At 40.9% G+C, this 288358-nt stretch overlaps 13 protein-coding genes across 16 annotated transcripts; 4 read left to right on the top strand and 9 right to left on the bottom strand.

Moving 5' to 3' along the window:
* Window positions 1-5230: 5230 nt before the first annotated feature.
* LOC115369016 (growth arrest and DNA damage-inducible protein GADD45 gamma-like) lies at window positions 5231-6220 on the bottom strand. The gene is made up of 4 exons (XM_030065509.1): window positions 6203-6220; window positions 5782-5882; window positions 5464-5671; window positions 5231-5344 (listed from the first exon to the last, which is right to left on the bottom strand). Exons 2-4 carry the CDS (start codon window positions 5880-5882, stop codon window positions 5231-5233), a joined length of 423 nt encoding a protein of 140 aa, XP_029921369.1. The 5' UTR covers window positions 6203-6220.
* A 2798-nt stretch (window positions 6221-9018) lies between these two features.
* Window positions 9019-10138, top strand: LOC115369003 (growth arrest and DNA damage-inducible protein GADD45 gamma-like). The gene is made up of 3 exons (XM_030065496.1): window positions 9019-9164; window positions 9280-9487; window positions 9607-10138. The coding sequence occupies exons 1-3, from the start codon at window positions 9022-9024 to the stop codon at window positions 9718-9720; spliced, it is 465 nt and encodes a 154-aa protein (XP_029921356.1). The 5' UTR covers window positions 9019-9021; the 3' UTR covers window positions 9721-10138.
* Window positions 10139-11835: 1697 nt separating this feature from the next.
* On the bottom strand, window positions 11836-16866 carry nim1kb (NIM1 serine/threonine protein kinase). Its single transcript, XM_030065530.1, has 4 exons — window positions 16622-16866; window positions 15241-15542; window positions 14858-15126; window positions 11836-12631 (listed from the first exon to the last, which is right to left on the bottom strand). Exons 2-4 carry the CDS (start codon window positions 15512-15514, stop codon window positions 11876-11878), a joined length of 1299 nt encoding a protein of 432 aa, XP_029921390.1. The 5' UTR covers window positions 15515-15542; window positions 16622-16866; the 3' UTR covers window positions 11836-11875.
* A 1374-nt stretch (window positions 16867-18240) lies between these two features.
* Window positions 18241-26434, bottom strand: ccdc152 (coiled-coil domain containing 152). The gene is made up of 8 exons (XM_030065723.1): window positions 26309-26434; window positions 26042-26147; window positions 24171-24239; window positions 23540-23604; window positions 22267-22402; window positions 19447-19574; window positions 19097-19189; window positions 18241-18856 (listed from the first exon to the last, which is right to left on the bottom strand). The coding sequence occupies exons 1-8, from the start codon at window positions 26369-26371 to the stop codon at window positions 18728-18730; spliced, it is 789 nt and encodes a 262-aa protein (XP_029921583.1). The 5' UTR covers window positions 26372-26434; the 3' UTR covers window positions 18241-18727.
* A 596-nt stretch (window positions 26435-27030) lies between these two features.
* Window positions 27031-40662, bottom strand: LOC115368680 (growth hormone receptor-like). Of its 2 annotated transcripts, XM_030064930.1 has the most exons (9): window positions 40521-40662; window positions 36318-36404; window positions 32472-32607; window positions 31435-31613; window positions 31050-31228; window positions 30392-30536; window positions 29997-30087; window positions 29439-29508; window positions 27031-28949 (listed from the first exon to the last, which is right to left on the bottom strand). In XM_030064930.1, exons 2-9 carry the CDS (start codon window positions 36391-36393, stop codon window positions 28053-28055), a joined length of 1773 nt encoding a protein of 590 aa, XP_029920790.1. In that variant the 5' UTR covers window positions 36394-36404; window positions 40521-40662; the 3' UTR covers window positions 27031-28052. The 2 variants fall into 2 exon arrangements, with proteins under 2 accessions (XP_029920790.1, XP_029920789.1); XM_030064929.1 differs by lacking the exon at window positions 40521-40662 and having other exon boundaries at window positions 36318-36417.
* Window positions 40663-42964: 2302 nt separating this feature from the next.
* c7b (complement component 7b) lies at window positions 42965-54662 on the top strand. The gene is made up of 18 exons (XM_030064928.1): window positions 42965-43163; window positions 43530-43579; window positions 43856-43931; window positions 45021-45162; window positions 45544-45688; window positions 46297-46435; window positions 46863-46991; window positions 48270-48513; window positions 49225-49338; window positions 49503-49669; window positions 49837-50065; window positions 50695-50866; window positions 51183-51270; window positions 51750-51882; window positions 52010-52201; window positions 53458-53554; window positions 53678-53859; window positions 53960-54662. Exons 1-18 carry the CDS (start codon window positions 43098-43100, stop codon window positions 54136-54138), a joined length of 2544 nt encoding a protein of 847 aa, XP_029920788.1. The 5' UTR covers window positions 42965-43097; the 3' UTR covers window positions 54139-54662.
* A 4700-nt stretch (window positions 54663-59362) lies between these two features.
* c6.2 (complement component 6, duplicate 2) lies at window positions 59363-81652 on the bottom strand. The gene is made up of 23 exons (XM_030065790.1): window positions 81537-81652; window positions 80919-81091; window positions 79967-80097; window positions 78757-78901; window positions 78498-78568; window positions 77671-77757; window positions 73655-73838; window positions 72840-72996; window positions 71192-71336; window positions 70241-70382; window positions 69296-69434; window positions 68328-68540; window positions 67835-68078; window positions 66834-66956; window positions 66291-66457; window positions 65510-65735; window positions 64466-64634; window positions 63856-63967; window positions 63614-63746; window positions 62784-62978; window positions 61695-61782; window positions 61207-61451; window positions 59363-60034 (listed from the first exon to the last, which is right to left on the bottom strand). Exons 1-23 carry the CDS (start codon window positions 81537-81539, stop codon window positions 59853-59855), a joined length of 3474 nt encoding a protein of 1157 aa, XP_029921650.1. The 5' UTR covers window positions 81540-81652; the 3' UTR covers window positions 59363-59852.
* A 2447-nt stretch (window positions 81653-84099) lies between these two features.
* Window positions 84100-96265, bottom strand: rnf180b (ring finger protein 180b). 2 transcript variants are annotated; one of them, XM_030065708.1, is made up of 8 exons: window positions 96154-96265; window positions 92908-93009; window positions 92487-92585; window positions 91228-92004; window positions 90458-90586; window positions 88964-89183; window positions 88633-88758; window positions 84100-87199 (listed from the first exon to the last, which is right to left on the bottom strand). In XM_030065708.1, the coding sequence occupies exons 1-8, from the start codon at window positions 96235-96237 to the stop codon at window positions 87006-87008; spliced, it is 1731 nt and encodes a 576-aa protein (XP_029921568.1). In that variant the 5' UTR covers window positions 96238-96265; the 3' UTR covers window positions 84100-87005. The 2 variants fall into 2 exon arrangements, with proteins under 2 accessions (XP_029921568.1, XP_029921569.1); XM_030065709.1 differs by having other exon boundaries at window positions 92487-92582.
* A 1323-nt stretch (window positions 96266-97588) lies between these two features.
* htr1ab (5-hydroxytryptamine (serotonin) receptor 1A b) lies at window positions 97589-99225 on the top strand. The gene has a single exon (XM_030065516.1). The coding sequence runs from the start codon at window positions 97652-97654 to the stop codon at window positions 98900-98902; it is 1251 nt and encodes a 416-aa protein (XP_029921376.1). The 5' UTR covers window positions 97589-97651; the 3' UTR covers window positions 98903-99225.
* A 15174-nt stretch (window positions 99226-114399) lies between these two features.
* On the bottom strand, window positions 114400-117202 carry LOC115369122 (extensin-like). Its single transcript, XM_030065681.1, has 3 exons — window positions 117127-117202; window positions 116369-116825; window positions 114400-115143 (listed from the first exon to the last, which is right to left on the bottom strand). The coding sequence occupies exons 2-3, from the start codon at window positions 116680-116682 to the stop codon at window positions 114660-114662; spliced, it is 798 nt and encodes a 265-aa protein (XP_029921541.1). The 5' UTR covers window positions 116683-116825; window positions 117127-117202; the 3' UTR covers window positions 114400-114659.
* Window positions 117203-156496: 39294 nt separating this feature from the next.
* On the top strand, window positions 156497-158592 carry ndr1 (nodal-related 1). Its single transcript, XM_030065789.1, has 3 exons — window positions 156497-156746; window positions 157469-158247; window positions 158440-158592. The coding sequence occupies exons 1-3, from the start codon at window positions 156497-156499 to the stop codon at window positions 158590-158592; spliced, it is 1182 nt and encodes a 393-aa protein (XP_029921649.1).
* Window positions 158593-160457: 1865 nt separating this feature from the next.
* On the bottom strand, window positions 160458-163665 carry LOC115369546 (eukaryotic translation initiation factor 4E-binding protein 1-like). Of its 2 annotated transcripts, none has more exons than XM_030066178.1 (3): window positions 163456-163665; window positions 160884-161084; window positions 160458-160716 (listed from the first exon to the last, which is right to left on the bottom strand). In XM_030066178.1, the coding sequence occupies exons 1-3, from the start codon at window positions 163589-163591 to the stop codon at window positions 160685-160687; spliced, it is 369 nt and encodes a 122-aa protein (XP_029922038.1). In that variant the 5' UTR covers window positions 163592-163665; the 3' UTR covers window positions 160458-160684. The 2 variants fall into 2 exon arrangements, with proteins under 2 accessions (XP_029922038.1, XP_029922039.1); XM_030066179.1 differs by lacking the exon at window positions 163456-163665 and adding an exon at window positions 163222-163369.
* Window positions 163666-169624: 5959 nt separating this feature from the next.
* ank1b (ankyrin 1, erythrocytic b) lies at window positions 169625-278932 on the bottom strand. The gene is made up of 45 exons (XM_030065578.1): window positions 278807-278932; window positions 234710-234781; window positions 227877-227978; window positions 222128-222226; window positions 221335-221433; window positions 220961-221059; window positions 219627-219812; window positions 219135-219233; window positions 218180-218278; window positions 217815-217913; window positions 216713-216910; window positions 215689-215787; window positions 214801-214899; window positions 214035-214133; window positions 212807-213004; window positions 212139-212246; window positions 211814-211912; window positions 211227-211424; window positions 210061-210159; window positions 208587-208685; window positions 207533-207631; window positions 205366-205458; window positions 205068-205140; window positions 204854-204874; window positions 203152-203275; window positions 202944-203007; window positions 202305-202417; window positions 200603-200827; window positions 199705-199859; window positions 198758-198969; window positions 196278-196482; window positions 195478-195574; window positions 195061-195289; window positions 193527-193655; window positions 190624-190743; window positions 188384-188468; window positions 187072-187146; window positions 186856-186987; window positions 185642-185800; window positions 184048-184119; window positions 173373-174027; window positions 172007-172151; window positions 171431-171499; window positions 170674-170768; window positions 169625-169835 (listed from the first exon to the last, which is right to left on the bottom strand). Exons 1-44 carry the CDS (start codon window positions 278930-278932, stop codon window positions 170700-170702), a joined length of 5796 nt encoding a protein of 1931 aa, XP_029921438.1. The 3' UTR covers window positions 169625-169835; window positions 170674-170699.
* Window positions 278933-288358: the final 9426 nt, after the last annotated feature.

The raw sequence follows: 288358 nt of genomic DNA, 5'->3' as shown, positions 1-288358 counted from the left end.
ACACAGAGGTGCATAGCTGAGCCTCAGCAGGAACTCATAAATTATTTCGGTCCCTTGAAAACTTGTTTTGAAAAAAATTGACATCACATTTGGGTTTGGATGCAGCATTAGATAAGCAAATGTGCGTTATAAGCTGCTAATAATTACATAATTGCCTTTACAAAAGTGGAATTTCTCTCTTTTACTTGCAGTTATGGTCACCACAGTGCTAGACTGCAATCAGTCTTGATTTTTTTTTTAATAACTTTTCTACTCTCTAATATATATACATCAACTTCAGGGAAAAAAATTCTCAGACAGGTCATTTTGGTACCCAATGCAGAAAGGCCATAATAACCCAGACTTTTTTATGGTCATAATGGGCACAAAGGGGATGCAACAAAGCATCACTTTCATATCAGGAAAAAGCTGGGTATTATTACCACACTGAAGCCCAGCTCAGTGTTGCAGATTAGCAGCGAGGAAATATATATATAGAATAAACGTAAGTTGTAAAATTTTTTGTCAAGGATGCATTTTGATCACCAGGCATTAAAAAAGGAACAAACTATGTTGCATATCACTTTGAAAAATCCAGTCATGTGACTTTGGGCGTCACTAAAAATAGAAACACAACAGACTCTGCAAGACCTGCTCCAGAGGGGAGGGGATTCCGATGCCCATATCCAAGGCAACGTGGTCCAACAAAGCACCAATCGTACAGATCCGCCTCCCTCACGGGCAGATGCGTGCACGCACACACACACACACACACACACACACACACGCACACACACACATAATACACACACATCATCCAACCCATCAGTACCATCTGCTGTAGCTCTAGGGGCAGCCTCAGCTCACCAATAAGGAGAATAGAGTGGAGAGAGAGAGAAAGAGAGAGAGTGGTGGGGTGGGGTGGGGTGGGGGGGTGGCTATTGAAAGGACACTTGAGAAGGGCCATGTGGCTGGAACAGAGCTCTTGTAAAATGGGTTGAGGCAGGGGGCAGCCGGGGTTGGCTGGGGTGAGGGGTTGCAGGGTTCAGATGATGGCATATTATGACACAGAGCAATTAAACACCCACCCGCTGCTAATGTCCATTAAGCACGGACATGCACAAACACACACACATCCAGCGTGCTGTTACATGCGTGGACAATTAGTATGGGTGAAAACATGCATTTACCAACAAGCGTGTATATGAATGTGCATATGGACACACACAAACATACACACTCACATGCAAGCACACTGATACATTTAAAGACCCTAGACTGAGTGTGTGAATCACAGAGATTCAAATCACTAACAAAGTCTCACAATTCACAAGTTGGTGAGTCATATTTAGAGCATTTCTTTCTTACTTTGGGATGATTCAGTTTTCTTCGAATTTAAGCCACAATTTTACACAGTGATTTGATTCAGTGCTGTAAGGGACATTGGATAAAAGTGCATAAGCAATAATATGACACCAGTGATGTAAAAGGTGAAATCAGACAACAGAAGTGCTTCAACATTTCTTTTGGTCTAAAAGAACGAACATTGATAAAATAAAGTTTCAGTGCCTTCCAGAGCATTTCATAGTAATTCAGGCAAAAGTCAGAGCAATTAATTCTCTTAAATCTTTTAGCCTATCAATGCAGTTGAATCATCAGGGTCTATAATCGATGCATCAGTGTAATGAATGAACTGTTACACCCCTGGGGCAAACATGCAAGCATCAAGCATTGGATATCAGAGGAGCTTTTATTAAGAGCAAAGACAGGGAGAAACCGCATTACTGTGCCCCTCCTGAGCAGTGCATGTACATCCTTATCCATGCATCAGACTCAAGGCTTTTGCTATTGTACATGGCTTCAGCCTCAGATAAGTGACTCCAACAACATGTGTGCAGATTAAATGCAAGTATACATCCTTGTAGTGCCTTCTGAAGTGAAGACAAAAGCTTCTCAGAGCTCTCATCTTTAAAATGTCCAACCTGAGGAGCTACAACCGGTAAAATTACAGTCATCTTCTTAAAGCACATCTTTACAGAGAAGATGTTTTATTTGACATTTTAATCATTTAGCTTGATAGCTTTTATTTCTGTTTGTTTCATCTCCTGTAACACAGTAGGGTACTGATGGAAAGTGTGCTGTAGAAATAAGTTTATTACTGCAAAATTAGAAGTGAATGGTGCTGAATGCTGCAGAGTCTCACTGTGTTGTGGCTTCAGTGGAGAGCTGGTGGTGACTGTGGTGGGCTGGCCAGTTGATGGGTGGAGGAGGGTGTTTTTAGTCAGGATTTGGTTCTGAAAGGATGAATAATAGCTGGCTTGTGCCAGGCACATGGCTTTCCTCCTCCTCCTCTCTTCACCTACTCCTCCCTCTCTCCCTCTGTCCTCTTGTCCATGTCATTATATGGGACAGCAGATGGAGTGAGTCTTGAGTTGGTTGCCAGGGAGATTTTTAAGGGCTGATTGCCTGTTTCAAATGCAGGTCTGTGGTTTGCATTTGATATAGACAGTGTATGGGTGTATGTTTGTGTGTGTTCATGATTGTGAAAGAGCAATATGTGTGTGCAAGTGAGTGTTCATGTGTGTATGGCATGGTAAATAGTAAAGCTGGTTCATGCTCACACACGATGCAATGATTGAAACGTACTGTTCTTGGAGAAAAGCTTAGTCATATGACAGGATCATATGGATTAAGGACTTGAGTTGAGCAGTGTGTGTGTGTGTGTGCATGTGGCAGGCATGTGTCTGAATGCGGGGGTCAGAGTTGGGGCATGGGGGCTGGAGCAGCTGTTGACTGCTGCTCCACAATGGTTAGCAGTGACAGGCAACATGCTGGGTCAGAGCGACTTTGGAGTTTGATTCCAAGGACACAAAGGCCCCTTAAAACTTCTGAATCGCAAATGAGAAATTGTTATTCACAAACAACGTGTGCCAGGAGCAAAAGAGCACTCTCATTTAGCTGGAACTCCATTTTGTTGATTTGCTTTGCTTTTGAATAAGGACAGGATATAGAGTAATGCCACTGATGCCACTTCCACAACTTAAAGTCAGCGTGCTGTTTTTGTCATTGCACACTGGGTCACCATCAACCACTAACACTATCCCTTCCACAATACACACAACATAATGCATCTGAAGCACTCTTATTCAGGACTTTTCCCCCTGTATTACACGGGGGAACCGCTTGGAGGTAGTTTCACCAGTGGTTGATGGGGATGTTTTTTGTTGAGTTGACCCTTTATGGTCTCTTAAACTGCCAGTGCATCCCTCCTCCCCGCTCCGTCGACTGGAATATGAACCTGCCCACAAGCAACAAACCACATTCAGTGTTTATTTAACCTTAAATTGTCAGGATATGGTTTTCTTGAGCCCGCAAGTGCATTTTAATCACTGTCCTACTTCACATTTATGTGGCTAACCATATTTGCACATCTGAGTTGCCCATTACAACCAGTCCTCTATTACTGATCACTGAGCAGCGCCACTGGAGAAGTTCAGGGATTAAATCTCTGATGTATTCTCATCTGTTCTCCTCATTCAGAATTTTCTACTGGCTCCAAATGTTCAATAAAGGACCTGTTGGTTCAGCAAAGGCAATTAAAGTTCTCCATTATTTGCTGCAGGGTAAATTTCATACAGGCTGTATATAACTGCTTGCCCTATTCAGATGACTGGTGTGTCTGTTACCTTGGATCACTCCCTCAAACCTAAACTGCATTTTTTTTTCTCACTTGAATAAATCTCAGCTTTCTGATATTGCTATGTTTAATTATTATTAACTTTGGTCAACTCTAAACCTAAGTAAGGAACAATCAGCTTGACATGTGCATAATAACCCAGTCGACATCAATTTTATTGTCAAAGCGCCTCTTTGGACATAAAATCTTGGTGAGTTTTGCCATCTTACAAATTTAGACTAAAGACTTCCCTTGGCTTTCCACAAGAAAATGGCAATAACTGTGAGAGTTTTTATTTTAGCGGAAATGTTGTAACGCTTAACTGCAGCTTTTGCCTTCAGGTAAGAGAACATTCATGTTTAAATGTTCTGAGATACACACAAAACTCATTACTTGTCATATCTTTCCAGGTAATTCTCACCATGGGAGGCAACAATTTTACCTCACTGTTCCAGGAATATGCTATTGTGTGTCTCAAGTCAAAAGACTGCACACAGAGTTAACAGCTAAAGTCTGCATGGATAGTAAATACAGGACTGACGAACCATGGTGTATTTCAATTTATCTGAGTGGCAGAGTGACTTCAAGTGGATGTAGACTCACATTTGTGACATAACATTCAGAGGCAGTGTCTTACTTTAAAATACCACTGAGAGTGTAAAGTCACAGGACTTGACTTGATTTGTGCTGCAGACACAATTCAACTGTGGAATAACCTCAGATGTAGATTTAAAAGAAAATTCAGATAGTCATACTGAATTCCATTTTTTTTTTTTTTTTATTTGTTGGCTTTCATCATACAAAATATTAGATATGCAGTAATTCAAACATTTCTACATGAAACCTGGTACAATTGTTTTTCCTGTTTTTCTTTCCACATATACTCAGTATTTCAAATAACTAATGTGGCAACAAATTCACACCATTCTTTTTTCTTTTCTTTAAGGTCTAAAGTGAAACCTTTAGTGTTTTTTTAAGTACTTTTTTCTCATTGTTAAATTTCTGAAGTGAAACCTTTAGAGAATAAACTTTTTGTCAATACATATGTTTTTTTTTTCTTTTTTTGTCATTGTTAAATTTCTAAAGTGAAACCTTTAGAGAATTAAGACAATTCTGGAAAGTGGGAAACATTTGCGCTGACTGCAACTGGTGTCATGTTGCTCAGCAAGAGGACATTTTAAAAAAGTCTCTTTTTAAGAATGCCTCTTTCTCAGCACCGCTTCTTCTCCTGCTGCGCGTGCTTCAACGTGCGACATTTTGCTCTGTGGACCACAGGACGCAGAACTCGCTTCTCCTTTCTCTCCAAACCTCATCCGCACAAAGAATGAGGGTCGATTTGTCGCTCTTGTGGCATACCCGACCTCATTCACATAAAGAATGAGAGTCATCTTGGCATGGACGGGACAAGAGGCGACGCTCACGGGGGCCCCGCGGGCCGGCGCCGTGCTGCCTGGACGGAATCCTCCTCAGGAGTATCCAGGGATGAGTAGAAACAGTGTCATCCTCTTCACAAGGATGAGTATTTCCATGTAAGAAGGTTTGCAGAATCTCAGACGAGAGGAGCAAAGTCCCAGATCAGCGCTCAGGGAGGGTGATCTCAGGAACCCAGTCGCTCAGACTGCGGCTCTCCTCACAGAACAGGTGCAGCTTCTCCAGAGCAGGGTCCTCCCATGAACCATCAGCTGGGTTCTGTTCAAACACAAGTAGGAAGCAACTTTTAGTCACAAGCACATCACAGCCACTTCACTTTCACATGAATCAAACACACTCATTTGGAAGCTGCTCAAGCAGGATGGAGGTGCATGTACCGTGATGAGGACGCAGTGAGCATCTTCAAGCTGCTCAGCCTTGTCACCAACAATCTCAGCCAGGCGCTGCATGTCGCTCACTCGGACGATGCTGATGTCGTTGTCGAAGCAGAAGGACTGGATGAGGGTGAAGTGGATCTGCAGAGCGATGTCACACTCAAACTCCTCATCCATGGCCAGGACACAGAAAGACACGCTGTCTGGGTCTCTGTGAGCAAATAAGAGTGATGTTTATTAGCTGCCGCACTCATATGGTCATCAAATAGACAATTCAGAGACAATGTCACAAGTCATTTTTCAGCATGATTGGTTACTTACTCAGTCATTATTTTGGCACTCTCATAGACTCCAACAGTGAGGCGATCCTCACTCTGAGCAGAGAACAGAGCTTCTCTCAGGGATTTGCCAGGAGACTGCATCTTGAAATTAATTCAAAGTCTGATGTATGAGCTTCAGCAGATGTGGGTAGAAATTCAAGAAATGAGTGTTTGTGCTGGTTCTACAATCTTGCCCGTATTTATAGCGGAAACCCGGCACACGCGCGCTCTGTGATTGGCTGTCTGGTGACAATGCCTGGGAGACCTCCCCCGCCACACACACACATACACGGGCGCGTGCCTATAGAGAAAAGTTGGAAAGGTGGGGCAGCTGTGACTGAATACATCAAATGCAAAACTCTGTGACCTTTATCTGATGCCCCCAGTTTACAGGAATAATTAAGCGCAGATAAATCCTAGACACGTGTCCCCGAGGTTGAGGTAGATTTGGAATGAAATCACTTTCCAATCATTTCTTTAGAAAGTGTTCAAGCTTAGACCTTGTAGAAAATTGCATGACATTTGCAGAGCTGTCACTTGAGAAATTGTGCCCCGATACAAGAGAGTCTCCAGTATCATGAAAAAAGTTGAAAATTGGCCCATATAGCCTACTATAAAATCTCGAAAAAATCAGAACCTAAATAGATGAGGCATTGTTATTATGATGGATGGCATTATGCATTACTATTATTTTTTTTTTCATTGTATATCGGACTGACTTCCGACTTGCGACCAATTTCACTGTATATGCTGATTTTGGAGATCAGAGTAGACATGGCACGCGCCGCTGCTTTGCATGCGTAAAGCAAGGCCTCGGCTGAGGCGCGTGGCATCTGGAGATGCTTGCATGCTTTATCTCTATGTCTGCACCACTCTCCATAGCAACCAAAAGATGCCATCTGTCCGTGGGGGAAGGTGAAGGGTCGACAAGAGAAACTGCTGCACAATAAGTCAGCACCTGCTCTGCGTAATGGCCGCAGGCGATGCAGCTATTCATTCCACTGCAAATATGATTTGAGCCTCTCAGTTTAACAGAATCCCGACGCAGACCTTTACTAAATTTATGCTCGAGTTCGGCTATATTTATCCCTGATGTATTGTTCAGAAAGGTTGTTATGGTCCATGAAGCAGACGGCGCGATAGATTTCTAGGTGCCAAATCAGTTAACCCACGTCAGACAGTGTTATTTTGAAACACGGCAAGCCATAAGCCTAAGAAACTCAGAGTTACTGCGCTGCCTTAGATAAATTTGCATCCGCACAAAGAGACTTGCTCAATTGCCGTAGGTCACCAGAGAGGAGCCTCGGCCACCAACACCTGTCGCGCACTTTTGGGGAGGGGCCTCGTCCGGCAGATGTGCCTCAGCAACAATAGGTCGGTATCGATTTGCACGCGCCTGCCCTGTTGCCATGCAAGTCGATCCTTCCTAAAATAGCCCTGCGTTTGGGCCCCTATCAGCTGGATCAAACCTTAGTCCGAAGCTTTTTGTCCAGCTGGTCCAATATCGCCCGAGGAGCGATCGAGTAAAAACAAATGCCATCTACTGCGCTTGTCTGCTGTACTTCTGCGGTGCGTCCCAGATAAGACAGCCGTGTTGTATAACAAAACACAATTTCAGCATTCTTACAAGTGTTGACAACTCAAACTGAAATGTGATTTTATCTGTCCTTCCTAGTCTGTGTACGCTTGAGTGTGGCATCTTTTTTGGAGATAACGTTTGCTGTGACACTTTGTCGTGAGTTTAGACCATAAGATCTTTCCTTTCGCATTCAAATTGAATCAAAACTCAGACAACAGACCGGCGAATGTAGAGACTTGCGGACAAAGGAACGGCGCGCCCTAGGGTTGCGGTTGACCTGGGTTAGGGGAGGGGGTCCTCATAGCCACAGTCCTCCATCTGCCGTTCTGCCATCCACAGAACAATGGTGCTGAATCAATCACCGCCAACCTGTGTCGCCCACACAACCTCCCCACTCCAGCCCCTTTATTTACGCAGCAGTCGCAGCACGCCTGACCCGATGCAAGATCTGTCCCTAGCTTTTATGCAACCAAAAAAAAATAAACAAATGGGAATCAGCTGTAGACAGAAGCTGCCTGAACAGTCGAAATTAGTGTGAAATCGAGCCGTGCGTAAAAGTTGTTGATCACAGGCACGAAAATCAACAGAAAGCAAACAATCACTTTATGCTAAAATACTCTTAAAACAAGTCATGAAATTAGAATTATCTAAACCTAAGTGTAGATGGTGGATCTTACACACTTAATGCTAAAAAGCAACCAAATCCAAACTGTAAGTAACTTATTTTAAACTTTAGATTTCTGCCCATAAAAAAACAAGTGGCCTAGTCCCTATACTCCCTCGAGTAAATAAATAAAAACCATGCAAGGGCTTTGGACAGCTGATAGCCACGTGGTCCAGCAGTGCAGATTGTGCAGCACGCACAGCGCTCTGGCACGCGCTGGTCATTTGCATTTGTATGGGCTTCTTGATAATAGAGGCTTCTGCGCGCACAATGAGGCCGTTTTAGCCAGTCTGTAGTCCTACAGATGGCATCATCCACCTGCCCTTTCTCCAGCTCGCTTAGGGGATGGGGGTGCAGGGCTGGGACGCCTTCTGCACACTTTCTCCATGCTACTGCTTATACACTCACTTTCCCCAAATATTAATATATAGGATTGTACATAGGCCTGTTTTTGTAGAGTTTGGGTCACGTAGCGTAATTATTTTTAAGATGATCAACTTTTAAAGCTCATCCTGAGACAAAACATTATCCAAATGCCAGTTGTGTCTAAGGCGAAATTTGTGTTTGCTTTTGCACCAATAAGATGTATTGTGAGAGTTTGCAAAACTTCATGTCTGAATTTATTTTTCACTACAAATCTGTGCTATAGGAAAAGTGTGTTTTTACCAATTTGGATAGCCTAAAAATAGCTTACAACTATGAAGTCAAACTCTTACAATAAAATTATTTTTTTACAGGGCTGCCTAAGCCCTGCTCCGAGGCAGAACGTGGCTCGATGACCCCTATCAATCTGCCACGAGCCGGAGTGTGACAATAGCATTATCATACCAATACACCATTCAGGTCAGCCAATCAGAGCGCAGCGCATTCACTCGCCCGCACGAGCTGCAGGGTATAAAACAGGGACACTCAGCATCTGAGGACACTGCGTCTCGGATTTGCCTTCCGACAACACAAACTCTCTAAAGCTCCCTTGCGGAATATCTTAACTCGACAACATGACTCTTGAGGAGGTTCTGATCCAGAAACCCGCCGAGCGGCTCCAGTGCACCGGCAAAGCCCTGGAAGAAGTCCTGCTCTCCGCTAAAGACAACGACAACCTCACCGTCGGTGTCTACGAGTCTGCTAAAATTATGAATCTGTAAGTATGAGCTGCTGCTGTGTCATCATATCTTTTGCATTTCCATCTGTCATACAGTTTAATTTGGATCGTTACTGAATATGTGCTCACTATTTTTTTTATTGTGTTTCCACAGTGACCCAGACAGCGTGTCTTTCTGTGTCCTGGCCATGGATGAGGAGTTTGAGTGTGACATCGCTCTGCAGATCCACTTCACCCTCATCCAGTCCTTCTGCTTCGACAACGACATCAGCATCGTCCGAGTGAGCGACATGCAGCGCCTGGCTGAGATTGTTGGTGACAAGGCTGAGCAGCTTGAAGATGCTCACTGCGTCCTCATCACGGTACGTGCACCTCCATCCTGCTTGAGCAGCTTCCAAATGAGTGTGTTTGATTCATGTGAACGTGAAGTGGTTGTGATGTGCTTGTGACTAAAAGTTGCTTCCTGCTTGTGTTTGAACAGAACCCGGCTGATGGTTCATGGGAGGACCCTGCTCTGGAGAAGCTGCACCTGTTCTGTGAGGAGAGCCGCAGTCTGAACGACTGGGTTCCTGAGATCACCCTCCCTGAGCGCTGATCTGGGACTTTGCTCCTCTCGTCTGAGATGCTGCAAACCTTCTTAAATGGAAATACTCATCCTTGTGAAGAGGATGACACTGTTTCTACTCATCCCTGGATACTCCTGAGGAGGATTCCGTCCAGGCAGCACGGCGCCGGCCCGCGGGGCCCCCGTGAGCGTCGCCTCTTGTCCCGTCCATGCCAAGATGACTCTCATTCTTTATGTGAATGAGGTCGGGTATGCCACAAGAGCGACAAATCGACCCTCATTCTTTGTGCGGATGAGGTTTGGAGAGAAAGGAGAAGCGAGTTCTGCGTCCTGTGGTCCACAGAGCAAAATGTCGCACGTTGAAGCACGCGCAGCAGGAGAAGAAGCGGTGCTGAGAAAGAGGCATTCTTAAAAAGAGACTTTTTTAAAATGTCCTCTTGCTGAGCAACATGACACCAGTTGCAGTCAGCGCAAATGTTTCCCACTTTCCAGAATTGTCTTAATTCTCTAAAGGTTTCACTTTAGAAATTTAACAATGACAACAAAAGAAAAAAAAAGTAAAAAAGAAAAAAAAAGTTTATTCTCTAAAGGTTTCACTTTAGAACTTGAATAATGACTAAATTAAGACTAAATTTATATTGAACAACGTTGTAATGCTCTAAAGGTTTAACTTTAGAATGTCTCACAATGTGCTTAAGAAAAAAAGCTAACAATAATGTAGACAGTATATAGCCTTCATTTAAAGATGTGACTTTAATAGAAAATTTGATTAAGTTGGAACTGTGTTGGAAAGATTATAATATTCTAAATGTTCCACCTCAGAATTGTTGGGAAATGTCATGATTAATACTTCAATAAAACAAAAAAATATCTATACATTTTTGGTGTTTTGTGTTTTCACTTGCAGTGTTTTCGACACGGCTGGCTTGGCATGAAAAATAAGTTTCCAACAGCATCTGTCAGGTTATGTGCGAGTGGGCCATAATGCAGTTTGTGTTTGTGTGTGTGTGTGTGTGTGTGTGTGTGTGCTTTGTGAGGAAAGAGTGCTGAGCTGGGCTAGGGGAGATATGAAACTAACAAAAGTTTTACAACTCCGCAAATTTGCATAGGAGGCGCTAAGGTCTGTCATCTGGTCGCTGTTGTCCCTGCAGTAAAACTCCGTGGTCCCTCCTTCCTCCAGGCGCTCATCTGCATGTGTATGGGGAGCGCACAATAGCGGAGCACTCGGCTGTCAAATCCAGCGGTCCGCACAGAGCGCCTATTGTCTGGCCTGCAGATGTCTCCGCAGCCACGCCGCGCCATCTGCCGCTTTCTGCAGGTGGGGGTCGGGCAAGGGAGGAGCTGGGGTGCTGGGTCTTCAGTGCCAGAGGGGCAGGGTTTGGCTGGTTTGGGCCGGTTGTAGAGGGGTCCTGCATATCATCTGGTGTTCTGCCAGCTGCTGTTGGGCTATTGTTTACTCGCAGTCTCGCAGGCACTAGTGAAACTTTAGTAAACACTCGACAAAGGCGGCTGAAGTGAGATCAGCTCTGTTTGGGTGCAGCAGCCACCACCTGCTTTAATTAACAAAGAGATCTGCGTGAGTCATCAGTTTTCTTACACTTTATTCAGTACATTATATGCAGCATTTAAACAGACAGAATGGGTATAAGGATGACTTTCATTTAAATAAATACATATTTATATATTAAAAAAAATAATACTAGGGTGTAGTTTACACCTCAAAGCCTGCAGACAGTTGCAGAGAAACAGGCTGCTGTATAATGATTCACTAAGGCTTAGTTTTGCATTATCAGTGCATGACTACCATACAAGAGGCAAACAATTTATACATCAGCTTTCAAAATAAAGCTACTTTTACATTTGTTTACACTCCCTAAAAATGTAATCTCATCAGGCACTTTCACACAAATACCTCGGGCTATTTTTGAAAACACAAAAAAACATCCCTTCATAGGAGTATTGAGTGACTTATCAAATCTATCAAAAGTTATATTGTGAAAAAGTTCTTCAGTATTCATCAGTAAACACTATGTTTTGTTGTTTTCCAAAACCACAGTAAAAAAAAAAAAAGAAAAAAGAAAAAAGAAAAAAGAAGATAAAATAACACTAGTACTACAAACAGTAATACAATAATGGCATAAAATAGGTCTGTAAGAAAAACTGTGATGTTGTATGTCTTTGTTTATTATGAAAGCACACAGAACTTGGAGGTGTGCCTGAGGCCCCTGTAGGCTCGGAGGCCCTCCCTCTTGGGGTCCCGCACCATGCCCCTCACCACAGGCACAGTGTCACAGCCCCGCCTCTTCTGGGCACTGTGTAGGAGGATACGGTACACCCCGGTGACAGGGCTCCGGCTGTTGTTGGGCTGATTGTTCCGTATGTGCTCCACGGTAAATCCCAGCTCATCCAAAGAGGCCCTGACCTCCTCCTCTTCGTCCTCTAGTTCCCCGGGGTCCGAGTCGAGCAGGCGGAAGGGGCTCGGTGGATCGGGAGGCACCAGTGACCATGGAAACTCCACAGGCAAGAGCCAGTCACAGCCCAACATCTGATCCACCGCGTAACGATCTGTGGGTACGGGCTTCAAGATCCCCTTGATCAGCCTCTGGCAGGGGCCCGGCACCCAGGGAGGGATAGTGTAGGTGCCGTCCAAAATGCAGCGGCGCAGCTTGCCCATGGTTTCAGCGCGGAACGGCATGGTGCCAGTCACCATGAAGAAAAGTAGGACCCCCATGGCCCACACGTCCACAGGGGGCCCCACGTAGCACTCGTCCCTGAAGAGCTCCGGGGCGGCATAGGGGGGAGAGCCGCAGAAGGTGTCCAGGGCATTGTTGCGGTTTGAGACATGGGTGCTAAATCCAAAGTCAGCCACCTTCACACAGGCACTGCTGGTGAACAGGACGTTCTCGGCCTTCAGGTCCCGGTGGATGATGTTGTTGTTGTGCTGCACACAACAAAACATGAGTTGGTTTGGTATTTCTACACAGCTAACAAATCTGAGGTCATGGTTTCTGCAAATATGGCAAGTAAGTAGACTAGCAATACCAAATCCACAGACAATGCATACTTGTAAACCACTCATACTCAACAGAATGCAGTTTAATGTTTTGAATTTCACAACTAAATGATAATAAGCCCAGATCTGAATTGCAGTTTGGCGCTCGTGGTGCCACATTATCCAAAGATAGGGTGAAACAGACTATGAAATTTGAGCACCCGGACAGCTATATGTTTTAAAAGCTTTTCTCCACAGGACTGCATTGATCCATTAAGGCATGATTAGTTCAGCAGCTCCTCTCTAAGAGCAGTCACGCTGCCTAAGCCTTGAAAAGACTCACAGCCTACCAGCCCACACATTTTTTCCACCCGTCTGCACCGGCCAATAACACTTCCTGTAAACACTGATATGCAGTATACTCTCTAACACTCAAAATTTATCTCATGCACCTCATCCTGTTCAATATGATTTTCTTATAGTGCCTTTTATCCACTGGTCCTATTGGCCACTCATTTTTCTCGACAGCTCTAACAATAATGTATGACATACTGCTTGAACGGATACAGACATATAACGTTGTGGAGTCAAATGCATTGTCCTGTCCAGTATATGTTTTACAATGCCCCTTTGAACTGTGTCTGAAATCTTCTTCTTATGCCTCAGCATCAGCATGAAGCCCTGTATGCTGCCAGTAAGTCTGCTCTATGTCACCAGTATCATCAAGACAAATTCATGTACAGCTTAGTGCACCTGGCAAATATAACGGCCGTATTACAAAATGTTTTCTAATACGACACGTTCTAAAAGTGACTGACCTCTAGAGACAAGGACTGAGAAATAAATGATACTATATGACAGAAAATGGACAAAAAGAGACTAGTTTGCCTTTGAGTAACATGGTGTGGTCTCTCTAGGGGGTCCAAAGCACATTTATGTATAAGGGACAAGTAAGGAGGAAAGGAAAGAAAGAAAGAACAATCTCACAACATGACCGATGACAAGCCCCATCTCATCTTGTGAGCATGCCAGAAAGCAGCAACACAAGACAGAGCTGACAACACTAATCACTTTTTCACCACCATATGCAGCACCCAGGCCCCTCGCATTAAACAAATCATCAGATCAAACTGGAACCTAATCACTTGTGATTCCCCTCACAGAGAACTTTCCCAGAATCCTCCCATTTTCTCTTACAGAGAAACACCTTCCATAAGAGACAAACTCCTGGCTGAGAAGACCTTTGGGCACCGACAGAGGTGGCAAAGTGCAATCACTGTGAAAACACTCGACACACCCAAACATTGGCAGACCTCAAAAGCAATTACATCCACCAGCACAAAGATCTCATCGACTGCAACACCAGCGAACGTTGTGTGCCGCCTCACTTGCCCCTGTGGATGTTTTTTTTTTTTTTTTTTTTTTATGTGGGTCGCACAAAATGCAGACTCAGACACACAAACATGCCATTAAAGCGAACAATAGAGACGAGACCACATGGCTAGACGCTGGAGTGAATCTCATTCCAGCAATGAGACACTCCTACAAGCAGAGGGAATATCAAACGAGCCACAAGGCGGGGTGACTGTCCGAACAGACATTTTGGATTTTTCATTTAAATGCAATGTTTTCTTTTGGTTTGTTTGTTTGTTTTGGTTTTTTCCCAGGTCTAAACAAAAAGATTTATTTTAAGCCATGTTTGAAACGATTTTCTGCACGACTGCATTTTTCAACTACTAACAAGAAATCTTTTTTTTTTTTTTTTTTTTTTTTTTTTTTTTAACTGGAAGCGCCTACTCCCATTTCCTTACAACACACCTGTGCAAACTCATTAAGGCCACTGGGCTGAAGTGTGTCAGCATCTTTCTCTCTATCTTTTCCTCCTTTTTTTTCTCCCCCTCCACAAAAGTGTGCCTTAGACTCATTACCAAGACCCCACCATGATACCTTCATTTAAGCTGGTCTTTTTCGGTTAATTTTGAACTCATCAAGGGCACCTTATATAGAAATGTTACATTCAACGTTATATCTTTAAAATGCTGCTGCTTTCTTAGGCAGGTCTCCCTTTGAAATCCTTGATTTTAGCATGACTAAGCATAAATAAATGAACAAAATTTCATGATGAAAATTACCAATAAAATGATAGTTAAGAGAACATATTTATATCAAACTAACCAAATATTTGATGGCAGATAAGATCTGGGCGAAGGTGATCTTGCTGTTCTTATCAGACAGTTTGCCCTCATCGCAGATCCTGGTGTGGAGGTCGCCGCCTCCTGCGTACTCCAGCACCAGGTAGACACGGCTGGGCGTCTCCACCACCTCGTACAGACGGACCACGTTGGTGTGATGCAGGACCTCCATGTTGGAGATCTCCCTGGATAGCAGACGGTGGGCCTCCACATCCAGCCTGGTCTTATCCAGCACCTTCAGGGCCACCTTGTCTAGGATGGAGACAGAGGAGGACGTCACACATCAGCGCTGGAGAGACTTGAGGGCATGTTTACCTTTTTTCAGTGAGAATCAGTGACTTAAGTCTGTCACAGTTTACAGCTTACCTTTGGTTAAGGCGTGGAAGGCCAGTTTGACCCTGGAGAAAGTTCCATAGCCAATCTCACCGCGGACTTTGTAAAAGCCCACCCTGCGGCCTATGATCAGCTCCTTGATGATCTTCTCATCTTTGCACATGTCTGCAGTGAGTTTCTGCAAAGGAGTGGGGCGCAGTGTGACCTCGGCCTCGTCATCCTCCGTGCCGGCCTCTGAGCTGTCCGTCAGGCTGTACTGGCTGTGGTGGAGCTTGTGGCTCGCTACCTGGTACTGGTTTCCTGGCATCTCTACAGCAGCCTGGGGCGAAGGTCATCTGCAAAAATAATTTGTCAAATCATGGTCGGGGGACACACTGCCACAAATAAATCTCCATCATAGCAAGTCATCTGATCTCACGTTCAGCCTTAAGATCTTGTTTTTCTCAAAACAAGTGAAAACAATCTGCCCACAGGATGAGATAATCCCATTTGTTTCCAATGCAGTTTCACTTGTTTAAGGAATTTTCCCAGGAAAGAGTATAAATATACTGAAACATGCAGAATATCAGCCCTGTCGTATCAAGAAAATGATTAAAAAAAAAAAAAAAAAAAATGTGGAATCACGTTGATTAGCCATAAAATCAAGGATTACTGGATTATCAGATTACCAGTAGCAGATTTTTGTCATTTGTTTTCATGAGGGTGTTCAAATTGGGATTTTTTTTTTTTTTTTTTTTTTTGCAGTGTGAAGTTTCCACTTCAAGTAACCAAAGCTACACAACCACTTATGATGTGTGATCCTTAATGACTGCTTTGCTGCAAAGGTCACATGACAGAATAAGGCCAGGAATAAAGTTGACATTACTCACTAGAGGGGCCATATCAAATAATTACAAACAATTTGAGGACAAAAAGGGGCCTTTAATTATTGAGCACTTTTGACCTGAAGTGGCCATTATTGTGCTCAAAATATATCCGGTGTCATGGTTCATGCATGTTTTCACTCATACATGCACATCACTGACACACTGATGTGCATGTATGAGTGATTTGGTCAAAATATGTCAAGATGATGATGCATAAAGAATTTCTTTGCATTACAGCCAATTCAGCATTTGAAATATGTGGTACTTGCTAATAATTGTGAGTTGTTGGCTTTCATGAACAGTCTATTTAAAAATCAAACACTAAACTCAACACCTGCAACCAGCATCAGATACATTACTCTCGTTACTCTCTGCTCATATTCATTTTTCATTACTCTCAGCACTGCAACATAGATACTGCATATCAAAAACTGGAAACAACACTGTCTGCACTCATACCACAACATGGCAAGGCAGGATACATTTTGCAAAAACAGGTCCAGTAATTTCATTCACTTTCAATTTAAGTATCATCTGAGTTTTCTTACCAAGTTCGCAAACTCCAGATACAGCCGTAGAGTCCATGGCAAGGCAAAAATACTAGAAAACTCTATTTCCAACAGCCCAGTGGGATACAGAAAAAGAAATCTTCTCAAGTGTTATGCTGAAATCCGACACCATCTGTGTCAATATGCTGAAATTATTTGAGAATGTCACCATGGTGTGTCTATGCCTTCAGCTCAGTCTGTGTTTGTTAACAGACTGAGCTGCTGGCCAGGAAGCTGCGGGGTGTCTGTCCGCGCCACCAGAAAACTGGACAGACAGTCAGGGCTTCTCTGTCTGGCTTCACCCGCCTCTCACTGATTGGGGATGAAGGTGGTGTCATGAACTCTAATCCTGGCTTTATTTAGGACTGTCCCAATCCCGTCAAACAGCTAACATCAATGGAGTGTGTAGAATGTGAGGCCAAAACATGCACCATGCAACACGTATACTTTCAACTTGTTGGTTAGGATGCTTTGATTTATTGTGCTTCCAGGCAGGTTAGCAGACTGTTTATGTGCACCTCCAGGTTGTTGTGCTTGTTGTGCAGTGACCTTTGGTAAAAATGAGATGTTATGTAATGGTATTATCGAATGTTCCCCTAGAGCTTAACACTCTCTGCCCCTCTTAGACAGTGGAAGAGCAGCACAGATAAAGAGATTACAAGGCATCAGGTCAACAATCCCAGAAAGTGTGCCATTTCCATTCAGGTGTGCCGGCCCTGTGAGGCAGAGGCAGCAGGGGACACTTGCTGCAGTAGCTGCAATGTGCAGCAGCATGACATCTGCACAACAGCCACATTATATACATGTGTAATGGTGGTGCGTTAAGTGATGCAGCATCAGTTCTGAAAATTAGGATGGATCCCATCCTTAATGAATTCTTTACTGTAAAAATATAAACTATTTGTAATCTATCTGTAAAGGAATACATGTTTATATATTACTCAGGTATAAATAAAAAAAATGATAAAATTCTTAGTTAAAATAGCTGCAACTTGCAATTTTCAAACTTTGCTTTCCTAAGAAGTATAGGCAGGAATACACTACAGTTCAGCTGATCCACTTTTGCAAATTCCCAGGCTAGTAAAATAGCTGTTTGAAATTCATGGGTTATAAAAATAGACCAATTGATAGGCATTTTCCTTTGAATGCAAAGAGACAGCTGATAGAAACAGACTAAACAAGCTGATCAGGAAAGCAGGGAACATCATTGGCATCACTCTAGAAGGGGTTGAGCAGGTTGCTGGAGTGAGGATGCTCAGAAAGATACAGTCTATAATGAGCAACAATAGTCACCCACTCCATGCACTTGAGGTTTTTAGGAAAAGCACGCACAGTGACAGGCTGATCCCGCCAAGATGCAAGACAGAGAGGTATAGAAAGTCTTTTCTGCCCGCGGCCATAAGGCTTTTTTAATGATCAATAAGTTGTTATTTTAATGGTTGTTTATTTAATTGTATATTTTATGGGTTGCTGTCTTGTTTTGTGTTTGTGTGAACACTGCTGCTGTGACACATCAATTTCCTTTATGGATTAATAAAGTATCTTGATCTTGATCTTGATCTTGAGACAAACAGGTTTAATTCCTTGAATGAACTGGCTTTCCAACTATCCGACACGTTAAGCATGAAACTTCTTCTAGCTCAGAGGCTCCGCCCACCACGCTGGTGCCTGATTGGATTAAGGCCTTAGACAGGAATACCTCCTGTGGTTGCATGTGTGGGGACCTGTGCTAGTGTCCTGTCATCTGAACACTGGTCACCTGTAACAATCCTCTGACTGCCCTTCTGCAGACCAAGAAACTGCAAATCTAGTGCAGGATGACAATATGAGTGCTGTAACTGAATAAATGCTCTGTAATAGGAAAGAGCGTTTCCAAGAGTGTGAAAATCAAAAATTTTGCTTGAACACAGCAATGTATTGAAAACAAACAAACAAACAAATAAATCAACGCAAAAAACTGACTAGAAAATTCAAAAGTCTTAGATAACTTTTGCCTTTGGAAGGACCAGGCAGAAGATGCTGTGTAAGCCCACGGTGCCGTGAACATGCTGGCTTAAAACTGGCAAAGACATTGGCTTGTGAGGATTGTTAGCTTGCAATTAACAGCTACATCTTTTTCCTCTTGGGACGATTTTCAATGAGGCCACCGGCACGCTGGTGCTCCTCCAGCTCTTTGATTCTATGACGCAGGGCCGCAATCTCCTTGTTCTTCTCCTCCTGGAAAACCTGCAACTTCTGAGGACACACATGCACAGTTAATCCAGACACGCACAGTTGGACACACAATTGCACAAACAGACAAGCAAGACATGTGACCCAATTCTCACAACACAGCATGCAACAGTTTTAGACATGCAACACCCTATTATAAACTATGAGACTATAAGACTATAAACTAAATTCATTCATTCAGTCTTCATTGAGCAGAGCAGAGCAGACAGAAACCAGAGAGAGAGAGACTGTGGGGTTGCTCACCTTTCTGAAGACGCTCTGGGGAAGGAAGCTGGAGCTCTGCTGCAGCTGAGACGACTGTGCTGCACTTTGAACCTTCGCTAGCTTAGCGCCAAACTGTCAACACAGTAACAAACGTTGTCTTTAACACATGGGACAAAACACCTGTAACAAAACTCAATAAGTCTCATGATGTATTTATTTTGGCTATAGAAGCCAGAACAAAAACTCACAGGCTAGCACATAAAAGTGAATTATTCTTTCAATTTATTTCTGTAAATTCGCATTTTAGAAGGGACAGACCGATCAGGCTTTTTGAACTCATGGATTTGGTTGCTCAGAGTACCACAAAGCACACAGTAATTAGTGTATACCTCCATTTGTAATTTTAGGAGTTCACTCTGCCTCTCCTTCTCCTGGTCCCTAAGCTTCTTTTTCATCTCCTCGAGCTCGAGATCCTTCCTCGCAAGCAGCTTCTGCACTTCAGCGTCTTTAGCTTCCACTATAGAAAAAAAAAGAAAAAAAAAAAAAAAATCAAGTGCAAGACAAATGCTGAGTCATTTTTGCTTTTGGGGGCTATTTTGTCTCTCTAAATGTCTACAGCACTTAACACAGCACCATCGCTATGTATAGCAACTGAATGTAAAAAAATGGAGTTCCCTGTCCTGCCAATGAACCAGACATCATGCAGCAACCTCTCAGAAAATTGTGTTTTTTTTAAGCCAGAATAAATATCTCCAAAACAGAAAAGAAAGAATAAACATTTCACTGGAACAATGTCGACACGTCATCGTGTGAGGTGCGAAGGAAGTTATTCATTAACGTCTAGCTCGGAAAAGGGCTTTTAATCTCAGGGGACGCCCTGGTTAAATAAACGTAAATAAATATGCAGTGGATGCTGTGCAGCCAGTTCATCTGAAACTAAACAAGATGGAGTACCAGCATTATCCCTGGCCAAATCATCTTTTTCATATTCAAATAAACATTGCAGGTAAGTATAAAGGTAAGCACTATAAATTTGGTCCAGGTCAGATGTAAGTTTTACATAAGATTATCGTAGGGAACTAAATGATTGTATTATTTGATATTATATCAGTTTCCTTTGAGTTAGATAACAAGCTGCCACTGTGATAAATCCAGCCCGACTTTTACCCACAGCACTCAGGATTTCTCTGTGCAGGTCAGTACGACTGGAAAGAATAAAGTGAGGAATTATATGACAAATGCATTATATTATAAAGGTAGACCTAGGGTCACTGGAAGACTTAGTGAGTTATATGTAAATTGTGATGCACAAGATGGCTAAATGGGACCAGATAAAATGTTTATGTTGAAATAAAGACCTCAAACATTAAAATTCAAGATTTAATAACTTTAAAACCTCATATTCATCAAATTGAATTAAGACATTTTAAGAGTTCTTAGGGACCTGCAGACACCTTGTAGATAAACTACGCCAGGTGTAGCAGTATTCCTGTAACAAATGAGTATTAGCTGTCGTCCCTTATGAGTTTCTACTGATATTTTCAATACAGAATGAGCTGAAGATGTTAGATATATTTAATTGTGTGAAATCAAAGGTTGGTTTTGATTAAAAGACTGTCAAATCACAGGACCCTCCGTCCACCATTGATTTTAACAGATGTCGTAAGGCGGTGTAGGATTTCCCACACTGCCTGAGGAACCGCTGGAGAAGTACTACAATTTGTAAATTTCAATTTCCTGCTTTGAAATGCTACCTAAACATGAGGTCAGGAAGCTTCCCTGGGTTTGAGAAAGGGTTAATATGCCATCAAGATACACTATATTACCAAAAGTATTCGCTCACCCATTCAAATGATCAGAATCAGGTGTCCTAATCACTTGGCCTGGCCACAGGTGTATAAAATCAAGCACTCAGGCATGCAGACTGTGAAACAAGACATTTGTGAAAGAATGGGCCGCTCTCAGGAGCTCAGTGAATTCCAGCGTGGAACTGTCATAGGATGCTACCTGTGCAACAAATCCAGTCGTGAAATTTCCTCGCTCCTAAATATTCCAGTCAACTGTCAGCTCTATTATAACAAAATGGAAGCGTTTGGGAACAACAGCAACTCAGCCACGAAGTGGTAGGCCACGTAAAGTGACGGAGAGGGGTCAGCGGATGCTGAAGCGCATAGTGCAAAGAGGTCGCCGACTTTCTGCACAGTCAATTGCTACAGAGCTACAAACTTCATGTGACCTTCAGATTAGCCCAAGTACAGTACGCAGAGAGCTTCATGGAATGGGTTTCCATGGCCGAGCAGCTGCAGCCAAGCCACACATCACCAAGTGCAATGCAAAGCGTCGGATGCAATGGTGTAAAGCACGCCGCCACTGGCCTCTAGAGCAGTGGAGACGCGTTCTCTGGAGTGATGAATCACGCTTTTCCATCTGGCAATCTGATGGACGAGTCTGGGTTTGGAGGTTGCCAGGAGAACGGTACATTTCAGACTGCATTGTGCCGACTGTGAAATTTGGTGGAGGAGGAATTATGGTGTGGGGTTGTTTTTCAGGTGCTGGGCTTGGCCCCTTAGTTCCAGTGAAAGGAACTTTGAATGCTTCAGGATACCAAAACATTTTGGACAATTCCATGCTCCCAACCTTGTGGGAACAGTTTGGAGCGGGCCCCTTCCTCTTCCAACATGACTGTGCACCAGTGCACAAAGCAAGGTCCATAAAGACATGGATGACAGAGTCTGGTGTGCATGAACTTGACTGGCCTGCACAGAGTCCTGACCTCAACCCGATAGAACACCTTTGGGATGAATTAGAGCGGAGACTGAGAGCCAGGCCTTCTCGACCAACATCAGTGTGTGACCTCACCAATGCGCTTTTGGAAGAATGGTCAAAAATTCCTGTAAACACTCTCCTCAACCTTGTGGACAGTCTTCCCAGAAGAGTTGAAGCTGTAATAGCTGCAAAAGGTGGACCGACATCATATTGAACTCTATGGGTTAGGAATGGGATGGCACTTCAGTTCATAGTATGAGTAAAGGCAGGTGAGCGAATACTTTTGGTAATATAGTGTAAGTTTCTGTAGCCTGTATCAGAGTGAAAAGATTCCCTCTAACACCCAGTAATATTACACACTACACCTTATTTATCTTTTTGTACAGAGTCAGTAGAACAGCTTTAGTCTAAGATTTTTTTTCTTCCTGGGACGGAGGGCTTACACTGATTGAGGGCTTCCTTGTGGGCCTCGTCCAGCTCAGTGCTGCACTGCTGCCTCACAGTCTCTAGCTCCCTCTGGTGTCTCTCCTCCTCTGCTTTCATGTCTGTGAGCAGCCGCTGCACCTCGGCCCCTCGCTCCTGACAACGCAGAGCAACATCACTTCAGACTGTGACTGGGCGGAGAAAAATTATTCCTATTACTACTGTGACGATTTTTGGAATCAGTACCAACTTTAAGGTTTCGAGAGGCACTGTAAAGCTTTCAGAGGTTTGGATTCTAACAGTAGAAATGCAATGTTTATTCTACTTTCTGAGTATTTTTATGAGGAAAATCAACCAAGCATGCTGATTGTGAAATACAGATGAAATGTACCAATGTCGATGAACGAAATAGTTTTTGTGTGCATACTAAAATGTGCTTTTTTTTTTTTTAAGTATTAAATGGAATTTTTTTTTTTTTTTTTTTTTTTTAAATCAGTATTGATTTTGAAGGGCTGAAGTTACGTTTTCTAAAAATACCCAAGGACACCCAGCCTTGACAGAGAGGCAAGAAGGAGGAGAAAATTCTTTTTCTATACAACATCATCATTATTATATACAACAACAGATTTTTCAAACTGATACACTTACATTAACAACAATGTATTTGCTGTGGTTCTCACACTACACAGATGTTTCATTCTCCTGATTTCCACAGGTGTGTGAGATGTACGTTTCAGTACGACTGATAAGAATTACCACTCAAACACAAAGTCATGGATATTCCTCTTTATTAATACACAAACAAATCTCACTGACACACATCATATGTGTTGGCTGCATGCCCTCTTCAGACACACTACTGAACAAGACATGCACCTGAAATATATGGTGCCGTTTCATAAAAAGAAGAAAATTAATTTGATTTTTGAGCACTGGCCATTTTCACTTTGGATCTTCTTTCATCTTGGTTGAGATTGGAGTTCAGCGTGTCCTTTTTCTACATGTACTTTTTATTACGTGAGCTGGCCGCCACCACAAGTAACCTAGTTTCCTGTGGTAAACACTTCAATATATAAAGTCTCTAATCAACACTAGTTTACAGGATATATAACACACATAAATTAATCTTCCTGCATGTTTTACTTTGAGGTTGCTATATTGGACAGCTGTATTAGTTTTTTAGAAACCTCTCCATGTGGTGTTTCTACTGCATTTATTCACTGCCAGAAAAATAATCTCTAATTCAACTACTGTATACACAGGAAAGACATCTAAAACAAGATCTAACCTTACCTCTGCTGTTTTCTCATTCTGTCGTTTCAGGTCCTCCATGCTGCCCTTCAATTTCTCATTCTCCACTGCAAGATAAACAATTTTGAAGTAGTATCAAGATGACAAAAACAAGGCAAACATAAATCTTAAAGCAGAAATTCCCCCGTATTTTTTCATTTGGGTTCATTTTCAGTTTTTGCCCCAATTGTGATTCTACCACCCCAAAAATGTTCACTTCATACATTTTCTTTCGATAGGGTTATTAAAAGTCTGACTTAACAATTTGCAACTAGGGCTGGGTGATATGGATAAAATCATATATCACAACATTTTTGGCTGGATGCCCCGAATTAAATATTGAAGGGATTTCAAAATTTACACAATGAGATTTTTGATTACTAATGACTAGTAATGTGGATATGGTGACCAAATAGGTAGAGACAAAAAACATAAAATCTAAAAACAGATTACCAAGTTCGGAAAATTGCATTCATTTACTGGAATTCAGCCTTTAAAACCAGGAAAAGATGCCATTTATGTCATATCACAATATTACAATATCTAAAATCCCAGACGATATTTAGTCATATATCACAATTTTGGTATACTATCAATATATTGCCTAGCCCTGATTGCAACAGAGGCACCTTACCTCTGAGGTTACTCTGCTCTTGAAGAGTCAGCTGGAGTTTGTTCACTGTGTCCAGCATGTTGTCTCTCTCTGCAACACAGCCTTGGTCAAATAGTGCTGTTTTTGCCACATAAAAGAATATTGTGAGTGTGTGAAGGTTCACAAACACACCAGAAAGTATTCGAAAGTGTACAGCATACCAACTTTTATGTGGTTGACAACTTACCTAACATTATCTGAACATGGTAACGCTTATTGGAGCACATTTCCTGTCATTAATGGTCCTATAAATTCCATCTGACTTATATTTGACCAAGTAACCATCAATTTGAGGTGACAGGAAAATAAAAAGCATTAAAAAATATATATAATCTGCTGAGCGAGTGTTATTTCTTCATTCAACAGCAGTGAGGCAAATGAATGGTCAGCAGCAAAAAAAAAAAAGTCTGTTCACAAAACCCTAGTAATGGCTAAATCCCCACAATTAATATCTAATATTTGGCACCTAACTTCCAAATCCTATTTGTATCACCTAACATAGAACAATTACTGATAACTGGAAAAATATTATTTAGCCAGTGTGATATATATTGAATACAGCTCAACAAACTGTCAGTTTAGAGGGACACATTGGACATTAAAGGCCCTGATGTGATCCCTTTGACTTCCAGATACTCTTCTGGGTATTTTGTTTGATATTTGTTTATCCTTTTGAATGATTAACGACAGACTACACAGTTTCAAAGGTCTTGCATGTGATAAAGAATGAAATGAGTGTCACTCAATTCTCCAAAAAAAAAAAAAACTCAAAACATCATAACCCAAAATATAAGAACATTTCACTCTAATGTTTATGTTTTTTCTGTACATTTGACATCAAAACATCAGATTCAAGACAAACAATTCAGCCTTGGCATTAACCTGGGGGGTTTTGGCCTTCCTCAGCTTCAACCTTTACATTAATAAACAAAGTGCAATATCAAATATGGACTTATTCAGGCTATGGTAAATGCCATACAACGTGCCATACCTACCTAGTAATATTTTGCTTTAGCCTACCTGGCAAGACTGCCTGCCAGGGTTGCCAAGTTCGCGTTTTTTCCGCCAAATTGGGCTATTTTTTAAGTGTTGCCGCGGGTAACAAATTTTGTCCGTGGGTTGGGCTTGGGCAGACCTGTGGCATACAGATGATGAATAATGCCTATGAATTAAGATTTATATTTTGAATGACTAATCTGCTGCCACGAGTTTGAGCCCGCCAGAGAGATGCTGGCCTTGTTCAGTACAGTTCTGTATGACAGGGACCAGGGTGAGGGATCTCAACATGTCTAAAAAGAAACTGGACAGCGCTGTAAATAGTTCAAGTTCATGGAGTTTTTACCCGTTCTTTTTTATGTTGGAGACAACCAGCAGTTTAACTGGTGAGCTGAAATGATTTTCAACTGCCTTTGCCTGGGAAATTGCCTTTAATGTTTATGATGTTATTTTATAGATATTATAGTGCATTTTGCATTTCTAGCAATGCTGTTGGACTTTAAAAGCAACATATATGGATTTTTATGGGCATGTTTTGAGTTCTGGTATTGGGCTGATTTTTGGGCCCTTTTTATACCAGGTTGGGCGGGTTTTGGGCTGGTTTTGAGTTGCTGTTTGGCTGCTTTTGTCTCACAAATCTGGCAACCCTGCTGCCTGCTCTACAGCTTCATTTAAACTATACTTGTCGTTTGGCAACATCACCAGCAGAGGGAGACAAATACACATCAACTGGTTCAGTTTAATTAGGACGGTCAAATCCAGCAATAAAACTTGTATAAAATATGTTCCTTACTAACTTTCTTTCTTTTTTTCATTGTGTATCTGTGGACACGTTTTGTTAAGAGGAGGAAACTCACCCTCGGTTAAACTCTTCACTTTGTTTATGTTGAAATTCAAGAGCCTGGTGGCTTCCTCCAGCTTGATCTCCAGACTGTTGTTCTTACCGTGAAGATCTGTGACTTTCTGCTCGGCAACAGCGAAGAAAAGCAAAAACAAAAACAAAAACTGAGTGCTAAAACTCAGTGACAGGAAGGTTAAAGGTAACCAGCAAAACACTGCAGACAGAGGTTACACATCGTGACGAGCCCCTAGCCGTTAGCTAACGTTAGCTCGCTTTAAATCACCTGTTCCAGTCGAGCGAAGTTTTCCATTAAGATGTCAAGTTTAACACAGGCTAACCTCTGCATTTCTGGTCCCCCGTGGTCTGTAAAATATCCAAAAAGCACCTACTGTACTATAGGCTACTATAGAAACAAATACTGTTTCAATATAATTAAAGCCTTACTAGCTAGCACACGATTAAAACAGTCCAAGAGGCGCTAGTTTTCACTTATCTCCTCGCTTAACTGGAAAAAAAAACAACCTCTTCCGTGTGTTATTGTGTATTATTGCTACGTGCAGTGCTATGGAAAAAAGGTTAAGTAGGTGATAATAATAATAGTAATAACAATAATAATAATGATAATAATAATAGTGAAATTTTATTTGTAGGGCAGTTTTCAAGCAATAAACACAGCATGCTTAAGGCGAGAACAAAATAACAGAACAAAAGGAGCATTAAAGAACAGTTGCAAGAGCTAAACTTATGCATATACACACAAGTTAAAACTATAAGCAACTATAAGCAGTTAGAGAAAATTGCAAGAGGTTTAATTTAAAAAAAAAAAAAAAAAAAAGGACAAGGAAAAGGAAAAAGGAAGCAATTACTACCAGTTGTTAGGAAAAAACATCAAGATGAGATTTAAAAGCTGCAACAGGGTGTGCTGACCTTGTTTTTAACCCGGACTCTGAAATAGATCAAAGAGGCAGACTGGGACAAAAGACAAATAGCAAGAATACAATGGGACAAAATATGAAAGTTGTTTATTTGTCACTTGCAGTTTTGAACCGATACACAATGACTGTACAAATTCAACACGTAGCTCATCTTTTATGTACATTTCACGCACTTGTTGGCCTGAGGCCTAATAAATGCTGCAAGCTTGAACAGCACGCGCACACACCCTCCAAACATTAACAGAGCACACATACACCAATTCCCCTGAACACTGCAAATTACAAAATATACTTGCTGTCAGCACTGGAAACATTTCACAGTAGAGAACATGAATCTAAAGACAGAGTATGAAATGGCACCAAGTAGGACAAGCCTCTTATGCACCAGTTGATCCTCTTACATGCCACCCGTGCTTTGTTTTACCTTGCAGAAAGACCCAGGCATCGGCAATCACAGTAAAATGTAAAAATACCCACAACAGGGCTAAGAAAAAAGCAATACCTATTGGTAAAGTAACTGTTTTCTTGCATCAGTATGGATTTTTTAAAGTATCAGAGGGAATAGAAAGATGATGAAAAGCCTCACTGTGCTGTTGACAAGGAGGACCTGTGTTTCATCTTTAATTATAGGCATTTTTGGAGAGGATTGTAATGACTTAACCTGTTTTAAAAGAGACATATCTGACATGTACAAATGTTTGACAAAGTAATTTGACAGATATATATCTAAAAAGTAGTGTTTCATAGAGCTTTTCAGTTTGAAATATGTATATACTCAACATCCAATAACAGAGGCAATCTCTGGCCCTGCTTGGCATTATTTCCCTTTGGCACACCCTCAGTAAAACACCCTCATACGCTCTCTTTTTTTCACTTGTAATGACCTCTGTAGACTTAAGAGTCCCATTAAGTGGAAGTTACAGGAGGTAGAGAGGTGATGGCACGACAGGCACAGATAGTCTCCTGATATTTCAGCAGTGCCGACGCTCAGCACTGACGTCAGGAAACTCGGGAGTTCCTTTCAAAGAGAGTTCCCGAGCCTATCTGTGCCTTTCACTGAATAATCCCAACTATCCATAGTTCCCCAGTGATCTACGGTGTGATGTCTCCCAAAAGGTCCGGGGTCAGATAACCCCCTGGTGTAGGCAAGGCCTTCTGTATTATCGTCTGGGGGGCAGGTGTTGGGTTTGGTGTCAGCAGGAGGCTGTTCTGCCTGTCCACACCTTCTACCATGGTGTAGACAGGAGCAGGGGGAAGTGGGGAAACGGGGGTCATATCTGATTCAAGATACGGCCTCTGGTAGTCCACAAAAGCTTGGGATGGCACAGAACTCGAGTCTTCTCTCTGGCAGGATTCACTCATTTCTGCAGCGGACATTCTTGGGGTCAGCTTCCCTGCGTCCAGCTCCGAGGTGTAACCTCCGTGATCTGCGTTCACTACCAGTAGCTGAATCTCTTTCTTTGCGTTTTCTTTCTCCTTTTCCACTCCAGTTTCTTTCTCTGTGTCTTTACTCGTGGTCTTCTCCACATCAGTCTGTTCCTCAGGTGCCAGCAGCACTTCTCCAGATGGCCTCACCTCGCTCACCTGGGTGTACAGGTCCTCTCTGCCAGGGACAGCGAAGGGCGGTTCCCCAGTGGTGGGGCTGTGTACCGGGGAGCTGGGATCTGAGGCGACCGGGTCCGAGGGATCCGGACTGGAGCTGCTGCGGTTCGGGAGAAGCGGGTGGAGGGGCGATGCCTCAGGGTCACTGGGGAGATCTGGGTCACAGCAGCTGGCGCGACCTGAATCGTCGTCTCTGAAGCCGATGGAGACGGGAGAGCAGTTGGAGGACAGGGAGCGGTCCACGAGGCAGTCGGTGTCCAGGTCTGTCAAGGTCTGCTCCTCGATGTCTAAATCGATGAACTCCACCCAGGGGTCGCTGTTGTATAGCTCTGGTCTCAGTTCGGGATAGCCACCCAGAATAGAGGTCAGCTCCCCCAACTTGCCTTTCTGTAAAACCAAGAAAACAGACTTGACACTCAAAAATGAGTAGAAAATGATTTGCTTGAAAGTCATTGAACAAAAAAAATTCAGGTTCAAACTATTGAAACAAATGCTATAATAAAGGGTAAGTTTAAAATGCTTCAACTAAACCCTTTTTTCTGCCCAGAACCTACGGTAAGTTGTTGAATGTCAATGATCTGACATCTTTCTGACACTGATTGATGTTGGAAAATAGGTGAATATCTATTTATTGAACTGCTATACATTATACCAGTACACAGGATCTGATTTTTGTGCCTCCAGTGTCATTAAACTAGGTTTTGCTTAAAAGGAGGCAGGCGAGTTAGTGACAAAACTATGTGGCCATTGAAAACCACTGATGTTGAGCTGAATTATGTTGGTCCACAACATCTCTAGATGGCCCAGCTGTACATTTCTGGTGTCCAAGAGGCACACCTTCTACACTGTGGCTCAGGGTCATTTGTTGAGGTTTACCTTGAGGAGTTCAGGATCAATTCCTCTTATTTTAGGCCCAGGGACAGGAGGCAAAAGAATAACCATCAACCTTAGGAAAGGATGGAGAGAACATGATTAGTCTGACATTACACAATCATACAAATTCAGAAAACATTAATTGAACAACTATAAACTGAATGTTAGTTTGATAATTTAGATATTGGACAAGGTCAAAGTTTTGATTGAAATACTCTTACTAACATTATTCGCCTCCATACTTATTCAGACCTCTGTACAAAAACACTTTACAACTTAACAACATTTCTGAATAACATCGTTAATAACAGAGGCACACTGGCATCTTCTCAAGGACAAGTAATCCACAATGTCTTGGTGAATGGGTGCATGATTTTCTGTAGTGCTTTCATTTATCATCCCTGAGGGGCAATTTGTTTTGCATGTAGCAGCCAATAATAGTCAATCAGCAAAAAAAAAAAAAAAAAAAAAGCAAAAACTTGGGATGGACTAAATCATTTTCCACACTTTCAAAACATTTCAGACCCACACAAAAAAAACCCACAAGTGTAAAATACTTACTTTTGTTGCTGGGAGACAATAACCAACATCAGGATGCCCACTAAACACAAAGCAGCAAAGATGAGCAAAACTGCAACAGGGAATCTCGACACTGAGGATAAAGAAGCACACAAACACGCAAAATGAATGTTGTGCATCATAAAAACATACTGAAAAAATACAGATATGAAATGGCAGTGATGTGTTATTTGTAGTATGTTTACAAGACTTGTTCTCATATGAAACTAATTACTGGGCCATGTAAATACTCCGCTCACCTTTGGTTTCCTTTTCACTCTAATCAGAGTCAGATTTACACTTAGATGTCGGCAGAAATTACCAAAGGTTTGTGTAAACACCTTAATCTGAGCAAGCTTGTCCAGACATGCATGTAAACTTAGGAATTCCATGTTTACCTTTAGAGGGGATGTGGATGAAAACGGAGTTGCTGAACTCTCCAAAGTGTTTCAGGCCGTGCATTCTGCACCGCACCCGAACCTCGTGGTTGACGTTAGTTTGAAGCCCATAAAGTGAACGCTGTGTACTTTTCTGAAGGTCGACCTGCGGTGTGGAAAACAGATTTTTTTTCTATCAGTCTGTGAAATCCTTGGGCTGAGAAGCCGAGTCTTTCAAACAATAGAACAGTCACCAACACGTGCAGGTGTCTAAGTCAGTGAGTAAACATGCAAACAACAGGCAGCCATGTCTCAAATAAGCTTGACAGTTTTTTGAAGACAGTAACATGTTATCTTTATGTTCAAAATTACATTTTTTTCTATAAACAAAAGCAATCAAAGCTGTATTAGAGTCTTGGTATGTGCTAGAGTCTTTAAATGAACCTCATAATCAAATAAATGTTTGATGTGATATATAAACGAACACTAAAACTCAGTATACGTCCATGATATAAGAAAAAGTATTCTGCAGAAATACAGTATATGATGAAGTGTCATTTAACGATCATTCATCGGTCATTTAATGATATCAGATCTTAAAACACGATCTTAAACTTGATTGTTTCCTTGTGAGTCATGGGAATAAGAATTTGAGCAAAACATCCAAAGAAACACCCACCACTTTCCACAGGGCTGAGCTGGCCTCCCGGTACTGAACCTCGTACTGCAGCGTCATCCACCCCGTCTCCACGTCTGCAGACTGCGGTGGCACCCAGCTCACCATGATGTCAAAGTGAGTCCCAGTCAGACTCACATTCAGCAGCGTCCAGTTGAGCCCGACTGGGGGGTCAGGTCGCACTGAGGAAGGTGGCATCAATCAGTGTCGGCATATTTTTATCATTCACAATCCGTAAGAACTCAAACTTTAAATGATAAAACTTAGCAAGTCAGAGTTGGGACTTTGCAAAGTATTCTGTTTTTCAAGATGAACTAGTTTGGTAAAATATTGAACTTGTTCTAAGAAATGCAGGATTCACGACCGCTGTGCAACTTGCTCTGCTTACCGATCTCTTCAACATGGAAGAAGTCCTCATCATAGAGGACGGACTGGTCCCGGGAGCGGAGCTGGACGCTATAGTACGTCCAGATGGATGTGTAGTTCTCGTTGAAGAAGCACTCGTCCGCCCTGTCAGTGCTGTAGTGAGGACACTCGCTCCACTCCTTGGGGGAGACGTGGGTGGGCCTGCAAGGGTGGACAGACAACATGGGGTCAAGAAGACTGCATGCAGGAAAAGAAGCAGGAAACAGCACTTCACTGCATATGTATTATACCAAATGACTAAAACCAATTATGTTGAATCTTCCATTCGTTCATCCATTGATCTTGAATGTTTTGTATTAGAAATAATTCTCTAAGCTAAGTATATGTAGAGATACTGATCATGAAAATTCACAAGCTGTTTTGAGCCAGCAATTCAAATCTTGTGGCATTTGTTGAGGTGAATATCTTACAGCAGAGTTTTACCACTGGATTGGATCTCTAAGGTTTGTTAACACAGAAAGGGTGCAGATGTGCTACAAGCCTGAGAACAAACATGTCGATACTCAAATTTGTTCATGCTAAGGATGTGCAAGGATATCCAGTTCGCCGGAAAACCAGTTATTTTACAGTATTTTCATTTTATACAATGTGTAAATGTGTAAATGTTAAAGGAAGTGAACAGATGAGATTTAAATGAATGACATCTAATGACGTGTTAGTTAATGATGTGTTATGCAAATCTCTAGTTCACGCTGCAAAAGCACTGCACCTGTTTAACCTGGAGCAGCAGAGGTTGAGTAATAAAGAAAACTGAAACACAGTGTGGTTTACGAGGGGATTTTACCTTGGTTTTTGAAAACATAAACGTTAATGACAAACTGCTTTTTATCTCAAATGAAACCTTTAAAGAACCAAACATTCAACGGCTGCTAAAGGAAGGCAGGATTGCCAGCTGTGGCTATAGATTTTTTTTTTTTTTTTAAATACAGGAAATGTAGGTAAGCATCAAGACTTGACAAACAGCCCATTTCTGCCTTCTGATGAGTTTGTGTCTCTCACTTTTTATTGATGTAGAATAATCGGAGATCGCCCGGCTCAGAGAGGTTCAGGAATGTTCCAGCATTCCATCTGCAGCGGAAAGTCTCCATGTTGGCGGAGACACAGCCTGTGAGGTGGGGGCGTTTCTGAGGGAGGACTGGAGAGAGACAGGGGGAGACAGAATGAGATTAAAGAAAAAAAAACTTTTATTGTGATATCCTAAATCCTAAATGTCTGCCGTGCTTTATGTGTTGCAGCTTCCATCAATCAAAAAGCTTTCAAGGTTGGATAAGCTGCACTTCAGAGAGAGAACGAGGAGTAACCCAACTCCTGCGAGCAGCCTAGCTGCAGGGCAGCCAGCTGCATTTTCCTGGAAGTCTGTTCACTCTTCCTCACATGTACGCTGCTGCAGCCACAGGGTTTACTGCCATGGCTTTCGTGGAAACCATTTGCTGCCTCTCTCCTCAGAAACACTCAAACAGAAAATGCCATGTGGCTGCATAAACTCAAACCATGTGTGCCCAGCATGTATAGAACTGTCTTGCACCGACAAAAATCACTGGTTAAAGCAATGCAACTGAGACGGCTTTCTCTTGTGTCCATTGCCAAGATAGACTCTGTAATGCATCTCAGTTTAATGCTCCTGCAGGCAAAGAGGGAAGCTGAACAAACTATACATTTTCATTTCTCTCTTGTGGTGTCAGCACATTGTGTTCATTTATGAGCTTATTAGCGCTGTGCTCGCGCTTACATTGCAGCACGCCATCGTGCCACCCGAAGCAGAGAGACCCCAGGGAGCCTTTTTTTTTTTTTTTACATCCTATTCCATAAACAATAAGTGATTGTTCACAGTTGGCAGGGAGGTTGTTCATCAGTCATCCAGCAGCTCTCTGGCTACCTCAGTACTCCACAGGGGAACAACAACATAACCTAAGGCTGGCTGAGTACCAAGAAGTGTGAGGAGGACATGATGGCTTCTTCACAGCTGCAAGGCTTTCCTTAGAGGAGGTGATGAATACCTCTGGCCTGCTTAGCAGCTCTTCAAGGGAGGGAGGGCAAAAGGTTAAAAATAACCTGTTTACCGGATCCCTGTATCCCCCTGGAATTGTGCTGAACTCAGGATTAAAAGAAAAATCAATCTGACACTCAGTTATGCTGTGAGGTTGCGTGGCCCAATTTGGCATGACGAATGAGAGGTCAGCACACGTATGATGTCGTGTATGTGTGTGGGTGTGTGTGTGTGAGAGAGAGAGAGAGAGGGCCCACCGCTTCCTGTCACCTCATTGGCAAAGATTAAATGCTGACATATGAATTGCAAAGTTGTTTTTTTAAGTGGTTGTGGTGTTAGATGCATCATCATTTCCTATGCAGAAACCGAGCAAGCCCGTCGAATATTTGCAAACTGAAAGTGTGTCGATGCAATAATAACTGCCGCTGTGTTTGCCAAGCTCTGTTCACCTCTAGAGTGAGTAAATATGAGCGCAGCACGTATCAGGCAATTTGTGAACACAGCCACCAGGGCCACAAAAAAAAAAAAAAAAAAAAAAATCATTTTTAAAATCAATTTGAAATGCGTATGTGCTCTCACTACAAGAGCCACCATATTTAACAAACAGAAAAAGCATTCTTTTAAGTAACGGTCGCTTGAATTTTGAATTTACTTGGCAGAAGTATCAAACTGTGAAAGCGAAATATTGGCTGAGAGCATGATCAACTTTTTCGTTTTATTTATTTATTTATTAATCATGGTTTCGGGATAAACTGATGAAGCTGAACTAACAGAGGAAGAGGAAAAAAGGTGCTGATGAAAACTCGAATGCGGTGTAGTGTAGATGGAGGGTCAAAAGGGTGTTTTCAGATTTACCCAGCTTAGTGTGGACATGGCCAGAAACTGACAGAATCCCATGAAGTAAACATGTTGACAGCATGTTTTTTTTTTTTTTTTTTTTTTTCTCTGTGCACTGCCAACACAGTCTATTTCAGGATGAAACAAAAACATCCACCTTCAATCTGTTTTGATTAGCCCAGATGCATTTCCTTTTAGCTGTAATTTCCGAGAGAGCAGGAAATGGCAGCTATTTTGCTTTAAAGGACTAATTCAACCCTTTATATTGTGCCGAGATGAGAATGGCTTGTTGCTTTTTTTTTTTTTTCCATTTCATTATTTATTTTTTGTTCAAGCAGGGTCTTGGTGTAAATTAGTGTACAGTTTGTATGTGTTTGCACTATGTGTGGGTGAAGAGCTTTCATTAAAATCTACCCTATGACCACCGAGACAAACAATTACTTAGTTGAGTCATGTTGCAGCACTCCATCAAATCAGTCCTCTCTCAGGGGAAAAGCCTCATCCTCTATACTTAGGAAAAGCCATTTCCTTCCATAGTCGAGGGCCAGGCCTCACACATCTGTGATTTCAGTTCTAAACCCTTCCTGCTAAAACAGTGAATTGCCTTACATGCAAAATTAGGCTGTAAAAATAAATAGTATGCATATCTCAAAGCAAAGGAGAACAGGCAGGGGGACTCAGCACTTGCTGTGTGGGTAGGGAAATTGTATTAAGATGTGTCTGCGGTTGCTCTCAAAGTATTTAGATTTACTGAAGGGAGTGTTAAGTGCCTACACCACACTATGAAGTATTCACAATGTTTGCTGGTAAGATGTCTTTCTGGGTGTGGAAGCTGACAAACAAGTTGACAAGTTGTCCCTGTTGGACAATTCTGTACGTCAATAAACTGCAGTTGGCGGCGGGAGCATCAGTTCTCCGCAAACCACTTCTGTGAACATTTGGCACAGACGTGTCGGCTCTTGTTCCCAGAGTTACAGACCTACAGGGTGAAGAAATTGTTTTGTTCTCAGAACAGAGCGGCAAAACGTGAGACAAAAACAGGATGATTCAAGTAGCTGTGGAACAAAGGTAGAGGGGGTCCCACCCACGGTCCACACTATTGTGATGTTATGTAACAAAACACAGTGCAGGATGCATTGTTAGTATGTGACTTCATGGCTACTGCGTGGACGTGCTATACGCCTGTGAATAAATCACAGTTCATGTATGCAAATATAGGGCTTGCAATGCCACTGAGAGGCTGCTTGGTGAAAAGGGGCCTCAAAACGACTACACAACCTGCCATTGTTCGGCGGGACTCCTCTGGTCGAGTGCTCTCATGCTCCCCAGAATTCCTGGGAAGCCCCTTCATGGAAATCTATTGGCTGTTCTCTGAAGCTCTCTGTATAGCGCTTTGCTGTTGTGCAAGAGTTTGTTTTAAAGACCTTGGCAGCAGCAGTGACAAAAAAAGTGACGAATGTGACCAAAAAAAAAAAAAAAAAAAAAAAAGATATTGCAGATTTCAATTTTCTTGAGGCTCATAAAAAGAAGCAATCTCCCAACAATCAACACCATCTGGTGTTGTGTAAGCTTTTTGTCTTTTTTTTTTTTTCTTTTCATACTTAAACCAAATGGTGCAACTTGGATTGAAGATCTACAATTCAAGCGACAAACATAAAAGCTGCCAAAAATATACCACATTTTGTGAATATGCAAGTTATGTAATCACAGAGCTATTACACTGTATAGCCAAATCTGTGCAAAATCCTCAAATCTTGCAGCTGTTCATAGTCACTGTTTTAACTTCTTCATTGTTCTTTAACTATTTCTGTTCTTTTATTCCCATGCATATATTTGTATTTTTGTGCATATGCATCAGTGAACAAGTGTAAGGATAAAGCTGAACTGAAAAAAGCACTTGACCCCTGCCTACAGATCCCTCTGTAGCAAGAAAGAGTCTTTCATATAAACTCCAAGTAAACTCACTAGAATTCCTAGTCACTAAATAACCATTCAATATAATAAGTAGCCTGGCAACTTACCTTGGTCAGAGGGCGATTCCTGTGCTGAAACAGTCATAATATGGAGGAAGAGGAGCACGGACAGGGCAGTAGCCATGACGTCCAATTCTGCAGGGAACATGTGTCGAATGTTACTTACTCAATGCAGTCAACCCAAATTAACCACACAAGCCACGGCCCAGCCCACTACCACCATCAAACAGGGAAGCTTTGGCCACTCCTTAACTTCACTGCAGAAGAAGAAGAAGAAGAAAAAAAAAGCCACCTCTCCCGACTTGGCACTGGAGCATGTTTTCATCCTATACTGCTCACGGTGTTCAAAGGGCATGGAATCAGAAACGCCAGGGGGGGAAAAGTTGGATCCTCATGGGGAACTGGAGGATAAAACTGCATATGCTCACGGTATATTAAGGTTTGCTTTGACTGCAAGCAAAATAGCAGAGAGCATGCCATGTAAACTCTTACCTACAAGTCCACAGTACATTCAAAGTAGCTTATCTGTTAGGTTACTCGCCATCAAGCCACTTGGCTGGGTGCAGCTGTGTGTACACTTTGTAAATATTTTGCTGAATTCCAGAAATTTTGCCTCTCTGGGACAGGAACCCGAAACCTACCAAGTAGCCTACTTTTTTTTTCTACTTCTAGAAGCCTTTACATTTCACTTTCATTACCTTTTCTTAAATTAGACTCACACGGATTGAGCGTGTAAAAACAAATGAGGGCTAAGTTGAAAAATAATGTTGATAATATCTACAGTAGTACTGTTGACAGTTCAGGCGGTAATTAAATTCTTCAAGGTCTTATATTTCATCACTTGTTTAATGGCTTTTATAGCTAAGTGAGCCTGGCGTTTGACTGCCTCGGGGGATATTATTACATATTTCCATGGATGTCAAGTGGAAACGAAACAAAACAAAACGCAGTGTGTCACATTTTAAAGACAGCGACGGGGGTAAGAGGTCCTAAAGCAGAGGCACCACGGGGGCTGAGTGCTGTTCCCGTTGTTCATTATTCTCCGAGTGATACTTGGGCTATTTAGTCTGCCTGTGCAGCTGTGTTTCGAAACCTTACAGAGTAAACAGTCCTCCGCTGAACATGACATCCATTCCCAGCCAAGAGCACTGGGTTCTTGCCAGCACTTGTGAAATCTATCTCTCCTTCATGCAGGCCCTTGTGCATTTCTGATCCTTGTATGGAAAATATACTCAAACAAATGGGTTATAACCTAATTTTCCTTCTTTCGCTGCATGCCGGTTGTAACACAATATATTTGCAGACTGTGTTTACAATATTTGGATTGATGTGGTGTCATCACTAATACATGTGGAGAAAATAGAAGGGAAAAAAAAAAAAGTCCGTAACGCAGTGGGGTGGGAGAGATGATATGCGAAGCCAGAGGAATGATGAGGGAAACAGATCAATTACTCCTGAGGCATCAAACGTTGGTGACAATACGTTGTAAACAACCTGCTGGGGTCTGACACAAGGAACGCAATAGTAGATACACCTCACTTGATCCTCTTACTGTGAAAATTGTGTGCACCATTGGAAACATATTGACTCCAGCACTTTTCTATCATATCCTAATTTATCATATTTTCTTTAGCATGACATACAAGATGTCCCATGGCCTGTTTGACAGTCTGACAGTCCTAAATCTGGAGACCATATAGATTATTTAAGCTAAATAGTATTTATAATTATTTCGCATGCAAGTCCAAGCACTGGAGAAGGGGAGATATGCAGGCAGTGGCTTCATATTTTCCCTTCTTCTGGCTGGTGGAAAAAAGGGTTTAGTTGTGTATATATTTTGTGTATTGTGTAATATCTTTTGTGCACCGTTATGACTGTGCACACTGTGATCAAGGCCCTCTCATGGTTGTGGTTATTCAAAACCTCTGAAAAACCTGTTATATACCACAACTGATTGCTAACTCTTCAGCTGTTTTTTATCACCGGAGATAGGGAGATACGCAGGTAGTGCCTTCATATTTTCCTTTTTCCTATTAGATGGGAAAAAGAGGGTTTAGGAATTGGGTTCTGGAAAATGCTCCTGTCCCGATTGGCACACCAAGAAAAGACAACACGCCTGGTGGGGATCTGCACCCCTCTAGTTTGTCCATGCGTCTTAACTACTGCATGCTTCCAGCTAAACGACCTGCTTAGGGTGAAGTCAGTTTGCCTTGATGAGTCCTTTTACAGTGAGACAGCTCAACATGCCATTACCATATTTTGACTATAATATTACTGTTACATAATCTTGGAATACTTTAGCTGTGCTGACAAGACCGAAATAGCCTATAGCTACCGGTGCAAATGTTCCTGTTGCTATAGCTTACTGCTCATAGGATTCATTTGTTCGTAGGACTTTTAAGCTTTGTAAATACTGATGTTATGACTGCAGCTTAGTCTTTTTTTTTTGCCATTAACAATCAAACTTCGCAATCTGAGGAAGAGGAGGAGGAGGAAGGGAGGGAGTGAGAGTGTTTTGGCTTCTCACACTCTGTTTAGCTGGTGGTTGAAGCCTCTCATTTAACATAAGCAGAGCCCTTTTCTGTGGCTTCAGCACTGTTTCGTTTTTATCTCTGTCTGCCACTGTGGGTCTACACACTGGTTAAAGCTTAATGCCTGTTTTCACAGATTCTGCTCCAAAAGAACAAACATGTTCCTGATGTTCTAGGGTGTCTCACACTGATAACAGAAAAAAAAATATTGAGTGACTGATGCAGCACAGACACTTTCAATGTGAAATAAAAATATGCATAGAATACAGTGTTTTTCAGCTGCAGCAGCCCTCATCAGGCTTCGTGTCTCACGCTGATAACAGGAGAGGTGGCTGCTGCAGACACAACCAGCCACACAGCTGCAGATGGCACAAGTTTCTGTTTACATGAAAGGGAGTGGATCATGGAAAATTTAGGGTCAGGGTTTTTATGTGCATGGAAATTTGTGAATTTCATCTAGTAACAGCTTACTTGTTGTTTTCGTTCTTGTTTTATGACTTCATATGTAACACTACATTTACACACTTTTAGATCAAGTAGACTATCGTGATAATATAAGAGCTCCCTGCAGTATATGGTGGTCTGGGAGAAGGAACGTAAAATGAGAACAAGCTAAAAGTGTGATGTTTCTGTTCAAAGTGACAGCGGTCAAGTGGTGATAAAACCTGTGCAAGAAATCCCACCCTAACTTAGAACGGCATGTCTAACAAACAGGAAACCAGATAATATCGTCCAGAACACAAAGGGAGACATGAGGCCTAAAACAGGGATTGTGTCCTACATATAATTTTACTTTTTGGGGGGTCCTGCTCTGCACAACTCTGCAGACAAGACCCAAGCAAAGAGACTAGCACCTAGGTTAATGTCATGCTTGAGAATCAGTTCTTCTGTGGGTTACTCACTGCAAAAAAGAAAAAAAAAAGCATGCAAAAAGATTTCAATTTCAAAATACTGAATCTCATATCGAGCAAAATGATTTGGACTGAGATATCCATCAAAAAACTATTTTGTTTTGCAATCATTTTTGTGATTAGGCCTATTCAGTGGTTGCAAGTGTGAATCTGAGAAAGGATAACAGCCTGTGGATATGAGAAACATAGGGTAAGTTAATTATTTTTAGATATGGGTAGGCATAAAAGGGTTTAGTGACACAAGCAGAGTGGTGTGGTTTGAGCTCCACTGGGGTGAAATCAGTACTAAAACACTGTTGAAAAGGGAGACCACTCCAAAAATAAGATTCTCAGTGGAGTGCTAAAACCCCAAACCCCCAAAAAAAGAACCACATCCCAAATTTCCAAGTCAAAGAGGACAAAATACTCACATTTCACCTGTTTATGTATCTGACGACTAGTTTGCCAGAACACACTGTCCACTAAATGCACTTTATTTGCAGAGCTCCTATACAGAAGAGTGACACAAAGTGCTTAAAAAAAAAAAACAAAAAAACAGTGTGATTACTGATACAGTTACATTATGAGGAATTAATGAAGGACCTGTCACTTGCAGACTTGTCAGACTGTCATATGTAAACCCCTTATTTTTGTTTATATGTTATTTGTACAAGATCACGTGGGGTGGAGCCTGTTTATTGTCCACACACAGGGCAACAAACTCTTCAGTATGTTACCATAATGTGTTTACAAGGGTCACCATGCAGGAGCAGCGGTGTGAGGTTGTGTAATCGCACATAACATGCAGCTAAAAAAGCGTGGAAACTCACCTCGCCTGCTCTCCGTCCCGCACAGATTAGGTTTCCTTGACAGAAATGCGGCAGCGACGGCAAACACGGAGCGACAAATCCGCCAAACCGGACCTCTGTCACCAAATAGGAAGCGAGGCTCGTCCCAAATCCATACCAGCTGCTGACGCTGTCGAAGAAAATCTGCCTCCAGTCAGGATACCGCACTACACCCCTGCTTTCCCTATGCTGGGCAGCCTGATGTAGAGCAGGGCGCCATCTGTTGGTGGTAGTCAGGTAGTGTAGTTGGGTATTTCACCATGTAATTTTAAGGACACCAAATCTGAGAAAAAAAAATGAAGGTGAAAAATGCAGCTCTGCTCTCTTTCACAAACAGAAATAGCTGGTAGCGGCTCAAAATAACAGCTAAACTAAAATTAAAGCTTAACTACTACCAAAAACTCCTTCAAAAATGTAAGTACAGTACTAAAAGTGCCTTTTTAAATAGCTCTAGAGTATTTGGAGTCATATTTCATTACATATAGCCTTTTACCAGTGTGTGTGTGTGTGTGTGTGTGTCCACTGTCATGTCAACAGCAACAACTTTGTTCATACCACCCACACTCTGTCCACATGCTCCACATAACTTCTCTCAAACACTCACACCCACACACACCCACCCACCCACCCACCCACCCACACACACACACACTATAAGCCTCCCTATTTACTCTATTTACTCATGCAGGAGTGACAAGTGGACAAACATGACTCAACACTTAAGAGAAGGACATCCTGCTCATTTGTTGTGCGACATACAGAGTGAAAAAAACAGTGTGTTTCATTGGAACTCCATAGGCTGATTTACCATTGAGTCTATGGGGCTGGTGTAGGACAGTTTGTTTTCTTAATGCAAACACACTCAGGACAGTAACTTTTACATCAAAATTATTCATGAAATCAAGGCAAAGGCCCATGACATTATTATCGATAGATAGATCGATAGATGGATAGAACATCATGTTTGTTCATCATTGCGACATGCCTGAAAACAACAAAGACACAAGCATGCTGGGTGACTGCACTGCTTTTTTTGTAAAGTGCACCACCACGGAACATCCAGCAGGTGGCACTAATACCTCCCATAACATCTGCCAAACTAAACAGAACTCCTCTTTTAATAACAAATTGAGCACTTCACCAAACACATGGTTATATAAACCAGAGTAAGCACGACAATGTAAGCAGCCTGTCCTCTCCTCCCCCATCTTATTTTTACTTATTTATTTGATTAACAACTCCCAACAGTCCAAACACAGAACGTTAGAAATAGAGTCCTCTTTACAGCCCTATCTCTCTCTTTTCTCTCTCTTTTTTTAAACACAGGCTGCAGCTAACAGTCCATGTGAACTCACAGATTTATTTTTTCTGGGAGGCCATATCTGGTGACCATATCGAGAGAGAGAGGGAGAGAGAGAGAGAGAGAGAGAGAGAGAGAGAGAGAGAGAGAGAGAGAGAGAGGAAATAGGGTGAAGATGGGACGGCAGATGTGACTTTACATGGTGGGACACAAGTCAGGCAACTAATGGTGATCTCATGTGAAGTAATGACTAAATAAATAATGAGAAACATTTCATGTGTCTTTTACACTCAGTTGACAGTGCATCTATAGCACTTCAGTTGAGCTTAAACATGCCTGATCATTCTCTAAATTGTAAATTGGTACATGTTTTCGGTTGTGGTGCATCTTTCTTTATCCTCTACACTGCACTACCTCCTACAACAAGACAAATACAACAAAAAAAAACAAAAAAAAAAATTATTTTCCACCCACTATGTTGAAAAAGTGTCAAAAATGCCACTGGGTATATTCTCAAAGAGGCTAAGCAAATGCACAGTCCTAAAATAAACTTTTATGTAAGCTGAATCCAGCTGTTTTAGTTGCATATCAATTAATGCATGAAGTAACCGTGAATTAATCTTCTTTAACTTATGATCTATTGAGTGTGGACCAAATTACATAAAGTTATAGTGACTTGGTCTTTTGTTAATGGTGAGCAACAGAAATTCATGATACACTTTGCATTAAGCCGTTCATTAAAACATCATGAGTCATGCATGTTATGTCTGGCCTTATTTTAAAATGTTACTGGCATTGTAAAGTGGGCCAAATGAGGATTCAGTGCCCTTTGCACAAATAATGCAGACTCAGCTACCGATCAAAAGACTGACTTATTCGGGAAAAACTACAGTTACACAATCATTCCCATCGTTTTCACATGCCCCAAGGCTGTCGTGACAAAAAGCAGCAGGATTTCATCATGACTCACAGGCCTGCATGACGCAGTGAAAACAGGGGTATCAAGGTTTTAGTGGTAAATAAGCTCACACTATTGTTGGACATAAACTGGCACAGACTATTAAAAGCCACACAAAGTCACTGGGTTTGGATTGAAGCTGAGCAAGAGTGTGTAAGATCTCTGTTCGTGACTTGTCATGCAGAGGAAGGCAGTACACTGGCCTTTGTTTTCAGGCTCGGAGGGATGGAACAGAGAGTTTCTTTGGTTGGGAAATTCCTAACCTTGGGGTGCAGTTGAGCAACGTCCCCCTGCTGGTTAAATGTCCCTGAGTTTTGCAGCGTTTCACCAGAGGAGAGGGCCCAACACTGAGGTGCACATAATGAAGGTAAATCACTCTAAATACTCTGATTCTGTAAGGGCCATCGGCATTAATCACACTTGCAGTTTAGAATTGGTTAAAACGTGTTAAAATTTCGACTAGTTGTTTTCTGTTTTGGTGCCGTCTGTGTTGTTTCTCAGAGAAACAAAGCTGTCTCAGTCATAAAAGATTTCCATATGCAAATTTCATGCTCATACAGACAAATTCATGTTAGAAAAATAACTGGGTTAAGTTGATCTCCAGTAAATTACCTAAGTCTGTTATCATTTCCAACATTATCCAAGGACCAAACAATAGTTATAATATCCTGTTCTTTTACATGGTTGTATGTTTGAATTTAGGTTAAATTATAAAATTGATGTCTTGCCACAGGTGGATTTGTCATCTTTGGCTCTGCTGCTCCTTTTCCTCCCTGCAATTTGGTAGGAACACTTTATATATGTTTTGTGGTATAATCTATATTTATCCCGTGTATACAGAATCTATTAAGTCTGTTTCTGTCTTATTCTTGGGATATAACAACATTTTTTTGAGTCTATGTCCAGAGACTTTGGCTTTGATCCTTACAGCCCTTAATATTGGCTGCTTGCACTCACTGTATGTTCTGGAAAGTGAGTGTCAGTAAATGCTCAATGTGGCAATGCAATGCTTTTTTTTATGTATTGATTTATTTGAATCTCTGTGTCTATCCTGGGCAGTTGTCAACAGCCTGTGAACTGCAGATGGGGGCCGTATGGAGAGTGGTCCGAGTGTGACGGCTGCCTCAAAGCAAAGGTAGGAGGATCATCATTCTATTCAGTTTTGTTAAATATTGTGTTTATTTTTCTATAGATATACATTTCTCTCTTCTAGTGTTGGCACAGTACTTTTATTGCTTGTTGTGCAATGCCTGGAAAATGTGCTGCTGTAAAACCAGAATTTCCCAATTTGTCATCAATAAAGAATGTCTATCTATCTATCTATCTATCTATCTATCTGATTATCTATCTACGTAACTGCATGGTGCATATAATGCATTTCAGTTATATGTATAGCCTAATATCTACTGTATCTCTTGCATTTCCCTTTGAGATTTGACATGCAGCGTAATTCTGTGTGTGTGTGTATGTGTGTGTGTGTGTGTGTGTGTGTGTGTTGGGCGGGTCTGGCTGTAAAGCATATCAGTATATCAGTAGCAGTAGGAAGACCTTTTAAACCGCCTGACAAAGCAGAGTGTGTGTGTGTGTGTGTGTGTGTGAGAGAGAGAGATGCCTGGAGTGCCAGCTATCAGCTGACACCGTGCAACATGACTTAAAGAGTGTTATGCTACCTAGAGTAGGCTAACCCATGCCTGTTTGTTGTGCTTGGTGAAGAGAATATGATTTAACATGGGTGATTATGATCATATTGATATTTAACAATATTGATGAATATGATTTGAATTGATTACTTTGACTTTGACTTGTTTTGTGAGTCCTCTTGTTGCGTCATGTCTCCTTTGATTCAGTCAGTTTTATGAACTTTGTCCCTCTGCAGCTTTTATATGCAGTTTTATGTATTTAGCTTTTCTATTGTTTATTTTTGACGTTCTAACGCCACCAGCAGGCCCAGCAGGGCACCTGCAGCCAAAATAATGATGCATCATTGTCTGTAAGGTGACCTTGAGTGTTTAGAAAGGCGCCGATAAATAAAATCTATTAATTGTTTCATTGCGCACAAGCTGTGAATGAGTTCATTGTGCATTATACACGAGTACAAATAAAGTTTCAAATTAAGTTGTTTTTTTTATTATTATTATTATTATTATTATAAGGACACTCAGATCACACTTGTCATCTTATTTTGTTCACTTTCTTTCAATCACATCATATTTTTTCTGTTCAGGTCCGCACGCGCCATGTGGAGGTTTATGCTCAATACAGGGGTGCGCCCTGCTCAGGAGAAGCTGCTCAGACGCAGACGTGTGTCCCACAGAAAAGTTGTCCTCTGGAAACCGAGTGTGGAGAAAGGTTCCGCTGCACCTCCGGTAGGCGACACTGAAACATCTCACACCTGTTTGAGTTCTGTCATGGCCTGGGAAAATATTTGATCCTCAATAGCTGTAGGTTTATTAAAAAAAGGACACTGACTGATGTCAAAATAAAATATTAAAATACTGAATAACATTATAAATAAGAGTATTAAATGGAAATCAGTGGACTGCATTATAAAAAAAAAACACAGCAACTTCATGGAGCAATCATATGTTCTTCACAAACTAGTAATGGGAAAGTTCATTAAAACAATATATCTCCTATAAATTGTAAATACAGAGGGTCCAGTCATTTCTCTTTGTGAAGAAATGACTTGACTCGTCCTCAGTCCTTTAAAGCACAACATTTTTTTTTTCAACCTCAAACTGCTGCAGGCCAGTGCATCAGCCGGTCCCTGGTGTGTAACGGAGACCAGGACTGCGAGGACGGCCTCGACGAGAGAGGCTGTGACTTGGACAGCAGCCACTACTCATGTGACATGGACAAAACGCCCCCCAACTCCGACTTCACAGGCCGGGGGTAAGTCTCAGATCCCCCACTGGGCTCCAGCTGCTGGGTTTAAAACCAGTGAACAATCCCATTAGTCTATTGCTTTTGAGACTGATAATCAGCTTTGGTGCACATTAGGCGTCAGGCTTGGCTACGTGTGAGCCTAAACACTGGTGCAGTACACATGTGTGGTGTTTTGAATAGATTTACTTCATCAAATATACAAACCAGTACATTTGTCACATATGCTGTCTGTGAATTGCTCTGAAATCACTATTGGCTTATTTTTTTGTAAATCAGAATCAGAGGATGATGCTGTCATGTTTTTTTTTGTTTTGTTTTGTTTTTTTGGTTTTTTTTTTCTTATCAATGATAGTTATTCTTGGTAGTTCAGTGGATAAAACATAACCCTTAACACACTGTTAAGGGCTATGCTATGATTTTGCCCATACAGCTCTGAAAGCGTGCGAGTGCAAACCAGCTTCTTTTAATTGGATTAAACTGGATTACTTGTTTCCTGACTAAATGAATTATCCAGTGTCTGATGTTAACGAGGAGCCCACAAGAACAATAATTCAGTAGAGAAGAAACTATAAAGTAAAGTTACTGATTGTACTCAAATATGCTGTTTTTTACAGGTACGACGTGCTGACAGGAAAACTGAGAGGTGGTGTCATTAACACCGTGAGCTTTGGAGGCCAGTGCAGGAAGGTGTTCAGTGGAGACCATAAGGTTTATTACAGGCTGCCCCAGAGCATCCTCAGGTACAACTTTGAGGTGAGAAAGACCTGAAATCTCTGTAGGAAAAAAAAAAAAAAAAAAAAAACATTACTGCACCACCATTTCCATCTTGAAGCAATCCATTTTCCTTTTGTACTGTACTATCTTGTCCATGCCAAATGCAAAATCAGCATTGCTTTCTTTCTAACTTTACTATAGATCATGACCTTATCTATTTAAAAAGTGACTTAAACACGGTAAATTATCTGCAGTTAATTATTCATATTTTCGTAGTCATCAATTATAAAATGAATGGTGATTTTCTGGTAAATGAATTGAACCTGCAGGGCGAACAGTCACTTTTCATAGAAACTTTTTTCCTCTCAAATAACAAACAAAGGCGAAATAACACATGAGACTGACTCAGATATTCCAACTGATCTGAGTGAACTTTATTGTTTACAGTCTTCATTTTGTGCCGCAGGTGACAGTCAACAACGAGGAGGCGGACGAGTCCTACGAGAGCTCCTGGTCGTACATGCAGCACATCACCTCCAACGCCTTGTTCGGACACGACCGCCGCACCTTTCACAAAGAGCTCACTGACAATAAGGTAACCCAGCAGCTCTGCAACATGATTTCCTCTCCTTTTAACTTTTACCAGTTCAGGGAAAATTTTTAGTCTTTAAAGCACAATTTGATACCCAAATCAATCAGATTGTGGAACCAGTAAAACCCTTGTGTTCAAATGTTAACACCTGATAAATTTTCACATTTTTCATTAGATTTGCTATGTACTGCAATTTTAAAGTATTGTGATTCTACAAGTATTGCAACTGGATATTGTGATTTATTGTGGTTTTTATGTTAAAGGTCACAATAGGTAATTTTATACAGTGATGTCAAGTTTTAAAGAATGCTCTGACTCCAGTGAAATGGCTGCTATGGGGGCGAACATCATCATACATGAATCAAATGTGGCTCATTGAATCCACAAGAGTCTCAGCTTGCCAGTCAAAGCCAACTGATGCAGCTCCAAGACTGTTTAGGCCCCAGTCTGCACAAACACACCATTTTACAACAGGCCACAAGAACACATGTAGACTGCAGGGTTTGTGGCCCAAACTGCATGGGATTAGCAGAAGGTGGGCGTGTCTGCAAAGGGGAGAACCGTGGCTGCCCAGAGAACCCATTTTCATTCAGAGATCTGGAGGTCAGAGGTCAAGGGATCACGATGAAAATGGCCATGCCAGATTTTCCCTCACCACAATTTAGCCTAACTATGGAGTGATATTTTTGCCTCCTTGATGACAATTTAGCCAGGTCATCAAGGTCATGTAGTACAAAACTGTAAACTAAATAAATAGAATTGCATTAGGTGATTATTTTTTATTTTCCCATTCCTACTTTACATGCCTTGTCAACTAGTTTGGGGAATCTAACCAGCATCCTCTCACTCAGTAAACTCAGTAAACTCCCCTCCTGTAATCTCTAAAATATTTCCCCCTGTTACACAACCTGTGTGTGTTTATATGTTCATGCATGTGTGGCCCACTGGCACATTCACAGTGTACATATGCAGTGGTGAGATCTGCACCAGATTTTTATGATGAGCTCAATTATGAATTATTGTTGTTTTGAATGTGTTCATTGCTGGTGTCATTACACTTTAAATTCATTCTAAAACAATGCCTTTGTAGACTTTTTGTAGTAAAGCTCACCCTGTTTTCAATTCCACCAAAGAAAATCCATTTCCTGAATAAAATTACATCTGCTTAACTGAATCTCTCCCTGGCCTGGATGAACAGGACCCTAAACCAAAAAAAAAAAAAAAAAATACTCACCATCTTACAGGAAATCTCCTCCTAATCTGCTCCCATCCGTGCTCCAGGCTCACAGACTCCTGATCCTGAAGGATCATGTGGAGCTGGCCCAGTTCCAAAACTCGGCTCCCCAGTATGTGACTCTGGCTGAGGGCTTCTGGAGGGCCTTGGCCTCCCTGCCGCTCACCTACGACTACTCAGCCTATCGCCAGGTGCTGCAGATGTACGGGACGCACTACATGTCAGAGGGCTCCCTCGGGGGCCAGTACCAAGCCCTGCTGGAGTTTGACCGGCAGGCGCTCGAATCAACCAGTAAGTACTTTTAGAGGAACGTACAGTAGTCATGTTTCACATTAGTCTCCTTATATACCCCAAAATGTTGCTGTAAAATCAGTGTAGTATTGTGAAATCTGTGTTATACAAGGATAACTAAGGTACTGATATATTTAAACAATTTTATGAATTTGTGATATGAGTTGGTTAGAACGACATGGCTGGGTGATATGGATTAAATCAAATACTGAAAAGAAGGCCTATCACAATGTCTCTCACTGAATACCTCTGTTAATATTGTGATGACAGGGATGACTGCTTTCACAAGATAGCTATCTTATGCTGCGATTTCTTTTGAATTCATTTTAGGTGAAAGAGATTGTTAAATATTTGTGAACTGAAAACCAAACTGCTTGCCATTTGTGCTTGCCAAAGCTCAACAGATATTAGTTATAAACTATATTTTGCATATGGGTTTCAATATGTTTCATGAATAGAAGGTGAACATATTATGATGGAGACTTTTATACGAGTACAACCTGTAAAGTATCTCATGTTTCTTGTCTTATTCTCAATGTGCCAGTCACAACAACAGAATTTTAATAGGAGGACATACCTGAGCTGTTATCGATCTATGTGACAAATATGAAATTTATACATCGGGGGCAAAATTTACCCAAGTTTGGTGGCTGTCAGTTGTTGAGTTTGAGCTGTGCGGCTTCAAATCATGTCTGTCTCGTCTGTGTGAAGGTACAACAGACAGAGAATATCAAAGGTGCTGGAGGAAAGTGAAACGCCGCTGGTTCAGGAAGAAAGTCACAACCACGTGCGAAAAACTGACTCAGGCTTTGAAATCCAGTTATGGTGGGTGAATATATATATTTTTTTGAATGGTTAGTGGTAAAACACATATACTGTAATGGCTCAATGATGACAAAAAGTATTATCAATTGTGCAAAATAGAGTTTTGTCAAATAATCACTGACGGGGTCTGAACTAAAACAGTTGCTGCTCTCATGCGTCTGCAGGACACACCACAAACAAGATGCCCTTCAAGACCAGCGTCCTCGGCGGCGATCCAGCCTTTATAGCTGCCCTGAGTGTGATGGATGTGGAAAACCCAGAGGCTAACGGAGAGATCTATGACCGCTGGGCCTCGTCTGTCAAAGACTTCCCCGAAGTCATCAACCAGAAGGCAGGTCACACACCACAGAGGGTCCCCTCTACTTATCATCATGCATTTACATTGCTTTGGATTTGCTTTCTATCATACCATTTGGGATCCAGACAGGATGCTTTTTGTTTTCCTTCTTTTTTCTATATTTTATCATGTTATAAAATCAACTCTTATCTCGGTCACAGCTCCGTCCTCTGCATGAGTTGGTGAAGGAGGTTCAGTGTGCTGGCTTGAAGAAGCTCCATCTGAAAAGAGCCACAGAGGAGTACCTGGCAGAGGAGCACCCCTGTCACTGTCGCCCCTGCCAAAACAACGGCCAGCCGCTGCTGACGGGCACCGAGTGTCGATGTGTCTGCAAGCCCGGCACCTCAGGACAGGCGTGTGAGAAAGGTGCTGTCATTGGAGAGCAAGCAGGTGAGCAACTAGCAGAGCATGATGCTTGGGACTCTCTTGCTCTTCCATTGCTTCCATTTTAGGGGAAAAAAAGTGAAACAAAAACCAAAAAATAGTTGAAGTTCATTATTCACTGTCTGAAATCTCTATACTCTGTAATCAATAATGTTTGTAAATTGTCTACATATTATAATTTGGTTGGTTTCCTGGTGTCCTTTGCAAGATGTCAATATGTGTTTTGTAAAGTGTAGAGAAAAAGTGAGTGGTCGTGCTGATAGAGACTCTAAAATAACAAGAAAATTGTTTTTAAAACTAACAAGAAAGTACAGATACATGAAACCCCTCAGTGATGACAGTCCGTATCCTGGCTGGTTAAATCAACAACTTGTAATGTTAATATTACAGATTTTTGGCACATTGTACTTTCATAGCTGGCCTATTTAACTGTTTATGAATTCCAAGCTCCCCCAATTTACTGTATTATTTTTTTATTATTATTATTATTATTACGTCTCTTTGAGGCTTATTTTTAATATTGTCGTATTTGTACTCCATGTTGATTGTGCTGAAGCCAAAGACAATTTTCCACATCATGTACAATAAAGTTGTAACCTAGCCTGTCTCTCTCTCTCTTTTTTTTTTTCTTACAGGGGTGATTCATGGCAGTTGGAGCTGCTGGTCATCTTGGGGCTCTTGCTCTGGAGGTCAAAGGTCAAGGACCCGCAGCTGTAATAACCCTGCCCCCAGCAGAGGAGGCCGCCACTGTATCGGGCTGGGAGCGGAGCAGAAGCCATGCGAGGAGCCAGATATCCAGTACTTAAAGTATGCAAAAACCTAATTATACACACACACCGCTTCCTCCATGTGATGTAATTCTTAATACTGAATGTCACTGTATTTTAATTGTACTGAATTTGGCCTAACCTGTCTTATCTTCCTCACATCCTGAACACCTGACTTTACTGTGGCATCATTTTTCCATTGTATTTATATGTATTTGATTGTAGTGACATGTTTCACAAACTGTTAATCCAACACAGAAGTTTCCACCCAAACACAACATAATTTCAAGATGTTTGATAAGTATCAGTTCATATTTCATCCCTGTAAACTGACTGCAGGCTGTGTTTGTGTCCAGGACGATGGAGCCTCAGTGCTTCGGTCTCTCCGTCAGCCCACCCAAGACATGCGGCGCCCCTCCAAACCTCAGGAATGGATTCATTCTGGTGAGGATCGGTTTCATTAAGATAGACTGCTATTAATGGCAAAAGAGCAGGAGCAACAGTTTACAAAGTTCAAAGCAAACTTTCTCTTACACAATGTCAAAATGAATTTTTAAATGATTAGTGATACTTTATACAATACGTTGTTCCAGCCAACAATCTCAACAATCAGTCAAGTAGGCCTTTTAACCATACTTTGTCAACTGTTTTATTAAACTAACTACCATTACAGCAACATTTCTCGACTTGACTCCTGTATTTACTGTGATGTATGAGCATGAGCAATTTTTTAAAAGGTTAATACACTTTTATGTAGTCCTCTGGAGAATATTTTCTGTCATTATTGAAACTGAACTGTTGCTGAAGTTGTTCACTGTGTCATTGCTCCCTCTAAAGCCCAACATGTAGGGTGTTTTTATCATTTGTCAACTGTGATCAATAATGCCCGAGGAGTAATTAAGGGATTAATTTATCTGTTTCAGAATCCCAAAGATATTTACCTCGTAGGAAATACAATACAGTACTCCTGCATAGAGGGTCATTATCTCAGTGGAGGGGCCGTGGCTGAATGTACTGAAAGTCAGCAGTGGAAAACAGGACCAATGGACTGCAAAAGTAAGTCTTTCCTCAGTCCAGAAATAAAGTATCTGCTGTTAATGCTGTTTTGCTTTTGTGGACGTGTGTGTGTGTATACTCTTGTACTCAATCCAACTTGTTCCAAAACCCTCTTTTGATATTGCAGGCGCCACATGTTGGTATCCTTCACTCCACAGTGAGGTCACAGTCACCCCAACCAAAGACGCCTATGGGATTGGAGACAGCGTGTCCCTGTCCTGCCCCGAGGGGACGACGCTGGAGGGCGAGGTGACAGAGACCATGTGCAGTCCCAGCCTCCAGTGGTCTCCTTCTCCAGAGGGTGTGCGGTGTGTACAAGGTACGTTTAGGAATCAAACCTCACGGCTGAAACTTTTTTTTTTTTTTCATGACATCAGTGACACGCTGCTTTTAAGCATAGTGCATTTGTAGTAGTGCATCCACAGCTGTGTCTGATTTGCAATCTTCTTTTTTTATCTTGGTATCGAGTTAGGAATGATCCTTGCTGGGAGCTCATTTGGTCCAGATGGCTACATGAATATATTAAAACCAACAAGAAAGCATCACATGACACATTACTCTTGTCCTGGTTGAATTACACAGGCTCTCTATTTGTTATAGAATTCAATTTAAGATCCTTTTGAGCTCATAACGCCTTATTCTGCATCTAGAAACCCTTCAGATCAGAGAGTCAAATGGTGTTTAAAGGTCCACGGTTCAGAATTAAAACAAAAGAGGACGATTTTAGCTCCAATGTTTGCCTCGGTCTAAAAAGCTCTTAAAAACCCACCTGCACAGACTGGCAATTGAATAATAATATTTTATAGTGTACACCCAAATGATTTAATGCTGATCTTTTATCGATTTTATTTTTAATTATTTTATATTTTTGTATTTTTTTTTATTTTTTTAATCTATGTTTGACCGCTCATTGAAATATCTGTTTTTATTGCATGCTACAGGAAGGACCTTGTAACTCTCGATTTGAAAGGTGCTATGGAAAGGTCATCATAATCAAACCTCACATCATGTCACATTAGCCACCTTACAGCCAGCAAAGTGCGAAAGTAGTGAATGTAGTGCTAGTATCTGTCCAATCGGTAAAAGTAATTGCAGCATTTTTCCAGACAAAAATGAATTTAAACTTATGTTGGAGGAATTTTATTCTTCTGCTTCTTGGATTTTTTTTTTTTTTTTTTTTTTTTTTTTTTTATGTGATGAACCACTGTATGCTTCCTTCAAAACTGGCCAAAATACAGAAAGGGAAAAAGAGGTTGAAGGAAAGAAAGAAGAAAAAAAGAAGTTTTGTATGTGTCCAACCTGAATGAAACAAACCTACAACTTAAAAATACTTCTACATGATACCTCGAGATGCTACCTTAATGAAGACTTCGTTTGTGTTTTAGGCCAAGGCGACATGTTTACTCTTGATTATTGACTTTTCGATGTATAAACTGAATACAGTGAATATAAAATGACACTCCACTGCTCTCTGTTATCGGAGGGAGCGTTTCTCTTCGAATCTGTGTCCAACCCAAATGTAGCTTGTGTCGCTCTGGAGTAACACACCGACCCTGCTTTCTGTCTCTGTGACAGTGCCAACAGCTCCCTCCCCTCCATCTGGCCTGAAGTGTAAACCATGGGAGACTCCAGGAAAGACCCAGTGTGTGTGCAGGATGCCACACCAGTGCCAGTGAGTGTGATTTTCACCAGCAGCAACATCTATAGCGCACTAAAATGTTTTTTTTTTCTTTTTTTCTGCATGATAATCTGCAAAAAAATAATCATACATGTTCTATATGTGACTTTCCCAAAGGCCTTCATTACAGTTGTGTGCCAGACTTGGCTCAGGACAACCTCGCTTACTGGGCATGTGCCAGCTGGGGGCGCTGCAGTGCCTGGGGCGGAACTTCACTTTGGCCAGCGACGGGGACTGTGATTGGCCGGATGACACGTTCACTTCCTGTCAAAAGTGCAAACCAGGAGAAGTCTGTAATGGTTAGTCTGTTGTACATGTGTGTGTGTGTATGTGTGTGTGTGTGCGTGTGTGTGAGAGTCTCTCCATGCACACTCTGTAATCATCCATGTTTCATTTCAGAATCAGCTGCAAAATGTGAATGCCAAAACCCCACGGACTGTCCCAAAGACTCCGCCCACCTGTGCGTTACCGTGGGAGACGACAGCGCCGCCACGACGATGACAGAGTGTGAGGTTGGGGCCAGAAGGTGTGCAGGCGAGCAGGTCAAGGTGGTCGCTATCGAGGCGTGCTCCGAGTAGAGACGGCTGTTTTGTTTCACTAACCCATCTCACATCGCACATAAAATAGGATTTTTCTTTTTTAAATCTTTTATCTTTTAGTTTTATATCGTTGCTTGAAATGTATATAGAAAGAAATAATATTGTTTTCTAACAATTAAATGTTGTAAATATATTTCTGTGCTTCTTTTTAGTATTTCTAATGAAAAATGTGAAGACAGTAGCATCTTTAATATGGATTAAGTTTCTCTAGTCGTTTAGCTGATCTGCTACTGATGGCAAAATCAGTTCCTTTGATGAATATTGTTGTGTTTTTGTATGTTGATAACACAAATGTTAATAAAAGCAAACTTTTCAAAATGTTTCATAGGTGTACACATACTAAAATGAAACCAAATAACCTGCAAAATATCAAATATTTAAAAACAGATATCATAAACTAGGGACTCAAACGTTATTTTCAGTTTCTGTTTTAGTTGCAGACCAAACACATTTCATGCCAAACATTCACAATGTATGTCAACTTATACTGTGTACACATGATTAATTTTTATCCAACCTGATCTCACAGAAATCCGTGAAATGAGCACGACCTCTTAACAACGCATTGCGTGCTCCTGGCACATAACCTGTTATAATTACGTCTGGCCACCACAGAAACAGCGTCCACTGAAAGTCAATTAGGATCCGTGTCGTATGGCCACCACGCAAACGCTGTCCACTGAAAGTCAATTTCACGTGGGTGGTAGTTCATAGATCCCGGAAGTGCAAATTTAATCAAAATAAAATAATAAAATAAAAAATAAAAAATCGCCAGTTTTCTAGACTAGGCCTACCATATTGACCCGCATAAAAGACGACCCTGATTTTAAGATGACCCCTCTTTTTCAAGACCATTTTTTGGAAAATAGGCTACTTTTTATATGGACAAAATCTTGTTTGAATAAAAAAGCCACCGGCCTGCATCAGGCGGGTCTGTCGCGGCACCGGCTGGTACCGCGCCCACCCGGTCAGGTCTGCGGGATCTGACAGGTGAGCGGTCAGTGCCGCGGTCGGCCCGCCTGGTGCTATGGCCGGTAGGAGTAGTATCTAACATGGAAGGGCGCAAGCCAGTAATTTCGCCTAGGGCGGCACATAGGCAGAACCGCCACTGTATAGTTTATAATGTCATCATTTTCATATTTTTCTAGTCCACAAAAATCACATTTTAAGCCATTTTGAAATCAATGAACGAAATTTTATTTTAATCTGAAAAACACCGGCGTTACCAAGGCAACGCGCTTCATGCTACCTGGTGACTCCCGGTTTCTCGGCTTCAAAGACGTCACGCCGTGGGTGGTGGTTCATAGATCCCGGAAGTGCAAATTTAATCGGTATTCTGAAAAAAAGGTCTGATTATTAGCCATAACGTTGTAACCACCCAAGGCAGACTTACCACGAGCTATGAGGATGTGTAACGATGGCATGTGTCCACAAGTCCCGTATAATATCAACTTTATTTTAAGAAAACACGTTTTATTTGCGATATCATATCACGGAGAAGCACTACATTACCCATAATCCTAGTGTTTATCAGCGACGTGTCTGAATCGACAGCTTTCATCAATAAAGTCAATAAAATCTAATAAAGTGCATGAAAGTTGATAATGTGCTGATATGTTACGCCATTGAACACAACCCTTTCAGTCAGCGAAACAGAGCGGGTGGACAAACCGTCGGAACACGTCAAAAATAGCACTAAAGATTTATATAGCCTAGTCTATATATATATTTTTTTTTTCATAACACATCTTTACTCGTGGTATAAACATAGGCTACATGTTAAGGTTATGCTTTTGCTGTTGAAAAACTACCGTATGTATGGTTTTTAAACCTAAATTCACAATGTTTATCCTAACCCGGAAGAGGGGTACCAGAACTACAATTCGTGCAGAGTTGCAACACACAGAGCTGTCCTGCGCCATAGCTTTTGTAGTTCTAACATGTTATGTCTATTATATGAAGTGGTGATCACTAATTTTGCAATCTTAATCAAAGTTTTTGGGTGTGGGAAGAACGCCTGAATGGTCAGATTTTAATTTTTTTTTTCTTAAGATAGTGAAATCATGTTTTTTCCATGTTTTGACACTAGTCGGTGGCGCCCCCTATTGGTTTGCCATCGGACATGATAGTAGAGGTCAAGAGCTTTCCAAAAATGTTGACCCCATGTCTGTGCCATTTTTTGTTGCTGCACTGTAAGCCTTTAAAAGTGTCTCAGGTGGCCATATTAAGTTAATGGGAAAATCTGAAATATGAAACATTGAGTATTTTATGGGGAAAAAAAGCTTTGAAATGGTCCAAATTGAAAAGTATGACTGTGTATATGACTAACATCAATATTCTAAATAAATTTGGCCATTACATACCCCCTTAAAGAAGTTTGACTGATTTTATCAAGCTTGGCCCTAAAAGAGGTCTGCAGATGTACACCTGAGACAGCCTTGACTTGGAGCATGATGAAAATCAAACTTTGTCACAGAACAACAATGAAGACATCGTTTGAAAGGTCTTGACCTATGGAGTAACATATCTCAGTGTGAGACCAGTGGGCAGTTCCTGCTCCCCACAAGTGCCCTTAGAACCTTGCACCTGAGACACTTTTAAAGGCTTACAGTGCAGCAACAAAAAATGGCACAGACATGGGGTCAACATTTTTGGAAAGCTCTTGACCTCTACTATCATGTCCGATGGCAAACCAATAGGGGGCGCCACCGACTAGTGTCAAAACATGGAAAAAACATGATTTCACTATCTTAAGAAAAAAAAAATTAAAATCTGACCATTCAGGCGTTCTTCCCACACCCAAAAACTTTGATTAAGATTGCAAAATTAGTGATCACCACTTCATATAATAGACATAACATGTTAGAACTACAAAAGCTATGGCGCAGGACAGCTCTGTGTGTTGCAACTCTGCACGAATTGTAGTTCTGGTACCCCTCTTCCGGGTTAGGATAAACATTGTGAATTTAGGTTTAAAAACCATACATACGGTAGTTTTTCAACAGCAAAAGCATAACCTTAACATGTAGCCTATGTTTATACCACGAGTAAAGATGTGTTATGAAAAAAAAAATATATATATAGACTAGGCTATATAAATCTTTAGTGCTATTTTTGACGTGTTTCCACGGTTTGTCCACCCGCTCTGTTTCGCTGACTGAAAGGGTTGTGTTCAATGGCGTAACATATCAGCACATTATCAACTTTCATGCACTTTATTAGATTTTATTGACTTTATTGATGAAAGCTGTCGATTCAGACACGTCGCTGATAAACACTAGGATTATGGGTAATGTAGTGCTTCTCCGTGATATGATATCGCAAATAAAACGTGTTTTCTTAAAATAAAGTTGATATTATACGGGACTTGTGGACACATGCCATCGTTACACATCCTCATAGCTCGTGGTAAGTCTGCCTTGGGTGGTTACAACGTTATGGCTAATAATCAGACCTTTTTTTCAGAATACCGATTAAATTTGCACTTCCGGGATCTATGAACCACCACCCACGGCGTGACGTCTTTGAAGCCGAGAAACCGGGAGTCACCAGGTAGCATGAAGCGCGTTGCCTTGGTAACGCCGGTGTTTTTCAGATTAAAATAAAATTTCGTTCATTGATTTCAAAATGGCTTAAAATGTGATTTTTGTGGACTAGAAAAATATGAAAATGATGACATTATAAACTATACAGTGGCGGTTCTGCCTATGTGCCGCCCTAGGCGAAATTACTGGCTTGCGCCCTTCCATGTTAGATACTACTCCTACCGGCCATAGCACCAGGCGGGCCGACCGCGGCACTGACCGCTCACCTGTCAGATCCCGCAGACCTGACCGGGTGGGCGCGGTACCAGCCGGTGCCGCGACAGACCCGCCTGATGCAGGCCGGTGGCTTTTTTATTCAAACAAGATTTTGTCCATATAAAAAGTAGCCTATTTTCCAAAAAATGGTCTTGAAAAAGAGGGGTCATCTTAATATCAGGGTCGTCTTTTATGCGGGTCAATATGGTAGGTCTAGTCTAGAAAACTGGCGATTTTTTATTTTTTATTTTATTATTTTATTTTGATTAAATTTGCACTTCCGGGATCTATGAACTACCACCCACGTGAAATTGACTTTCAGTGGACAGCGTTTGCGTGGTGGCCATACGACACGGATCCTAATTGACTTTCAGTGGACGCTGTTTCTGTGGTGGCCAGACGTAATTATAACAGGTTATGTGCCAGGAGCACGCAATGCGTTGTTAAGAGGTCGTGCTCATTTCACGGATTTCTGTGAGATCAGGTTGTTTTTATCAGTTGTGCTCTGAATGTGCCATGATCCTAATTATCCTGATTTTTTTTTTTTTTTTTTTGTACAAATAGAACCGCACATTATTGACAACAATGTCATGTTTTTTGTCTTTGTCTTCTGAAATTTGTGAATAAACTGCTTTTTGTATTGACACCATTAAAGGTCACGGTTTCAAAATGTGTTTTAAAAAAATCTGGGTGTGATTGTAATGAGCACTGTAAACTCTAGGCCAATGACTATACACAGCAGAGGAATAATTTAGGAAATCACAACAACCATAAGAAACAGGCAACATCTCCAGTGTTATAATATTCTGTCATTTATTTATTGTGAAGCCTATTTGGCAAGTATATACATAGTCTGGATTAATGCTGATATTAATACTGACTATTCTCATCCACTCATAGTAGGAAAAAGGTTGCAAAAAGTACAATAAATGTCATGTAAAAGTCAGCCAGTTGTGGTCAAAAACATCTATCAGGTAAATTTTTGTCTGGAAAAGACGACATCACGTCCTGGTGGGAACGGGACTGAGAGGGCGCAAATAATAAGAAAGTTCTCCAACCAAATATTGCTCATTTTAACACACATGGTACCTAATATCCTTTTTTTAACAGTTAAACATTGTCTGATTTCTATTGATTTCACAATTTTCCAATTCCCAGCGAACACAAGAAAAACATTCCAGTGCACTTGGATGCATTTGAGTTGGAAGTGACTAATTACATTTACTCACATTGCTGTAATTAAGTAGCTTTTTTGTGTACATGCACTTTTTTGTGCATTTCTTTTTTATAAAGTCAGTAGTTTAACTTAAGATTTTTTTTTTTTTTTTTTTTTTTGCTTGAGTTTTGTCCTTCACTACATTTTAGATCACATCCATTACAGAGAACGAATGATCAATGGCAGATTGTGGAACCTTTCACAGTGTGATTTTACTTTTACGTCAGATTTTCACTGCAGTACATCTACTTCTACATAAGTAAAATATCAACCAAGTAAAAGTACTTCAACTTGAGTGGCAATTTACAGTACTCCTTCCACCACTGCTTGTAAAATATGTAAAGGTGACTCTGCTAACTCTACTATCTCCTCTTTATGGAACAACAAAGTGCAAGCTGTGCTAATGTCATAAGACAATTGCAGTGTTTCCTCTGTAAATGTATATAGTGTGCTGTGTAGTGTAGTGGTCATTTGAGAATGAGCTCTATAGCTGTAGCTGTTTTAGACACAGTTATGAGTCTAGTGCAGACTGCAGTGCAAAAAGAAAAAAAAAAAAACATCAGTCTTTTTATACTTCTTTATAAAAGCCATCCAGGCACAGCACTGTGAAATGAATGCAGGAAAAAAAAAAAAAAACAGACAAGCTCATGTAACAAGACCGAGGCGCTGCAGCAGGCTCATCTGGACTCACAGACGCCTTCGCTGAGAATCTCAAAGTCATAGTTGATGCATTTCAGGGCAGCCATGGAGCAAACGTTCATGCTGCGAGTCCTCTGGCTCCTGGTCAGCTTCATGCAGAACATGTGCTCCTCGCCTCTGGGACACTCACGGGCAGCTTTACACTCACACTGTGTGGATGCTGAGGACACACAGATGAGGGTATACCTTACTAAACGGTGGCGGCTTGGCAAATGGTGAAGTTAATGCTGCACTAAGCAAGATGTTTATGTAAAAATACACCCAAAGATGTCATCCTAAATCATAAACCACCTCCTAAACCACTCAGCAGTGTTGAAATGTCATTTATTCACTCCACTTTAACCATGTGATATTCTGATGTTAGCTTTAGAGGAGGTGACAGACTATTTTGGCGACAGTAGCTGAACATCTTCATCACCTCCACCGCCAGCAGCCACAAAGAAGAAATTACTTACTTCCAAATTATCTGGCTTTTGAAGTCTTCAAGGTCCAGTCAGCTTGACAGGGTTGTTGTTTTTTTTTTTTTTGCTGTTTTCATCAACTCTGGGCCTGAAAAGCTCTTGGAGTCTGACTGACTGGACGAGTAAAGGCTCTAAATAAACTTGGACTGTTACCTCCGGCTGCCATTTGGGGCCTCCAGCTTGCAAAATTGTCTGGTGCAGCTTTAATGTGCCTTAATGCGCTGCTCACATACAAATCCTATAGATGGAAATTATTTACACTGATGAACCAGGGAGGCTTTCCGGTCAAGTGTCCAGTGTACTGCACTATCAAAAGACTACAAAAGTGAAATACAACTCACTTACCAACTAACTAACTAACTTACTCACTAAATAAACAAGCACATAGATAAATAAATGAGTGCACAGTGATGAATGATGATGAAATACTTCCTCATCTAATCTATTTTCCATTTTTTTAACTACATTTTGAGTTAGTAATTACCTCTGTGTTTATTGTTTGCCTTTTGTTTATTCTTCATATTTTTCATTGCATTTTTCATTGTATTTTACTGTTTTTATTCATTTGTGAAGCACATTGTGCTGCACTGACTTGTACAAAATATGCTATAGAAATGAACTGAAGAGACCCTATTTATGCAAGTGGAATGTATGAACAACAAAAACTTAATAAAGTCATCTGTGTTTTCATATATTAATTCACATGAAGGGTGAATAGCATTTCAAACTGGCTTGTTGATGCAGCTGCTGCACTGTGATGTGCTTCAGCCTCAAGGAAGAATACCAAGCATGACTTTACTGATATTAACAAATAAAAATATTTTGTTTTGTTTTTGTTTTTTTTCCCACTTGCTTTATTTCATGCACTCACCAGAGCAGGTCTCCCAGTCGTAACAGGTGTCGAGATCGCACGGCACCTGGGAGAAGCTTTTCGAGGCCATGCTGGCTCTAAACTTGGCCCACTCCAATTTGGCTGCATCCACCTCATCACACACCCCGTCACTGATGAAGAAGAGTGGGTCGCCATGGCAACGGCCCGCGTGGTAGGAACAGAGGGACATTGACACGGCAACCTCGAGGTCCACATTTAGAACGCAGAGCGCCTCTTTATACGAGCTGCAATTATAGGCACAAAACACACACACACACACACACACACACACACACACACACGGGCCAGTTAATTGCCAATAGGAATAAACTAAAAATGATGTTGCATTTTTATAATAAGCACTCAAAAAATGCTTAAATATATCACATTTTCATTTACAGCCGGTGATCTTAGAGCACTGTTGTTATTGTTGTTGTTGTTGTTGTTTTTGTTTTTATTTTGTTTTTTTAAGGTTAAACTCCACTTACAGGCAGCTCTCACGCTCCATACAGACACATTCAGAGTCCTGCAGTTTTTGTCCAGGACCGCAGCGGGTCTCAGGAACAAAAGGTTGTTCTGGGAAAACACACAGCAAGATGAGAGAGTTTTTATTTATCATTTTCTTCATGGTATTTCTGCTCGTGAATAACGGCAAACATACAGTATGAACACCAGGGAAATAAAAGTGTAACAAAATGCATGTGGAGTTACTAGATAACATATATTTAGTGTAACAGATACATATACAGTCATATACTACTACTACTGCTACAACTGCTACAACTGCTAATAATAATAATAATAATAATAATACAGCTTATGACTTCTCTGACCAACATTTGTGATCCATGTGTCTGTTATCTTACATATTCATTTTTGAGTATTTGCTAACTTGTGTGTGCCAGTATTTTGTTTTGGCTATGTACAGCTGTCACTTGGGACATGATAATTTTCTCATAAGTTTCTCCAAAAAGTAGTTTCGAAGGTAGAAAAACCTTTTTTTTTTTTTTCCTCCATATGATACGTAAATATTTTGTATCTGCTGGTGGCAATGCTTCAGTGAAAATACATCACTCTTGTATTGAGTGGAAATATTCAAACCCAAGATTTTTTTTTTTTTAATTGCTTTGTCAATACATCTAATAGAAATGTGCATTATTTTATTTTATTACACATTTCCTTGTAATTCATCAGGGGACATATTTGTTATCTTTGGAAACCTTGGGATCTCCACTAGAATGTAAAATACAGTTCTGTGGGTTTGAACAAAGTTTGAACAAATTTGTAATGACAAACCCACCAATGGGACTGACCAAACTGAAGAGGTTTAAGGTAATTTTAACTGAGTTTAATTTAATTTAATTTAATTTAATTTAAAAATAAAGAAATTAATGTTATTTTGATTTAAAGTCAAAGTCACTTGACATTAAACTTTTTTAAAGCATTCTGAACAAATTTCCATGACATTTCCAAAATGTTTTTTTTATTGTGTATCCTCTTCCACAACTCTACTGCACTGATATTAAAAATACTGCGGATTCCACGTCCTGTTTCAGTGACCGTCATCTCCACTGTACCATTAGTGCAGCGCAGGTCGGCAGGTAACGGAGGCTCCCAGGTGAGGCTGCTGCTGCAGGTGTAGAAGCCCCGAGGCAGCGGCATCAGGCCCGGCTCGTTACAGTTGATGCCCACTGACACGCCCACTCGGTACTCCCTTTTGGTCGGGAACAGTGTCATCCCATCAGGCAGCTCAGGAGGGAGGCAAAACTTCCCTTGGACACAGGAGAAATAAGTTTAAACTTGTAGAAAGTTAATGACAAGAGGGTAGAAGATCTTGGCTGCAGATAAATTCAATTGCATCTTTGCAGTTTGGTGCATTTATGAGAAAAAGTAATGAGGAAAAGTAACTATTGGTCCTCTGAGGCTGTTTGAAAATGTGCCACGCAGGCAAAAAAAAAAAAAGGCCAGTAGTTGTCGTAGCAGAGGTAAGCAGCTACATTTTTTAAACTCAGCAGATGGCTAGGGATTTTATAAACAGTTCCTTTCATTGCCCTGTGTGAAATTCTGACAAGCATAAAAAAACATAGAAAGTTCAAGTTCATGTTAATTTTTTGTTACAGTTTTTACACCGCTCTTCCTTACAGGCCCAAGTATACAGGGTATAAATGCCTGGACACTCATAGTGGGCCAAGAAAAAAAAAAAAAAAAACATTCTCCAGACCAGCCAATGGTGCAATGGGTGCCAGATGATCAATTATTAGTTCAAACCAAACCCAGTCAACTAGTGTGTGTGTCATAAACAAAACCATACACAACAGAAACATGCTACATATTAAAAACGCTGTCGCAGTTCACAAGATCTCAACATTTAAGGTTAATTCATCTGTCTGCTGACCAGCACACTTACTGACACAGCTTCCTTGCGGCTGACTCCAGGTCCCGTCAGGAAGACAGTTAATGAACTGGAAACCTTCCAGCTCAAAGCCTGTGAAGCACTGGAAGTCCTCATCCTCACCAAAGTCGTAGTAGAGCTTGGCTTTCTGCCATTATAGATAAAGGAAGTAAGAAAAAAAAGAGAAGAAACTGAGGAAAGCTGAGGGTTGAGGAATTAGTATCTATCTATCTATCTATCTATCTGGTTCACGTTACCCTGAGGTAGCTGTTGGCTGGTCTCTGGGGTCTCAGGCAGCCCTGCACCCCGGGGGGCAGCTCGTCTCTCCAACCCACCGTGAAGTCGTCATCGTTATCACATGTATCTTGTCTACAGAAAAACACATGAACAGGAAGCCCAAAGTTATGAATAAGTATGAATATGCAAGATGTGGCAAAGTCCAACAACAACCAAAAAAAAAAAAAAAAAAAGAAAACATTGTCAGTTTTTGTTAAAAATGTGCACTGCAGCAGCATTAAATTTTCAGTTTTTGCTTTACGTTGTATCTTTAAAATGTGACCTCTCCAGAAAGACAAACGAACAAAAAAAGGGGTTGTTTTTAGCAGGATGACAGTGTATTTCTGCATTTATCTAACTGATTTTGAAAAGATTTAATATACCCAAAGCGGTTTTAGAGCTCCAGAGAGGAGTGTGTGATCCTTAGAATGAAGCTAAAAATGAAAATCTCGGAAATTGTGGTAAATGCACCACACACAGAGACACACACTCGCACAAAGCTCATGACTACATCGGTCTTTCATTTTTTTTCTTTTCATAATTTTCTTTCAATGAGTGGACATGGATCAAAAGTTAGGGTGTTTCTCCTACTTTTGGAAGATGGAAATGTGGCACGGCTCCTCCTCTCTGGCCGGACCCTCGCAGGGTTTGCCCCCCCTCAGGGGAGCAGGGTTGTCACACCGCCTCTTGCGATGTCTCTTCATGGTGCCTCCGCAGTTGCTCCACGCCCCCCAGCAGCTCCAGAGACCATCCACCTCCTCTGCACACGACACACACCAAACCACACCCAGTTCACACCATAATGACTTTAGCTGGTTTAATTTAGAGCGGTGTCTCTCGGTTGTAAAACTGCATTCAGATTCCTCGATCCAGCAGCCTCAACTGTTTCATCGCATGGGTGTGCCGACATCAAGCCAATATTTTCAAATTTTAGGTGCCTCTGAGGTGCAGGAATATGACCTATGTTGATGTGTATTGTCTAAGATTTATCATATTTTCACTGCCAATGTACATTGCATGTGAGATCCTGCTGCCCTTGTTACGAACGTAAACTGCATATATATAAGTTACAGATGGCAAAACAAAAAAACAAGTTTTACTGTTAAGGAAAAATCTTAGGGAAAATCAGTTTTTTTCATAGGTCATAGTTTTTTGTTTTTTTTTCCTAATTTCATTCTAGTTTTGTCTGGTCTAGTCTCATCTCCTCTAGACGATATTAAGATTGTCAACTCTGCTGCGCCCACAGTTGGGTTTGTCATCGCTGTGCGGCCGAGCTTGGTTCAAACCCACAAAACTTTACTTTAGATTCCAGTGGAGATCTCTGTGCTTCTGAAGATACCAAACATGTCCTTCTGAGTTACAGGGAAATGTGTATAAAATGATGCACAAGACATCTAGACATTTCCTATCTGATGTAATGGTGCAGCCATAAAACAATGCCATCACAGCTTTGAATATTTCCCTCAATATAAATGTGATACAGAATATGCACAGCGTGTGACTTTGTTGTACAATACAGGAAAAGGAAAAGTTTTTTTCTAACTTTGAAGATATTTAAGGGGAAACTGGAGTGGAAAGCAGAGTGTAAGATGTTAACGGTGTGTATGATGTGTAATGTGGGGGGTCCCGGGGCACCTGCAGTGTAGTCTGGAGCGCGGATCTCACAGTTGGAGCCGTAGGTGCCGGTCTGGCAGACGCACTTGCACTCGGTGCCGGAGAGAACCGGCTTGGCGTTGTTGGGGCAGGGAGCACACTTGCAGGAGTCAAACTCTTCCAGATACTGCATCAGCGCTTTCTTCAAGTGTCTCCTCTTTGTGACGGCGCAGGGGATCCCCTTGACCAGACTGATGATGGGCAGCAGCTGGACAAACACACACACAGACAGAAAGACACTGTTATCATTTTGTAACTCTGTGCTGTCAGTCCAGGTTTTTTTTTTTTTTCTCCCAAAATTATGGCTAAATTATTTTATAACACTCTTAAATTTACCCACCCTTATAACTTACAAGCCAGTGAATTTAGTGGTGTAACATATCAGTAATTATTTTAGGAAGTAATCTTTTACTTTATGTATTTTATTGTTCATTAATACATTTCTCTCTATCTCCTCATTTTTTTTTAGTAAAGAGAGTTTAATTATCAAGACCTTAACCCTTCACAAAGAAAACATTATTTGGGCTCAGTGTTTCTGAATCAAACTCTATTCTCACTTACATCAACATTAGTTAATCATCAAGTACAAAGATATTTAAAATTCAATGGTTTGATCCCAGAAACATCTAAGGAGTTCGCCACTTCTGGCTCCAGGGATGAAGCTGGCCCTCTGACTCCTTTTTCATATCATGTCTCTTGAAATAAAGAAACAAAATATTAGGTAAACCACGTGGCCACAGCACGATAACTGCAATGCTCTGACCTCAACGTCCACCACAGCAGGGTTATCGATGACAGACTTGGCCCAGTTCTTGTATGATGTTTGGTCAGGAGTCGCGCCTTGCCTGTCCCAGGCCAGAGCTGCCGACTCCCTGGCACGACCTCCTTTCACCATGGAGATCGACTTCTCTGACGCCTGGATGTACGAGCCTGCAGTGGATAAATGTTAGATGAAGTGTGAAAAAATGTCAGTTTGCACATCAGACGGTTTTTCCTCTGAGAGCCTAAAAATGTGAAAAACAGAAAAAAAAAGGTTAAAGTACTGGGTAAGGCAAGGGTTTATAAGGTACCAGCAAGCTATATGCATTAAAGTCATCGTTTTCATTGGAATCCATTATTTTAATTGGTATGTTTATTTATTTTTTTAGTGATTAATTTATTTCTAAATGTTATACTGACTGTAATTGAATGTTAGTCATCCATCTGAGCTGATAAAGTAAAGTCAGTTTAAAGGCAGCGGTTGTATTTTATGTCACTGACACCTGTGTGATTTCTGGTAGAAAAAAAAAAAAAAAAGGCGAGGAACCTTGAAACTTTTGAGTCATCCTGTTGTCAGAGCATCTGGTGACACTGGAGTGTTCGGTGTAGAGCAAGATGCTCCAGCTGGTTTCACGCCCCAGACACCCTGTGATGTGCTCCTCGGTTTCACCTGAAGCAGAGAGAGCAGATCACGATTCTTAAAAATACACAAAGCTATGGCACATTGAAATAACAGGTAACACTTTACAATAACAGTACAACAATTAATGTTAGTTAACGTTAGTTAATGCCGTAATGATTAATTAACTGTTAGTTGATGATTATTATGGCATTTACTAATGTTAATAATATCTACAATAACCCTTAAATATCATATAAATTAATACCTTAGCATGAACAGCATCAATACATGATTCTTAGACACATTAGTTAACTGTTACTTAATGTTTATTACCTGTTACTTAATGTTTATTACGGCATTAACTAATGATAATTGCTGTACTCTTATTGTAAAGTGATACCAAATAACACATATTGTTAGCTTTCCGTTCTGTCATTTTAACAGCTACAAAGTACTTTACAATGACATGAAAGCAAAAAAAATCGAATAAATCTGAAATGTCAGAAAAAGAAAAAAAAAAAAACCTTGCATGATATGTCAGGTCTTGTCCTTGTAACAGTTAATATTATTATTATTATTATAAATGAGAAAAAATAAAAGTCAAATTGATATAAAAGAGTAAAATGTCGGAAAAAGAAAACAAATAAGACAAGTGTAAAGGAAGGAAAACATAAGTGTCCCATTCATGCACTGAAAACAGAAAAAGCCCCACACTACATGATTAAAATGTTTCACAGTTTGCAAAATATTTTATACAAAGAACTTATGGGAAGACATTGCTCTCTTCTACAGATTTCAATACTGCAAAGACATACTGAAACATTTCTGGATGTCTGTGGTGTTTGGTGATTCAGGAATTGTGACTCACATTATGAAAAAAAAAAACTAAACAAAAAAACAAATCGTCTTTGTCATTTTGACTGTACCTGAACTTCGAATCTCCTCTCGGCTGTACTGGTACAGCAGGTCGTAGTGGCCTCCTAGCGTTCCTGAGCTGTAATAGTGCGTCCCGAAGCGCTGGAAGATATCCCTGTAGAGGGCGTAGTTGTAGTCCAGCGGAAGAGCGTGGAGAAACTGAAGAAAATGCCCCGACAGGACGAGATCGCCTGCGTCCCTCACCTTAAACTTGGACACTGGCAGAACCTGGTGCACCCGGAAGAACTTGGAGTCCTATATGGTTAAGGATAGGTCATGGTGGTGATACTGCTGAGAATAAAAAAAAAAGAGAAGAAGAACAAGAACAAGAAGAAGAAGGGCAAGAAAATGTAGAAGATTTAGAGGAAATGCAGAAAAAGATGAAGATAAAGAAGTAGAGGGAGAAGACGAAGAAGAAGGGGAAGAAGTAGAGGAGGAAATTGTGTGTGTGTGTGTGTGTGTGTGTGTGTGTGTGTGTGTGTGTGCACTGTCAGAGTGACTTGCCGTGGTCTTTGAAGCGTCAAAAACCTGCTTGTAAGTCCTGAAAGACGAGCTGTGTCTCCCTCCGAAGAAGAAGAAAGGGATGATGGGCCAAAGTATGATGCCAAACCGGTTGCCTGATGAGTGGCCGCTGTCAGAGGACGCAGATGTCTTGAAGTTGACGGTCTCAGTCTTCACTGGCTGAGGTTCGTCTTTGAAGTCATCCGGTAATCCCACCTGCAGAGCCACAACCAGATCTGCACCCGTGTCTTTGCATCATCTCATAATAACAAAAGTAAACACTGATTTTCACAACTATAATCATAGTTCAGTACTTATAAACTGATAAACATGTTAGCTGTGAGCAGGAGGCAGTAGATTTGAACACTTCAACACTTTAACCCTTTGAAACCCAAGAGCCTGCGGGCAGCTGGGATTTTATTTTGAAAGGTTTTATTTCACCATGTGAAATTAAAAAATAATAATAATGATAATAACAATTTTATTTCTATTGCTTTTTAATTTTTTTATGGTGATTTTATACAGTTATGTCCTTATAATATCTTTTATGCTTGTGTTCTGTTTATGTATTTATTTATTTATTTATTTTTTGGCAATTGTCTTGTATTTCCTTCTTTTCTTTTTTTTTTTTTTACATATACATTTTTTTTTTTATCTTTTTCTGGAAATTTTCATGTGATGCTTAGTACTTTTTTTTTTTGGCAAATTTTTGGTCTTTTTTGTATTTTTTTAAAGTAATGTTGGTAAATTTGTGGCAATTTTACTTTTAATTTGGCTTTATTTAGTATTTAGTAATTTTGTGCTAAAGAGAGTTACCATCACAGATGAATGTCACAAACTGCACAGGTGGAATCATTTTTGTGTTATATCGATCAAAAAAATAGTAGAGATTTATATATTGCAGAATATTATTGTTAGGAAGCCACAAAGCACAATCAAATAACACAAATCCAATACACATCCAATAATACCTTAATTTCAAAGCTCTCAAAATTGTGAGGGACTCGGTGGTAGAGTAGGCTCTTCTTGGGCCTCCTGATGATGCAGGCGCCTCCCATGAACATGTTGTCCAGCACCGCTGCCCTCGGCTCCTCCGCCAGCGCATCAAACCTTCACACATCAGAATCAGAACGTCAGGTGCAATAAACACAGATGGATTTGCCATGCAAGGCTGTAGATCAGCATACACTCAGTGGCCACTTTATCAGGTCCACCTGTACAGTGTAATGCAGTTCAATATAACAGCTCTGCCATAAATTCTACCTTTCAACAAAGTTTATAATGTTCAGTTTTTGTTCACATTGTAAATTTAATTCTGTGTTCATTATTGAGATTGTAGTTTGCAGAGATCTTGTTCTGGACTAAATTATATTAAGAGGTGTTTCTAATTTTTTGTCCTCCCTATTTATATTCAATGACAGGGACAAAATAGTGGAAACAGCTCTCAATAAAATGCAGTCCAGTCCAACAGCAGCACTAACTATGAGCTCAATGCCAAACATAGAATTGAATGAACACCTCTATTACTGTGACAAAAAGAAAACCTAGATTGTGTGCCTAATAAAGTGGCCACTGTGTGTAGATATATACAATAACAGATTAAGTTTTCAGTAATACTTGTCATTGTAGGAGGGGAAAAGAAAATCGAAAAGAACGGAAAATGTGCGCAGATACAGCACCAAATGCTGCTTTGGTATTTATGGCAAACTTTGATGTTGTGTCTTGACCTTGGCCTGTTGGAAAAAGTGATTATGAAACACTAACCATTACACTTAGCAACGGTGTAATGAAAGACAGAAAAAAGCTTGAGTGGAGGAAATTTAGGATGGAAAGGGCCGAGAAGGAATCTCAGTGTTTCAAACACAACTGTCGTTCTATGCTCAGTGGGTGACCTTTGACCTGTAGCTTCAGCTTACCCATTTCCAACCAGGTCAACCCCAGGCGGCACTCTCCTGTCAGTTGGACACACTTTTGTGAAGTCGTCACAGTCCCTCTCATCAGAGTTGTCCCCACAGTCATCCTGAGTGTTGCATGTCAGTGTTGAGTTGATGCAACGTCCTGAGAAAGAAGAAAGAAAAGAAAAAAGAAAAAGTCACTGTAATTTTGATTTCATGCTATAGAACAGGAATTCACGACTATTTTTAAGGTAGATCCCAAAATAAAATATCTTCCCACCAACAATATCAAATGGATAGACTGATACACGTGTAAAATAGGTTCATTTTTTTTCTTTTCTGAAAGTTTCTTCCAAGTAAAAGACCCTGTTCGTTTTACTCTGTTGCTAATTTGACATTTGTATTAGATATTTTCCTGAGAAGAAGACAACACTAGCACTAATTCAATAGCCAGATATTGACAGTAAAAATAATAATGGACCAATACTTTTTAAAGCTGATATTGCACAATAACCATTTAACCATATCAGTCTACTGCTATAACAAAATATATGTCTGTAGAAAATGTGTGCATGTGACCAAAAGGTTTTAAGTTTAAATCCTTGGACTAGCTGGGAAAATGTATTTGAATGAGCAATGTTCTCCCTCTTCAAGCAACTCCTGATCAATTAACCTTCCAGTAAAAATATCCACCCCATCCCACTGCATCAACCTGTCCTCCATTTTCTCCATAACACCTTTTCTCCTTCATACGTTTGCCTCCTCATTGGTAGTCACAGCCATTTTTGTCATCACCTTATAATTTTCACATAAACCAATCTTGTAAAACCTGTTCCAATATTCCTCCAATAAAGTCTATAAATTGATCACTCTTTCCTCATGAAAAAAAAAAACCTGAAAGTGTGAATCTGTGTGTCGATTTTTCCCTGATTGTGTATAATTCTTCGGTCGTGTGGTGATCCCACTGCATACCATTATCACACTTAAAGTTTTCTTTGCAGTCGATTGGTGGCAGCTTGCACTCGGCTGAGGGGTAGCAAGGCCTGTCCTCTGTCAGCTCCACGCTGCAGGCTGCTCCTCCAAACTGGGCCGGCGTCTGGACAAACCGCGTTCGGAACTGCAGCAGTTCAACATGAAAACACACCGTATGACAGAGAGGAACTGAGCAGGCGAGAGGCTCCGGGGTCACTTTGACCTCAGGCGTTGTCTCGGTTCTTTTTGTAATGAAACTTACTCGTAATACGTCATAAACAATCTAAAAATTGAATAGAATAGAGTAGAATATGTCTTTGTTGTCATTGTACAAGTGCAACGAAATTGAAATGCAATTCATAGAGCAAGAAAAAAATATTAGAAACTGAAATTTAGCAGCTTTTAAAAGGAAGTCAAAAACACATTCCACACACAAAACATTCATATTCTGCAGGATTAATATAAGTATTGCTCAGTAAATATTCAGAAATAACTATAAATGATGACTTTTTCTATGCACTAAGATGAATGGAGAGCCAGAAATACATGCATGTAACAACTTAAACCATCACCCTTTCATTTAGCTCATTATCCCGACCTTATCATCAGTATAAAGCAACATTTTGCAGTGTGATTGTGTGAATGTGCCTGTTTCTAACTAACTGATCGCAAATGCATTATAGGTTTGAGGTGTTTTGGGGACTTTGTCTAACCTTTGCCTTTGCCTTGAAAAGTGGACGAATCTACAGACATACAGATGTGAGTGTGTGATGCAGTCCCAGTACATCAGCCAGGTGCCAGAGTACAGACAACCTGGCCTGTTGGTACCTGCAAAACCATTATCCATGCTGTATCTTAAACCATGATTTGAACAACTACAATAATATTAATGCTTGCAAAGGCTTATGAACTGACTGTAGATTTAGTAGCAGGTTTTATTCAGATTATACTCCCAGTGTGCAGCCAAATGTGCAAACATACCCGTGTGATACTACAGGGTGGCTTAAAAACAGCGATGGCATGACAATCTGTTTTCTAATGCAGTGGTTTTCAAAGTGGGGTTGGGTCCTTGGGGGGCTTTAAGGGGGTCCTCATGCAAAATGATTAATTTTCTGGTAATTTTGTGCAAATTTCCTTGGAATTGCCTTTGCTATTTTTTGTGGCTAATTTGCCAAATGCCTTTTTCCCCATGTTTTTGAAATTATTAATTATTTTGAAATGAGCTGAATTTGCTCAGGTTTCAAAGGACTAAAAAATATAACGGTAGTCTTTCCTTTTTTTGAATATCAGGGTCCTGAGGACAAAATCACCTGCGGGGTCAGAACATGAAAGAGTTTGAAAAGCCCTGTTCTAATGTACCTAACGCTCCAGATGTTGTTTTTGTGGATGTTATAGTTCATCGTTGAGCTAGGCTGTCCTTTGGACTTTTTTTTTGGATCAAGCCTGCAATGATAACATGTTGAAGTATCAGTCATTAGTTGTTCTAATTAGGAGCCTGGGATTTACCCACCATCTGCCACTTCTGATATTTGGCCGTTTTGGACATGCACACAGACTGACTGTGACTGTTATTCATGTTCTTTGCAAACCCATATAAAGCATTCAAGTGTGTGTGTGTGTGTGTGTGTGTGTGTGCATCTGTTCTTGCCTGTTTCTTGGCACATGGAGAGCAGTCGGACCAGGGCCCAAAGTCTGTCAGTAGGCAGTTGATTGGACAGGCCTGCTCGTTACAGGATCTGCTATCATATCTCTTGCACAACTGAGCACAGCTGCTCTTCCAGTAATATTCATCATACTTTATATTCCTGACAAAAAGAGTGTGAAAATCAACCGTCAACCAGCTTTCGAATATTGATGTCATGTAGATAATGGTAGGAAGCCATCAAGAAAGAAAAGTATCTGTTGCTCAGTGAATGAAATTTGCAGAAAAAAAACTTTATTTGAAGCTGTGTTCATGACTGACATAACGCTGTCATAAATGTGACATGATTGCTGTCATGAATGTCATTAATGAACAATAACTGAGTGTTGGCATTAAGTGTCGTTTTGTAAAGTATGTCAAATTTCCAGGTAGAACTGACACAATCTGTCATTGTTGTAAATGGTCACTTCTCAATAAAAAGTTTACATATTTTTGCATGACAAATTAAGATTAGCCAACGCACTACAACCTTCCAAAAAGCATCTGTAAATATGCTGCGTGTAGTGTCTGTGACTCATTATTGGGCCTTGGCCTTGATAATCTTAAAGATTATCATCGTCATCACTGTGTCATAGTCATGCAATTACTGAGTTGGCTCTTTTATGTGATTTTGACTGGATTTTTCTAAGTAGCAGCAGCCTAAGTGTTGCCCTCTGTGTGTGCACACTGTCTGGCATTCCTCTGAGTCACCGGGGCCTCCCTTTAAAACACTTCATTCATTCACTGTTCAACCTGCTGTGCAGCATGGTGATCCACCCTACCTGCTTCTGTGCTGTGTGCCGTAATTACAGGTCCTGGAGCAGGCAGACCATGAGCCCCAGGGGTAGCGCTCACAGAAACAAGCCAGGCTGACTGTAACCCAGCCCAGAGTCTGCAGCAGCAGCAGCAGCAGGGAGAGGCAACTGGTGTGAGCCATGGACAAAGATTTAAAAAAATAAGAATTTGCTGATCAGGCCAGCATAGAGAGCACTCTTCTTTTACTTGGTTGGGCTTTTCTGCAGGTGAAAGAAGAGATAATAAAGATATGACAGACAAAAAAAAAAAAAAAAAGAGTGTGTAATAAATAGGGTTTATATCTATATATAGGACTATTTAAAGTGGGATGTACAGTTATTGTACTGTTTGTGTTGTTCCAATTTATAAGCAGACCTGTCATCCTTGCATGTTAGTACATAATGCTAATTTCTGTGTGATTTCTCTCTGCAAATGACACAAAGATAATATCCATACTGCACTGACTGTGTGTTTATCATGTAATGCTAAATGTCCTGCAGTACATTTAGGCTAAATATAGTGTTGATGCACACTGAAGTATACAGCTTACTTCACTTTAAGCAATTAGTTTTAGTTTGCACATTGTTTTCAAATTACTGTATCTTTTTCAGATGGTGTCCCAGCAGGTAAGAAAATCCAATTAAAGCATGCTTTCAGAAAATGGAAAATCTGACTTACCATTAAGTGCCGGTGTCCCCTTCAGCCAAGGTTTAAGCATATGGTTGGCTCATGTGTCCATGTGTGTGTGCAAACAGCTTGGAGGTCTTTGCAGTAAGTTAGCCTGTCACTGCAAGCACAGCCGAGTATGACTGTATGTGTCTGAGCTGACAGCAGGTCCATATAACTTCTGAAGTGATTTCCCCAAGGGCAGCAAAAGGACAAGTCCTTTCATTTTGAAGATGCCTTGCTCAACATACAAAACTACTTTCTGATAATCGTAACACATCGTAGCACAACAGCAAAACATCTTACACAACCCTCTTGCTCCATCTTTTTACGGGAATCAAGAACTTCTGGGGTTTCCCAGCACCAAAGACGCTCACCAGATGTTTTGCGTCTTAAGACTTGACAAGTGAGTGTTACTGAGGCCGAGAGAAAGAGAGTAATACAGTATTTATTCTTAACGCTGATGTTGCACACTAAGGGCTTTTCTAATCTTAGATGATGGATTAGTGATTCTGATTTGGGCTTACGTTCTTTCTACTTGCATAATTCCTAAATGAACCCCGTCTTTCCGTATATGTGAGCATCAGAGCAAATCCGAGCAGGAAAAAGCAGGAAAAGGGGGTTTGGGCGTTTGTGATCACTGATACATGTTTTAGTTGGATATAAAACTTTATTCACATTATAAAATGTCCTATACATATGTTCAGCAGTAGAATCTCTACATTGCAAGATATACTACTACACATGGCCTACTTCAAGCAATATTCATGCCAGACAGTACAAAATAATTCAATTAAGCAATTTAGACATCCACTCTAGATTATTTTAAAGAAATAAAGTCCTACACGAACACAAGTCGATAAATGTTTATACATCGTACTTACATTCAATGGGAAAATGGCTTCAATAGAGAGGCGAAGAACCACACAAGCCCGTTTTAATTCTTTAGTGAGCGATGTTTTTAAAATTTAATCTCGTGAGCTGGAGTGCTGTTCAAATTCATGGTAAATCCAGAGGAGAGATACTAAATTCATAGAAAGAGTGCGCTGTACTTTGGGGTGATGTGCACCGTCTACAACCACGATTCAAACGTTGTTTTTTCAAGAGGAAAATCAAAACAGGCTTGTATCGTTCACACCCCCGGCAGGTTTTAATATACTGTATGGAACAACTGCAAAGCCCTTGAGATGGAAAACTGAAGTTGCTGATATGTGCTTTTCCATGGAAGACTGCAAATGAAGCACTGCACAGTGGGAAAAACAAAACAAAACAAAACAGAATGGCCGTCTGGGGAAGATGTCTGAGGGGTCAGTCCAAGGAGAAATGAATCATGAATGGAGGGCAGCTGGACTTTCTCTTCTCATTCCAGAAGCTTCTTCAGGTCTGACAGACTGGCGGGACGTTCCGGCTGTTTAACCTGTGTGGGGACGTTCTCCAGGTCATAAATGCCACTGGCCCATTAGAGCTCCAAGGTGGCCAAGGTTATTATAGTTTTGCATTTTTTTTTTTTTTTGTTGTTGTTGTTTGTTGTTTTTTTTGTTTTTTTTGCAACTTTTTTGTTAGATTTTTATTTATATTTCATTTCGGCTTTTTGTTTTCAATTCATTTTTAAAGAGGGTTTCCTGGTTTATTTTATTTTATTTTATTTAAATGCCTTTAGTTTGATTTTTATTAGTTTCAGTGTTAGTTTTAGGCCTTTTTTTTTTTTTGGTAATATGGTATTTGTCGGCAATATTCAAAAAGGTCAGAAAAAATACTGTGTGATAAAAACTGAACAAAACCACATTTTTTAAAATACCATTTCAAAGGGCAGACGAACAACCAAATAAACTGACAAAGACGAAAACTAAAGACGTTTTCCCTGTGAGTTTAGTTTATTTTAGCTTGTTCAGTAAGCACACAATACAGTTTTTTATTAGTTATAATTTTTTGGTAAAGCCTGATTTTTATTTTTATTTCAGCTGACAGGTTTTCGTTATTTTGTTGGTTTTGTTAACGATAATGACCGCAGTTGTCTCGACTGCTGTCAGGTGACTGTCGGCGGAGTCACCTGAGTCTGGGAGTGAGTGATGGTCATTAGGGTCGCAAGAGGTCGAGAGTGAATGGTTCAACTTCTAAGGAAGGGATGACAGGACAGGACATTGCAGGTTGGAGATAAATGGTGTCTGAGACCTCCTCTTCTGTTGAGAGACGCTTTCTCTGTCTTAACACTGAACGTTTTATTCACTCCACTTACAAATCATCCGTCCTCCCTCTCTGAGATATGAATGTCACGGTCCTCAAAGGAGTGTCCCTTTTCCTTCAGGTGCGGGTAAAAAGCTGAGTCTTGACCAGAGGAGTTGGTTCTCCTGTGTGGGATAACTTGCCGACACAGGTTAAATACGTGGGACGCCTCGCCAGTCTGTCAGAGCTGAAAAAGCTTCTTGAATGCAAAGTGAATCACCTTCGATAATCTACAAAAAAAAGTCCAGTTGACCCTCGCTACACCTCTCCTTGGACAACCAGGACCTGGACGACTGAGAACCTTCACAGACACCTAATAGGCAAAGTTTGGGCAAAGCCTTCAACTAACTTTAGCACATCTGGCATAGTTTTTACACATGTATTGACAGTTATATTGAAAATTCGCCTTTTCTACAGAAAGGAAATGTGTCAACTATGGGAGCAAAATATGCTTGTGCGTCATAATGCCACAGGTGGATTGCTTTGTCTACAAAAAAGTTATACACACTGGCAATGGCAGAGACGGGCTGGGTATCCTGATGAACCCAAGAGCCTAAACGGCAGTAAATATGTCAAAAGGAAACATGTTAGGAGGTGGATAGTACTATAACATAGAAACTGGACAGTGACATATACACCTTTGGACATGGGAGAATGGCACATGCACACTGACAAATCTAAAATCTAAAATCTAAAAATGCCTGTGCACAGCAATGATACCTAAATATCTGAAACGGTACTTTTTTTTTGGTCATAAAAACATAAGCATACACTGAAAGATGAGGGTTAAAGCGATTGACTGTGAATGTGGTGTAAGGAGAGAAAAAAGGAGCTTTCAAAAATGACTCACCCTAAAAAAATAAATACACAGCACAACAACCAAACAGCCAAACAAACAAACAATAACAATCAGATGACAAGAAAAACACAACTGCATAGGTTAACAAAAACTAAGGAGATCATACAGGGAAAACTGTGTAAATGACAAATAAATGAAAATGAAATAAAATAGTCCTGTGTTACTGTTTGGTCCTAGGGGAGCCTAGGGTTGCTGTTTGCTGTCAAACTATTGTGCTGCCCCGGCTGCTGCCTGAAGGACCCACTGGCACTCAGCCAGAGACCATGCAGCAGAGGCCGGAGAAACGCCTCTTCCTCTGCCTGACCAGCGGGTACGGAGTCAAATTCAGTAAACTGCTGTCATCTGTGACAAATGGAGAGAGGACACGTGCAGTGTAAGTGCGGCAATTTATTTAACTATTTATTTATTTATTTTTATCAAAGTGATACCATCTTCCTAAACCAGTCAAATCAGGGGCCATTTCCCAAGTTTCCGCTCATGATCTGATTTGTTCAATTGACATCTCACATGTCTCCTTTTCAGATTAGCTCCCTTACATGTATCGATTGTCTTGGTGCCGTTCTCTAAGGCTGTTCTACTGTCTTACTGTGTATTAGGGATGTAAATTGAGACACACCAAGTCAGTATTTAAGTCCCCCTCCAGCTATTTTTCTTAAGCCCCTAAAAACTAATCCCTGATATCAATATTACATATTTATGTTTTTTTTTTTTCCCATGAAAAAACAGCCCTTAGAGGGACTTTAAAATGTTGAACTATTATTGTGCATCTGAAAAGTGTCTTAGCTGACCACTTGGGTGTGATTTCCTATATGTTTAAATACTTGAAACACACATTTGTGTTTACTTGTTGCTGTTTATATAAAGTTTTAAGTGTGTGCCGAATTTCTGCTTTCACTGTGATATCAAATCATGTACTGAGCATTGTGTAACTTCACTGATGCTGGTATCAACTCTCAAAACTCTGGTATGGTGACACGGTTTGTTAATGGAATTAACAAACCTGCACTCGTTGCTGTGAAAAAGAGAAGTGTTACGTTTAGGGCGGAAATATTAGAAATTACATGCACCATGATGTTTCATACCTTGGTTTTTCAGTGGCAAAGGCATAGTATCCCTGAGTTTGCTGAGTAGGTTTCGCATCTCACGCATGTCTCTGTGGAAACAGCGAAACTCTAATTTAATACATACGCACACATATGCGATCGCAATACAAATACATGATGTGAAAACAGTGTTTTGTTTTTTTTTTTAACCTAGTTTCTGTTTTGAGGACTTTATCAGCGGATGGATTAATCAATCAAACAAATCAGCAAACAAGATGGGCAGATGTCCTCGATGTACCTCTCTATGTTTTCAATATCAGTGCCAACCAGCCACGGCTCCTGATGACAGTCTATGGGAGAAGAGGACTGGTCTTCCAGGATAGGCACATCAGAGCTCTCGTCCACCTTGAAGTCCAGTTTTGGCTCCGGGTATGACTCCTTTCCTGGGGAGAGCAACACAAAAAACTTTCAATCAATCAATCAATCAATCAAAAAAATGCCATAATCTAAAACGTTTCTGTTTTGCCACTCAAGGTCTCAATCTACCTTGAGACTTTAAAAACATTCCACTGCCACTTTTAATCTTTTTGTAAGAGTGGGTTGGAATTAAATTCTTTAAATAGTGGATGATGAAGCATTTTTTTTTTTTTTGAACATTTATCAGAAACCTAACAAGGAATTGTCTCTTTTTTTTCTCTCATTTTCATTCAATGTCCACATTTGAATTAAACTGAAAATAATCCAAAGTAAACCTTCTATACTTGCTGACAGTGCTATCAGTCCACTACTGCCCTCTGCTGTTTCAAATGCATATGTCTGTGGTTTGATTCTGTAATCCCTCAGAGATCCTCAAGCAGTGCTGGATGGGCCAGTTCGAATGTTTTGACTCTGACACTTCTGATGTGAGAGCTTTACATTTTGCATTTTCATTTTTAAGAATCTAGTCAATATTCTTGTCCAGAAAGACTTGCAATGAGAGTAGAGAAAGCCTCTGAAGTTTTTTCATGTACAGATGAGTTTTCAGCCTGTGATAGGAGATGGGGAGTGACTCTGCTGTTCTGATTAAGGTTGGTGGTCAAGAGTGATGGCCAGGCTGTGGAGTAGGGAGGGAGAAGCAAAGCAGCCTGTTGCAGCAGAGGGCTGCTGTATATGTGGCGCTGCACATAAAACGTGGAAGACCCGAGGGCTTTGAATTCAACACAAGCAGCCACCTGTCACCTTGGCTGTCCAGGCCCCTTGGCTTTGAAACATTATGCATGAGCCTTTCATGTTCAGCATCTTCTCTTATACACATATGAAAAATGCATTTTCACAATCAGGCTTTAAAAACGACTTTTGCTTATTTTTATTTGTTTTATTTCTGTTTGAGTTTAATTTTCCTGGGTGTGAATAAAGCACACTGGGTTTTGTAAATGGTTGTAAGAACCTGTATTTTCAATAATCTATGGTTCTTATCATTATAATCCCCATCCGCCTAAATATTGTGATGGCTCCTTATGCGTTCGTACCTTTCCTGTGAAGCTGCAGCACCCCCAACAGGCACATGGATTTGAGCATCTCTGTTATGAACATCTCCAGGCAGCACTGCAGCTGGATGAACAGCCTACAAATCTCAGGGTGGATCTCGCCATCCTCTGGACTATAATATGAGAGAGGGAGAGAGAGAGAAAGAGAGAGTGCATCACAAAGTCAGAGAGGCGCACTATAAGGTAAAGGAGAGAGAGAGAGACGCTCAAGTTTCAGTGTCACAAGGCGTACCCGCACATAACACCACATGTTCCCATTTCACCATAACAGCTAAGTTACATTTATATTAATGTAGTACACATAATTATCTACAACAGCTTGAGTGACATGAGCTCAAATTCCTAAAAAACAGCAAAGCTACAGGCAACCAAAGGCACTGTGGGTGAGGGCCTTAATGTTGTTATACTATTGGTCCTCGCTAAGACAAGAGACAGAGTCAAACAATCAGGGTGAGTGGAGAGATTTTGCTCTTATCAGGGTAATTAGATAGGCCACCTTGACAGAGTATCTGTCAGCATCCTGCAGCTGCGGCTGTACAGTATTGACAGAATCATTATTGCATTATTTTGTTTGATATTGCAACTGCAGTGTAATTTGCAATATGTAAACAGACAGATTTTTCGATATTTACAGTGCAAGTTTGTTGCAGTTGAATATAATGCAATTATTACAATGTGCAATTTAATTTAGGCTCAGCTTCAAAATTTTTAGAAGGTCCACTCTGGAAAAAAATATGTGCATCCTCTTGAAATTTAGTAATCTGAATGCCCTCATTTATATGCATATTTGTTTATTTATAGATATAGATCTAATAGATTGTGCACCATGCAGCACCATGGACAGTTCACCTGTGTGTGCAAACAATATGAGAGTTAAATATGGATGGATCCAGCCTTAATGATGCAGTTATCCCTCTCATGCTTGACTCCTTACCCTGAACCAGATATGACGGCGAGGTCTTGGTGTGCAGCCCGGGCCATGGAGCATCCTTTGGTCCGTGTGTGGTGCATCTGAGCCCGGAGAGACGGGCAGTCGGCTGATATCTCACCGACTGATATGACCTGCTCCCGGTACAGCGCAACGAGGGTGTTGAATTCTTGGACAGTCTGCAAACAGGCATCATCAATACCCAATGATGTGGTCGTTAAACTGGACGTGAGGTCCCATGCACGCTAGACTCTGCTCTGTGTCTGATGTAGGACACCGAGCAGGATCTGCAGCCAGCACACAACAAACAGACTGTTTTGAACATGAAACGGTATAAAATACATCTGATGATAATGCAGCTTCATAACAAGTCGTAGGCAGGTATTAGTAACCTGCAGCTGCAGGGTAACATACAATTCATACAAAATATAGCCTTGAAATCATTCCGAGCAACTGCATTTTATATGAATCTTTGTGCAATTAGGGCTCTACGCTCTACTACGCTTGCAAATGATGTTACATTGCCTCTATTTTTAATGCATTATACTCAGGCTGCTTAAAGACGAATCCCCTCTCAGCATTAGTCTCCTCCAACGTCAGCACTGATTATCCCGTCCTACTCACCATCCTGCTGCCGTCCACGGCCCCCTGGGTTTTACGGCTGCTCTCCGTGCTTTCCCGGCGCTCCGGGTCCGTTTGCGACGCTTTGGTGATCTGAAAAATGTTCGCTGCGGATCTGGGGCGTTTTTTACGCCCGTACGGTGCAGAACACATGCATACACACCCACCGCTGTAGCCCGCCCTAACGCAGAGGAACCGTCTTGTCTGAGAGTCGCTGTGTCCTCTATAAGACAGAGTAGAGCCTGAGGAGGATGCTGCAGGGCGTCGGAGGTGGTGGATGGTTAATGCTCCTGCAGGCTCGTTGGACAGGTGTGAGAGCGGGACGGAGTACCGGACCGGGCGGACACCCGCAGCTCGTTTTGCATCTCCTCAGCAGCGAGGCGAGTCACCTTCACCCCTCCTTAAGGCCAGCGAGCCTCCTCTCTCGGCGTTAACGTCGCGCGTTCACGTGTGAGGAGGATTCACGGGGAGCCAACAGCAAAACAATTCGTCACCCTCTGACGGTCCGTTAACTGTTGAGGAGCATCACCGCTCCAGAAAAACACATGTCTATCTATAGCGCAGCCGACCCAAAATAGACAGAAGGCTCTGGCGAGGTTTTCTTTCTTCGCCACACGTCAAATTTATACGAATGGCGTCGATGCAACCTGTCTCCATCGACCCGGTAATGGTTTTTAAGGCGCCCGAGGCAGTCTTCTTTAATCCCGTCCCATCGAAACACCCTTGAGTATTATGATGAATAAAATATCAGGTTGACGCGTCATGAGGTGGTGCTGAGTTTTATTTGAAAACACTTTGAGAGGCCTTTTTAATTGGCTACAGGAAAATGGCAATCTGTGTGTTGCCACCAAGTTTCATTTATCAATCCATTTTAGAAATCGAGTTAAATTCTTATTGGTTCGATAGTTCTTCATAAACAAGCCAAAATGTAAAGTCAGCTTTGCGATCATATTAGGCTACTTTTCATATTCATAAAGATGAACAAAGACACAAATTGATTCACACTTGGCATTGTTTGCTGAGGTGCTTAATTTCCATCAATGACAAGTTGAAGACATAACCTACCGAGGAATATATCAAACAGAAATAAAATTTGGCCTGCTTTTCCCTGAGAAAATGCAGGTTCCTCAGTTATTTTATACCCTAAAATAATGACCCCACTGTTAAAAATATAAAAACATATCATGTGCATAAGCATGAAGATAAGCACACTGATCAAATTAAATACTTTTTTTCCCCTTTCATTTGACTACTAATATGTTATAGAATACATTTTACAGTAAGAATAGCAGCAAATCCTGTAGGCAAAATAAACTAAATGTAGGGTCATTCATAGATGTAGGCTAATGCCATATCTGTTCTTATGGCTTATAACTCAAAACACTTAATGTATCAATATAAAATGTCAGACAATAGTTTGTTTTAACAACTCAACTCAAACTGACAATTTAATTAGATACACTCCACTATTAGAGACATTTTATTTCCTCTGAACATCACAACACATATGACAGAGTTTAAAAAATAATATCTTATTAATGCGAACATGATATTTTTTTTGCTTTTTCCTGTACAAGGTCTCCTACAATGCCTTCAATTCAAACTGCTTGACTTTTGCAGAAACTGAATACAAGATGGATAAAAGTGGGATTCTTCTCAACAAGCTACACAAAATACTCCATAGAGCTGGGGAAATTACTAGAAATGTTTGCCGAATTTATTAAAAAACAAAATACAGAAATATCTTAGTTTAAAGAAGTGTTATACTTTAAGTCAACATTTGTAGAAGAACAACTGGTGGTGATTTTTTTTTTTTTTTTGCACCATTCCTCTTCTCAGATTTTCTCAAGCTGATCAGCAGGTTTGTCAGCAACCATCTCCAAGTCATTCCACATGTTTTCAATGGGAGGAGAGCCTGAGCTTCACCTGGACCAGCAGAGGACATTCACATTCTTGTTGTGTATTTATGTATTTTTTCATCTTTTTAAGTCTTTTTTTTTATTACTGAGTCAATATATTTAAAAAAAACAAAACAAAACAAACAAAAAAAACTCAATAAATCGGAATATTGAACCACAATACTACAAGAATCACAATACTGAATTAAATACTGTGCATTGTATAAAGCAATGTCGTCATCAGTGCATTGTATTTGTTTTTGGAAATATGACTCAGTCTATGATTCAACCTTTTCCCATGGTCCTTGTGTTCTGAAAAGCAAACTAAAATCACAAAAAATATTGAATACCTGTAGAATCACAATAGCCTACATATCAAACCGACATCAAAGTAACATGATGGTATCAAATCAGGAGACACGGATATTGTCCCAACTTTACGACCGGATGTGCATACTGTCTGAGGAGTTCTTTTTTGTTTTCAAGACTATTTAAAGGGAAAGTCCACCCTAAATCACCATTCAACCCAAAAACTACGGCTTTATACTGTGGGTGGGAATCACTGAGTAACTCACAATATATTGTAAAATATTAGCTATGATACATCACGATATCTGTAAGTGAGGAAGAAAAAATACCCTGGAAAAGAAGAAAAAAGCAGGAATCGATCATGTTTTCAGTGTTTTAATATGCACAGCGGCTACATGAACATGACAGAACAGGTCCAGTTAAAATACCTAAAGACTCAAATGTGCTTTCTGTGCAAATTAAGTTGAAAACTCAATTATCAGTACTAGGCACAAGGATATCGATAATGTCTTGAACTATTGTGATGTATTACATTATCAGTTTAATTGTTCCACCCCTGTCAACTGTGGAACCACTATAGTCGTGTGTCCGTCATGTTGTTAATTGGCCCCTCAACTCAAACCAAAGTCCAGAAACATGTCAAGAACAATCAGACAAGCCTGGATGTACTTTAAATCAGCATGTAATGTCTCTGCAAAAGGACTAAACACTTTCCTTAAAAAAATAAGTAAACAAATACATTCCAAAAATACTCAATATTCGATATTCCTTCTGCCTGTTCTGCTGTATGTTTTCTATTATTTTTGTATTACTTTTCTCAAGTATTCAACCCATTTGGCCATACCCACATTTTGTTGTAAAGTAACTGAATACTCTTCTGAAGGTACGGTGTTTAAAACCATGGCAGGTGAGTTTGGAGGAAAACAGGAAGCCTAAAGCCCTTAGCCGTCCTCTCCCTTCTGCCCCCTCCCCACTGGGCCGCTGGAAATCAGCTTTGCAACTGACTGACAGCGCAGAAAAGCTCCCCGGCTCCTGAAGTTCCTTGGTTTGGCAGATGCCCAAGCCACAAATTTAATTTGAAAGCAACTTGCTGACCAAGGATGCTGTAATATCGCTGACATTCTGACATATTATCTTATTCATTTACAGTATGTTCTCTACATGTAGGGATTACTTTTCTTGATTCAATCAAAATGTAATTGTATTAAACCTACCTTTTAAAGTGAAACACATGCAGTGCCTTCAGCCTGTGAGTGCAGTGATATCATGGTGGCATGATAGGTAGTATGTCCTAAGGGATGTGTAAATTGTTGTGATAAGCCAATAATAAATATAAAGAGCACTCTGGCCAGATGTTCATAAGTGTCAGGTGATTGTTAAAACATCAAGATTCCTGATACTACTATAAGAGACAGATTATAAACAACAGATTTTACAGTATTTAATTTCTAACTCAATTCCATACTAATATGTAAGGCCACCTGCTTGCTGTTGCTGTTGCTGTGCATTGTGTATATGACTATTAATAAATCAGAGGTTATTATGTCTGCAAATACTGTATCTACAATTAATGAGTTCTGTTTATAATGTGGCCAGAGGCTCCTTCCAGGTCCCTGAGTGCTGGTGCACCTCGATAATATAATATTATGACCTGAGCAGAGCACCTGCTCCAGGTGACGTGCTGTGGCTTTTTCTACTCTCTCGGTCTTTTACCGTTGAACCACAGCCTTGGTTATGGCCAATTAAGATTGCCAATAAAGCTTAATGACTCATACAGGATACATTACTCCAGATGCTGCCGGCTAATTTGGTCAGAGCACATTTACAGCCATCATCAGGTTTACTGCAGGTTTCCAAAAGACGACGCTGCGGCACCAAGTTCTGAATATTTCAACGGCCGGGCAATATGGCAGCAACACGTTCTGTAGCTCACTAAAAGTTGGCCCCTGTTGCATAAATCAAACATAGTAATAAGTTAATTAACAGCCAATACTGCTCTGTGTATAATTTCTGGTTGTTGTATCCTTACACACTCACTTATCCATGCTTGAAAAGTACTATATAAATTATGATTATTATTATTTGTTATGGTATTTACTACTTGTTATTAACTGTTAGAAAAAGATAACCTAAATGTTTGAATTCAATAATTAACAGCTTTTGTGGATTCTGAATCTGTCAAACTGTTGAAAAGGAGTGTACTGCAAAGCTATAATATTCTTGATTCCCTTTATGCTCTCTTTCCCGTGACATGCCTGCATGTTTGAACTGTAAAAAAAACAAAATGTCCCGTGGATCATCTGTCCTGACAGACACCCCGCAGGGACTGCTCAGCTTCCAAAGGGCCTGACAGCACACGATACGTTTTTAAGCAGCAGAGGGTGGCTTTTTCTAATTGTTTTCAATGTAGTTGAAGCCTTTTGCACACTACTTTTGCCCTTCTGGTTGAATTTTTCGACATCACTGTCAGTTTTTTTATATTGTCCAGTCAAATCAACAGAGAGAAATAAACATGGCAGATCAGAAGAAGTGTTCAGGACCCAACAAACCAGAGGTACCACAATTTATGCAAAAATAATCAGGACTGAAGGTAAAGTAGTGATGCACTTTTTTTTTTTTTTTTTTTACTTGTTATCTGGGCTTCAACAATCAGTGGCTCCACATCTTTTGTAGTCCAGCCTTTAAAACGTATCCTGCATGACAAAACGAGTCAGACAGCCACCTTTGCTCGCCTTCCATCAAAACAGATTTGCTACATACTTCCCAGTTCAAAATCTTACACTTTTCCCTAAACCTTAACTGAGGGTTTTGGTCGGTGTCCAGTCACAATGAAGAACGAATGAGAACACACACTCACAGACCCCCCAGGCATACACAAATTCATGTTAGAAATAAAGGAAGGCAGCGCACTCCGACTCTTTTACTTAGGTTTATTCTTCACCAAACCGGCGTTTCGGCAGAGCCTTCCTCAGGGACTCCAGTAAAACTCCAGTAACATACATTGGGCCTCTCAATAAACTTAAACTTCAACTCATGTCCTGCATAGGATCCCACTTCTTGACTTCCATATCTTGGCGAGATGTACTCTACTTCCTTCACAGCAATTTAACATCGACAACATAAATTTGATTTTTGTGTACTGACACAGCTGGAAAATTCAGACGACCTGTTGGTCTAAAGAGCCTCCCTCCAAACAAAACAAAACAAAACAAACACTGTAACAGCACTGCAACTTCTTTTATTCTTAAACACACCTGTCTGTCCCTCAAGAGAAGAAGAAGTAGATGAGCATGAGGATGAGCAGAGCCAGGATCCAGTTGATTGAGTGGATGTAGATGATGACGAGGTCCATGTCAAAGAGCCAGCCACGCATGTCAGCCAGATCCAGAGCATCCAGGGTGAAGCCTGCAGGGGCGAAGCGCCAGCGCCGGCCGGCTGTCGCTGCCTGTCTCTGGTATCCTGACGTAAACAGAAGGAAACGCAGGGTGGGCGCAAGGACGGCAAAGTGCTTAAACACAGATTTTCACTCTCATGATTCTGATTTCTTCTATGTTTTGCTTTATTTGTGACAGTTTTTTTATTATTATTGAAAATGGTGTTTAACATAAAATATACAAAGAAGTAAACTGTGATTTTTACCTTTTTTATTTCCATATTAATCTGGATTAAATTCACATCTGAGGTTTTTTATGTTTCTTTCTTAAGATTTTAGTTACTGTTCTTTTAAGGTGGAGTGGGATTGCTTTGAAAAACGCTGTAAAGATAAGGTTTATGATTACTGTTCAGTTCTAAAAAGATTCTGTCTTTCTTGTAATTTATACAGTCAGCGATGTCATGATAGGACGAGGTTAGAGAATGAAAATGAGGTCAAGAGAAGGGCAGAGGAACAGCATGTACTCGAAAGTCCTACAGCAAAATAACCTTAGAGGGAGTGAGAGGGGGGTGCAGGGATAGGACAGAGTGAATTTCTTAGAAAGATTAAACCTTGTTATGCTAGAAATGACTGATGAAGACTTTGCTTTATTTGTTACATAAGAGCATTTATGCTGAAAGCGGTCTTGAAGACAGTGACAGGCAGCATGTTTGTCAGCAGAGGTAGTCAAGCATGCACTTTGCATTTCAAATGTTTTGTAGAATTAAGGCACTTGCAGACTCCCAGCAAAGTCACTGGTACAAAACATGAAAACAACAGTGAGGACGGCCCAGACAAAATACTCCCCATGACGCCGGTGTGGTGAGGTATTTTCACGCCACAGCTGTGGCAGTGGTGAAGGAAAAAGGATTAAAGACACACCCTCCCACACCCCGCTTAGCCCTGGGCTGTTTTTTCAGACGTGGGATATCTCCAATCATGGCCAGTCCAAAGCTTACTAAACCCCACTCCAGAGCTTGGCTATCCCTGATTCTCTGGGTTAAGGTCTGTTGCATGAATCGAGGTTAGAATCAGGGTTAAAAAACAAAAAACAACAGAATATGTTTGAATACTTTTAACCCAGGGCTAACTGTGAGCTCTGGGTGCTAGTGTGAATTTAAGATAGCCTAAGCCCTGGACTCTAGTTAGACCATGCCTAAGTGTGAAAAAGGCTATAGACGATTTTTGTTGTGGCTGTATAATGTGCAATCTTGCAATGTATGCTCACAATTTGTTTTCTCTGGAAACTTGTTGCAATGAAACAGCAATGGAAAAATAAAAAGTTCTCTCAGGCTCAAACTTCTGTGGTGTTTTGGCTCTGCAGTAACTTGGCTTTACAGTAACTTCACTGGACATCTGCAGGCAACTTTAAGCCTATATGACACTTTTACAAAGCTTTATATTAAACTGTGGAATCCCTAAGCCTGACACGATATCCACAAGAAAAAAAAAATGCAAAAAAGAAAGAAAGACAACTCACCCCAGAAGATGCGGAAGCGTTTGCGACAGTTGGGAAGGGGCCACTTTGCACAAGTCGCTTTTTGGAAGTTTAGCTTCCGGGCTTGGTAGACTTTTGGGAAGAAGGTCTTTGCTGTCTGGTTGAGCTCTGAGGGAATGAGAAACAGCAAACTACGTGAATGTGAGTGTTGGATGCAGTACACCCTCCATTCCTAATTACTGCTCCCTAATCACTAAGGCAGTTTAGGAAAATCCATCTGTCTGTGGGCGGCAGCTTCTGTGAAATTTGTGTGGTATAAAATTAGATGTTATCGATCATTACCACAGAGGAGCGTATACTGTGGGCAGCTCACCTTTCTGGAAGTGTGTGTGGGAGATGAGGGTGCGGCAGAGGGGGCAGGGTGTGTTGGTCGGTCGGTTCTTGGCTAGGGTGCGCAGACACGGCTCACAGAAGATGTGACCGCAGGGCTGACAGCTGTAGGGGCTGTAGTAGACATCCAGACACACAGCGCAGGTGTAGCCGTCTCGATCCTCCTCCTCACTGTCTGTCAGCAAGCCACTCACACTCTGTGTCTGCGCCCAAACGCACACGCACATTCATTAACATGCATAAGACGACGTTAAACTGCTAATTCTGCAGAGCGAGAGCACACTACAGAGAGAGGATGCTGGAAGTTTGAATAATGAAGATTGTGTTAAAATATAATCACGGTGTAGTTAAAAACACTGATTATGTTTAAAAATTTGTGAAATGCATGAATTAGTGTATTTTTCACAGATGTCGTAGCTTTGCTCTTCAGTTTGTGGCTTCCTTTACCTTCAGTATTTTGGTATTACTGCCCACTTTCTGTACAGGATTATGTCAGGTGTAGGAGTTGCCCTTCTTTTTCCTCAATGCACCTGCTCCCTCCTTCTCTTTTCCTTCTTTGAACACTGCCAAATGATGCAACTTTTAAAATGGCAAAAAGGAACTAGAAATGCTCCGACAAGAATTTGCATTTGCCCTTATAGACTCTGGGCAAGGTTTGTCCCTCCGTTCATGCATAACACAAAGGGGGACTTGCACTCCAATCACCTCGTCGAGTACCATTGTGGGAGAGAGCTCAAAGGGATGAGAGACTGTCTTTGGTTTGGGTCACCAGAGAGCTTTTTGACATCCTCTAGTCCGGATTTAAATCATCTCACTAAGAGATTTGTCATCCATGAGAGTGGTACATGGAGGACTGGGACACTGGTTCACCAATCAAATCAAGGCATTAAAAATGTTTTCTCATCTCCCTATACTCATGCGGCCACCCACACACCACCAGCATCAGCTGTTATTAAATTATTCAAGGTTGCTTAAAATTTAAAAGCCTTGTCCACTGCCCAATGGGCTGCCAATAATTTCCATTCCACAGAGATTCCTCTATATTCATTATCTCCGCCAGGCAGCAGCCTCGAGGAGATCGTGTGTGTTCGTCCTGTATGTCTGTGTGTGTGTCTGTCCACAGCTTATATTGCAACCTTGAGCCTGAACTTTTTTTGTGCACAGTTATGCCTATATGATGTTTTTGCACGTTCCGCTCTCTCTCTTTATTCACCATCTAGCTCGCTCGACCACCATCGATATTAAAATGTACCATGGATGTAAGTGCATAACACAAATGGGCCATATTGTATCTCTCTATACCTGAGATTATTCTTCACAAAAACAAATAAAATAAAATATGAAAAGACAGTGGGTCTTCCTAGGCTTTTCAGACCTGTGCAGAAACACTGACAGGGTTAATGGTTTGTTTATGCAACAAATAAAACAGTGAAGCCGTGCGCCCACACTAATTATGGTATGGCCTGATGTCTCTCACCTGTTCCTGCTCCAGCTGACTATGGAGCCAGCGCTCTCTCCTCCTCTGTTTTCTCCTCTGACTCTTCAGACGGTTCCGCTCCCTTTTGCTCAGTCTGTTTGAGGCCGGGGAGGTGCTGGTGGCCTGGGGCTGTGAGGGGGGAGAGACGAGCCAATGTACACAAGTAAAAATCACGAGCCAAGTCACTGATACAAAAGGTGAGACAACAGAAAATCGAAAAGACACTCTCACAGTAGATTACTGCTCATTAACGGGTTTGTGCAGTGTTGATTCAACAACCAGTGGTTTGCTAAAAACTAAACAACTGTCTGAAAGAAAACGAGTCTTTTTAGCCACTCTGTTCCTATTCTGACCTGACGAAACAGTTTGAAAGGTGCACTATATTTCTATGTGTCAAAAAATACAGATACTATGTGTATGCCAAATAATCCTCACTTGATTTCTATGTATAAAATTTGTATTGTATAGTATCTTGAATGCTGTTGTTATTGCTTACAAGTGTATTATATTGTATTCATGATTTTGAGATCTGTAAGCTATTTGCATGTCACTGATGACGCCCCCTAGGGACCACAGATGAAAATTAGCATACACCTTTCCAAGATGCAGTACATTTGCCCATGTCAAATAATAATAAATAAATAAATAAACAGCTGAAGCGTATGCCAGATCAAGACTATCCTGGATCAAAACATGGCTGATTAAACCACCATGACAGCTTTAACAGAGTTCATGGGCATCTTTTTCCTAATTCAGGAGGAGCCACATACCATAACGTCCTCCTCCTGCTCGGCAATGCTGTCAGAGATGGTTCTCCCTCTCAGGAACATGGGTGAGTCAGAAACTTCCTCATGGTCAGCTGAAGTGACAGTGGACGACCCGAGGCTCTCCACAGCGGGCAGCTGCTGCCGGTCCAGCAGTGACCGTCTCTCTCTGGAAACAGCTGAGTAGCAGGCGACACTGTTAAACGAACCTTCAGCAACAGTTTCTAGCTGTTGAATCGCGTGATACAGCACGGGTGAATGTGCAGACTCATCTGTCCTTGTCCTCACTATCTCAATAAGAGGTTTGTCCACGGGGCCTGCGGGGCAGAGATCTAAGGACCTGCTGGAGGTATCGAGGTCTAAACTGCTCTTTTTTCGATGAGAGATGCTATACAACGGCTGGAGAGGAAACGACTTGGTAGCTTCGGTCTCAGTCAGCTGGGGCGAGGCGTCTGCACGGGCCGTGGCTTGTGTGTCAGGGTCGACACGCGACATGACGGCACAGTTAAGCTGCAAACAAGCCAGAGTGTTGAGTTCCGGCTTTCCCTCTTCGTCCTCGGAGCCCTCCGTGCCGCGCTGCAGGCCGGCCGGTCCCCTCTCTGGCCTCGTCCTCCTTGGCTGGACCATGTGAACAGAGTGTCTGTGGTCATGGTCCACGCGGCTTTTGCTGAGGTGGACAGTGATGTCCTGGCCACAAGGACACCTGCTGTGGTTAATAAAATTGAAGCCGCCCAAACGTGCACCGCAGTTCTGGCAGTTCAGTTTTCCTACAGTCCACTGGGCCTACAGAGAGAAACAGACAAATAAATAATTAAATAAATAAATTGTAAGAACAACCCAACTGGCTTGTATAAACAATCATGTCCGAGCAACTTCACTGGTTTCTTTGATATCCTTCAACATGCCCTGATAAAATGGTAATAGTTGTGAACAACAAATAATGAGGACTGTGATGAGAAGTACAGCAGAAAGCAGTTATACTTTTGAATTATTGTTTACAATCAAGTAAATAAAAAAAATAAATACAAGTAATTAACCTCAGAATTAAAAAAAAAAAAAAAAAAAAAAACCCAAGCAAGATAGTTAATTATATAAATATGGCAAGCACTACATTCAATTCAGTTTGAATTTAATTCAGACTAGAACAACATTTTAATAAAATGTATTCATAAGAGAATACACTGGAAACTAAAATTAATCTGAGCTTGTTCCCAAGTTATCTAGTGAATACAAGAGAACACACACACACACACACACACACTTACCTGGTGGACTGAGGTCAGTATCCATTCTGGCAATGTGTCAACATTCACATGCCAAATACTGCAAACAGCAGCAGTGCTGTCATCTGTGGTGTCAATCTGCTTCACACACAAAACACAAAAAGAAAGAAAGAAAGAAAAATCACTCACGGCAATTCCTTGCAGCCTGTATCTTAACCCTGACTGTCAGCAATTTCTCTGGCTTTTCCTGACAAAAACAGGCACTGTTATTTTTTATTTCCCCAACAGCGATGCCTGCCAACCAATTTATAATTTATAACATTATGTGTTAGAATGAGTTCACCAAAGTCTCACAGGCAGAAAGAGCCATTTAGGTGGAGAGTTCATTTGTGTTAAAGTGAAGACCAGAGTTTCTAAACACAAGATGCAGACGGCAGCATTTCTCACACAAATTGGCACCTACTGGATACAAACACGTTGAGTCTATGAAGCTCTTGCGACACCTCCTGCAGCGTAACATGGTAATCCCCCTCGGGCTGTCCATGGATAGGTTTTCAGTCCAGTTCTGCAGATAACAGTCAAAGTCAAGTCAAAAATTCATGCAGTAGCTAACCTGCACACCTCAGAAAGGAATGTGGGCTTTTGTTGCCCCGTTTCCCTTAAAGACCCTTTTTTTGTATTATTTATTTGCACACAATAAAAACAGTAAATACACAGCATGTAGTAAAATTAAAGTATCATAACCACATTAGACAAATAAATTCTAAGGTTGTTTTTTTTTTTTTTTTTTTTAATTCTGAAAAAAATCCTCATGTAGGGTGAATGTGAGTAAGAGAGATGGCATGTAGGAATCTCAAAAGTAAATAATTAGCTAGTACCTTTGCTTGTCCAACAGCTTCCAAGATGAAATTTGAAGCTCATGCATTTAACAAGTTGAGGGAAACAGAGCAGCAGAGCTTCCCTTCATATTGTCAATCATCTGTTCTCCAATTACTACTGACCAACTGTGGACAAAGTAGAGGGAGCGAAACGAGGGTCTTCCTGTTTTTCCTCAACCTTTTCCTCAACCTTAACCAATCATAATTTTATTACATCCAGTATCCTGAGCACACTTTCAGTATGGGCGGGTCCAGGAATGTCAAACTACACACCATGAAGAACCGAGAGGCTGCAGGTTTTCACTCCAACCAACGACAACAACAAAGGGGCCACTCTTTCAGCACTTGTGATCTGAATCAGAATAATCTGGAATCAAACCCTTTATTTTCTGGACTTGGATCATTTTTAATAACTCTCTATGTGTCCATCTGCTGGATAAATAACAGAAGAGAAGTTATTATTCATCCTCCATCTACAAACCTACAACATACAATTAATCTTTGGACACAACAGCAGCATGTGCATCTTTTTTGATAACCGAGCCACTTGTAACGATCACACGAAGCTGTGAGAGCTAATAAAACGTTCATGGTACTTCCTCATGGCTCGTCCAGCTGGTCCATTAGGCTGCAGGGGCGGCAGCGGCAGGGCAGGGCGCTCCTCGGGGGCCGAGGATAAGCCCACTGTTAATCATTACAGAAAACGACTTTGTGTGCTCATGTTAAACTGTGGAGCACAATGCAGGCAGTGTTGATTTGTTCAAACAACATGTAGTAATTACAGATAATAAAACGAGATCATTTTTTTTTTTGAAGTAAACATTGAAAATCTGTGTTTTAAGTCATTTTCAGTGAGCACCGACCCTGCACCCCTGTTCAGGATTCACCCACAGATTAACATAAGGCGCCTTTATAGATGCCAGTTAATTTCTGGTACCAGTAACCTGGCTCACAAACATGTGAGCCATGTGAGTGGGGAGCCCCTCCACTCCTCACCACTCCCAGCCAATCAGCATTTAGAGGTGGGATCATTAGGGGTGCATCCAGTATCCATGCACCTTGTAATTGGTTAGCATCCTATTGCTCACCTGATATTGGTCAAACATCTTCATTTCACATGCATATCTGTCTACAAATTCAGGAACACTCTCAAATCACCTTTTTCTGTCCTCCTGGGCGGTCAGGGAGTGCATGCTGGTGTGTGTGTCACCTGAGACTAAGTTCCCCTTGCTGCTTGTCATCTTATTGTGTATTTTCTTTAATTATAAGGACTGCAGCTAAGTGTGTATCATTTTGTATAATGCTATTTCACTTACCCTTGGTCTTATTTCAGTAATTTATTTTGATAGTGTATTATGTTTATTACTTATTTGTATTTATTTCCTTCTGTCTTTTCTTAAAAACAACACACACGCCCCAAACATACGGACCATTTCCTTCAGTTTGTGAATAAAATCCTTCGGTTTGACAAATTTGTGTTAAATGCCATCATTTATCTCGCTCTGACCGGGGAGCGGTCCCCGGCCAGTTCATTCCAGGGTTTCCACCACAAACCCTTGGGTTCATTAAAGGTTCAAGTTATTTCTGTAAAAGTGTCTGAAAATGTTTTGTCAGTCCACCCTGAATCCACCCACCTAGGTGGAATCAAATTAAATGTATCTCGAGTTATGTTTTGAGTTCTGAAAACCCCTAAGACACCATTTAATCTGGATTAAAGGTTGGACTGGATAACAAAATCCGGGTAAAAAAAAACTCATAATCTGTTTTCAAATAGCCAATTTTCAGATTTAACTCTACCGGATCACTTTTATCCTGAACCATAAGTTTTGAGAAAGTGGCAGCAGGTGATTTCACTGATTATGATGGTGATTATGCTCCTCGTGGCTCCAGTGACGGGAACACGGGTACAAGCTACTACATTAATAACTCTATTTTTTTTTTTTTTTTTCAGCGCACTAAATACACAACACAAAAGTAAATTTCATTAAACATTGCTAACTGTGGTCAACTAATGAACACTACCTGCTATTTGTGAGAAACCCACTTTTATAGCCGGAATAGGCAAATCACTTGGAAACAGTACAAACTATTAATATCTCTCTGATCTTATTGTTGGCACCTTTTATGTCAATTTAACTGTTTGCTCCTGGAAGGTTCTTAGTTTTTAACACTTTCAGTTGCAATATATCTTGGAGAAGAACTTCTTACAAAGGTAAATAAGAGCTCATATAATTGTGGTGATGCACATTTATTGAATTGATAACTGGGCAGGCAGCCTTTTTATAATATTGGATCCTCTAATCTGAACACCTGCCACCTTTGTGAGGCAAAAAAAAAAAAATAAGCCAATTTAAGCCAAAGCTGGTTAGTCACCCATTTAGTCCACTACATTTAATTCAGGTACTTATTGGATGTAATATCGACTTAGTATCAGAATGAATAGGAGTAATTCTGACAGTGAGGTAGCTGCCATCCAGTATTTTAGCATGGCCACACACACACACACACACACACACACACACACACACACACACACAATGAAGCCCCAAACAGCTAACGAAATTGAAAACAGACGGAGCCGCAAACATTAATTACCATTTGAGTTCGCGACAGCTATTGTGCTTTAACTTTAACTGCCATAGCTGCGTTTCGAAAAAAAACTACAACTAGTAAAAAATAAACAAAACGTCCTCTAATGCTAACTGTTAGCCCGCTAAGTTAACAACAACAACAAAATAGCGGTGTGGAAAAATGCCCTTACAGAGGAAAACGGTTTGATTCAGACCGTGACACCTGGCACATTCATGTCCTCGTCACAAAAAGACGCCTACCTGGTGGCTGGAGAGCATCCTGGAGTCTTGGGAATAAAGAAAAGCTGTTTGAAAACAAAGAAATACACAAGTTGAGCAGCTCATGGAGAACGGTGACGCTCGCAGCGTGGACGAATACGGAAAGACAGATGGTCCAAAAGTGTTAGACGCGATATAAAAAAAAAAAAAAAAAAAAAAAAGAAGAAGAAGAAGGAGGAGGTGACGTAGTGGCTGGGAGAGTGCAAATGTCTTTGCAGATGCACGCTCAGCTAATTGCATTGCATTAGAAGCGATGTTAAAAAGATCTACTATAACTATTTCTGGGAATAATTCAGAGTCATGTTACAATGTATTGATAATATCCATGGCAATCTACTGAGACTGCGTCTTGCAAAGCAGTGCGATGTTGACCATAAAGTTCAGACTACCACCTTATAGAGCTCCTCTTATCATTTTTACATTATCACTTTTGCCTTAATCCCTCAAATGCGTTCAATACTTCGAGAGTTTAAAGTATTGCAATTTTTTTTTTTTAAATGTTTGCTAGGATTATTTGTGGAGAGCCAATAGTTTGCGGAGGTGGCAGACTGGCAGACCGCTAATCAAGAAGATTCAGTGTATTCTTACACTATTGTTGTTATGACAACTAGAAAACGCCAGGTGGCAGTATCCTGTCGCCCACAGTGCGCTGACCATGGTGCTGAATTGAAGGGAGTAGTAAACTTTGTCAACCAATTAAATGATAATGTTTGGCACTGGCTATTTAAATAAGGAGGGTTTTTTTTTCCTTAATGTGAAACGTGTCTTTGAGTTTTGCACCCACTGCAAAACTCTGCCTTAACAAATTGGATAAATAACTCTCGTATTTGGTTTATTTATTTTATTTTTGTTCTGAAAGCAACTGAACACGGAATCACAGTATCCCGTTTGCTTTAAGAATAATATATGACACAGAAAATGATATTATATTTGTTTCCTAATTCAGTTTCACGGTTTACAGTTTTTTTTTTGTTTGTTTGTTGTTGTTTTTTTAAATCACAGCAACAATCAAACTACAGTGTAACGACACGTGATCATAAAAATGTCTTGAAACAAGTTACCTTGCATTAGAAAGTGATTAAATCATCTCACCATAATGACAGCTCTTTCCACTTGTTTTAAGAAAAATAAGATTTTAAGACGAAAAAGCTGGGATTAATGATTTTCTCTGCAGAATAGAATAGAATAGAATAGAATAGAATAGAATAGAATAGGAAAATTCCACAAGTGTTATATGATATGGACTCACTGAGCTATTTAACTCCGTTACATCCTCACAGCTAAGTGACGCATTTTCCATCACCAGTATAAGCATCATTCTCCGTCACCGACCGAGACGCGGACTTTAGACACTCTGCTGCTCGAGTGGCGCGGTGCGTCTCCCACAGTTCACTATGCGCGCTTCAAGGGATGGGTTGCGTTGCGCACCGGGGTTTCTACCAAGTTACTGAGGGTCTCCAAACACTGCGAGTTTACCAACATGGAAGGAACAAACAACACGACAGCCTCCTGGTCTCAGTTTGATAGCCTTTCCAACAAAACCTCAAAAGCTGAAGATGAGGAGGTGAAGCTGAGTTATCAAATAGTCACATCCTTCCTCCTTGCCACACTCATCCTGTGTGCCATATTTGGGAACGCGTGTGTTGTTGCGGCTATTGCTTTGGAGAGGTCTCTCCAGAATGTGGCCAACTACCTAATCGGCTCTCTAGCTGTCACCGATCTGATGGTGTCGGTGTTGGTGCTGCCCATGGCAGCGCTTTACCAAGTCTTAAACCGCTGGACCCTCGGACAGGTTCCCTGCGACATCTTCATCTCTCTCGACGTGTTGTGCTGTACATCATCAATATTGCACCTGTGCGCCATCGCTCTGGACAGATACTGGGCAATAACCGAGCCAATAGACTACATGAAGAAAAGGACCCCGAGAAGAGCTGCGGTTCTCATCAGTGTCACTTGGCTTGTCGGCTTCTCCATCTCAGTTCCGCCCATGCTGATCATGCGCTCCCAGCCCAGCAGTATGGCAGAGGACAGGGCAAACCCCAAGCAATGCAAGATAAGGCAAGACCCCTGGTACACAATTTACTCCACATTCGGGGCTTTTTACATCCCGCTGATTTTGATGTTGGTTTTGTACGGACGGATATTCAAAGCTGCCAGGTTTCGGATCAGGAGAACCGTGCGTAAAACGGAGAAAAAGAAAGTGTCCGACTCTTGTCTGGCACTGTCACCAGCCCTGTTTCACAAAAAGACCAGTGGAGACGTGGGTAAAAGTTGGAAAAGGAGTGTGGAGCCCAAGCCGCTGCCGAGCGTAAATGGGGCGATTAAACACGCAGAGGACGGCGAGTCTCTGGAAATTATCGAAGTTCACAGTAACTCGAAAAACAACCTGCCGCTGCCTAACACGCCAAACACCGTGCCCCTCTTCGAGAGCAGACACGAGAAGGCAACCGAGGCGAAGAGGAAGATAGCCCTGGCACGGGAGCGCAAAACGGTAAAGACACTGGGCATCATTATGGGCACCTTCATATTCTGCTGGCTGCCTTTCTTTATCGTCGCTCTGGTCATGCCCTTTTGCCAGGAGTCCTGCTACATGCCTCGCTGGCTGGAGGATGTCATAAACTGGCTGGGCTACTCCAACTCCTTACTCAATCCCATCATTTACGCATACTTCAACAAAGACTTCCAAAGCGCTTTCAAAAAAATAATCAAGTGTCATTTCTGCAGACCGTGAGCCCACAAACGATCTAACCTTTGCGGTGTGGTGAGGAATTCCATCTTAGACTCTCATCTTTGCCCAGTTCCCTCCAAGGGGATTATTGAATCTTAATCTAATGATATGCATTTCAAGGTGAAGAAAGGCATAAATGCCAGGACAGTCCTAAATCAGTGTAAAAGTGGCAAAAATAGATTGTTCTGAATTAAGAATGATGTTTAATTGTAAGGAGGGCTATCATAATTATTATTGCTGATCATCACCATCTTTATCGGTGTTAAAATATTCCCTGAAATGTCTGTATGCATAGATGAAGCTATGACCCTTGGATTGAAGATCCATGTTCCTTACCCTGCTCTGTAATGTTTAATAAATCATGTCTTTTTCTGAAGTCATGCATTTACATTTGTGCACAGGGCTCATGGATAGCCTGTACATTCAACATCAATGAACCAAATCAATTTAATAAAATAAGTGATGACAATAAAAAATAAGGCTGGTCTAAAAACCAGAGTCTACTTTAAAACTGTTAACTGTGTTTTTCCCTTACAATTCCCCATAAGAAGATTCAAAGATAGGAAATACATTTTGTTCTACATTGTTTGAGAACATGCATATTCTCTATCTGATGGTTGCAACGCTTCATTCACACTTAAATAGAGAGAAATAGTCCACGCCAAGATGCCGTTGATTTATGGCTGCAGCGTTACATCATTTAGAAAATATCTAGATGTACTGTGCATCATTTTATACACATTTCACTGGAATTTGGCAGGACATGTTTGGTATCTTTAGAAACCACAGGATCTGTCCAGAATTTTAAATAATGTTTTGGCCCCTCAGCAATGACAAACCCACCAGTGGGCACAGAAGAGTTGAAGAGGTTAAACTGAAATCTCTCTCTCTCTCTCTCTCTCTCTCTCTCTCTCTGTCTCTCTCTCTCGCTCTCTCTCTCTCGCTCTCTCTCTCTCTCTCTCTCTCTCTCTCTCTCTCTCTCTCTCTCTCTGTGTATGTGTATGTGTATGTGCATGCATTTCCTGTGCCAATCTTGAAAAAACTCTGAATATTGTAAGATTAGGAAGGATTCAAGTGACTGGTATTAAAACAGGCCCATGCAGGCATTAAATCATCACACTGTAAGTCTGATTACCCCTTGAAACTAAAATACGCAATCAGAGGTGGCTATCCCACAGCATCCACTATTGCACTGTCCTTGAGCAAGGCACACAGGGCATTCAAACAAAGCATATGCAGTTTTGTTGGGCAGGTCCCAGGTGTGGATTTATCTAACTGTATGAAGGTGAGGCATGAAATCATGTATCATGTCATGCTAAATAAACATTTAAAACCAAAAGGAAATAAAAGACAGAGAGAAAACGAAATAGAACAAAGCTGAAAAAAAAAACAAATAGTCCTCATACCAAGGTTTTAGATTTCACAGTTCACTTGAAAACTTATGTCATTGCTTTAATCTGGTTACATAACACAAAATGTCAGCAAAGTGACAGATCAAAGACACGATGTAAAACGATACATGCAGTGACTTCAAATTTGTTACAGGTGGACATTATTGTTCTTATATATAAAAGTACATAGTTTTCACCATTAACCGCATTTCTGTCAGGATCCTGCAGGGTGGCCAGGTGGTTGGAGAGCCTGTCCACTAACCTCAGTGTCACAGAATTTGATCTTCCACAACAAAAACTGCGTCATCCTTGTCAAAATGTCTTCAAAAAAAGACACTGAACCCCACCCTCAAACCACTGTGGGGGTTATCGCCCCCAGCTGCACCTGCACTCTGATCCCCTAATAAAATGCATACGTGGATGTGTACCTCAGTGGTGGAAGAAAAAATCCTATTACAGTATAATACGCTTGTTAAAAATCATTTCGTCATTCCTGAGGTGACACTGACATGGAGCGAGAATAATAACAAGAAATTGGATGGCAAACACACACACACACACACACACACACACATACAGATACACATACACACTGGTTATAGTTTCACTCACTTGCCGCTTTGCTCGCTCACACACTCAAATATAAAGACAAACTCATCCACACACACACACACACACACACACATGCACACATTGGGGGTTCCTCGTGCTGCATCTCACTTCTCTGTTCCTCCGTCACTCAGAGCTTCACAACACCAGTCTGTCTAAAGGGCTCAATGGAGCACACAGATGGATGCTGGAGAGCTGGTTGCCATAGCGACATATGGGGGATGCAAACTCTGGGGGCCTAAGGGCAATTACCTGATCAAAGGCCCGCTGCAATACAGGAATACAGAGGGGCGTATGGTGAGGGGCCCACAGTTGGCGGCCGGCGCAGACACACATATGCACTGATATTTGCGGCAATTACCTCATGTTGTCATACGCAGTGACTTAGTTTCCCTTGAAGGCATGCATTTCCAAACAACAGCATTTGCTCACAATGTGAACAGAACGGCGAGCAACTGGACAGAGTGAATAACCAAACTTTACTCTGACCTTGGACCTTCACGGCACTGTGCAAATGCCTGTCAGTCATGGCAGCTCCTGTTGTCAGCAAGGATGGCCTTGTCTGTTCACACTTCTTATAAAAAAAAAAAAAGAGGGGAAATAATCCTATTGCTAGACTTGTTCACTGAATGCTCACTGTCTGTTAATCTTGTTTTTCTGTAGTACACCGGGTATTACTGCACTGCTTTCAACTCAAGGTAAAAAAAAAAACAAAAAAAACATCAAATCAGTATTCATGTGGCTTCGCACAGTAGAAATGTTATGTTATCTCAACCTCCGCCAATCCCTGAACCCCTATTCCCCCCAGACAATGGGAAGCCTTAGGATTTGTTAACTCGAAAACAGAAAGACACTTTTGCATAACAGCACTGAAGAGCAGTCGGAGAAAACACAATGAGTTCCCGTGTAATTCCACATAAAGATCACCTGAAAATGCACAGGCCACCAGGAAAAAAACACAAGTCTGGGTTAGAGCATCTCTGCTAAGGCATTATTAGTTTGGATTCTTGTGTCGTCTTCGGGTTTGTGCCGTCTCTGTGCATCCTGAGAGACTGATAGGCAGTGCACTTGGCTGTAAACCACCATGCGTATTGGAGGAATAGTGAAGAGCGTTCGTTCTATCCATACGCCATTGAACTGTTCAGTCATGTTTGCCTGCAGAGGAGCCCGTGGCGTTCTGCTGTCAGAGGCATTACGTTACGGGCTTTCAGCGCCTCACAGGACTGAAACACAGTCTATCCTGATCTTGGTGGAATGGTGGCGGTAACGAGCTTTGACTAATACAGCAGAACAAGAGGTGCTGATGAAAATGGAAACAATTCTTCTCGGATCTATTTCTTAATATCCCACTGCTCTATAATACAGAAATACTCTAGGGGGCCCGGGACTATTTACTACATCTGTTGTCTTGGCATTGTGACAGCCATCACTGGTGATTTTGGAAATGAAGTTTGCTCTGCTGTTGCACTCAGTTGCTCTCTATGACAGCATCACACACACTCACATGTATGTATTTGTCTTGAAAAGGTTTTTTATTAGGATTGTTAACTGTTTTTATTGAGATTTGTAATATGTGATAGGCTAATTATTGTTGTTTCTTGTGGACCCCAGGAAGAGTAGCTGCTACTTTGGTGGCAGCTAATGGGGATCCAAATAAAGAAATAAAGCAATGTATATACATGTATCTGTATGTGTGTATACCGAGTCATTGTTCCTATATTAGTATGATCTGATTCAAGTTTATCTGTGTACTCAGCTATATCCTATGAATTGTTCTTTATGTAATCAGTTATGCTATTTAACACTTTTTTCACTCTTTGTTTCTTTGATTTTTCTCTGATGTGCTGTAACTCCTGCATTATTATGTTATATAATTTCTTAAAATGCAAAACTGCAAAAAATAAAAGTTGGTATAGTTTTATTAATTGTATTTTTTCACATTTTAAATTCAGTCATTTGAAAGTTATTTGGTTCAAGAGTTCAAGTTGCAAGTTTATTTGTACTTAAACTAACCATTCATGCAGTTTTTGTCAATGTCTGCTCACGCTCATATCACATCTCCCTGCTGATTTTGGATATGGGAGACAAATGTTCCCTAATGTAGATCGAATTAGACTGAATTGGGAGACAGAGATAACATATTTCAAAGCTGGTATTGTTGCAATGTAATGTAATCATATGGTATATTAGGCTACCATTCATCTTCATTAATCCTAATGATCAAAATGTCTTATGTATTATCAATTTTCTTACATCTCTTTGAATTTTTTTGATCAAATAAACATAACTTTTACAGGCCTTTTCTCCTTTTTCATTTCTTTTTTTTTTTTGTGTGCTTTATCTTCTCTCCTACGCTCTCTTCCCCTGAATCTATTGTAGCAGGTGTCAGCGCTGTGATTTGTTCAGTTGCACAAGTAGCCAATGTAAGTCAGACATCAAACAAAGGCATGTTGTTTGTTGTCTCGCTGTTTGATGCCTTCTGCAGGTGCGGCTGTTTTGCGCCAGCTGACTCCACGTAACTCTGACTGTGGCAGAAGAAGATAAAAGTTAAGTGTACAACACCCGTTCAGAACTCGCTTTGTGATTCGGCCCGGATGCGTCAGCTAAATGCATAAACTGAGAATGGAAATGAGAAAGTATGAAAGCCGTCATCACAGCAGCTCGTTTCTCATCAACACGCTTTTATTGCAGAAGAATAGCGCATAAACAAAAAATGGACATCAGCCAACGGTATTGGTCAAACACACACATTCAGACGCTTTTCACTATCTTGGCAGATGATTATGTCTGACAATGTCTGCCGAAATTAGGACATGATGAAATATAAAGTAGGAGAGCTGGCAGCAGCAGGGACCCAGCACACAAACGGACATCCGTGCAGTGCAAGACAGTTAAAGCACATAACGCAGAAAGCGGCGTCCAAAGGAAAAAACATCCATTGGTGCAACTTGATGGACAGTGTCCTGGGACATCGCCCTGCAGTGAGCGGAGAGACCGTTTGGGGCATCATGGTCGTGTCGCCGCGGGCAGGTTCAGACGGTGACTTCTTTTTGGCATTAATTCACTTTGCAAGCTAAACAGCGAAAGTGATTCAACTGAATACATCTCAGCCTATTTGTGTTACATCAGTTCTGTGCTGCCACCTGTAACTCCAGTATGGCTGCTTTAAGTTACAGGTTATTTTATGTGACACGGATGGGATGGGTGGCGTTTACACCAATCATGTTATTGGTGGGTTTTTAGGGTAATATTGTAGTAGAAATGCAAATGGTTTTTGTTCACACATGGGGTGTGTTGAGGCTGTGGGCCATTAACACTGTCTGGCTCAAAGATAGCTCTAGCTCCCAATGACGCAACAGTGGAAAGGTGGCTACTGTGATATGATGGGATGTGATGATGTGATGATGATGTGATGTGTTTAATGACAGCCCGTGCCATATGGTTGAGCTTGCCGGTCGTGGAGTTAACTGTGAAATAGATTAGTAGGCACACACGTGGAAGAATGGTATCTATCTTGGACGTGACATAAAGAAAAAGAAATGAACTGGAAACACGTGTCCTAAAGGCTGTCCATGAGAAAAGCAACCAGTCATGTAACACGTATGACCGACTGCAGGTGATGGTGATGAAGCTGTGCAGAAATTATGACTAGTTTGTGGTGATTGAAGCCAATTTGACCAAACTGGCTGGCAAATGGGTCATCTTGACCTTGGAAACATGTTAGCCTTTAGCACAGAGGTAATGACATTACTGATGTAGCGATGTCCTCTGGTAGAATTTTTATTTTTATTTGCCAAATACATCAATCTTGCAACTGGGGAGATTACATCAACTAGAAAGTTTGTGGGGAAAAAGCTGAAATATGAAATGACTAAAATGACTTTTATAACATTAAAATGTTAAAGTCGGGTCATTGTTGGTGTCTTATGCCTGCATGCCTCGGGTGAAGAGAATACAAGATGGATCAACGAAAATTAATTAGTTCAGATAGCACTGACAGTGAATAAATAAATAGATAAATGAATAAATAAAACATGCTTCCCATAAATGTAATGGCATCCATTTGGAACATTTCCTTCCACTTCTGTCATCTCAGAGAAGTACCAGGGGTTCAGAGAAGCAGAGACTGATGACCTTACAACAATGAAAAGTTCTGAAAAACAGAATAGGACAGGAAAATATTAGAGGCTAGTGTCAGTCTGACATGCAGAGAGAGACGGAGACAGGGAAAGAGAGATGAAGGCATAAAAAGACCGGACAGAGGCGGCCCGGTTTTTGATTTAGAGAGCACAGGTAAATCACTTTTCCCTCTCCTGAGTCATCCTGTGTCGGCCCCTGTACATACAAACTGAACATCGCATTAGTCAGCCGAGGCCTTGCACTGTCATCGTGACAGACATATTAGGATGTTATGTTGAAGAAATATTGCGAGCAGAGATGGAGAGAGTTTTCCATGATGTATCTTCAAAGTTAGAAAAATGGTTTACACTGTCTTATAACAATTATTAATAAATGATAAATTGATAGTTAATTAAACTTTAGTTAATAGTTATTTTACTGTCAACAAACAATAAATTATGCTTATTTTAAGTGTTACCATTTTTTTTTTTTTAATCCCAATATTGTACAACGATGAATACCATGTCTGTTGATTGTGATGTTTCATGGAAGCTACATCATGCTTACACTGAGTGAAATATTCATACACATGTCCCTATAATTAAACAGGACATATTTGATATTTTTTTTGGAAACCTTGGGATTTCGACTACAATGTAAAACAAAGTTCTGTGGGATTGAACTAAACTTTTCTGCACAGCAACAATGAGCCCGTCCACCAGCCTAGAGGTGAGGAGGTGTTTCCTATCGTCTCTGTACACTTCAGATTACTTCTTTATGTATTTTAAGTGCAATTTTAACGGTTTGTATCGCTCTCTGTTGATGTGATGGCTGAGTATTCTTTACGTGAAAAAGTTTGGACAGAAAATCGTCGGAGTATCACGAGGGGGAAATTCTGTAAGCTTTCAAACACTCATCAAAGATAGACACAAGTATTTTACTTTTAAAAATATGACACATCCGGGATGGTAACACACTTTAATGACATGTATTGAGACACCTAAGCACACAAGCGAGTTTTGGGTTCACACATTAACAGACGCAGCCTGAGCATGGCTGACACACAGACACACACATTACGGACAAATCATCCAGCAGATAACGGTGTTATCATGTTGTAGCGTGGTCTCATTCATGTCAATTAAATATTCCAGTTCAAATCCAGGCAAAAATCTAAGATTACACCAAACAATAAATTTTTTTTTTTTAAAAATCAATGGTGCAATGCAAAGTGACATGAGCTGACTGATGTAGCCTTGTTTTTTTTTTTTTTTTTTTTTTTTTTTTCCAGAGAAACTGTTGTTCTTGCATTTCTTTTTTTTTTTTTTTTTAAGGTGTGCCAAATTAGTCTCAAAGCTACAGAAAAGTTCATCACCATGGTTACGCAGACCCTCACATAAATCCTTACCTGTGTGCAGGCTCGAAATGGCAATCTGGCAACTCTGGTAAATGCCAGCAATAACAATAGGGTGACAAAAATGTGGGGAGAAAAATTTGTGGAGGAGAAAAAAAAAAATACGGGAAAAAAAAAAATTTAACCTGTCGGCCATGGGTCATTTGATGTTGGACCAGCCCATCTGATTGGGGGTTACATGGTCCAACTTGTCAGGGGTCTACATACTGTAAGCCAGGTGCAGGAAGTGTGACCACCGTGATGAGGTCAAGTGGGAAATTGCAAAATAAAGAGAGTGTGACATGGATAAAGGTCCAGAAAAATGAAAAGGTGGAGCGGGAAAAAGTCTCGGCGCTGATGCTGCAAAATCTTCGTTCATAAAAATGAATCAAGAACAGATTACAGGGCGCTACATCACAAGTGCATCTTGAAGCATTCATGCTCACGGCTACACAAAAAGACATTCTTATGGCTTTGGACACTAATGGAACAATCGTCTTTTCACCATCGAAGGAAGGAAATGCTATTCTATTCTGTTTGCACCTTAAGGTCGCTGTGCCATGCTGTTTTTTAAATGATGTCAAGGTGAGAGAGTTATTATGGCTCAGCTGATTAGTCACTCTGGGTCTCTCCAGTAGGGTAGCACTTGATGCTTGTGACAACCTGACAACAGCGGTGACTGAACCTGCTTAAACACTGACAGTAGCATGAGATCCTGCCTGTTAAACCTGATGTGCGAGTTGCATCAGATCAGCTGCAAACATGTCGAAACAGAGTGCTTTTGATTAATGTTCAGAAATATTCCCAGATCATCATTAGGTCAGGCAGCATTAAAGAAAGCTTTTTTGTCCAGTGTGAAAATTGAGTTTGGCTATTTTGTTGTATTCATGACATATGATTTTGTACTATGTGTTTTATTTAAGGTTTGTAGCATAAGTGCGTTAAGGGTTGGGTTATCCATTTGGGTGCCAACTTTTCCTCCAGGCTGTTTCTTGGTGACTTATTTATTATATTATTTTATGAAACTCTATAAGTCCACCTGCTGTTAGGGTGCAAACTTGATATTGGTTGCTTAGCCTATATGTTACAAATAACTGGATACTGCTTTATGCTACTCATAAGTGTGTATGTTGGGGAAAAGGGGGGGTCAGTCCAGACGAAAATTGCCAGGGCTGAGTTTTATTCCCAGTCTGACCCAGTCTGTTGGTCAGTAGACTAAAAAATGTGTGAGCTGACCTTGTAGAAAAAGAACAAACAAAAAAAAAAAGTTTTGTGACCAAAAATGAAGCATTGTGTTAGTTCAGGCAGAGCACTGAAGTTGGCTGGCACCACAGCTGATTGGCTGTCAGCTGTCTCACATATTTGGTGTCCTAGTTTGTCCAAGATTGTCCTGGTTTCAGGTTGGGTGTGCCGAGTCCCGACAAATATCTGGAAAACTATACTGTCCTGTTTTTTGGCTATTCACAGCTGCAGTTCGAACGAAACATACACATATTCAATACTAAACATGTTCAGCGTTTTCTGCTCAATCTGGTTAACTAATCAATGCTGAGGACAGTAACAACTGGATTTATTTTCAAACTGTTATTTACAAAAAAGCAACATTTTTGAAAAGGCATGCATCTGTTGAAGGTTTTAAACGTTGAACACTGAACTTCAGGTGACAAGTTTTTTTCCCCCAAATGGGTTTTAGAGTCTGTTGAAAATGCAACACTTGCAAACGTCCTATTGTATCTTCATTTGTATGAGACAGACATCCTCGCTGTGTATATGCACAGCGCCCATGAGATCACAGCACATCAATATCTGGAGTATGCAGACCTTGCACGCAGAGCGTCAGTGTCAGGTTTGTTTACGTTAGGCAATTAAAGGCCTCCCACTGAGAGGGAAACATATTGCCCACCTTTTACCAATGTTGGGAATCTAATTAAATAAGTGTATTCCCTCAAGACGCTGTCTGTATGTTGTCTATTAAATTTGTGTTTACTTGTCTGGACTTGATACTAGCTGTTACTTGACTTGTGTTAGCTTGTCTGTTTTTATTTGGGTGGGACTTGAGACTTTTGGGGCCTCACAACGCTTGCTAAAGACTTCCACCCCATGATTTGGGACTTAGTTGTTACTCAAGTGTAGAAAGTAAATGTGTGGAATCTCAATAGAGGAGTCAGAAAAGCCCGGTGGAATCAAGAGGTGGGTCAAAGATCAGGTCGAGGTCAAAATGAGTTTTAATAAAGACTCAGTATGCGGATCACAATCAAAGTAAAAAGGAGAAAAGGTAAGGAAAGTTTTTCTTATGAGGGGTTTGCCAACTAATGTCCCACCAGCACTAAAAGACAATTCACCTCCAATTCACACCCATTCTGGAGGCAAAATAATGTCACCTTTCACCTACACGCAGGGCTCAATTCATCTGAACTTTGACCAACAAGATGGCATGACTCACCGATGCTCAGCCAGTGAGAGATCAGAGAGCTAATCCTTTTCCCAAAGTTACGGATCCGACTCCTCTTGATCCAACAACCAGAGGCTGTTCACCTTGGAGACCCGCTGTGGATGTGAGTACGGCCTGGCACATGATTCACGTCTTCTTTTAGTTACTATTCCATTAGCTGTTATTAGAGCTAATGGAAAAGTAACTGCTCTCGCATGTGGGACTTGTCTTCTCTTGTTATGTAAATTAGTAGCTCTACCACTACCGACCATTGACTAAAAATAAATACCCATGGAAGTACATAATTATGTACATACATATATACACATATAATGTTGAATATATGTTAATAACAGAGGTTTTGACAATAAAACCAGATAAAAGATAAAGCAGAATTAAGCACTGTTAAAAGAATAGAATAGAGGAATAGAAGTGGGTCTTTGTGGGTCATTGCTTTATATATATATTTATGCATTTAGGTAAATGTTTTGTTGTGCTGAACATAGTGATTTATATTGATTTGAAGGATTTTTTTATGCATTTCATTCATTGCACACTGCCATTATCTCTTGTCTCTCATCAAGACCCACAATGGAAAGTTGTTTTAATTTTCGTTTTTTGTGATATCCTTGAGGAATCACTGCATATTAAAAGTGGAAATGCTTTTCTTGAGAAGGTATCAACCCAAACTAAACTAAACTATTTGACTTTGCATTCTCACCAAATTCAAAATGGAAGGAGCTGTTATTGTTGCCATGTTGGATGCACCCACAACATCCTCTTCTTGGTTGCTGTTGCTTTATGCTTTATGCTAGAACCTTCTTTTGATGTAACTTTAGTTGCATCACGACTCGCCATAAATACCACCAGCCAAAATGCTAATCTGTAGCCTGAAGTCCATAACCTTCAGGTCCTGCGTCGCCCAAACAAACGGACAAGAACATTTTGTCCTGCCAAGTCTGACGGCAACATTAAGTCAAGCTTATTTGGCCAGTTCATCATAAGGAGGCAGCGTGGAAGGCTGGCGCCGTGGAATAAATTAATTAGTTAGTTGACTATTAGTCTTCACAGAGAAATTTGTCTTGGATTTGATTTGAGAAGGATAACAGATAACTCCCAGAGGATATGCACTTCCCCATCCTTGAACAAGCACGCATGACTTTGCAACAGTGTCTGTACAGCACCTTCTCTCCCTGGTCAATAAATAAATAAATAAACAAACACATGTAAGTCTGCTACTTGTTTTGCTGGTGATTTATTAATAAATAAAAGTTTATGCCATCGAGCAGGTTGAAGTGGGCAGAAGCTAAACTCAATATATTGACATTTTTATATGTTTGGAATTCAAGCCGGTGGTTTAAAAAGGTCTTGAACTTATGTGCCTGCAACCTGAACACAAATCTCCTATTCCCAAAGTGTGTGTTTGTGTGTGTGTGTGTGTGTGTGTGTGTGTGTGTGTGTGTGTGTGAGTGTGTGACAAAGAGAGATCGCTTTATGTTGTTTACTTGGATAAAGCTATCAAAATGAAAAAACTATGAAAAACCCTTTGGTTTTAGGTCTTAGTTTTGAAAAATAAATTCAAAAATAAAGCATAACATGTTAAGAAACCCATGATCTATTAATAGAATATTGAACAAGTAATGTTTCCCTGCAGCTTCCTGATTTTACCATAATTTCCTAAAAATGTCTTTTATGTCACTATTAGGTATTGACTATTAGGTATTACACCAACTGACTCTTACCAGATGCTACTTTATCTTCAGTAATACAGATATTAGATAATAACTGTCAATATCAAAAAGCCTGTTTTGAATTTTAGAGAAATAAATTCTTTAATAGATGATAGAAACGAACCCTTTCATTTGGACCCTGTAAATCTAAAAAAAAAAAAAAAAAAAGTTAATTAATAAAGCAGAGATATCAGAATCAAAACTGAAGCAACCGGGGAAATGATGGTCTCTACAACTGAGGATGATGCCAGATAATCTATAAATAGGGCCAAGGTTTCAGTTTGTTTTTCTCCTCCTTGTCTAATTGCTGTCCTGATCTTTGGGAACATGGAGAGACAAGATGGCCAACTGCAATTGCGCACTTGTACCCTTCTATTTTGCAAATAAAGCACTTGTTTTGGCATCGTGCAGAGAAGACAGGCGCTGAGGGCAGTGCTAACAGCGTCCATTTCCTCTCACTCTGACTGCAGAGATTAGAAAATGAGAAGAGGGTGGATGCAATTACCGTGCATCTCTACTGTGTGTCAAGGGCTTCAGCAGCACAAAGCCAGAGTAAGGGTCAGATTTTTGATGCAAGAAAGACAGTCAAACCTTAGTCAGGTTTATTCCACTGTAAAGTGGGCTAAATTTTTAGGAAGGTCTCTGAAATGGCAAAAAAAAAAAAAAAAAAAAAAAAAAAAATCTGATATAAGAATGCCTAGGGTGCCAACAATGCACAGGCACATTAAATCTACATTTCAAAGATGACATTAATTACAAAGAGTGTAGCAGAGGTACAGTTAAAAAAAAAAAAAGATGTCTGGCATTTGAAAAGTGTAATGCCCCGCCGGCTGTTATCAAATGATTGCCGACAAGAAAAAGTCATTATGGAAAAAAAGCCTCAGCTTATTTGCTTTTCTAAAACCTTTGCCCACGAGAATCAACATCAAAAAGTCAACAAAAAAGGATAAGATTTGGGGACTGAATCTTTCAATTAATGTTAATCTGACACCAAACTCAAAAACACATCCAAACTCAGTCGTGCATGACACTGGCTTTGTGCACTTACTCTGCCAGTATATTGTTACAATGCCTTTCCTCTTCTGCTTACGACCTATTAAGGACAATACAGTACATGCACAGATTGAATTATCTGGCTTTTAGTACGGAGACAAAGGCCTAAAGGCAGAGTTAGATGTGGAACAGAATAGAGACGCTTGTCACGCAAGGTGTCGGTTTTCACCCAAACAAACTCAGCAAACAGGCAACAACTAAACAACATCCCTCACAAACTCACACACCGTTCTTCAATTATACAAGAGGCAGTTTTAGAGAATGATGAAGCTTTGCACATCAGTTTACTTTTGGACAGATTATAAACTTTAATCATCAGTATACTGTAGTTTAATTAAGCTTTAAAACACAAGAGGCCATGCGTTATAATTAATAACAACACGTCTGTGATTTGGTCACAGGTTTACTATAACACATAGGCCTCTTGTGTTCAATTGCTTTTATACGCGATTATGATTTAATACCAACAATATTGTTTTATCCCACATGAAAAGCTGAAATTAATGGGCTTTTACTGTTTTAAGACACCACCAAAAATATAGTTACTCAAACTAAAACTTCTTTAGCAGCACAAACCAATCTGAGGGTTTGACTGTTTGCAGATGACATGCAACATTACATCTGTCAGTGTTCATTTAAAGCCAACAGATAAAGCAGTGGAGGGTTCGCACTGTGTGTCTTGTCATTTCCTCTTCAGTTTGTTCAACTCATCTTCTGTGATGCTACGTGACAAGGAATTGAATTGGTAATCTTATGAACGATAAAGTTTGCCTTGTTTTCGTTTCTTCATAATCCAAACCAAAAGTTGTATTTGGGAAATTATCTATTGTTAGAAACATGGCAACTGTTGTTTCAGTTGGCTGTTGACAGCTGCTGGCTAGCTTAACAAAACCAGAATCACCTGTAAGTTTAGTTTTTTTTTTTTGTTTTTTTTTTTTTTTTCCCCAGGATGGCGAAGTTGGTTTAGGTTAGGGCTAGGTTAGGTTAATACTCGGGTCCAGTTACGGTTGGGTATAAGTTGGTTAAGGCCAACATTAGGGAAAAGCTGTAGAGAACGAATGCATGTTTTAGTATGTGATTAAGTCATGCCTTTGCCAGCCTAGGAAAAAAATATTGCCACCTGTAAATGATAGATAATCAGTTGTTAGTTTGACAGATGTTGTAGCGAAGTAATACTAATTTCCATAAGCACGTTCACCTGTTTAGACTCAACTTACCAACACATTTTCATTGTGATGCACCTGTGTTGCATAATGGTGAGCACTGGTGGCAAAAGTCAAACACAAGTGAAGCTCTGGTGTCACTGGTTGAACACAACAACTCAAAACTGATCCCACTTGTGGCTAATGATGTGAGGGAACATATATAAGCCAGTTCAGAGAGCACTGCTGTGTGAGGCCCTACAATGGATAGAAATCTGAGAGGAGGAGTTTGTGTGAGAGGAGGTCGAGGAGGTCGAGGAGGTCGACCCAGTATAGAGAAATGATGCTGTGGCTGAGTAATGGACTTCTCATTTGTATATTTTTGTACTTTATTTTTACGTAGGCTTACTGTATACAAGTGCTAAATGCACAAGATTTCTGTTTGTTTTTGTCCTGTGCAAGTGCTACGTGTAAATACACAAGATTTCTGTTTTTTGTACTTTTTTTTTTTTACTATATAGAAGTGCTAATGCACAGGTAATGTTTACTATGATGTCATAGTAAATTACAAATGGCTTTCGACCAATCTAATTGTTTGAACAGCAACCTCTGTTGAACAAAATGTACTGATGGACAATTCAAGCCCCCAAAAAGAAAACACACCAGAGGTCGTTCATTCATATTTGTGCATTCGATATTAACTGAATATACAGAAAACCTCATTATACAAAAATAACATGATTGTAAGAGTGGGGAAAGAGAGAAAGACAGAGAGAGAGAGAGAGACAGAGAGACAGAGAGAGACAGAGAGAGACAGAGAGAGTGAGAGAGAGAGAGAGAGAGAGAGAGAGAGAGAGAGAGAGAGAGAGAGAGAGAGAGAGAGAGAGTGAGAGAGAGGGGAAACACAGAGATTGGTGTGAGAAAGGGAGGAACCCTGCAATGGAAAACCACCTCAGGAAATGCCTCCCGTCTGAGGAAACCAAGAGGTCGGCTACAGTGATTCTGGGAGAAATGTGATATAAATAAGCAAAATAAAAAAATAAACATACATGGTGGAATATAAATAAATAAGCCAACTGCCAAAAAAGGAATTATGATGATAAACCTATTGAGCAAAGACTCAGTGCTGTTGTTAGTTGGAAAAAGATTCTGCAGAAGGCGTCTCCAAATGATGAACACTGATCAGTTCATCAAGGACATGACTTAAAATATAATTCACAGAGTATAGTCTAAGTCTATGTATGTTCCCTTTTTATGAACCCTCAGAAAATCAATTTTCAGCCAATATAAGGGGTCTCAAAGGGTTTTGTGGCAAAACATCATAGTCTAGGAGTAACCATAAGACCGTAAGATTTGAAGGATTTATTCTTGCCATTCTGGGACAAAATGGCAAGAATTAGGACATTTCCATTCCAACCAAACGACTCTGATGCTTGAAGAAGATTTCCAACAAGTTTTCAAAGATAAGTAGATGAATTAATTCACTAGATGAAAAAGCACTTTTACAAAATGTAATTTATGTTTTGAAGATAATGAATAATGAACATTAGGCAATGACTTAATTCCAAAATGGATTTATTTTGGAAGGGAACTCTTCATTTTTAATGACATTAAGATCATCATATATATATGATTGACAGAGGGGGAGGGAGAGAGAGAGAGCACTTACACACAAATACAGTATATACATATGTCACTCTGAGTAAGAGGTAAAAATCAACAATTGCTTACATTAATAATGTCTATACATCTGAGTGTTCATCTGCAGAAGAGTATGGCCTTATTCCCAAAATCATATTGATCCTACACAGGTAGTCTTTGGTCTCCCGGCAAAAATCACCAGAGTGTTTTCACCACATTTACTTTTTTCCAGTTGTGTCCCACTTCCATAGTCAGAGAGAGGAGTGTTCAAACAGGATGACCTGCGTTTGGCTGGAGAGGCTGGAGAGCCTGGAGGGCCTAAAGGCTCCAATCCGAGAGTACACATCTGCATCTGAGCTGGCGCCCCACGACAGGTGAGGACTGGGTGGGGTGGTGTGTATGACAGGCAGGGGGAGAGGGAGGGATATGAGAGAGGGTGTCGGAGGGAGAGGAGGTGGACGGACGAGAGGAGGCGGAGGAAGGGCGGGAGGTGGGGGGAGGACCGGAGGCGGAGGGAGGGGCAGCGGAGGTGGAGGGGACACTGGTGGGGGCGGCAGCAGGGTGTTGGTGGTGGGTGTCACCGGGGTCGCCGTTTGGACAGGAGGAGTCACCTCAGAGCCATTCCCAGTCTTGGCTGGCAGCACTTCGGGCAAGCCGGGATCCTTGAGTGTGTAGGCAGCAGCATGGTAGAAGCTGTAGTATTCGAGAGCGTGCCGCGCCCTGGCCAGCTTCAGCCTATATGACACGACACAGGACAACATCATATGACAGATGGCGGCAGAGGACGTTCCATTAAACTATGTTTTGTGCACAACGGACCAAGCCCTGTGCCAGCCGAAGCAGACAGAGTGACGCTCATGAATGCCAACTGATGACTCAAAAAACGCCTGCTGGTGATTTACAGAGAGTGTAAAAACAATGATACGTCTGGGAAAAGAAGACGAATTATGACCTTTCCAGGGACAAGACACAACAACGTAAATAACAGTCAGCAATGTACAATTTAGAAGCTGCTTTGATTAAAGCACCCCACAATATGAGTGCATACGTGTTACTATGCCATTTGGGACAATATGGAGCAGCGTTAAGTCCCGTCATACTAAGCAAACTGTTAACCAAATCAGTCCTCAGCGCTCTCCCCTATTTGGCTTCACTGGCCATCTGTGGCTGATAATTGCCCACAGTCTTTTCTTCTCTGGCCCTCGTCAGCAGCCAGTTGGCCAATTCAGCGTGTTGAATCGGCAGCAGAGGTCAGCAGAGGTCACTGGTGAGAGAGAGCTTCCTGATTGGCCGTACAGCCTAAGGGAATCAAGGCACCAGCGAAGAAATGGAAATCAAGTTGTGCTGATATTGTGCTAACTAGCTCATGAAAATCTTGAGAATTTACTTGTGCACCACTTGAGGCTCGACCAGCTAGAGTTCGCACCTCACAGCTTCAAGGCTCAACCTGGGTTTGAGATTCTTTACTGCCTGTCACCCCTTTTCTCTGTTTTTCCTGTCATCCTCTATAAAGTCACTGCCCAGTTAAGTTTAAAAAAAAAAAAAAAAAAAAAATCATCATTGCCGGGTCAGAAAGCCTAAGATTTGCTTGTTTTTTTTCCTTGTCATATCATTTTAAAATGAAACCTTTGGGAGTTTTTTGGCTGCGGATCAGAGTAAGCAGCAGGATCTCCAAAAACAAGATCTGCAATTTCAATATACGATACACTGTAAATATGACGGCTTCGGAGCTGCTTTAAGGTTTATTTTCTCATTGTGACAGAGTCAGGCTAATAACTCCCATAGACTTCAAGTCTTTTTTGCTAAGCTAACATATAATGCTACCCATAGGAACTGAACCACCGGGCGTACAGAGGTGAGAATGGTATCAAACAACTGCAATCAACAGCCTAGGTAAGTTGGAAAAAGGCTATTTTGCCCAAGTATTTCTGTAATTGTCGTCACATGAACATGAACATACCTGTGTCTGAGCTGTAGGAGTCGGTACAGCAGCAGCAGGATTACAGCTCCAGCCAGGGTCACCAGCAGCACAGCCACCCTCACATCCAGGCTCCAGCATTTACCAAGACCAGAGGAGCTGCAGGACCTGGAGGTGCGTGGTGCCTGTGGCTGGACGGGTCCCTCCATCCCCCTGTTAGTATTTATAATGTTCTGGGCCAAGACAGGCTGGATGCTGTCCAGCAGGATTGGGTGTCGGTTCCTGAGAGTGGCAAGTTCAGGCTGGGGTGGGATTTGGAGAGGCGTGCTGCTGGTGACCTGATGACTAACCTGCATTTCTGCAGTGATTAGTCCTAGACACTGGGGTTGTTATGAGAGTTGCCTGATGCACGTTAACGCCGCATGTTGCATAAAGTCTGGCATCCATGAGCCTGCATCTCCAGGCAGGCTACTTCAGATGGCTTTCACTGGCTGGCGCTCTGGAAAACAAATAGATTTTTATTAGTGCATGTATCAAAATATAGCTATTATGCATTCCAAAATCAAATAAAAAAGGTGAAAACAAACTTTTTTTCCTCAGTGTCTTGTTGCAGCCTTTGCTTCAACAAAGTTTTGAGAACTACTTTCTAAGGATACATAACACACTGGTTATTCTTAAAATCCTTTTCCTTTATCAAGTACAATCTCAACGGTTCAGCTAGTTTCAAGTTTCAAGAATGAAAAACTTTCATTAGCACCTTAAAGGGAATCCGAAAATTGTATAAAAGGTTTGCAACTTACTTCATTGTACTTTAACTGACGCCTGCATTTTCACAAGATGACAACGCGTGAAACCAGATCATAGAATACACAGGAACTCTCTGTAGCTTTCCATGACCAAATGAAGAGTCCCAAGCACACACCAGTGGGAGGAAGCCGGTGAAAACAGCAGGAAACCGTGCACTTCCCTAATACACAATACAGAGATCTGATTGGAGAGCACTCCCTGTCACTATGGTTACAGGAAACTGGTCAAGGATGTCTTTGCTGGGAGTATGCTGTTTTTAAGGACTTCAGAATGGGTCTGAACAAAGCACTCCACTCACACACACACACACACACCCACAAGTGCACACATTCATATTAACACACCCACAGACACACACACATGCAAACACATGAAGCACACACACACTAACAGATAACTTTCAGTGTCTCTACTGACTGGAAGAAATACTTATTATTCTGCAAGTCCTTCAGACAAGCACAAATCCCGTCTATAAACATTATTACACATTCTCTATCCTGCAGGATAAAAAACAAATTAAACCTCTTATCGCACGTCATGAGACCTGCTAATACAGAATGATGTAAGTCAAACACTTCAAACAAAAAAAGGACAAGTCTCGTGGTGCAAAGGTGTTTTACAAGGCTTTTTTCCCCCTTAACGGTGATAAATAAGGGAACAAAACACTAAATACAGTAGTAGTATCACATATAGACAGTGTGACCTTAAGACTGCAGATTAGGCTTTATCTGCAACAGTGTCCCCTACAGATGAAATTGAACAAAAGCAGTTTCAAAGTGAAAGAGTAATGGCTGTTTCAGTGGCACTGCAAACAGCCCACATTAGTCTCCGCTGTGCCAGCATGGGTCAACAGAGGCAGAGAGATGGTGGCCACCGTGAAAGGCTGGTCGCTATCTGATAGAGCCAGTATTCAGGGGACGAATAAATGACATCGGCGCAGAAAAGGCCCTGCTCGGACGTATGTCCAGCTCTCATTTATCTGTCTAATAAGTTTTGATGCTGGTGCCAAGCCGCAGGAGAAACTCTTACCTCGCGCTCAATATCCCTGCCTGGCACCCTCAGAACCCGCTGATATTGGAGAGGAGAGTAATATTAAAAAGATCTCTTATCAGAGGCTGAATTGTAGTTCAGGGGTGTGGCGATTCACCCAAGGAACTTGTGAAAGGGACTGGAGGAGCTGGATTGTTTCTTGAGCTCACGAGGACCACAATAGAAATAAGACTCTGAATTCTGTGATATCTTCACTGAGTTTATTTTGCCGCACATTAACGTCATCAAATGAATCAGATGGAATCACATTTTTGTTGACGTAAGGAGGGAGTGAGAAACGTTTCGAGGTACAACAGGACATCACAGTTTTAATTTTCGTTTTAAGGACAAAATGTAAAACTTTACCTTGCTTTACCTTGACAGTTTCGGCGTGATTCTTCCGCCTTCATCAGAAGTGGACAGCAGGAGGCGTCACCAATCTGTCAATTTTGACAGGTAGGTCACGCCTCCGTAACACCAGCTGATAAGGCTGGTCACCACCCAACATACTGGTAACGCTTCTGATGAAGGCAGAAGAATCATGCTGAAACTGTCAAGGTAAAGCATCAAGTTTTACATTTTGTCCTTAAAAAGAAAATTAAAACTTGGAATCTGTTCAGGACATAATGAACTTTCACCATCTCGGACATCACAGACTTTAGCTCTACTAAGTGATGATGGATTGTTACATGTATAATCACAGAATTACATGTACAGTCAACTATATACTCATATGTTGTTTAGATGTCATACTTGAACAGTGAACTAAATTAAAACTGAATTAAATTACAGTGAAACTAAACAATTCCTTATTTTGCTCAGGACCCCCTGGACCTCAGGGGTCATGAGGGACTGAAGGCAGCCACCGAGAACCAGAGTCAGAATCAGACTTTGAATCACAATCAGTTTTAGTGGCCAATTGTGCTTCTGCGAGGAATCTGACTCCAGTTTACAGAGGCCTCTATACTTACATACAGTATATCACAATAGGCAGAAAACAAAAGAAGAATGAAAGAAACAAAAGATGCATAAGTGGGTCAAAAATGATTTTTTTCAGTAACTTTGCAAAGAAAATATATATTCTTTTTTATTCTAGTGATTCCTGAAAACTCTGGTTTTTGATGTTGTCTCATTATTTATTTATTTATTTATTTATTTATTTATTAACTTTTTGTACTTGAAAATGGATGTTTTGTATAATTGTCCATAAGTGGCTCAAAAATTACCTTTCGTTTCCTATGGACTCTTGTTAGAACATTTGATCCTCTTTAGCCTGTTTACTGTTGAGTACACCTCAAATGTCAGTAGTGTAACCACTTAGCAAGACTACGTCACTCATAATTTTTTACATAACAGTATATCACATCAGTATCACATAAATCATTTTTACAGCTGGAATTATTTAATGACCCTTAATTGATAACATTTGCAGAACATTGCATATTTAGTTATTGCACATTTATTACACAAATAATCATATTTTAAATTATAAATAATCGCTGTGCACCATATGTGTTTATGTATTAAAGTTGAGCAAAAAGAATGGAAATAATGATCTTATATCATTTAGAATTACATTTATTTTTTTGACCCACTCATGGAAGAGTGTAGGTGCCAATCACTTGTGCAGCTAAGGGTTAAATGAAGAATAACATGGGACTGTTTGGTGCTGTGGACAGTTTATAGGCCCTGCAATTTTGTGCTTGTTGTGCTAGTTGATTTTTATCTCCGTCAATGTCATTGAGACAAATTCTTGAACATTGCATTGTACTCGGCATGTAAATGATTCCAGTTCTGTTGAGAGTAAATTTGACAGCAAAATCCCTCAATGTGGTGTTATGCATGCCGTGGGAGAGAAGGAAAAAAACAAGTGAAAGTAAAGAAAGATGATGATGATACTGATGATTGCTTTATGTGTGTAGCACAATTCATGATAGACATAACTATAACTAAAAAAAAAAAAAAAAAAAAAGCGAGGAGAGAAGCGAGAGAGATGAATATGGCAAGGATGGCACCTGCACTTAGACGCCGATGATGTGGTTTGAAAAGCAGCGGAGAGGCAGAGAAAAGAATCCTCCAGTTAATGATCCCAGAGATGCAAATCTATTCATGAGTCCCTAATGTGAAGAGCTAATGCACTATTTTCCATCTGAGTCAGGAGCCGCGGCTCTGAAAGGCCGGCGGAGGGAGGGCTGAGGCACAAGACTAACGACGAGCAGTTAAGAGCTCTCTGACTGGCCGTCCATCGAACCTACGCCGTTACATCCGAGATGGTTCATCACGTCTTACCCACTGCCACTGGCCTCTGCAGAGTTTAGGTACGACTGAGGGTGGGAGAAAAAAGAGAGACGGACACAGAAAAAGAGAATTTGTGTTTATGACTATTGGCATTTATGCTGTAATTTGTGTGTAACCTTTAAAACGATTAACAGCCTCATGAGACTCATTATACAGAACCTGGGTGACACTTCATTTTAGTGGGCTGCAAATTTCATGGTGCATAGGTGATAATTAAATACCATATTTGCTTTGAAATGACCCCCAAATTACATCAACATTTACCTCAAAATTTTAATGGAAACCGAAACTTTTATTTTTGGTGCGCAGCCAAGCTTATTCTGAACATTCATTGTGATGTTGCAAATCAAAGTTGTGACTTTAATTCAATGGTTTTCCCTTAGAAATACTACTGAAGCTACATTCAAGCTGCACATGTAAAGGCCGTGTTAAAATTTCATGATACTCCAGAAATTCCATGAGCAGTGGCAACCCTGGTTTCATTTTTATCATCTAACAGATTTTAAACATTCATCTGAAATGCTTTTGGCGGCACGGTTAAAGTAAAAGTTTCAATTTTCATTCAATTTTGAGGTTGGTGATCTCAAAGAAATTTCAAATATTGTTGTTTAGCTGAGCAACCTGGCTCTTCAAGTTTGAAATGCTTCTTTTGATTTGTCCCTGTGCAAGTTGTGTCAAAAGCTGAGTCACAAAACTGAGTCTTAACTGTGCATAATGACAAAAAATAAATAAATAATGCACACTTTTTGCTTTGCAGGAAACCAGGAAATTGGTTGAAACTGGTTGTCTGTCATGTCAGTCATCCAACAATACATTACTGTATCCACTCTGCTAATATAACGCTTTACTTTTTGTGAGTTAGCAGAAAAGATTGGCCATACTTTACATGAGTCATACGTTTTGGCCACATTTTGTTAAGTTTCATGTTTTTACTTGATCTGGTTGACGTGGTTTTGTACTGGTGTCAAAACACATCCACCATCCACATAACTCTTTCACCACAAACAAAAATCCTTAAAGAAAGGGTCATCAGCTGTGGGGAAAAAAAGCTTTTTAGAAACTGTTGCACTCTTATGTGTTTGAATATTCTTAATTTTTGTCTGGTGTGAAATGAAATGATGCCTCCAGGACTGAATTTAGAGTCTCCATTTGGTTCATTTTTATACAATGTTGAGTAACAAGCACTCAGTCCATTAAAGAAGGACTGAGAAGATTTTTTTTTTTTTTTTCTGGTGGTATAAGGACCACAGCTGTGTCTCCACTTCACGTGATTCATTGGCTCCGCCGGGCACTTTCATCAGCTGCACTCTGTCGTCCACTAAATATTCCCTTTCCCTGCCCATCTCCATTTGTTTCTGTCTCCCACCCTTTTTGTCCGACTTTTTCTTTGTCCCTTTTTGCATTTCATTTTTTTTTTTTATACATACACACACTCACACAATAGGTGGTTGTGATATTGGGTGCAGAGGAAGGAAGGGCGTGCAAGTTGTCGCACTGCATTCAAAGCTTCAAATTAAACAGACTTTTCCTACACACAGTTTATCTTATGTTGACTCAAACACTCCACATACACTTACATTACATATACAGTACACTGTGAACAAATGCACACACATATACACAAAAATACACCCACATATGTACGGCCATACACACGCCTGTGCACAAGCAGACACACACGTGCATACTGACATTAGAGTGACTCTAAAACACACAGATACCCTTTCAAAAATGTTTTAAAATCTGTCCGTTTTGAATAATGGCATGTTGTTTAGCAGAAGAATATTTTTTTGAATATAGAGGTGACCTGCTCTAAAGTTCATTGCATTAATATCTTGTCAATACTCCGTTATGTCTTCAGCAGCCTTGTAATTACAGTCATCATTGAAGGAAGAATATTTTTATATGGAAATAGACTCGGTGCCATGTGTAATTCGGCGTACTCTGTAATTTAATTCTCCTTCACATTTGCTATGGAGAGATTAAGTCTTATCTGACTACGCAACCACAAGAGGGTGACAGGATGACTTTGCTGGCCACACAGGAGTCATTCATGCAAATTACAGACAACCCTGAAACAGAATCTAGCCTGGCAAGCTGTAATGAGCAACAAGACTAGGAGTTTTAATTGACAAAAATATCAAGGACAGTCTATAGATAGAGCATTTCTATTTATTTATGCCTCTGTAAGAAAATGAGGAAATCAGTGATAAAACTGTCACTAACACTCCTGGCAGGAAATTGAACCCAAAGCGAGAGCTCTTGCAACAGCTCTCTGCTCGAGCTAAAAGCCTAGAGACAAAGTGGCAAAACAGGGAATTACCATGTTTAGCTCAGCAACAGAGCCCAGGGCTCATGGACCAATATTTGGGGACGAGGTGCAATAGTTGCCATATCAACTAGTGAGGAGTTTTTTCTTTTCTTTTTTTTTTTTTTAATGATTGTTTCTAAAACTTAATCATGGCTCTTTTGCTGGGCAGAGGCACACTAATATTGATTTGGAGAAATGATGAAGAAACTATATAACCATATATATATATATATATATATATATAAAAGCACAAACTGCATTTCAGCGTCAAGCTTTCATCAGGGGTATCATCATAAAAAGAATGGCCCAAAGTATTCAATATCATATTAAAAATTTCTGTCAAAGAAGGTAAAATTTCTTTACGCTGTGGAAGTAACAGGCACACGTTTGTGGTTTGCCTGTTATATCGCGGTGCACAGGTTCACAGACATGTTCAGCCCCTGCAAATAGGAAGATAAAGCATTTTCCAACAGCTTTATTGACGTTGAAATCTACATCGAAACTGAATTATTCCTGGAAAACATTGCAATAGGATATTTTGTAAATATCATCTACCCCTACCATATATACACCCACACAATTTTGCTGTTGTCTTTGTATTCCTGGTTGCTGGACTTCACAACAAAAATAGTAGCTAATGTGGATAAATGCCAAACCAAAGTGGCTTGCATGTTTTATTAAAAACTGATGGACTTGGAAGGCTCACCGAATCCTTGCTAGAAACTGTGGAAGCAGCAAGATGGTGGCGTAGTGTTGCTTGGAAAAAATACCATTTAAAACACTGTATTCACCTGTTATTTTTACAAAAGCCCTACTAGGGACGGGTGTTGCAAATCAGCGTCCGCTACAAACACTATGATACTTGCACTGGATAGCCGCTTTCAGTTAGTCTGTGTATCGGTTCCTATCAAATAAACCATAAACCATGCCAAACCAAACAAAATAAAACATAATAATAAATAATACCATGGTTACCATGCAGGTCTTAGGGTTAGGCCCTGTTTCTTCATGTGTCTATAGATATGGGCTGGGTAGCTATATACTTTTCATTAAAAGGTGTCCAAGAGCAGGGACGGCCATAAGTAAGAGGTGGGGTTCAATACTTTCCTCATGGATATCTGACTCATTTGACACTGCAGAGGTTGAACTCTCGACCTTCCTGAATGAGGACAGTCTCGTCTAATCACCAGACTTACGCTGCACTCATCAATTCACAAGAAGAAGAAAAAAAAAAGCACGCTAATTGCTTAATGGACTAACGAGGCGAGGGAGTCTCGCTCTGCTCGTCGTGATGGTTCAACACCTCACAGTCCTCACATTACCTTGGGACACCACATCTGTCAGTCAGTCAGTGTGCGGCCTGGTGGCTGTCTGTGCTCCCACACGCGTGTCCGTGGCCTTGAGCCGTGCGCTGTCAGATCGGCTTTCCACGGCGGACAGCACAAGGTCATCAGACGATAACCCTCGGCCCGGGCTGCCCTGCGGTCGCTCAGCTGTCCACATTCATTCTCAGTCAGCCGTCGTCCTGCACTCACCAGCCATAGGGGTGTCTCCGCCCTGCAGCACAGCCAAACCCAAATCCACACACACACACACACTTATTCATGCACATACACAAGCACACATACAATCAGATGTCTTTGTGTAGAGACACCATTGCTTTATTTCCCTTTTAACCTTTCTATTCCCCCGGAAATGCAAATAAACTAAAAATCCTGTTCAAACATCATCAATTCTAACTTTTAATGATATTTAAAGTCTTACATATGCACACCTTCATGTCTCACCTTTACATGACACCACACATCATGTCTTGCCTCGCCGAACGTAACACCTCGTTCTCGTGTCTCAGCTGACAACCCATGTAATGGCTACAGATTATCACCATGAGGTCGAAGATTAAATGTACAAAAAGGAATCATATTACCTCTATTTTAGCTTTTTACACTGGTTGTATGTTAGAATTAATTTGAAGAATTTGCTGACAACCTTTCCATTTTTTTTTGACAGGCCTTATGTTTGATAAGCACTATTTTGCTATTATATTAAACTCCAGGTGAGCTCAGTACTAGTTATTGATTCAAGACTAAATCAAAAACTAGTACTGTACTAACTAATCAAAACAGTACTATAGTGAATATGCACAAATAAGACACTGATTTCTAAGAGTAATAACTACATCACAAGATATTCAGATCACAAAGGCATGTAGAGGGAGAAACATCTGCTCCCTCAGTTATCAGGTAAACAGACCGTTCACTTGTTTATTGCATGTTTTTTATTACTTTTTAAATATTGCGTAATTTATTGTGGGATTTGATATTATCATTTGATTTAAGTAGTTCCCCACTGAAAAGGGGTCCATTTCAGTTAATTTTCTTTTTCAGATTCATTATGTTCAGTGCTATTGTTCCTGATGTGGTTTTGTTTTCTAACCTTGTTTGTTCACCCCCAGTGTGAGCGGGCTGCGGCTTATTGACCTCACTGGACTCGCACCAATTAGGTTGGCTTAGTTTGCAGAATGTAGTTTTTAGTGTTGTTTAGTTGATTTCTTTACTGTTTTGTATAACTGTATAATGATCTTAATTTTAATGTTGTTTCTGAAAATGTGAATTTAATACTGAGCTTGAGGAAGATCGTTTGTTTAGTATGTAGCCCTTGTCTAAACTCATACTGCACATACTGCAGTAAACCAAAAGAGCTTCAAAACTGAAAGCTGCAGGTAAGTGGACCCAAATGCACGAACAGAGGCAGGTTGTCATGATGAATTCAAGGATTTTTTACCAAACGTAGGAAACTAGGGAACACAGGAAAGACAGGCACATGGAAACGCTGGCATGGCATGCATATGGTGAGAACAATGACTGAAGAAAGATAGAATTGAAGACAAGACTTAAATACACTAAAGACAAACAAGGAAACAAGATACACCTGGAGAGGGGACTGGAACGTAAGACTGGAGAAAACAGAGAATCCCTTACCAAAAAGGAGTATACTCAAGTATACTTACAAGTATACTTTTTATGAACTAATTATACTTTATGTGAACTAATACTTAGGTAAGTATACTTTTCAGATTACTTTGAATGTACTATCAGGAATATACTTAACAAAAGTATACTTAGTTTATACTGACGAGTACACAGACAAAGTTTAAGTATACTCCAAGTATAACATACTTGATATACTTTAAGTTTAAGTATATTATCCAATAGTAGTTAAAACTTAGTACAAGTATATAAAAATGTACCTGCTTGCAACATGGAGTGTCATTTTACTGTATTAGCTGGCTTGTTGTATAGCTATTTTACACATTGGCTGCTTTGAGGTAGTTGCCATAACACATACACTGTGAGTGAACCTGTAGTTCACCTTACCAAAAAGTAGTATACTCAAGTATAATTATAAGTATACTTTTTATGAACTAAGTATACTTTCTGTGAACTAATACTTAGGTAAGTATACTTTTCAGATAACTCTCCACTAAGCTATTTGATTCAAGTAAGGCTATGCCAACTCAGTGGCCTAGTGGTAGAGTGTCTGCCCTGAGACTGGGAGGTTGGGGGTTCAATCCCCAGCCGGGTCAAACCAAAGACTCTAAAAATGCTGTCCATTGCCTCCTTGCTTGGCAGTTGGAATTGGGGGGTTAGATCACAAAATAATTCCTGAGCATCCCACTGCTCCCTCAGGGGATGGGTCAAACGCGGAGAACAAATTTTGCATCCTTATGCAATATGAAAACAGTTTAATTCAAGTATAAGTAAAGTATATTTCAAGTACATTGAGTATACGAATGGTTTACTTTAAGTAAAAGAGTAGTACAACTCAAGTACAGGAAATAGTATAATTTAAGTATACTTATATATAAGTAAAGTAACCTTGAAGTTTACTTGAGTATACTCAAAAATGGGCCAAATCAGGGTACTTTTAGTATAAGTATCCTTTGTAAATATACTAACTAGTACATATGTAAGTACACTACTAGTACATAAATACAAGTATACTTGGTAAAGAAAGTATACTTGATAAAGTATACTCAAACTCCACTTAAGTATACTTGGAAAGGTAAACTAGAAGTTTACTTCATTTTGGTAAGGGATTGGCTGAGGGAAATACGGGGGAGGAAACAGAGCAGCCAGGGCTAAAGAGTCTGAGTCAGGGCAGGTGTGTGAAGCTGGGCAGGGAAAACCAGACTGACACAGAGAGAGCACAGGAAACCAACCCACCAAAAACACAAGGAAACACTGGGAGAAACAGAAAGCAAACAGTGTCCAAACATAAACTCCAGGGGAAAACACAGAAGTCCACAAACCACAGAACCATGACAGGTAGTCGGGGAATTGGTTTAATCCTAGTTGAATCCCTGGCTTCTCCAGAGAGAGTGTCTAAGTGTTCTTGAGCAAGACACTGAGCTTTGGACCACTGCTGATGGGCAGCTTGGCACCTTGCATGGCAGCCTCACTGTGCAGCACTTTGACTAGACAAGAGTTATAGAAATTAAGTCAATTTACCGTCTGTTTTCCACCCTTCACCACTGCTGGCAGAGTGGACTCATCCTCAGCTGTGGGTTCTTCAGAAAGCCCTAAAGCACGCTTAGCTACTTCTGCAGACTTTTTTTTTTTTTTTCGCATTACGTGTCATGTGTTATATCAGCACGATAATGGATGTACGAGAGTGAATAGTCTTCAAACACAAGCAGAACAAAAGAAAAAAAAAAGAGCACCACTTAAAGACACTTGATGGCAATCATCAGATGGCTTGGACGTAAATTGTGCGGCTTTTTGATGTTTCGTCATGGCGGCGAGGAACACTGAGCACCTCGAGAGCTTAACCTTCCAACCCGTCGCCACTCACCGAAGGCTCTGTGAACACAAACACACTCACTGTTGTGTACATTCATACTTATCACCCCCCACACCACCCCTAAACACACACACACACACACCCGAGCACACACTGCCAACTGCATCACGTGGCAGCATTATCCCTCAATATCACACATTTTGCTGCTTGACCTCTATGATTTCTTGCAGAGTGGATCCACAGAGAATCTTTGCTTCCTCTCCGCCTGATAAATATTCATTTCATCAGCGATGAAACAGACACCTTCTCAGTTACACTTTTGATTGGCTACTGTGTATGTGTGTGTGTGTGTGTGTGTGTGTGTGTGTATGTGTGTGGGGGGCTGTTTTTCTGTTATTTTGTATAAGGTGCGAGAGGTGAGCCTCTAGAGAAGCATACAGAGACAAAGGCTCCACTCCACTCATATTGCCAGATGTCAGAAAAGACAAGCACCTTCAGACAGCATCCGGAAATCCAGAGCAGTGTAATTTTTACCTCTTAATGACTCTAAATCCCTCTGTTCCCAGCCGAGGGCTCTATCTTTAACACCCAGGCCTTCAAAGAGATCCTCCCACAAGGAAACTACACACAAGTGGTGTATAAACAACCCTGTCACCATATAGGCCTGCTAGGCTACAATGCCATTTCACATAAGTGCTTTATATAGCGGGGGAGAGAGTTAAAGGAGTGTTGCTTCTTAACAAGTCTCTTCATCATCATCATCATCATCATCATCATCATCATCATCGTCTTCAACATCATCATCATCATCTTCTTCTTCTTCTTCCTGCTGTTTTGACTTCATTTTTTTTCTTTTACTTTTATCCACTTACATTAAGAGTGCCATCTTCTGCTGTGTTTTCCATAGCAGCTTTTTGATTAACAAAGCAAGGTATCACCACAAAAAGCATCTTGGTGCTTGGTGTAATGTTATTTTAAATGAGTTTTTAACCAGTTTTTTTTTTTTTTTTTAAGATGCTAATTAATACAAGAAGGAATACCCCATAATATCCCAAATGGTATGTTAGTCAGTTAAAATGTTAATTAATTTAATTAATTGCTTATTCTCTGAATTTGCTCCCTGCTTCTCCAATACTTGCTGGCTTTATGGATGCTGGTTATCTCAATTAGGACTTGACAACAACTCACCAGTGAATTATCCCTGCATATATATGGTGTATATAGGTATACCTTTTTTACTTCATTTCTTATTTCTGTATTTATTCTTATAATGTTTTGTAGGATTAACACATACATTTTTTTTTTTTTTTTTACAAACTTGTAAGACACATATTTCTTATTTATTTTCTATTTCTTGTAATTGAATTCCTCTCTTGAGAACCGAGCAACTGCAACTGACTCAATTTCCCCTCAGGGATCAATAAAGTCTTTCTGGTTCTGATTCTGAATGCCAAGCGAGATACAGTGCTGTTTCGAGGTAGACAGCCCATCAAGGTGAGTTTTGGGGGAAGTTGATCAAAGAGATGAGGGTGGGGGACTGATAACACACTTCCACAAGGGGAGAAACTCCACTTTTTCCAGCGGAAAACAATAGTTACGCATGGAAACGTCTCCAACCACAGGCAGAGCACTGTGACTGGGCTCTACTGGCTTGACTGACTTATAGAACTAGAGTACCCAAGTGTAACTAGTAGGGATGGAGGAACAAAATCGATTCAGTTTTTTGTTTTATCATTTTTATACTGCAACGTTGACCCTGAATCGATACTTTGTCCTTATTTTAGACATTTTTAATTGTATTCAAGGTGGAAAAACACTGCAGCTGCGAGTGCAACAGATGCTGGCGTGACCTTTTCAGACAAACACTTGCTTCCAGGTCTTTGGCGAAGCATTGTGGGAATCAAGCGTATCATCGCAGGAATTAATAACACCACCGTCACACTTTTAATTAAAGGTCTGCAAGAACTTTGGCTTTAATAATTTATAAGGTAAAGAGGAGTTAGATATGAGCACTGCTGTATGGCATAGTAAATTTGAGATATTATTGTGCTAATACGACCAACATGCATTAAGATTACGGTAGCCCCAGTGTCCAAAATTACTAATGTTGTTAACTTCATTTGGCATGTCTGGTGTTGTTTTGTTGTGATAATGACTTCACAAATTTGTCAAATTGAGACAGCCTGCCCCCAAAGTACCCGTGACCTCACTTGATTTGCCGAGACATCGCCTCCAGTGTCGTCTCCAAAAGTTGCTATCGACACTTCGCTTCCAGCCAACATGTCCGCCACCATGTTGCTGCTTTTGTCCCTCTGCTTCCAGCGCAATGTCTCGCAAAAGGATCTGCGAGCTCTCCAAGGCGGCGTTGAATAAAAAAATAACAAAACAAGGCATTCATTTTCATTTTCTCTTTACAGTTGATTTCATTATAAGGGAAATGGCCAAGGTACTGACCCGGTAATCCAATGCTTATTTGACTTGGGCTTATGTTGTGATGTGTTGTGAGTGACATGAGAGATAGTTTGAAATCCAGTGTCAGTGGCCAGAGCATCCCGATGACTGGAATCACATTTCAAACCACATACAGATATAGTTTAGTGCCGATTAGCGATTTAGAGCCAAAAAGCGATTTGAAAAAAATGTTTTTCTTGTGGTTTTTGGCCAAAAAAAGAGAGATTTGGACTGGCAGTCTGAACAAGGCCTATCACTTTGCTTCAGCTCTTGGTGCTTTTTTCATCTTTCTTTACCCTACTAATATGTACCTGTCCTCAAAATGCTTCATTTTGGTAGACGCATATTTGCCTCGCTGCCTCTCAGGTAACGGTAACACCATTCATGTTCAGCTCTTCATCACCGTTCATACATATTCTCATCCTCTGTTCACATTTCACGATTCGGCCGGTCTCCAACCCATTTCCCTTTTCCCTGTGTCTGTCATTTGCCTTTAGTCTCTTTTTTTTATAGCGATTTTACCTGTGAATTTTACAGTTTGTGTTAATTATAGCTTAAGTAATAAAATTTGCATAATTCATGTCAGTTATGCCAGTGGTTACTATGGTTACTACCTGCCTCACATAAAACAAGATTGACACATATATGATCTCAATAATAATTATGACAATATCCTCAATTGTAGACTATCTTTCTTGATTTTCCAGCAAGAAAGGGAAACCCTGATGGTATATAGCGCTCAGAAAAATTATCTCACATGATGAATAATTCATTCTTTGACTGACTTATAATAGTTATTTGTAATAGTGTGTAATAGTGTGTTTTGTTTTCCCCTATATTTCTTGTGTGTTCATGTATGGTTCTGTTATTTCATGTCATCATATATTGTGGTGCTTGGTTTCTGCAAAAAATACATAAATAAATAAATAAATAAATGGTCTTATATTGCAGGTTAGGATCTAAGTTTATAAGTGTGAAGAGGTGTGAAAAATGAGATGCTTCACATATTTGAGTACACATTCGCAGCTTGTGATTCATGTTCACAAGTATGTATCTATACGGTATTTGCAAATTAAACGCTACAGTAAATTCATGATTTTGTTAGAAAACGTCAGTCCTTGGAGAGCGCAGGGTGGGCGGCTACTTCAGGGACCGTTTCACGCCTCATGAGTCAAAGCGAGCGTTAGTGCAGGGCTCGGTTTGTCCTGAGCACAGCGACGAGACATGGGTTAAAAGCCTTTCATTAGTCCCTTACCAAATGAATGAATTAATAAGTCCTCCACACCCATCATGCAACAGTTCAATCAACCTCATAATTTCCAGGCTGATTTCCATATTCATGACGGTGACGCAGAGGTCATAGTTTGAAATCCTGTCAAAGTGCCCTTGCCCAGCTTTTTCTTGGTTGTGCAGTGTGTCCTCATCCATTCCCTGAGGGGAAAAAAAAACAAAAAAAACTATTTGACTTCAAAATCAACCTATAAGCCTCACTCTCGCCACATGGAACAGAGTTTCATCATTTCCACACCTAATGATAAAAATTAAAAAAAAAACATATTAATAAAAAAATGCATTAGTTTTCCCTTTGAAAAAAGATCATAGAGCAATTGAGCACAGATATTTTTTTCCTCCTAATGTTTGACATCTTATTTTGAAATCAAACATTACAACATCAAACATTATGACACTTGTACAATGACTGTCAAAAGACAACACAGTGCATAGTTATTGCACCAGTGTGTATATCTATCTATCTATCTATCTATCTATATATGTGTGTGTGTGTGTGTGTGTGTGTGTGTATAGATAGATAGATAGATAGATAGATAGATAGATTTATAGATATAAGATAATCATACTGTAGACACAGCAGTCAATTTCTTTTCAGTCACAAACAGTGTTTAACAGTGTTGCTGAAAATCTGTTTACATTTAGGTTTGTAATGTTATGAATTACAACTAAAAAAAACAACAACACTTCAGTAATTTTACTCTGGGACTAAGAGATTACCTACATCTTAACTCCAGTTGTGCTCCTAGGAAGCCACATTGCTGCACATTGTTTACTCCTGCCAACGTCTCCAGCAGAGGAGAGGAGAGGGTGTGAGGCTTAGGGGATCATTTGGAGTGAAGCCTTTGGGTTTCTCAGAATGTGCCACAAACCTCTGCATCAGCGGCAGGAGAGGTATTTCAGCTATGTAAATCTTTTGACAGGCCCAATTCACCTAAGCGTTGACAAGATGTCCATCTTTGGATATATTATGGGAGCGTTAACCTCAATGTAGCCTTGATACCGACAAAATCATGCCGGAGGAATAAGCATATCAATTCAACACATATCGCGCGGTAAACCAATCCAAGTCCAATCCCTTTAACAACAAAATTTTGCGATCACATATGCCTCTCATGTTTGCTCAAAAAAAAAATACAAAGACAAAGAAACGGGGACACTCAGTTTTTAGCTGTGTTGAATGCAAATCCTGTGTCATACTGAGGGCAACATCAGGACAGAGGAGGTGCAGTCCAACAGCAGAGTGATTATGTCTGAGAACAAAGTGAATGGATTTCTGGGAATATATTGAGGGTGGTTAAAATTGGATATGCCAGCTTTCCCACCTCCTCCGAGGGTCTAATGCTGCTCCTTCATTCATGCGACTTCAAATCCTCGCATCCTGAGACACACAGATCAAGAAACTTTACCTTTGCATACAAAATGATCTGTGGACTGCAGAGGCTACTTGGACTTTAGGCCTATAAATCACCACCTGCATCACCTGGATGACAACGTTTTGTTTATTTGTTTGTTTTTAACACCTAGAGACCTCATATTGCATCACTAATGACGCTGTATGTGCGCCCAATTTGCGAAATTTGTGAAAAAAAAGACTGAACAATGCAGTGTTGTCATTTTGCACTACATAAACATCCAGTGAGCTGCAATCCTGATAAGATTTTACATAAGTATCTTTGAAGGATAAGCGTGCTTTCATGTGAAATGGAAAAGTGCTTGATAGTAAATATTTAACCCATCTTCTAAATTATCACTGACAGTATGGTTTGCATCCTTTTAACTGGAGAATGTAAATGCTCAAAAAAAGGAATTCTCTGACAAAGAAGAATAGTAATATGGTTTCGGTTACCATGGTTACAATGAATAGAGGGATTTTGCCGCTAAAAGATGCGGGAAGACATATTTAGTCAAATTTGGGTCATGTGGGAGGGAGGAGGGCAATGAGAGTCCAGATGGAACATGTCTACCGAACTTGGGCCGTACGGGAATACGACGGGAAACATTAAAGTGCGTTTGCTTAAGATCATTTGGCCACTGGAGAATAGAGAACATGGCCTTGGCAGCATTTTCACATGTATAAAAGATTGTTCATGGACTGCAGGAATACACACGGGACGCCCGAGGATGAGCAAGAAACGGAAAATGGAGGGAAACTGAAGGGACATGAACTCTAAATGAAGGAGGTCAGTAATGAGCAAAGGAAGGATTTCACAAGTCCTGACAATTGATGTAGCTTTGACTCGGGCACTCTTTGCCTCGGGGTACTTATAATGTTGAGGATCGAGCCACTGAAGCCTTTTTTCACTGTTGAAGCTAAATTCCTACAATGTAAATGAAAACACAACAGCAGTGAAAAGCCAACATTACGGTCAGTATTGCGTCTTAATTGTATTTTTCTGTAATGCAGTAATGTAACATGTGGCATTACTGTTCATAAATTCAGTGATCACAGTGGAGTTACTACTCAAACAATTAGTTCTTCAATTATCTACATAATGCGTGGATAGAATAAAAATCCTAAATCCTGCTTTTCATGCACACTTGCACAACAATTACCTGACCTCTGACGATAGTGCATCTCAGGTAGGGTGACCTGAGTCCCAAATTAAGAGTAGTTGTCCCAAATCCTGAAACCGGTCCTGTTTGTCCTGAAAAACAGACTAAACCCAGGTTTTGATTAGTTATAGCCTCATAAAACCTTATGCTGATAGTTGTGAAACATTATTTTGGTTTTGCCCACAGATATGTACTCTCATGTCCACAGCCTATATAAATTACAGCTGTTGTTGCTGTTGCTGTTTTTTTTTTTTTTTTTTTTTTTTTTTTTTTTTGACGTTTGCAGTAGTAGATAGGAGAAGTTGCAGGCAGTCATGGAAAAGGAGCAACCTGACATGCGCGTCACGCAGACAGATGAGACAGGCGCTGCACTGATAATACAAATTAAATAAAATGAATTTTATTTCATACATTTGCAACACAGGCATTGTGATTCTTTTTCTGAATGACAGACAATTGACTTCATGTTCGTAACAAAAATGACCAATTTGAATATTGAGTTTTGACTTTCAAATGTTTTACTGTTGCTGTTCGTTGACACTGAAAGTAACGTACTGGAGGCCACACCCACCATGACCATGTGACCACGCCCACCCCCAACAAGCCTAATCTCAGTGGAGTAACACAAAAGTAATGTAACGAGAATATATAGATAGATAGATAGATAGATAGATAGATAGATGTCAGTGGCGTATGGTAATTTAATGTTTCTGCTAAAAATATAACTGATTAAAAGTAAAAGGTGCTGTCTTGTTTGAGTAAACTGCCTCATTTCAAAATATGGTCTATTTATTCTGGAAAGCGTCTGAATAGAAACACAGGAATTATCTGAAGCCAGTATAACCCTGACTTTAAAATGGCATTGTTTCCTGGTTCCTCTGTCTACAGTTGCATGTTTTTGAATGCAGGCTTACATTCTTATAAGATTGCTCCTGTCAATCCTCTTGTGGATCAAGTTGCATGTCACGGCCGCGCCGCTGACATCCCTGCCTCAATGTTGATTTATGGTTCTGCATTGAATTTTTCTGTGATCTTTTCTGCAATGGTGGGTCTTAGCATAGATCGCTGAGCCGCTTAACAGAAACACTTGTGTCTAATGACATCTGGCAGTCTTTATTACTTGAAGATGAGGTTTTCTACAAATTCGCAAATTTTCTTTCTTCTGCTGTCCAAGTAATGGGTGAAATAAACCAAACGCTGGAAGGAAACCAAGTGAACTGGTCACATTTCATGTGGTGTTAAGTTGCCCTACATGCCTTTACATTTTTCAAAAGACGCACTCAAGCTATGAGAGCAGCCTCTGTAGGCTACATAAGAAGCACCAGAGATGCCAGCTGTGTACTGTAACTATGGTGGCACTTTGAAGCAGAGGTACAAATCACCCATTATACAACAAAAAACATTTTACATCGCCAGTATGAGGGCGTATTACTCAAAAATTACAAGAGGGCTATTGATATCCAATGTGAAAAAAAAAATGCTGACAATGAAAGTGGGTTAAAAACATTTAATGTGCCAAAGTATCTTGAAATCACCATCCGTCCTTACATGATCGTGTTAGAGTATTAAAAGAAAGTAAGTTGGACCAGGTGCAGCTCAGTGGCCAGATGTTTAAGGTGGAGCAAACATGAAGCTGGTAAGAAATCTGAAGTTGCTGAAATCTTTTCCCCTCCCAGATGCTTTACCATGAAATACACCTTTTCAAAGATTTCTTTAAATATGTCATGTCTCACCCTGCACGGGCAGCTCAGACTAAGTGAGTGGTCTGTTTGCCATGCAGTTGTAACACTGTTGAATGAAGACCCTGTGCCATTCAAAAACATTTTCCCCTTTAACCAGAACAGTTAAGGCTTTGTCTGTGACCTCCCATTGTTTTGCTTCACGGTACAAAAGCTACAGCTTGGATTTGCCTAAACCAATAAAAAAAAAAAAAAAAAGGCCGGGTGCTGCAGAAAAAAACTAAGAAAGTCTTTCAGGAAAGACTAAAGAGCTTAGAGTCAAAGCATTGCACTGTGTTGAATAGCAGTATTTAGGAATGTGCTTTTATCCAGTGCACATGAAATCCCTCTTTTCGGAATCACATTGCTATTGTACATGATATCATATGAGTCATGCAACCCAGCCACCAGAATAAAATGATGCCATTTTATGTTTCTGCCATCCAACCTTGAAATGTCAACGTTTCTGGTCTAAACATACGCCTTAGACTTAAACCCAGTGTGGTGGAGCCTGCTCCATGTGACGTAGACATGAGCTTGTTAGCTACTTTAGCCACTTGAGATTAGGAAAAGGTCATGGTTCACGTTTGGTAAAAATGAACACAGCTCTCGCTTGAGATGGGACTCGAATCCTGGTCTGCAGAGGCAAAGTCCTGTTGACTGTCATCCGCGCCATTAACGATGCAGTGTGATGCGATTCAATGCGATATGACGATGCAAAGGAATGATGCTATGCAATGAAATGAGTTTATTTATTAACCAAATAAAATTATGAAATGGTGCCGTGTTTCACAAGTCACGTGCAAGTGTTCGACACTGTAATGCCAGACATCTTTACAGATAAAGAAGGCCATGGTGCCGGTCATTATCTTTGAACGAGTGGAGCTGTTAGTCAGGGCGCCATTCAAAAAAAGTTGCAATGCTTTGCTCGCCGCTCTTGGGTCGTGATGAATCCCCACAGGAGGCGGGGAGGCCGGGGCGCTGGCAGACGCCTCCACGTTCACACCGTGTTGCCGTCTCAAGTGTGCAATAAGGTTAGTTGTGCTGCCTGTGTAGTTTACAGCAGCATGGCACATTTTGCAAATTGCATTTGATTTGTCAAGTGATTTGTAAGTCTCTCTTGTAAAATCCAGAGTGTTTCCATATTTTCAATTTGAACTTTGCTGGTGTGTGTATTTGTTTTGCCTCAGCCGCTCTCAGACCCATTCTGCTCAGCAGCAGTCAGTATCTACTCTGTAATGTAAGGTAAAGTGGGAGATATAGTCCATTATATCAAATTATTGGATGGGTCATGTTTTTCGAAATAAATAAATAATCAGTGACCATGGCTGGCAAAGAGTAATATGGCCAATTAGAGAAATGAGAGGAGAATGGACTCACTCATTACTGTGCAAAAGAAACATCTGACATCTTATTAACTCAGCTGAGATGAACAATTTCTTCTCTTGCAGAGAGACAGAGGTTAGGGTTAGAGAGGGCAAGACAAAGAGAGCAAATAAGTGAAAGAGATAAATTAAGTGAGACAAAAAAATGACAAAGTTTGAAGAGAGATGAGGATGAGTGTGTGACAGAGAGAGGAGGAGAGTTGGAGGAACAGGACGGAAGAGGCAGTGGCAAAGCCAAAGAGAGCCGCAGCTACCAGCAGCCAACTCCCACTTTTTTTTTTTTTTTTTTTTTTTAATCAGGACTTCAAGCTCACATGTGAACGGCGTCTCCACCAGCTGATAACCTGTGTGATTCAGTATGAGCAGCAAGCTGTGAATGACCCATCTGTAAAACCCAGGGGCAAGTAACTGTGAATGACTTCTGTCCTGCTCCTGCTCAGACGAGGAAAAAACAGACCTGCACCTCTGCTGACGAGGAAGTGAAGAGCGAGAGAAAGCTCCTTTGAAAGCTCTCTCTCTCTCTCTCCCAGTCGGGCAGTTCACACCCCTGAAAGCTTGAATGACTTCTGATGGGTTTTGAAGAGCTGTCTAAACCGAGCGTGGATGATGATAGGTTGCATTCCCCTCAGGTTTGGATTTGTTGTGTTTTCCCTGTCTTAACACCCACCGGCACTCAAGCGTTACACTGACTGCTAATTAGGCTGTCATCACCAGTGACAGCTGCTGTCACTTGATCCCAAACAAGATGTCTTAATTAATCCAAACTGAAACAAACACACACAAAAAGCTACATCTATCCATCTATCTATTAACTGATCAATCTCTCTATTGATCCCTCACTTTGTTTGTTGGGAACGTTTAATGACATCCTCGTTTTCAACAATTTGTGGGGAAAAATGTCAACATATCTCACAATAATAATAATATAATTTGAAAGAGGCAAGATGCTCCAAGAATTTAGCTCATCTACTACAATTTCATGTTGTGCTAGTATTTTTTGGAGAATGTAGGATTACACATAAATGTAATGGTGAGTGTACACAGTCTTGAAAAAATACCGAAGAAGAGTTAGAGCTGCAAGTGGGATTTTGTCGTTACTGGCACGTTTTTCTTTTTATCACTTATTTTATGGACCACAGTGGAAAGTAAATGTGTGCAAATCCAACCTGTTTTTTGGGCCAGGTGCAGAATAAAGATACATATGGGGTAAAAAAAAAAAAAAAAAAAAACAGCTCTCAAAACTTTATTGGACTTCTTACACTAACTTCCTCAAGGCCTGGAAACCCTGTTGGGTTGAAATGCTGCATAGGTAGTCACTTATTGTATGGATGACACTGGGTAAGACAATCAGCGAAGTACCTGAAATGTAAAATGCACATGAAGGATTGTGCTAAGCATCATTTCTCCTCCATTCTCCTGGGCTCTGTTTTATTTCTGGCTTCACTCCTCGACTACTACGGTCACCATTTACTGTATTCCCAGGCCGTCGACACAACACTCGGACATCTCAGGCACTTAAGAGACATCCTGATCCGGAGTGACTTACAACATGAGCAGCTGTTGAGAAAAAATATGACTTTTTGCATCATCAACACCCCAAGCGGCCAAATCATGAGCGCATAACAACAGTGCTGGGGGCTGACATGCTGTAACCTTTCGGGTATTACCGACTCAAATCCAGCGCATCCAAACAGAGCTAAATCTCTTTCACGTCTCGTCTGGCTAACTGAGTAATCCTGGTTCTTCAAATACCCCACCCTGCCTCACCTTCCACACCAGACAATTCCTTTTTTGGATCGAGTTATGTACGTGTGGATGATCGCTTAAGACCTTGTTCGGCTTAAACGTGCAGTTTAAGTTCCTCTTTCAAATGTAGGAAAAGATAACAACATATGCAGTTTTATAAAAAAAAACATGGAAGGGCTTTGCTCAGCTGGCATGTTCGCTTACAGCACCGCAGTTTTCCACGCTTAGCCGCTGAGCAGATGCATTGAAGCAATTTGGGCAATCGGGATAAAGTGCCTCACTTAAGGACATATTAGTGGAAGCTGCAGAGGTGATGATATTTTTGGTGTGTTCTGATTTTTTCTTGGGGTTTTTTTGCTGTTAAATCAGTGGCACTTTTTTTTTTTCCCCCAACAAATACAATAAATATTCAGGTCCCGATGACAATCGTAAGTGGCACTTTTTGCAACAAATACAATAGATATTCACCACGGCAATCAGAGCAGCTCATATCATAATACAGAACAAAAGCTCCACACATACACTGGGACAACAGAGATACACGGCAGAGATTGCACTCCACTTTCGACCGCTAAGTACATTAAAAAGCATGGTGTTTTGCTATAGCGGCTGCTGGGGAAGTCACCTTTCTGAGCATAAACGTGGAAGATGGGCTTATTTGAGAGAGGAGAGTTATCAGACAGCATCTCACCCACACAGCCACTGATAGCTGCAATCAGGAGAAGAAGGAAGAAGGGGGCTCAAGAGGCCGGCTCGTCAGCTCTGATAAGGCCTTTTGTATCACCTCTGATTGGGCTGGAATACTTAGAAGGTGCACTGTAATGATAGTCATCTAGGCTAGTGTGTGTGTATGTGAGAGAGAGAGAGTGTGTGTGTGTGTGTACGCGCATGTGGGTTGTCTGAGAGACTGTGCCATTTGTATGTATGTGTGTATGATAGCGAGGGAGAGAAAGAGAAAGCCACAATCGATGTTAGGTACCGATGAGTGTTTTTTCAAAATGTAAGCGCACTAACGAAAACCATAATCCACCAATAAATTCAATATTATATCATCTCATGCAAAATATATATATGCAAAAATATATCAAAAATGACTGTGTGCTTGACTTGTTCCCTTGAATGGCTTTTGTCTGTTAATCTGGCACCTTTTTTTTGGCAAGTGTGCGATACCTGCTCCACATCGAAAATGACTTAAAGTCCCTCTTTGTTCAAAAATGGATTGCAGTCTTACTCTTGGGAGCTTGACTTTGACTTTACAAATTGGTGCCGGTGCCAAATCTGCCACTCCAGCACCGTTTTCACATTCCGCCAGTGAGGGGGGGGGGCTTTGTCATGGCGTTGTGCAGGAACCTAGTGCAGGCAACCTGGTCTCCCATAAAACAAATGTTGAAATCAAAGCTTTGACCAACACAATGCTAACAGGTACATGCACTGTCACTAATGTTACAGTGCACAGCTAAGGTGGTAGGGCTGTAGTGTGTTAGTCGACTGGTTAGTCGATTTATTGGTCGATACGTTCTTGGTCGACCAAAATCTGATTGGTTGATAATTTGTCGCGTTAATTTTATCAGGAGTAAAGCACTAAGCGCTAATGGGGGTGTCTTCAGAACACCCCCTTGTTTTCACAGTTTTGGATTAGCCCAACCCACCGCGGAGACAGATAAGTAGGCCCATATGTTCTGAATTGAAGAAAAGATTAGGCCTGGTTTTCCGAATATTTGCTCAATTAAGAACGTTTAATGAACATTTAGTCCTCTGCCATGTCAAAGACGTCGTCAGTGTGGCAGCATTTTACCAAAATAGATGAAAAAAAAAAGTCGAATGCAAACTTTGCAAACAACAGTTTGCATGTCACAGCTCAAGGACCAAAATGGTATATCACCTAAAAACGGTAAGCTAACATGTCTGTGTTAGGTTGCTCCATCAGTTTTGAGTATAAACATATCAGAATTGGCATATTTCAAAGTTTTAGTCTAATAATCGTTTTATAACTGCAGGCGCACACACCTGCGACGACGGCAGCTTGACATAGTACTATTTTCAGAAATCATAGGCTATGATATTGCGTAGGTGCATGTGATGCAGCGCTGTCAGAGCCGACCGACTCGAGTGTGTCATTCAGTGCAAAATAATTAGGTCAAAAACGATTTAATATACTGCAAATACTAGTTGTTTATGTTTATTTCTAATTCATTTAGGCGGACAAGGCTACCAGGTAGGCTACTGCCCAGTTAATTAATCTAAAAATAGTGACATTTTTTTTTTTTTTTTTTTTTTTTTTTTTGTATTCCTGCCGCCCCCCGATTAGTTGACTTTTGGTTGAAATTTCAGGATTTTAGTCGACCAAGATTTTCTTTGGTTGACTTCAGCCCAGTTAGTTAATGTTACAGTGTAGTTGATAGACAGCGATATAGGAAAATTTATAAAGTTACTATTCGGACACAAGTGTCAGTTTTGCTGCTCTCTCGGCTGTCCTTCCGGGTCACAGTCTGACTGAGGCTTCAACATGTAGGGCTGCATTTCACTGCATTTCAGTGGGACACAGGCGCAAAGTGCAACACAAGCATCGAAGTGGTGGTCATTTTCCTCCTCAGCACCCACGTTGTCTAAATAGCAAATGCATTCTTTACACAACATCCGTGTGTCCATCTGAGCGCCCACAGGTGTGTTGGTGTTAATTTGAGGTGTGGTCAGGCACATTGTTGGCACACTGGTTCTGAGTTTTTTCTGAGTTTCCCAGCTCCTCACACCTGTCCTGAGTTTGTGTAATTAGCCCTGATTGTCCTGCTCCTCCCCAGTGTTTCCCTCAGCCAGTCCTCTGTGTTCTCCAGTCATGTGTTCCAGCCCCTTCCCCAGGTGTGTCTTTTTTCCTCGTTAGTTTCTAGTGATTTTCAGGGCCCGTTTACACGTACACAGGTATTTTTAAAAACAGAGACATTTCCCTTCGTTTGTGCCCTTCTTTTACACGCAAACGGCGAATTCGCCTCTGAAAACGATTCTTTCTAAAAACTCCGGCCAGAGTGGAAATTTAGGAAAACTCCCGTTTTGCGTTTGCATGTAAACTGAGAAAAACAGAGAAAATCAAAATTCTTGTGAAAACGATGACGACACGGCCCCACTTTGCGCGTGACTAGGACGTTTTCAGCCATGCGCGAACAGGAAAACAACAACAACGGTGGCCGCCAAAGCATTTGTATGCAGGCGCGCGGTGCTACTCTGTGGTGTTACATTGCAAAGTTACACCGCCACCTACTGGCCTGGCATGCACACTACAGCGTTTTCAATTTTTGCGGATCTGTGTGAACGACAGCATTATTGTATAAACATGGAACTTTTTAAAAACGCAAAGGAATGAGTTTTCCGTTTTCATCAGAACTGTTGTCGTGTAAACGGGGCCTAAGTCTTGTTTCCAGTTCTTTCTTTGTCCACTCATGGTTGTTCTCACATGTTCTGCTCCTTGTGCTCCCAGTGATCCTTAGTTCCCTGAGTTTGTCTTTAAATTCTTGTTTTCTTCAATAAAAAACTCCAACCCACACATGACACTGCCATATTGAGGCAGCTGAAAGACAGTAATGCTTGTCTTCATAGGCAGCTGCATGTACACTTGGCTTGTTAAGCACACAGAGATGCCCGCATCACCTCAAGGAGCTTTAATGGAGTCCTGCTGTTGCCATAGATGCTCTGCTCGTCCGCTTTCACTTTGTGCACGGGCATGAAGGCTCCATTTCCTCTACAGAGAAGTCTTCCTTCTCACCAGGAAAACCTGCTGTTATAATAGCAATCTGCCAAGTTGCAAGCACACCTGGCTTTTAAAGGGGATGGAAGATGGCACTCCAATTGGTTTATTGCATGTTACACACCCAAACACACACATGATTATTTAAGAGACTAAGTACAACTCATTTGAACCATGTGCATAGTGAAACAACCCTTTTTCCCACAGCTGAATAGTATAGATGGACGTGGACACACACTAAATGCACTTTTTTGCAGAATAGTCATAAAACAGTTAATAACACGAGGATTTTTCTAAGGAATTAGAATACATCTTCTGCTGACAACAGTCTCCTCACTCCTCAGTGTGTGCTCATATGCAACTGGTGAAAATACGCAGTTGCAAAAACAGACAGACAGAAAATCACCACCTCGTTCATCTATTTTAGGTCTGTCTGCCAATCTTTGCTGGGGCATTATTTGGACCGTTGATGAGAGGGCATGGCTGGTGTGTTTTTTGACTTGCAGCAAGCCAGTGGGTTCCCACAAAGCTCTTCGGCATTGTGGAGCTGTCAAAACGTAGAAGATCAGAAGCAGCTGGCTGTACCGTGAGCAGTAAAACACACACAGGACTGAACTCAGTTGTGTTATCAGAGATGGCACTGTTATATGAACAGTTTCAATCACTGACTGTGACTCACTCACTACTGAACATCACTTAAAGTATTAGCAGGCCTTTACTCACAAAGATGTGACATTTCAAAGGTCTAATCATCTGTGTTTAATTTGTATATTGAGCGAACATCAGGTGACATTTGATCAAAAGTGTCATACAGGACTTTGGAATAAAATCCTTATGCTTTCCGAGGCACAAATGGATGCCGGTGCCGTTCAGTGGCAGTAACTCCTTTTTGAAAAATGAATGTCAACTGCAATGCATTTATATTTATTTAATCTGGTCATTTAAGCCAGTTTTCAGTCATATTGAACTTTAAAGTGTACAGATGTGCTTGAAAATCAGTCCATTTCTTTCTTGATGGTGTAAAGAGAGATGAAGATAGATGAAGGTCAGGTCTGAGCTAGATGCCAGGAAACTTCAAATAATACTCCTTAGCTCTGTCAAAGTAAAAAAAAAAAAAACATACAGCAACACCATAGTGTCTTATTTACACAGTGTATTGTGTATTCGAAAGATATGTCTTGGATTTAAAAAAAAAAAAAAAAAAAAGTAGTTTTAGGAGAACATAATTTGCCAGATGTAGCTATGCCCTCAGTGGTGCACAGATCACTGCAATGGATGGAAGGATAAATGTTTTGCAGTTACACTTCCAAGCATGTAACTTCTCTTACAATGCCTCGTTTAAAAAAAACAACAACAACAACAACAACAAAAAAATCCAAAAAAGGTTGGAAGATTTGTGGCTTGCAAAGAGAGAATCACCGACAACAGGAAGGTATAACGGAGCCTGAATGCTCGGCTTGAACCTGCACTGAACTGTGGAGGTGGACACTCAGGGTCAACAAGGTCTCTTAAGGGACAACATTACCTGCATGGAGTTTCTCACCAGAGAACAAGAGGAGCTACATGGAGCGGATCAAGGTTTGACTCCACTTCAGTGCTGCTGCCTGTAATAATGCAGCATAACATTTTTCTTTCTCTGTCTCTCTATCCTATCACAGTTAGACCCCAGCTGCTGATGACAGGACGCTGCCTTTGGGTGGGGACAAAATCTTCAAAGTTTATGACACCCAGCTCGTTTTGGCCTTGTAGTGCAAAGCTGTAAGGGGTTCTTTGGAAAGCCTCCGCTGTTTCTTAACATCCCTTCTGGAATTACCACAGCACTCCTGATCACCCCGTGCAGGATGTTTTTGAAATGCAGATTTCTCTTGTAAAGAGGACGGAAGGCAGTGCAGTGTTTGTGATTCATCCACCGAACCAGATGGTTAATTTCAGATCGGAAAAGCGCAAAGTCAGGCATAAGTTCAGAGATGGTGAAGGCGAGGGTGAAGGGTAAGGACAGGTAAGAAGAGGCTTCTGTGTCTTGCCGGGAATACGTGTGGAAAAAAAAAAAATGGAGCGAGAAGGCTACAAACACACACCTCACAGGGGAGAGCAATAAGGTCATTGCTAACAAGCAGCACTGTCACATAGAAAGAATGAAAACTGAGGAAAAAGCAGAGCGAAATAAGCTTGACCGGAGCAAGCACTGTGGAAAGCCAGCTGTGCAATCTAAGTGTGCACTTGTAAATAAAAACAACTGCTGTGCACCGGCCATAAATTATTCAAGCATAACAACACTTTTGAATAGCTGAGACACCCCCTGTTGCACATACATACTTCCCTTCATTATTCCTTACACCCTCCTGTTTCTTATATTTCCATTTATTCCATTTTTCCCTATCCATTACTGAGAAACTAGGGTAAAAATTCCTTGTATGCATAAACACACTCGGTCATTAAAGTTGATTTAGATGCTGTATATGGTAAGATGTACACTGTAAAGGTCTGATTATTGCAGCCGATGTAGGGCTGCAGAGGATTTTGTCCATAAGCGAAAATACAAGCCCTGTCCCTTTTTTTTGCAGGTTTGTCATTATAAATATGTAACAATAGGACGTGTCTAGAATGTGCAAAACACTGAGGAGAGAGTATGCAAATTGATTAATTTGCACATCTAATGCAATTTACTAACACTGGAAGTCATTGTGGGGAAGGTATTTGTTTAATACAATTCAAAGAAAGAGCAGTTACTAATCAGCCATCCATTCAGAGGTGGCAGCTCTTTAAAGTGAGAGGGAAACGTCAGCCGTGGCAAAATCGGAATTCATTAAGAGCGGGTGCTTTCCAACCGTGATCATATTTTTAAAAAAAAATACATGAAGCCAAAGTAATAATAACATATCGGCCATCCATCAATGCCATTTTAGAGCTTTTGGAAGAATTAAAAATGATTTGCAACCAGTCACCCCCAAAGGAGTCACTCTCGCAGCGCTGCAACGCGGTTTCCTCTGCCCATCACACTGCTCATTAGACCATACCACAGCCAATTACTGTTTGAAATCACCATGCAGGTCACATTAAATAATATTAGCCAGTAATCAATATGAGGGCGATGTAACAGTGACGAATAGACAATTCATTTGATGGGGACGGCATTACAAAGGGAGAAAGATAACAGGCTCATTACCCAAAGCAGGCAGCTGTTTTATGCACCGCTCAGAGTCAGATCACTGACAACTTATTAGAAAACAGGACACTTTTTTTTTTTTTTTTTTTTCTTGTAGTTGGCAGGCATATTCAGTTTTGTCAAGGTCATTTTAGGCAAATGCGGTTTCATTGGTTCCTCCTGGGTATTTCACTGTCTTTTGATTCTGAAAGTCACCCCAGGCACTTGAGAGAGTGGCTTAAAATGTGAAAATTAATGGATTTCAAAAAACTGTAGAGGGCCACTAATAATCATAAGTTGAATGTTCATCATTATAAGTTTGAAAAAAAAAAAAAAAGGTCTAGAAAATGAGCACTGCAGACACTCTCGGTTAAATGTGATTTAGGATCCCTGCATAATTTTGGAATTTATCTTTTTAGCTAATTTTAAAAGTACTTTTTTCTTTTGGAGGAGAGTTTTCTCTTTAGGACGCATAATGGACTGTTTATGAACTCATAAATTTAACTGTGCTTTTATTCAAAGTGAAGAAACGCAGTAGATTTCTATTGCTTACAATAGAACAGGACAAATGTCAGTTCATGTAAAAGAATATTATTGAGACTGGCTTGCACGTAGCGCCTAAAGAGAATTTTTACACAATTCAAATTAATTTAGGCGAGCTGCAAAGACTTGAATCTCCAATTATTTAACTGGAGACCTGCAGTGCATGAGAGTAAATTTAATTTGCATATTTTGTGCATAATGATTACTACAAATGACGTGCCACAGGAATCTAATTAAGAGGAGCAAAGTTTAAGTTTTATTTAGACGTGTTCAAAGAGCATACGAAACATTTTGGCCGCTTTAGAAGTGCATTTCTTCATTTGTTTGGGAGGGGGAGTGTCTAAATGAAAGACAAATGCTTTGATCTAGCATACAGGCTTCATCTTTCATCTTTTGGGACCCCGGGGACGCCAGAGGACCTGAGATCACAGCTTGTTGTTTTCCACTCCCTAAACACTTGAGGTTGTGCTTCTCAACAACACAGGCTGTAAATGTTTCAGAAGAACAACACGCAGTACAAGAAGCAACCCCACTCACAATTAGTTCACCTGGGAGCTTAACATCATTGATACTTAACATCTCATATGAGAAACACGGCTGTTGTTTTTTTAGTGACTTACTACAGAAATGATAGAGGAGGTTAAAGTGAAGGAATATGTAGGATAACCTCTCCAACTCTGTCACTGCTCTGCAACTGAGCTCAGTTCAAGCCCGCAGAACTTTATTTTAAATTTTAGGGGTTTCCAAAGATACCATATACTGTATGTCCTGCTGAATTACAGGAAAATCTGTAAAGAAAAAAAAAAAAAAAAAAAAAAAGGAATCTTGGGTTTTACTATTTCACTTTTTAAGTTTAAGTGATGTCTTTAAGACATGATGATGAAGCACATGTGTGACACACTGTTGTACAATGTGAATAAAATCAACCGAACTTTAAAGCTACCACAAAAAAGTGTTTGCACAGAATGGCAATGTACAATAGAGAATTATTTATTTATATTTATATTTATATATATATATGTATTTTAATTGTATTTTATTTCTCTTTAGGCTGTCGAGATCAAAACCAAGTTGTGAAACAGAGGAGGAGATGGGATGGGATTTCTAATACTATCTGTGCACTTTGCAGAGAAGCCTTTGTGTGTGTGTGTGTGTGTGTATGGATAGAAAGATGATCTTTTGAGGGTGGGGTGTGTCCTCTCCTCCCCATTTTTTCATTTTTAATGCTTCGACCAGGCACATTTTGTATTGTTGCAGGGTTAGTCTCGCACCTCTTATGGTTCCACAAGCGTCAACTTGAGCCACAACAGCACAAACACCACAAGGCCTCCAAACTATCAAGGACATACTGTTCTTCTGAGAATGTGCAAGCAGAATACCAAATCTGCTCTTAGCTTGGTGCTGCAGGCTTAGATATCACGGGCCACTTTTATAATAGGGACTGGAACCAAAATCACAATAACAGTTGTAGTCACTGTAAATGCCAATTGCAGTATAGAAAATAATCTCTGTGGCTCTGTTTACTATATTTTAATCACTTCTAGAGTCATGCAGAAGCAGATTATGCAAGGAGAATAAAACCTCACTCTGCAAGATAAATTTAAAACTGTCTATCTATCTATCTATCTGAAGCCACATAAAGCATGGTTGCAGCTGCAGATGGAAGTATCCTGAGTAAACAAAAGTGCTCTGGTCCACTTTGCCAAGAGGAAGTTATACTAATGAATGGCATGAATTATATGCACTAGAGAGCCTGTACTTATGTGTATACTTCTGTGGCTGAAAAGTGTCATTTCCCAGGTCTGAAGTATTCAGAGTAAGTGCAGACACTGTCACGGAGCAAGACTGAAAAGATGAAAGAAAGAAATGATGCACCTGCCATGAAAAAATGATCAATCACTTTGGAAGAGGAAAAAAAAAATGGGGGAAAAAAAATGAAACTCTACCTCTTCATCGCAAAATGTCACAGTCCCTGCCATTCACACATTTATGCTTGTTTGTGCCTTGAAGGCTTTTCCGCGGTCGGAAACAGACTGGATCACCCGCCGCTACCATCTGCCGGTCTACACGGGCCTGAAACGGGTTAGCAGGTTTTTACATCATCCAGCAAATACAGTGACCGAAGTGCTTCCATATGGACGGGAAGGAAAACAAACCGGTGGTGCGGTCATGTGAAACTCCTAAATGTGTTCACAGCCAAACTTAAATCTATACACTCCAGTCTCCAAATCAAACTTGCTGAAAGTCGTTCAAGTAAGTCATGACAGAACCCCTTATGTGAACCGTCCCGAGAGTGATTAAATGAGAAATTAAAAATAACACTGAAGTCTATATGTATGTGCAAGTGCGTGTGTGTGGATGCACGTGTGTGTGTGTGTGTGTGTGTGTGTGTGTGTGTGTGTGTGTGTGCCAGCACTCACGTCCCTGTAGAAGTTCAGGATCTAAATTACAAATGTGGCAAGTGTCTATAGGAAAAACTTAATTTAAAATGGTGTGCAAATTCCACATTTTTTATATCAAACACTGGGAAGAATGATCCCAGTCTGTCAGATAAAGGCAGAATTAGTAAAATTTGTTGGTTGCAGTCAAATTTGGCCCCTCCTAAGTCAAAGTTGTTGTCACTGTGATAGATGGAGAGATAATTGTGTACAGGTCCACCATCTAACTTCTCCTAAAATTACTTTTTTTATAATCCCAAGATCTGTATTTCAAATACACATGAGGCACGGCGTAAATAAGACAGTTTCAGAGTTGCTGCAAGGTTTATTTTTCACTTTGATGGAGCCAGGCTAACGACTCCCATAGACTTCAAGTGTTTATGCTAAGCTAACACGACATCCTACCCATAGGAACCGAACCACTGGACGTACAGAGGTGAAAATGGTATCAAACATCTTGTCTCAGTCTGGAAAGTCAGGAAAAAGGGGTATTTAGCCTAAAACGTTGAAGTATTCCTTTGAAGTATTTCATTTCACTGCTAATGGTTGCAGTATTGTGATGCCACTCAAAGTCATATCTATTTTTTTCTGATCAGTAACTTCAGAAAGAGCAGAATTCTTCAATAATGGCTATCATTTTTGGTATCATCACTTAACAGCTGTTGATCATCATCATGATCATCCTCGACCCCAGTCTTCACGATGATCCTTGGGACTTTGTCAGAATAAAACGTAAAGAAAAGTCTGGATTTGACTCGGCTGGTGAGCCCCAAAGGCGCCCAGACGGTCCGGTGTCTCATTTTATCTGACTTTGTCCAGGCTGCAGCCACTGTCACCACGACTGCATCAATCATCACATTCCTCCTATCAATATAAATGCAAATCATACAATCTGAGAGGCTTTGGATTATGACTTAGCCACAGACTGGCTGTGCAAATGATGCTGTGAAAGGTCATTGGCTCATTAAGTTAGGGCGTTTGCCAAGACTGGAGCACCGGGCACGAGGCGATGAGTCGACTCTCTTCTGCGCACTGTAAAGAGCAAGAATATTGGCAGGTCTTTTAAGATTTACAGAGCCGGGACTCGCTGTGGGCTGCTGCTTAGATTGGGTAGCAGCTGTCTCATGTGTCAGTTCACTTACATCAGGTTATATCTGCAGGATATCACAGTGACTTTGTCGTTTGCTTATATGTTTGTACCATATATACTGGAAATCTGCTCTTTTTTCTATATCTATATATCTGCCTGTCTGATTAATTGTTTAATATTTTGTTTGTTATTTGATTTTTTGGGGTAATACAAATGCTATATTGTATTTTCAGTAGTAACACTTTAGAGAAGCACACACAATACTGAGATTTCATATTTAAATGAAGCCTGATGCTAAACTGTCTTGGCTTCACAATAAAAAAAAAAAAAATGGCAAGACATAATGAAAATTCATGCAATCAGAATTAAAGAGAAGGAAATTGTTGAGGGAATAGTTTCAGGGGAAAAAAATGTTTGTGTGCATAATGGAGAGGGCATGATATGAATAACTAATACTAACAACTGAAAACGCCCAATGCGTATATTCTCATAGTCTCACAGGGCAAATTAAATATTGCAAAATGAGGATTTACAAACACGCCTGGGTTTTTGTTGTGCTCCATAGATGCACGTGCATGCACACACACACACACACACACACACACACACAAGCTCACATGACATAAATATCAGCCATAGTGTACACAGGGCTCACAAAAGCAACATTTTCTGCCAATATGTCTGTCATTTGGACGTTGTATTGTTGGTTGAAATCTTATTGGTCCATCATGGCCTTAATTTTGATGGTACATGGAAGTTTTTATAGCGATGTCTTTTCAGTGATTCATAATGACGGCTTTTCCACTTTTACTTTTCAACCAAATCTAGATGTTGTTTAGACGTATGGCAGTGATGTCTTTTCAACTAATTTTTGCAGCTGTCAGCCTCTCATTGGTAACCTGTGACCATCGCTGAACCCGGGTTTGGCAACCTGTGGCCCTTCAGCCCCTCTGCACTGGCTCCATGCAGCTTTGACAAAACATAACATGGACATAAACATAACATAACATTGTTGCACAGTGGACAGTTGTCTCATCTTGCAGTTACTGTACTGCGATACTGTGACACTGAAATTTAAAAAAAATAAATAAAAAGTTTCAGTGGTTCGTCAACAAAAATATGCGTCACATCCTGCTATGTCTTTTGCCTGCAGATGGCTGATCTTGAGTTTCTGACCCCTGTAAGCAAACCATAGATAAAAAAAAAAAAAAAAAAAAAACGTCTCAGATAAAAATAGAGTTTAATTCTGCGAGTTTAATTCATTGTTGGCTTACCTGTCTGCTTGATATGTGGCGTCACAATTAAATACAAACTGGCCTATGTTTTTTTAAGTTTGCTCTTTTTAAGCTACTAGGCTGCATCTATATGTTTTATGTATTTCAAAGTGTGCTATTTTTTATTGTATTCATTTTCCAGAAACATGGGGTCGACCCAAATAGCCCCACATAGTTCTGTGTTTAATTCATTTTTAATTAGCCCTACCCATGCCACTGTATTTTTTTCTCCTCCTCATAAGAGTTTGTTTGCCTTCATTATAACATAAAAAAATAGAATAAAATGTCAACAGTTTTCTCTGTTATTGTTCTATAATTTCATAAATGCAACAGACTATAGGTTTTCTATATAGTATAACTATTTAAAACTTTATAAGCTGTGTTATCAAATATGTTTTGTGGCTCCAGATGAATTTTATTTGGTGGAAGAGGATGGGAAATGTCTCTTTTGACAGTGAAGGTTGCTGACCTCTGGCCTAACGCAGCAAATATCAAATAAAAACACCAGCAGTCGACATCTGTAGACACTTCAACATCTCTGTAAGGAGGGCTTCGGCCTGGTTGCAATCAAAAGTACAGCTTACCTCCAAAACAGTCACATCTGTTTTTTTTTTTTTTTTTTTTTTTCCTCCTTCTTCTTCAACAACAACAGCAACAACAATATCTGGTCAGTTAGCAGCTGGATTGAAGAACATGTCAGCGTCATTACAGCAAAGTTTTATGAAAAATGAGTTTGGTCTTGATGGTAAAAATATGTGCTTAATGAACCGCTCAACAAATCTTGCAAAGCCCCTTGTTTTGGATTTTTCATTAGTTATTATTTATAAGCCATAGTTTTTATTGATTTAATCCATTTATTAATAATTTATCAATCACAGGTTTGGATTTAGTTGCAACCTAGTCACCAGAATAACATGATCAAATTTGACGTTTCTGCAAAGCAACAGATGCGTTGAAATGTCAATGTTTCTGCACCAAAAATATGTTGCATGTAAACATTTGAACTTAAAGCAGATGTGATAGAGTCAACATCACGTGACTTAATGTTAATGTGCATGCATGAAAACTCGCTTGTGTCAGCTGTTAGCTTCTTTTGCCACTCATTTGCTTTGTTAGCTTTGTTAGCCACTAAATGTACTTGTGTAAGGTTAGGGAAAGATCATGGTTAATGTTTTCAAAAAGTAACTAACGTTCGCTAATATTTACTAGGAATGTTAACTGGCAAGCTGTCGCTCGACTTGGGACTCAAATCTTGGTCTGCAGAAGGAAAGTTTTTTTTTTGCTCACTTTATACTTGATCATGAAACTTGAAAAACATGATATCTGACCGTATCCTTGGTTTACAGAAATGTAATGTGCCAATATTTTGTCCAAGCAATGCGGCTGTTTGTTGGGGTAATGTGAGTTTGGCAGTTTAGCATGTTCATTTATTAGTTATTTTTGGAGGGATTGTATTTTTAAGGCATAACAGCAGCAGAACAGAAGAGGACTGTATTCTGTATGGAACAAGCAGGCCTTGGGTAATGAGAACAAACCATACCTTTTTCAGAAATGTATTTTTATTAATTTACTCCTAAAGCTGCCAACCAGGACTCTGGTGTTGTCTTCCAGCAGGAGGCGCTATTGGATATGAACAAACGTAGGATAGCGCCACCTAGTGACACAATTTTCAGCTGTAACAGCCAATAATTCTCTTGCAAAAATAAGTCTTGTTTTCATCCTGGTCATAACCCAAACAACAAAACTAAAACCAGTCCATATGTATTAACTTTGATTAGTTTTACACATAACTACATTTTTATTTTTATGTTTATTTTTATTTCACTTTATAATCATGTTTTAATGCCTTTTTTTGTCTGTGTTAGGACACTATAATAACCTTGACACACACACACATGCACATGCACACATGCACACCCACATGAACATGCTCACAACTGTATAAACAAGCAAAAGCACACACATAAACAAACACACGCTCACACAAACACACACAAACACACGCATGCACGCACACACACACACACACACACACACACACACACACACACACCTCTGCCCTGGACTTAATTTAGTGGTGGCTAAATTCCAGTCCCTATCAAACGGTCCATTTCAATGAGAGACCTTTCTCCACTCGGGGGATAATTATCCCTATTATTCTATTGATGAAGTGCCACCTGAAAATCCTTTTAATATTTTACAGCCTTTGTGTTTTGCAGCCAGCTGATGCAGCAACATGTCTCCCCTTTCCCAGAAGCACAAAGGTCTTGAAAGAAAGTGATGATGGGCTTGTGGTTACAGAAACTCGGCGACTCCACAGCCACATGTCCACCTCATCATAAGAAACACACTGAACAAATAAACAACTGAATAAACAAATGTCTGCATGCATACAAGCGACAAATTCTTGATTGCAACAGTTGCTGATTGTCCTATGCAGGCCTATGTAATTTGATGATCAACGTGGTTTAAAATACATTAAGAAATGCACCAAATATTAAATAAAAAGTATTTACCGAGTGATTCCTCAAATGCAATAGATGCCCTTCATTCGTGCCACCCTCCTGCCCTCCCACCATCACCGCCTCACACACACAACCACACACACACTCCTCTCATAGAGGTTTCATAGACACAGCAACCTTCCTCATTTGTTGTGCTAACAAATTCAAGGCTATCAGTGGCCGGGCCGATTAATTAGGCAATCAGTGGGCAGCAGAGGGAGTTTGTCACAGTGAGGTCACTGAATGAGGCGTCTATTATTCCCATTTCTAGGCGAGGTGTGTCTAAACCTCAGGCTGGCCTTTATCGGTGAATACAAAGCTGACCCTGAATACATAAAGCACTTACTCAACATTTATGGAGCATTTTAGGAGACTTGAAGGGAAGCTCATATTCATAAAGACTTACAAAGTGTGCAAGACCAGAATAAGTTTTAATTTATTAAAAAATTCCTTACTTTACTTACTTAAGCTCCATTTCAAATAACTTTGGAACAGAGAGAAACTAAAGTGCACCGATCTCAAAAGCTGATATATTAATCTGTTGCAGTGCTACTCCTGCACTCTGAATGTACAGCAAAGTTGTACTGCATCTATATATCTTATTTCTTTTTCTATGTCTTATAATTTCACTTATGACTATAATATATTCTTCTCTTGAGAATTTGAACAGCTGCAACTGACCCAATATACCCTCAGGGATCAATAAAGTATTTCTAATTTCAGAACATTTTGCAAATAGTCTCTGCTACCACATACTTGGAAATGTGGGTAATTTTATTTTTTATCTCCACAGCAGCATATTGTCTGTCACTATAACGCTGGATGAATATTGATCAGTGAAAATCCCATTTGGCTATTCCCTATCACTCTGAAAACTGATGTCTGTATCATAATCACACGTCTCAACATTGCAACAGTAAAATAAGTCTAATTCTACGGCATTATGAGTTACTTTTTAAATAATTTCCTCATTCTGATTAGTTCTTGGATAGACATTGTTACTGGTAGTTGTTAAAAAAAAAAAAAAAAAAAAAAAAAAAAAAAACAGACACGCGTGAGACTCACTATCATGGCAAAGCTGCTCTTCTCAATAGCCTCCATAATACAAATGGTTGTCTCATAGTGCCCCCTGCTGGACTATGGGGGTATAACATTTTGTTGATGGAGCGGCTGTCACCTCAGGTGCCACGTGTGAAGCTACGGATCAATTTCAATTAGGTTCAATTACGGCTAATCTCGCGCAATTTGTACCAATCTAAAATTGATTTTAGACTATGTTTACGTGGGAGGACAACAAATCCTATTCATAAGTCTTTGAAAGCTGCATGGTGACACGCTGCGATTTGCCCATTAAAGGCCCGATGTTTCATACCAGAGACAATTTGCAGAGTAATTTCAAACACGGCATAATAATTTGAGACAATCCGAGTTATCAATCCACTTTTGTGTCTTCATGACATTTGTCTAAAATTATACGCTTGTGTCGAAACAGCAAAGTGATTAGAGCAGTGATTTGCTTAAAAGTGGTTGATGAATCAGTCCACCGTCTTTGTTTTCTTAATCAAGAAACTTGTAGGCCGAGATCTTACTTTCGTTCCAATCACGTAAAACCAGAAAAAAAATTATAGGTCAATTAAAAAGCAAAAACGTTTCCTTTTATGTTGTCTCAAGGATGAGCTTAAAAGGGACGCGTCCAGTTGCACATATTCTCAAGCTTTTTGATATTTTCACACCTCCTGCGCATCAAAAGGAGCCTGGGCTTTGTAGTTCGCTATCATTATCATTATGCCACTATTTAAGAGGGGGTTGTGTAGTTTCAGGTGATGCTTTTATTTTATTTTATTTTGTTTTATATTATTTCGTTTTATTTTATTTTATTATATGGGATGCTCTTCATGAGAAATCCAGTGTCCAACTCATTAAAAAACTGAACTCCAGGATGGATGCTGCTGTGAGCATCATATCGCTGCCACTGACTTCATTACCACATCACAGAGTTTCCCTCCTAGATGTCGCTCATTACAAAGAGTGTCCACTTTGCATCAATAGCACTCATTTCCCAGGATGTCACGACCTTCAACTTTTGAGGAAAGGGACCAAATCTGGCAAAGACAAAGTGAATAAATAAAAAAAAAACAAACACGTCGCCATATATAGACCTAAACACGTTTGTATTTATTTTATATTATTATTTATTAATTTATATACAGTAGGCCTTTGACATTCACATTTTAATGAACAACAGGAGAAAAGAAATTAAGTTTAATTAAATTAATTTTTAACCATAAATAACTGCCTTTGACTACCAGTAGTAGGCCTGTGACGATTTTATTATTATTTTGACGTTATGTCACATGATAAAATAATACAGGGCTGTTGGAAGCTAGATTATTAGGGTAAGGTGTGTTGTGGAGCATATGAAGCAGCTCATTTTTCCCGTAGAGGAGATGTTGTGCAGAATATTTAACCATCATAGTCCATAACAGAGTTAAAAGGCTTTTATTTTCGTAAGCTGTGTCCTAACAGGCCTCAACAGGCCACGACCCGGTACAGAAAGTGATTAACTCCCGTGTTGGTTCCCCATTAATCACAGCGCTGAGTCGAGCTGGTAATCTGTTTAACTAATATTATTGTCATGCCTCCTTATCAAAGTGATCTGTAATGTACAAAACAGCAATCATCAGTGGGGAGGTATTAGAGCTTTTCACACCTCGGCCACTACAAAGAGCAACTGGTTTCGACGCACAACGATTTGGGGACATTTAACTCTTTGAGCTCTGTGTGTTGCCCCGTGGATCACACACCTTTCAAAAAAGGCCGATGGCTTGACAGAAGTCCTCAAAAGACAATAGGTGGGATTTTATAAGCGATTATAACTCCGGCCCACAGCATCTCACCTGAGTCAGTCTTCAACAGACAGGCAAAGAGAAGGAGCTCCAAGCATCTCCGATTTGGATTTACCTGCACAGGTGACAGCACCACAACCGACCCACCTGGAATTATGAAGGGATTTACTCTGGCTTTCTCATGTGCGCTTTTTCTCCTGATGGATTTGGTTCGTGCAGAGCGCTTTCCCAGGATACAGCAGGACGCGCTGCTCCTCGGGATGAGTGGTTTTCCTCGGCCCGGCGGCTCCAGGCGCACTGCGCAGCATCAGCAGTCCAGCAGGCTGCCGCTCTACATGATGCACCTCTACCGGACCTTGCTGGCCGAGGACCGGAGCAGGACGCCGGCCCGGGCAGAGGATAACCCCCGTCTGCACGAGTCCGACTCTGTCACCAGCCTTGTCGCCAGAAGTAAGTATTCAGTTTTCCAAAAGGCTTCTTATAATTAAAAAAGGAAAAACAGGGAGAAAGATGCTTAATCTATCTGGAAAATGTGTTACCTTTAAGATTAAAATAAATAAATACATAAAAATAGGCATGATTTACCACATCATGGACATGCAGACTATAGGCTGTTGCATACAGTTACAGGACTGTCTAGCTAATTTAATGGATTTGTCAAATTGATCAAATCGTTGTAGTAATTATAGCGATTTTTCTTTCCTTTTAGTCAGTCCTACACCCGCACACACACATAACCATTATTTCAATCCTTACATTTTTTTTTTTTTTATCTCTGTCATTTAACCATTCAGTTTTTTATGTATAAAAAGTAGCTCTTAGTGAAAACCTGTAATGCTCATTGCAGAACAGGCCGTCCAAAAGCATGTACTTCCCATGTGTGTTTATATCAGGCTTTCTATTTCAAGAGTGTCAGGAGAAAAATGGTCAAAGTGAGACAATGGCATTATTATTTCTACTGATCATTGCATGTCCAAAGATACATATGAGAAATTGGATCTTGGGGACAATAATTTAAGCCCAGGTTGACAAGACAATATAGGTGAATGACAAGTAATGTGACATTGTGTTTGCCTGCATGCCTCGCTTTGTATGTATATGCTACCTCTGAATGCTAAGTCTAGTTCATGAATAATGCTAACCAACTTGCTTTTCCTCTTTTGCTCTTGCAGGTTGCCAGCAGACTGGTGGCAGGTGGTCAGTGACCTTTGATATGTCCTCCATTTCAAAGAGCGACACTGTTCAGCGGTGTGAACTTCGCATCCGCCTCCCTGCCTTCACCGAGTCTCCTCAGGCCTCCGTGGATGTCTACCACTCCCAGAGAGGCCAGTGCTTTAGCAAGCAGTGCCCAGAGAAGAGGCTGTTTGTTGGCCGCTTGACAGCTCAGCCCAGTGCGATGGTGTCCCCCTCCTCCTGGAAGGTGTTCAACATGACAGGGATGCTCCACAGCTGGCTGCAGCAGGAGAACCCCACATCAACGCCAGAGGAGGGCAGGCCTGAGGAGACCGAGGAGGAGCAGCAGGACGAGGAGGCAGTTCAACACCCTACAGCCGACCGGGTCATGATGGTGGTCTTCTCAAAGATAAACCAGAACACCGATGGCCAGCACACTCCGACGCTCATCCGCACAGCAGAGCACTCCAAATACGTCACCCTGGACAGAGAGCGAGCGACAGCTGGCTCTACCTCCGGGACGAGGAGCCGGAGAGCCAAGAGGCATCACCACAGCCAGCAGAGCAGCAGGGTGGCGGGGTCGGCACCTGCCAGCATCCCCACAGAGGAGAGGAAGGGCCCCCTGTGCAAGAAGGTGGACATGTGGGTGGACTTTGAGAAGCTTGGCTGGAGCGAGTGGATTGTCTACCCCAAACGGTACAACGCCTACCGCTGTGAAGGGAGCTGTCCTACACCACTGGATGAGACCTTCACCCCAACGAACCATGCATACATGCAGGTAAGACTGAATCTCTGCACCATTACTTTTCTTCTATGTGCTGATAAAAGAAAAAAAAAAAAAACATTCCCAGTGTGATGTTTAGTCAAACATATCCATTTGCTCTAATTCCTACTGGTATAGTTGTTTGCACTGTTTCCTTACAGCAGATTCTGACTCTAACCCATCACTTTTTTCTTTGTGTCTCTGCAGAGTCTGCTGAAGCTTCACCACCCAGACAGGGTGCCATGTCCATCTTGTGTGCCAACACGCCTGGCACCGCTATCGATGCTCTACTATGAGAACGGAAAGATGGTTATGAGGCATCACGAGGGCATGGTGGTGGAGGAGTGTGGCTGTCAGTGAACAGCAGGCCTGTGCCGGCCTATCGTGGTTGGTACTCACAGACACTGTGGACTGTGGCCTGAAGCAGTCTACCCCCTCAGAACCACAGATCATTACTGGTCTGCTCTGAGCCTCTAACCATGAGTAGCAGCAGAGCGATAGCAGTGGCCAGTAGCCGCTGAGCTACTCAGAGGCACAAATGGATGGACGTCGACTGGCCCTTTACAGGAAAGTCCAGTCTGACACTGGGGCAGACGCCATTGCTGTGAACAGCAACATGGCAGAAGGAACCGTGAAGGAACCATGACACTGTTCTCTCCATTCAGAATGAAAAAGGGAAGAGTTTTCCTCCAAAACTGGACAATAAACAGTGGTACTTTTTGGAAGACAGTAGGTTGACAAAATGACAAACACTTTTCCACATGGACCTGCTTCTCTGCATTGTCTTTGCAAGCTAAAGGTGAGACAGCCAGCTGGAGAAGACAGCAGAAGCTGGTCGGTGACAGAAGCACTAAAGGAGATTCGCAGAAAGTTGGACTACGTGCTGCTTTATTTTGCCTGAAGACTCCACACTTTGTGATGCCATGAAAATGAGCTGCAAGCGCTTTAACCTTCCTGTATAATCTGGAACAGAGCCATTTCTATGTTTACTTACTATATAAAATAAAATTTAATTATTTCTTATCTTGGTACGCTTTTTCATTGTTGTCTCAATGCACAAATCACAGTTTCGACTAACTTTACAGAAAACACTTGACCCCAACAGAGAATTTATTGGCTGTTGACAGCTAGTGGATTTAATGCACATTAACAAAGACAAAAAAACGAATATCTGTTCCCCATACACTTCTAGGTGGTGATTAAGGGTGTAAAGCTTTAATAAAATGGAATTAGAACAAATAAAACACACATGAAGACCTTCCACACACCTTTACACCATATATTTCATACTCCATATCTCTCGTGCACTTTCACCCTCCATTGTCCCCACATATGCTGTGTTTGTGGGAAATATTATTCTCATGAGAACAGTTGGTTCTACAGGGCAGAGTGTGAAAAATTTCCATGTTTTATGTACAAAAAGTACATTAACAAGATATATGCAGATTATTCAGGGCATTGTCAGCATCTGTCAACAATAAGGCTCTCCTCCCCAAAAAGGTTTGTGATCACAGCTGTGAGAATAAGAATGGCACAGGAGACAATGTGGTGTGGATTTGTATTCAAATGATTGCACAGTCAACCAAGAAACTATATTTCAACATTTATTTTTTATCTCATGAAAGGCAAAGGAGGACGATTTAAAACAGAGAAAGTATCTACAACTCTGAGCATGACTATAGCCTCGACAAGCGGGAGGAAAGTAAGAATCAACCGGAAACATAACTGCAATATCTGAAGGTTCAGTTTGAAGTGACACAGTTATCTGTCGCTTTATTGCTGAGGCTTATTACCATTATGATGTATATAATGTAAGCTGTCTTATCATCCAAAATTGGCACTTACTTGACAAAGGAAAAGTGTTCATAAAATGCTCGTGTCAGCCATCATGTCACCGTTATGATGGTATTAGGTGAATTTTAATGAAAAATAAAAAATAAAAAATTACAGCGAATGAGAATGTCACATAACTCCTCACTCTGGCTACCAAAGCTCTCTATAACAGAGGACATGTATCTGTGATTAAATTTAACGCTTCAGATAATAAAACTGTCATATCATTACTACACAATGCATCTCCTGACTTTACTGAAACAAGATGTAAGATTTTATTAATTATTAGTCAATCAAATCACATAAAATAGATGATATTTTCACTTGTTGTATACTTTTTAGTGATACATTCTGACTACTTTATTAAAGAAGCGAAAAGTGTGACCTCCACCCAGAGAAGAAACTTTTTTTTTTTAAATATAAATTTCATGTTTTACTTACATTAGACAAATTTGTAAACTGACAGACATAGGTATTTTGTGGTATTACAAAATATTACAACATTTAACAGTAAAAAATAAAAAGAAAGAGCTTTAATTCTTTCGTAACTTTACACAAATACTGAAAATGGCAGGAATTGTGTTTTAGCTCCAGGGGGCATGGCGTTTTGTCTCACACGTCAAATGTCCATTTCAAACAGGGGTTCCTCGCCTGGGAAAACACAATATCACAGTTGAGTGAAGGGTCACACACAATCGCAGGCAATCGCACATGCACACCGATACTGTCTCGCTCTCTCACACACAGGAATGCAAACTCTCTCTCCATCTGTCTCGCTCTCTCTCTCTCTTGCACACACAAAACCACCAGGCCCTTACCTGCGCCCTCGTCCGCCTGCAGGCTTTGCTTGGCGTTTTTATTCGCTCTCTTGTTGGGGCAAGCTGCGTCAGCCTGGGAGGAGCCCTGAGGCTTGTGGGGCCTGGTGACCCCCGGGATGTCGGGCAGGCTGGGAGGCGTGCGCGCCAGAGGAGACGTCCGACACTGCAGGAGGAACTTCCGGTCATAGATGATTCTGGTTCCTGGGTGGCAGCAGTGAGGGTGACGTTAAAGTCCAGGGATTCAGATTTCATACTTCAATCATAAAATCAAGCCTACAGAGGGTTTTCAAGCACACTGATCTCACCCCTCTTTGCCAAACACAAGACATACGATGCAATTTAACTGAGCTGTATTTGTCAAAGGTTTTGTTTTGGCTGGTTCATTGGGACATCATCAACCAGAAATGTTTTTTTTTTTTTCTTATATATATATTTGGGTTATTATTTCTCCAATGGTACCTTAATGTACCAGCAGGTAACCTTGACACTTAAAACATTCATGTGCTTACCTTTTTAGATAAAACATGGCCATTTTTTTTTTTTTTTTTTTGCACACACTACCTTTATTCTACAGAAATATTTCCAGCTATAGAAATGTGGCATGCAACACTTTTTTGTCCCCCCCGACTGTGAACTGTGCATTAATTGTATACAGTGGATGCCCCTGCATACCGCAGACCAGTGACCCATTTCTTCTGTCACCCATATCAGTGACGTTTAACGCGCTCTCACTGACCCAGTTTCATGAGGTGAGTGTTGTTCTGGTGCACCTGGCACTGTTGCAGAACACAGTATCAGCCGTGGACAGGTGTGCCCTGCGTCAGCCTTTCTCAGGGCCTCCGAGCGAACACAAACATCTGCTGCTGCTGGTGAACGCTGGCTGTTCAGCAGCAGCACATTTACACAAACAGGGCGACTTAGCGCTAAACTGGCGAGTGCCCAAGGTCGCACGGTGTAGGAGCTGGAGTGAAATGCTGAAGCAGCAGGTTAGACGACCCAGCGGGCTGAGGAGAAGCCAGACTGGAAACTGTGGGTGATGAGCTCGGTTAACATGATCTGTACATCTAATCTGTTTCCCATGATGCCTGAATAAAACTCATTCTTGTATTTCTGGGTCTGCTGAACTTCTAAATTCCTCTATCTTACTTCTACCAAGAATGATATCCCATTACACCTTTATATTACAGTGTCTGACAATCACGTGCCAGACCTCAACCAGAAATAAATTGCATTTGATCAGCTTTTCTGTGGAAAGCTGGAATGGTGCTGCATTTGTCCATATTTGCATGTAAGTATAGAAAAACTGTCCTACTTTATAAAGCACTAAGTAACTCCAGCTTTTTTCATTTAAAAAAAAAAAAAAAAAAAAAAAAAAAAAAAAGCAAGGGCACCATGTAGTCCACAACTAGTAAACATGTTTTTGCAGACCATCAGTCTGCTCTAGTATGAAGAAATACATCTATAAATAGGATATGACCGGGAATAGGCCTATATTTGACCATAGAGCAACAATCCAAAGCTTGGGAGAACCCTATTTTAGATATTCATACTGATTTGCAATACAGAACTGACTAGTTCCAATATCAGTCAATGCAGATTTACAAAAATACTTTACACAATACATACTGAAATGTGACTGTGTATCGGCAAAGGGACTCTGTCTTTGCATGGCCACAAAGAATAAATCAGGCTATCACACACTCATTATAAGTGAAATTGCTTATTTACATTATTAAAAATATATCCTACAATTTAAAAAAAAACAACAAAAAAAAAAAACATTATGCATTGACTGATGTCTATGGCCTTTTTGACTGTCCACTGTTACATCTATCAGCTTGTACAGGGAGCGGTAAAGGACATTTCTCTAAAAAACAAAAACAAAAAAAAAAAAAAAAAAAAAAAACTCGTTGAAGTTAATGAAGGCGTGAATTAGTGTGTAGCCTCTAACACATGGACACTGTGCTCAAAAGAATCACAAGACAGGGTAGAAATTTACTTTTACTTTGTTAATCAGTGATCTTTAGGTTTTTGCAAAGCACCAGTGGTGTTAAACATTAACAGAGGTTGGAAAAAAAAAAGAGAGAGATCACAGGCTAGGACAAATATTAGTTAGAGCTATAACATCAAATCAAGGGCAAAAAACGACTTTAGAGTGATACTTTTGTTTATCTAACTTCTTATAAAAAAATACTCCTGCTATAAGAATCCCTTGATATTTTGGATTTGCCACTCCACTGCTGAGGCCGGCATGCATGGGACAGGGATGCACAGCCTTCATGAGAGCCCCTCACACCTCTCCTCCATCATCTTGCACAAGGGCCACGAACCACATTACCTTTTCTGCTCTTGCTCTGCTCTTGATTTTGGCGCATGATTCGCATCTCTTATTAAATCTCTCTAATTGACGCCTCGGTGTGTGTTAAATAAAAGTCCGCTTGGTCCTCTGCCTTTACACTCTCTCACACAGCACAGACCCATTCCTTGTCCTTGTTTTCAAACTCCTGATAACATTTGGTGTGTATAATTTCTTTTTTTTTTTTTATAACTCCCGCCCCCTGCTCACGCTCACCTCCCGGGGTGGTGCTGAACAGGGTCCCTCCGGGTGTTGTGCTGTACTCCTTGGGCATCAAAGCAGCATCTTGGATGATGACCCGTCTGATGGTTGGGATATCCCGGCTTGCTGTGGTCTGACCTCCCGTTGACATTGCGAGCAGCCAGTGGGTGAACTAATCGCCAATGCTCAGCGCACCATAAGACCAAAAAAAAAAAAAAAAAAAGTTGTTTGGAGACACAGAGGAGGAGTGTAAAAACTTTCAGTCCCCGGAAGTCTGGTGGTCCGGTTCAGATCCCCGTTCAGCACCTCCAGGTTACCTTGAGCCTCCACGTGCTCTGAGCGCTCCCAAAACAAGTTACAGGCTTCTTCAAAACAACACGTGAGAGGGGCAGCTGCCATTGGCTGGCTAGTGTGTGTGTGTGTGTGTGTGTGTGTGTGTGTGTGTGTGTGTGTGTGTGTGTGTGTGAGGGGTGGTCCTCCTCACTGCAACATTTTTCCACACTTCAAACACAGCATGAGGTTACAACCAGTTATAGCCTAAAGCAGCTTCAATACTAACAGTACTAATACTACAGACAACAATAATAAATTATACTTTATTTATGCAGCGCCTTTCATACAGTCGGTGCAGCTCAAAGTGCTTTACAATAAAGTGAACAAACAAGAGAATAAACCGAAAACAGGAAATGTTATAGTAAAACAAGTGCAAATACTGTGTGATAGAACGAAGCAATCAGCTGAAAAACAAGAGGCAAAAGAAGCAATGCATAAGAAAACATGTAAATAACATATATAAAAGATGGAGATGAAACAAATGAAGACATAGAGACAGTAAAAGATGTAAAAAAAAAAAAGGAAGACATTAAAATGAAAAAAAAAAAACAATGGAAGAAATAAAATCAATGAAATAGGTAAAAAAAAATAAAAATAAAAAATAAAAAAATAAAAGAATAATAAAAGAAGCAAACTAGGAAGCGTGGCAGTCAGATAAAAGCAATACTGAATAAATAATGTTGTTTGAAAATGTTCACAGAGCCTGCATGTCTTATAACTAACACACACACACACACACACACACACACACACACACACACATAAGTAACAGTTGCTGACTTGCAACAACAGGCTCTGCAGGTTCTAAGTCCAAACATAACCTACTTGCATTTAAAATTATTTTCCATTGTTTTCTGTATGTGTGTAATGTCATGCATTTATCTGCATTCACTGTTTCATTATAGAAAAAATAATTAAAAAAGAACAAGTGACACACTAAACTGTAAGTCCCGGTAACAACATAACCACAAAGACAAAAAATAAGCAAAAAAAAAAAAAAAAAATCACTTTACCAAAGACCAGGCGGCAGATATGTCACATCTTTGTTTATTAATCCTTGTAAATGGTTTGAGCTGGTGTACAGGGTAAGATGATCTATACATATCTTCATGTCAGAACGACTCTGATTGAAAGGCTTGTATACATATTCACGTTTTGTTTTTCCTCTCTCCAGGACGATACAAAAGAAAAGAAAACAAGTGGTTAATACCTACAAAGCCTCTACATTCCCCATGATGTGGGCGTTTGCCTAGTCTAGATAATGCTTAAAGAACATCCATAACAACTCTATGAGGGTGCATAGCATTCTAATTAAATATATTTTGTCATATATTTATACATATATTTTCATAAAAACATCTTTTCTTGTGCATGTGCGCAGTTGCATTCCTTAGGATAGAGTAATATGATATTGCGTTTACATTGTCATGTATCCATTCTAAAGGAGTATAGGTGATCTCTATTCTTCGCAACAGTTAAAATTTTACAATACTCTTTTTTAAAATACATCGTCGTAGGTTAAATGTCCTCTCGTGTCACATGCCCACTTTGAAAACTTTCTCTCCTCCTCCCCCTGGTCCAACAGGAAAATCCAAGCACACATAGTCTCATGCACACACACACACACACACACACACACACACACTCTCTCTCTCTCACATACACACACACTGACACAAGCACACAAGGTGGAGTCTACTTTTGTCATAGTGCAGAGGCTCACCTACTAATTTCATTCAGACAGATGGCATATCCAAACCATCTTTTTAAATTAAAATCCACCTTCGAACTAAACTATCCATGAGGCATGGTGTATAGTACCTTCTGCATCATATTACATCGTGGCCAAGCGTAAATACCAAACTTCCTGGGCCTTCATGGCAGGATTGACCAAAATCATCAAACATATTTAACACAGGATTGCATAATTTGTTTTCCGTGAAGGCCTAAATCCGATACAAGACTTCTAATGAAGGCATGGACCTACTACTGTAATAAAATCAGAGACGTATGAATCAGATTAAAGATCCAAAACTGTTCAATTACCTGAATGATGTAAATCAAATTAATTACCGCACTTGTACTTCATATATACTGTAAATAAGTACACTCAGTGTCCACTTTATTAGGTCCACCTGTACTATCTAATCCAATACAATGCAGCTGTTGTGCCATAAAGTTTCCTTTCCTGATGCCTATAATGCTCAGGTTTTCTTGTTGTCACAGTAACAGAGGTGTTCATTCACTTCTATGTTTGGCATTGAGCTCATAGTTAGTGCTGCTGTTGGACTGGACTGCATTTTACTGAGAGGTGTTTCCACTATTCTGTCCCCCCTCATGTATATGAATAGGGAGGCCAAAAAATTAGAAACACCTCTCGATATAATGTAGTCCAGTACAAGACCTCTGCAAACTACAACCTCAATAATAAACACAGAATTAAATTTACACATTATTCACATTGTTTCCACAAAAACTGAACATTATAAACTTTCTTAGTAGAATTTATGGCAGAGCTGTTGCATTGAACTGCATTAGACTGTACAGGTGGACCTGATAAAACGGACAGTGAGTGTATGCAAGGAGAGAAACTCATTATGTCGCCCTCTGCTGGGTGCATTCCTGGCTCTGTGAGAAAGACTTGATTTCTACATGGGAGGGGATTCATGTTCACTTATTGGCCTATTAACGGCAGCACTCAGTTAAAAATCATTGTGATTCCAGTTCCACATAAAACAATAAGCCTTTAGTAAGTGCATTTTCCTGTGGGTTTTACAGTGTGTTATTGCAGTAATCTTTATTTTAACTTTTTTTTTTTTTTTTTTTTTAAACCTTATCTAATCAGCTATTCTAACAGCTGTTTCACTGAAGTCCAAACAGGCCACAGCTCAGTATTTTTTTGGTAATGGCAAAATTAATTGGTATTTTGTGTCTTATGTGTTTGACTAGGGGAGAACAGGGTCCTACACACAGAATTGCACCAACAGGGTGTGGCTACTGAACACACTACTCGTACCCTGTGCCCTTTTTGGTCTTTCTTAAATCGAAGAGCTCCCCGTCACACACACACACACACACACACACACACACGCACACGCACACACAAACCATCATGCCTCATACACCCCCGTGCATCCCCATCCCACCCCAACTGACCCCAACACCAAAGTCTTTTTCTGAAGCACTCATGTTGAGTCCCACACTCTTCTTTGAGAGCAGGATTCAAAACCAATAATAATAATAATAATAATAATAATAACAACAACAATTAAAAAAAAAAGGTCAAAGAGGGCAAAGCTTGGATCCTGACAGAGCAGAACTGAAAACCTGAGTGGAGTAAGAGTGGAAAGTAAGTGATATGTAATAAACATGTGGCATCCCAGATGAGGCTCTCTTTGAGCATGGGCTGGGCAGGGAGCACGTGTGCATTTGTGACTGTGTGACGTGTTACTAGTCTATTCATTCATTCATTCATTCATTCATTCATTCATACAGTGTCTCATTCACACGAGCTACAGTAGCATTTACAGTACTCATGGGATAACTATTGTGTTTTGAGTTCCAGGAAAATGTATGCTACTATAACATGACCCCATCGTGGTGCTGCTGTCGGACAAAAAAAAAAAAAAAAAAGTCAGTGTTTTGGAAGTGAGGAGAGCAATACTTATTGTTTTTCAGTGACGCCAGTGTGATGCCGAAATAATACAACATGGTTGTGACGGGTCGCAGCAGTCCAAGAGACACGAAACTCACTAAATCTATTGATGACGATGTAAAGTTTCAATTAAAGCGAGGAAAACTGCAGATATGTGGTTTACACCCGGCAGCAGCAACAGACTCCTTCATAGGTTTTCGGTGTATGAAGTTAACATAACCTGGTTTATGTTTTGCTACGTTTAGTGCTGAACAACAAAACCATCCCATCCCTCTCAGGTCTTTTTTTTTTTTTCCAGTCCCCAATGCTGCTACAACTGGGTCATTTGGTCTTGCATTACCACTCCTTGACACGGGGTGGCAGTGTCTCCTGTCCAGCTTACTCACGTGGAGGTCAATGGAACCAAACCAGATGCAGCACAGTCGCCCAATGCCAAACTTGAATGCTGTTCGTCCAGATAGATGTATCTTTGTTGAAGAGTTTGGTTTAAATACTGGCCCAACATTTACACCGTTCACGTCTTTCTATGCTTTTGATATGAATCCTTTTCCACAAACATATAGAACACACTCCGACTGTACCTCATACATTCTCCCGTGTTCTTCATATTGGGTATTATTGCTGTGGCAGACACCAAAAAAACTATCCGACAGTCTGACCAGGCGTGGATTATTTATGCTTATGTATGTGGTGTTTTGTGTATGCATGCTTGTGTGTGTGTATGCGTGTTTGTGTACTTGTGTGCTTTTGCTTTAGTTGATATAATGTTTGTGTTTCTTCACAGTTCACGAGTCTGGGGTCAGTGTTAATAAGACGATCACAGTGCTATCTGTCTGTCTTTTACTGCAGAGTTCCTATTTCACAACGCAAGTTATTAGTGGCATACCGCTAATTTACACCGGCGACTTCTCCTGGAGGAATCCTTCTCATCGCCACATCCCCAGCATGAAGAAGATTCTCCATGATTTGTTTTGTTTTTTTTTTTTCCGTTTTCACTCACTTTGATTCAAATGAACAAACCAAAATGTGATCCATCTCAGGAATCAACACTGAGGTGCTACAGCCATTGCAAACAGAGGAAGAGAGAGTACACAGAGTTTTAAACATTATGATGGAGAAGCTATAGATGTGGATGGAGAGGCGTGTGATTTCACTGCATATTGACTGAGGCTACTGGAAAGCATGTCAAGATTGTGGGTCAACATGACATGTGTGCTACTAGGTAAAATAACGGAAGAAGGTAGAAAAGGTTATGACCCCTGCCATCCTAGGGAAAAAAAAAAAAAAAAGAAGCAATCTTTGTGTTGTAGAGTCCACTGGCTGCTGCACAATGCGATCAAGCAACCAACCCCTTTCTAAAGAAAACATTCCCCGTGTCTGAAAAACACACTTCCCCCCCGGAAAATGCAAGAGAGGGGGGGAAAAAGAGCTTCAGTTCTCTACCAAAGTCAAACAAAGCTGTAAAATCAAGGTGGACAGGTTCCAAAGAAACGATACAGGAAGCGAGCGCGTTCACAAAGGAAAGACGTCAGAACACGCAGACGTTAACACTCACGAGCAGGGGAGCACAGCGGCTTTCTCATTCCAGCGCTGAGCACGCCGTGACATCACAGGGGCACGAACCAATCATTGGGGGGGCGGGCCCAGCGCCAAGCCAGAAGCAGGAAACACATGCGGTAGAGAAGAATACACGCACACATACACACACATACACACCGACACATGTCCACATAGCATAGAGTGCATATATCACATTGAGAATAATAGGGGAAGAGGGTCCAAGTGAGTGAAGCATTGGTAGGCTCAGCATAGGCTTAGCTGTATACAGAACAATCCATTGAGGGAAAAAGACTGTTGCTTTTTTTGGCTGTAGTGTTATCGGACACAACTTGCTGACACAAACCACTCCGTTCGGGGGGAATAAGGTCCATAAGCTGGCCGGTGGCCCAGTCGCGGGCCGGGCCCATACCTCGTACCCCTTCAGTTTGTAGATAATGACAGTTCAAAAGGTCAAATTGCATGCACCAGCAGTCATCATGCGATTACAGTTGACAGGAAGCACTTTTTGTTGCTTTTTTTTTTCTTGTGTTTTTTTTTTTTTCCGACATTTACTTTTTTTGTAGAAAAAATCATCATGCCCTAGTCTAGTTGATATTTTTCTTTAAAAATGTTACAAAACTACAAGTTGAACTCCTCTTTTTTTTTCTCCTCTCTCTTTTCTTTTGCGGTGCTCCATGGTCACTTTGAGGATGATTTTGTGTTTGTAATTTTGTAGCTTGCACTTCTTAGTCTTTTGTCTGAGTCTTCCTCCTCTCCTCTCCTCTCCTCTCTCTCAATCCCTTCCTCATTTGCCTCTGCGCTCTGGTTGTGTTTTTGTGGAGGATGGTTTGGCAGTGGATGTCCGGTCCTGGAAAACAGAGAGACACCATCAAAATATAAAATGCAGACCAAGACCTAAATTACTACACCCTCTCTAAACAAGGATCAGGGTGAGAACACTGCAAAAACGCAAAATCTTACCAAGATTATTTGTCTTATTTCAAGTCAAAAATGTCTTATTTCTAGTCAAAATATCTCATTACACTTAAAATAAGACATGATCACCTAAGAAGTAAATTATTTTTAGACAATTTTCACTTCTTTCAAGTGAAAATTTGCTTGAAACAAGTAAAAATTTGCTTGTTTCATTGGCAAAATTTGCCAGTGGAAAAAGTGAAAATTCACTTGAAATAAGTGAAAATTAGCTAGAAACAAGAAACAAATTTTGCCAATGAAAGAAGCAAATTTTCACTTGTTTCAAGCAAATTTTCACTTGAAACAAGAGACAGTTGTCTAAAAACAAGTTACTTCTGAGGTGATCATGTCTTATTTTAAGTGTAATGAGATATTTTGACTAGGAATAAGACATTTTTGACTTGAAATAAGACAAATAATCTTGGTAAGATTTTGAGTTTTTGCAGTGAAGCTAGAAAATGTGAGTAGCGTGGCTCTAACTGGTACAGTATGTTGACTCAAATCTGGAGTTTTAATTTTAGACACAAGTTGAGCAGAGCAGTGTTTAGCAATGAGCAGGGTAGCACACATACACACTGTCACTGTGTGTGTGTTTTTTTTTTTTCTTAATTTATTCTGTGTATGCACAGGCTCTAAAAATAAATTCAGAGTCCAACAGTAGTCCAACAGATCCTTAGAGAAGCATCTATCCAAGCACTGGGATGCACAAGTGCTCGCTGTGTGTCCCGTACCTTGAGGACTGGGTAGTATGTGTGTTTCAGTGTTTTACTCTCCGCAGACTGGTGCGCTTCACTGACTGAGCGCCCTTTCTCACATCCACCCCCACCTGGAGCAAGGAGGGAGGGAGGAGGGAAGGAAACAAGACTTGGACCAGTTAACTCCTGTAGCCTCTACGTGTCAGAGGGGGGCGGGAAATTAACGTTACTGTCCACCGGCCAGCCACAGTGCCTGGTGCAACCCAAGATTCACCAGCTTTCACTGTTTTTACTACTTCGACATGCTTTAAAGTTTTCCAAAATGCCCTAAATTGACCGTAAATAATTTAAAATCATTATTCAGTGGCTCTAAAATGTTGCTCTATCCAGGCTATAAAGGTGTTTTGTCAGGAAAGACTTAAGTTTTCGAGGGTTTGTTTCAATTTTGTGGCAGAAATCATTTTACGTAGTCGCTACTCAATTTTTCAAACAGCTGCAATCTCATTTTAGAGAGAAACTCTTGATTTTGAGACTAGAAAAGGCTATTAAAAACATAGCTGTTTTTTTTTTTTTTTTTTTTCATCAAATTGGCAGGAAAAATGTGCCTTTTACTTGCATTTGGCTGGTGGCCGGTGTTAATTTCCCCCAGTTTGTGCAAGGCTATGTGACTGTATCACAGTTAACAGCTGTCTGCTTGGGTTGACTGTGTTAATGTGTGAATTCATGTGTATGTGAGTGTGTGTGTGTGTGTCAGTGTGACTCAGTGTAAATGATTCAAACACGATCTACTCACATTTGTGGAGAGGACATTTCCGTGCTCATCGACAAACTCCTCAGCACGATAGTCCTCCTTTTCCTCTCTCTGTATCAAAATAACACAATTTACATATAAATACCGAGTTACACTATTCATATTTGCATTGCAATTGATTTGTTTTGTAGTCAAGAATGAGAGACGCAAGCAAAAAAATTTGATATGGCAAATTTTCCCCCATGTGTTGCATCAAACCACGCAATTTTTCTGGTCATGATTTGTGACATCATCAAAATGATCAGTTTTGATGGTTGGTATTTAGTAGGATTGAAACTGTTGATGAGTTGAAAGGAAAACTCAAATTGAATTTTTTTTTTCCCCGTCTGATGCTTAAAAAAAATAGAAAAAAGGAAAAAAAGGAATGGACAGGAAGTTCCTCCTCCAGGCTCAGGAAGCGGCGGTTGGTCGGCGTGAAAACCTGACCTGGCCCCGCCTCCGCTCCTGTTCCCAAGCATGTAGCCCCGCCTCCTGGTGAGAGAAGCCCAGCCCCTTGTCAAAGGGCTGCGTGCCCAGGAGGCGCCCACGCAGCACATGTGAGTAACCCGTGTCACACACCGGAGTCAGCAGAGCCTCCTGGGCCACGCGCAGGCCTGGCACGCTGCCGTCACGTCCCGATGACACCCGGGCCTGAGAGCCCACCCAGCCCTGCAGTGAGTCCTTGTCTGGTAGGTAGGGTTGGAACGCTCCGCCTCCCACAACCCTGGAAAGAAGAGAGAGAGAGAGAAAGAGACAGAGAGAGGGAGAGAGAGTGACAGAACAAAAAGTCATGAGTCAGTAGGACAGAAATACTGCAAAAACTCAAAATCTTACCAAGAATATTTGTCTTATTTCAAGTCAAAATGTCTTATTTCTAGTCAAAATATCTCATTACACTTAAAATAAGACATGATCACCTAATAAATAACTTGTTTCAAGCTAATTTTCACTTGTTCCACTGGCAAATTTTGCCAATGAAACAAGCAAATTGTCTAAAAACAAGTTACTACTTACGTGATCATGTTTTATTTTAAGTTTAATGAGATATTTTGACTAGAAATAAGACATTTTGACTTGAAATAAGACAAATATTCTTGGTAAGATTTTGAGTTTTTGCAGTGAATAAGGCCAAAGGACAGAGAAAGAAAAAGAGGGAACAACAAGAAAAAACGAGGTTGCACATTATTTACACTGTCCAGTCTCAATTTAGAATCAACTTTGCATCAGCAGAGTTTCACAGTTTATTCAGTGTGGATACTTTCTTCACAACTGCATAGCTATACACTATTTCACTGCTTCTTTAGTAATTTAACCTGTAGAACTGTACACTAATTCAATGGTGCAATATACCGTTGTATAGTTGGTGCATATTGATACACTTTTTACATATTCTCAGTTTCGTATTTATGTATATATTGTTGTAATACTATTGTAGGATTTATGTACTTTTTTTTACTTTTACTTTACTTTTACTTTTTTTTTTTTTTTTTTTTTTTTACAAATTTCTAATGCACATTTACTTTTATATTTCTTATTTCCCTTTTCTATATATTATAATTTCACTTACACTTATATATATATTTTTTTTTCTCTCCATAATTTGAACATTTGCAACTGACTTGATTTCCTCTTGATGATCACTAAAGAATTTCTGACTCAATTTCATATCAAACTGTCTAATGTAAATTGTGAAAGTAAATTTCGTATCAATAAACTATTAGCTGAGTTTTAATTAAGTTTGAAATGGGTTAGGTTGATGCTAAGGTGAATATTAACACTGGACAGTCCAAATAAAAAGTGTGATCCCATGATCTCTTAATAACAAGTTAAATAAAATGTTACTGAAGATGATACGGTAACTATAAAGGTAATTCTTTGGACAACTGACATTAAGTAGCACGACACACTCTCGGCACATTCATGGCTGCACGGTTGCAACACACACCTGTTATCTCCGTTGTGCTCCACAGCTCGACTCAGTCCCGACATCTCACACAGCTGGGCGTAAACCTGCTGGCCTGCAACAACAGAAAGCCCTTCCACTGAACCCATCCCTACACCTCCACCACCTCCTTTTGCTCCTCCTCCTGCCGCATTGGCCTCCCCTCTCCTCCCGTCCGACCTCTGACCTCCCAGCTGGCCGTTCAGGTTGACCTTGGGAACGGCGCCGCTGGCCCTCACCCTGTCCCTGTCCGCCAGTGCAGACGCTGGCTCCTGCGGCGCCTCCTCCTCCTCAACCTCCCCTTCCTCCTCCTCCTCCTCCTCCTCCTCCAGCTCCATGATAGAGCCGCTGGCCCCGCTGGCACCGCTGCTAGGGCGACCCAAGCTGCACGGCAGGGACAGCGTGGCTCCCTCCGAGTCGTCGGCCCGGCTGCTGCCATCCAGTGACGAGTCCTCCACCGTAACCAGCGAGGGGCTGACCCCCGCTGGCCACACCTGCACATCCGACATCTCCATTAATGTGTCTTCCTCCGTGGTGGCGATCGGGGCGCACTCTAGGCTGGAGACTTCCTGCCAGTAGGGCTCCACGCCCAGAGGCGAGGGCAGGCTGTACTGCATGGAGGCCGGGGATAGCAGCTCCTCCTGCACCAGCCCATAACCTGGAGGGAAGACAGGGGCGAGACAAGAGAGAGACTAACACCACGCAGGCACAGGTGGGAAAGGGGGAGAAGATGGGGAGGAAGTGGGGCGACTGTTTCTCTAACCTATAAGGGAAACAGTGGGGCTTGGCCCTGTCCCAATATACAAGGAAAGAGACTTCAGTCGGTCTTTATTGAGCACTTCAGAGTAGGGCTGTTATTATAGGATCCAAATATCATTTTATCGACTCCATTTAATGTGACAAGAAAGACACATTGATCCCGATCCAGCAATCCTACTCTAAGATCCTCAATAAATTCCAGACCATGTGTTTTACTGGATGCTACTTTCAGTTTAAAAGGAGGTGCACATTGCTAACAATTGTAATGATTCCCAAATTTTTACTGGAAGTAGCAAAAACACCGTCTTGTCTTTCCTAAAACTCCCAGCTTCCTCGATCTTTCTGCTGTGGACTTGGCTGATTGAAACAGAAATCTGCTGATATTGTTCCTACTGTTTGCGGGATTGAGGCAAAGGAAGCAGTTTAGGAAATTCATTGGGACACAGCGATAAGAGTGAAGTGAGGGGTAGGGGGTTAAGTTGTGCCATCCATTGTCTGTGAGGTGATGAGTGCATGACTGTAGTTTCTTAATAATTAAGAAAGTGAAGCTGCAGCAGATATGCTGTGTTCCTTGATAAGGAGAGAAGACGTGAGTGTAGAGTTAGGTGTTGTAAGTGGGGTTGGCACGATATGCAATGTCCATTTGTCGTAGTTGTGACACCAGGCGTTTCACCGTGAAAATGTTGTATTTTCTGCATCTGAATCAATTGTATTGCAGGTATTCATTTTGGACAATGAAGAGAAATGAAAAAAGATGTGCATTTAATGCAAATCTGACCCAGTTACAGTGCCACATGGTTTTATAGTTTTTGGAGTTTGGTAAGATCCCCTTTAAAAAGATGCTGTTCACTGCATCTCAGAAACGTAATTCTGAGATTTCAGTGTCCTGATCACCACTGCAGCTTTTTAAGAGACTGGGAAATTATAGAAGATCTAATCTGAATCAGATATTCAACAAATATCTGTGTTGAAATGTGTCCAATTACTAATAGACCTCTCTGTGTCTATAGGTTTTAGCAGTGAGTGTTTTTAACAATTTGTAAAGTGTGTACATTTGAAACAAAGCAGGCTTTGAGCAGTTGACTGTGCAGCCGTCCTGGAGTGTTACAGCCATCACTGGTATGCATTTGGACTTCAAATAGTGCCTTGAAACCAGGTGTTGTGTAAATCACTGTTTGTGATGACCAATCGAGGCAGAGGCTAGATGCTGTTTTTTGTGGACTGATTAACTCTCAGTGAGACGAAAAGGTTATCAGAACAATGTATTTTTTTGTAATGGTATCACAAAAGTTGTGTCACAAAAACCAAGAATGTCCTGAGCCATCCCTGTTATCGTTCCAACCCGGGTCACAAGTCGTGTGTGGGTCAACAGCATCTTGCAGATTCTGCAGAGGAAACTGCAAGTTACTGTTGCTCTTGCATTCTTCCGTACTTGTCAAGAGGAGTCATGCAGTTATGTGTATGCATCCAGAGATCCAAAATACACTCATACAAATGCCACTGCAAATACTCACACGCACACGCACACGCACACGCACACGCACACACACACAAATACATACACACACAGGACAAAAGCCAATAACCAATATGTTTAAATAATACTCTCTTGTTTATGCATATGTTAACTGAACCATTTTATAGTGTTTTTAAGCTTTTATTCATTGTATTTTGTCTTAGAAAAAAAAAAAACAAAAAAAAAAACTTCTGGGTCATTTGCTTTGACATATAATAATTACATAGCTATGTTATTTTGCTAAATGCAGAAAGAGCTTATGAAATAAGGTGTTTATATGATTTATTGGATGGGATCCTCATTACCTCCAGCATCATCAGCCGGTATTCTTCTGGTGTAACAAACAAAAACTGTCACTGTCACTTTTATCTGCTTTGCAGTTTGGAAAGCAAATCCCTCTGGTAGTCTGGTAGTGATATTTTGTATGACCTGAATGAGTGCTGTTTATACAGGACATGTGGGAATATTTATTGTGACAGGAGGCATCAGGGTAGCTCCTACTTGAGCCAGGACACAGGCCCTTTGGACACTGAATTTACATCCAAATCTGTATGAACAATGATAAACAAAATGCGTTATTGTGTCCAGCTTTTAAGGCATCCACTGGAAATTTGGAATATCTACAATAACGGTGAGCACAGTTGTCATTACGCTTAGAGCATGTCGATATAAGATTCTGTACTCAAAAGTCACATCATTTATTTACTAATTCATCCGAGGCTTGGAAAATTATCTGCCTTTGAAGCTTTGGGGCACAAGTTAATTACTGAATATCAATTTCAGCACCGCCTGCAAACAGTGAGTTTGCTGGGCTGTGCGTGCTGACACATATTGTTTCCCGCGGACACGGACACACTGACCGTCCCGAGGGCCAAAGGTGAGTCATTCCTAAAAGCAGGTGATGGTAGCTGACCCACGCAGCTTCCCTGAGGTAAGGTCAGAGCAGATTTTATTACCATGAATCTGCCTCGGTGGCTCCTGATCTAAATGTGATGGATCCCTCGCAGGTTGAATACATACTCTAATTAGATTGATCCTGACCTGCCACATAATTATGATATATGTATTTGCTGAGAGTTTTTTCGTTTTTCTTTTCTTTTTCTTTTTTTTTTTTTAGAGTGATTTCATATTGTCAGGATGGGGCAGGACCAGATAAGTGTTTTGCTTCCTTCTGCTCCTTCTCAAACACGTGTGTTTTCTACATGTTCACTGCTTGAGTTATTGTTTAGTAAGATATTTTTTGTATCCTTGATTTGGTGATTTATTTCTTTGATCTGTTTGAGAAAAATAAAAAAGAAATAAATCAAGCAAGCAAGAAAGAAAGAAAGAAAAAATATACAGGAGGAGCAACTCCATTCATTGTAAAAAAAAAAAAAAAAAAAAAGAAGAAAAAGTAAAGTAGTCATTGAAGAGAACATGATCTAATATAACAATTTTTGCCTTTTCTCTGAGAGTTTATGCTACTGTCTACCTGCAGATCAACTGAGCCCAACCTTAATTATTTCTGTCCTGTCTGTAAATGGTCTACAATTGTCTTTCCATGTTTTTTTTTTCTTTTTATCTCATTAAACAATCTTTTCATCTTAATAAACAATCCTTTAGCTATTCTTGAGTAATTTAGAATAAATGACGGAAACTACTTAGCCTCTGTTGCCAGGGCAACAATCACTGCAGCAACAAAACAAACAAAACAAACCAAAGACAAAGTCAAACACACACAGATATACAGTGACACATATAGTAGCTCAGCTATTATATTTAATTGATACATATTATATCATTGTATATTATATATGGCTATGTATTAGGAAATTAAGGATAACTCAGTCATTTTAATTTTTGGCATATAAAATGTGGCATATTTGTGTTGATGGTTCACATTCATATTCACACCATATTCATGTTGATATTCAGGACCAGACTCTGGTCTTCATGGTTTTGACTTTTCATGATGCTTGTGTAGTTTGGATTCTAACATCTGATTTTTGTTTACATGATCTTGATAGGTTCTTACATTCAGCTGCTGACTGTAAAGTATTTCATTGTCCTGCCGCTGTTTCATTTTAAATGTGCAAATAAATTAGATTCATAATTTAATTGGATAACTTATTGTGTCACTGTATTTTTTTTATTTTTTTTATTTGAACATAATGTATAGTTAAATTGTTTTAATTGTTTAAATATGATGAAGATAATAATAATTAGTTTTAAAAATATATACATAAAATAATGTCTTATATTTTGGCTCAGTGGACTGAAAACATTCACACTCTCACACTGACTTCCTTTCTGAAATATCTTCTGTCCGTTTGTGACACGTCATCAGTTTTGGATCGGGGTTTTTAAGAAGTGTGTTAGATTGCATCATTAAGCAACGTTTTCAGTGCAGCGTTATTCTTTATTTGCTGATTCAATGAGTTCCGATGAATGAGATCGGGCAGCAGTTAAAGGAGTACTTCACCCAAAACCAAAATGAAGGTGCGATCTCACCGTTAGGCCTTTAAACCTGCACAGGTGGAGTTTGACTTTGTGTATGATGCCAACATTTTATTACAACAACCACAATGAAAATGGAGACAGCACAGAGAGAAAACCTGACTGTAATTTTTTTTCTTGTATGTTTTTGAGAGTAAGACATTTGTCCATCTTGATGATGACTGCATTTTGTTTTTGCAGAAATGAAGTGCACATTATTTTTCAAATTATCAACACAAAACATGGTTAAGATGGCACATTTTCATAAAAAAAGTATAATCTAAGGCTAAGGTGATCTATATTTTATTCAAACTTTCCATAAAAGGTGCATGATATCAGGAATTTTACCAATGTTTAATATTTCACTTTGCAAAGCAAAAATTTTTAGCAAAAGCTGAGATATTCAGTATCTCTTGGCCTGGCACTCAAGCAAGCAATAATGCTGTGATGAAGCTGAGGGGGATTGCACATCAACGATTATTTATAACAAATAGTAGCTAAGTTCTGTCAGCATCAATTAAGTAACTACATTAAAATTTACAACTGAATGTAAAGAACACTGGCTATCACGGCTTCTATACAACAGTTAGATACCAATACTACTGTGCATGTTTGCTGCATTGAAAGTAGCACTCAGCTATAAAATAAAACATAGGAGAAAGTAAGAAAAGATTTCTATTAAACATTACAATTATCTTAAGAGTGAACATGACAGCTGTACATAATTTATTGAAATTCTTGACAAAAATAACAGCGAGCTGAAATGACCCGCTGCATCAATCAAAATTATTTACTAACCAGTAAGACATGAGAGGCACAGCTCTAAGTGGAGGGATCAGAATTAGTACATTTTGCTTGACTTGACAATAAGGGAGTACAATTTTAGGTTTAAATTTCTCCAGGGTTATATGTTGTTCAGCTATGTTTATCATTTGTAAATTTACAAGCAATGACAGCTTACATCAATTCAGATTATGGTAAGGTTAATGTACATACTTTATATAACAGGTGAATCTGAAAGCTAAACATTTACATCTTCAGCATCCTCTGCTGGAATCCATATCAACGAATGTGAACAGAAAATATTTTGTATTAATGGGTGAAATACTTCTTCACTGGAAGCTGGGCAGCACAGGTTTTATGAGGTTGACTGAAGTCGTTGCGTCTTCGCCTGATTGGACCGGTCCCACAGCACTGAATGGACATCAGTCGTAACCCCCCCCCCACAGGTCTGGGTTAGTAGGGCCCTGCTGCACCTTCTAGTGGATCAAAAACTGTTCTTATCTAATCCTATTGTTAGTCAGGCTAACTTTAACCACTTTCATTGGCTTAGCTTTTGTTAGCTACTTGGTTAAGGTTAGGGAAGGGTGATGGTTAAGTTTAGGAAAAGGTAATGGCTAAACTTAGGAAAGGGTAATGACTAAGGTTAGGAAAATTAAAGTAACATTAGCCAGATAAATGAACATGGCTCAGTCCCAGGGCTTTGGAGTGAAAGTCTGTGTGATTGAATCGTCCACCACCTCAACCAAAAACCAGTCGGTCACAGAAGGAGGTGGTTATGGTGGTGGATAAGTGAATCCCATGGACCTTCATTCCAGAGACCCGGGAATGAGCTCTGACTCAAGCAAGAACCGAGCTAATGCGAGTGAACATTTCCTAACTTTAGCAGTTACCTTTTCCTAACCTAACCAATATCTTCCCCTAAACTTAACTGTCACGCCAAACCCTTTCCTAACCTAAACCAAGAAGCTCACTTCAGGGACCTGGGATTGAGTCAAGACTGACGCAAGAACTGAGCTAATATTAGTGAATGTTGCTTTAAATTTCCTAACCTTAGCCATTACCTTTTCCTAACCTAACCAATATTTTTTCCTAAACTTAATCATCATGTCAAACCTTTTCCAAACCTTAACAAAGATGTTTTCCCTAACCGTAACCAATAGTCCAGTCATTTTATGAAAAAACCTAGGCCAAATTGCAAGAGAAGCAAACTCAACTGATTTAAAAGGTTACTATATATATAGTAACCTTTTAATTCACTGTTTAAATATCTGTTCTGGCATTTATTCCTTATATTCCAATTAGCGCATATCAAATCAGATAATGTGTGATATGCATGTGTAAACAGAATAATTCAAAGAGCTTGTAATTGACTTTTTTTCTTGTCTTTGTGTGTGTAATCAACTTGTGAATTTTTATAGTGATATCTGAAAGTAAAATTTTGAACTCCTTTCCCTGTGTGTTAAAAACAGTGTTTTTTGGTAATATGTGGTCATATATAGGTGAGTTTCAAAACTTTCCACCAATGGGATTCCTTGGGACTTTTTTTCCCTCACTCAGGACAAACTGAGGAAACAAAATCAGTTGAGTTTGCTTCTCTTGCAATTTGTCCTAGGTTGACCCCAATTTTGGCCTAAAATTACTGGACTACAAGTGGGATTGCTGATGAAAGTTTGAGTGATTATGAGCGACTGACGACAGGAGTACATGATCACAGCCTCTGACCCGCTGGAAGGTGCAGCAGGGACCTACAAAGCCAAACCTGTCGGGGGGGGTTACGACCGGTGATGTCCCTTCAGTGGCGTGGCAGCGGTGGAATCAGGCGCACCGAGTGTTTATGCCAATGGACAGCAGTGTGAGTAAGCATGTGTGTGTGTGTCTGGGATGGTATAGGGCCAGGATGATGAGAGGTGGATTTCAGAATGAGGTGAGCAGGGAAGAATGAGTCAGAATTAGAAATGAGTTAGAATGAATTACATGAGTCTGGGTTAGCCTTTCCCTTCACTCCTGCTATTTAAAACATCGACGCACGCACAGGTGTAGAAGGCACACGACGCAGTGAGGCACAAACAAACTCCACACAGATTGTCATGGCACAAGAAAACACAACACAGTACACCGCTTGCCCACTATGTACACGTACACACACACAAACACACACACACGCACACACAAACGTGTACACATACAAACACACAAATACAGCAACCAGATTGAAATACAGATGAGGACACACACTCTTCATAGGTGAGGCCACAATTTGAATGTACTTAAATACTCTCTCTCACACACACATATATATATATACACACACACACACACAAGCGCGCGCGCACACACTCACACACACTACATGGACACACTTCACACCAATATTGCTGCTGGCAGATAACGTTCAGACAAGGTAACAGTGAGTCAGTCATCAGACATGGGCAAAATACAGTTTTAAATACGGTGGAGATTATCTTTATGTGAATTTAACTTTAACTTAGACAATTACTTTAAGCCAATTAAGTGAATTATTTATTTATTTATTTAATGTTGAGCATACTTGCCGAACTTGGGCATCCTAAAGCTGGGAGAATGGGGGGTGGCAGGATTTTATAAAATAATGAAAATGCAGTAAGAAACCTGCATCTGCATGTTTTAATTTCTTGTAAAATATCATTCTGTCCTTGCTTCATAAAGATCAGTTCATAAAATTACCTATTTCCCTGTTAACATTTCACAAAGTAATTTGAACAAAACATTTTATACATATTGGCTTAAAATTTATGAAGGTTCATTTGGCTTCCACCTCCACATAATATCACAAATCTAGACATGGAACAGGAGCAACAGCTAAATGTATAAAAAATTTTAATTCAAATTTAAATTTTACTTCTTTGGCAGGTTTAGAGAATAAGCTGATTTTGAAATTGTATCAAAATAAGGGAGAAAATTATTAATTCAAATGACACCGGGGGCCATAAAAACCACCAAAACATGAGTTGGCAAGTGTGCTGCTGAGTCATCTTCAACACATTTTCTACCTGCTTTTAAACACAACATATGTTAATAGCAACACATAATGAGACAAGCATCTGTTGTGTTGAAAAGTTACAGAGATTGCAGTTGTGCAGCCTGTACCTGGATGTGTTGAAAATGATTTTTTTTTTTTTTTTTGTTTTCCCTATAATGACATATTTATCAAACAGTAACCCTATTTTACAATGACGTTGCCCAGGACGGTGAGACGTCACCCCACAGCTACACTGTACCCAGAACATTATGTGCGACACAGTTGACCATGTGTTACAGCTTAGCATCAAAAAACACACCATTGATTTTACAGAAAAAAAACCCATTTGTTAATAATATAGCATTGAAAACAAGACTGAAAAAACATCAATTAAACAGAGAAACATTTTAGAGAGTAAGGAAACCTCGTACATAGAAAGCATGCCATGCACATAACGATGTAATCAAAAACAGCAAAACGCAATAGATGATCTTTATTTCGTTCAAATAACCCGTCACTCACACTGATCGTCCACACCGAACTACATCGACACACACTCTCACCAGACCTGGACGAAAAAGTATCTGAAGATGTTCCCAAGTATCTCATTTACTAAGCAGATTCTACTTTTAATTATGGAATTATGTTAATGTGGACACATATTATAAAATATTGGATGCATAATGTTACATATAGTATTATTATGCCAATAATATACTTCCTACTGCACATTTTACCACTTTAATTTATGTTCACAATAGCACAAGTCAATCCTGTGCATAAACAATGATAGCTGCAAAATAAATGTAGGATTTCTAATGGGACAAATTAAAGGTAGAGGTAATAGTGTGTCAAAAAGTGCAGAATTAGAAAAACAATTCACCAGCATCTTAGTGCTTACAAGTAATGTTCTTTTTTTTGTCTTTAAGGCCTGAAACATATTCAAGTATTTAGCCCAGATCTGAAATGTGTGCACTCACACACACACAGACACTAACCCAATCTCCCGTAACACACACACACACACACACACACACACAAACAAACGAACAAACAGGTACTGTACAGCAAAGCATGCAGCATGCACGTGCACAAACTGTAGTACACACACACAGAGCTGGATTGAGAGAGGAGGAGAGGTTTTCCCCGCTCGACTGAACGAGGGAGGAGCACGGGAAAATAAGATGACAGGAGAGAGGAGGCCCAGAGGTCAACATGAGGTCATATGAGGTCAGAGGTCGGACAGGTAGAGCTGTGAGGAGGAAGAGCAAGAGGAGGAAGAGGAGGGAGAGTAGGGCGACTGGGCAGCAGATATGACATGTTAGAGGTTCGGAGAAAAAAAGACTGAAAGGAAGACTCGAGCGAGATCCTCCCCGGCAAAAAGACAAAATTTCAACGCGCGGAGGAACGTTGCAGTTTGTCGCAATGCCTCTCGGCTCTGCAAAGTCGAAATGTTGAAATTCTGTCTTTTTCACGGAGAAAGAAAGAGAGAGAGAGAGAAAGAAAAAGAGAGAGAGGTATAGAAACAAGGTATGAAGGCCCAGAGCACACTATCCGCGTACTAGCGCCACTTTTGACTAGTGTATCCATCCCAGACGTACACACACATGCACAAACATGTACACCCACACGCTCACACACACACACACACACACACACACACACACACACACACAGACGCACATACATCCGTTTATATTCTACATTCTACACACATTACATCTTCTCCCATTAGCACGTTAATTAAAAGTGTCGGCTAATTCTCAAAATCCTGCCAGCGAGAGGGAGTCGTCCTCGCTCGTCACATGACGTGAGAATCTCATATTGTGCGGGAACCATCATGTTTAGGGCTTCGGAGCATGAAGTGTGAGAGAAAGTGTGGCTGAAGGAAATGACTCGTGCCCCACCGGGGGAAATGCACGGAGGCGGTGTCACAGTAACGCATGCTGGCCACAGCGGCTGGGTTTATGGTGGGAGAATCACACCATCCCTCAGACCGCAACGTTACTTTGAAAAGATCATTTCAGATTCATGGACATCATCATCAGCATCATCATCATCATCATCATCATCCTCAACATCACCACCATCATCATCATGTACATGAGCAGCAAACCACCATGCAGCCCGAGTTCCCTTCAACTTACCCCTTCTGAAAAACGGGGGTCTAATAACGCGTGGCTTGTGCACTAGGCGCGGTGGCCTTGTGTCCGTGACCTCTTGTGGAGCAACAGAGACAAGGTAAAATTGTTACCCATACACTGGGGAGGCAGGGAGATATTCAGAGGTGGAAAGTAACTGAACTCCACGACTCCAGTCAACGTTTTGATCGGTGAAATTTTACGATCACATTTTGACTCATTTCCAAACAGTGCAGAAGTTACTGGAGTACTTTTGTAGTTTTTTTTTTTTTCTTTTTTCTTGCAAATGCTTGTGTTTGTAATTTGAATCATTGCTGAGTATTCAAATTATGCACACTGTCTTTATTCTTTTCATTTAAAGCAATGCTATACATGCTCGGCACAGTCAATGTGGTGTTGGTCAGGGTGCAAACTCATTGCTTTGAATGTATTTCCCATCATTCTCTCTCCTCCAAAAAATCCAGTGCAGCCCTGATTACAACCCTGTTCTGGTGCATGGTTATTAGAGATAACTAAAACTAAACTAAACACTAAAACTAAGTGTGAAAAAAACATTTATAGTAACTGAAATAAGAATAAAAAATAGACCTTAGTGGGGAGGAAAACAAAAAAAAACAAACAAACCGAAACACTATTGTGTACTTAATCTAACTAAAATAAAATAAAAATAGATAGAGAATGTCTTTAGTTTTAGTCTTTGTCAGTTTGGTCAAATAATGATCTGCAATTCTGCAAAGTGAATTTTTACAGATTCTCCTTATTGCTCAAAACTTCAATTAATAAAATAAAAAAGTATTGTATTGTATAGTATTGCTCTAAAGTAAAGAAGTGCACATTTTCCTTGCTTTAATTCCATAGAATACTCTACTAAAACTATATACTGCCCGTTAAAATTCCCATTTCCGCTGTACTACATATCAATATTTATTGTAAATTATGTCTGGAATATTTTGATCAAGTCAAATTTGGGTTAATCAGAGACTTTCCACCTCTGGAGGTTACAGATCCTCATGGGATAAAGTATCATACAATAAGCTGAGTATCAAGCTCCCCTGTGATCATAATGGGTGAACTGAGTGTTCATTTTATCAGGTAATTTGATCTTGTATTCAACCTTAAAGTATATTTTTTGGCAAAATATGGGTACATATCTGTCACTGGGATTAGTTAAGGGGCTTTAGTTAAATTAAATAAAATCACAACATATTAAAATAAGCAGATCCCTCCATTTATTTCAGAGAACGTCACTGCAGTCAAGAAAATGTAGCTGTAAAGGATTACTTAAATTGGGAAGAAGGGGATTTACCTAACCTCACTGACAGATTGTTTCACGTGCTTTATAAAAAGATTCAGTTTGAATACTTTTCAGATTGAATACAAAATTAAATCACATGTTAAAAATGGCATCTTTTGCTGTCTAAATGTGGTGGGGCACTTCATTATATTCCATGTGGTGTTTTCTCTTTTTGTTTCTTATCAACTTCAGAAGCAGGTGTTGCAAGTATTTTTGTCTTTTGCTTTGATTCTCTAGTATCATAAGCAGGCATGTTAAATGTCTCAGGCATGTGTGTGTGTGTTTGTGTTTGTGTGTGTGTCTTACCATTGATGACGCTAGGGGACAGCAGGGTGGAGTCCCGGTCACCCAGTCGGCAGGCGCCCTCCTCCGAGGAGCCAGGCGCTGGCTGTGGAGCCTGGCCCTCCAGCGAACTCACAATGTCTGCACGGTCGATGTTCTTCAAAGCCCCGTACAGACTTTCCACTGAGAGAGAGACACGTTCAGGGAGACGGACAGAGAGACAGAGAGAGACCAAGGCAAAAGCAATAAAAAGGAGACGAGGAAAATCGAGAGAGTGAGAACAAACAAGAGAGAAAGAGAGAGGCAGCGTAAGTGAGAGCCTATTCACAAATGACACAGAGGAACTATCATCGCTTCTATGGAGCAGATGTAGCAACAGTTTATTTTTGGAAATATTTGCAAATTAAATTCCTCTGCTGAACAGTTATTAATTTAATTGTACACAGTGTCCTATAGACTGCAACATCAAAAAAACAAAATATAATCCATGTCCTATGAGAAGATACATAGCAGAATAAAAGCCGCCCCGTAACATACAAAACTCTAGTATTTGTAAAATGTAATCTATTTAATGCTGCCAGACTTAGTATATGATTTATGATGCATATTAAAAGTGAAACCACCCTAAAAAAAAAAAAAAAAAAAAAAAAAAAAAAATGACCCATAAACTAGGGCTATGTACATATTGTAGGTGATGAGACCAAACAAGCTGACACTGACACACAGATGATTGTGGTTTCTGCTCTTATTATGTAAAAACCTTGGTGTATTCTTTTAAATAACCATTGCCAAGGTTTCCTTGCTAGTTATTAGAAATCTGTCCAGTTATCTGGGCTCCTTAATGGGAAAACACTCACCATCATTTCCATCAAACTGCATAATCATGTTTTCTTTTTTTCCCTTTTTAATAGTCAGGTGTTTGTCCATCATATGTACTGCTGTGGTGTGATGGTGAAACTCTGCACAGTGCAAAAAGCACCTCAGGATTTTACTGTGACCATTTGTACATTTTAAATTTTTTTAAGATCATTTTTGGGCATTTCTACTTTTTATTAGACGGTCACAGTGGAGAGAGAAGGGAAAGACGGGGCGGAGAGACAGGGGGTGACATACAGCACAGGGTCTGGGTCTGGATTCAAACACAGGCTGCTTTGGTATTACATGGTACATGGTGAGCCACCCGGGCACCTCCAGTTTGTAATTTTTTAAAATAGGCAAAAGTTTCCTGTTGAACTTACTCTTGGCCCTTTTACCCTCTCTGCTGGCCCACAGGTTGAGCAGGGCAGAGCTCTGGTCAAGCAGGGAGTTAGGATTCTCCACACGGATCCTGTTGATGTCGTCCACACCAAACTGAAGCTCCCGCGCCAACTCTGACAGGGAAGGCAGACAAAAAGTTAAAGAAACATGCATAGATAGAAAGAAAGACAGACAGATAGATTTTTAAAGGAACTAACCTGCCCAGCTCAAACCCAGCTGCTCAGATATGATGTTGATCTTGAGCTCAGTCCTCTCCATGGCATTCACTGTGGCTGAATAGAAACAAAACCCAGTTTAGAAACAGGATGGGACACACTCAACATACACTGACTAAATATTTCTGATTAAATATTTGTAGCACTAGCACACATCGTAACATCCTCACAACACACTGACCACAGCCATCACTCAGTTCTGTCTGATATAATAATAAATCAGGTGCACAAAAGTAAGACTCTAATGGATATTGTACAGAAAAAAACTATAATTTGGATGTGTTTGTAGGATTTCAGCAATAAGTGAACTCATTTTCTTTGGTATTATAGTGTAAACTGTGTTAATCAAACCAATTCACTAACAACAAATAGCTGCTATTTTTTTGTTTTTCATTTTACTGCAAAATTTATTTGTAAAAAGTGAATCATAAATTTGACTTGACTTGCTGTTAAACAGTCAATAGCAATACTTACCTTGACAAAAGCATTGCTCTGTTAGAAGGAATAAGCAATACCCATAAAGTGTGGTGTTTTTGTCTATACGATCCCCGAGGTTAGCGGACCATATGGGCGGGTTAATTTGGGGTAGATAGGGCAGAGTGTCATTCAGGTGCCGGTCCCATAGATTCAGTGGCATTCAGTAACCATTACAGAGGGACTGAGGTGCAATGTAGCAGCGCTGTGTACTTGATAGACAGAAAAGGCCTTGCCTCCTCGCCCACCCACCATCGTCAACCTTTAAACCAATCACAGGGCCCTTCTGGTCTCCGTTCGTTTACCACGGGCCAATATGAGGGCTCCTCTGTCTAAGCTCCACTGCGAGGTCCTGCCCATTCCCAGTGGTAAGCTATGGAAGAATGCTAACGGTATCTGCTGCCATGCCGGTGGAAATCGCAGTGGAGAAACCAGCGCCATGCAAAAGAACCAGTCACAAAAGTCATTCCCCATGGCTACCAGGACAATCATAAAATAAAAGGCTAATTTTGCCATGTGCCAGGGAGCCATTTTGGGGCCACATCGGGTGCTGCTGCTCAACGTTTTGCGCACATTCAATATAGTTTCCTCTGATCGCACTGCAAGGAACTCTGGGGCATATAATAAGAGCAGTGCGTTGCATCCAAGGCTCAGTCTTTGTGCCATGCGTGTGTGCGAGACGGATAGGGAGAAGTAGAGAGGGCAGAGTGGGAAGCAGGGGGTTGTGGGTACAGGGGGCAGTGCAACATTCAGGGCCGGTCTCCACAGTATAGAAATCTATACAGGGAGAGGGCTGCAGGTCAGGCATTGAGGGACTCACCCACTCCCGGCTCGTTCAGCGCACTGTAGCGCTCTCTAAGGGCGAGAGGGGTTAGAGTTCGCCTGCGCTCTTCACTCCCAACAACCTAAGACAATCACACACAACAGTGATTAGAATAAATGTTACAAAGGTAAGACTTTTCAAAAAAAAAAACCTATTCCAAATCATTTAACAGTGGACTGAAACTTGTGTATGATCATTGAACGTGACATCAAAAATGCCATGACTACCTGAATTATTTTGAAAGTGAAGTTTGAAGCTGAAACAAGTTTGAGGTGTTGAAGTGAAAATCACTTCAGCGGATTTTTTTTAGTGCAATTTTGCATGTTTTTTTTTTTTTTTTTTTACAGCGCATCGTGTTCTGCGTCCTGATTGGCTAAGTCCTGATTGGCTAAGTCCTGATTGGCTAAAGGACTGTATACCATTGACAATCAATCTCCTCCGTGCCGTGTCTCCTGTACAGTACAGAATGCGTTCATTCTATAATACTGGACTTATTTTCTACGAAGGTTTGAACTTTGAGAGTTTAAACAAGAGAGAAAAGTGAGAAAATGTTAATGCCTGTCTGAGAAAAGTGTATAAAGTGTGTAGTGAGGAGTTTTACAGCCTTAAAACATCTATAATAATTGCAAAAAATAAAGCTGATTTCGCCTATTGCGGGTTATTTTTAGAACGTAACTCCCGCGGTAAACGAGGGACCACTGTACTGCAAACCACTTGAATTTAAAATGAACTATTCTTGTGCACATTTTCTCCACCTACAGCAAACATTCCCCATTTCAAAAAATGGACATACTAAAACTTCAAACTAAGCTCTCCAAAAGCTAGACATACAACTGGACATATAGAGGGACACAGACATATAACTAAGTCCAGTTGACCTGATTCAGTTTCCATGAGAAATCTAAAAGCTTCTGTTTTGTGCTTTTGTGCAAAAATGTAAAGCAGTGTCTCAAAAGCAATGGCTAAACAAAGGCCACAATAACCAGTAACAAATTAAATCACGTGCACTGATTATACCGATCCAGTTTTTCAACCCACTTATTCCCACTCAGGTGTGTGGGTGTCTGGAGACTGCACTGGGCAGGAGGCAAGGAAAACACCCTGGGAGGATTGCCAGTCCGTCTCAAGGCTAACACACACAGACAAACACACGCACACAAATTCACACCTGGGTAATTCATTGTCTACTGCAGGTCATCAAATAGAGTTGACCTGCAGCCAAATTTTCACCGAGCACACACTCTTTGGGCCAGATCCCGCAGTGCCCCCTCCACCCCCCGCGCCCCCCTTAGTTAATGAGTCATTGAGTCAATGACACTGAGTCAGTTCAAAGCTGTGTTTTCCCTGTCAAAATATCTGTGCAAAATGGGTCATTAAGCCTTCTAACACAGCTCAGGTCCTTCGAATCTTGTGTATGCACAAGTTCTCATCTCCCTACATGTTCAAGCAAATAGAGAGAAATGAGTAATTAATGTTAGTACTGATAAAGGTGATACATTTACCCATTTACGCCTTTGCTTAAGAGACACTGCTATAATGACATTTAACTGTAGCACTTTCTTGTAGGCTTGATAGAGTGCTTTTTTTTTGTAAAGTCATTACCTTTTCTTTTTTTCTAGTAAACTAACTCAGAATAGCACCAGGACACAGAGACACTCGGACTTGCATTTCATTCCAAACAGATGAGCTTGTTGTCCTTTTACAACAAATGCACGAGCTATTTTTTACACTCTTTTGGACTTCTCTTTTACATTTGTCTGTTTTTAGCCTTTTGCAGTTCAGTCTTTGTTCATTTATCAAATGATCCAATGAATAAACTCCCAGCTTCCCCGACCCCGGAGAGATCTTGGAGAGAAATGCCATCTTACTGGCGAGAGTAAACAATTCATCAACTAGCAATTACAGAAAAACCTGGGACAAGACCTTGATTCGATTCTAATCGTCTGCGCCACTGTGGATTGGAAGTCATCCAAGTCTGACCTGAGAGGGTGTGAGGTGTGTGCATTGCTTGAAATATCAGCTAGGGTATCTCAAAATGTCTTTTCTTAGATGTGAATCACAAAAAAAGTACTAATTTCTAAACTGACTTTCAGTTCGGGATGGTCTAAATACTTGGGCTGTAATGAAAAACCCAGCGATATGGCAAACTATGTAGCAAAGTTGTAATACTATTTTGTGAGTGTGCATTTGCATGTGTGTTGGCCAGCTGGTCCAGAGTGTGTTTGCAGGTATTTTACCTTGACACAGGGTGGCATAGTGATGTTAAGGTTACACAGAACATGCTGTGTGTCTTCGTACTTGGTCGACTTGCGCAGGAATGACAAAAACCCAGTGGCATCCTTGTTGCTATCTCTGACCTGATGTAGAAAAAGCAGACAGCCGGAGACAGATAGAAGAGGGGGGGGGCAGTGGAAAAAACAGAGGAGGGAGGTAATGGAGGTAAAAGAGGAGAGAGACAGGTAGAGAGAGGCCAAATATGGAGGAGAAAAGATTGAGCAAAAGAGATAAAAAAGGAAAAGAATGAGAGGAAATGAAAAAATAGAGAGTGTATGGAAGTGAGGAAGTGAAAGACAGAGAGGATGGATAAAAGAAGAGTGAGGGGAGAAGAGGAGGAAGAAGAACAGAGCAAAGTGGGTATTAGATCGCTCTGCAGTGCCACGAGTGTGCGGAGCAGTAACATGGGACGAGGAGCAGGGGGGAAAACAGGGATGGAAGCAGTCCACAGGCAGGCGAGAGAGAGAGAGAGATTTACCTGCACATTTTACCTGGACGTCTGTGAGACCAGACAGTTACAGAGTGACCGTGAGAGAGAGAAAGAGAGACAGTGAGACAGACACATACAGACAGGCAAGGCCGCAAGATAGGAAGGCAGGCAAAGAAAGTGAGAGAGTCATAGGACATGCAAACAGTTACCCGAGAAAGCTGACAGATAGGCAGATAGGTAGGTTTATCGTGGTTTGGCTACACCTTTAATGGAGAAACACTTGACAAGGCTGTTCATGTGGCTGAGACTGAGCGGTGCACGTCACGCATACAGACACACAGACCAGTGGATGAGTAAAGACAAATGAAATGAACAGTTAAAAGAGGAGTATGAGGTAAACATTAAAAAAAAAGGACATACAAGCATACGAGATGGAAACAACATGAGAGAAGAGGGTTTTGTCAGACTCAGGTAATGAAAAACAAATAAGGAGCGAAGAAAAGGGAATCTGTAAATATTGAGGAGGTTCTTATAAAATACAGGCCCTAATTAGTACATGTGATTATGTAAAACTGTAAAACCGTGATGGTGAGGACCCTTAAAATTCGACTGAGGAAAAAAGGCAGAATAATCATGCAGTTTGGTGATTCAGCTAACAAAGGTCTCATAGTCAGACCGACTCACTGAAAGATTAATGGCTTATTCCACCTTTTGTTGTGAGGAGAGTCCGAAGCCTTGGCTAAAATGAACACGTAATGTATTTGGGTGACGTATTTCTACACTTCCACTATAATCAATGAGACTGTTTCCACCAGGCATGAGGGCAAGCACGTAAGTGGGGCGTACACACTGCAGAGATACGCTCTACAAACGTGAAATAAAAAATAGACCAGTGTTCTATTTATACTTTTTACGCAAGGTGTGCACGGCCATTTTCACACAGACAAAGGTCATAAAGCTGCTATTTGTTATATTAAACTACTGGGACACAGAAAATGACTCACCCTGCCAGCATTTGTTTTGATCGCCCTGTCTGCATTTTTTTTTTTTTTTTTGCCCGTACCAGCTGGCGGTCACTTAAGTAACTATCCCTTGCATAACCTAATGTAATGTGCAGATGCGAATAAGTCACACAAACCTGTTGAAAAAGTCTGATGTTGCTGTGCTGGGCCCCAAAAACTGAAGACACACTCCTGCATGATCCCAAAACAAGTGTTCATCCCCTCTCCCTCTCCTATCTGTCCTGTCTCTCTCTACTGCAGCTATCAAATAAAGCAGAAATGTCAAAAATAATTTAATTTTATTATTATTATTATTATTATTATTATTATTATTATTATTATTATTTTATTTTTATTTTATTTTATCTTTACTTTATTTGTTTAGTTATCGTTATTATATTATCTATACCATATCGGATATAATAACACCATACCTTCTGTTACTTCACCCACACACACACACACACACACACACACACACCCTACCTATATACATACCATTGTAACTGTCATAGTAAATGTAATTGTGCTGTCTGTTGTGTTTTGTACTGTATGTCTACTGTCTGTACTTTATGTCCACTTGGTGTAATTAAAAAAAAAAAAAAAAATTAAAAAAGATATCTGCAGCACAGATGAACAATCCGCATACGTTACGTGTTCAGTGTAGACAAGGCGAGAGCTTCCTCACTTCAATCGAACCGGTGCAAATCTGCATAGTTCTCCTTTAAAATAGACTAAATCCTCAATATACAATGGAATTTCTTTTAGAAATTTATAATGACAGTAATAATAATAATGATGATAATAATAAATGAAATGAGTGATCATGAAATATCACAACCAAAGGGATGCATGGACTGACAACAGACACACACACACACACACACACACTTATGCCTGGGAGAGCTACTTACAGGCACAGGCAGGTTTAACAATCAGTGAGGCTTCAAGGTTTCAAGCATTAATTGTTAACATTAGGATTACCCTCCATTTTAGACGGAAATTACGCAGTTACATTTCAATTTCACATTTTCCCTGCGGTGCTAAATGTCTCAGTGTGACGGTGCGGCGGCGTCGAATGCGTGCACAGGAAACACCGCCACGTGTCGCAGTCCGGGGAACACGTTATCATCCGGAGAGACAAACTGAGCGGCTGACTGACAGATGTGACGACTGAACTGACACACAAACATCAACATATGAACAGACTGTCTGGGTGATCATCAGGTGCTTGGGGAAATTAAAAATAAATGAATAAATAAATAAAGCAACAACAAGCAGATCCTTGACACAGACCAAATCTGACGGGCGGACAAAGGGAAACCACAACATGAATCACAGTTTCACGGGGCTGTAGTAGCGGAGGATAGAAACACACAGACGAGTAAGCAGTCACAAAGACACGTCACAGAACGGGACAGACAAGGAGACAGACCTTGACAGAGACAGGGAGTCGGTTGTCTCTGAAGGCCTGGAAGCTGAAGCTGCGGGGCTGCTGGGTGGCCTTCCTGACTGGCACCAGGTTCCCGGAGCACTCCAGGTGCAGCGGCATGCCCTCCATCACCTGGAAAAAGGCAGGGAGGCAGCAGGAGGCGTTAAAGGTCGCCTTCAGTGACGTGGACATCACAGATACCAAACAGCCACAGCGCCGAGTACGGGGTCAAATCGCTGTCAAAACCTAACAAATGAACAAAACATGTTTTACAAATGTCCTGTGACACTTTTAAGTGGCATTGGCTGTTCTCTGCCCAACCTTTAAATTGACTCATAGCGCCGCCTGCTGTTGTGGAGGGTGAATTACAGAGGACATGTGTGAGAAAATCCACAGTGGACAAATTGTGCCAAAAGTGACATGATATGGTCTTGTCTTTGTAGAAAATATTTTTTGTCTTTGTAGAATTTTTTGTTTTGGAGCATGAAGTATTAGAAATATGTTATGTATTTATATCATAAGCATGTTTTGTATTTGCAAAACAGAGTACATTAGTTTACTGATGTTGTTCTGTATTTGCAAACCACACTACCTTTGTTAGTGAATCACAGGCCATTTGAAAAACATGTTTTGTTTGTTTGTTAGGGTTTGGCAGCGATTTGGCTCCCCAAAATACACTCCATGTGCAGCATCATGCCCCAAATAACGGGGAGGAGTAGGAGGGAAGATATGGACGACAGGGTATCTTGGACCCCAGACAACCATGTGTTTAATGTGCAGTTTCTTTTTATTGCTCTTTTTGTGAAGCACTTGTTTTGTTAATGTTCTGAAAGGCACTGTACAGTCTAAATAAAGTTATTATCATCATTAACAATGTCAATAGCAAATGTCCTTACTTTCACTTCTGACAATATCTGTAGTCATTCAGCTGTTTTCCAAAATAATATTTCACGAGGAATACCCTGCATTGACTTTATGTGAATTGGAATTTTCTGATACACTCACAGATAACTACTTTTGAATAGCCTCAATACAAAAAAGAAAAATCACCTAGAAAAAAGAGATTGGCTTAAAAAAAGATTTGTCTTTTCTTACTAGAAAATTTTCTAAAGTTAAATTTTCTTATCTCATAGGTTATAGTTTCTTTTTTTGCAGTGTACAGATTATACATCTAGATATTAAATTTTCAAGAAAATTAAATTAACCAATAGACACCCCTAGTTCATATAGTCGATAAGTTCAATCACCAGTTGTCCATGTTGAAAAAAAGGCATTTTCTTTAACTTTAACATCTTATTGCTTGGATTTTTCTTAATCAATCAAGCAAGCGAGTAACTCAAATGAACTGTACTTTGCTGTAACAAATTATTTTACCAAGTAAGTGGTAAGCTATTTTTTTGACTTAATCACGATTGCTTCCTGCTGTGAGAAAACTACATTTCAAGGTGTTTTGAACCATTTTGAACCAACTCATTTCCCTCCATCCCACCTTCCCTTTCTTATATTTCTCACTTGCGACCTTTGAGCCCGTACTCACCTCAATGTCCCGACTGCGGGCCACTTCAGTGAAGTTCTCATGGAGCTCCAGGGTTTTGTCCATCTTGTCGTCCGTCATGCAGTAGCATCGCAGGCGTCCCTCACGTGCCTCATTCATCTTGGCAAAAACAACAAACTTGGCCATGTATGGGACTGCCATCAGCTCTCGGTACAGCAAATTGGCAAAGGTCACTGCCTCTGCCGTGCGTGGGCAGTCTGCCAGCCAGAATCTGAATGGATGGACGCACGAATGGATGGACAGGCACACAGACATACAAAAGAGAAGGGTAAAAGAGGCAGATTTTTTTTTTTTTTTTTTTAAATAATGCAGATATGGGGCAGACAGACTTCCACTTCCAAGAGCAGAAAATCGGCCTGATAAATCTGGAGTCCAGCTGATTACTGTGGAGTGTCTAACCTTGCTGAAACATTGGTGGTGAAGTTGGCACAGTTGTTGGCGTACATCAGCTTAGTGGTGCCAGTGATGTCCTCCCACTGGGCTGGTGCTGTTCCACCTGGTACAGAGCAACCACACTGTGTCATTCATGCCCTGATGACCAAGGTAACTGGCCCCTACACCGCCAAAAAAGCTCCATCTCAACAGGTCATTTAGTCTCATGTTCAGAAGTAGAATGTGTTTTTTTCATGAAACAAGTGAAAAAAAAAAAAAGCCAGGGACCAAGGCAGAATAAAGCCGACTAGTATCAAGAAGGTGACACTTGATTCAAGAAATTCTGGAGACAAGTTGTTTGGCAAGTTGATTTTTTTTCCTTGTTTGAAGAAAAACAAGATTTTAACAATGAAGATGAGACTAAATGACTGGTTAAAATGGGCAACGTTGCAGTGCATATTCACACTTGCTCATTTTATGCGACATATTCATCCAACATTACCGAAATTTGGATGAATACATCACAGTCTCTCAGGCATTAAATAGCCCATTTCGAGCTCCTTTGCCTTGTGTTAGTATTTTTATTCATTCGATGTAACAAAAAAGTAACAAAGTATTAAAACGCAACAGATTGAGCAGGCGAGATTATAAAACCCATGAGGTTCATAAGATTAAAACCTCATGGGCCGGTCTTATAATCAGCGGTGCTTGTGAAGTGTTTCGAATGTCTTATACCTTGGAAATTGCCACATCAGGAAAACACCACCAAAGGGGAATTTGGTGAACCTTTTTTTTCCTTTTTTAATCAGCATCACGCCGGACCCTACCAATGACGCTGCAGAGGAGTCGCAAGCTGGTGGTGTCGCCCTCCCCGGCGTCCCGTGGACTCTCCCTCCAGGACGGCGGCAATGGGATACGCAATCCAATCGGGCGGTGGAATTTGCGTCGGCGTGGCTCGACCGTAACGACCGGGCTGAAGGTGGCCTGGTTACCAAGCTGCCGCGTCAGCAGCTCATCAGGGATTGGCTGCGCCTGCGGTGGGAGGAAGGAAGGGATTAATGAGAGGGAGAGTGACCAAAAATGTGAGATAAAAGGAAATGGAGCTGAACAGAGGCTGAATGTATAGATATGTGTAAAGGTAAAGATGCATTTTCACTAATTATGTGATACAACTACAGGTGAGTAAAAAGGATACATGAAGGCAAAAAGTAGGAATAAAGAGAGGCTGGATACAAAACACAGAACAGACGACACACTTACAATACCTTAAACATCAAGCTCACAGCCGTACTCACACATGCAACCAATTCATATTTCACATCTGACCCCACTCAGATCAGTGCATCAGCTCAGTCAGTGTGGCTCACAACTTAAATCAGGGAACTGAGGAGTGATGAATGGCTGGATAAGAGGAAAACATAAACAGAGAAGCATAAGGCAAAGAAAAAAAACTCTGACACATGCAATTCTGTGCTCCTTAAATAACAGAGATCAGTGCCGTGACAGATGACGTAAAAAATGTACATTGAAACATATGTGATTAAAAATAATAATAATAATAATAATGGTAATAATAAACATAATCCGTCATGATATTTCTGCAACGGAAAAACAAGCCAAGCGTAGGTGTTGTGTGAACGGTTAGGGTCGGCGTGTGTTTGCCAAATTCCCATATGTGTGTGTCTGTGGTAGCCTGGATGAGTGACAGTCAGCCACGGTGATGCCAGAAGCGCTTGTTTGGCAGGACAGCACATGTTGTGAAAGCTAATTTAGAAACAGGGCAGCATTGCATGACGGGCTGAGACGCCCTTCTCAGGTGAAACACTTTAATTACTGTATAATATCAAGTATCGTAACACTTTATACTGTATATATTATACTGTATTGGACTTTATACTGTATTAAAGCTTATGTAGGTAACGCTTTCCCTTCATTATTTTGACCCATCACCATTATACACATAGAGGGTCTGATCCACTGCACTGCGAAAAAAAAAATCTGGTCTTCCGGGCCGCTCCTGGAGTTATAATCTCATTTGCTAAAATCCTTTTGCACCCAATCAAACAGCCAATCACGTCAAGAGAGTGTCACAAAATCAGTCCAACCATGTCTTGTGTACCCCAGCCGTGCAAGCTCACCCCTCCCAAAAAAAAATCTGCCTAGCCCAACCTTATCTATAGTAATTTATCTTATTTTGCTTATTTTCCTTTCCTAGGATGGCAAAGGCATGACCTACTTAAATTCATTAAATGCAATCTTTCCCTAATTTTACACATAACCAAATTAATCTTAATCCTAACCTTAACCAATAAGCCAAAACGACCGCTCAGAATGTAAAAAAAAAAATGACTTTGCCATCCTTAGAGAAAAAAAAAAAAAAGTTTACTTTAGCTACAGTTCAGCAGTTCCTACTTCCCCACCGCACTGGCATTTGAAGCGCAAACACAAGCGCACATGTGTGTGGGAGCGACTGGGACGAGGTAGGCCGCTGAATCTGTCGGAGCCGGCTTTGTTCAAATTTTTGCCAAAACCTGCCCACTCTAAAAAGTTACCTACACAAGCTTTTATGAAATGTGAAAAAAATGTTAAAGCATCAAATAATGTGTAACAGTGAGATAAGAATGCGTCATATCTTAAAATATAGATAAAACTTGCAAACATCCAGAATGTGAATATTCAGGCTTGCCGATTACAAATGAGGAGCTGCTGCAGGTTAGCCCTGGCACAGGCCCACATAAAGTCTGAGAGTCAGCTGTTTTATTAATTAAACATCTGTCTCCGGTAATACCCTGTTTTCTAAAATAGCATCAGATTCTCTCGGCTGTAGAGGCAAAATAAGTCCCAAGCAATTATAGAGGGTGTTGATCTGTATAGAATCTATGTGATGTGCATTTTAAATCAGAGAAACGAACCTCAGACAATCAATCTTGTCACATTTTTTTTCTGAGCTGGTAAATACACATTCTCCTCCTTCTACTCAATCCGTTCTCCTTCTCTATTTATTACTTCTTCTTATCTCATCCTTTCTTTACCACCTCCCTCATTTTCAGCCTCCCTCTCCTGCTTTTCTTCTTCATTTCCATCTCAGTCAGTGCCTTCTCCTCTCTTTCTCCTTCCCTGCTGCCCTCTACTATATTAACCTCCTCTTTTTCTACCTGCTCTTTCTTCTTCTCCTCTTTCAATTCCATTTTCATACTCCTCCTCCCCATCCATATCCACATCCTTCTCCTCTGCCTGTGTCCTCTTTATTCTTCCTTCTCCATACCTCCTCCTGCTCCCTCTCCATCCTCTCTGCTGTCCTCCTCACCTGCAGGCCCAGTCTCACTCTCTTGGTGACGGCCGTCTCGGGGAAGATGGCCTCGACGTGGGGAACCAGCTTACTGGTCAGCCGGCCTCCCTCCGGGCCGATGAGGTCGCTCTCCTGCTGGACGCGGGACACCACGGCGAAGTAGAGGGGGAAGTCGGTGGAGATGATCCGACGGATTCGCTTCTTCTCCAGCTCCTCTTGGCTCTCCAGGTCTACAGAGAGGGAGGACAGGTGTGAGGAGGAGGAGAGAGGCGTTGATGAGGCTGTTAGGGACAGAAAGCAGAGCGGACGACTTCCGTTTCAGCTCCCGTGTCAATGGAGGCGCTCGATCAGGCGGAAGTGAGGCTTTTTTTCCCACCTCGAGTCTATTTTTTCCACAATTCACGGCAGAAACCATATAAAAACACAACAAAGCACCATAAAACTCACCACATTCAACATTATATCACACTGAACTTATATCTTTACTGCTTTCATAATCAAATTAACATGAGCAGTTTACTTGGTTAAAAATGAAAACAAATAATGTCAGTACCTGTAATGAATCGTAAAGTTTTTACACACATTTCAGCTTTTAATAAATGTTGTTTAAAGTAGAGACTATAGCATTAAAACAGCCCAACCATTAACATTCTCCTGCTTGTGTGTTTTCTGGCTTTAGTCATTGTTGTTAGACTTCTAATCTGGACTAGTCCTACCAGCACATGTCAGCTATATAGGTCACCTCTTTCTAATTATGTGTGTGTTTTTGTGTGTCTAGGTGAGAGTGAGTGTGCTTGTGGATTGCTGCTGAGACAGCTTTCCAATAAAAGTATCCTCTTCCCACTCCCCCTCGTTCTCCAACTCCACAGTCATACATCAAAATCCAGACCCGCTGATCTGCAGCGGTGGGAGGCCTCGCGGAGCTCTGCCTGAGTTGCAGTGGCATCCATTACCGTCACACTGACCTTCATCCATGCCATTCAGAATTGTTTCCAGCACTTCGTCGCCATAGCGATTGCGATGCTCCTTCCAGACTGACCCATTTTCACTGCGGAGGACGACGAGCTCTCGGTCCCCACGGCCCAATGCAGCAAAGTGGGGAATTTCCACTATCACCGGTCTGTGGACGTGACAGATGCTTGAATGAAAATATTTGTTTTGAATTCAGAATTTACTCCACACAGAGAGGAGGACTCACTTTGAAGTAAGGAAATTTAAAATAAAAAAATTAACAAAAAACAATGAACAGCAATAAACAAGAAATATTTTTCAGCCTTGGGTGGAAAATGATCCTCTACTCTATTCTGTTCTGTTCTATTCTATTTCATATGTTGCTGTCATTCATTGAGATTATCTTTTCATTTTCTAACTCAGATGTACATCTATTACAGTCCACTAGGTGGCACAGTGATCATTAGTTTAACTGATTAGCCTTTTATTAACTGACTTCACCTTTTATTCTTTTAGTCTTTGTTGAAAGGCATTTTTTCATGTGCAGAAAAAGTGATATGACTTTGGGGCTGAGCAATACTGTTAATGTCAGAGTGTAAAATGTCTAGAATAAATTCATAAATGAGTTGCACACAAAAAAAACTGATAAAGGGCTCAGTGAAAGACACTCATTTGGAGGATAGAAAATTATGTATTAAAGAAATGCACATGCAGCCACCTCATAGGCTTTCATTTTTGGCATTTTGGACAAATTCAGATTCCTTGATTGCCAACAAAAAAATTATCAAATTTTGTAGGGACTGATATGCACGTGCATGTGAAGAAACACACAAAGAGCCAAAATGAGTCAAATCCACGGCTTTTCTTTGTGAATTTTCTAAATGAATAAGCAAAAGTAAAGAGCAGACTAACCCCAAGAACTGCATACTGGAGGGTCCCAGGGAGATGATGCGGCTCGCCAGCCCCTCCCCCTCCACTAGAGGAGGAGGTGTGGTCAGTTTCTGAGGTTTGACCAGACGGCAGGTGATGCGTGTCGGTGCGGCACAGGTACGAGGAGGGATGATCACACGCAGGCCGTGGTGTCGGCTGCCTCGCATGGAGCCGCCTCGAGCGTCCACCATGAAACTCACCAGGAAGCTGAGAAGGATGTAAATATGATTAACACCTGCAACGATCACTTAAAAATTATTCCTGTTTATGTTACAGTAATCAAGAAATGCATTTAGCAAGAACTAACACAGATCCGGTCTTAAAATTTCACCATAAATACTCAGATGTTACTCTTTTCTTTGGGGTTTATTCGGCAACTTTTTGACCAAATGTGGTCGTCATCAGTTTTATGACTTGTGCAAAATAAGTCACATAAGACAAAGCAATTCATCCATGTGTGGGCGTCTTTTTTCTTTTATTCATGGCTTCAATACTGGTGAAGAAAACAAGCTTTTAATGAGACACCTGCACCCTACACACCCTGATGAAGGCAACCTGTCAGCTGAAACATCGAAACAAGCAATGACGATGGAGGATGAAGGATAATTCTGCTCTGGATCTGCAAACAGCTGTACTGCTTAAAGGAAACTTCAACCCAAATAAATTACAGTGGCTAAAACCCCTGCTACACAAATCATCAACGTGTTCAAACCACTTTTTAGCCTATTTTCACTGATTTTATCTTTTATTCGATACACAATTTCTTTTTATCTGTATTTTTAACTGATTGATTTAACCTGCTTATTCCATTGAGAATTCACTGCCATATACACTACTCACAAAAAGTTAGGGATATTCGGCTTTCGGGTGAAATTTCAGGATGAACCTAAAATGCATTATAACCTTTACAGGTGAACTTAATGTGACCTTCTGTAAACTTTTGAATGCACATGTCCAACTGTTCAATGTTTCAGTACTTTTTGCACAAGTTGCTGTTCTCTAACAAGGAGTTTAACGGCAAAATTCACATCAGGTGTTTGATGCTCCAGCTCATCGAGGTCGTATCATTAGGGAACGGCTGCTGGAGACTGGGGTACCTCAGATGGAGTGGCCTGCACTTTCTCAGACCTGAATCCCATAGAAAACCTATGGGATCAGCTGAGTCGCCGTGTAGAGGCTCGGAGCTCTGTACCCCAGAACCTCAATGTCCTGAGGGCCGCCCTTCAAGAAGAGTGGGATGCCATGCCTCAGCAGACAATAAGTCGACTTGTGAACAGCATGAGACGTCGCTGTCAAGCTGTAATTGATGCTCGAGGGCACATGACAAGTTATTGAGACATTGACATTTTTTGTTGTGGTATATCCACCACTGTTGTTGGCTTTTGTTTCAAGAAATTGTTTGAGATGAGGAAATCACCAGTGCATGCTTCTACTTAAATGCCCTACTTTCATGATAAAATATCACTGTAGCGTGAATTTTTTACATTTTCCGTAAATTTCACCCGAAAGCCAAATATCCCTAACTTTTTGTGAGTAGTGTATATGATAAAGACCTGGCTAAGAAAGCAGCATCACAACGACATGATAAACCAAATCTGCAGCCCAAACAATGCAACAATGCATATGAATAAAAGAACATTTAAAAAAATGAACAATTAAATGAAATAAGTGTTTCTTGGCTGACCCAGTGTGGATAGGGCTGGCCACAGGGCTGACATTGTCCGACGTCTCTGTGGCCGGACTGCTGGGGATGAGGGAGTCTTCATCATATTCCTTTGGCAGAGGGACCGGGGTGTGCTGGGGTCAGAGAGGGAGAAAATATCGATCTGTCGTTGGTCGTTTATTCTGATGCTTTCAGGTCAATAAAACATGCTGAGGTTGAAACACCGAGATGCAGAGGGGGAGGCGAGATTGAGACCGAGAGAAGACGGGAAGGAGAGGAGGAAAAGAGAGTGAGGGGGAACCAAAAAAAGAAAGGAGGCGGAGGAGTGGATGAGAAAGGGGAGGACAACGTGAGAGAGAATGACAAGGCTGAGTGACAGAAAAAGACAGAGAAAAGGAGAGAGAGAGAGAGAGGAGGTGATAAAAAAAAAAAATGAGCAAGACTCAGGCAGTAAAACGGAAAAAGAGCCGGTGATGTAGATGAAATTGACCTTTAATACAAAAATAGAGGAAAATCTAAATAAGACAGAGCAATTTAAATATCAGCAGATTTATTACTATCTAAAAGATGTTCCCATTAACCTGTGTATTTAACAGGACAGAGAAACCAAAGCTTATAAAATCCAATGTATTGTCAGAGAACATGAGCAGCTAAGCCTACCTGATCCAGCAGAACGGTCTCAGGGGAAACACAAGGGATCCTGGGAATTGCAGGAGAGTAAGGCCTATGGGAGAGGAAGGGACAATAACGTAAAACACGAGGAATGACGACAAAGCTTCAGGAAAACAAAGATCAGTGATCCATGTTGCATGCACACTCACATTCCCACACACACACACACACACACACACACACAGCCATGACTTACGTGGTACCCAAGCCACTCTCAAAGTCTCTGAGGGTCTTTTTAGGGGAGAGGAAGTCATCGTCCTGGTCTTTGAGGTCATCAAGCTTCAAGTAGCGCGCCCCGTCCATCCCGAGCAACTCGTCTCCTGTTGGCAGCACAGACCAGTCAGAAAGACGGAGAAAAAGAGCGCAGGAAAAAAAAAGGAGGTTTGATAAAGAAAAGGTTGCAATGAGCTCAGACAGAATTAAGGGAGAAATGGAGGAGACCAGGGGAAAGAGAGCAAAATAGTATCGGGTTCAAAATAATCTTGCATTCAATCTCGAAATGTTATTTTTTCTTAGCTTCTTTCTTCTTTTCCAATGTATCTGGACTTGGTTTCAAAAATTTTCTTGACATAAGTGACAACTCCAATCTTTCCACTTGCATTAAACGTGAGCTCATTCAAGAAAATTCCTGAAACAAGTTGAACCAGATATGGCAAAAAAAAAAAAACAGGGTTTACAAATTAAATGACACATTTAAAATGGACATTTATTGCAGTGTGTTAAGGAATGCTGGAACAGAGGCAGTTATTTTTTGATCATTACACCACCATCCTTCTCGTCCCTTCATGATCCCACAGAAAAGAAAGACACTCCAAAAACAAAAACGGCCACAAAGCAGTCTCAAATATTTTGGTCCAAGCAATGGAGTCAAACTGACAACAACCAGAGCCAATGGAGACCAATGGAGTGAAAGAAGAGGAGACGGTGAATATTAACACGGCTTAAGACACTGCATGGACGGTAAACTGCAAGGCACCTGGTAACAGCTTTTTTTTTTTTTTTTTAGTGAGCATGCCCATTGAAGATGAAATCACATGTGGGGATGGTTGTTTTCTGCGTGGGAGAAAATATCAATTATCAAGGCAGGACTGTTATTGTAACAATCATCATACTGACGACAGCAAGACAGAAAGCTGTTCACAGACATACAACGATACAGAAAATGAAAGCAGGTGAAATTTCCGGGTATCAAATATGGAAGAAAACGAATTAAATCGATAAATTAAACAATCACAACAGGAACAAAAGTGAAGGCTGTCTGTGAAAACGTGTTTAAATTGATTTGGACTGGCAGGTTTTTTTAGACGCTGCGGTTTCATTGTGACATTATTTACAGCGGGAAAAAAAAAGGAGCAAGTGGCAAGTGTTTGAGCTGCTCGCCGGGTTGTGTCTCAGCTGGGGAACAGCGTGTGTTTAATTGGCTTATTGATCAATGGAGTCGCTTGCAGGGAGGAGTTCTCATTTTCCAAATTGGAGGAGGAACAGCGACACTGCACTGAAAGGGAGCTGTTTGTCTTTTTTTTTTTTTTTTTTAAATGCTGGAACACTGTAGTTCAGTAAAGAGTCCACGGACAGATGTACGCTGAACGCTGGTAAAAAAAAGGAAAATGTCATGACAAACATGCCGATGAAAAACAGACACTGTTTCCAAATAAATCTTTGAGGAGGTGGGAGAGAAAAGAGAGCATAAAGTGAGAGAAGGCTAAAAGACTGAGAATACACTCAAGAAATGAAAATAAAAGGAGACGACGGGGGCCTGAGTTGACAGCGGAGTCAAAGGAACGGATTAGAGAGACGATTAGAGATGCACAGAGAAAATGAGAGAGTGCATTTGCAATGAAGGCACAAGTTCACTAGCCACCGGACCGGACAAAGCAGAGATACAGACACAATCCTACCTAACGTTAGCTGGGCAACCCCTACAAAACAAATGAAAAAAGGGCGTTATAAAGAGTCATACACAAATTTAAATTCATGGTAGCACTTCGATATGTCAATTTACCTCCCAAACAGTTTTCTTCTACCATAATACCAAGAGTCAGAGCTGAAAATGAACTGCCAATCTGAGCAAGTGATTGTATTTTATGATGCGAGCCAAGTCCGCCAGCGTACCTTCATCTTCTGAAACATCCAAAATCTCATCCACTGTCTCTGGGAAACTCATCCGATGCTTCTCTGTGGTGATCTGTGCCGAGAGCAGAGATTTACGGAGAGGCAGAGCGAGGACAGAGGACAGAGGAAGAGAAAATGGAAACATCACTTATTTTAAATTATTTTCATACGTGAGAGCTGAACTTTTTTTCTGCAAGGATGCTTGAGCAAGACTGATTGAAAACGTGAGTAATGGCTGCGTGTCAAGGCCGTGTGCGTGGTTTGCGGCCGCGCGAGCCGTGCATCATGCGCCGCTCACCACGGAGACGGACTCCTCGGTGACCAGTTTCAGCACGTCAATGACGGAGATGTAGCCCAGTCGCTTCGCAATACCCAGGGGAGACGTCCCATTCTGCAGACAATCACACAACATGTGTCAATAAGTAATTACATGAGCACTTTTCTGAAACAAAATGTACACAGTGCTTCACAAATGAGCAAGGATAAAACAGGGAAAACTATCAAAACAATGTAAAAAAGTAACAACAAAAAAATAAAATGTAAGGTATACAGTGTATGTATATGAGCATAAAAATGTGAAACTAAGATTTCATTCTGTTAACACGACCAAGACGTCATTACTCAAGACTTCAAATTTGAGAAAAACATAAAGGTCATAAAGATCACTATGTTGTAATATTTTGGAAAAGACATTTCAATTTAAATTTCAGTGTTATTTCACGATGAGATGCACTTTCACAAAATCTATCATTATGTCAGTAGTAGACATCAGTTTGGTGGATATGGGCAACAAGTTACAGGGTAACACTTTACAATAAGAGTACAACAATTAATGTTAGTTAATGCTGTAATAAACATTAAGTAACAGTTAACTAACCGTTAACTAATGTGTCTAAGAATCATTTACTAATGCTGTTCATGCTAAGGTATTAATTCATATGTTATTTAAGGGTTATTGTAGATATTATTAACAATAGTAAATGCCATAATAATCATTAACTAACAGTTGATTAACCATTACGGCATTAACTAACGTAACTAATATTAATTGTTGTGCTGTTATTGTAAAGTGTTACCAGTTACAGTAATCAGATTACCTTTTTGCAGTAATGAGGAGCCTAACTTGTTATTTTTTTTTCTCCGCCGACAGAGTTGGATGGGTGTTATTTATGTACCCATTCTGCCTGTCTCTCTATTTGTTTGTTTGTTTTTTTTGTTCAAAGGAAATGTCAAAAAATTATGAATGGCTTTGCATGAAACTTATTGGAAACATTGATCACTGGGCGGAGGAAGAACTGATTAGCTTGTCACACTGACTGGCCAAAGTGGGGCAATCCGTGTGGCTTCATAATGGATTCGCACAACATCATGAAACTTTGTGGAGAGGCTGGTCATGTGGCACGGAGGCACATGATCGCTTTTCACACTGACTGGCAAAAGTGGGGCATGGCAGTGGGCGTCATTAACTTTTGATGAACATGTGGCGGTGGCGTATCTTGACAGTTGCATGGTGTTGGCGGAGGAATGTCCTCTACTGAGTGCTTCTTTCTAATTTACATTTAGCAATCTGTAAATTAAAAACATAATTTTGTTACCTTTTTTTTTTTTAAATCACAAAGTTATAAAGAAAATGACGTCTTGGCATTGAACTGGAGGGTTGTTGACTTGTCGGTTTAGCTTGGTGATGTTGCTGTGGATGTTGTCAGTAAGTGAGTTGGCTGGCAAAATGAAGAACATGTAACATATAAGCTGGAAATGTTGTGTCAGTGTCAGCCATGCTGCATGTTGCTGCTGTGCCTGAGGGAACAAGAAACAGGATCCAAATGCAACTTGTGCATTTGGTCATCTCCGTTTCAACAGATGTAAATGGTAGTTTGCATGTCTGTGATGATTTTTGAGTTGACGGTGCACTCAGTACGGCTTTCTTTCTCTACAGCAGCGATGACATCACCAAAATGCATATGTATACAGCCCTCTTTACTGCAGGCAACACTAGTTTCTCTAAAGGTAACTTCTGGATTAAAAATGAAAGAAATGAGTGAACAGGAAAGTTGGATTAGAGGAATTAGAGAGTTTTTTTTGTTGTTGTTGAAATTGTCAACATTTTCACCTGTAAAACTGAGAGCAGCTTTAACCCCAACTTGAATGTCACTGGAGATCTGATGCCTAATGCTAACATGATGCACATACAGAAACCAAAATCAAAAGGAAGAAGGGATGAGACAGAAGTGATAAAATACCGTGTGGTGGGGATAAAAAAAAAAAAACTGGATGAAGAAAACTGAAAACATCTTTAAGAGCATTTCAATCATCATATAGCACATATTATAATTGGGTTTGTTTGTCAGTGGGTTGCTTGCTACAAGGTTCACATATCGCTTTGTGACCGCGAGGAGGGGTTAGGAGAGAGCCTGGAGATGGAAGGAAGGATAAAAGAGGAACAGATATTCATTAACGTATCTCACCGAGGTAATTTCATTGGGCTGAGCTCCGTGTTTCAACAGCAGGGTGACAATATCAGTATGGCCCTGCTGAGCTGCCTGGTGGAGGGGGGTGTAGCCCACCTGGAGAGAACAAGACAGAGGGAAGCAGACAGACAGGCGCAGGGTCCAGAGTGACGGAGTTAGGGTTAGAATTCAATTAACAGGATAAAAAACTGCTAGATTTTAGGCACAATGGTATAAAATGATGCACAAGACATGCAGATATTTTCTGTGTGATGTAATGTCACAGCCATACAGCTTCAGTAAGAATATTTCACTCAGTGGAATCAGGATGTAGCTTCAATGAGGTGTTGCAACCAGCAGACACAAAGTGTTTATGTGACACTGCTGTAAAGTATGGGGAAAAAAAAACAAAGAAACTTTCTGCACTAAGCATTTTCTGACCACTAGAGGGTGCTGAGAGCTCAAACTTTGGGGATGGAAATGGGGGCTACATCTTTACTGTCACAAGACTCTTCTCCAAGGATTACTTTGTCTCTGACCTCCAGTTTGAAAATGTGATGAAGCTGCAGACTTTCAGCTACATGGTAAGCTGCTCTGAATGAACTGTTTCACTGGCTGCAGTGCTGATTGCAACGAAAGAGCCATTCGTGCGATGGAGCTGAAATTTGGATATATGTGGTGCTGCAGAATGTGCAGTTTCAGAGAAGCTTTGAATGGAGTAGGGAGGAGGTGAGCAGAGATTTAGAAAACTCAAATCAGGAAAAACCCACAGGGTGGCTTTAAATTGTACTGTGGAAGGAAACAACACAGTAATGACTGACATTGGAAGGGGTCCTTTACCATAAAAATGTATGTAACGTTGCTTATTACAGCTTTAAGGGGAAATTTAAGGGAAATTTAAAGGGTAAAAGTGAGTGCATTTCAAACCACAAGCTATGAGGTATCAGTTTGTATAGTGAGAATGTAAGAATAAATACAGTCATTGCCCTTTAAATAAGAATATGCACGTATCTATCTGTGTGTGTGTGTGCGTGTGTGTGTGTGTGTGTTTGTGTGTGTAAGGAGAGTTTACCCTCGTCTTGCTGTTCACATGAGCCTGCTGCTGCAGAAGAAACTTCACCATCTTGATGTTGCCATAGTGACAGGCCACATGAAGGGGTGTGTATCCCATCTGAGAAGAATCACAGGGAGACAGCTGGCTGTTGTTCAATGGCCTCATTATTGCCTCATTACAGACAGCTTGTGTGTGGTGTAAACATGTATAAACATGTATAAACATGATACATCAGAAATTGTCAAAACATGCGCTGGCAGCAAACAATCAAAAAGCTGCTACAGTCAGCGATTCACATCCTGAACGCTGGCATTTAGGCGACAAAACAATACCACGTACAATTACCGAACCCCTGATGTTTCAGAGATATTGACTGGTGAATGTCAGGGGATGATTTTCCTCTAAGATGAATATGACTTGTTTTGTTGCTTGGAGGAAGCCCTATGCATTATTTTAGCGCAGGGGATCCCCCACTATGGGTTTCTCTGTCTCCAGGATGTTTATTCTACTTGAATAGAGAATAAAACCTCACTGCAGTCATGACTCACAGGTGACTCACAGGTAATGGTCACTGTGAAATGAATAAGTTTGCATGGTTGACAAAAACTAAAAATATAGGAGCAAAACAGACATAATCATAAAGATCAAGGCTAGCTTCATCATCTGTACCTTCAAAATAACCTAATTTGCATAAGATGATTGCATGCAGCTTCAACAAATCTTTTTTTTATGTTTGTGTTTTATTATTTTTTCCCCAAATGTTCCTAAATTTTGTTGTTTTTCATGTCTGTTTGTTAGACAGCACCTCCCGGATGTCAACGGCACCCCCATAAAATACGTCAGCATGGGCTATGTCAGCAACTGGGTTACAGAAAACATCAGGCTGAATTAGGTCTCTCTCTCTGTCTGTAACACACACACACACACATATACACACACGCATACATCCTAGAGTTTGCCTACTTTATATACTCTCTAACAAAAGAGAAACCTGAAGTCAGATGCGTTTCTATCCTGGTGCGCTTTATCTGATGAACAAAAGGAAATCTCCCCGCTTTCTGGGTTAACCCAAATACGTCAAATACACTTCCTGTTTATTTGTCCCCAGAACCAAAACCAGACGGGGTGAGGCAGCGTTTCCCCACCTGTGGAACACACTTTCTGCACACCTGAGGACCGCTACAACACTCAGCTCATTTAAATCAGGGCTTCAATCATCATCGTTTGCTGCAGCTTACCAATAAAACACACATGTATCCATCTTTTAATCATAAAGTAAATTTTTTTGCCCATTCTTTCTCAGTGTTTCATTCTTCTTAATGTATTTATATGCCTCTTTAAAGCATTTTGAATTGCTTTCTGCATGAATGGTGCGATACAAATACACTTGCCTTGCCTGTTTGGATGAAAAAAAGTAGGAAAAAAAAAAATGAAAAAAAAAAAAAACACCTATTGTGTCAGTCAGTGTGCCAGCAGAGGCAGTGTGTCTCACCCGAGAAGCAGCGTAAACAGAGGCTCCCTGTTTGACCAGGGTGTCAGCGATGCCGACATGACCCTCCTGGGCCACCAGATGCAGAGGGGTCAGTCCGTTCTGCAAGACATGAGAAGACATGAGCAATTAGTCCTATTTTAATACAACTTTTACAGACGTTATAGAGCTGAGGGAAACAGAAAAGACAGGTGAGGTGATGACAGGATTAACTGGGTTTGGACCCTCAACATCAGGAGCACAGTACCTCACAATCAAACAGAGCACTCCTACCTGTAGTCATTATTTGACCATGAATTCATACTCAAACCAATTCATCAAAATTCCAAACTGTTTTTTTTTTCCAAATGAGAAATGGTGACTTATCAACTGTTAATCGTTCAATGTCAGAAAATGAGCCACAGAGCTGTACCGGTGGTCAAGTGGGGTTTTAACCTTCAGCTCTGTAACCTGTTTTCTGCCTGTTTTTACAGTCCAGTGCTTTTTTTTTTTTTTTTTTTTTTTTTAATCCTCGAGTGACAGCTTACCATGAGCCATGATTAAATCGGTAACACTTTACAATGAGAGTACAACAATTAACGTTAATGGTTAATTAACTGTTAATGATTATTATGACATTTACTAATGTTAATAATATCTACAATAGCCCTTAAATAACATATAAATTAATACCTTTGCATAAACAGCATTAGTGCATGATTCTTAGACACATTAGTTAATGGTTAGTTAACTGTTACTTAATGTTTATTACGGCATTAACGAACGTTAATTGTTGTTATTAAGTGTTACCATTAAACCATATTCACCTTGTAACTTTTCTGCTTTTACATTAACTGAACAATCTATGTAAATTATTAATTATTTGCATGCATCAAAACCAAGATCTCCCATGTGCTCAAATAAAATGTGCACAATGGTAAGTGATTTCTTCTTCCAATTGTGACTTGTTCTACTTAATTGTTGCTTAAATAGACATATATGACATTTTTTTATTCTTTCATTTTATTTTGAAGTGAAGTTTGATACAGTGATCCAAAGCCAAAAGAAAATGTATTTACCCTTGAAAAAAACTCATAAAGGCTTACTGATCTGATAACAAGATTGTTTTTTACATCATTTTTGAAGGTTCAAAGTTTTCATCCAGCAGCCGCGTAAACACAACTCCACACCTTGTTCCCCAGGTTGACATTGGCCTGTTTGGAGATGAGCAGGGCCACCATGTCGGGCCGTCCCTCCTGGGAGGCCAGGTGCAGGGGCGTGATGCCTTGGAGGGACTCCGCGTTGGCCGATGCCCCGTTCTGCAGCAAGCAACTGGCCACCTCCATCTGGTTCTGCTTTGCTGCTATGTGCAGGGGAGTGTAGCCGTTCTGTAGAGGGAAACAAGGACACACACACACACACACATGCAGATAAACAGATAAACAGATGAACAGACAGACAAACAGACTGTTGAGTGGGACTGGGGGGCTCAATCATTGCATTTTCCAGTTGGGTTACTTAAGTGTCTTTGCACAACAGAGTGAAGGAAGAGATTTACAAACTGCAGTGTAGCCACTTTGACTTTTAATTGACCTAAAACCCTTTAAAAAGTGAAGAGTGGGTACTGCTTTCTGGCATATTTGACACATTCACAATGTAAAAAATCAATCATGCATGAGAGTGTTCAGGGGTTAATGTGTTATACATCCTTATTCATCCCATTTTGCAATGCTTGTGTGTGCGTGCATGTGTGTGTGTGTGTGTGTTTGTCTCTTACTCGGGCAGTGCTGTGTGCAGATCCTCCCTTGCTGACCAGGAGTTTAACAACGTCCAGGTTATTGTGATGGACGGCCACATGAAGGGGAGTCAGACCATTCTGAAACACACACACACACACACGCACACACACACAATATCACAATATAAAGCACCCTGTCATGACAAACTCTTATATAGCAAACTCACAGTAAGGACAAGCTATCAGTCATCTGCTACCCTCAAAGCATTTCTGATGGTTCATGCTTTCAGGCTGAATCACTCTAGATACACACACACGCACACACACGCACACACACTTAAACTGCAGGGAACACAGTGTGGACTCTCACCTTCCCAGCTGCGTTGGGGTTCGCTCCTCGCTCCAGCAGCAGCTCAGCCACGTCTACCTTCCCATATTTTGAGGCAACATGGAGGGGAGTGAAGCCTTTCTGCTCAAAAAATAAAATAAAATAAAAATAATAAATAAATGAAATAAAAAATGAGAAATCTGTTTGCCACATTGACCACTGCTGCTGTGCAACCCACTCTCCCCTGCTGGATAAAAACTATGTATTGCCACACAAAACTATGTATTGTTGCAGACAAGCAAAAGGGATTTCTTGTCTCTTTTTTTTTTTAAACCATGCAAGGTGCTCATAACTACTGACAATTACCCAGCAGTGATGAAACTCAAGTGTGAAAGAATGAGAATAAGGGGTAATTTCAAAGATATAAAGCAGGCAGAGCTGCAGTGATTAGTCAGCAGTTAGTTGACATTACATTTTTTTTGATAACTGATGAGTCATTTTGAATAAGTTTTAAGAATAAAATTTTCAAATTGTCTGATTCCAGCTTCTCCAATCAGCAAAAACACATGCAAAGCACGCTGCTGCTGAAAAACAGGATACAGTTCAGTGGTATCAATGCAATATGCACCATCCTTTTGGTATTTAAGTGTATACTGTCGCACCAAGGAAACATGTTTTTTTCTGTCTAATGGTCTCTACACCACCTTGGTCATCTTGGTCTGCTGTGCTGCTCCGTCCAACAAGATCCGAATGGTGTGAACATGCCCTTCACGGGCGGCAATGTGTAAGGGTGTGTGGCCTGCGGTGGTGGCTGAGTCAGGGTTGGCCTTGTGCTCCAGGAGCAGCTTGACGAGCTCCTTGTGGCCCATACGGGCCGCACAGTGTAGGGGTGTCTGGTCATCCTGAACGAAGGGGGAGAAAGAGGTTAAATCATGCTTGCCACAGGAAAAACAGGCTGCACGGATCAGCAGGGAGCGGGCCTATGGGCACAGACGCAACCTTAATAATATATTGGTCAATATCATTGTTGTTTAATATCGCAGCAGTTTCACAGCCTAAACCTAAACGTGAGGACAGTGTGCATTACTCTACATGGTGGATAAAGGACACTTTGGTTGTATTAGGCCCTTGGGATTAAACTGCAGCCTTTGGACTGCCATGCTTATGTAATTAAAGTCTGCATGACCTCCCATTGCTTTTACTTCCTGGAAAACAGAAACACACACATGACACGCTCATTCTAAGCAGGTTTTGAGTGTGTATTGTGTTCACGCTGTAAAAGTATGAAAATGCAGTTTACTCAAGAGTAGACTCAAGTGGATCCCCATTAGCTGAGAGCACATGCAACATCTATTTTTCCTGGGGTCCACACAGTGCCGTGCGTCGTTAAAATAAGAAGTACATGAAAAATCAAAAATAAGCTGAATGCATGTTCTGCGCTTGTTTACTAGCTGTTGAAATCCAAGCTGGAAGGCGACAGAAGATGTCAAGTTATCAAGGTCACATGATGCTGCCGTGGGTGGCAATGCTGCGCTTCCAGTCATCATCACTATCACTCTAATTGCTAAATCACTATATTATGGAAATTAGTTTACAGTAGGTACAGTTTAGTATTTGTATGTAGTATGTTTTTGTAACACAGAGTGTATCTTTATTAGGAAATGATGCTGCACTGGTGGGCTTTAAATAAAAATTACAACGAAGAAAATCTCAACATGTCTCCTCCTCCACCTATCAAATCAAATAAAACTTATTTCTCTGCCTAACTGATGACCTATTGCTCCACACTTTTGAATGATCCTAAGCTAAACGGCTGCAATATCAAGGTAAATGCAATATTTGAGATAGTTCTATGCTATTATTTGTCAACCTGCAGCTACATCTTGCAAAATTAGCTTCGGGACAGGACACCTCTGAAAGTGCGGCTGGTACCTTGGCCTTGGCGTCGACCTGCGCTGTGTTCTGCAGCAGGAACTGAGCCACTTCACAGTGCCCTGCTCTGGACGCCATGTGGAGCGGAGTCTCCACTTTCTGGGTGAGACACACACACACAAAACAAGGCACTCAGACCACAAACAAACACAAAGAGCAGCGTAATGTGTCACTCGACTCAGTACAAACTTCTTCATGAGTATGAGACGTTCATACTCTCACATCTTTTGCACATTATCGGGAAACAATGTCACCTGTTAATCGTTCAGTACTGAGAATGCATAGCATGTCATCCAATAAAGAAAAAAAAGAGCATTTGGAGCATTTTCTCTACCGTTTTTTTTTTTTTTTTTTTTTTTTTTTTTGCATCTACCTTATAAGGATCAAGATTGATGATTCGTGTTTCAGATTAAATTCATATTTTAGTCAAGGAATAACAGTACTGATTTGCTTTTGAATTGGCAAAACCAAAAAATGAATCATGTTATTGTTAACTGTTGATTTTGCAACAGAGAAAAAAAAAAAAAGTCTTATCAAGTTATTCGTTTTCGGATTTAGTCTGAAAGTCATTCTTTTCTTAAAATAAGTGAATAAAATGCGATCATGACACAGCACAGCTTATCTACTTAAGGGTTTTTTTCTTAAGCATGTTAAAATATTTAGCACAAATTTCCACTTGTTTTATTCATGTAAAACTGAAAAAAAAAAAAAAAAAAAAAAAAAAAGCGAGAAACTGATTTCTATGGTGTGAAGTTCGAGTTCTCACCACATTGGAAGCATTGGGTGAAGCCCCTCTTTGGAGGAGGTTCTTCACTATGTTGAGGTGACCCATGAATGATGCTACATGGAGAGGAGTGAGACCAGACTGTACACACACACACACACACACACACACACACACACACACACACACACACACAGGAAAAACAGAAAGAAAGGGTCATCAGGCTTCACCATTTTAGCCACCATTTTAATAGCAAAGTGAAAGGCTAACTCATTAATCACATCTGATGTATTGATCCTAATTCTATCAATATTATTGCCAGGGCTTGGAACTTGACTGATTATTCTAGTTTAATCCCATATCTGACACTGTTTGGGTCAAGTTATGTGTCGAGTAGAGGTTTTATTGATAAAGATGCCTTTAATCACAATTTATTCATTACCTCTAAACCATCTGGACCACAGCTTTTTTTTTTTTTTTTAATTTTAGATTAATTTAGTTTCTGTTTAAAACTAAATTACACTGTTTACTTTTAATGTCACATTTTCTTTTGCAGTGGTGGCAATTTCCTCTCCATGGCGATGCACCAATGCTAAATGAATACAAAGGAAATGCTGAATAATCTCCACTTACAATTAAATTTTATCATCCATTTTTGAAATTGTAATGAATCATTTTGACAAAGGAAAGTTACGCTGCATCTGCTTACAACAACATTGTCCATTTATGAGACACTTACAGTTCTCTTAAAAAAACATCACCACACCTCACAGCGATGTCCAGGGAACAGGGTATATATGAATTTAATGTTTTTATTGTCATTTCTGTTCGCTAAACAAGTTTCAACACTGAAACAGATTGACTTCTGATGTGCAGAGAGGAGGTAATATTTGCACATCCTTTTCTGTCGCCGCAGCATCATCCTCTCACCTCTGTGACGGCTTCTAACGAGGCAGAGTGCTTCAGCAGCAGGTCCATGGAGCGCATGTGGTTCTTCTTACAGGCAATATGGAGAGGAGTGAAGCCATTCTGGACACACAACGAAAACGGTGCAGAGTTAGAACATGTGTCTCCAGTCCTGATGCTGGAATCACAAGCTTTCTTCTTTAATTTTGTATAGTATTTTATTGGCATTATGTGCAACATCAGCAGCTACAGCTACATCATGCCAGTGTCAATTTTGTTGACGAAAAACTGCGACGAAAAATATTCAGTGTCAGTGTGTCAAGGGTCAGTGACATTTTTACAAAATCGAAAATGAATGGAAAACTAGAGCAAAATTGAACCTTACTGACAAAAACTATGATGAAATATAACATTTCTGCCAACAAATAAAAACAAGATGAAAATATATATAGATAAATAAACATAAAATAACCCTTTGCATTAGTTTGTAAGGGATTTCAGGCACACAAAAGTGCAAACCACTGGATAACACAGACCTAACTAATGTTAACTGAACGTTATGTGATGCATTTGTGCAGCTATGTCTTTGCTTTTGCGAGGAAAAAATAACAGGCATACGGGAAAAGCGTGGCTACCAGGACTGACCCATTAGAGCAGTAAAGGACACATCCTTCCATCCTTTTAAGGAAACGTTTGTGCAGGATAATCCCATAATTCCAACTTTGTTTGTACCATACCGAAACTTGCTTAGCATGGCTGGTAGTCATTCTGCCAGAAGTCAACATCAACATGAGCGGTAGCAAATGTTACATGTATGTTGCATTATGATAAAATCTGTTTTTGCAAGAGTCGTGATTACCACATAAACTGGTGACACAGCACTACATTAGGCATGTGGCATTTCTTTGTTATGTTGCCTAAATTGTTCCAACGTTTTTGGATAAAACTGGCTCCTAATGAGGAACGTCTCTTGGTACCAAGGCGACAGGCCATCTCTTTGATCTCGTCGCCCTGTAAACTGATCAAATAATGAAAATGAGACACTGACCAGTGCTCTTGCATTGGCTTTGGCCCCCTTGTCCAGCAGGACTTTGGCCATGCGATGGTGCCCGCAGTGGGCCGCTACATGAAGAGGGGTCAGATGGTCCAGTGTGATATCATCAATCTCGGCGTTGTATTGGAGTAGCTGCCTGACGCAGTCCATGTGATCCCCCTGGGCTGCCATGTGGATTGGTGACAGACCATTCTGTAAGAGTTGGGAGGGGGCAGAAGGAGGGAAGAGATTTTGAAAGAGGGAGAGAAAGAGGGAAAGGCAAAGACGGGGAGAGAATAAAGGAAAGAGGGAGACGAGGAGGAAGAGCAGGAGAGATGCATGGACACAACGGAGGGATGGATGATGAAAGGGGGAATTGAAATAGGAGAACAGATGGACAGAGAAGAGGCAGGGAGAGAGGGAGAGGGAGGGAGACAACACAACAGAGGGAAAGACAAAGAGCTAAATATGGTTTTCTGTTCCTCATTTTAGCGCTTAATCGGGTCTACTTCACACGCCTGGCTCTGTGTGTATGGATGGGAATTGGGCTTGACAACCGCTAGCTGATGCACGGTGATAAAACTTAAAATATGGGGCCAAAGCCTGTTTTTCATTCATGGAAGCCGTCTCAGTTTCACTCTCAATTTGCCTGTGTAAGCATACAGCACATGATTGACTCCAGTTAATAACTTAAGTAGTTAGCCTCAGGATACTAATATGAACGAGGCGTGAGCGAGGCAGGGGCTGCAGAGGGAATATAATCCAGTAGATACTAAAATAACTTGTGAATAACACAGGCAGTCAGCGGGGATGCTTGTGGCAAGGATCACTGCTAGGCGTGCAAATTGGAGGCTGAAGTGGCTCGGAGTTGCTGAGTTCTCCAGTGTGTTGGGTTCAAAAAGGCTTGATCATCACCGCCTTCACCTGGACCTCAGCCAGGGCGTCATGGTGCCCAAGTTTTGAAGGAAAGGCTTTCAAACATTGAATTCCTGATGGCCTTGAATATATTCTTAATGAATTAACCACAGATTTGAATGGTGGTCAGTTGATGCAAATTGCTTCAAAACATAAAAAATTTTACAGGAGCTGCATCCTGACATTCAATTCATTGATCTACCTTGGTCTTCGCCTGGATGGGGGCACCCTGGTCCAGCAGGATCTCGATGATGCGGACATGACCGTTCCTGGCCGCGCAGTGGAGAGGCGTCAGCTCATCCTGGAAAAGAGGGAAAGAAATTAGAAAGGTGTGAAACAAGATGACGAACAGAGATGGGAAAAGCGGCAGGGAGAAGGAGAAAAAGAAGACGGACGAGGAGCATGAGCAGCAGGAAGGCGTTAAGCGCGCCGAAACCGACAAAATCACTCGAGAAGTGTCAATGAGTTCGACTGTAGACAAAACACCGCGGAGTGCACAGCACAGCGGGACAGCGCAGAGCCGAGCGGGACGGAAAACAAACTCAGGAGTGACGTTCAGTCCATTACCTTCGTTTTGGCATCAATCTGCGCCCCTCTGTCCAGCAGGAGTCTAACCATGATCACATTGCCTCTCCTGGAGGCTATATGAAGAGGCGTGATGCCATTCTGGAGAAGCAGAGAAATGAGTCACCTCAGTGTCCAACAGCAAGTTTCCAAACTGCATTCTCACACAAATAAAGAAACAAATGAAATTAAAAACTGAACAACTAAATAATTCATTTTGATTATGAATATTCTTTACATTTCTAAATGTCTATATTAATAATAATACAGAACTATAAGTTTGAAAACTGAAACTGATGAGCATTAACATACACTGACATGGCCACGAACGGGAGATAAATATCAAAGATATCATCACTTTTCCAGATCAGATAAAACTCCACTTTACAGTTTACATGAAAGTTTGTCACATATCAACTGTCCAGAAACACCAAAATGAAGAGTATAGTTATACAGAAGCCATACTAATAAAATAAATGAAAAAAGTCCATTATCTTTTTTTTGTTTGTTTTTAAGTATTTAACCTTATAGATTAATAATCTATTTTTCAAAGGAGTCCAGGCCTAGATGAGCAGCAGCGTGAGAACTATCAAACAAAAGCCAAATTGCAAAATCCTCAAAATATATTGTGTAATACGCATCAATAAAAGGGATCTAACTGAAGCTCAGACAGCCTGCGGTCTCATTGTGAAAGTCCTTCAACAATGACTTTAAAAACTCCAAGGGGAACCAATTTATCACGCTTAAAAACCTCTGGCAACTTGTTCCAAGCACTGGAGGCAGCACATTTAAAAGCTTCTGGCATACCCCCCAACCCCAAACACACACATGCACACACACACACACACACACACACAGAAACACACACGTTTCAGACAACAATGTTCTATCAGCACACCGATCGTGTCTTCAAGGTGTAATGATTGATCCTGGCAGATCACAGAGGAGATAAACTGACCTTGGGGGTGAAGTTGACGTTGGCTCCTCTGTTAAGCAGCAGCTGGGCCACACTCAGGTTCTCATAGTGGGCTGCAATGTGGAGAGGAGTGAACCCAGTCTGCAGAGAGAGAGAGAGAGAGAGGGACAGAGAGAGAGGCAGGAGGAGAATAAAATAAGGATAATTACACTCTATTTATATTGCACTTTAAAGTAGAAGGTAACAAACTGCTCGACACAAAAGCAGCTCAAAAGGAGGGAGAGGCAGAGCAACAGCCACACAATAAGATAAAAAAGATCTCATAATTATATATTTTTTGCTTGATGTGTATTTTCATACTAAATACTTTGCTTATTGAGTAAGCTATGACACCTTACTGCATCCTCTGGATCAACCAAATTTGTATAATCCAGTCACTGCTGCTGTTATTTGTCTCGGTCAACACGGTGGCCTCTGCATGTTGAGTCTAACTGAGTGGTGATGTTGATGCACACGGACGCGGCCGGCGCGTACCTTGCTGAGAACGTCAGGGTTGGGGTCGTTCTGCAGCAGCACGGCGGCCGTGCGCGTGTCGTCGTTGCGCGCGGCGATGTGCAGCGCGGGGAGCCGGACTTTGCCCTTGGTGCCGTGGTTGATGAGCAGCGCGACGACGTTTTCGTGGCCCTGCTGGAGGGCCACGGCCAGAGGAGTGAAGCCATCCTGAGGACGGGGAGGAGAGGCAATTGACGGACAAGAGAGAGGGGGGGGGGAATAGGGGAGTTAAGAGTTGTGGGGGAGGAAAGCCGACAATCGATGAAGGGATTAAGAGGGATGGAGGTGGGAAGAGGCAGAAAAAAAAACAATCAGAGAGGCAGTTTGGGAATGAGGATGTAAAGCAGAGGATGGATGGAAAGGCGGAGAGGGAGACAGAGAATTTGATATCATGTAAGATGATATTGTTTGAACAGACACAGAGAGGGTGGAAATGTACTGGATCACATTTGTCCATTCGACTGGCATCAGGACAGCATTGAGAAGCCCTGTTCCTGTTCATTTTCAATGGTAAAATTCCATGCTTTGGTAGATCTGACTTGTTGGATTACAGATTTCCCGCTCACTGTTCTAGACCTTTTACACCAAGCCGCTGATATTGGTATTACTAATAAATGTTTTGATGCTTTTTGATGCTTTTCCACATGTTCAAAGACCTGGAAACTGTCAAAACCGTCTTCCATCCATTCCAAGTGAAGACTATTGAAGAATTGGAAATTATATGTCACAAGATCACAGCTATAACTCTATTTAACCCTTTTCACGAAGAGTCCAAATCTGACCAAAGTGGTAGAAGGCAAACAATAAAGTTTAGCCGTGACCCACTCGGTTGAACTTTTTGTGCTACTTTACATTGATTCATTTTGATTGGGTGTCATTTAATTAACTGACTGTATGTGATTTGAGTTGATAATTGCACGCTCAGCACCGATTGCACATTCCTAACCCTCTTTTGCCAAGATTTCTCTCATTTTTTTCCTGTTTTTGTCCCTTTTTTTGAGTATTTTTCTTGCCCGTTATGAGGATTTACGTCAACGGGTGTTGTTATTCCTTTTTTTGCTCCCTACAAGCTGTTGGGGATGGGACGATATGCTTATCTCCCACTTCCCGATGCAACTTTTCCACATGCATCATTGAAATATACAGGAGAGTACACCCACTTCCTTTTTAGCAATCTGCCATCATACTTAGGCAGTGTACCCACCTCATTAACTATCACTAAAGTCCTGATAAAATGACACGAAAAGAGGCATATGACTACCCGAAATAGCTTCTGCAGAGCTCACGAAAACCCTTCAGCAGGAGAGGCTCCTTACCTCTGTTGGGAGACTCTGATTGGCGCCGTTCTCCAGCAGGAACTTGACTACCTCTATGTGATTCTCCTGCGCTGCCATGTAGAGAGGACTGAACCCTTTCTGTTAGGACACACATACATTATGCAGAGTTATACACACAAAATCAGCACAGCGTCCCACGCACACACCCCAACACACACCCATGAGTCTTTTCGGACACACAAAGCCACAAATGTAGATGTGTATGAAGTGAAAATGTACAGAATCCGCTTCTTTTTACAAGAAACTCTTTAGTGCATGTGTGTGTGGCATGTGAACGTACATTTGTGCACACACGCACATGGACACACGTACTTAGCACACAAACACACACACCTACACTTGTAATGACTCACCTGTGACTGGGCATTAACGTTGGCACCATAGTTGACAAGCTCAGCCACCACTTTCTCCTGGCCTGCCAACGCAGCGATATGGAGGGCAGTGTTCCCTTTCTGGAGGTCACACACACACACACACACACACACACACACACACACACACAAACAGAGGGAGAGAGAGGGAAGTGGTGAGTAAGTGAGAGGCAAATGAGTGCAGCCTAATGACCTAGATCTCTACTTAAAAGTGCTCACCAATGAATAACTTCTGTATTGACTGAAGTGATACAAGCAATACTTTTACATGTCAGACATTTAGCTGGAGTTCTCTCCAGGGTGGCATAAATTTACAAATTCAAATAACTTAAGGTGTAATTCCGGTTACTTTCAACTCGGGTTTTATTTTCTTAGTTTTTTTGACATCATGCTTAGGATTAAGGATTTTATTAGAGCCTCCATGAGCTGATGCAGCTCCATCAGCTGCTCGACAGTGAATGACTGAGTTGAAAATGTCATCAGTTACTTCGGTGTTGAACGTGAAAACCTGCAGGTCACCACGAGCACTGCTGTGCAGCACACACACACACACACACACACACACACACACACACACGGGGCCAATGGACAATATCCAATAATTGAATCCAAAATCCTGTCAACACGCATAACTGACAGACAGTAAGATAGGTATTAGCTATTACAGGGGTTGGTAACGGTGTTATACATGTGTGTGTGTGTGTGTGTCAAATAGTTTATATAATTCATATTCAAATTCGATAGCAGAGAGATGAATAAACAGAGTAGCAGATACCTTGGTGGTGGTTTCCAACACAATGCCAGAGTGTAGTAGTTCCAGGACCATTTTGACGTGACCTTCTTTAGAGGCCAGGTGTAACCCGTTGAGACCATTCTAGAAAAAAATAAATAAACACACAAATACACAAATAAATAAACAGATAAATAAGTAAAAACAGAGGGATTTAGATATATAGGATTGTGATTCCAAAGATGCATAATTCTCTGAAAAGGAGACATCTACCCATGTTAAATGAGTAACAGATCATTATTATTATGACAAAATTAGTTAATTAGTATTTTAAAGACTGAGTCATTTCAAATATTTTTTTTTAAGTAAGATGAATATTGAGCTTTTGAGGGTTTTTTTTTTTTTTTCTGCAGTTGCGAGTCTTTTGTCAGAAACAGTAATCGCCAGAGTTCACAGTTCATTCACAGTTCACACTTCATATTAACTGAAGTGTAATGAAACACCTCTTGGGGCTACTTATCGAGTTAAGCTGTGCTCTTGCATCACTCAGTGTAATAACACTCGAGACCCGGGAGGAGCAACACATTCTGCTCTCCCAAAAACCCACAGTTCATTCAAAGGGAATATGAATCGGACGGGTCACTGATCAAGCACCTAAACACACTGATATTTTATGATGGTTATGTTGTGTAGACAGCAGTTTATACCAGTTGTCCAAACTGTGCACCCGTATATCGCAGACTTTCAGATCCATGGACTTCACTCTTTTAATCTTGGACCAGTTTAATAATAATGGAAAACCGTATTCATCATGTAAAAACCCAAAAGAAGTAGGATACTGTTGGCCATTCTTTACTTTGTTCTTATATTGGCCCTAATTGCGGTAGTTTTGACTATAGCCATGCTACAATCAATGATCCTTGAGATACTGTATGAAGCAAATAATTAGCTTTTAATGTAGTTGACGCCTACTTTTAGTCATGTGAATCAAAGAGTTATGTTTTTGAGCCCTGCCATCCCTGTGGTTGCCACTCAGAAATTAACATCACATCATTTTCAGGAGCAATCCGTCTCAATTTACTGATGAAATTTACTGATGAGTAAACGGAACAGGCCGCGCGCGTCGGTGTCGTGCTCTTATGAACCCCTCAAAATGTGTCAGGTTTCCTCCGGCTATACAGAACTTCACTTGTCTAGTCGTCTCTAAAAATAACTGTCTGAAAAACCCACAGCGGCAACAGAGAAACTCAGATGTTGCAAAATGCACCGCACGCACTCTGAAGCCCACAGAGGAGTGGACAGACAGTCTGTCTACCTGTCTGTCTGACTGACTGTGTGTCTGACCATCTATCTGTCTGTCTGTCTGACTGTCTGACTGCCTGTCTGTCTGACTGTCTGCCTGTCTGTCTGTCTGTCTGTCTGACTGGCTGTATGTTGTATCGGTACAGTTTGTACAGTTTGTGCTCCAACCTGCCTGCTGTAACCGATGTGGCCACCAGGTGTCTCAGTGAGCCACACGGGTCTAAACCTTGCCTTCATACTGCAGTGTCACTCAATTGTAATGGGTAACACACTCCCTCTGTGCGCATGCGCAGAGTGAGGGGGGGACACGCGTGAATACACACACACACACACACACACACACACACACACGGACACAAACAAACAACACACACATGGATGAAGCACTTTCATATGATTCACACAAATAAAACTGCACCGTAAATGCCTGTGCACATGACCCCCAACACAAACACACATTCCCACACACATTGACATGTGCAAGCATGGGTGCGCAGACACACACACACACACAGACACACACACACACAACAATGGTTTATAGACAGATATAAAGATACATAGAAAAGCACTAACAGGAGCCGCAGCACAATAGCAAGGACAGGTGACTGCAGTGAAACCACATGAATCACACAGAAAAACACCATGTCTGCCCTTGACTCAGTTCTCAGTGTGAAGCCAGTCATATGACTCCAAACAATAGCCTCTTGTGTCTTATTTCTGCCACACACAAAACTGGAAAGACAGAAAGAAAGAAAGAAAGAAAGAAAGAACTGAGAAACTATATCAGCATGAAAAGTTAAATCATCACAGTGTGTGGTATCAGTAGAAAAGCTACAAGAACAGGATACTTACAGGCCTTTACTTGATCAATTACACTGCTATCTTTGAGAAAGCAATGCATAGCAATGCAATACTGTACATTATATCAATACTCATTACCTCGTTAGTTGAAGTGATATAGTGGATGTTGCATGCCCGGACTCCAACACTGATGTAACTAATGACCCTAAAAAAATGTGCAAAATATAAATTTCCTAGTAGCGCAATGGCCATCTATCTCTGTATGTGTCTGTTTGTGTGTGCATGTGTGTGTGAGTGTGTACTTGCATGAATGGCATAACACTGACTGAGGGAGCTGGATGCACAGTGGTAGAGTTTTTATCTGTGTGTAAAAGCTCCTGTCCATTCATTCACCAGCACTCCCACTCATGGCAACCGTCCTTAACAACAGAGTGATACGACAGCAGTGGAGTGAGTATATACAGGATACAGTCATACAGTCAGTCAGAGAAGCTATAAAAGAGACACTGACTGAAAAATGTGGCATTTCAAATTGTGTGTGCTTAGATCTTGTGATGTTGTAAAGGCCTTGAAAGTTTTCTCATTAAATTATATACACCAGGGATCAGCAACCTTAGGCATGTGTGCTACCATTGGCATGCAGTCATTTAACCAATGGCACACTAACAAGAAGTATACAACAAAGGATTTAAAAAAAAATAGATTAGATTTACATTTTTTGATCCCCCAAAGGCTAAACTCAAAATGACACAGCAGCAAGTTAACATCAAAGCCTGAAATACAATAAAAAGGTAGGAATAGGGAATAAAACAGGAATAGGAATAAGGAATAGGAAATGTTGAAGAGCCTTCACATCTGAATGGCAAATTAGCCTTCCTCTTGCACAACCATTGGCCGCTGTTTTATTTAGCTTTATTTGGAGTGATTGATGGTACAACCTCCTCCTCAAATCATGTCGGTCATATCAGTTGGGGCTCAGTAAACGATGACAGCCCTGAGAGCTAAGAAAGCTAAAGTAAAGGTTCAGAGGAGAGAGGCGACTTGTGTACTTTATGCTCTGAAAATGCTGTCTGCCCAACGCCGGGTGTTAAACACCGTTTCGAGACAAAACACGAGAAAAACTTTCAAGGATGAGGCAGACAACACAGAATCCAGGTACAGGAAGCAAGTCAAAGTTGTTGTTTTTTTTGATACTCATCCTCCAATAACAGCACCAATATCCTAAAAGTCTGTTGTTGCTATGCACGTTGCCTGTGGATGGAAGACAATTACAGATCCACTGGAAATTTTGATTATCATGTGGTGTCATAATTGAACTTAAATGTCGATATGGCACACTGATTAACAAGAAAATTTAAAACTGTATCAAAAAGGCTGCTGATTCCTGATATACACAGCATCTCTCTCTCCCTCTCTCTCTCTCTCTCTTTCTCGATCTCTCTCACTCGTTCCCTCCCTGCTGACACATGCACACGCACACATACATAAATGGCCACTGCACGAATGCAACATCTGCAACATGTATCAGTGTAACTAGATAATAAGTATTGATATAATGCTATAATATAATCCACAAGGTCAGATGAACTTTCTCTTTGATCTCCTGCATTGCATAAACAAATCAGTGGCAGCAAGTGGCCCCGGTAACGCAGTCAGCGGAGAAAGCTGCTGACTGGCCGGGGGAATCACAGGAAACACTTTCCTTCTCTTAAAAAGCTGCACCTGGGCCTGAATATATTTGGTAGCTGGGTTAAGGCACACGAGCTCACGATGCATCATGAGGCTTTCCCCACTTACAAAAAATATCACCCAGACCAGCACAGCCTGAAATTTCTCTGGAGAAACGTAAGCAGCACAAGCACCAAGGCTCTGTCACACTGGCCCGCTGCTCTTGTCTATGTGTCCAGCAGCTTTATTTTCATAATTTTCTTAGTAATAAAAACTTCATTGTCCTTATGACTAACTTCACTGAAAGCTGCGTTTCTGTTGGTGACTCTGACCCGGGTCTGAGTTCTGTGTGAAGATGTCGGGAGAGGCCAAATAACCCTGACCCACCTTATAACCGAGGAGAAACACCAGAACTGACCCCGGTGGAAATATGGTCACCATGGTAACATGTGCAAGGTGTGTCTTGGGATAATAGCAACAACAACAAAAAAAAAAAACACTAAACTGCCCTCTACTTAAGATTATGTTCAAAAATATTAATAAAAAAAAAAAAAAAAAATCAAAGATAACTCTAAAAAGACTTTGATTCTGTTCAGGCGGTTTAGTTGACAAAACTAGAAATAATAAACGTATTAACATATCACACAATAATTATCCTCACTCCTGAATAAGATACTGTTTTTTGCAAATCCAACAATATGAAGATGATCAAACTAGGCAAGTGATGGATCAGGTGGATAAGGATAAAGTGGTGTGTGTGTCTGTGGCAGACGTGCTCCTCCGATCCAACCGTGGCTCCAGCTGTTTGCACAGGTAGCCAGATGTTTCTCTTCATTCTTAAGTTGCCAGTAACCCCGTCCTTGTCATTACAAGTTCCAAGAATAACATCCCACCTCCAGCTGTGTGTGTTCGGGACCAAATTGTGCACTCCATTGTATCAGCCTTTAAAGCCGTGCCTGCCGCTATAACAGAGTTGCAGTGCTATTGCTGGCAATTTGTGGCCTTCTGATCCGTCTGTCCCAGGGCACGAGCAATAAGCAGCTTCATGACCTAAAGCAGAGACGCTGCATCTGGCATACCAAATACTGTCATTTTTGGACACCGGCTAGCTTACTAGTCAAGCTTGCTCAATATAACTATGGAGAAACTTGGCATCTTGTGCACCGGTATCTGCTCAGTGGTGGAAGAAATATAAAAATACAAACAAATGTGTGTGAGGACACCTAAAATAAAGGTTATCTGGGGATATACACATGCAGATGAGGACTCCAATGCAAAGGCAGTTGCTTGCAGGAGGATCTGTTTCGGGAATTAATCATGTGTCACTACTGCAAGCGTAGAAACCAAGACACCCAGCGCCTCACATTTCCAACCACCACGCCTTGTGTTCGGTGTTTCTCATTTACACACAGCTCAAAGTATTTTACAGCATAGTTATTACAGCTGGAAATATTTAAAGTTTTGTGCTCAAGGCGTCTTGTGGGTCCTTGTCATTCTGTCTAATCAGCTTGGACTTATTGGTTGCAGTGTTAATCGGTGCAGACAGAGTGTCCGTGTAGTCAAACATAGATGGTCCCGTCCTGAAGAAACATGCAACCGAGGACACCAGATCTACCTCGCTGCTTACAGCCTGCAAGCAAAACCTTTTTTTTTTTTTTTTTTTTTTTTTTTCTGAATGCACACTAAAGAGGAAACTGATGCTGAACTGTGTGCTGGACTGTGAAAAGTTCTACCCTCAGACGGTCCTACACTATTATAAATCATCATTCTGTGTACTCCAGGGGTTATTTTATTACTAAATGTTATTGATTGATTATTTTTTAATGCAACCTACCTCAGGCAACATCTACTTGTACTTCAACTGCTGATTTCCTACATTTCCCAGAATGCCCTTTGACATCCCAAAGTGTTAAGATTCATGTTCACTTTTGTCTTGGAAGATGTCTTCACATGGTGTTACATGGTGTAACAAAAACACAAACACACACACACATACACTCAAAGAATGAAAATGTCTTACTTGATTGGCGGTGTTGATGTCGATTCCGTTCTTGATGTGATCCAGCGCCTTGTCCAGGTTCCCTGAACGGGCCGCACGCAGAAAGCTGGTGGCTGCATCCGCCTGTAATGAGCGGGGGAAAGAGGTGAATTACAGACAGTACAGGAGGAGAGTGGGAGTGAGGAGAAGAGGTGCAAAGAATCTCAGTTTTTGTAGATCGACAGGGTTTTCTGGAGGCGTCAAAACTGAAGATGTGATACTGTTCAGCATCAGAACTCTCTCAACCCATGAACCAGAAGTAATCCCCACTGACAAATTAAAAAAAAAAAAAAAACAGCTAGGGTATACACAACACAAATGCACAACACACTGTGTAAAAAAGACCACTCTGGAGTTGCTGTAAAGTTGCTGTTTTCACTTTGACAGAGCTAGGCTAATGACTCCCATAGACTTCAAGTCTTTATGCTAAGCTAACACAAAATGATACCCATTAGGAGCCGATCCACTGGACGCACAGAGGTGGAAATGGTACCGAACATCTTGTCTCAGTCTGGCTAACTCAGAAAAATGATATTTTGCCCAAAATGCTGGAGCATTCCTTTCAGGCCTCATTAGCCCCTTTCCCCCCCAGCAAGGTTAGCCATGGCTTACTCATTAGTCATAACGCTTCATTTCCCCCAGAGCACAAATAAATCCACTCCTTTCTCATTTTCACGCCTCTATTATGATTACTAAGCTAGTATATGGTGTGATATCGAAAAACAGCGTGTTAGATATATGTAGAGGGTCTGCTGTGGAAAAGAGGCTAGTTTGAGGTTGCACTCAAGTTCCCTAATCAAGTTACCCATCATCCTCTGTCATTATATAGCAAATTCTGCATTACATTTGTCGACTCTCTTGCCTTCTGTAACAAGCTAAAAATGTCTGACTTTCTGCTAAGTGTTGAGCTTCGCCCACTCCGAGCGTTTGGCAGACGTCCACAGCCGAGCGTGCTCCGACACGAGCCTCGCTGTCTGCCCGTCTGATCTCAGAGGAAAGCTCAAGTGGATGGAGTAAATATATGTGTGTTTGCGCGCCCACCTACGGATTTCATTCATCAGCCAATAGTGTAATACGGCTGACCCGCAGACTGAGATGCTTCCTATGCCCTGAGGAAAAAAAATACTACGCAGTGTACTGTGCTCTTGACTCTGCCTCCACTCCTGTCTCAGGCAAAGTGATGTATCTGTTCGAGGTGTTATTCTCAAGTGGGTTCATTATGCTGAATTGCTGAGAGATATGCCTGCCCTTTTCATATAACAGAGACGTTTTTTTTTTTTTCCTCCTTCTTCTTCTTCTTCTTCTTCTTTCCTGGTCTCATCTCATTTCATATCTGTGCTAATGCATCATGAGACGGTGTTATTTGTCCCGGAGAGCCACGCAGTCCATTAGGTTTTATCCAAAAAAACACAACCCCTCACAGTCCACCCTTTTAACTGATAAGTCTCACTTTTCCTCTAAATTATATTCTTGTATCGCTCGTTTTGTTTTCCTTTTGCACCTGTATCTGCTCTCCAGTTTTCTTTTCTCAAAATGTCTAAGGACCCCCCTCTCCCCCCACCCCCACCCATCCTTGGCTATGAAGCTCCTTTGATCTCCTGCTGAGTTAAATCCCATTCTTAGGGGCATAAACAACCCCTTCCCTTTCTTTTCCTTTGACAACACACAGTCTCTCCCTTTCTCCATCCCATATTTCCTCAGCGACTCGGGGTGGACGTGGGGATTTGGAACAGCAGTCAACTTATTTCTGAGAACCACTGTTATGTAAATGCAATGCCTTATTTTGTTAGAATATTGTAAATAAGGCTGATCATATACATATATTACAGTATATTACAGATTTTTAACATTCAGTGTTAGGGTTGATACTTATTATCTCCAAAAGGGAAGACTGCAATAAAAAAAAAAAAAAAAAAAAAAAAAGCTTAACTAATTTTATGTGGACTTTTTTAGTATTTCCTTTAGCACACAGGTGCAGCAGAAATGACAGCACTCCCTCTCAGACACGTTATCCGCTGTATATTATTCAGTCTATAATATGGACATACATGTATTGCTATAGGAGTGAATCAAGTTGCTACAACAAATTCACAGATATTTGACGACTGAACAAGTGAAGAAGCCGGATTTGACTGCCCTTTCAGTCAGACGTGCTTATATTTCCAATTAATTTTCGTTTCTCATTCTTTAATGTAATTTCTTCTATTTCTTCTTCCCACACACATTTCCACACCTCCACACCCACTCCCCTGTGCTTCCCACCACTAAGTGGCAGTCGGAGTGGTAATGCGATCTGTGGAGCATCTCATCTGTCTGCTTTCCGCTCGGCCCTCAGCTTGTTGTGTGAGTGAGAGAAAGAGAGAGAGAGACAGAGCTGATAGAAAGTCAATGTCACTGACAAAAGCCTTTCTAACATAACAACCCATTTGTGCAACTGCTCTTATGAACAAATACATTTTAAACGTGATATGCACCAATTGACAAAGTGGTGCATTGGTTTACAAAATAATAGCCTTCAAGTTGATACAGTCAATGTTTTTTCCCTGTATCTTTCTATACTGGACCAGCAATACACTGTGTACACCGTGTGTGTGTGTGTGTGTGTGTGTGTACATAGCATTGATTGCATGCATCCTTTATGCATGTGTCTCCACAAGGCTCCACACCACTGGCATATAAATCATCTTGCTATGTGCATTTATCCTCCACAGAGTCTACTTGTTGATCAGTACATGAGGGGAGGAGACTGAGTTGATAAATGTGCAGGTCAAGTTTGAGTGTGTGTGTGTGTGTGTGTGTGTGTGTGTGTGTGTGTGTGTCTGCCTGCCCAGGAACCATGAGCCAATCATGTTTTGCAGTTCCTTGCCTGGCTGTGCGACGTGCTGAGAGGCTGAAATCCATTTACCTTCACGCACCCCACTCCCTACACACACACACACACACACACACACACACACACACACACGCACAAAACCAGCCAATCAACCCCGCCTCTCCCCGCTTCCCTACATCCTCCCCACTCTACATGTTGACTGATTAAAACTGCACTGCTGCTCCTACAGTTTCACTTGTTTTTCATTTTAAAGTTTCATGTAGTAATCACAATGTTTTTATTATTGGTTTAATCTCATTTGCACATCACATTGCTCTGTTTTATCGTTGTGTTTTATCACCTAATGCAGCGGAAAGTCACCGGGTTAGATTCCCTAATTGGCAAAATCTTTTTAGAGTATGTAAACACGACCTGCTCGCCTCTCCCTCAGCAACTCCTGTCAAGCTGCTCACGGCTCCAGCTTAGCGATGGATCTCAAAGTAGAGTCCAGGGACCCTCAGAAGGCCTTGTGGGATTTACACGAGGTCCACAGCAAATCCCTACAATTTCCTTTAAGCATATGTATGAGATTGATTCACAGGTTTGACTCTCAGCTGCATTTCAGTGTCTCTCCATGTGCATGCAGTGGGAACAGCTATACAATTTATTACTAAACCAACAAAAAAAAAAAAAAATCATAAAATGCCTGTTGTTTAAAATCTGTGTGAACTGGGGGTTTTCAGCAACAAAACATTTGAGAACATCTTCCTGCCATGCAAATAAGAAATGAATTAATTAAGGCCGCAAAAGACACAGAAACTGATTATCGTGCTGACTGGAAACCGTGCATGGTGACAAAATGATCTGATGGTGCGAGATGTTGTGTCATTTTATTAAAGGCCAAGTCAAATTAAAAGAGACCATTCAGTTTGATATGCCAGTGTGTAGCATGTTTTCTGCTGTTTAAACAAATTCACACAAAGATACACACTGATCTCTACATTCAGTAATTTTTTTTTTTTTTTTTTTTGCTGTTGTTGTCATTGAAACTGAAGGGATTACATGCTATATTTAAGACTGGCCAGTATGAACAAAATCAAATATCACAAATTGTTTGATTGAATACCTTAATATCAATATGACTACTGACGCTTTCACAAAATATATACATAATTACATTTTTGATAAACAATCATTAGTCATGTGGAGATGATGGACAAACAGGCAGAGACAAATAATACAACATGATGTCTGATAACTTCAGCAAATCACAGATGATATCTAGTCTGATATCACAATATCGATACAATATTGATATATTGCCCAGCCCTCGCTGTATTGATTGCCGCTGATCTGGTAATTTGATGGTGATGCAAAGTATTAAATTTAATGCATTTTCATTGCAGGTTTAGAGCATCATTTATCGCAGTCTTTGAGTTTGCGTGGATGTATGTGACTCCCACCACACTGCGCCTCCTCCCGTGCGGTTTACTGCATTAGCACATAATCCTACTGCATTTGTATGGCATCTTATCGAGCACATGGAGGGAGGGACACATTTTCATCGACCGTATCTGTGGAAGATCCTCGTGGCCTCTGTGCTTATCTGTCTTGACAGATGAACGGGCTCTCGAAGCACAGGCGAGCGGCTGAGTGGTTGTTTCAGGGTATAAGAGACTTGAGACTGTAACCATTACGTCAGCGGCGCTCAGATTCCTGCAACAGTTTGGAAAATGTACCCAGTGTTTTCAAAAACGACTGTCGCAGTGCCCTCGAGCAAGGCAATTAACCTCCATTTGCTCTCGAGATGGCCCACAGGGGAAGCTGTTGCACTGGACGGCTCTCCAATGCCACCATGCGACTGTGAAGCAGCAATAATAAATAAAAGACTGAAACAAAAATAAAATAAAAGTATGTGTGCATATGTCTGTGTGTTGCACAAGATTATAGCTGCAATATGTTTTTTTTTTCTCTTCTAAGGAAAGAAGAGTTTGAGTTTTTTCACTTTCACGCCCATAGTTAACAACTGAAGAAATATATATATAAGATTGTACATCATAAAAATATAAAAAAGCACATAAATCTACACACACCCTACAGTGCGGATCGGGATGCATATGTTTGTCCAAACTTGACCCGAGCCTTAGATTTTGCTGGTCCTCCATCACCAGGTTACATTTACTGCCTGAAATTGCCTACGTGTTGCCTTCAGTGTCATCATGTAAACTCCACCACTACACATGAAGCTGCCCAGACCAGACAGCAGGTCCATAGTTTTTCACTAAAACATAATTTCTAAATATTTGTCCGAACCCGGGTCGGGTATCCACACTCTCATACACACATGCATATACATACATATACATATGCATATACACCCATATACACACGTACAACCATGCATGTGTTTAAAATGCCATAAAACAGCAATATACAACACAAACACACTAAAAAAAAAGAAACAAACAAACATAAGAAACAAACATATCCCTCTTTTGTTCTATTCAGTGAGGCTAAACCATATAAAACTCAACATCATGTTCATAATTTTAACTGGAAACAGGACAATTTGTGATGTTTGAGAATTTTTTTTTGTATAGCAAAATTTCAAAACTGCATGGTTATGAATGTAAAATTAAAGCTGCTTTCCATTGACATTTTGAGATTGTCAGCCAACAGCAAGGCTATGTGCTGCGGAGTGACTTCCTTTACTCCTGGATGCTATATTGAGGCAAAGCTCCATGTGAAGAATCGTCAGAGCTAAAAAAGACCGAGGTGACTCCACGGTGAAAGTCAAACATGACTTTGGTTCCATGCCAAGAGTGTGACAAGGTCTTACTGACATTAACACACCGCACATAGGCTACACCATGACAGTGAGCACACAGAGCAGTCCATAAAGACCAGCGCATGACTGAATTTCTGACACGCTTGCATGAAAAATGTACCGTAACATAAATGAACACACACATATTACAGAGAAGAGCACATCCCACCACTGCAGAGCACAACGTACACAGAAACAGCACCGGGAAAGCAGAACAAGACTAGAAATTTGCCAGCCAGCCAGGACAACAACAACACTAAAAATCCTCCTGAACGCAGCGCCAGAGAAGCCACAGGCAACATGAAACTGAGAGGAAATATCAAAGAAGCAACAGCAAAACAAAACCACCACCATCACACTGCAAAAAGTCTGTCTAACAAGTCATTTAACCGTTTTTTTGGGAGGGAAATCTGCCATTCGGGTGAGATCATTTTAGCCTAATACATCTGAATTTGTTCAAAAATATAATTTTATCTAAGTGCCATCATCTTGGAGCAGCTGGAGGATCCTGCCTTACTTCAAGACATTTTTTTAAGTTGTTCGGGATCCTGGTTTCTCGCAATTTTGTGAAACGAGTAAAATGTCTTTAAAATTCAGATATGGCCCTCAAGCACAAAAAGCGAGAGACACATCCTCACCGCTAAAGTACTGACATATGTGACGTGGAAATAACACAGTGTATTATTATGTAATATCTTCCCCTTCGACTCTGATGACCCAGGTTCAATTCCCAACCCATTCCAGTTAGTTTTAATGAGATTATATAACCATGACTAAATGTTACCTTAACTTAACAAAACTGTACTTGCTTAAATGTAACCATGAGCCAATGTTTTACATGACAATCAGGTAAAAATGCAAAATTTTGTGCCGTTGTCACAAAAAAACAACATTTAGATAGTTGTGCTTGTTATAAGAAAATCTTTAAAATAATTTAGAAACACTACCGGAAGATAGTATATATTCCTGTTTTTAAGAAATATTAGAGATTAAGGCTAATTACAAGACTGACAGACAAGGTCATGTAAGATTTTTTGCAATGTATAAAATGACATACTCACACACATACATACACACACACACACCACTGCAGCTGCTATAGAGAACCCACAGAAAGTACACAGGGTATGCACAAAGATGCATCATGTCTCCTCTTTCATGAAAAAGCCACATTACCCGAGTGTCAGCCGATCGGTCAGAGCCCACACTACTGACCTGATGGACAAGGCAGCGCTGAGCCACATGAGCCTAGAAGACAACACACACACACACACACGGGCAAAACACCAAGACAAGGCTTAATGTTAATGGGAGAGACATACAAGCAGAGAAATGCAAGGGAAAACACACACACATACACAAATAAGCTGTGAGCTGATGATATGAAACATGATGATCCTTGAAATTACAGTCGTACAGATGCAACTCTTGATTCAGAAACTGTCTTCATCACTTACTATTCGATGTGCAGGTCAAACGTTGGAGTTACAAGTGTATCGCTATGTTTTCAAGACTTAGGAAACAGAAAACTCCAGCCCAGTCCCAAGGAAATTTTTTTTTTGTTTCTGCAAACCAAGGATATGTTGAAACATACGTTGATTCTGCAGACTGGGGTGCGAATCCAATGTCAAGTAAAAGCCATGTTTGTTTTTAGCTAATGTTGTCAAGGTAATGTTAGTCAACATTAGCTAATGTTTCTTAATGTTGACCATGACTTTTTCCCTAACTTTAACTACGACGATGAATGGAGTCCTAACCCTAACCATGACCTTTTCCTAACCTTAAACCAAGTAGTTTTGGTCGCATTTGAAAACACACAAATATAGCACGGCAAAACCATGACAACTTGAAAACAATGAAAACCGCGGAAATGTGTGTTACTTCAAGCTTCGCCGTCCAGAATAGGATGCAAAGTTGATATCTAACGAGTTAACAGTCTCGTGACGCTGATGCCGGCCTCACCACATCGGCTATAAGTCTCAATGATGATATGCAACAAATTTATGGTTAAGAAACATCAACATTTCATCATATTTGTTGGTTTGCAGAAAGATAAAATGTTTATGGCATGTCACATTTTATTGTGGTGAACAGGACTGAACACCACAAAAACACTGCGTCTCACACACACATGAAATGGTTAATGGCTTGTTAATGAAAGACACATACAGTACTCATTACACACATATGGACTAATTGTCTATTATAGCTGTTTAACTTATTATACTATGACTGATGCTTGTGGAGGGGCAGATACCAGTTAGAGAAGGCAAGAGAAGGTAATCTCAAGTAAAAATAAAATATCAAACATACATATATCAAACATGCATACATGACAAACTGTTAAAGCTTTTAGAAAAAGGTCAGCATCATAAATGGGAATGAGAGCATTTTGCACAGGATATAATCTTTAAGCCCACACATTACATAACCACTGATACATGAAATGTCCATCATGTCCTGAAGTGCTCTTTCACACTGAATGTGGCATCCTGCTGGCCTGGTGTCATGTGTGTGTATCGACATGCAATGGCTTTTTTAACTTATATTCAATGTGTTTAAGCACCAAGGCCACTAACACACACCCTGGTGTATTTATTACACTTGCTGTAGTGGCTCTGTTTGTGACAAAGCCTTTTATTGTGAATGAGGTGCTGGGACAATATCCGCACGCTCGCCCACACAAATGAAAATCATATGAGCATGTGTTCAAACAACAAAACACACACACACACTACACATGAAAATGCTGCAGCAGCGTAAGAATACTGAAGCGCTCTTTCTAACAACAAAGAAATGTTAAACCCCGGATTCCAGCGGCGACAGAAAAAAAAAAAGCAGATCAAACAACTGTGGATAATTAGCCGTTTATTTAAAGACCAGCTTGTATGGAGGTTTTAATTTTAATCCTGCCTCCTGCTTTTTGTTTGCATGGCTCATGGTGCAGGTGCATAGGTGACCAGAATTATTTTGTTCATTTTTGTCCCCTTTTCCCTTGCCTGACACATTTCCCCTCCATTGTGGCCATGCACACACACACACACACACACCTTTTGATCCAAGCCATGTGATGAGTTAACACACGCTTAAATGAATGCAGCACCACGATCCAGGCACACTTCATACCTCAAAAATAGAGAAAATTATGAGCTGTTGTTGACGTAAACCTTTTGTCTGTGTATGTGACTAAGAAAATACCAAAATAGAAAGAACGCAGGCCGTGGTAGGTCGGCTGAACAGCGGTGCATGCAACAATAAATGTATTTCTGAAAATCCGACATGATTACCGCTAGCGATCATATAGTTCTGAATAATTCCACTGATACAAGTGTAGATTCGCTTTTATAACCCAGTTCCATATTCAGAAGAAAATGCTAAGTGGGCATGTTTTAGATGAGATGAGATTATTTGATATTAGATTAGACTGATTTAATTGTGCATGGTAGTATTTGGTTTTGGCTTCCCCCACATACACTTGCCTTATTCTCCTCCATGATATAAGATCAGGATTATGGGGGGAAATATGCAGAAATTCAATCCCTGCCTTGGGAGCATTTGGTGGTCTTGTGTGGGGCTCGGCTGACACAAGTCATCGGCAGCACAGTGGTTAAGTGTACTTATTGTAGTGACAGGGCCTGTCACTTCTGATTTGGAGGGGAGTCCTTGTGTCACTTCAAGTTGAGAGTTTTTTCTCACTGCCTGACGTGCATCTCACACACAGCCAAGGTACATATAGAACTTATTTTTCGTCACGGAGGATGAAGCAAGAATTCGTTTACTAAGGATTCTGGTCAAATATAAAACATTCAGAAAGGGAATATGACTGATATGCAGGCGTGCTGCACAGATATACAATCTGATCTGTTATTTGTTACTCTACTACTAAATACTGGCTCTTAAATGGTTCCTCAAAATGCTCTGTGGTTCTACAAAGAACCATCACCAGTTGAAGAACTGCTTTATTATCACTATTATTATCGTTATTATTATTATTGTTATTATTACTAGTTATTTGGTGGTGGCGGCATGAAATTAGGACTGCAACTAACAATTATTTTCATTATGGATTAATCTGCAGATTATTTTCTCCATAAATGGATTAATATCTTGGTCTATAAACCATCAGAAAACAGTGAAAAATGTCCGTCACAGCTGATATTTGTAATTCCTCGACTGGAACCCAATGACGGAAAAGGGAACGTTGAGAAACGCCCGACAACATGCTCATATTGTTTTTCAACTTGCCCAGAATTACCGTATTGACCCGAATAAAAGACGACCCTGATTTTAAGACGACCCCTCTTTTTCAAGACCCTTTTTTGGAAAAATACTTTTTATATGGACATTCTGCCAGGAGCGGACTTACCATTAGGCAAAACTAGGCGGTGGCCTAGGGCCCCAAGTTCCTGAGGGCCCCATAAAACTCCTCATACACTTATGGTTAATACAGTTATTACTTATTTGCGCACATTAATTATGTTTTTGATTAAAATACTTTTGCTAAAATGCCAGCAGAATGCTTATCGTATTATGTGTGTCTTGGGGCCCCTGTTTTGTGTGTTGTCCTCTCATCTCAGAGGGCCCCATGCCTGCCTTTGCCTTGGGTCCCAAATTTCTTAAATCTGCCACTGCATTCTGCAACACCAGCCCATGCTAACTTTAAACTCAGTGCGGGGTATTTTGAGCTCTGTGGCAACTTCAGGTGCTTTTTGCTGCATCACAGCCCTCGTAACGGGCAGTCCTTCACTACGTTTCTCATTCACAAAATTGCACACCCTCCTGTCAGTCTCGTTGAATCGACCAGTTTTTGGACCACGAAAAGCCCTTCTCTGGCTGTGGGCATTTTTTTTTTTTTTTTAGCTCTTCTTTCTGAGACCGCCACCGTCTCACATTGCACTCAGAGCCAGGGTTAAGGGATGTTTATTTACCTTGACAGTTTCGGAGGTAACTTCAGAAAGCGTCCAACTGACAGCCGGAGCGGCATGTCAGCTGACTGCTACATTCAACCGGGTAATCGCGCTTCGCATTAAACGATTTTGCGGAGGCAGGAGGAAAGTTGCATGATTTACGTTGTATCCACGTTCGCGCGCTGCGTGCGTGACCGTTCATGTGCTCGTGCATGAACGCCCGTACCGTGCTGGAGCACACCCCTTCCAACCGTGCCAGAGCGGGGGAAGTGTACACATTCAAGCATGGAACATATGCAAGTACAATACATGTGTATTTGCTTAGACCCCCAATATAAGACGAGGGCGTTTTTTCAGGGCATTTTCAATGGAAAAAATATCGTCTTATATTCAGATCAATACGGTATTTAAAATTTAAATTTAAAATGCTCAAAGAACCTTTTATTCTGAAAAATTACTGAAGAACCATTAAAAGAAGGTTATTTTCTGAACCAGTTGGGTCCACAAAGAACTTTCTTTAAAAAGAACCATTTTCTGATGGTTCTTGGAGGCAACTTTGGGGGTTCTTTAAAGAACATCTTGCTAAAAGGTTCTTTGTGGAACCAAAAATGGTTCTTCTAAGGCATCACCCTGTAGAACCCATTTTTGGTTCCAGGTAGCACCTTTATTTTCCAAAGCCTGCCTGCCTGTCAAATGTCATTGTTTTCTGTGTTTTTGTTACACAACATATGGTGATACTTCTCTGTGTAATGCACTTCATAAAATTTGATTTGTCCTGTTTATCATGTCATTCTTGTTGAGGGAGGGTCCCTTACAAAGCCATAATTTCATTTGCAAAAGCTTGAAATGCAATCAGATACCACCAGCCAATAAACCAAAACACACATTCAGCATGTTTTTTATGCTAAACAAACAAGAATACTTAATTTTCTCGTGGCAAAATTAAATTTACTTCATACTTTAATTGACTAATTTTACTTCAAGGAGAGGGAGCTTACTATATCACTGAGGCACATGCATTTAAATGCAATCCTACAGTATGAATTTCTCTTTACATTTTAAGGCAGCTGAATTACATGATCTTCATAAATTTTTATCACCACAAAAAGTTCCCTGTTGTGAAAAAATAAGTGTAAAAATAATAAAGTACCATTTAATTTTGTGTGAAACCGCTCAGTTAATCTCTCATCTTGCACAGCACGTCATCAAAACCAAAATATGCAATTCTCTCGAATTACATATTTTCACAGTCTTGTACTTGAACAGTCTCGTGACAAACTGCAGCTCTCATGACCTGCAAAATTATCTTTTAAATTGACAACCATCGTGTGTGCAATTCATGGCACAATTCTAACAGGATCTACAATCATTTGCCTCTCGCCATTGACTTCCTTCAGTAAAATACCCCTGATTGTTTATATTTACATGCCTTGATTGTTTCTTAATTGTAAAAGTTAGGTTTCTTCCAGTGTTCTGTTCATTATCTGAAAATGTTCCAATCTCTGGCATCACTAAAAAGACAGATGGAGATAAGACAGAACAGAACAAAGAGAGAGAGAGAGAGAGAGAGAGAGAGAGAGAGAGAGAGAGATGCAAAGAGGGAGAGAGGCAAAGGCATTAACTGGAAACTTGGACTTTGTTCAGTCCGAAAGAAGAAAAGAACAAAAGAAACGGACAGACACACTTAAATCTAGACATTATGTTTATGTCAAATTGTCCAAGTCTTTAGTTATGACTTGACGTTGCTTGACAATCAAGTGATAAAACTAGAATAAAACTGAATGCACACCTCTGTGATTGTATTTGCCTCCATGCCCCTTTACCAACTCGCTTCACATCGGGAGATACACAGATTTTTATGCCTGTACCTGAAACAGGATTTGACATGTGACATGCCTGTTCAAATCCAGGCAACTTTTTAAAATTTTAGCTGATTATTGCAGCGGTCGGTCAGCATTACCTTCTGTTTCAGGCCAGTTTTATCTGAACCCCCATGTTGTGGGACTGTGCCAATAATGTAGGTTTTTAAAGAGTTTTTGTCTCGTTAGAAGACTTTAAAAGAGGAGGCAAAATGTGGTGGCATTACATGAATGCATTGAAAAGTTGAATTCCTTTTTGTGAGAGGCCACACCAACCACCACAACCTCCTCTGGAAAAGAACCGGTCAACTTTTCAAACCATGCTGAACATGTTGACCCATGTCAAACATTTTTGGGATTTCCTGCTAAAGGACAAACAGACAGATAGACAGAGTGGGGTGAAAATATAACAAAATAGTGGTGGAGGGCATAAAAGACATAATGATTGTCTTATGAAGTGATCAAAGCGGTGCTGTGGAATATTTGCATATACAGATTACAAAAGAAAATGGTAGAAACAGTGTCTGCCTTTAACTGTAGACTTGAGCAACAGATTCATTCATTCTTTAAGGTTGATAACCCACGTGGAGACAGACACCTACACGAAGACGCACGTGCACCCACGCCAGAAATAGCCCCACAGACGTCACAGTGTTTTAGGGTCGGCACCGGCAGGGAGGGAGATGGGTCACAGCAATGAACCCTCCTGGGTTTAGACAAAGACCCACTTCTACCACAAAGGAAAAAAAAGATGGACTCACACGCACAGGCAAACAAATTCACATATTTATAAAACAGGTGCATGCACGAAATAGAAGACAGCAGCGTCGGATCGCACTGTGAGCTGCAGAAATAACAGCGCTCACGTCTTGCGGCAGGGTTTTTTCAACCCAAACAGACTCGGAACAACACATGGCAAAACAACACCAGCCATTTGGTGGGACTTTTATCTGAGATGTTAAACAGCACCACGAGTGCATATACATTGTAGCATCAAGCCCAAACCCCGACAATACAAACAGAAAGAAGTACAGCAAACCTCATTGTGTCAGTGCTGATGACTATGCACATAAGCCAGATAAACAGAGGTTATCTAAATGTATTACCTCTGGCATGACTGCCATTTTTTTCCCACGGGGAGTCAACAGTTGTTCCAGCATTTCCCTAATTCCCTCATCTTGCGGCTTCTAATTGTAAAATATTACCTTGGCAGAAGGGTAGACTCTGACTTAATGGAAAAATGTGATCAGTGTAAATCGCAAAGGAGCATCTGGACAATGCTGGCAGTGACTATGTAGCTCACTTTTTAATAGTATTTTCTCTGGCTTTGATGTACATATTCATAAACTATTTCCATATGTAGGAAAAAAAAAATACACCAGCATGTGCTCATTTTTACATGCAGTGACACACAGGGAACTATATTAGGTCATATAGACAAAGCCAGTGTCCAAGCTGAGCATTGTTGCTTTATTTATATTAGCACTAAGTGATGGTTGCACAATTTACCCAACAGGCATCATTAAAATTTTATCTTACATAATCAGGAAACAGTTAAATGCATGTTTGACCCTGTCCATTGCTGGCAGCGCTGACAACCAGAGCCGTAAAAATAGTTACCGTCTTGCCACCCTAATGGCTCATTTTGCGCCTGATTCCTTTCATTGAAATATCCAAATATGATTTTTTTTTTTTTTTTTTTTTTTTTTTTTGCTGAAGATGAATCACTAAACTATTACTACTAGTACTTACGTTGTCGCTCCAAAACTGCACAGCCTACAGTACAAATAATGAGAAAGAGCTATGTCACCTTGTTCTGCATGAAGATAATATTGAATGTGTCACTGTTTATTTTTGGGCAAAACTCCTATTCTATTCTATTCTATTCTATTCAGCACACAACACTACACTCACACTACTTCACTATATTCAACTCAGTGTCGGCATTTGTTTGTTTGGCCTCAGCTTTTGTTTGATTCTGCAGGTGTATACTGACTTGCATGTGATGTATTTTCAGGTTGATTATAGGCAGAGTGGCTTCAGTACAGTCCTCCATGCCAATCATATGTTTTTTGTTTTTTTTTTTCCCTAGGATGGCGAGGGAATGGTTCACATTTTCATTTCATGCTATGATTAGGCATAAGTTGGTTTTGGCTTAGATTAGGGAAAGGCTGCAGAGAATGAATGTAAATCGATTAGTTTCTTCCATCACTGTCCTAGGAAAGGAAAACTTGTCTGGCTAATTAATCCAATTAATTGTGCATCGACCAGTTCTAAAAGGATACAGAAACATGATATTTTTCCGTTCACTAATGCACTAGCTTCCCAGTGCCTTTAATTTTTAAGAGAATGTGTCAGGAGTTATTGACTTATTGCAATGTCCCACCCCCACCCCCCTCCCCCTTTTAAGTGAGTTGAGAACCAATATTGGAGTGTATTCAGCTCCAACCATCAAATTATAAGCATCCAGTTTTTTTTTTAGTTTGTTTGTTTTGTTTTGTCAGTTGAGTCTAAATGGTCCTGCCCTCAATCAACCTTCTGTAATTATGCATTTTGCATTGTGCACATTTCATTATTATAATTATAGTTGTTGTTGCATTAAACAATGAGAGGTATATGATGTTAATGCCACAACTACACATAAGGCACTGTCTTTTTTTTTTGGTTTGTTTGTTTTGCTTTTCTTTCTTTTTTTTTTCTTCTTCTTCTTCTTCATCTTTTTCTTTTTTTTTTTTTTTTTTTTTGCATTCCCATCCTGTACAGTGGAGATAATTTCAAAGCCATGTCCGTGCCTGGTAAGATAAAGTCACAGCCTTGAAAATGAGAAATCAATAACAGCTCCAGCAGACTCTACAAAGTGGGAGTTGATCAAATATTGATGGATGGATGGTGCGTGTGTGTGTGTGTGTGTGTGTGTGTGTTTGTGTGCATATGAGATGTGCATGCATGAATGTGTGTATGTGTGCGTGCATGTCCGTGTGTGTGTGTGTGTGTGTGTGTGTGTGTGCATGATGAGGGGGGTAGGGGAGAGGGAATACAAACTGACATACATAGCTACACTCAACACAGATGTCGACATAGATCCACACACACCTGCACACACACACAAACACACGAACACACCCACATACTTCAGGCACACCCATGCACATTGAAAAACACTAATTCCAGACTGCGTTCTGCACTCACACACACACACACACACAGAGAAACACACATGTAAACCCAAACACACAGTACACAGCAAAGTGTCATTCCAGGACAAGCGTGCAACTGAGCCGGTAAGACAAGCTCTGTTTGCGTAACGGTGCATCAGTGGGGCTTTTCAACAAGCACACACACACACACACACACACACACACACACACACACACACACACACAGGTTTTTCCTCTGAAATGCACCCATACTTTGGTGACTTGCCATGAATGTGACTGTGCCTAAGTGGGAGCAGAGGCGCAGTCAGGGGCTCAGTGCGATTTTGTTGTCAAGGATTACTGAGATTTGCATTTTTGCGTCGCCGGGATGCTCCGACCAGGGCAAAAAAGGCATGTGGAGGCACTGTGGCGTTCTTTGCAATGATTGTCGTTTTATTAATGCACGCATGAACAGCTCCGATTCAAAACCGTACCCACCTTTTTTGTCAATGAATGGTTGTCCTATTTGACATATTTGACGTTTGATATAAATCCCTCAAGCCGGAAAAAGACAGAAAATGTTTCATTTGATCTTTGTGCAGGTATAATTCAATGTAGAAGTAATACCACCAAATATGTCCCAAATTTTCTCTTGAGACAAACTTTTGCTGTTTATAAAGAAGAGGAAGATAGATGATTTTATTGGTCATGATTAAAGATAGGCCCACAACACACCTGTTCTTACCTGTTTACCACTAGGGCTATATGCATCTGACCAAACAAAAAATTCCCCAAAATAACTTCTCATGCCCTGTGCTTGGTCATGTGTTACTGATTCACTGAAAAAGAGTCCTTAAAGACATTCAGCCCTCTGAAAAAACTAAGATAACATATTTAAAGTAGCAGATTTTTACACTTAGTTTAACAAAATCAATATGTGCAACAGAATTTAGGAGAATAAAAAAAAAAAAAAAATCAGTGGTTGAGCTTGTTGATGCCCTCAATCTTTGCAAATGGGGAAATAAAAATAATTTCAAACTGAATAGAAGATTAAATGATTTTGCTGAGATTTTTTTTTTTTTTTTTTTTTTTTTTTTGCAGTGCACCAAATTCCTCCCTCTTCATGAAAGAATGATGAGACGCATCAAAATGAGGATCTTCCTGTTGTCTTCTCTACCCCTGTGCTAAAACGAAGCATCTGAAATATTTATAGTCTCTGTCAGGCCACTGCTTCTGCAATCCATTATAATCAAAGCACACTTTATTTCTATCCAGCTAGTTGCGTACACACACACACACACACAGAGAGAGAGAGAGAGACACACACACACACACACACACACACACATTCATGCACTTGCAATGCAGTATACACATTTTGGATATACTGGGAATTGAGGTTCATGGTGCTTAAAGGTACACAACTGTAATTGAGTGATACTAAATACATACACACATACAGCACACAGAGACACACCCCAATCCACACATATTATGCATGAGTACACAAGTCTTCCCCATTAATTTCACCAGCCTCCTTTGCACAGAGCTGTCTCCAACAGTGCAGACTGTTTTCTGCAAAAACCCCAATTTTATCACACTTTTTTCATTTTGTTTCATTTTGTTTTGTTTAGTTTTCTTTAGAGGGACACGTGTTTCGCCTGCAGCATCGGCTGCAAGGTGACTCACTTTTTTTTTTTTTTTTCTAGAGTGGATAAAGTCATTGCGAGGCAGATTTCAGGCAGATAACACTCCGCAGTCTGAACGGGACCTCATGCATGTTGACTTCAGAGGTAAATGAAAAGTGTCCGAAAGTTTCCATGTTTGTGATTTTTGATTCCCTTCTGAATCATAATAATGCTGATGTGAGACGTGCTGTCATTCAACAAAGAAAACCACTGACCACATGTTATCGTGGTCAGTGTGGAGGTTAAAGCATCACTGGTTTGGAACGTTTTCCTTTGCCTTCAGATCACAAACACACACACACACACGCACACACATTTAAACTTGATATGAAATATTTTCATTACCCCTTTATCTCCATCTCTCTCCCTTTTATGGCCATTTGGACTTTGTTGAACAGCTGAAGGGAGACAAGAGGAGATGGGGGGGAAAAAAGAGTAAAGACATGACACAAGGTGAGCCTGACCTGAGTGTACACACACACACACACACGCACACACACATTATGCACCTTCATGCGCTGAGCTACACATCCCGTTTCCCCTCCTCCTATATCACACACTCCTTGTCTCCTTCCCCCCAACTTCTTGCCAGCTCTCTCTCCCTCCATCCACCTCTCTGTTCCCTCTCTCCCCTTATTGCCTTTCAATATTCATGAGTACTGCAGAAGTGCTACTAGCAAAGCATGCTGGGAGCAGCTGCCCCTCAGAGCCGGTCGCTGACGTCATCACTCGCTGCTGAGATGCTACGGCGGACTCCTTCACCCCCCCCCCCCAACGTCGGAGAAAAGTCAAATATCACATCAGCACGCTTGCTTTCTGCAGACACATGCTGATGCACAGAGGTGGTGAGGATGACACGCGCTCTGACGTCTGGTGCAAAATTTAGACAAAAAGAGTTCAGTGAAAAGTACAAGATGACACAGCTACACTATTATAGTTATTACAGTTTTTCTTCAAGTCAAGATGCAATGAAAATGCCTTTTATATCACATCCCAGGTCATAATGTACATCTATTTAATGATATATGCTATAAAAATACAAAAAAAAAATCTAATTCTTTTGGTTCCTGTATCAAAATACAATCATTTTTTTCTTCCTGTAACACAAAATGATGTGTGCTTATGTCAGCATGAACCAATCAGTTTCAACCAATAATATCATGACATCCACCCGTCAATCAATCTTCTATTTTTAGGGCCACGGAGCTAAGATTCACGCCCACTTTTCAATATTTAAATCAAGTTCCTCTCAATTCGCACGATAACCCTCGAAACTCTCGAAATGCCGTTTCATCTGGACTTCAGTGGTTTCCACTCTACAACTGGAACGATATATATAATTATATAACAGAGTAATTACTTAATATGGCTATAATAAATACATAAGTAATACGGTTATGCACAATACTATCAATTATCTTCTATTTGAACAAATTCAATATCTAGTACAAATAGCAGGAAGCTGAATAATTACTGATCATTAACAGATGGAGACGGAGCGGGGTTCAATAAGTTCGCACTTCTCCCAGCTCCTTTTCGAATACGTATGTGTTCTGATCATTTATTTTGCACTGAGCTGTTCATTGTACTATTTCATTTTCTCTGTCTTTCTCTTTTTTATGTTCTCTTTCCTTTTACATGTGACTGCAATCCCAAATGCCTTTTTTTTTTTTTTTTTTTTTTGCAAAGCACTTCACACAATTTTGTGTTTGGCTCAGTCGTCCTTACTTACTTTCCTTGTGTTCATTTAGAAAGCACTGACATTTATAATGCTAAGCTGAAATCACCAGTTGGTTACACCGACGACTCACAGGTGCAAACAAACTGTGGCTGCTAAATTATCAGAGCCGGGCGCCAGCGGTGACCCTCCTGTCGTGGAGACGGATGGTTGGGGCCACTGCAGAGAGATACGGAGGGAGAGGAAGGATGGTGGTGAAAAGAGGAGGAGGAGGAGGAGGAAGCTCATGCAGGGATCCATCCAGCAATGGCTGTCACACAGGGTGATACTTCCTGTGCATGTAGATTTTTGGAATTTTGCATTTTGTGCCTGTTTTTTTATGGGTAGGATTTTGACGAGAAAAGGCACCGTTTCAGAAAATGTAAGTAAACAGCTGACAAAAATCGATAACACATGGATGATTGTTTAGCAGAAAGACATTTAGAGGCACAGCTTTGGTGAAATGCAGAAGATGTGCATGTATTTTTGCAGCAGGTATCTGAAACATGAGTTTAAAGGAACACACCAACATTTTGTAGACGAGATGTTCCATACCATTGTCACCTCTGTGCGTATGTCAAATGGACATGTTAAACTGTGTAAATAAGACAGCTTCGGTGTTGCTGCACGGTTTATTTTGTCCACTTTGACGGAGCCAGGCTAACAACTCCCATAGGCTTCAAGTCTTTATGCTAAGCTAGCACTAAATGCTACCCACAGGAACTGAACCACAGAGGTGAAAATGGTATCAAACATCTTGTCTCAGTCTGGGGAAGTCAGTAAAAAGGTTATTGTGCTCAAAACATTGGTGTATGCCTTTAATGTTTAAACTCCTGTTTTCGTAACTTTGCCAATTTCAATGTTCATTTGTAAGCGTTATAAAATTTAGAAACAAACAACAAAACTACAGTAAGAGTTTTCTTATGGACTATGGCTGTAAATGTGATTAATGACCATCCAAATAACCATGAAAGGTCATTTTACACACACACGCACACACACACACACAATAACAAAGTAACTAACTAACTAACTAATTAAATAAATAAAACCGGAGGCATCAACACATCTAAAAACAGAAAAATGCACCTGGTGTTGGACGGACCTTCCAAAACTGCCCTACATATTACAGACCGCGCCGATGAAATTCAGAGTTGCGGCACAACAGTGCATGAAATCTGGCCTTTTGTGAGAGAAGCCCATTTAGATGAAATATGTACCCTCACCGAGAAAGCAGAACGACAGTACGTCACACTCTCAGAATGACTGTTTCACTCACATCTGTCAACCCTGAACACCAAAACCTCATTCAGAAGGTTTTCACCTGCAATAAAATCATGACCTGTGCCCATCTGGAGCACTGGGATTATATTTGATAGCGAATGCAGCAGAGGATGTGACGGTATATCAAACTAGACCGATAACTAGAACTATTGAAAATAAAGATTTTTCTACAGAAGCTCATTTAAAAAAAAACACACAGAGCTATGATTCCTGTGCCTTGTTTTTCCCAACAAGACGTAGGAATGCCGACCCAGCATCCTCTAAATGGTACATAAAAACTGCAAAAGCAAAAAAAAAAAAAAAAAAAATGCTGGAAGTAAACAGAAGAGAAGGAGGAAAGGGAGATAGAGAGGAGATAGGAGCCGGCGTGTCTGAGAGTGGAGTGTGCTCGTCCAACACAAAGCACTCAGATGCACTCAGTCAGTAACTCTACCAGCTCCCATCAGGCCATATCCCATCATCGGAGGGACGGGGGGAGAGAGAGAGAGCGGCCATCAGCACGGGGGGGAAGGATGGTGGATGGTGGGAGGGCGGAGCGAGAGTGATGGAGAGAGAGGAAAGGAGGGAAAGACAGGAATGACATGCAGAAATAGAGAAGGGTGGGGCTCAGAGTGTGAGAGCAAAAACACAAGGCAGGGGAGGGGAGGGAGAAGGGCATTGAGAGAAAGAGGGAGGGGAGGGGAGGGGCATGGAGGATGAGGACGGGACCTGACAGGGGAGAAGAGGAGGGTGAAGAGAGAGAGAGAAAGAGAGAGAGGGTGAAGAGAGATGAAGAGAGCTGATAGGCCGCCGAGGCAGGAAGTAGGAGGAGGAGCAGGAAGGGCAGGCGGGATGCGGAAGAGAGGCACAGCGAGGTGGAAAGAGAGAGAGAAAGAGAGGTCAGGTGCTGGTGCTGAGGTGAGCGAGCGAGCAAGAGAGAGAGAGAGAGAAGAGAAGTGGCGAGAGAAGAGAAGTGGCACATTACACAGCAGTGTTGGAGGTTATGCATTACAGTACTGATTTTATTTTTTTTTTGTGGTAATTTAGTTTAGTTAGTTAATAAGCCCGCTGCTACTTTACATTACTACATCACTTTTTTTTCCTTTCTGCATGTTATTCTACCTGTGTTTAAATCATCTAAAAAAATGTTAATAGCAGAGACAAATGAAGCCTCGATATTGTGGAAATATTCCCACTGTTTTGAAGCTGTGGGTGAAAAGGACAAATACTGTACGTGCTTCATTCTGTTTATTACCCCGGAGATAATTACAGGCTGTATTTGTAAATGAAGACATAGATAGGAGGAATAATCAATCATTATGTCAGGCTTCGCAAAGGGCTTCTGTTTTTCTGTTTTTGGAGGGCTTTGTCATCCCTGCACGGCCGGGCTTCGTTCAAACCCACAGAACTTGATTTTAAATTCTAGTGGACATCTCAAGGTTTCCAAAGATACCAAATGGGTCCAGCTGGATTATAAGGAAATGTGTATGAAATGATGCACAAGACATCTAAATATTTCCTGAATGATGTAATGCTGCAGCTTTAAAACAATGGCACATTGGCTTTGAAATTGTACTGTGACGTGGAAAAAGTTACAGTTACAGTTGCTCATGGGGAAATGCAAGAGAAAAACAGCGCTCAAGGGGTTAGCTTTCCTCAGCCCACTCAAAGAAGTAGACGTCTCCAGGTTTAGGAACCTCAAATGGATTCTAAAAATCATGTGCAACTTTTCTGATCTCCACAGGGTGTTTCCTCTGCCAGAGTTCAGGATCCGCTACAGAAACACACCCGTGGAGCTGGGAGGGATTCTTCAGGTTTGCTCGAGGCTATTTCAGTAGGCTACATGATTCCTGACATGCTGCCTGAGAGGATTGAAGGTTGGTTTCTACAATCACTACACCAGAGAAAACAGATAAACAAGTGCTTTGGCGCAAAAGGTAGAAAACCTGCAACAAACAGAAAGCGCTGGGCAGATAGAGAAACAAACTGCGGCAGTGTAAGTGCTAAGCTAGTCTTAAACGGGCCTCATAAAAAAACATGTATGTTTTCATGCTGGAAAACTGCTGTGTTAGTCACAAAACACTGTCGTTATTGCACTTAGTGTATGCTCAAACGTTTATTTTGCCCTGCTGACCCAAAAAAAAAAAAAAAAAAATTAAAAAATGCCGAAGTAGAATGTGTAGTTTGCAGGGGCTGGCAAAAGTGTGCGGGCTGTCGCTGGCAAATGAATGGGAAGCTCTGGGTGCAGGCAACATGAATGGAAGGTAAAAATTATTCATGTGCATATACTTATGAGACTGTAATGAAAAAAAGATAAATGCATTTAACTTGATTTAACTCTGTTTTTAAATATAGCCCACCAAATCATACAATAATCACTATATAAACTAGCCTATATACCTGCTTTAGAGCATTTTAGTGTATTTTTCTTCACATTCCTCACTTTCTTTGCCTTTTTCCAGTTATCTGTACGTAGCCAACAGGGATTTTGAATCTCATAGCTGAATGCTTCAAATGATCATAACTCCGTCTATGAGGAAAGCTCACAGCAGCTGGGTTTCCATCCAAAATTCTGAAAATTCAATACAGGAAAATGCAAATCAATGCAGGTATCCCTCAACTTTGTTATGCGAATTCAAGCTCAAGTTAAGGTTCATTTAGAGCCTGAAGTCACTCCCTCCATCGCCGCTGCGTGGCACATACCGTCAAATGATGGGATCAATTATTGTGGCCCTTTGATCGCTCTGTGGTGAATCAATGGGCTGGTGATTCCTGATGGAGGGGAGGAGTCCTCTGTCAGGTGATCCACGACACACACCTGCTCCAAACAGCTCACGGTTCAGCATTTCACAGAGCAGTCATGTTTGTCTGACGGAGGGAGTGCTCCCTGGCTCACACACACACACACACGCATACATACACACTAACATGCCCAAATGAGAAACAAAAGCTTCTCTGTGCTGGCGTCCCAGTAGGTGACACGTTGTCATAACACTTCACTTTTCAGCAGTGTCATTTCATCACTCCGTCTTCCCCCATCCCCCCATCCATCTGTGTGTCATCTGCTCATCCTGAGGTGATCTCAGGCCAAGGCCAAGGTCTTTGCCATCCGGGCCTCTGGGCTTCCGTGCTCCCTGCCTGAGGATTCCCTACTGGAGGCTGACATAATCGCACAAAACATTTTTACTGAGATGCACAAAACGGTTTCACTTTTTGTGCTGTTATAGAATCAGTGGAACTTGGTTTTATCGTTTATCTTATTGGATCTAATGTGGTATTGTTTTATAAAATATATTTATATTTCAGCTCTCAATAACATCTGCAGGACATGTCACATGCTCCATTATTCAGCACAGACTCCGATGCACAAAAGTCTAGTAATTAAAGCAGAAGGAGATAATAATAATAATCTCTAATTATCAGGTAATTATGTTTTTCTAGGCTGAAATGTGCCCGTGCCCAATGTACCTGTGGCAAATTGAGTTTGTTAAGACAGCCAAAACCAAAAGTGAGAGGAAGATTTTTTTTCCCGCTGCAGTGTTTCGATTATTAAAGGAGTAAATCAGGCATCTCATGATCAGACAAGCCGTCTTACAGTCTTAACGTCTTACTGTCAACTAAAATCATGATTCATTTTGTTGAAGATGGAAGGATGGATGACAAGATGCTAGAGGTGCAACCCCAACTATTGTGAAATGCACATATACTGTATGCGTGTGCAGGTTAGATTGTTATGTCAAAAAAATCTATGCATGAGTACTTTTATGTAAATTCACCACTAAAGTGCACTGTAAATTAATAAATATTGCTGCAATCAAGAGACAAAGGGATACAACTCCAGTAGAAAATGTCAGCTGGTAAATAAACCATCATGGAACTCCTCCTCTCCTCCTCTTCTGACAGTTTGAGAAATACTTGACTTTTTGTGGAAATGACATGAATCAGTATTCTCCCATATTTTAGCCCAATTGCTTACCAGAGCAGAGGGCAACATTATCTCATATGTATATTGCTAACTGTAAAATATGGAAAATTACAAGTTGCAGTGAGTGACTCATCCATATGATCGTGAGTCAGAATGAAGTTATAATGGAGAAAGCCCGATACCATACGCTGTGGTATGAGTCAGTTCAAATGCAATAAACTGTAAAGGGCTGAACAATTAATCAAAATATTATGAAAATAGCATTATGGCTCAGTGCACTATCCAAATCACAGGTGATTACATTTTTGAGCTACGTTAAATATGGGATAAATTGCTGTGAGAGAGATACCCTGGCCTGCAAATTGAGAGAAAATATGTTTGATATACTGATCCCAGCAAAAATCCCACCATAATCATAATTTTAATAGCTTTCAGTGAAAATGAAAATTAGAATGGAAAAATTATCATTCCTACTAAAACTGTGAACAATAGCAATTTGTAGGAATAATAACTTTTATTTATTTTTTTTTTTTTTTTACCATATTGTTCAGATCTGAACTGGTGGTAAAACAAAAAATGCAAATTGTGCAGGCAGGGTGCAAAAAATACAAGGGTTTTACCATTTCTAAAAAAAAAAGGACCAGCAAAAACAACACCTGGATTGGAAACCAGGAAGTAAAAACATAACTCAACAGGGAGCTCACTGCAAGGTCACTGCAGTATGACTCTGCTGGTGAGGCCACGGCTGGATGCTGGATGTCAGAGAGGCTCTAATCGCGGCCTGGGAGAGAGAGGGAGAGACAGAGAGAGAGAAAGAGAGCGAGAGAGAGAGAGAGAGGGAAGGGCAGGGCAGGGCGGCGGGGGGTGGGGGGAGGGCAGCGGTGTGTTGACGTTGACTGACTGACTACCAAATCACCCCTGTCATGAATCAGGACTATAGAGGGCTCTGAAGCTGACACATACAAACTAACACAACCGCACACACAGAGGCAAAGATGCACAAACACATGCAGAAATACACACAACCTAAACTCAAAGGCACACACACACACATACCCCCCACAAACTGAGACACTCGCTCATAAACTTTAAAAACTCTCAGATGCGCACACGCGAACACCGGCTTAGATGAATAACCATACATGCACACTTGCAGGCAGACACACAGGCACACTCGCATCTGTGTACTCACAAACACACACACACACACACCACGTGCAGCCGTATCACACAGTCAGAGCACGTACACCCTACATCATCCTCAGTCCTGCTGCCAACAGGCAGTCACAGAAGCTGACATATGCTCCTCACTGCAGGATAAAGTCACTCCAACACACACAAGAATGGATGTGTCAGCTCCCTGCTCACACCATATAGTGCATTCTGCAGATTAAAGGCAGCTCGCGGGGCACCGAGCTCGTCAGCGGTCTGAGGCGGGTACCATGTGCTCGTCATGTTGCAGGTTTGAGTCCAGTTTGCAGGCTTTGTCGCGTCATCCTCTCGCTCTGACACAATTTTGCCATCTCAGTGTGTGTTGCTCAGTTAGCTGCAAATGCCTTGAATATTCAAAAATGAGATTGGAAGAAAATTTGAGAGCCTTCAAAGGTAAAATATCGAATAATTCGCTTGTTCAGATGTTCAAATGATTGTAACACAGTGCCGGGGGTTCACAAGTATTGTTGATCAATACAAATCCACTGTTATCAATTTCAAGCTCTGCAAACAGCCAATCAGGATCATTGCTTTGCTTTGCTTTAGGGAAACCCTACCACCCCACCCCCTGTTGCCCAACACAAACACACACACACACACACACACACACATAGCCAGGCTGATGTCAGCTGCATGGGGCAGTGCCTGTCTGTAGAGTCTGGTGTTAGCAGGCAAACACACACACACACACGTCAAGCTGCTGGATGGCCAGACTTGTTCTTGGAAAAATGTTATCAATAAATCAATCAATCAATCATACTTTATTTGTCCCCAGGGAGAAATTTGGTATCATAGCGAGCCAACCTCCAAGCCAACCTTTAGAGTACTTTATTGATCCACAGAAGGGGGAATTACATTATACAGTTGCATATACAGAATGTAGAATGTATAAAGTGTATGTTTGCCTTGTTTCCTATGGTCATTGCTTGACTTGAAGACAAAGAACCTTGTTGCTTAAAGTCTGTCTCCATGTACGGCTGTGACTGAATACGGTTATTGATGCACTACTTTTCTTTTTTTTTTTAACATGCTGCTTGGTTCTTTACCTATGTGTTCTATTTATTATAGGCTTTTAGGTTATTTAATTATTTATTATAGGGTCTATCTTAGATATTACACTGCATAATGTTATTTATTCTGCCTCTGCTGGACCTGGGTAATGAATTTCATTCTTTCATGTTTTTAACGTGTTTGAATATGTGTTTTTATTTTCAGTGTCTGTTGTCTGCTTTTTACAATTTATTTATTTATGTTGGGTTTTTTTGTTTGTTTGTTTGTTTTTTTACTGATTCTTACAAGCTTGAACTTTGCACTGAGAAGGTTTCATTTAATTCCAAAGGACAAAGACAAGAAAGATATTCTATAAACTAAACTGAAACTGAAATTGAGAAAACAAAGAAAATAACGCGCACATCCCACAACCAGATGGGTGCTGGGTCCAGAAAATAACTTAAAAATGCAGAACAGATAGATCAGCACACCAAACAGTTCCCATAGAGGATTTTAATTGTTTGTTGCTGTGTATATTTTGAGCCACAAGGTTCTTCGGCAGACTTCTGATTAATGCAGCGAGTCACCGTCTTCAATTCCCAACCCATATCCATGTTACTTGACTTGACACTTTTTGCAGCTCTTTTAAACATTTCTAACTTGATGTGTTACGGTAAGTTGTATTGTGGTATAAAAACACAGCCTCCAACTCTGATAAATGAAATACTATAAAGCTTGTAATTGAGTCTGTATGCAGACATAGACAGCAACAGCTGCTAGATGGTTGTTCCTTTAAATTTTATCAAGATAAAACATTATGCTGACAACACTACCATCTACATGGCCAATATGTGAATGTTTTCACATGATAGGCCTATTGTAATGAGGACTTTTGAACTTTATTCCCCACTCAGTTTTTTGAAACTGTTATGCCTTACCCAAAGAGCACCAGGTAGACACTTCAAGCCACACCAAGAAGCTCTATTTTCAATTACTTGTAATGTCGTCATAAATATGTTCTGTACTCATGCTCGAACGCTTTTTCGACCAAACACAAAGACATACCAGCACTCTCCCATACGTGCACAGCATTGTTCCCTGAAAAGCCAATCTCCAAGCGGCCATTGTGTGGCTATGGAGTCGCTCGCTTCTCTTTTTTTCCGGCCAGCATTTTTTCAAACAAGTTGTAGGAAAAAAAGATAACAGGGAGAAGAAACGGATAGAAGTCATAGCAGGGCAGGATGTCATTAGAGAGAGAGAGAGATCAGCGAGATAGAGACTCGTGGATAAAAGAAGGGGAAATAAAAAGAAAATGAGACATGTAATGTGTGCTCTCCACTTTGAATATTTCATGAATAAAACTTGTCTTTATCTCTGTGTGTGTGTTTGTGTGTGTGCATTATGTGTGTCAGTGTGTGTATAGGCATGTTTACACCAGTGTTTATGCATGTTCGTGTGCCTGACTGTACATGTGGCGGCTGTGCGCTCCAATATGTGTGTAACTGAGCCGGTCCCACTGTGCTCGTCTGTGTTAGCGACAGCAGGTCGTCACTAATCACTCAGCAGGGGTTTGTCATACCGCTAAGCGAGGTGCAGAGAGGGGGAAGGGGACGGGGCGAGGGGCGCGCAGGTCGACGGAGGATGGAGGAGGAAAAGACTCGGCGGATGATCGCAAGATGTGCCAAGGACAAGATCATAACATCATCATCTTCACAGTTTCACCAGGCTTTTGTCAAAATAGTGCACTACGACTGCCACTACTACTGATAACAATAATCCTAAAAATGATAACTCATGCGGTGTCAGCATCACTCTTTACTCACTGATCATGGGCCTTGATCCAATCCCACTTTTAAGAATCAAAATACTTCAGAATTGACGATTTTGAAGCCAAAGAACAACTTGTGCGCATCTGAATCATCTTTATTCAGGTGTGAGTGAGTGACAGTAAACAAAATGATTAAAGTAGGTAGTCCCACATGCTGCTTGTTTAATTCCCAGTTTTATTAACAAAAGAAATGCGGCATTTTCACTTCGTAAAACCCATTTTTATAGACTTGCCTTCATGTGATATCATCTTGTTATGTTATTTTTTTAATGCTTTCATTCTTGTAGTTGTAGTTATTAATTAAAATTTGCTTTTTTGATTCCTATTCCCATCTGCTCTCTGCTGTGTTTCTACTGTGTTTCCACTGCGTAACCATATCTTCATTTTACTTTAATTTTGCATTGCTCCTGTTTGGCCTTTCTGTACAGTTTTCTGTTGTTATTTTGCTTTCTGAGTATTTTGCTTTTGCGGTGTGTGTCAAAGCACTTTGTAAATTCTCTTTCTGAAGGTGCTTAAATTAAAAAAATATATATACTATTATTTTTATTATTATGTTTAGGTCAGGGATCTTGCCTGGTGGATATCTCCATTTGGTATGTTAGAATGGGTGATAAAATAATAGTCGCAAATGTATGGGCTTACTTTATTATTATTATCATTAGTAGTAATAGTAGTAGTTGCAGCAGTAGCAGCCTAGTAATAGTAGTGAGATAGACAGTCAGTGCACTCAGTATTATAAAAGAAACCACAACAGTTAATGGACCACGTGTAAACCCGTCGCCACCCTAACAGAATTATGGCATTTACCTCGGCCACAAATTGCCGTCGCCGCTCTGACAAGCTTAACGAGATGGCGGCCACTCGCTGAGGCCAATCAATAACCTGAGCTGCTTATGATTCAGCGCTTTGCATAGGTCCACGAGGGGCGTTTTAACCCAAGAGGAGCCATTCATCAGTGCGGCGAACTGCTGACACCAGGGTCAGGCCTGAAGCGCGAGGTCCAACAGGGGTTAACACCCGGCCTGTCAATTTGAGGCTGCAGCAAGTGGCTTCTCCCCGGAGGCGAGCCAAACACAGTTTTCAATACAGTGACAATTCAGAGAGAAAGAGAGAGAGTGACAGAGAGAAAGAGAGGTTGAAATACTAAATGAACACTGATTTAAACTCATTGACATAATGGAAAAAAAAATATCTAAAGATCCTGGGCCAAAGCAGACGCTAAGACGAACACAGTGGCACAGACACACAGATACACACACACACACATGGTATGAGGTTATTAAATCCATCCAGCCCAGTCCAGTGCCTGCTGTTAATCCAGCTGTCAAGTCCAGTCAACAAGCAAGTGAAGCAGCACAGACACTTAACACACCGCATATCTGTTGCCGAGTGAAAACTTCTAATCTCCAAATTGTCAGAGAATCGTCAAGAAAAACATCACAACATTTCAACTGATGACCATGAGCTTTTCTGCCATGTGATACTGAGTGCTGATCAACCAAAAAAAGACACTGAGCAATAATAAAAATAAGTGATTACGCGGAGTGCGGTGGAGCCGAATCATGCAAGCGAAGCCACCGCAGCGGCGTTACCGTGACACGTCGCATGGTGGCGCGACGAGAAGACGCCACTGAGCTCTTTTCTGAGGCTCGTGCTAAAATAAACCTTATGCACCAGGGAGGGCTAAGAATATGGGCCAGACATGCTGACATACCACATTCCCAGAAAGCTGCTTTTCATTCAGAGCGCCATCAATCATCTGCAACATTCAGCAGCTGCTGAGGGTTGTTCTCCATGCTGTGTGGATCAAACTGACTGCCATTTGACATCGCTGAGCACTGGTATACCAAAAATATATTCTATATAAACCTTAAAGATCAGGCATGTACAGCACATGTTTCATTTTTTTTTTTTTTTAATTAAAATTACTTTAAAATGATTTTGCCTGCTATTAACTTGAAAATATAGTTTGCATCACCAAAAATGTTCTTGTTTTGTAAGGTTAGCAAATACAACTGCAATAACACATAAACCACAGTGGTATCCGATTTCTTGTCATGCCAGTGAACATTTTGCCATACTTTTAAAGCCAAGATGATTACAAAAAAAATACCGATAAATAAATAAAAATAAATAAATAAATAAATAAATAAATAAAAGTTCTCATTTGGGCACATGTAAGTATACCAACTGTGCATCCAGAGTCAAAATGTTACTTTCAAGAAAATGTATGATTTTTTTTTTTTCAATTCAACTTTCATGTCACAATATAAAGGCCCATTACACCAGTTTATGGGATGTATAAGTTGTGTGAGGTTTTCCTTATAAACTGGAGGGTGACTCTGAACCATGTGAACAGTCATTGTTGTAGAGGTAGCAGTAATTTCCACTGTACCTGTTTTTTTTTTTTTTTTTTTTATGGTAGCAGAGTTAGCAGGGGAAAAGACTCGCTACCCTTTCTTTCTTACTGGGTCACTATAGCCCCTGTACCCATACCTGACTTCATCAATTATTTCTAAAGGCAATAGCAAGTGAACACAATACAAGAGAGACTTGAGTCATTATCAGCCAGGAAGTGCATCAGTGCACACTTAATGCCAACTGTGCAGGTAAAAGAAAAAAGGACTGGCTTTTAAAATCCAGCATCAGGGATGCACACAGCCAGGCTCAGATTTGCAAATTGAGATGAAGGATTTGTTTACAACTGCAAGACTCAGTTTTGCCTTGTTTGAGTGGGCGATGCAAATTACAGTGTAATCTATCACGCCAGTCTTTTTTTGTTCTCTTCGGTTCATTGAACGTGGTCTGATGAATTCAGATGAAGAAGCCGGATGCAGCCAGCTTTTCAATTATTTGATGAAACCAACGCAACAAAGCGTACTTCGTCGAATCACTCTCGGACAGCGGCACCCAGGAGCCAAAGCCAGCCGTGGCGTCTGAAATATGTACACAATCTGCATATCTCATTGTGCATGTGTGTGTGTATGTGTGTGTCCCATATGTTTATTAGTGTGTGTGTGTGTATGTGTTTTCGTCCTCTCACCTTGGCCTTCCCCATGGGGCCATTGATGCAGAGCCAGCAGCACACACCCACTTGCCCTGTCACTCGAAAAAGGCTGAGTCAGACTCAGGTTCATTATGATCAGGCGACGTTCCACAAATACTTAAGCGTGTGTGTTGATGAGAGAGAAACAGAGTGTGACAGGCAGTGTAGAGAGTGTGTAAATGTCTATACAGTATGTGTGTGTGTGTGAGAGAGAGAGAGAAGAGGAGAAAGATTGGGAGAAAAGAAAAAGAGGGGTGTAAAAATTCCAGAGAGCCCAGCGATCGTAGAAGAGCTGCCAGACATTGTCATCATAAATTAAGCGTTATAATAAAGCTTAAGGGTCTGTCTGGCAAAACACAAAAGTGTGATAGTAAAGTGTCAAGTAGTCAGCCTGTAACCCTGCCTTCAGACTGCTGGCAGCGACATCACACACTGCACCGTGGCTGATCTGAACTAGACGGTTGCCAGCCGGTGATGCTGCAGTGGAAGGCAGATCATGGAGTAACTGTGGCGAGCGACTGTCCACTGATGGGCAGCGTGGAGGTTATCTACATGAATATGCATGAAGGACACACAAGGAAACTGGAGTCAATATGCACCATTTATCAGCTCATGGAAAAATGATGAGACTGAACTGATTTCCAGCGACAGTTTTCTTGAGATGTTGATGGTGGACTTTATTACATTTGTCCAGAAGATGCACTTCAATGTGACGTGAGGCACAAATCTAAAGGATGCACTGCTTATACTGCAGCTTTTACATATCTGCGTTGATGTGCATGTCGCCGATTTCTTGTACACATAGGCTACATCCCTCTATGTTCAACCAATCAGAGTGCGTGACCTTGCATAAACCTGTCACAAAATTGAGATTAGTACACAACGCCTACTCAGAGACGCTTCTCAGCCTCAAATAAGCATCAAATAGCCTCAGTTTATATGCAGAGATGCTATTTCCACTGAGGTCTATCCCATCACTTGTCTTTTATCTCAGTTGTTCTCAACATTTTTGGTGTCAAGGACCCTGAGATTGACAGATATATCAGGCCATGGACCCGTATTTGATAAGATGTAGTCTCAGTCAGGGATAAGATTTAGTTATTCCATAACTATCTGTACTGCAGATTGGCAGATTATCAGTGAAGAGTGTGACACTGAGCAGAATAGTCATTACATTCATATACATTCTCTCATTGGGCTAACTTCTGGTTAATGAAATAATAGTGAAATTAAAATGTGCTACATTTTTCTGTGCCCCCCACTGGCTGCCGTCATGGACCCCAAGTTGAGAACCGCTGCTCTATCTCATCCAGTTCCTTTCCCAGAAATGTTGCTCAAAAGACGGCTTTGCACCCACAAAACCAGTTTGACTCCGTGAGCTGAGGTCAATGTAATTATCATGGCAAGAACGGCGAGAGGGAGGGAAGGATGCAGTGAGGCGGGCGGGAGGAAAGGTAGGAGAGCGAGGGAGGAGAGTGAGCAATGTTTTCCAGGGAGAAAAATCAACATGTCAGTTAATGAGGCAGAATGTGGACACCAAGCAGCAAATTAACATTTGGTACGGTGCGTTGCACGAGCGACACATCTTTACCAGCCAATAATGACACACACACGCACACACACACACACAAATGCATGCATGTTATGGTAATAATAAGAGACCTCTGACTCTGACATTTTAGTTTAGGAGCTGACATTGTCCAGAAAAGAGAGCGGGAGACCTTATGCGAGATAAAACTGCTGCAAATGTTTTCAGATAACAGTGACCATATAGCATTCACACCTCTGAAGATTTTAATTATGGTGAATAAATGCTTTACGGTTAACAATTCAGCATGAACACATGAAAACATGCAATTATTCTTTGTTGGTCAGACTGTAGAACAACCGATTGAGCATTTAGGGCTAACAATAAGAGACTCAAAGGGAGCAAGAGAGAGAGAGAAAAGGGAAAGGGAAACTGAGAATGAGAAGAGACATGAGGGAGATAAAGAGAGATAGAGAGAGGGGGGGGTGGGAGGAGGGGAAAAAGGGAAGAGGCAGAGGGAAAGGAGAGAGGAGAAAACAGAGTGACAGATAGCTCATGGAGAAAAGGACTGAGGGCATGGTGGAAGAACAAACAGTTGCTCCACTTTCCTCTCCTCCATCCACAGTTTAAAATTGAATTAGCAATGAAGTATTTATACAAGCGCAGTGTGGATTTTCCAGCTCGATGCCTCTGTACAGTAGACAGCAGGGGGGGATAGTGACTTGCATTTAACCCAGGGACACAAAGAGAGCAGTTGATTGGTGTCTTTTCTGTTTTTTTCTTTTCTTTTCTTTCCTTTTGTTTATGTGCTTTAGGCGCAATGGCACATCCACCGCCACGCTCACAAGGTCATTCCCACCGAGAGAAAGGAAGTAGCAGGAGAACGACGAACAATCAGAGCTGACTGTGGAAATTGCTGCCGTGTTCGCAGCCTAAGTGCCCCTGCTGAACGGTGATGCTGGCTCTCAGTGTGTGAAGTGATATCCCTGAATGAATGGCAGCTGTTCTTGGCAGAGAAAGTGTTGGTATTATACTTTGTGTCCTTTCCCGTGTAGTTTTTCTACTCGAAAACTAATATTGTCTACAGTGAGTGTTCATTACAACTCAACCGCTGTAATTTTGTGTGTGTGTGTGTGTGTGTGTGTGTGTGTGTGTGTTTGCGGTGTCACTTGCTTTGCTGCCTGGAAATCCCAGAGGCTTCACTCATCTCCATCTAGATCAAACCAGCGTTCAATATCCTATCTGGCACATTCATACACACACACATACACACAAACAATAAAGCACACACAATCACATACACACCCAGTCTGACGATAGATGACAGCCAATCAAGGACTTAGTATTTTTTAGACATTATTTCTCTTGAAAATATTAAAATACTGCATCTGTGCAAACATAAGAGGCTTGCCGTTTTGACCATCGCACCACATAAAAAACATTCCCGCAACTCCGTGAAGACACGGTGAGTGCAGTTTTCATCATCATTGAATCATCGAATTAAACATTCAAATCCCAAAGTAAATCAATAACACATTTTATTTGCCTTTGAGTCAGCAATTTTCCCCTTCATGTTTCCTCAAGTAAACAAAAAAATGTTTCTGAAAAAGGCAAAAAAGTGAACCACAAAAATGGCTGGAAGGGAAGCCACTAAAATATGCAAAATGTTGTTTTATTGCAGGCTAAAATATGCAACTTTTACAGCGTTATTGGCCTCGACAGGAAACACCAAAAATAAAAAAAATTAAAATAAAAAAATTAAAACACACACACACACATACACACACACACACACACACACAAGGCTTAAAGCTAGGGTGGGTAACTTTGCAGAACGGGTGGACCTTCATTGAAAATATGAACTCAAACAGCTCAAACAACTCCCAACTGAGATTCAGTGCCTCATCCAAGTCGACTGGATTTTTTTTCTCAGTGGATTTCGCTTGGCTTGGGTCCTCTGTGTATAATCATTTTGTCAAAATTATGAAGAAGAGAAGTTGCACAAGCTTGAAACAGGCCACTATTCAAGCAGGCCGCTCACTTTGCAACATGTTTTGAAACACGCTGCAACACGGTGCCTTCCCTCCCAATCATCATCCCATAATCATAAAAACATCAAACTGGAAAGAAGCTACTCACCACCAAATATCAGCTGTATTATGCAGCTATAACCTGGAAAACCACTGTATCCTTGTTAAATGCCTTGCTATGGACATTTATCTCTATTTTTCATACAGGCAAGAATCACAAGCCCTGGTCACACCTGCTGTAAAAACATTTTGAACCTTCATGTTTTTGAAAAGTACTTGCTGATTTCCTAGGAAGATTAACAACTCTGCTTTGTTTGTCTAAAGCCTCTCTGTTAGCCTGCAGGTTAAAACACCGAGGTTGCACTGGGCAGCTCCCAAATATGAAATGTCTATAACTGTGTGAAAGTGAGGTAGGGCATTTCTGAAAAAAAAAAAAAAAAAAAACACTAATTCTGGAAAATTGGACACCAAAACGTCCTCTCAAGCCTTAGGGCCAGGGGTGAAAGTGGACTGGAGCCAGCTGGAGAGCAGCTCTGGTGCGTAAGCCGAGCCGCAGCACATCAGCCTCCAATCATAGATGTTTAATCCACCGAGCGAAGGGAGCTCTTGACCCCGCATTTTTCATTCTGCGGTGGCAAGACTGACATTTCGCCCCAACAATTTCTTTCATTTCGTATACGGTTACGTCTTCTGGCTTTGATATCCATGTATATGATTCGATAAATGTATTATCCTGTGGTATGTGCTTTTGTATACTTTGGATCTCTTCCAAACTGAAGTCAGGAGTTACATTTTCATCCTGTGGGATATTCATCTGATTTTTATTTGTTGTCAAAAATCTCATGATATCTTGTCATAGTTTTTCTCAACACAGGTTCATTTTTCTGTCTCGTCTTGTTGCCATCCTGGAAAAAGTGCTGTTGACGAATACTTTCCATTATAGTTAGTAAACTAAATTAACACCGGTCAGAAGCGCATGCGATGAAAAGAAAGCTCTCAGTGATTCTCTCTCCATTCAGTGATCCTACCTTGACAAAATATTCTGACTGAACAAGATGTTCTCTTCCAGTCTTGAGATGTGAGCAAACATTTCGGTCACCAGGCAGCAACCATGATCAGTGTAATAAACTCAAGTATTTTCAATGAGCCGACACTTAAACTCTATTGAAACTTAAGAGCGTATAGACCCCTTGAGATGAAGGACTGAAGCTTGTCACATGGCCACAGACACACTGCTGTCTTTCAGAGCCAAGATAACAAATACTTAACATTTGTAATGCCAATGATTGAGAAATCGGATATTATAATTATTCTATTTTCACTTCCAAGGAAGATAATTAAAGGACTGATGTAGAACTATTTATAATATTAAGTGTAATGTAAGCCCAACCACTGCTGATGCCACACACACACATACACACACACACCATTCACCTGCCAGGGCATACATCAGGAGTTGCCTGCAGCACAAACCCCAGTGCAAACCCTGCATATGGCACACACAAAGTACATTTCCCCGTTTGCTTTTCTGCACCCACTCAGCAGTACTGCCCCAGCACAGCAAGATAATTACCACCTCTGCTCGGGAAAAATGAGGAACTGAAGCAGCAGTGAATGTTGCATAATTTCTTTTTAATGAAAGGAGTTGCGATTTAAAAACTGTACCATTATAATAATAATATTACATTAAGTATCCGAAGAACATATTGGAGCACTTCAGACTGCACTCGAACCAGTCGGATCCAAAACAAGGACAAATGTTGAACCAAATTGAAAAAGAAAAAAAAACACTCCATCAAACCGATACTATATACTACTATATGAATTCAGATCATGCCAATATGCTGTAAAATCTGCCGAGGCCTGGAAAGCGATGGGGGCGGGGTGTGTCCAAAGATAGTTACTTCAGTGCATTAGTGAGCCTAAAGGTCACATGATCCATTACAGACACTGTGGAGCTCTAATTTCATTACATAATCCCCGACTGTGTGTGTGTGTGTGTGTGCGTGTGCCAGTATGTGTCACTTTCATTTTCTCTCTGATAATTTTTTGCAATTAATATAGAAATGTATTCCCCTTTACCAAATATGGTGCTGACCTGTGAATCGAGCAGCCAATCACAGCAGGGGTGCAGCTCTGGAGACAAAGTGTAGGGGTATAACTGCAGGGCGATGATGTGAATCAGGTATGTATTTTGTAGCTGCTGTATGTTTGAAATATGTACATTACTGTCCCTTTTGATGTGTGATGGAGCTGCCTGGGATGCAAGTCCACAAGCCAAGCAAACAAACAAAAAAAGACTGTCGAAGTTTTTTTTTTTTTTTTTTTTCCATTTGACCTGAGGAAATATGATTTCAACCAGGTGTAAAAAATGCCAAAATTACAACATATGGGATGCTATTAAAGTGCTAGTCTTTCACTTTCTACATTTGTCTCTATTGCCTAAGATCCCCTTCTGCCTCTGGTCACTTTTTGTAGTTTAAAAGTTGTTGTTTTTTTTCTGATTTTTGGTTGTAGAGGGAAAACCAAAATAGTGGCTACAACTGAGAAATAAAGTTGATAGACACATGACCAAAGATGGTCACACCCAGCCAGGTCAGGTTCTGCAGTCCCAAAAGAATTTGCTTTATAGAAGAATTTGCTTTATACATATAATCCATTATGTAAAAATTAAAAAATAAAAATGTATCTATCTTACTGCTCATTTCCGGTGCTGAGTTAAAATTCAATGTCAACATCAAATTTAATCTGGACCTGGAAATCTGGTGTGGCAGACCCTTTTTTTTCCTGAGTTGTCATAAAACAACAAACTCTTTGCGTCTCAGGATCTGATGACTAGTGTTAGCCGTCGGGTCAGTGCAGCATATCATATCTTATCACCCGCCACGGCGAGCTCCCATTCATCTCCCCCCGCCACATCAGCCCACAGACATGCCTCAGTCCGTGCTGCGTCATGCTGTAATCACCACGGTCGCCTCAGACTGCATGGCATGTGACCCTGGGGTCGGAATAAACTTTTCCACCTGATTTACAGCTGTTAGCCCTCGCTCGGTGTGCCAGGGCTCCAGAGCGGACGGCCTTGCTAACAATGGTGATGCATGCTGTGATTAATGGGAACAGGCTGGCAGATGAGCTTTGACTGGTGAGGATCTCAGCGACTGCACATCACCCTAATGGGCCAAGCGGCAGATTGACTCCCTGATCCTGTGACACCGATGCTTCAAAACTCTGCATCTATTGCTCAAAATAAAGCCTCTCAGGGGAGCGTCGCGACACAAAATATCGATAAAATTATGTCAAAAGTAACAAAATATTTAAAGCCCAGTTACCAGGATAAAATGCTGCAATTTTACGTCAATGCAATCAACAAAAACATTGAAATGTCAACGTTTCTCAACCAAAATATGTTTTATATCAACATTTAGACATGTAGCCAATCTGGTGGAGCCTGTGTCAACATCACGTGACTGTTCACGTTCACTTTCGTTTGCTTCATTAGCTCAAGCACCTGCTAACTGGCCACCAAAACTGCTTGGTTAAGGTTAGGAAGAGGTCATGGTTAAAGTTAGAGACAAACGAACAAGCTTGACATGGAACTCGAATCCAATTTGCAGAAGCAACCTACTGTTGATTGTGCCATCCGCCACCCCAACTTCCACCTAATGTTGGGTTTTACACGACATCATGAAACTTGAAAACGTGACACTTCAGCACACCCTTGGTTTGCAGAAATGTAAAATGCTAACATTTTTTTCCCCTACACAAGCTTCACAGTGGAGTCGTGCTGCTCTTGGATATGATAAAATCCCCTTTGATAGCATCCTTTATAATAATTTGACAGGCAAGATGTAGGCCTACACCACTTCAGTTGTGACACTAATACCAACATTAGTGTCAGTGCATGTCAGCAGTAGCCGAAAAATGTCTGAGCTCATAATGAAGGCACACACACAAACAAACAAACACATACACGTGCATCAGTACACACACGTGCATGCTTATAAGGAGACAAATAGTTCAGTTTGAAGGAAACAAAATGATGGAATTGCAATGAAAGGAAAGTGATAACTCCAGGAAACACACTATAAAAGGATCAATACATTCCAGAGGATACCTTTTCTTACACCACTAACTTATTTTATCAAGACAGTCTAAAATTTCATGTATCCTCGCATTAAATAACTTTACATGTTTCCACTGCCGAGAATCTTCTGACATATCTTAAAATACACTAAATGACTTGTTTGATTTAAAAAATATTTCAGATTTTCCCATCCCACTGAATGATTTCATTTTCTATTCAACAAAAATAAGATTTAAGCCTGGCTATACGGTTAAAAGACCTGTCAAGATGGAGATTTATCACCCCTTCACTTTCTATCTCTTCATTTTCCCTCCCTACTTTATTTTCACGAGCTGTCTCCTGGCAGGGTACCAGTGTTTCAGCTGATACATAAAATGAGCTTGGGCAACGTTTCAAACATTGTACATCTCTGCAGAGTTTTTCATTTATGAGCCAATACAGTTTATGTTTGGTTATGGAGACGCTGGATGCGCCTGCCGGGTGTGGACATCATGAGTGTCACTACCCGATTTAGACTCCAGCCAGCGCTTTCTGGCCTTAACCACTGAACTAATCCCTGTGCATGCCTGGTGAAGTTGGGTAGCCATGATGGACATGCTTATATTATCTCCCAGGTTTGTCTCTGTCTGTCAGGGAGACTTCATGTTACACACTGCCATGTAGAGGAAGGAAAATAATGATATATTTGCTCATTAAATGGACAGATTGATAGATAGATAGTATGGGAAATGTATGTAACTTATTATATTTAATTACTTTTTTATTACTTTTCCATCAGACATTTTTTGCTGGTTAAAAATAAAAAAATAAATAAATAAATAAATAAAAAGTTTTTCTGATTTCAGAGGCAAAATGTTGAATTTTCAGCACTGAAAGGCATTCTTATCTACCCGCCTTGACGTGGTCGGCTGGTCACAGACATGGTAGACTGATTTCTTAGGGCAATGTGCATTAATTTGATTCAAATTCAAACAAAAGAACCAATCAAAAAACACACTCAAAATTTGAGGACATACTGAAAAACTCAATTGAATAGAGCCGGTCTAGACGTAGAAACGGCTCCTCGCAGGCCATCCTACCCTTGACGGCGTGGCACTCAAATTTGCAGATGACTGCCGTCTTTCACACAAAGGCAGACAGAAACATTATGTCACGAGCACATTCAGCATATGATGATATGCAGCCGCGTAACAGTGTTTTTGTAGCTCAGAGCGTTCATGGATCAGTGCTGCCCTGCAACATTCAGACTCAGACATGCTGTTGTTGACAGTCAGGCAAAGACAGTGAAACGCTGAGCACGCGTAAACAGGAGCTGACACAGACACACACTCTGACACACTCACTGACACACACATGAATTTTGTTTAGTAGTGGTGCTGGAGGGTACTTTTAGTGTTGGTTCCATATTCATTGTTGCTCTGGTCCCAGTTGTTTTCCCCTTCAGAAGTTTAAACATAATAACGACATTAAATTTAAATGTTGGTGGTGTTTTCCTTTTTGTGGCGTTAGAAATCAAAAGGAGCTGAATGTCACATAGTCGTAGTTTGACTCTAAATAGTCTTTTTCCCCACCACTGCACTCCCAAACTGCACCATCATGCTTTAAGGCCTCGTTCCAGACCGAGTTGGAGGTGGAGAATTCCTACATGACTACAAAGTTTGAAATGATCGCATAAATTACAGAGGTGTGACGATTCATTCGTTGCATCGATGTATTGATGATAAATTCTGTGGATTCTGTTCTGATCTGCTAAATGAAATGAACAGAGTGAATCTCTCTCACTTTGGCCTGAATTTTACTGGCAATGTGAAATTCTCTGAATCAAGTAGAGCTGTCCTGAATTCAAATTTTGTGGGCTCTGATGTGTTTGTAATCAACAGCCACTAGTCGAACCGTTGGCCAAGGCTGAGGGGAATCCTGACGTGCGGGGTCTTTTTTTGGGAAAGTTTACTCACTGCAAGCCTAAAGATTGGACACTGGAGAAACACAAAACTGTAAGAAATGTCGGAGCCTGACATTTCACCACTGTAAAAAAGTCAGCAGTCAATGGACTACTATGACAAAAAAAAAAAAAAAAAAAAAAGACAAAGAATATCTCAATCCCAACATTGAAAAAGTCAACAGACAGCAGCAAAAAATATAAATAAAATAAAAAGAATATCCGAATCCAAAAAAGTCATTCAAAGACTAAGAGTTGTTATAGAGAACAACTCTTTTTTTTAGAACAAAGTATAAATAAAATTTAAGCAACTATGTTTGACTTTTTTCATATTTCCGATAAAAAAGGATTATCTTGCACATGTTCATTTAATAGACATAAAAGTTGTGCTGCCCTTTATCATGATTTTAGGTGGACTGCTCCTTTAAGACAAACTTGCAAGTGCAAATACAAATTCCTTTACCTATCTTGTTTTTCGTTTCAACAATCCCAAGTAACTACAAAAAAAAGAGCCTTTTCACAAAATGTCCACGATATGTGAATCAATACGTCAGCTTTAATGGAATTTTCCTTCAAGTGGTGATCGTCTGCTGGACCGCTGAACGCTTTAGGAAATGGAGCTGGATGATATGGTGAGTCACCGTAATGGACATTAAAACTGGAGCCTGCACAGGATAAATTACATCTCTGACCCCTCTCTGTCAGATTTCATAGTTTTAACCTACAAAAACTGCAGGACACACAGTCTCACACAAATGCACAAACAGGTGTGTGTAAGAACAAATCGGCCCACAGTATGAGCAGCCCTCTAAGCCTTTGCACGTGCATGTATGGACACATGTCGCATGCGCTTTCACTGCACGCACCTCCACTTTTCTCTCACTTGCAGCGCCACCCGTGGCGACTGTCAGCAACAGCACGTCCTGAATTTTTCCATTGATGGCGCAAAATGATTCTCCTGATGTTTATCAAGGGTGTCCCACCAGTGCTTATCTAGAATCAGGCTGCTCCTCATATCTGAATTAATTACAACGTTGAGTCCTAGATCAGCACTCGGAGAGGCTTGATAAATATCGGCCATCACGCTCCTGTTCTGGAATCTTCCTGTGTCGTAGGAGCCGCTGCAGATCCAGGGCAACATCAGATCCCGTATCAGTGCAGGTGCTCAGTTAGCACACTGTAGTGGTGTGTAGACAGATGGGTAGCTCTGGTCTCAGATGCAGTGTAACCCTAGGCTGGGAGGTAAATATAGCCTGTGGCTGCTCAGGGATGGGCTGAGCGATCCTTACATCCCAGCTCGACCTTGTCTCATCCTGCCTTCCCCCTCCTCGCTCGGGATGAACAGACGCCAGGCCAGGCAGGGGACGCTTCACATTTAATGTATTGCTATCCCAAAAAAGTTTCGCAAACAGGCTTCACCGTACCAAGACCTCCCAAACTGCACCTGATACATAAACGAGACTAATATGTTAATCAACGGGCCACAAGGTTCGTACAGCATAGCAGCAACACAGAGAGACATGAACATGTGCACAAGTGTTATCACATAAAACCAAAAGCATATAGACTTTATGAGCTATGACTATGCACATGCTCACACACATCTGTCCTCATAGGCGTACCCAAACTCCCATGTGCACACAGGTAGTCATGAGCACACACATGCACATACATACATACACACAGGTCCTGGGAATCTGTAAGGGCTGTGTGTTGACTCTGGCGAAGAAACAGGCGATGCAATACGTATTGTTTATGATTCAATATATTGCAATATTGTACTGATATTGTTTTTTGGTATATATGTTATTTTTTGTTTGTTTTTTGCTCTTTTGTCCTGATATTGAGTGTTTCAATATGTAGTTTCTTCTACAAAGCATGGTCTATCATGTGACTTTGAGTATATTAACCATGTGACCTGCCCATAATCTTCTGATGAGACACAGCTCGAGGGTGACATTTTCTACTTGCCCTGCTGAAGGCCTCAGTGGCTGAAACGCGTAGGCATGTTTTGACTGCACACCCATGTGATATTAAAGGCTTTTCAAATTAATTTCCCTTTTGAGTGCCTCATAATTCTTCTACAATTCTAAGCAAGGCAATATATTGTGATTTTTTTTTTAAATCTAATTTTAGGAAAGCTCATGAGCTTAATTTTCCCTGGCTCAGTTTATGTTGTTATGTTGGTGTGGAAGAGTCAGATGGCTGAGGATGGATTACATCACTGCTATCGAACAATCGGGGGATTAAACACAAAATGAACCGCTGTCACTGCCACGAATCTTTGCGTGTAAAGTATTAATTGAAAATCGATATAGCATCACGAAAAAATATCGCAATACTCAAGTGTATCGATGTTTTTTGTTTTTTTTTTTTTTTTTTACACCATTAGAAATCTGGGACACTTCCTTCTGAGCCCTCACTCTCTTGGGCACAAATAAACATACTCTCACTCGCTCCCTCTCCTTTCTTCCTCACACACAGAGAGAATCAAGGCGTTTCTTTTCATACCACCTCTTCACATTGAATCTAGGGCAGCATATTTACACACAGTAGAAGTGCGCTGGCCTGCGCAACAAGACCTGCGTTGGTCTGACACCTCATTCACAGCAATCAGTAACTTAAACTCAAGGGTTATATAAGCAGTTGTGCAGCAGGTAACAGAGGTCTGCTGTGCTCTTCAGCTTTCACTCGGAAAATAGATTATAGCATCGTCATGTGCTTGCAGATCACAATCATTAGAGCTCAGGGTAGATCTGTGTGATCCAGTGGGTAATTATTCATGATACAGTATGAACCCTGCTCACCTTGGCTCAACCCATTTATTTATTTATTTATTTATTTTGGTTTTCCATTCGGCAAAACTTAGTTAGTATCTGGCATCGGATACTATTTTTGGAACCGCCTCCGTTCCAAAGTGAGCTGAGCCGATACTAATATGTGACGTGAGACGCTGCACATCATTGATTGGTCTGGGAGAAACTGTACAGTGAAACCCCGCCGGTCGCTGCTTACAGCCAGGAAATACAAAAAGAGAGACTCGCGAAACTTGTGTCATAGTTGATCTATCCATGAAATTTGAAGTAGCCATTTTGAGTTGATATTGTTGATTTTTTAAGGGGGTACTATGAGAAATGGAAACAAAATCTGGAACCAAAAGCAAGTAGAGCCAAAGCAAGTTGAGAAGGTACTCTGCAATGGAGAAGCAGCCAAAATGTGAACATGATGGTGCACCGTGGACTCCAGGATGCTTAAAAATGCAACCCAAATTATCTAAGGAATATCAAAGTTATGTAATACTTAAAAGCTGAGGAATTAAAATCTTATTTCCAAGTTCTAACAAGATCGTCTGTGGCCTGAAATTGTTGTGGAAATGGTCAATGTGTGCAAAAAACACACACGGAAAATCATTTATCAAACTGAATCATGAAATTTGTTTGTTTCTTTCTTTCAATCAGCAAAGTTAGGCATCACCAAAAAGTATATACCAATACACATGACATGATTTAAGTATCCCTTTTTTACTTTGGGTGAACACTTTGAAAAAATAGAGAGACTGAGAGCGAGAGCGAGAGAGAGAGAGAGGCAGAGAGATGTGTGGCCAATCAGATATGGGCATCCATAAGGTTACATAAAAGAGGAATGAGATGCCCTGAAGCCATGCTATTTCACTCACACACACACACACACACACACACACACACACACACACACACACACACACACAAACACACTCTCTCTCTCTATTTCTCTCTGTCAAATACACACAACCTTATGTGCATGGGTGTATATACACACACAGCTCCCATGAAAACACACAAAGCACACACTTTCCATTAGGAGGTATTTGGATATATTGTATAGAGCATGCCTGGCGGACACAAGGAGATCCACAGGCCAGAGAAGCAGCTGGGTTACTGGAATGGAGAAAAGTATTCATGTCCCAGCTTACCCTCTGACAGCGGCTGAACACAGACGAGAAAGTGAAGTTGGAAATCCACCGCCGCGGTTGACCATGTGTCCTCGTTTACTTCCTAGTTTAAATGACTCTGTTTTCTCACCATTTAGTGGCTCAGAAGGATTCATATATTTTGTTTCACCCCCGTTTTAGCCATTCATGTCAGATTTCTGTTTGTGATTTATTTTGTGACATTTAGACTTTTGTCGTTTACAACATCTGCACTGATAGGTAATCGATCTTGTTGAAGCGCTGCGAGATACTGACGCATGTCGGCCAAGTTCCTTAGCGAAGCGAGATTGTGATCCGAGATCCTCGTCACTATGGTTACAGCATAGCAAGATAGCGATCTACGACAGCAGCCATAGAACCAATTTAGGAAAATAATGATCCGTCACCCCTGGACGTCATCCAGCCAGGATCAGTAACAATGAGAGCGCGAGCGTTTCATGTTTGTTTGCTAAAAAAAAAATTGGGATCCACAACAGATTTTTTGCCGATATCCAACATGCCGATATTTTCCAACTCTTTAGGACGGCTGCCGATGCTGATACTGATATATGTACATGTTTTGTTCCACCTAATTGCAGAAAACATTCAGTCTCTCCTAAAATATTGTAATGCCGACTCTTATTGTGAAGGCCCACTGGCAGATGCAGACATAAAATACACTGTTTTTCAAAATGTACACATTCACTGGGCAAAATAGGAAAACTGCTTCAGCTTAGGCTGTGTAAAACATGCCATATGTATTTTTATATAACCTTTTCTTTCAAACTAAACTGTAAGGTTCAACCTCCTGAAACAGGCTTGGATGATGCTCTCCACTGAGACAATTCTGAAAACAGCCACGACCAGGGCAGATTTGACCGATTTCACGTACCGGCATCTCAGATCGGCAGAAATTTTCATTTTGGGCCAAAATCAATATTTAATTTTAAAACCGATACTGGCCAGTACTGATGATGTGGCGATATAGTTGTACATCCCTACTAAAAAACAAAGATTTAATGCTACCAAGCACTGAAATTAGGCAAGTCAACTATAATTACCACCAAAAACATAACGTAACATAAGTTGGCTGCTGCTAAGTTATACTCTGTTGCTAGATTTAGCTTCTCATCAGCTGCCCCATAGGCTGATTTAGTATTTTATGGGAGAAATCTGCACTTGTTAATTATAAACGGCAACAAGAAATTACTAAATCACATTATCACTACTGTCCTGCAGAACTAAACCCTTTGGGACAGGGCTATGTCCATTACAAACGGGACAAAACTCCCATGGTTTTAAGGTAGAAAAGACCATAAATGACCAGACTAACACCATCCAGCTCAAGAAACTGAAGATTTACTTCCCAAACAAAGATGACATACTGAGTTTACCAATAGAAAAAATAGCATTAATTCAACAAACCTATCAAACTAGGAAACACTGGTATATATTTATTTGTATTAATCTATCTATCTAAGTACTACCATTAGCTCCATCAGCAGTCTGTAAAACTCAGGAGAAAAAGATGAAGGTTTGGTCTGCTGGTTCACCACAATCCGAGCAGCACTTACAGCTTTTCATCCGGCCGCACGGTAACATTTCTGCACTTTTACATCTTTACAGATTCCTTAACCCCATTACTGTCCAGTCTGTCCAGAATAATGATGGGAGCTCAGATGGCGGTACAGTCGATGACCTTTGTGCAAGGGGAGGAGTGGAGTGGCGGAGATGCCATGCTGCCGAGTTTGATTTACATCCAGTGGAACTAATTAACATCCCCAGAACATCAGAACATTAAGGCCTGCCTCTACCTCATCTTTTTTCTCCCTCTTCTTCCTCTTTTTTTTTTCTTCTTCTCCCTCCGTCTTTCTCTATAACTCAATCCGGGTGCATGCAATCTACTGGAGACAGAGAGAAAAGAGAGATTCAAAGAGATAAACAGAGACAGTGGACAGAGAACGTGAGAGAGAGAGAGCGACACTGGCGGAATTGATGATGGGGTTGAGAGACAGCGAGAGAGAGAGAGAGAGAGAGAGAGAAAGATAAAGCCACCTCTGAAGAAGGGAGGGGGTGGTTTAACTCCAAATTTTCCACATTGCCTTCAGAGATGTGCCTGAAGCTGCTGAACTCCTGGTAATCACTGCAATGACATGGATGTGAGAAAAACTGTTTTTTTTTTTTTTTTTTTTTTTTCATGCTCTTGCAATTTGTAACGTAGTGAAGAAATAAAATTAGATCAGAAAGTGGTGTTCACACAGAAAATGAATTTAATAGCTGTGACCACTTTTTATAGCCAAGGGTACAGGCACATTAAGCACCAATTGGCCCTAAGAGCACTTTTTTTTTCCTTTTTTTTTTTTTTTTTTAAATGAACAAGCTATGCCTAAGCTCACATATTTTCATACATTCACATTATTTGTAATATTTCCTTGTCAAAGTCCAATTCATTGTTCCACATTAGGATTGATTACAATGACATTTCAGGTATTAGGTCCACCTGTACGGTCTAATACAATACAATGCAACTGTTCTGTCATAAAGTTTCCTTTTCTGCTGCCTATAATGCTCAGGTTTTCTTTTTGTCACAGTAACAGAGGTGTTCACTACTATGTTTGGCATTGAGCTCATAGTTAGTGCTGCTGTTGCACTGGACTGCATTTTATTGAGGTGTTTCCACTATTATGTCCCTGTCATTGTATATAAATAGGGAGGACAAAAAATTAGAAACACCTCTCAATATAATGCAATCCAGAACTAGACCTCTGCAAACTACAACGTCAATAATAAACACAGAATTAAATTGACACATTCTCCACAATGTCAACAACTGAACATTATAAACTTTGTTAAAAGGTTGGATTTATGGCAGAGCTGCTGCATTGAACCGCATTAGATTGTACAGGTGGACCTGATAAAGTGAACACTGAGAGTATATCGTGGGACAACAGAGTCAAAAGTCAATTACGATCTTCCCCTATCGTCTCTGTCGCCGTTGTTTTTGTTTTATTGGCCGGCCCTCTCGCCCGGCGCCTCTCCATTAATTTCCATTCTGCATACCTTATCATCACAAATGTTGAATAATGAATGAATAATACGGGCAAAGTCAAGAGAATGAGAACTCTTCATAATTAAATCTCTCTTTCTCTCTGTTCCCCTCTCTCTACCTGATAGAGGTCAGTGATAAAAGCTGGCCGGGACAGTTGTTATGGGCTGTGCGAGTGTCACTGCCACCGCTCAGCCACTTCACCGCTGTGAAAGCCGCTGTCACTGGTGGCTGTGCTCGTCCTGCTTTCTCTCACTCTCTCACCCATTTGTGTGTGTGTGTGTGTTTCCTTTTTTAATGAAGGGCTCTCCTCTCTCTTGCCCACTCTCTACATCACCCAGCTTTCTGTCTGACTCACCCGCTCTCCAAACCTCCTGCTATGATGTTGTGAATGGAGCAGAGCCACACTCATCCGGGACTTCAGCCTCTATCCACCTCGTAATGATGTTTATATCACGGTCTCGACTCGGTGAACGCTCGCTTATGATTGATGGAAGAGGTGTTAATTAGAACTTCACATCAAAAAATAATGTACTTGTGTCTGCTCAGTTTCACATCACAGGGTTTTTATGCCCCGGCCACTTGCATTATTTGTTGGTGCAGTGTAACCATACACCCTCATCGTCTATTATTTCTGATTTTACCAAAAACGCCCATCTTCCCAAGTCATTTAGGACACTATTTTAGTTGCCTTAATCTTAATATTAACCTTAAACAAAGTTGTTTCTAAACTTAAACCTCTGATTTCAGAACCTACTGGCCTTCCTGACACTAATTTGCGCTTTGTGGAGACTTTTTGAGGCGTAAATGTTATTAACCAACACCAAATGTCACGCTGCTGTTTCCAGCTCTTTTTCAAGTGGTGGCAGTAAGCCGAAAAGGCCACGTTCTGGGTCACAAAGAGAACGTGATAACAGATGTAACAAAATACGCCACGGTTGCGTTGGCTTAACTACAGAGCTTAGCAAATGTTGTCCTGGGCTCACCTCCATACTGCGGTGATGCAGCCTATACTCGCGGAGGCAGGGAGGAGACAAAGTTGCCGTCGCTGCTCTCGATGCCGTCTAGTGGTCGGATGAAATCGCACAGCGCACGACGAACTGTTAGCTGGACATTTGTCTTGTCTAACCGGTGAAAAAGGCCTGTCCAAGCCATGATATTGTGACATATTCCAGTTTGTGGAAGAGGAAGGTAATCTTCACATGATTTGTTTCAGAGCTTGTGCTCATCTCAAAAGCAAATCCAACTTTTATAGCGACAAACATCCAAACTAGGTTTCAGAGGTTTTGACTCAGACACCACAAGACAGCTCCAGTTACAAAAGATCCAACATATTGGCAAAATTCTGTATTGAAACTCAATTAAAACCATACATGATGGGAAAACACAGTTTTTGGGGTCATATAAGCAAAAAAAATTGACTAATTTGTCACAGCCTCCAGGTGTAGAGAAACTAATATACAAGCAACTTTCCTGCAGAAATCAGTACCACTGTTTCACTTTTGTCTTTAGAAGTTACTACAGTATTTTAATTGTGTGGCAACTGTGAAATCATAAAATATCACTCCATACTTGCATCTTTGAATGAATCAGTATCACAATAGTGAATCCTGAAAGTCTGACAAAAAGCAAGGACGCAAATCAAGCTGAAGCATTACCTAGAGCTTGTGGAGAACCAAAGTTTTCAGCTGCACATATTGGACTTTTCATTTTTATTCTTTCATTATTTAGCCCACAGCTAGTATCAGAGCCAGCTTCTTTTATGGAGAGAGCTTTAAAGACTGCCTCAGAGGGAGAGCGGAGCACGGAGCACACCGGCTCTCTCTAAATAACATTTGTCATTTTTGCTGGACACTGTTTGCTTCTTGATATGTCATCTCTATTTTTCTCTCACTCTCTCTCTCTCTCTGTCTCTCTTTCTCACACACACAGGCACACACACTCGTCTCACAGAGTGACTGAAGCATCCCTCTAACCATCCGTCATCAGCATCCCCTCAGATATGTGCAGCACATAGTAACGTTACAGGAGGAGGAGAAAACAACAGACTGCTCACATTCCACCGAGCCATTAGCGGACGTAGGTGGCACCGAATACAGTCTGACTAAATGACTGAAAACACAAACAGCGTCCGTATGGCACTGAGAAAAAAACATCCCTCAACGAAAACATTACAGTATCAGCAAGTGACAGGGCAAGGCAGCACCACCCCAATAAAATCAGCACCTATAGGCACAGAAAGAAGAGTGGGAAAGTGAGATGGAGGGGTGAATGAGAGTTCTTGCCTGCAGGATCCATCATTGCAACCATATTTCTTTGCCTAGTTTGTGAGCATCATGCATTCGTGCTCATCTTCTACATAACACGTTAATTGCAACCCATAGGCTTCTGGAACTGTGTAGCTTTCATGCAGCATATGTTGTGTTAAGTAACACAGACATGTGTTCTCCCCAAAATAGACACACAATGTGTCAGAAACGACACATCTATGTTCCCCCACCATTTTGCATCTCCCCATGACACACCAGGCTATATCATGTGCGGATAAAAAGACCAAGGGAGAGCAAAGAGGAGAGAGCTTGCAGGGCACATTACTGAGGGTCTGATCAAGAGCACAGAAATAGCAGGGATACACTAATCTGCCTTAAGATGAATGAGGGCTGCATGTCCATAAAAAGCTGCAATCTAAAAATAAGCAGATGTTTTGAAATATCACAGTCCTAGTTACTCAGCAAACAGCACGTCTTGGTCACCCCTTCATCGCCATGACAATCATCATCAGTCTCCTTCTCCTCCCCCCACAGCTAAATGTCTGACCGAGCAAACACAACCTGTACCAGAGCATCTGTGCATGACTGGTTACACGCATGCACGCACGCACACGCACACGCACACACACACACACACACACACACACACACACACACACACACATATTGAGGCCGTGAGATCATCTGTGTAATTATGCGTGTGCAAACGCATCCTCACCAAATTTTGCACAATAGATGGAGGGATAGAGACAGGGTGCAAAAGAGAGAGAGAGAGGTGGAGAGGGAGAGGGAAAGGGGGAGATGTTTGGGAGAAATACCGTCATCTCCCCTGCCTCCTGAGGCAGCCAGCCATACCTTGCGCCTGCGGTCCCTAGATCGATTCCTCCTCTTGTTCTTCTCCTCCTCCTTCTCTCGTAGCTCCTGGGCGGCGGCCTCCGCTAGGTCCTTGTTCTTGCGGAGCTGCTTGGCGGCTTGCGCCATGGTGCCGCTGCTGCTGCTGCTGCTGCTGCTGTCGCCGTAGCTCCAGCCCTCCTCTTGTTTGCTCTAGCACCAGCCGTCCCCGTTTCCTGTCCCCGTGTCCCTCTGTCCCCCAGCCCCGTCACTTACCACCTCTTCCTCGGTGGCCACCACGGCACGTGTGTGTATAAGGCTTGCAATGGGAGCGTCTAGGTGTGTGTGTGTGTGTGTGTGTGTGTGTGTGTGTGTGTGTGTGTGTGTGTGTGTGTGTGTGTGAGTGTGTGAGTGTGTGTGTGTGAGTGTGTGAGTGTGTGAGTGTGTGGAAGAGATGAATGCTACAGCAGCCACAAGAGAGCCTCCAGCAGCCACAAAGAAAGATGCTACAGCAAGTGGTGCTGATGCTGCTGCTGCCTGCCGCGGCTGCTACTCATCCAGTCAGCTTGCACTGCGCTGAAATGCCTCCCCTCCCCCTCCGTTCCTCCTATCTTCTCTCCTCCCTCTCTCCTTCTGCCTGCACAGACCAGTCACGCAGTCCTGTGCCCAACACGGTGGGAATCCTGCTGCAGAGCTCTCTCTCTCTCTCTCTCTCTCTCTCTCTCTCTCTCTCTCTCTCTCTCTGTGCGTCTACCTATATGTCCTCCTCTTCTCGCCGCTCTGCCTCTTTTCTGTCCTCCTCTGCCAAACGCCACTCCTTCACTCCAACTGTGGTGGTATCTTGCACAAATGAAATACAAGCGATGAGGGCGACAAAGCTGCAGAACACCTCTGAATGTTTTTTGTTTTTTTTTTCTCTCTTGACGTCTACCCTCCTTCTGAGCAAGGCTTTTCCATGGCTCCAGCACCTCCCTTCCAGAAAGAGAAGGGGGGGAGAGAGAACAAGTGTGAGAGTAATGGAGGCTGGTGGAGTAAAAATAGAGGTCCTCTAACATCTCACACGCAGGATCTGAGTGTTTGATCTTCTTTGGATATCACAAATCACTATTAAGATGGCATGGCATTGTGGCACCGCCTGCTCCCCTGCATGTTGTAGTGTCAAAGGCAAACAAGGAGACATGAGCAACATGAATGCTTCATAAAAACTGCATGCTCTCCCCCTCCCCTTCTCTCACTCCTCACATCAGGAGGTCTTGCATGGACGTTTGATGCAACAATTCAGTGACAGGTGAGTAGACAACAGCATGAGCACAGAGCACCATTTGCAGGAGGAGGCAGGCACAGAGAAAGTGATGATCACCGGCGATGCTCAGTAAAACTCTTTCAGTCAGTCATTCCAATTAATCAGCACTGACTGGAACTGAGAACAACACAGAGCGTGCAACCAATCACACATATTCCCCTGTGATGTGTTGTGTTTTATATTAACAATTTATTGTCATATTATTTTTAATCCTCGCTAAATTGCCCATATGCTTATAATTTAAATCAGCAAATTACAACATATTAGCACATTAATCTCAACTTTTTCAGTGATGCATCTCTTCGTACACATGCGGTTTGTGGGAAAGCACATGAATGCTTTTTTATTTAAGCCACACATCATGCATTTGCTCTGTAGAGACTTTTGTGAATCATTAAAGATCGGAAACAAAGGGAGGATGCAGTGACACCCCTCTCTCTCTGTCTCTCTCACTCTCTCTCTCTCTCTCTCTCTCTCACTCATCATTAATCCCCCCTCCCAGCATCGCTGCAGAAATATGATGTTGCTGTGTATGATGCAGTATAGCCTTCAAGACAGACGCCATGTGTCAGTTGGATTAGGGACACCTGATGATGCAGGCCAAAAGGCATGGCATGAAAATCACTTCACTGTAATCTGCACCCGTAATTAAAGCCGGTTTGAATCAATACTGTGATTACGTGCAAATCTTCTAAACCGAAAATTCCCTTGGCGAGGACAATGACCTCCACCCTGTCCTTCAGCGCTGGTGTAGTTAAAGTGATGTCTCTCCTGTCAGCAAGGCAACTGATTTCTGATGTCTCTCGTGCATACTGATCACAGTGTGAATTTCAACTGTGTGTGTGTGCACCACCCATCCCAGTGTGCATGCATATGAGCGACAACTTTGTGTTTTCTTGTCATTTTGTGGAATCACTATCTAAGAAACTTGCTTGACCCCTCAAAATGCCACAGAAAAGTGACCCTCGACAGGCTAGAGGTCAAAGTAAATGCACGTGTGCATCCAAGGCTATGTGCACAATACATCTTAAAGGTTAAACAGACATTGGTTACCTGTGCAGTGACTGGGTGAGTTTGACATTTTATTGAATAAACCACCAAGCCAGGGAGGATCAGCCCAGTGTATGGATGTCCACGTGCTGTCCCTCATTTTTCAAAGGACAATGCAGTCAAGTGTTTTGGGTATGCATACATTACCTGCTCTGTAATGATAATTAGAACTGCTTCTTTCCATTTTATGCTGTATCTTTAAGATATGAAAGATTCATATGTTTATGATAATTATTTGAGGTCTACTGCCATCTGCAGGAATCATTTTCATGTATTGATTAATGCAACCTCTCCTCACATGTGCACAGAAAGAAAACGGACCATCTTGGCTCTTTAAGAATAAACAATTTATATTTAAAAAAGTAAATTGTCAATGGCCTAATAATTTGAGAGATACAACTGTTTTATCATGCATCCTAAACATGGTCATACAGAGCCAGTCAGCAGTGTGGTTATTCCTGAAGACTGTACCACATGACGCACATTGCACTACAAGAGGCCAACATGCAGCCGATATAGCCTCCAGATGTCACTGTTATTCATTTGTACTAACATGCACATCTTCAACCAGAATATGAACACTGCAAAATGAGTGGATCCTAGCAATGAAACATGCAAAAAAATTAAGTACAAAATAAGTATTATTAAGTATACAGTTGATTGGAAGGCATATCAAACTGCCAGTCAAGTTTGATAGGTTACACACGCAATAAAAATATGATGAATACAGTTTGTTGGGTTTAGCTTAGCTAATGGCTCAACTCAGAGATGGACGGATGTGCTCAAGCATTTACAAATGATTCGCTTGTCACCACTCAGGGTCAAACATTTGTCAGTTGTGCCTGTCACATGTGAACCTCATAGATGTAGTACTGCTTATCTTACAAAAATGCATTTTGATGAATAGATCTATTAATTTATATCAAGACATTCATTTTGAAAGTAACTCCCTCCAGCAGGTCTAATGTGGACTGATTTATAAGAGTTTTATGAACTGCAAATCCATGCAAAGATATTTAAAACTGCACTAACCTGTTAACCAATACCAAGTCATTTAAAGAGTCTTTAAAGAGAAATTGCACATTATCCATTACAAAACTGGAACCACCTAAAACTGTTACATGGCAAATTGCACTAACACTTGATATATCTGTGTTAGCCTAAATAGATAATGGAATTCATGCCACAGCTTATTTCTTTGACACGCTCTGGCCGGCGTTGCTGTTGCCGCACTCTGATCTCAGTTTGTGTCTCATTAATACTTTGGGGCACAAGCAGCTGAGTGATTCTCCAGCAGCTCTGGGGCTGTGCTCTGAAGCTGACACAGCACTCCCCTGAAATCCCAGGAGGGGACAAATGAAAACAGAAAGAAATTCCCTACAAGGATCATCAAATCATCTCTGACAGTAACAGCTTAATGGGCTTTCTCTCTGAGTGGTGTCATTTGAGGGGCAAGCCACAAGGCCATCCATTTCACTTGTACACATTCATATCCGAACAGCACAGCATTGCCATATTAATGGCATCCTCATGTATGGAAGTGGTGATACTCTTTATTTTGATAATTCAATGGACTCTAAACGATGTGCCATGTCGACTGGACAGTTGATAGCAAGGGGAAAGGCGGTAGACCCCATTGCTGTTTGCTGCATGTTGTGTAACTGTAATGAAGATTTGAATGACAGTAGTCAGGTGAAAACCTGATGATTTCACAAATAGTGGTAAAATGGGCTGACCAGTTTATTGTGCTTCACAGAAAGCTCACATCACTGTGTTACAATTGGCCTTATAGTTCAATGTCTCTTGTATTATCCAATGTATCTCAAAGTTCAATGTTTCTTGTTCTATCCAATGTGTTATATAGTTCAGGACAGCTTGACCGCCAGTAGAAGACAGATAAACCAGAAGCCAGATGTACACTATATTACCAAAAGTATTCACTCACCTGCCTTTACTCATACTATGAACTGAAGTGCCATCCCATTCCTAACCCATAGAGTTCAATATGATGTCGGTCCACCTTTTGCAGCTATTACAGCTTCAACTCTTCTGGGAAGACTGTCCACAAGGTTGAGGAGAGTGTTTATAGGAATTTTTGACCATTCTTCCAAAAGCGCATTGGTGAGGTCACACACTGATGTTGGTCGAGAAGGCCTGGCTCTCAGTCTCCGCTCTAATTCATCCCAAAGGTGTTCTGTCGGGTTCAGGTCAGGACTCTGTGCAGGCCAGTCAAGTTCATCCACACCAGACTCTGTCATCCATGTCTTTATGGACCTTGCTTTGTGCACTGGTGCACAGTCATGTTGGAAGAGGAAGGGGCCCGCTCCAAACTGTTCCCACAAGGTTGGGAGCATGGAATTGTCCAAAATGTTTTGGTATCCTGAAGCATTCAAAGTTCCTTTCACTGGAACTAAGGGGCCAAGCCCAGCTCCTGAAAAACAACCCCACACCATAATTCCTCCTCCACCAAATTTCACAGTCGGCACAATGCAGTCTGAAATGTACCGTTCTCCTGGCAACCTCCAAACCCAGACTCGTCCATCAGATTGCCAGATGGAAAAGCGTGATTCATCACTCCAGAGAACACGTCTCCACTGCTCTAGAGGCCAGTGGCGGCGTGCTTTACACCATTGCATCCGACGCTTTGCATTGCACTTGGTGATGTGTGGCTTGGCTGCAGCTGCTCGGCCATGGAAACCCATTCCATGAAGCTCTCTGCGTACTGTACTTGGGCTAATCTGAAGGTCACATGAAGTTTGTAGCTCTGTAGCAATTGACTGTGCAGAAAGTCGGCGACCTCTTTGCACTATGCGCTTCAGCATCCGCTGACCCCTCTCCGTCACTTTACGTGGCCTACCACTTCGTGGCTGAGTTGCTGTTGTTCCCAAACGCTTCCATTTTGTTATAATAGAGCTGACAGTTGACTGTGGAATATTTAGGAGCGAGGAAATTTCACGACTGGATTTGTTGCACAGGTGGCATCCTATGACAGTTCCACGCTGGAATTCACTGAGCTCCTGAGAGCGGCCCATTCTTTCACAAATGTCTTGTTTCACAGTCTGCATGCCTGAGTGCTTGATTTTATACACCTGTGGCCAGGCCAAGTGATTAGGACACCTGATTCTGATCATTTGAATGGGTGAGCGAATACTTTTGGTAATATAGTGTACTTTCTCTATCTTGTTAGTTAGGACTGTTGCATTAGATACACACCCAGTCAACATTCACACACATAGCATAACACATTCCAGAAACAAGGCGTGGACAGTGGTTGGCCTGTCCATGTCCGGGTAACTGGCCAATTATTCCAACCTCTGTACGGGGCAGGCCCAGCCCAAGAAGATAAATGTGCATCATTTCCTGATATCGGGGCTCATTCTGACTGAGATCCTGCGGGAGCTCTGTCACACTGAGACCAGCGCTGCCTTGCATTATATGTGACCATAATAAATATTTCATCAGAAAATTGAAGATTGACTCCGGTCTGTTCTTGGGCTTTCAACAAAAGAATCGGGAGCTAACAACTGTAATATATATGAGAGGCAAAAGGAAAGAGGCATTTTGTTGTTGTATTAATGGTAGATAGTGTAATCTGGGGTGTGTTGTTGGGAAAGATCAAGCCTGTTGTCCAGAATTACAGATGCAGGCTGTGGGCTTGCAACAACGTCACCAGCCAAAAGGGTGAGACAAGAGAGTAAGACACTGGGAGGAAAACACCCTGGGTGCTCTGTACACAAATACTACGGGTATACTGACCTTAGAGAGAAAACCAGGTGAGAGAAAAAAAAAAGACTTTTTTAATTGAAAATTGATGAACTTGGATGGCTTGCTAGACATTGTCCTAAAAGCTGAGAGCCAAAAGCAGCAGAGGGTGGTGCACCTGTTGCCTACAAGCACACCATGGACATAGCTCCAGTGCTCTTTATCCCCTTGGAAGGTAAGACCACAACCTGATGAAAAGCCCATTGTCACCTTGACTATAAAAGTGTGATCTCAAGACTCTACGGAGGCTCTGCATGACTGGAACTGGAACTTCTTTTGTGGAATCAAAGTGAGGACACGAAGGGACGATCCCACTGCATAATGGATTATGTCATTTTCCGTGTGAATATTGTGAGGGCGCAATTCAAATGAAAATAAAGTGGTAATCCCTCCTGGGCTCTCTGGAAAAGGGGAATTAAAGGGAAACACCAGACATTTAATTAAAAATATATATTATTTAGATGGCAATAGAACAAAATGGAGAAGATTCTGCTACGTGCCTGTGCTTATGCATCCATTAAGAATGAATGGCAAAACCACAAGCTGGCCGGCTGGATGAAGATATGAAGCAAAAAGCCTTCCAAAAGGAGAATTAATGAAGAACAGAAGTGCGACAAAATTCACATTCTGAAAGTTCTGCCACGATCTGAACCTCTGTTTTTGAAAATAATTGCTCATAACCACACAACAACAATGCCATACTCGAGTTATTTTGCTGCCCTGTATTCATAATTTATGCGAGTTCTGTCAAAGGAAACAGATTCGTGCCGTCTTACTGTGCATGCCCAGCTTGTATTGTGGTTTGTTTACATGCAAAAGCTGTATTCAAGCATCACAGCAGAGCTAGTAATGGTAGTGATCATGATTTTGATGGCGATATACAGAATGAACTGCGATGTCGCACTGAGGAGCCGGAGCAGATGGAGGAGGTGTCTATCACGGATGAAAGCAATAACGGTGTCGGCGCCGGGTCAGATGTTCAGGTATCATCCTCTGCAAAGGATAGAGGGAAACTGGTAGTACACTTACATAAACCGTAAACACCGGAGAATAAAATCACTCAGAAAGATATTGTTTTACTGTATTGCAAGTGTTTATTGCTCACATAAAAGAAATTAGATTGTGACAGACCAGTGTAACGGAGGTGGGGAGTGGGAGGAGAAAGATCACCAGCTACAGGCAGCCAGGCCAGATAGTGAAGAGAAATAAGGAGAGAGAATGAGTTAAGCCTGTTTTTGGATGGGTTTGATGTGGGAATCCCAATTTCAGCCGACCCCATCCACCAGCTCTTCCTAACATGACCCATGTTACTATCACTGTCATGCTTCTGAGTCTTTTTATGTTTATCGACTCTTGTTTATGTTTGGTCACTGTTTACTTGCTGTTGTTGTCCGCTGTTTCCTTGTGTTTTTTTGGTGGCTGGGGTCTAATCTCAGCGTCCACACTCACAGATTCACGGACTTTGTGGCACGTTCCTGCTAAATCCGTGAGGGCTTAGGGCTGCCCCACTGTCAAATTGTCAAGTGCATGAGGGCTCCCTCGCAGACATTTTGAGCCCTTTTCTGCACACTTTCCATAAGTCTGCATTTCTGCATACTTTGCCTGAGGGAATTACCCACAGCTCGCAGGCCCAGGGGAAGCCAGTAAACAACCTCCATAAAACGGAAAAAAAGAAGAACGGTAAACAAAAAACATGGAAAGAACAACCAACCCGAAGGTTAATGTTACGAGTTTTTAATGGATGCCTAAATTTACAACCACAACAATAACAACAACAACAAAAAAAAATTATTAACGAGGATTTAAGATATTAAATAAAAAACACACGAAATCAGAGGAATGCAAGCATATGCACACCTAGTTTATTCATCAACCACTTCTTCATTTTTTGCTTAGTGATGCTGTTTTGACTAAAAAAAAAAAAAAAAAAAGTAAATTGATTATTTGACAATGACCTCTCATCCACTCTGTAAGGCAAAAGCCTAGCCGTGAAGAAAGTGCAAAACCTAAAATAAAAAGTCCCAAACCAATAGTATGCAACATGTTGTGGCTTTTTCATTGTATCAAGATATGTCGCGATGTGCCGTCCAATTCCCATCAGTACCATTTTGAGCCCTTGCAGCCTCTCACATTCAGTCACTCACCAGCAGACGTGAATTCAGACTGTGAGGTTTCAGACCTCAGACCTTAAGGGGGACATTGGGATTGGGCCTGGGTTCTTGTGTCCTCTCTGTGTCAGTCTCATTTGCCCAGCTTCCCACACCCGTCCTCAGTTTGTGTAATCAGCCCTGATTGTCCTGTTCCCTCCCCAGAGTTTCCCTCAGCCAATCCTCTGTGTCCTCCAGCCTTGAGCTCCCGCCCCTTCCCCAGGTGTGTCTTGTTACCTTGTTAGTCTTCAGTGTATTTAAGTCTGGTTTTCAGTTCAGTTCTTTTTCTGTGTTACCTTGGTGTTGCAGTGTTTTTTGTTTTTTTTCCCTGAGTTTTTGCTTGTTGTGTTTTAAGTCTGCCAGTTACCTGAGTCTGGCATTGAAAAGTTTTTTTTTTTTTTTTTTTTTTTTTACTTCAGTTCCTGTGTCTGCCTGTTTGCTCCTGTGTTTGGGTCCGTCTACCTGCATGACAACCACCCACGCTCCAAACTCACACTGCCCATCTCTTCCCCTCAGTTAATGAAGGGAACAGCACCAGCAGCCCCCTCCCCTCACTGAGCTCATAATGATGCAGGTGGGCCACAACATGGTGTCCTGGATTGCAGACTAATAAACTCAGGTCAACTTTATTTATATAGCACATTTGGTGCAAACATGCAAGCCAAGACTAAACACTAAAACAAACAAAACAACAAAATATTTAAAAATATATATATAAATAAAAGTGAATAAAATATAATGAAGTACCACTGGGAGATAGTAATTTTGGAAACCAATGACAATAACTTAAAAAATCTGGCTATGACATAACACCAAATTAAAAGCCAGATCAAAAAGATCTTTCATTTCCTTTTATAAATACTGAAGGAGCTCGCTATTCTAATATCCAGGGGCAGAGTGGTCCACAGTTGAGGCGCATAAAATAGAAGGCGGCCTCACTGGTGCTTTTACAGGACACATTAGGACCATTTAAAACAAAAACGGCAGCACCTCAGTGATCCTGCTGGAGCATAAAATGGAAAAAATATCTTTGTAAGTGCAGGGAGGAGCAAGATCATTTAAAGCTTTATAAGTAAAAGAACTAAAATCAAGTCTAAATGTTAGAGGTAGCCAGGTGGTGGGATTATCTGATCCATTTTCTTTGTTTTACTTGAGATTCTGGCCATAGAAGAGACTCTTTAGGTAATTCTGTAAAAAAAAAAAAGTGAATTACAATAGTCTAAATTGCTAGTAATAAAGGCATGAATGAATATTTCAGCACCTACCTAACATCCTGCATTCGCCTTTGGAGCAGTGACATTTTACACTTTACCT

The sequence above is a fragment of the Myripristis murdjan genome, chromosome 12 (assembly GCF_902150065.1).
Source record: "Myripristis murdjan chromosome 12, fMyrMur1.1, whole genome shotgun sequence".
Classification (NCBI taxonomy): Eukaryota; Metazoa; Chordata; class Actinopteri; order Holocentriformes; family Holocentridae; genus Myripristis; species Myripristis murdjan.
Note: the sequence above shows the minus strand (reverse complement) of the source record. Positions and strands in the feature narration are given on the sequence as shown.

Excerpts from the sequence above, each read along its gene's own strand:
- nim1kb (XM_030065530.1), bottom strand. The coding sequence starts at position 15,514 with ATGCCAGGAAACCAGTACCAGGTAGCGAGCCACAAGCTCCACCACAGC. Across the intron at positions 15,127-15,240 it reads CTTCCACGCCTTAACCAAAG|ACAAGGTGGCCCTGAAGGTG; the intron begins GTAAGCTGTAAA and ends TCTCCATCCTAG. Across the intron at positions 12,632-14,857 it reads TATCTGCCATCAAATATTTG|CACAACAACAACATCATCCA; the intron begins GTTAGTTTGATA and ends TGTTGTGTGCAG.
- ank1b (XM_030065578.1), bottom strand. The coding sequence starts at position 278,932 with ATGGCGCAAGCCGCCAAGCAGCTCCGCAAGAACAAGGACCTAGCGGAG. Across the intron at positions 196,483-198,757 it reads GAGTGAGACTGGGCCTGCAG|GCGCAGCCAATCCCTGATGA; the intron begins GTGAGGAGGACA and ends CTCCCACCGCAG. Across the intron at positions 185,801-186,855 it reads AGAGGGTAAAAGGGCCAAGA|TGGAAAGTCTGTACGGGGCT; the intron begins GTAAGTTCAACA and ends TCTCTCTCTCAG.
- c7b (XM_030064928.1), top strand. The coding sequence starts at position 43,098 with ATGTCCCTGAGTTTTGCAGCGTTTCACCAGAGGAGAGGGCCCAACACT. Across the intron at positions 52,202-53,457 it reads GGGTGTGCGGTGTGTACAAG|TGCCAACAGCTCCCTCCCCT; the intron begins GTACGTTTAGGA and ends TCTCTGTGACAG. Across the intron at positions 53,555-53,677 it reads AGGATGCCACACCAGTGCCA|GCCTTCATTACAGTTGTGTG; the intron begins GTGAGTGTGATT and ends ACTTTCCCAAAG.
- ccdc152 (XM_030065723.1), bottom strand. The coding sequence starts at position 26,371 with ATGCAGAGGTTAGCCTGTGTTAAACTTGACATCTTAATGGAAAACTTC. Across the intron at positions 22,403-23,539 it reads AGAATGAGAAAACAGCAGAG|GAGCGAGGGGCCGAGGTGCA; the intron begins GTAAGGTTAGAT and ends CTGCGTTGTCAG. Across the intron at positions 18,857-19,096 it reads CCCAGAGCGTCTTCAGAAAG|AAGTTGCAGGTTTTCCAGGA; the intron begins GTGAGCAACCCC and ends GTGTGTCCTCAG.
- LOC115368680 (XM_030064929.1), bottom strand. The coding sequence starts at position 36,417 with ATGTTCCCTGCAGAATTGGACGTCATGGCTACTGCCCTGTCCGTGCTC. Across the intron at positions 31,614-32,471 it reads TTATTCTACATCAATAAAAA|GCCCACCCACGTCTCCCCCA; the intron begins GTGAGAGACACA and ends CCACCCTTGCAG. Across the intron at positions 29,509-29,996 it reads ATTGTCTCCCAGCAACAAAA|GTTGATGGTTATTCTTTTGC; the intron begins GTAAGTATTTTA and ends TCCTTTCCTAAG.
- rnf180b (XM_030065708.1), bottom strand. The coding sequence starts at position 96,237 with ATGAGCTGCTCAACTTGTGTATTTCTTTGTTTTCAAACAGCTTTTCTT. Across the intron at positions 92,586-92,907 it reads ACTCAACGTGTTTGTATCCA|CAGATTGACACCACAGATGA; the intron begins GTAGGTGCCAAT and ends TTGTGTGTGAAG. Across the intron at positions 87,200-88,632 it reads ACGCTTCCGCATCTTCTGGG|GATACCAGAGACAGGCAGCG; the intron begins GTGAGTTGTCTT and ends TGTTTACGTCAG.
- ndr1 (XM_030065789.1), top strand. The coding sequence starts at position 156,497 with ATGGATTTGGTTCGTGCAGAGCGCTTTCCCAGGATACAGCAGGACGCG. Across the intron at positions 156,747-157,468 it reads CACCAGCCTTGTCGCCAGAA|GTTGCCAGCAGACTGGTGGC; the intron begins GTAAGTATTCAG and ends TTGCTCTTGCAG. Across the intron at positions 158,248-158,439 it reads CGAACCATGCATACATGCAG|AGTCTGCTGAAGCTTCACCA; the intron begins GTAAGACTGAAT and ends GTGTCTCTGCAG.
- htr1ab (XM_030065516.1), top strand. The coding sequence starts at position 97,652 with ATGGAAGGAACAAACAACACGACAGCCTCCTGGTCTCAGTTTGATAGC.
- c6.2 (XM_030065790.1), bottom strand. Across the intron at positions 70,383-71,191 it reads AAACTTTAAGTGTGATAATG|GACGTTGCATCAACTCAACA; the intron begins GTATGCAGTGGG and ends CTTCTTTCTCAG. Across the intron at positions 66,957-67,834 it reads AGAGGAGATTCGAAGTTCAG|GTGAAACCGAGGAGCACATC; the intron begins GTACAGTCAAAA and ends TCTCTGCTTCAG.
- LOC115369122 (XM_030065681.1), bottom strand. The coding sequence starts at position 116,682 with ATGCAGGTTAGTCATCAGGTCACCAGCAGCACGCCTCTCCAAATCCCA. Across the intron at positions 115,144-116,368 it reads CTCCTACAGCTCAGACACAG|GCTGAAGCTGGCCAGGGCGC; the intron begins GTATGTTCATGT and ends CGTGTCATATAG.
- LOC115369016 (XM_030065509.1), bottom strand. The coding sequence starts at position 5,882 with ATGCAGTCTCCTGGCAAATCCCTGAGAGAAGCTCTGTTCTCTGCTCAG. Across the intron at positions 5,672-5,781 it reads AGTGCCAAAATAATGACTGA|AGACCCAGACAGCGTGTCTT; the intron begins GTAAGTAACCAA and ends ATTTGCTCACAG. Across the intron at positions 5,345-5,463 it reads CTCACTGCGTCCTCATCACG|AACCCAGCTGATGGTTCATG; the intron begins GTACATGCACCT and ends GTGTTTGAACAG.
- LOC115369546 (XM_030066178.1), bottom strand. The coding sequence starts at position 163,591 with ATGTCAACGGGAGGTCAGACCACAGCAAGCCGGGATATCCCAACCATC. Across the intron at positions 161,085-163,455 it reads GTTCAGCACCACCCCGGGAG|GAACCAGAATCATCTATGAC; the intron begins GTGAGCGTGAGC and ends GCTGCCACCCAG. Across the intron at positions 160,717-160,883 it reads GCAGGCGGACGAGGGCGCAG|GCGAGGAACCCCTGTTTGAA; the intron begins GTAAGGGCCTGG and ends GTGTTTTCCCAG.
- LOC115369003 (XM_030065496.1), top strand. The coding sequence starts at position 9,022 with ATGACTCTTGAGGAGGTTCTGATCCAGAAACCCGCCGAGCGGCTCCAG. Across the intron at positions 9,165-9,279 it reads TCTGCTAAAATTATGAATCT|TGACCCAGACAGCGTGTCTT; the intron begins GTAAGTATGAGC and ends GTGTTTCCACAG. Across the intron at positions 9,488-9,606 it reads CTCACTGCGTCCTCATCACG|AACCCGGCTGATGGTTCATG; the intron begins GTACGTGCACCT and ends GTGTTTGAACAG.